Source organism: Sinohyriopsis cumingii, chromosome 19 (genome assembly GCF_028554795.1).
Source record: "Sinohyriopsis cumingii isolate HCF-2022 chromosome 19, ASM2855479v2, whole genome shotgun sequence".
Lineage (NCBI taxonomy): Eukaryota > Metazoa > Mollusca > Bivalvia > Unionida > Unionidae > Sinohyriopsis > Sinohyriopsis cumingii.
Genome location: NC_142979.1, coordinates 40,237,196 through 40,525,553, shown reverse-complemented (window position 1 = coordinate 40,525,553; position 288,358 = coordinate 40,237,196). Strand labels below are relative to the sequence as shown.

Genomic DNA, 288,358 nt, shown 5'->3' with positions numbered 1-288,358 from the left:
ATGTCTAATTTGCTAGAGAAAAAGAAAAATTATTTGATAGATGGTGCTTAGCCAAGAAAGTTGATCAAGAATTTGAAAACCTCAAACAATTTGTATTACTTGAAGAGTTCAAGAACTGTATCCATTGTGAATTAAGACTTATCTTGACGTGCATAAAATCGGAACCTCGGAAAATGCTATTTGACTGCTGGTGAGTATTCTTAAACTCGCAAAGTTACTATTGTATCTAAGACTTCCACTCAACAATTTTCTGGCAGAAAAGTATTTCAGCCTTATACAAACCCATCCAAATCTCTAACTGGCACAACCTTTAAGTATCAAGCTTCAGATATGTTTGACCAAACATGCTTGTCTCTTCCTATGCGCACCTATTTTAAGAAGAAAGGACACGTTATTTCTGATTGCGACAAATTGAAAAATAGGCATTTAAATCAAGACAGACCTATTCCAAATGCTCTTATTTCTAAGAGGGCATTGTCACGGTCATGTATTGAAAGCAATACATTTGTTGGGTCTAATAAACCCCAGTCTGATTTTATTATGGAGAATTATGAACCATTCATATAGAAGGGTTCTATATTACTTGTGGGTGATACGGCCAATCCTATCCCTATTTAATTTTTATGGGACACAGGAGCTTCTCAGAGTCTTTTATTCCCAGGTTACTGGTCCTTTTCTGAGAAGTCTTTTTCTGCTGAGATTGTTTATATTCAGGGAGGAAAGTGCAACTTTGTTAATGTTCCTCTCCATTGTGTAAATTTGTCATCCGACACGTGACGGGATGACACAGTGACTGTTTAACCTGTTGAGGGCATTCATTTATTACTACGCAACGAAATAGCTGGAGTCAAGGTTGTGGTTAATCCACTTGTAACTGACAAGCCTTGCTTTGATTAGGAAGTCGATTAAATTGAAAATAAATTCCCCAATTTCTTCCCAGCTTGTTCAGTTACCAGAGCTTTGACAAAGAAAGCTCTTGAGAATGATGTTGATAAGAAAATTATTCCTTTAGCTGACACATGTACAGGCTTTTGATGAGGTCACTTTCACTCCTTGTGTGGATCGATGAAAAGGTATTGATCATAGTGATCCTCTTTAACTACTCATTAAGTTTATCCTAATCAGGATGACGAACGACAATTACTTGTCATCGAACAGGAAAAAGATCACGAGATCTCCTGTTTGTTTCAAAGGGCCATTAGTAAAACTGAAGCCACGGAAGTTACCGTTCTGTTATTTCATTAAAAATGGAATTCTTATGGGAAAATGGAGACCTCCTGCGGTACCTGCTGCTGATGAGTGCTCAGTGAACTATCAAACTAGAGTTCCAAAACCTTACAGACAGGAAATAGTATGGCCCACGAAACTCCTTTATCTGGTCATTTAGGGATTACTAAGACCTTTCACAAGATCTTGACTCACTTCTATTGGCCAAACATCAAATGGGATGCTTGTAAATACTGTAGATTTTGTCATACCTGTCAAATGGTAGCAAAAACCCAATCAGAAAATACATAAGGCTCATCTACAACATATTCCTGCATTTGACGAACCCTTTAGTAGAATAATGGTAGATGGTGTTGGTCGTTACCTAAGACCAAGTCAGATACCCAATACCTGTTAACCATTATGTGTGTGTCAACAAGGTTTCCAGAGGCAATTCCTTTGAGGAATTTTAAATCTAAAATAATCGTAAAACCTTTGATAAAGTTTTATTATAATCGGGTCATGGATCACATTTAAGGTCTAGAACTTTCCAGCCTATTATGCTTGAATTTTGCATTCAGCAATTCAAGTCAAAAGGGAAATTACGGTTTGACAGAACTACATTTTAGAGAACCTTTGAGTTTGGTAATAGTGGACCTATGTCTCTCTCGCTTATTGTTCAAATGTTTCTTCAGATTAGATATTACGACCCTTACAAAGCTAAAACGAAAATGTATGAGTTAAATTATAATATTTGTGCTCCTAGGATCTTAATTAATTATATGAGTACCACTATATTGAAAGAGACAGCCAGGTTAAACATACAATTAGTTTAGTTGTACCTGTTCCACTCAGTGAAGACGTAAGTGAAAGAACATCATCGGATTCTACTAATATTTGAGAGACAAATCTTCGGAATTCAAAAATTATGAATGATCCAGGGCAGAAACTTTCACATCTGCAAGAGCAGGAAAGAAATCAACTTAAACAGTTATTATTTGAATCACTTCTTTTCACCTGTTCGAAAAGCAAAGAATGAAGCTGTTCAATTAATTTCTGAGACCTTCCTTTGATGAACACAGGAATTTCGACAAAACCATTGATTTGATCAATACGTTTGAAGACTCCAAGTTCCGTACAGGGACTAAAATCATAAATTGGACGGATGAGACTGTTACTGAACTATGCTCTTTCGTCGCAAAATCATTGCAAATATTGCAGTCTGACTTCTGTGGAGAAATTCCTTTTTCTCAAAAGGTCTCAGTGTTATACGGACTACGGAAAAAGACACTTTGAATGTGAGTTATAAAAGACTTTGTCGGTAAATTTAATTTAACCAGTTTGGCAATTTAAAAAACAAGCGGACACTTGAATCCAAATTTTAAAAAATAATTCAGTTTGTAGCCATCTTATATACAAGTGGTTGCAGATAATTGCACTTCTGACACAAGAAATAAAAACATGACTTACGATTTTATTAGGAATTCAAACCTATCTAAATCAGAAATTTGGGTATTGCAAGATTTCTCTGAAAACAAATCTTTATTTGTAACTTAGAAAGCTGATAAAAAATAATGCCACAGCTGACATGAACCGTTACTAGCATATTTTTGAAGGAGAACGATATTTACGTTTTCTGGAACGTTATTGACATTTATCCAAACTAATTGATAAAGATACAGCATTGTGAGTGAGACATGAACTTATAAATGCTTTGAAGGTCTGTTTTGAATAAAATTGAATTCAACTACTTGTTTTCTAATAATTAAATGCCAAAGTACTTTGATTGTCTTCCTAAATTTGACACACCTGTGGAAGCCTGATACATTGACACACCTGTGGAAGCTTGAAACCTAGACACACCTGTGAAAGCCAAGACGAGACCAAAACAAGTTTCTCTAGGCAAGCTCATTGTTTCAAGTTATTCAAGTGAGACGGATCGTATTGCCGAATGGATAGATTTGTATTTAAACCCTTTGGCTCAGACAAAGATGCTATACGCTAAAAATACAGAACCTTGTATGCTAAAAAATGTATTCTGGATAAAACAGATATTGATATAATTTATACTTACATTGAAAATGATTGGCTGCTTGCCGTAAGACCATGCTTGATAATCCGAAAATGAAACGAACGGATGATGAAATGTTAAATTTACTAGAAAGATGAAATAATTTATTGTTAATGACAAATATATCTCCAAGCAAACGGTACTGCTATTGGAAAGCAGTTGACTCCATATTATGCAAATATTTAAATAGGTGTATGTGGAAAAAATAATTATTTTAGCTCAACATATACCGGTTTTATATGATAAGCGTATTGCTGATATTTTCTTTAGTTGGACTCATTCGGAAGAGTTAAAGGAGCTGCTTTGATTTTCGTCTTTTGTTCCTTAATTAAGATCGACCATTCATAAATTAATTAAAAAAAGTAAATTCTAAAATTATCAATGTAGCAATACACCAGAGGACAAAAGTTTGGAAAGGTTAAGAAAATGTGGAAACTAGTGTATATTTGAAGGAAACTGACACGTATCAGTTGCTAGATAAAATATTTTTTTATGTAAAGCATAATTTCAGTAGCACTGTTAAGTCCCAAACAAAGAGGTCCCGTCTGATATGAAACACCTAATTAGACTTTCATTACGTTTATTCATTGCTTTCAGTACGATTCGGAACAACGGGGTTGCAAAAATGAATGACATAGTAAAATGAAAACTGAGGTATTAGGAAACACACATACTGGAAACAGGGCATGATAAATTAGTGCGTTCGTTGTTTGTTTAAATAGACGTTCAGTCTCTGCATGAATGAATTCTAGAGAACATTAAAGTCATTTGAAACAAAAAAGATTCTGAAGCGTTTGGAATGTGCACTTTGGTTACAGATTAAAAACCAAATAATACTGTAAGGAACTCTGAGAGAGAGAGAGAGAGAGAGAGAGAGAGAGAGAGAGAGAGAGAAATTACCGAACAGTGTCAATCTTTGGTGTCTTGAATACTAATTTAATGGTTATTAGCTGTGTTATTTTCTAATGATTTGAGACATAGTAACATCCTTGCAATAGGTAGAATGTTAAACATTAAGCAAACTATTTCATGTGATAAAGGAAATATGAGATGTGTGGTGTATTGGTGAAACAGTAAAAAGGTGTGTACAGAACATTTAAGAAATGTTGTCGTTAATATGTAAATGCGTTTTTGGACACACGACTAAAGTGGCAAATGAAACATGTATCTAAACAGCTTAGCACAAACTGTACCATAGATCATTAGAGAGTGATTGATATTAAAAACACCGTGTACAGATCAAAAGAGGAAAGAAGTGAATATCCCTAACTTTGTACCAGAATAGTCTTTCTCCATAGTGATATTTGATACATCTCTCCACACACAGCTCCAAATTCTTCTCTGAGTAGTATATATATATATATATATATATATATATATATAAATATATATAAATATATATATATATATATATATATATATATATATATATATATATATATATATATATATATATATATATATATATATATGCGATATTACATACCTCTAAACATGTTTATGCTCTCTGACAATATATTATTAACCTTCTTTCCATTGACTTAATCACCCCTATATTCGCAAGACATAAGTAACTCCGCTAAGCGTTACTGGCAATTGATGGAGATGTCCGCGAGCAGTAGTCTGATATTTCGTTATCTTTATACATAACTGCCCCATATTAAGTGGTCCTGTTCGATAATTTAAATAATAATTCGGATACGAAAGAACGCTAACAAGATTGGCTTCGTCACTATGATGCATATCAGGATTATTTTGTTTCTGTGTTCATAATATGCCATCTGTTACAGTGTAGTTAAATGTGCAAGGTGTGAGCATTTATGTTTCAGCCATCCAAACAAATTGTATCTAAAACATTTAACTGCAATAAAGGAAAGAGTGATTTCTCTGTTTTTAACAAAAGAACATAACTTGTGTTCTCGAGTTTTGTGTAAAAGAAGATTACAAACAGAATTGTTCAGTTGAAATTATTTAATACAAAATCACTTTGTACACACATGTATCAATGAATACTTGTTTTCTCCGTTTATAGTGAGTTTTGTGATACAAAGACATTTATTTGAGCGGAGATAAAATTCAATGAATATTTTATACAACTCTTTGCCTAAGTGATTAGTCATTGCGGCAATGCCATTGATGGTCTATATAAGATATTATCTGAAGTTTCTTATGTTTGTTCTCTTAGATATTCTAGATAGCACCCTCATTTTGGTAAAAGTTTCATTCACATAGATTATCTAAAAGAATTAAAACTAAGAAACTGTTTGTTGCATGACAAATCTCCACAACTGTACTGATGTTCATAGAAAATTATGTGCCCTACAACTTAAATATTCGCATTTAGCGACACTGCCACAGCTAGAAATGATTGTTAAGATTCCGGCATGTTATTTTCTTCAACTTTTAATCAAAGGAATGAAGCACAAGTCCAAAACAGTATAAAGCATTTTCATAACTTCATTCCGGAAGCAAAAATATTTTATATTGTCTGAAATTTTTGAATTAATAAGTGTGTTCACATAGCTGTATGCAAAATATATCTCTGTAATTCATCATGCATATTTTAGTGTTAACCATTTTGAATCCTCATCTTGGACATTCTTGAATAGAGACTATTTATGTTATCTTATAATTTGATTTGATTATCCCGCAAGACGTTTAAAAATCTCTGGTGTTCTTTTTTCAAAATAATTTCTAATGGACTAGAATATTACATACTAAAGCGATTTATTTAGAGTGCAACAATCCTCTTTACGAAACTGGAATCTTTGTCCAAGTCCACAAAGAGAAGAAGACCAGAAATATTATTATTTTCTTCTACATGTTGCATTATATCTTAAACAGTTTTTACATTTCCCCTATATATCCCCTATATAACGACCTGAAATTAAACTCGTTCGAATTCCGAACAAATGTTTCCCCAAGCTGAAAGTTACCGCGACAAAGGCAAGCGAGACGAAATTGATATTGTGTCATACTTTTAAGCAGTTTGCTATTATTTTGCAAACAAGGCTTTATCAAACTCTACTTTCCTTGTATCACTTTCCGTCTTTTTCGGCATATTATGGAAGAAAAGTTTCAACCTTCACTTCACTTTAATTGCAGTAAGTTTGCGAGATATGGGCTTTGATCCTATTTGGAAAAAGAATATGTTTAAAATTATAATTAACTAGAGAATAAGCTTTTTAACGTAAAATAACTGGAAATTTGAAGACAAAAATGTCTGCACATACAACGTGACAGCCTCTCGTGTAAACACGTTGTATGATGTAAAATTATTGGATGCTTGCCAAGAGTCAAAATATATCTCCAGGTTACTCCTGTAATCATGGTATGTCGGACATGGATGTATAGTTAGATAATCCTATATTTGTAGCAAGCAAACATACAAGTGGAATCTTTTGAACTAACCTATTACTAAAAGAATTAATGAATAATGTACACATCTCGCAGCTACGCAGGTGTATTGAAATTACAGATTACGATGCTACGTATCAGGTATCAAGCAGTCAATGTCTCTCTCACTCAATATAAATTCATTGTGCATTTAAATAATCAAACCAGATCCACCTGGATAAAGAAGGTTTAAGGATTGTATCGGAAGATGTTGTTATATTACTATTGTTATAAGGTTTAACGCCATTTTCAGCACAAGATATAAATGGCGGAGGATGAACCCGGGGATAACCCCTGAAGTACACCAGCGACCCACGAGAAGCTACCGGCAAGCTTTCGCACTGTGACACATTGGACAGAGGTGAGACGCAGTGATCCGTAACGGTCAGCGCTTTAGACAATTGAGACACTTGGGGCCCCTGTATCGGAAGAGAGTTGTCTCATGATATTACATATTGTAGGTTTCAATTGTTCTACGGTGTTCTTGAGATTTTCATTACATTAGTACAAAAATGAATTAACGTGCAGCTTATTAACCCTCTTAAGCCCACGGCCCAGTCCACACGAAATCCCTGCTCAACATCACCACTCCCACCCACCACTGCATAAAACTCAACGAACACCCTCCCCCTAAAAAGCCCATAATAAATACGGATTGGGTTGTTATGACTGTTTTTGAAAACTGTGGTTGAAAAAATTCTGAATTAAAGAATGTGTCATTGTTCATTTCGCTGGTAGTATCATAGATGCTTCCCGGCAATGTCACTATCAGACGATATTCTGCCCATTTTACCTGGCAGTTTTTGTGAGTAGTAACCTTAATTATGGGGAAATTAAAAGTCTTAGAATATAGGAATAGAGTCAATTTAAATTTAAAACGGAAGCTTTCAGTAAAAGAACTCTATAGTGAAAATGTTTCTTTTCATTCATTTGCAATGAAATTAAAAACTTAAAGAAGAAAAATCAACTTAGCTTCTTCCATATTGAACAATAGGCAAATATTTTACCCTTTGACCTTTGACCTTTATGAACATCATCTGTTCCATCCCTTTTCAAACTGTAAAATATGTTGTTGACAACTCGTGAATAATTCTGGCTAGATTCATGTTCCTGTCTTTCAGCATTTGGATGCTATGCTGACAGAACGTAATGTGCATTTTTAAAATAGCGCACTTTTTATCATGGGAGGGGTGCTGGACTTGTTAGAGACTCTGACACTAATAAATACTGTTCTGTATGTGGAAGTACAGGAGAATTATTCAAAAGGACTATTTTGATGCTTGTGGCTTAAATGTTTCAGCCATACAATCAAAATAAATCGTACAATTATTGTACCTATGTTCTCTTAAAGGGGCGCTCACCAGTTATTATGTACTTTTGAGAGAATGGCGCATGTAAGGTGAAGTGGTTTGCATTTAAAACATGCACAGTGTAGAGAATGTTAGCATAACTCTATGCTACATTAAGGTAATTTGGCTGACATATCTTTGGATATGGTACTTTTGGAAATTGTACATGATCTAAGCACACTGCTAAAAAATCAGACGGAATAAGTCTAAAGTACACACTCAATAGCAGCTATTAAAATAGGGAAAATGCATATTGCCAGACTAAACAAAACCAGCTTATGAAAGTGCAATGAATGTATTACCAAGAATACAAAAAGTAAAAAAAAGTTATCGGCTCTTTTTTATACAATATACCTCTGAAGTTTAGGAAGTGAAAATTTCGAAGTGGAGCTAGCACTCTTTTGAAAGGTGCAAACTATCAAACTATAGAGCGCCACCATAAAATGCAATTTTAAGTGTGTCAACTGCTTTGTGTGAGCGACTACAGATCTACGTAGACGTATTCTTTATTTGTTTCTGTTATTGCATGTCTGAAAATGCTCCGCGATACTAATGGGTATACTTATTTCAGTTCCATCCACATGTTCTATTGCAGCTTAAACCGTACACTATATAGACCAACTGGATGTATCACATGCAGTATATTAACACTAAAATGCGTACCATCCTGGTTTGACGTTTGCAAAATAGGAGTTAATTAGGTCACGATCACATGGCTTACACTTACATGCATTTGGTACATACTTATATCGTGGTCATCTTTGAAATGAAAGGGGAAAGAACACGCTTAAAAGAACCAGTTTTGTCAATATTTGGAAGTCTGGATCTCACTTACCTTTCTCTTGTGTTCTTATTGTCTTTATAAGATTAACAAAATTACCTGATCAGAAAGCTTCTGAGTCTTGTTGCGCAAATAATTAAAACTTTGTCTTGCATGCTTTGATGCAGAAACGTAAAGTTTCTTGAAATGAACAACGACTGGAATAGTTTTGTACCTTTGCTGGAATATGCATGTGTTATGTCTCAGGTTTACTCTCCATGATTTTTTGTGTTCTCTTCGTCGTTGTCCTGATAAAGGCAATGAACGAGCCTTGTGCGACAATTCAAGCCAAAAGTGAAATTACAGTTTTACACAACTACATTGTAGAGAACTTTTGAGTTTGGTAATTGTGGAGGTCTGTCTCTCTCACTCATTCTTCAAACTTTTCTTCAGATTAGATATCACGGCCCATGCAAAGTTAAGATGAAAATGAATCAGTAAAATTATAATATTTGTGCTCCTGGGATCTAACGAAATTATAGGAATACCACCATAATGAAAGAGATAGCCAGGTTAAAGATACGATGAATTTATTTGTACCTGTCCCACACATTGATGACTTAAGTGAAAGAATATCATCGGAATATATTAATAGTAGAGTGACAAATCAACTTTCACATTTGCAAGAGCACAAAAAAAAGAACTTAAACAGTTATTATTTGAATATGGACACTTATTTTCAGCTGTTCGCAATGTATGATCTTCATTCAGCTGTTAAATTACTTTCTGAAACTTTCCTCTGATGAACATATGAACTTGGACAAAACCATTGATTTGATCCCTAAGTTTGAAGACTCCAAGTTCCGTAAAGGGATTAAAATCATGAATTGGACGGATGAGACTGTTGCTGAACTTAGCACTTTCGTGGAATAAGTTTTGCAAATGTTGCAGTTGCAGTCTGACTTCTATGGAGAGAACGATTCTTTCTAAAGGTCTCAGTTTTATACCGACTACGGATAAAACGTTTGTCAGTAAATTTAGTTTCACCAATTTGGCAACTTAAAAACAAAACAAGCAGACACTTGAATCCAAAGTTTAGAAAATAATAAGAAATGTTGTCGTTATACGCGAATGCGCTTTTGGACACACGACTAAAGTGGCAAATGAAACATGTATCTAAACAGCTTAGCACAAACTGTACCATAGATCATTAGAGAGTGATTGATATTAAAAACACCGTGTACAGATCAAAAGAGGAAAGAAGTGAATATCCCTAATTTTGTACCAGAATAGTCTTTCTCCATAGTGATATTTGATGCATCTCTCCACACACAACTCCAAATTCTTCTCTGTGTAGTATATATATATATATATATATATATATATATATATATATATATATATATATATATATATATAGAGAGAGAGAGAGAGAGAGAGAGAGAGAGAGAGATGCGATATTAAATACCTCTAAACATGTTTATGCTCTCTGACAATTTATTATTAACCTTCTTTCCATTGACTTAATCACCCCTATATTCGCAAGACATAAGTAACTCCGCTAAGCGTTACTGGCAATTGATGGAGATGTTCGCGAGCAGTAGTCTGATATTTCGTTATCTTTATACATAACTGCCCCATATTAAGAGGTCCTGTTCAATAATTTAAATAATAATTCGGATACGAAAGAACGCTAACAAGATTGGCTTCGTCACTATGATGCGTATCAGGATTCTTTTGTTTCTGTTTTCATAATATGATATCTGTTACAGTGTAGTTAAATGTGCAAGGTGTGAGCATTTATGTTTCAGCCATCCAAACAAATTGTATCTAAAACATTTAGCTGCAATAAAGGAAAGAGTGATTTCTCTGTTTTCAACAAAAGAACATAACTTGTGTTCTCGAGTTTTGTGTAAAAGAAGATTACAAGCAGGATTGTTTAATTGAAATTATTTAATACAAAAACACTTTGTACACACATGTATCAATGAATACTTGTTTTCTCCGTTTATAGTGAGTTTTGTGATACAAAGACATTTATTTGAGCGGAGATAAAATTCAATGAATATTTTACACAACTCTTTGCCTAAGTGATTAGTCATTGCGGCAATGCCATTGATGGTCTATATAAGATATTATCTGAAGTTTCTTATGTTTGTTCTCTTAGATATTCTAGATAGCATCCTCATTTTGGTAAAAGTTTCATTCACATAGATTGTCTAAAAGAATTAAAACTAAGAAACTGTTTGTTGCATGACAAATCCCCACAACTGTACCGATGTTTATAGAAAATTAGGTGCCCTACAACTTAAATATTCGCATTTAGCGACACTGCCACAGCCAGAAATGATTGTTAAGATTCCGGCATGTTATTTTCTTCAACTTTTATTCAAAGGAATAAAGCAGTAGTCCAAAACAGCATAAAGCATTTTCATAACTTCATTCCGGAAGCAAAAATATTTTATATTGTCTGAAATTTTGGAATTAATAAGTGTGTTCACATAGCTATATGCAAAATATATCTCTGTAATTCATGATGCATATTTTAGTGTTAACCATTTTGAATCCTCATCTTGGATATTCTTGAGTAGAGACTATTTATGTTATCTTATAATTTGATTTGATTTATCTCGCAAGAAGTTTAAAAATATTTGGTGTTCTTTTTTCAAAATAATTTCTAATGGACTGGAATATTACATGCAAAAGCGATTTATTTAGAGTGCAACAATCCTCTTTACGAAACTGGAAGCTTTGTCCAAGTCCACAAAGAGAAGAAGACCAGAAATATTATTATTTTCTTCTACATGTTGCATTATATCTTAAACAGTTTTTACATTTTACCCTATATATCCCCTATATACCGACCTCAAATTAAACTCGTTCGATCTGGTGTATACGTTTGGGTTAAATGTTTTTAATTTCTTCACAATAATTACAGATGAGAGTGTGTAGGCAGCAGTGATCAACGATATAGGTCTCCAGTTTTTTTGCAATAACGTATCCCCATTGCCTCTTTGAATACACGTTAAAAATCCGTATTTCTGAGAAGCAGATAATTCGCCCGTATGAAATTAAAATTTATATACCTAAGAAGAAATAAACCTAAATTTTTCCGAAAGAATTTTAGAAATCAATGGAGCCTGGACTGTTATAGATTTTTCATTTTTCTTAGACGTAACAGTAGCACATCACATGCAATTAATGACCAAATTGAACTTTTCCAATTACGTTTAGTAAATTTAAGTTGTGAGTTCAAAGAATTCTTTAAACTTAGCTTCGTTTGCGTCTCTACGTTTATAAAAGGATTTTCATAATACCACTTAGTGTTATTTTATTTTCGAACCACCGCGTTTCTTCATCTTTGGCATGAGTGTTGAGACAATTCTTTTTATTCAAGATGACACATTATTGTTACTTTTTCTCCTTAAGTTCTCCACGTGGCTGTAATTCTAATTCTAACACTCTTTACATCTTGCCTAAAATTCAACAATCATATTTGTATTGATCTAATTTATGTATAGAATATCTCTTGTCTTCCTCTAATTTATTTATTGGATCAATTATGTGCTTTTTGTCTGTTCTTCTTTTCATTATCGTCTTGTTTGTAGGATGAATGAACAATGGTAATGCCATTCATTTCCATCAGTAAAACAACATAAAAGAACTAGTGATCGATAGTACGAACACATACATGTTGAAAAGGATTAAGACAAAACACAAGTTTATTAAGGTTACAACCAAAACAAGTTGAAAACGAAGAAGACCAAACGCAAGTTGAAGTAGAGTAGGATCAAATATAGGTTTAAAAATAGTAAGGCTGAACAAAACATTGGAAAAGTGCAAGATCAAATTCAGGCTAAGAAAATGTAAGAGCAAACACAAAATCAAAATGAGTACGACCAAACACAAGTTGAGATAGAGTAGGACCAAATACAAGTTGGAAAAGAATAAGAGCAAACAACAATTGGAAAGGAGTAATACCAAAACGAGGCTGAAAAAGAGTAAGACCAAATACAAGATGTTAAAAAGTAAAACCAAATACAATATGATAAAGAGTAAGACCTAATACAAGATGTGAAAGAGTAAGACCTAATACAAGATGATAAAGAGTAAGACCAAATACAAAATTTTAAAAAGTAACACCAAATACAATATGATAAAGAGTAAGACCTAATACAAAATGTGAAAGAGTAAGACCTAATATAAGATGATAAAGAGTAAGACCAAATACAAAATTTTAAAAAGTAACACCAAATACAATATGATAAAGAGTAAGACCTAATACAAGATGATAAATAGTAAGACCAAATACAAAATTTTAAAGAGTAAGACCAAGTTCAAGATGTTAAAGAGCAATACCAAATACAAGATGTTAATGACTAAGGCCAAATAGAAGATGTTAGAGGGAAATACCGTTTACAAGATGTTAAAGAGCTAAACCAAATACAAGATGTTAAAGAGTAAGACCAATTACACTGTGACACATTGGACAGAGGGGAGACGCAGTGATCCGTTCAGACACTTGGGGCCCCTGTATCGGAAGAGAGTTGTCTCATGATATTACATATTGTAGGTTTGAATTGTTCTACGGTGTTCTTGAGAGTTTCATTACATTCATATAAAAATGAATTAACGTGCAGCTTATTAACCCTCTTAAGCCCACGGCCCAGTCCACACGAAATCCCTGCTCAACATCACCACTCCCACTCACCACTGCATAAAACTCAACGAACACCCTCCCCTAAAAAGCCCATAATAAATACGGATTGGGTTGTTATGACTGTTTTTAAAAACTGTGGTTGAATAAATTCTGAATTAAAGAATGTGTCATTGTTCATTTCGCTGGTGGTATTATAGATGCCTCCCGGTAATATCACTATCAGACAATATTCTGCCCCTTTTACCTGCCATTATTTGTGAGTAGTAACCTTAATTATGACGAAATTGAAAGTCTTAGAATATATGAATAGAGTCAACTTAAATTTAAAACTGCTGCTTTAAGTAAAAGAACCATATAGTGAAACTTTCTTTTCATTCATTTGCAATGAAATTAAAACTAAAAGAAGAAAAAGCAAATTCGCATCGTGCATACTAATCAATAGGCAATTATTTGACCCTTTTATGGGTATAATTATTTTCGATCCATCCACAAGTTCTTTTGCAGTTTATATCGTACACTACATAAACCAACTCTGTGTATCACATGCAGTATATTAACTCTAAAATGCGTATCATCCTGGTTTGATGTTTGCAAAATAGGAGTTAATTAGATCACGATCACATGGCTTACATGCATTTGGTACATACTTATGTCGTGGTCATCTTCAAAATCAAAGGGCAAAGAAAACACTTAAAAGAACCAGTTTTGTCAATAGTTGGAAGTTTGGATCTCACTTAAGTTTATCTCGTCTTCTTAATGCCTTTATAAGATTTAACAAAATTGCCTAATCATAGTCTTGTTGCGCAAATAATTAAAAGAACTATGACTGGAACATTTTTGTACCTTTGCTGGAATATGTATTTATTATGTGTCAGGTTTAATTTCCATGTTTTTTGTGTCCTCTTCGTCGTTGTCCTGATAAAAGCAGTGAACGAGCCTCGTCTTGTAAAATGTTTTTTCAGAACCCAGCGGAATCAATTGTTTTGGGATTGAACAATGTTCCTTGATGTACGTCGTGGATGGATTATATTTTTCTGTGACAATCGATGACTCTTAGATTCGTTAAAACAAATCCTAGCATCCTGTTAATATCCCTCTGTATTGTTATTTCTATAGAATTTAGGTAACAAATCCCTTTTTTTATTTCTGTAGGAACCAGATAGTAGCCTTTTGTTATTTCCCTAGCATCATTGTAATATTCCTTAATGTATCATTTTCTTGTGTCCCTGGCAGAGCGCTCCATCTAAAATCTGTAAACCCAATGAATAAATCGGTTGCTGTTGAGCCTTAGAAAATAAATATTCTCCCTTCCGCTACATCGTCAGCTGAATAAGCTGAAAATCTTTTGTTTTTGTTTGATAGAAGAACACAATGAAGTATGGACGTACCGATAAACAGGTATATATTGTGGATAGATTTCCTTTTTGACAGTAATCCATTAAACAGAAGTTGTTTGTATATGTATTTATCCACCAGTACAATCTAACGCCAAGAAATCGTGTATATAAGCTAGATTAGAATAGGGACTAGCCAGACCAAGCAGTGTTCCCGTAGCGGCTAGTCAGTTAAAAATGAAGAAAGGTGCATTTATTTTCGTCGTCTGTCTCATGCATTATATCCAGTCAGGTACGTCTTTACATATTACTGACTAATTTTGTTGTTCATATTCATTATAAGATATATTAATCTTTGTTAGGAACTATCCTTTCTGTTTTTGCCCTTATCAGGAGTAACGTATCCGTCGACTTTGTAAAGGTTTTTGGAAAATTCAGTTGTTTCAGTCTTGTCCTGAGTATCAATGAAAGTGAAAGGTTATCCTGAGGAAATAATTTCCCTTGCACTACAATGGAATGAACATGGGCACAACGTTACAACGCAGAAGACTTCATCGTATTTCTCAGATGTAAATATATATAGCCGAGTCGCATACTTATTGTCATAAGTATTGACAATTTAAAACGATGGAAAGAAATGCGTAGTTTAGAGTTGTTTTTATATTTTTATATGTATCTGATAGCTATCAATTCAGTTATTGCTGCAATGTTTGACTGATTGATTGATTCATGCATAGCGTCCCACTATCCTTCTTAACTATATCTTCAATTCGTTTTCTTATCTGCTGATGAACTGTCTATCGGTCTGTATGTCTGTCTCTGGGGAATACAATTCCTCTCAAACATTGCCATTCCTCTCTCTACTATGCATGAAATATGGGATAGATCTCAAACTTTGCCAATCATCTCTCTACTATGTGTGAAATATGGGATAGATCTTAAGAGAAGGCATGTCATGGTGTTATGACAGACCTTCCATCGTAAGTGGAGAGACAGAAATGACCGGCATACAGCTACTGGTTCTCTGCACATTTCTTTTTGGTACGTCATTCTCTTCCATTCTCTCTTTCTCGAAAGACTCAGCGACTTAAATTTGTATTCATTTAAAATATTTTCAGTCACTTCAAAACGATTGCACTCTTTCCGCATCCGCTTATCACTTTCCTCATTAATATGTGTGCGTGCGTGCGTATGCGTATGTATGTATGTATGTATGTATGTATGTATGTATGTGTGTGTGTGTTTATAACATGGCTTTGGCATAAGGCAATGTGATATGAAAATAGTATGGGTATATCAGTGTGCGTGATTCGCAAATGGCTCATATTGCTTTTATATTCTCCAGATCTAGTTCGAGATGGATTGTCAATTTTCGCCAAATATAAAACAGGAATATAATGATATAATGAGAGAAAAAAATTATTATTTACTACTTAATCAATACTTTATAAATGAAGTAAACATTATACACTTTTATCGTAATCCCTCCACCTTTCCCTGCTTTTATGTGTCTCCTTTCTAAGTTGCCTCTCTTTCTCTCTATCTCTCAATCTATGATGGTACAACCGACAGTTAAACTGATCATCTCAGGATATATATATATATATATATATATATATATATATATATATATATATATATACAGAGACAGAGAGAGACAGAGAGAGAGAGAGAGAGAGAGAAAGAGAGAGAGAGAGAGAGATTATCTTATGGTCCGTATCAATTGCTGAGTCTATGAATTGATTTATGTTTTCATATGTTGATTGTTTATTTTTATTAGAGTCCATAAGTTACTCTGGGTATGTGTGTGGTGATCCAATCTCTTTTTGGTTTTTGATAAATATTTTCCGAGCGGGTTTATATTTTGAGCATATATTGAATACGTGGTGTAGATCTTCGGTGGTGTGGCAGTAAAGCAGTTAATGGTTGTTGGTGTGTGTCTTATAAACCTTCCAAAACTGCTTGCTAGTTTAGTTTTTCCAGTTATTATCCTGTTTATGGTTTTCTGTTCTAAATATGTACCCTTAGGTAGCTGTATGTTCCTATCTACATTTTTGGAGGTTTCATGGTGCTTTCTACCTTTGTGGAGGAGTTCCAAAAATCTTGCCATGTTTGGTCTATATATGTTTGTGCGAAGCTTATTGCTTCTGTAGAGCTATAGTTAAGCTTGATATAGTTTTGATCTCCTAGTTTAGTTTTTGCAACTTTGTCTGCTGTTTCTTTGCCAGAGATTCCAATGTGCGACGGTATCCACATGAGCTCGAGATACACATACGTTCTTGTATGGTAAAACATACGTCATAATGCAGCACGTAATCAATTACTTCTCATACACACATCAATAATTCCGACACATCAATATATATTCCTAATCATGTTATACTAAACAATATCACAATAAGCCGATTCATTTCTTTAGCTTAAAACTTATACAAAGTACACAAATATTCAAATATCCATGCTTTGATATATGCATACATCTATAGTAACTAATCTTACATACTTCATCCATTTCCCAAATTCACAATTCAAGCATGCGTAAATTCTAACATCACGCATTAATAAATGTATTGGGTTTTTATTACAATGAAGTAACATACTAGCGAATTACAAAATTAGTTCTGACCACATGCTAACAATCAACATAATTCTTTACGTAAAACTCAAGCCCATTTTCTCAAATACTCATGCAAATGAAACTTTACAAAGGTAATTCTACATACTAAAAGATGGTAGTAATTAAGTATACATACTACAGATAATTACAATTATGATGCCGTAATACTCTGCAAATAAATGACTGACCCTTTCGAAGCTTTTTCTGTGTTGAAAATATGCCTCTAAGTTTTACCGCCAAATTACGAGTGGCTCTCTCGGAGTAACCTTATATTGCTCAGTAATCTTCCTAGGCGAGACTGACTTTTCATTTACAAGTTCGAATGTATAATTCGCGTCGAATTTTAATCACGCCCTCTATCTCATGTTCTGATTGGATATCGCTGTGGACCGATCTGTCATGGTAGGGACGTAGGAGAACACGCCTTGTTCCCCACCCAGGAGCATCCCTCTGATCTTAGGACTAAGCTGTAATACATAGGTGTGAAGCGGGAAACCTTTGTCAAATGATGCGTGCGGTAGCCTTTGCCAACTCAAGTTTCCCGGTCTTCTGACTGGTCACGGTAACATTGCGGAAGAAGTTAACACTAGCCTGTGGAAATCTTTTGACATCAAACACATGGCCCCAATAATATATCCAAGACAGTAGATAATAGCTTATACATGACTCTATAGCTGGGGCTTAGCAAACGTGACATGGTACTTGTAGGAGACTCGAACTCAGTTCTTTGTTGTTGCAGTCTTAATTGCATTGAATCTTTATTAGCCGGAACTGAGGTTCGTATACAAGACATTCGGATGTAAATGAGGCATTTCTCACCGCTTCATAGAAAAAAATAATGTTTTAAATAAGTTTTTTCTTTGACTAAACATTCGGCTTTTATTTTTTGGTTATTTTGTGCTATCAATAATATGCACAAAAATGAGCAATCTATAGTAAAAAGCCAATTTTAAGAAAGAGGTTACTCGGTCGTTGGTTTGTTTAACGGTAATTTAATCAAATTATTGGTTATATCATGCCGCGAAAATAAGACTTAAGTGTCTTGATCGAGGACAAACATTCGCATGAAACGTGGTCTGTTCTGGGCGGGTAACTTGAATCAGCCGTCCTGTCCTTCCTGGGCATGTAACTAGAAAAGACGTCCTAAGACACACCGACTCAGCACCTGGTCTGGAAGAGTAGTAGGGAGCAGCCGAACTGATATCGCCTGGGGGTGGCTAAGTGGGGTGGGTAACTTCAAAACTCGCTCTAAACAATATATTGCTTTAAAAAAGTCAACAAAAATAATATTGTCCTGTTTCTCCTCGTCGATCAGGAGTAAGTGCCTTGACACCGGCGGACGACCGATCAAACTGCCAATGCACGTGTTCCAAAATTTACATGCCGTTATGTGCCTCCGACGGGAAGACATACGACAGTGAATGCGTCATGCGATGCAATGTCTGCTTGTAAGTATCGTACCGCTCTTTTGTTATTGCCATTTACTTGGTTAACCATCCTTCCATACGTTATTATTCTAATTGTTATGAATCACTCCGAATATATCGATTTAAACTGAAACCAATCCCCGATTAAGACTAACATAATTTACCTACCTATTTATATAACTTCTAACGAACATATATTTACACGCCTGTTCTTGCGGGGGGCCCCGAGTGGCCCAGTGGTCTAAAGCGCTCTCTGCCATCTCACCTCTGTCTGTGTAGGTTCGAGTTTCGGATTCGGCCAATGTGGGTATGGGAGAAAGCTTGCCAGTAGCTTTTTCCTGGGTTCTTCCTCCACCATTAATACTGGCCGCCATGTATAGTCTATCGTGTGCTGAAAAATGGCGTTAATCCCTACAACAATAACTAATCATGTGTGATAAATGTCGGTCATTACAAATATATATGGCAAAGTTTTGAAACATGTTACGTGTGGAAAGACAATGGTTATTGCAAGGTCCTAATTCCGACATTGTGTACATTTCTTTAACAATAAGAACTCTTATTATAACCCAATTTACAAAAATCGCGACATGAGTAAGTAGTTTGCAGACTTATTGACCCACTATCATTACGTTGTTTTTATTTTCCAGAGCCGGAATCGATCCCGAGAGTGTGAAAGTTGTTCATTTTGAACCATGCGACGGTGAAGCATCTTAATGCCCACGTCATCAAAACGCTGTAGATGCTCTTAAGATGATATTGTCTTATCTTATTTAACACCATAAATAAAAATAAACGCAGCGTTACAATATTGTACTTGCGTGCATTGTGTATACTATTAGCTTAGATCTGAACTACTTTATATTTCTATATAAAGGACATATGTTCTTAAATGACACACATTTTGTGGTCTTTAACTGTCCAAATAAATTAGTTGAAAAGTATATGGAATGAAAATTAGTTTTAGGGCAAAAATAAACATGATTTTGCATAAACTGGAATGCACTTTAGTCCCGGAATCTATTAAACATAGTCAAATTATCTTGAGCGCAGTTTTTGAAGAAGTTGTTTGACAGTACGTCTAATTTTTGCATTAGCTGTAATATTTGATGGTTGATTGACATCATTTGTACGGTTAGCTAGCAGTGAGTGTACAGCACGATGAATATTTCTGCTCTGCCGTATCTTCAGTCAATTGGGTTTTGAGAATGTATGCATTACAATTGTTGGCAGACGCAAGACCGACAATACATGACGGATGGAAAGCCATGCCACAAGTTCACTAGTAGTAATAGGGGTCAATATGGTATAAACGAACAGGAGAATAAGTTTTGACAGTTAACAGAACCTGTATAATTGCATTTTTATTGAAGTGAGAAGCCTAATGCCGGGCTGATATTATATTAAATCTTACAGTGCCTGTGAAAGAGCCGGTAATACAAAAAAATAACAAAAATAAAATAAAAATAAAATAAAATAAAATAAAATTAAAATCGTATTAATATCCCATCAAATAAAGAGAAGGACGCCATCGTTTATTAATTTTGGTACTTACACTCGACTTTATTCAACCTATTAAAGATGTGGGTTTTTTTAGTCCACTACACAACTATGTGTAATATTATTCCAGTCATGCTCTATCTTTATACAAGGAAATATTTACTTACGACTAAACCTGGAATTCTTTAAACGTCATTTGTTTACTGTTTACATTGAACACAGCCTTTACTTCCCGATTTGTCGATATTTTGAATCAAATAGAAGAAAGAAATTGGAAGTAAAGCTTACGAAAACGTATTAACCTAATCTTTAAAGTGTCTCCCCTAAATTTAGCCAACAACATTATCAATGAAAATTTGCACAAATCTATTTTAAGCCGACCCATAAAAGTCACCGATGCTTTTGGGCAATGTGATTTACGTGGAGATAATACGATCAATTTATTTGAATCAAATTATTGTTAGTTTCCTTTTCTTGAAATGTGTCACGCCGAGATACCGTGTTCACGGTTATGGCACTCTAAGCGAGGTTCTATACAGCCCGAGTCTTTACTCGTTTGCAGGAATGGAATTCGGACTGGAGATTAGAGTAGTCAATGATGTGATTATATTTTACATCGGATACTGTGAGGTTGACCGCAAAGTCCCCATTCTGGCTGATGAGGTATTCGTTATACCAACATTGGTTATTATATATTTCGGTAAGAATCAAATGGTTATATCCATGGCACCAATGTCCTTAGAGTCTTGACAGATGAACCTAAAATAATCAAATCGTTGTCTCGGAAATATGGAAGATGACATGTGTTATGTATATTTGATTGAATTTATATTTGGTTTAATATAATTGTTTGTAAGTTTTAAAATCGTTTTTGTTTTAATTTCGTTATGTCAAGGTAATGTAATTTTGTTTGCTAGGAATTTGATATTTTTCAGAAATTAGTTTGACTTGACTGTTAGCTATCAACACCGAACTTTGTATCTTGTGTTGACCTAATTACTGGCCTTGATTAAGAATCAAGTAAATAAGTTCTTTTTCAAATTAATTTTTAACGTGTGATGGAAATGGTGTAATCGAGGGTGTACTGGATTGCGTGCCATTAGATTTGTAGATACCTTCTAAACCATTCTAGAATGTGATCTAGTGACCCTTGTCCGGGAATCTGTTTTTGGTCTCAATTTATTGTATGACATGTGTTTATAGAGAAATATGGCAGTTGGGCTTCTACATTCTGGGACGTAAAGATATTCCTTTTGTTGTGATTGTTTGGAGTGATATTTTAACTTTTATTCAAATTATTCTGATTCTGAAAGATTAATTCTTTTTGTTCGAAATATTTGTGTGCTCATTCAGACAAAGACATTTATTTAAATTTTATTCGGAAATTCAAATACAGGAATATTATTGACTGTGGAATAATAAAGAACTGTAGATGATAGAGCAAAATCAAGGCTAAAGTGTACGTCATCGCCTTCCATTTTTGATTTTTCAAGGGCACTCGAACTTGAACTCATTAGTACATTTTATTATTCGGACTTCTGAAATTTAATTCGTGGATTATTCTTGGATTATTTTTGGATTTGATTTTTCAAACCCTAAGTTCTTATTTTTTCATATTTTATTGTGTTTTTCCAGGGAAATAACTTATTTGTTTATTTTCTCAAAGCTTGTTGTTTTCACTCGTTTTTTGTTACTGTTTATTAGAGCCTAAACACGTAACACAAAAATTAGGGCCTCGTCCTGGCATCTTTGAATTTTTGCTAAAAAAGTTCAGAAGACTTTGGGTTTTTAAAATTTGAATTCCCCAGCATTTAAAATCTTGTGTGAAATCGGCATGTTATTTCTAAAATGTCATCAAATGTTGAAGTCTTTCTTTCAAGTCATACCACGACCAATTAGACCTTTTAAAAAGAGATGAATCAATTCAACTTGCCAGAAATTATGATCTTTCTTAGATTAAGGCTTCCTTGACGAAGCAAGAAATAAAACATAGTGTGGTCCAGTACTTTCTAGAAAAAATGTTTTGAGTAAAAGTGCTTTAATTTCGATCGGTACGTCTGTATCAGACTGATATAAAAGTAAAGAAATTATAAGTAAAAGGCAAAATGGAATTGGAGTTGAGGAATGTGGAACTTCAGAAAGATACATAACAAAATTAATGAAGTTGCAATTGGAGAAAGTGAAAGAACAAATGAAATTGGAAAATAGAAAGAACAATGATATTACAGAAAGACTATATACAGATGCAAATGCAATTAGATAAGGAAGAAAAAGAAAGACAAATGCAGTTACAAGAACAACAAGCGCGTGGTTACAGTATGAGAAAGAAAAGAGAATGAGACAGAAATAAAAGAGAAAGACAAACAAATTCAATTACGAAAATAACAAATGTAAAAGGAAAAAAGAGAGAAAGAGAGGGATTATCAATTTAGAATGAAAGTAGTGGAGCTAGGAAGTGAAAAGCACATTCCCACTTCAAATATAAATTTAAGTTTCGATGTTGCAAAGAATATCAGCTTATTGCTCTTTGTAGAGAAAAAGATGTAGACAAATATTTTCCTTATTTTGAAAAAGTTGCTGAGAATTTGCAATGTCCAAGGAAGAACTGGACTCATTAATTACGATCTATACCTATTGGTAAAGCTAGTGATATTTACTGTTCACTGTCAGTTCACCAAAGTGGTGACTATGATGTGATTAAGGAATGCATCATAAAGGGTTATAAGTTAGTCCCTGAAGTTTATCGGCAAAAAATTCAGAAATTAAAATAAAGCTGGACAAACTCATGTCTAATTTGCTAGAGAAAAAGAAAAATTATTTGATAGATGGTGCTTAGCCAAGAAAGTTGATCAAGAATTTGAAAACCTCAAACAATTTGTAATACTTGAAGAGTTCAAGAACTGTATCCATTGTGAATTAAGACTTATCTTGACGTGCATAAAATCGGAACCTCGGAAAATGCTATTTGACTGCTGGTGAGTATTCTTAAACTCGCAAAGTTACTATTGTATCTAAGACTTCCACTCAACAATTTTCTGGCAGAAAAGTATTTCAGCCTTATACAAACCCATCCAAATCTCTAACTGGCACAACCTTTAAGTATCAAGCTTCAGATATGTTTGACCAAACATGCTTGTCTCTTCCTATGCGCACCTATTTTAAGAAGAAAGGACACGTTATTTCTGATTGCGACAAATTGAAAAATAGGCATTTAAATCAAGACAGACCTATTCCAAATGCTCTTATTTCTAAGAGGGCATTGTCACGGTCATGTATTGAAAGCAATACATTTGTTGGGTCTAATAAACCCCAGTCTGATTTTATTATGGAGAATTATGAACCATTCATATAGAAGGGTTCTATATTACTTGTGGGTGATACGGCCAATCCTATCCCTATTTAATTTTTATGGGACACAGGAGCTTTTCAGTCTTTTATTCCCAGGTTACTGGTCCTTTTCTGAGAAGTCTTTTTCTGCTGAGATTGTTTATATTCAGGGAGGAAAGTGCAACTTTGTTAATGTTCCTCTCCATTGTGTAAATTTGTCATCCGACACGTGACGGGATGACACAGTGACTGTTTAACCTGTTGAGGGCATTCATTTATTACTACGCAACGAAATAGCTGGAGTCAAGGTTGTGGTTAATCCACTTGTAACTGACAAGCCTTGCTTTGATTAGGAAGTCGATTAAATTGAAAATAAATTCCCCAATTTCTTCCCAGCTTGTTCAGTTACCAGAGCTTTGACAAAGAAAGCTCTTGAGAATGATGTTGATAAGAAAATTATTCCTTTAGCTGACACATGTACAGGCTTTTGATGAGGTCACTTTCACTCCTTGTGTGGATCGATGAAAAGGTATTGATCATAGTGATCCTCTTTAACTACTCATTAAGTTTATCCTAATCAGGATGACGAACGACAATTACTTGTCATCGAACAGGAAAAAGATCACGAGATCTCCTGTTTGTTTCAAAGGGCCATTAGTAAAACTGAAGCCACGGAAGTTACCGTTCTGTTATTTCATTAAAAATGGAATTCTTATGGGAAAATGGAGACCTCCTGCGGTACCTGCTGCTGATGAGTGCTCAGTGAACTATCAAACTAGAGTTCCAAAACCTTACAGACAGGAAATAGTATGGCCCACGAAACTCCTTTATCTGGTCATTTAGGGATTACTAAGACCTTTCACAAGATCTTGACTCACTTCTATTGGCCAAACATCAAATGGGATGCTTGTAAATACTGTAGATTTTGTCATACCTGTCAAATGGTAGCAAAAACCCAATCAGAAAATACATAAGGCTCATCTACAACATATTCCTGCATTTGACGAACCCTTTAGTAGAATAATGGTAGATGGTGTTGGTCGTTACCTAAGACCAAGTCAGATACCCAATACCTGTTAACCATTATGTGTGTGTCAACAAGGTTTCCAGAGGCAATTCCTTTGAGGAATTTTAAATCTAAAATAATCGTAAAACCTTTGATAAAGTTTTATTATAATCGGGTCATGGATCACATTTAAGGTCTAGAACTTTCCAGCCTATTATGCTTGAATTTTGCATTCAGCAATTCAAGTCAAAAGGGAAATTACGGTTTGACAGAACTACATTTTAGAGAACCTTTGAGTTTGGTAATAGTGGACCTATGTCTCTCTCGCTTATTGTTCAAATGTTTCTTCAGATTAGATATTACGACCCTTACAAAGCTAAAACGAAAATGTATGAGTTAAATTATAATATTTGTGCTCCTAGGATCTTAATTAATTATATGAGTACCACTATATTGAAAGAGACAGCCAGGTTAAACATACAATTAGTTTAGTTGTACCTGTTCCACTCAGTGAAGACGTAAGTGAAAGAACATCATCGGATTCTACTAATATTTGAGAGACAAATCTTCGGAATTCAAAAATTATGAATGATCCAGGGCAGAAACTTTCACATCTGCAAGAGCAGGAAAGAAATCAACTTAAACAGTTATTATTTGAATCACTTCTTTTCACCTGTTCGAAAAGCAAAGAATGAAGCTGTTCAATTAATTTCTGAGACCTTCCTTTGATGAACACAGGAATTTCGACAAAACCATTGATTTGATCAATACGTTTGAAGACTCCAAGTTCCGTACAGGGACTAAAATCATAAATTGGACGGATGAGACTGTTACTGAACTATGCTCTTTCGTCGCAAAATCATTGCAAATATTGCAGTCTGACTTCTGTGGAGAAATTCCTTTTTCTCAAAAGGTCTCAGTGTTATACGGACTACGGAAAAAAGACACTTTGAATGTGAGTTATAAAAGACTTTGTCGGTAAATTTAATTTAACCAGTTTGGCAATTTAAAAAACAAGCGGACACTTGAATCCAAATTTTAAAAAATAATTCAGTTTGTAGCCATCTTATATACAAGTGGTTGCAGATAATTGCACTTCTGACACAAGAAATAAAAACATGACTTACGATTTTATTAGGAATTCAAACCTATCTAAATCAGAAATTTGGGGTTTGCAAGATTTCTCTGAAAACAAATCTTTATTTGTAACAAAGAAAGCTGATAAAAATAATGCCACAGCTGACATGAACCGTTACTAGCATATTTTTGAAGGAGAACGATATTTACGTTTTCTGGAACGTTATTGACATTTATCCAAACTAATTGATAAAGATACAGCATTGTGAGTGAGACATGAACTTATAAATGCTTTGAAGGTCTGTTTTGAATAAAATTGAATTCAACTACTTGTTTTCTAATAATTAAATGCCAAAGTACTTTGATTGTCTTCCTAAATTTGACACACTTGTGGAAGCCTGATACATTGACACACCTGTGGAAGCTTGAAACCTAGACACACCTGTGAAAGCCAAGACGAGACCAAAACAAGTTTCTCTAGGCAAGCTCATTGTTTCAAGTTATTCAAGTGAGACGGATCGTATTGCCGAATGGATAGATTTGTATTTAAACCCTTTGGCTCAGACAAAGATGCTATACGCTAAAAATACAGAACCTTGTATGCTAAAAAATGTATTCTGGATAAAACAGATATTGATATAATTTATACTTACATTGAAAATGATTGGCTGCTTGCCGTAAGACCATGCTTGATAATCCGAAAATGAAACGAACGGATGATGAAATGTTAAATTTACTAGAAAGATGAAATAATTTATTGTTAATGACAAATATATCTCCAAGCAAACGGTACTGCTATTGGAAAGCAGTTGACTCCATATTATGCAAATATTTAAATAGGTGTATGTGGAAAAAATAATTATTTTAGCTCAACATATACCGGTTTTATATGATAAGCGTATTGCTGATATTTTCTTTAGTTGGACTCATTCGGAAGAGTTAAAGGAGCTGCTTTGATTTTCGTCTTTTGTTCCTTAATTAAGATCGACCATTCATAAATTAATTAAAAAAAGTAAATTCTACAATTATCAATGTAGCAATACACCAGAGGACAAAAGTTTGGAAAGGTTAAGAAAATGTGGAAACTAGTGTATATTTGAAGGAAACTGACACGTATCAGTTGCTAGATAAAATATTTTGTTTATGTAAAGCATAATTTCAGTAGCACTGTTAAGTCCCAAACAAAGAGGTCCCGTCTGATATGAAACACCTAACTAGACTTTCATTACGTTTATTCATTGCTTTCAGTACGATTCGGAACAACGGGGTTGCAAAAATGAATGACATAGTAAAATGAAAACTGAGGTATTAGGAAACACACATACTGGAAACAGGGCATGATAAATTAGTGCGTTCGTTGTTTGTTTAAATAGACGTTCAGTCTCTGTATGAATGAATTCTAGAGAACATTAAAGTCATTTGAAACAAAAAAGATTCTGAAGCGTTTGGCATGTGCACTTTGGTTACAGATTAAAAACCAAATAATACTGTAAGGAACTCTGAGAGAGAGAGAGAGAGAGAGAGAGAGAGAGAGAGAAATTACCGAACAGTGTCAATCCTTGGTGTCTTGAATACTAATTTAATGGTTATTAGCTGTGTTATTTTCTAATGATTTGAGACATAGTAACATCCTTGCAATAGGTAGAATGTTAAACATTAAGCAAACTATTTCATGTGATAAAGGAAATATGAGATGTGTGGTGTATTGGTGAAACAGTAAAAAGGTGTGTACAGAACATTTAAGAAATGTTGTCGTTAATATGTAAATGCGTTTTTGGACACACGACTAAAGTGGCAAATGAAACATGTATCTAAACAGCTTAGCACAAACTGTACCATAGATCATTAGAGAGTGATTGATATTAAAAACACCGTGTACAGATCAAAAGAGGAAAGAAGTGAATATCCCTAACTTTGTACCAGAATAGTCTTTCTCCATAGTGATATTTGATGCATCTCTCCACACACAGCTCCAAATTCTTCTCTGAGTAGTATATATATATATATATATATATATATATATATATATATATATATATATATATATATATATATATATATATATATATATATATATGCGATATTACATACCTCTAAACATGTTTATGCTCTCTGACAATATATTATTAACCTTCTTTCCATTGACTTAATCACCCCTATATTCGCAAGACATAAGTAACTCCGCTAAGCGTTACTGGCAATTGATGGAGGTGTTCGCGAGCAGTAGTCTGATATTTCGTTCAATAATTTAAATAATAATTCGGATACGAAAGAACGCTAACAAGATTGGCTTCGTCACTATGATGCATATCAGGATTATTTTGTTTCTGTGTTCATAATATGCCATCTGTTACAGTGTAGTTAAATGTGCAAGGTGTGAGCATTTATGTTTCAGCCATCCAAACAAATTGTATCTAAAACATTTAACTACAATAAAGGAAAGAGTGATTTCTCTGTTTTTAACAAAAGAACATAACTTGTGTTCTCGAGTTTTGTGTAAAAGAAGATTACAAACAGAATTGTTCAATTGAAATTATTTAATAGAAAAACACTTTGTACACACATGTATCAATGAATACTTGTTTTCTCCGTTTATAGTGAGTTTTGTGATACAAAGACATTTATTTGAGCGGAGATAAAATTCAATGAATATTTTATACAACTCTTTGCCTAAGTGATTAGTCATTGCGGCAATGCCATTGATGGTCTATATAAGATATTATCTGAAGTTTCTTATGTTTGTTCTCTTAGATATTCTAGATAGCACCCTCATTTTGGTAAAAGTTTCATTCACATAGATTATCTAAAAGAATTAAAACTAAGAAACTGTTTGTTGCATGACAAATCTCCACAACTGTACTGATGTTCATAGAAAATTATGTGCCCTACAACTTAAATATTCGCATTTAGCGACACTGCCACAGCTAGAAATGATTGTTAAGATTCCGGCATGTTATTTTCTTCAACTTTTAATCAAAGGAATGAAGCACAAGTCCAAAACAGTATAAAGCATTTTCATAACTTCATTCCGGAAGCAAAAATATTTTATATTGTCTGAAATTTTTGAATTAATAAGTGTGTTCACATAGCTGTATGCAAAATATATCTCTGTAATTCATCATGCATATTTTAGTGTTAACCATTTTGAATCCTCATCTTGGACATTCTTGAATAGAGACTATTTATGTTATCTTATAATTTGATTTGATTATCCCGCAAGACGTTTAAAAATCTCTGGTGTTCTTTTTTCAAAATAATTTCTAATGGACTAGAATATTACATACTAAAGCGATTTATTTAGAGTGCAACAATCCTCTTTACGAAACTGGAATCTTTGTCCAAGTCCACAAAGAGAAGAAGACCAGAAATATTATTATTTTCTTCTACATGTTGCATTATATCTTAAACAGTTTTTACATTTTACCCTATGTATCCCCTATATACCGACCTCAAATTAAACTCGTTCGATCTGGTGTATACGTTTGGGTTAAATGTTTTTAATTTCTTCACAATAATTACAGATGAGAGTGTGTAGGCAGCAGTGATCAACGATATAGGTCTCCAGTTTTTTTGCAATAACGTATCCCCATTGCCTCTTTGAATACACGTTAAAAATCCGTATTTCTGAGAAGCAGATAATTCGCCCGTATGAAATTAAAATTTATATACCTAAGAAGAAATAAACCTAAATTTTTCCGAAAGAATTTTAGAAATCAATGGAGCCTGGACTGTTATAGATTTTTCATTTTTCTTAGACGTAACAGTAGCACATCACATGCAATTAATGACCAAATTGAACTTTTCCAATTACGTTTAGTGAATTAAAGTTGTGAGTTCAAAAAATTCTTTAAACTTAGCTTCGTTTGCGTCTCTACATTTATAAAAGGATTTTCATAATACCACTTAGTGTTATTTTATTTTCGAACCACCGCGTTTCTTCATCTTTGGCATGAGTGTTGAGACAATTCTTTTTATTCAAGATGACACATTATTGCTACTTTTTCTCCTTAAGTTCTCCACGTGGCTGTAATTCTAATTCTAACACTCTTTACATCTTGCCTAAAATTCAACAATCATATTTGTATTGATCTAATTTATGTATAGAATATCTCTTGTCTTCCTCTAATTTATTTATTGGATCAATTATGTGCTTTTTGTCTGTTCTTCTTTTCATTATCGTCTTGTTTGTAGGATGAATGAACAATGGTAATGCCATTCATTTCCATCAGTAAAACAACATAAAAGAACTAGTGATCGATAGTACGAACACATACATGTTGAAAAGGATTAAGGCAAAACACAAGTTTATTAAGGTTACAACCAAAACAAGTTGAAAACGAAGAAGACCAAACGCAAGTTGAAGTAGAGTAGGATCAAATATAGGTTTAAAAATAGTAAGGCTGAACAAAACATTGGAAAAGTGCAAGACCAAATTCAGGCTAAGAAAATGTAAGAGCAAACACAAAATCAAAATGAGTACGACCAAACACAAGTTGAGATAGAGTAGGACCAAATACAAGTTGGAAAAGAATAAGACCAAACAACAATTGGAAAGGAGTAATACCAAAACGAGGCTGAAAAAGAGTAAGACCAAATACAAGATGTTAAAAAGTAAAACCAAATACAATATGATAAAGAGTAAGACCTAATACAAGATGTGAAAGAGTAAGACCTAATACAAGATGATAAATAGTAAGACCAAATACAAAATTTTAAAGAGTAAGACCAAGTTCAAGATGTTAAAGAGCAATACCAAATACAAGATGTTAATGAGTAAGGCCAAATAGAAGATGTTAGAGGGAAAGACCGTTTACAAGATGTTAAAGAGCTAAACCAAATACAAGATGTTAAAGAGTAAGACCAATTACACTGTGACACATTGGACAGAGGTGAGACGCAGTGATCCGTTCAGACACTTGGGGCCCCTGTATCGGAAGAGAGTTGTCTCATGATATTACATATTGTAGGTTTGAATTGTTCTACGGTGTTCTTGAGAGTTTCATTACATTCATATAAAAATGAATTAACATGCAGCTTATTAACCCTCTTAAGCCCACGGCCCAGTCCACACGAAATCCCTGCTCAACATCACCACTCCCACTCACCACTGCATAAAACTCAACGAACACCCTCCCCTAAAAAGCCCATAATAAATACGGATTGGGTTGTTATGACTGTTTTTAAAAACTGTGGTTGAATAAATTCTGAATTAAAGAATGTGTCATTGTTCATTTCGCTGGTGGTATCATAGATGCCTCCCGGTAATATCACTATCAGACAATATTCTGCCCCTTTTACCTGCCATTTTTTGTGAGTAGTAACCTTAATTATGACGAAATTGAAAGTCTTAGAATATATGAATAGAGTCAACTTAAATTTAAAACTGCTGCTTTAAGTAAAAGAACCATATAGTGAAACTTTCTTTTCATTCATTTGCAATGAAATTAAAACTAAAAGAAGAAAAAGCAAATTCGCATCGTGCATACTAATCAATAGGCAATTATTTGACCCTTTTATGGGTATAATTATTTTAGATCCATCCATAAGTTCTTTTGCAGTTTATATCGTACACTACATAAACCAACTCTGTGTATCACATGCAGTATATTAACTCTAAAATGCGTATCATCCTGGTTTGATGTTTGCAAAATAGGAGTTAATTAGATCACGATCACATGGCTTACATGCATTTGGTACATACTTATGTCGTGGTCATCTTCAAAATCAAAGGGCAAAGAAAACACTTAAAAGAACCAGTTTTGTCAATAGTTGGAAGTTTGGATCTCACTTAAGTTTATCTCGTCTTCTTAATGCCTTTATAAGATTTAACAAAATTGCCTAATCATAGTCTTGTTGCGCAAACAATTAAAACTTTGTAGCATGCTTTGATGCAGAAACGTAAAGTTTCTTGAAAAGAACAATGACTGGAACATTTTTGTACCTTTGCTGGAATATGTATTTATTATGTGTCAGGTTTAATTTCCATGTTTTTTGTGTCCTCTTCGTCGTTGTCCTGATAAAAGCAGTGAACGAGCCTCGTCTTGTAAAATGTTTTTTCAGAACCCAGCGGAATCAATTGTTTTGGGATTGAACAATGTTCCTTGATGTACGTCGTGGATGGATTATATTTTTCTGTGACAATCGATGACTCTTAGATTCGTTAAAACAAATCCTAGCATCCTGTTAATATCCCTCTGTATTGTTATTTCTATAGAATTTAGGTAACAAATCCCTTTTTTTATTTCTGTAGGAACCAGATAGTAGCCTTTTGTTATTTCCCTAGCATCATTGTAATATTCCTTAATGTATCATTTTCTTGTGTCCCTGGCAGAGCGCTCCATCTAAAATCTGTAAACCCAATGAATAAATCGGTTGCTGTTGAGCCTTAGAAAATAAATATTCTCCCTTCCGCTACATCGTCAGCTGAATAAGCTGAAAATCTTTTGTTTTTGTTTGATAGAAGAACACAATGAAGTATGGACGTACCGATAAACAGGTATATATTGTGGATAGATTTTCTTTTTGACAGTAATCCATTAAACAGAAGTTGTTTGTATATGTATTTATCCACCAGTACAATCTAACGCCAAGAAATCGTGTATATAAGCTAGATTAGAATAGGGACTAGCCAGACCAAGCAGTGTTCCCGTAGCGGCTAGTCAGTTAAAAATGAAGAAAGGTGCATTTATTTTCGTCGTCTGTCTCATGCATTATATCCAGTCAGGTACGTCTTTACATATTACTGACTAATTTTGTTGTTCATATTCATTATAAGATATATTAATCTTTGTTAGGAACTATCCTTTCTGTTTTTGCCCTTATCAGGAGTAACGTATCCGTCGACTTTGTAAAGGTTTTTGGAAAATTCAGTTGTTTCAGTCTTGTCCTGAGTATCAATGAAAGTGAAAGGTTATCCTGAGGAAATAATTTCCCTTGCACTACAATGGAATGAACATGGGCACAACGTTACAACGCAGAAGACTTCATCGTATTTCTCAGATGTAAATATATATAGCCGAGTCGCATACTTATTGTCATAAGTATTGACAATTTAAAACGATGGAAAGAAATGCGTAGTTTAGAGTTGTTTTTATATTTTTATATGTATCTGATAGCGATCAATTCAGTTATTGCTGCAATGTTTGACTGATTGATTGATTCATGCATAGCGTCCCACTATCCTTCTTAACTATATCTTCAATTCGTTTTCTTATCTGCTGATGAACTGTCTATCGGTCTGTATGTCTGTCTCTGGGGAATACAATTCCTCTCAAACATTGCCATTCCTCTCTCTACTATGCATGAAATATGGGATAGATCTCAAACTTTGCCAATCATCTCTCTACTATGTGTGAAATATGGGATAGATCTTAAGAGAAGGCATGTCATGGTGTTATGACAGACCTTCCATCGTAAGTGGAGAGACAGAAATGACCGGCATACAGCTACTGGTTCTCTGCACATTTCTTTTTGGTACGTCATTCTCTTCCATTCTCTCTTTCTCGAAAGACTCAGCGACTTAAATTTGTATTCATTTAAAATATTTTCAGTCACTTCAAAACGATTGCACTCTTTCCGCATCCGCTTGTCACTTTCCTCATTACTATGTGTGCGTGCGTGCGTATGCGCATGTATGTATGTATGTATGTATGTATGTATGTATGTATGTGTGTGTGTGTTTATAACATGGCTTTGGCATAAGGCAATGTGATATGAAAATAGTATGGGTATATCAGTGTGCGTGATTCGCAAATGGCTCATATTGCTTTTATATTCTCCAGATCTAGTTCGAGATGGATTGTCAATTTTCGCCAAATATAAAACAGGAATATAATGATATAATGAGAGAAAAAAATTATTATTTACTACTTAATCAATACTTTATAAATGAAGTAAACATTATACACTTTTATCGTAATCCCTCCACCTTTCCCTGCTCTTATGTGTCTCCTTTCTAAGTTGCCTCTCTTTCTCTCTATCTCTCAATCTATGATGGTACAACCGACAGTTAAACTGATCATCTCAGGATATATATATATATATATATATATAGAGAGAGAGAGAGAGAGAGAGAGAGAGAGAGAGAGAGAGAGAGAGAGAGAGGAGAGAGAGAGAGAGAGAGAGAGAGAGAGAGAGAGAGATTATCTTACGGTCCGTATCAATTGCTGAGTCTATGAATTGATTTATGTTTTCATATGTTGATTGTTTATTTTTATTAGAGTCCATAAGTAACTCTGGGTATGTGTGTGGTGATCCAATCTCTTTTTGGTTTTTGATAAATATTTTCCGAGCGGGTTTATATTTTGAGCATATATTGAATACGTGGTGTAGATCTTCGGTGGTGTGGCAGTAAAGCAGTTAATGGTTGTTGGTGTGTGTCTTATAAACCTTCCAAAACTGCTTGCTAGTTTAGTTTTTCCAGTTATTATCCTGTTTATGGTTTTCTGTTCTAAATATGTACCCTTAGGTAGCTGTATGTTCCTATCTACATTTTTGGAGGTTTCATGGTGCTTTCTACCTTTGTGGAGGAGTTCCAAAAATCTTGCCATGTTTGGTCTATATATGTTTGTGCGAAGCTTATTGCTTCTGTAGAGCTATAGTTAAGCTTGATAGAGTTTTGATCTCCTAGTTTAGTTTTTGCAACTTTGTCTGCTGTTTCTTTGCCAGAGATTCCAATGTGCGACGGTATCCACATGAGCTCGAGATACACATACGTTCTTGTATGGTAAAACATACGTCATAATGCAGCACGTAATCAATTACTTCTCATACACACATCAATAATTCCGACACATCAATATATATTCCTAATCATGTTATACTAAACAATATCACAATAAGCCGATGAATTTCTTTAGCTTAAAACTTATACAAAGTACACAAATATTCAAATATCCATGCTTTGATATATGCATACATCTATAGTAACTAATCTTACATACTTCATCCATTTCCCAAATTCACAATTCGAGCATGCGTAAATTCTAACATCACGCATTAATAAATGTATTGGGTTTTTATTACAATGAAGTAACATACTAGCGAATTACAAAATTAGTTCTGACCACATGCTAACAATCAACATAATTCTTTACGTAAAACTCAAGCCCATTTTCTCAAATACGCATGAAAATGAAACTTTACAAAGGTAATTCTACATACTAAAAGATGGTAGTAATTAAGTATACATACTACAAATAATTACAATTATGATGCCGTAATACTCTGCAAATAAATGACTGACCCTTTCGAAGCTTTTTCTGTGTTGAAAATATGCCTCTAAGTTTTACCGCCAAATTACGAGTGGCTCTCTCGGAGTAACCTTATATTGCTCGGTAATCTTCCTAGGCGAGACTGACTTTTCATTTACAAGTTCGAATGTATAATTCGCGTCGAATTTTAATCACGCCCTCTATCTCATGTTCTGATTGGATATCGCTGTGGACCGATCTAGTCAAACTTAGTGGAAAATGTCCCTCTCGCTGTCTGTCATGGTAGGGACGTAGGAGAACACGCCTTGTTCCCCACCCAGGAGCATCCCTCTGATCTTAGGACTAAGCTGTAATACATAGGTGTGAAGCGGGAAACCTTTGTCAAATGATGCGTGCGGTAGCCTTTGCCAACTCAAGTTTCCCGGTCTTCTGACTGGTCACGGTAACATTGCGGAAGAAGTTAACACTAGCCTGTGGAAATCTTTTGACATCAAACACATGGCCCCAATAATATATCCAAGACAGTAGATAATAGCTTATACATGACTCTATAGCTGGGGCTTAGCAAACGTGACATGGTACTTGTAGGAGACTCGAACTCAGTTCTTTGTTGTTGCAGTCTTAATTGCATTGAATCTTTATTAGCCGGAACTGAGGTTCGTATACAAGACATTCGGATGTAAATGAGGCATTTCTCACCGCTTCATAGAAAAAAATAATGTTTTAAATAAGTTTTTTCTTTGACTAAACATTCGGCTTTTATTTTTTGGTTATTTTGTGCTATCAATAATATGCACAAAAATGAGCAATCTATAGTAAAAAGCCAATTTTAAGAAAGAGGTTACTCGGTCGTTGGTTTGTTTAACGGTAATTTAATCAAATTATTGGTTATATCATGCCGCGAAAATAAGACTTAAGTGTCTTGATCGAGGACAAACATTCGCATGAAACGTGGTCTGTTCTGGGCGGGTAACTTGAATCAGCCGTCCTGTCCTTCCTGGGCATGTAACTAGAAAAGACGTCCTAAGACACACCGACTCAGCACCTGGTCTGGAAGAGTAGTAGGGAGCAGCCGAACTGATATCGCCTGGGGGTGGCTAAGTGGGGTGGGTAACTTCAAAACTCGCTCTAAACAATATATTGCTTTAAAAAAGTCAACAAAAATAATATTGTCCTGTTTCTCCTCGTCGATCAGGAGTAAGTGCCTTGACACCGGCGGACGACCGATCAAACTGCCAATGCACGTGTTCCAAAATTTACATGCCGTTATGTGCCTCCGACGGGAAGACATACGACAGTGAATGCGTCATGCGATGCAATGTCTGCTTGTAAGTATCGTACCGCTCTTTTGTTATTGCCATTTACTTGGTTAACCATCCTTCCATACGTTATTATTCTAATTGTTATGAATCACTCCGAATATATCGATTTAAACTGAAACCAATCCCCGATTAAGACTAACATAATTTACCTACCTATTTATATAACTTCTAACGAACATATATTTACACGCCTGTTCTTGCGGGGGGCCCCGAGTGGCCCAGTGGTCTAAAGCGCTCTCTGCCATCTCACCTCTGTCTGTGTAGGTTCGAGTTTCGGATTCGGCCAATGTGGGTATGGGAGAAAGCTTGCCAGTAGCTTTTTCCTGGGTTCTTCCTCCACCATTAATACTGGCCGCCATGTATAGTCTATCGTGTGCTGAAAAATGGCGTTAATCCCTACAACAATAACTAATCATGTGTGATAAATGTCGGTCATTACAAATATATATGGCAAAGTTTTGAAACATGTTACGTGTGGAAAGACAATGGTTATTGCAAGGTCCTAATTCCGACATTGTGTACATTTCTTTAACAATAAGAACTCTTATTATAACCCAATTTACAAAAATCGCGACATGAGTAAGTAGTTTGCAGACTTATTGACCCACTATCATTACGTTGTTTTTATTTTCCAGAGCCGGAATCGATCCCGAGAGTGTGAAAGTTGTTCATTTTGAACCATGCGCCGGTGAAGCATCTTAATGCCCACGTCATCAAAACGCTGTAGATGCTCTTAAGATGATATTGTCTTATCTTATTTAACACCATAAATAAAAATAAACGCAGCGTTACAATATTGTACTTGCGTGCATTGTGTATACTATTAGCTTAGATCTGAACTACTTTATATTTCTATATAAAGGACATATGTTCTTAAATGACACACATTTTGTGGTCTTTAACTGTCCAAATAAATTAGTTGAAAAGTATATGGAATGAAAATTAGTTTTAGGGCAAAAATAAACATGATTTTGCATAAACTGGAATGCACTTTAGTCCCGGAATCTATTAAACATAGTCAAATTATCTTGAGCGCAGTTTTTGAAGAAGTTGTTTGACAGTACGTCTAATTTTTGCATTAGCTGTAATATTTGATGGTTGATTGACATCATTTGTACGGTTAGCTAGCAGTGAGTGTACAGCACGATGAATATTTCTGCTCTGCCGTATCTTCAGTCAATTGGGTTTTGAGAATGTATGCATTACAATTGTTGGCAGACGCAAGACCGACAATACATGACGGATGGAAAGCCATGCCACAAGTTCACTAGTAGTAATAGGGGTCAATATGGTATAAACGAACAGGAGAATAAGTTTTGACAGTTAACAGAACCTGTATAATTGCATTTTTATTGAAGTGAGAAGCCTAATGCCGGGCTGATATTATATTAAATCTTACAGTGCCTGTGAAAGAGCCGGTAATACAAAAAAATAACAAAAATAAAATAAAAATAAAATAAAATAAAATAAAATTAAAATCGTATTAATATCCCATCAAATAAAGAGAAGGACGCCATCGTTTATTAATTTTGGTACTTACACTCGACTTTATTCAACCTATTAAAGATGTGGGTTTTTTTAGTCCACTACACAACTATGTGTAATATTATTCCAGTCATGCTCTATCTTTATACAAGGAAATATTTACTTACGACTAAACCTGGAATTCTTTAAACGTCATTTGTTTACTGTTTACATTGAACACAGCCTTTACTTCCCGATTTGTCGATATTTTGAATCAAATAGAAGAAAGAAATTGGAAGTAAAGCTTACGAAAACGTATTAACCTAATCTTTAAAGTGTCTCCCCTAAATTTAGCCAACAACATTATCAATGAAAATTTGCACAAATCTATTTTAAGCCGACCCATAAAAGTCACCGATGCTTTTGGGCAATGTGATTTACGTGGAGATAATACGATCAATTTATTTGAATCAAATTATTGTTAGTTTCCTTTTCTTGAAATGTGTCACGCCGAGATACCGTGTTCACGGTTATGGCACTCTAAGCGAGGTTCTATACAGCCCGAGTCTTTACTCGTTTGCAGGAATGGAATTCGGACTGGAGATTAGAGTAGTCAATGATGTGATTATATTTTACATCGGATACTGTGAGGTTGACCGCAAAGTCCCCATTCTGGCTGATGAGGTATTCGTTATACCAACATTGGTTATTATATATTTCGGTAAGAATCAAATGGTTATATCCATGGCACCAATGTCCTTAGAGTCTTGACAGATGAACCTAAAATAATCAAATCGTTGTCTCGGAAATATGGAAGATGACATGTGTTATGTATATTTGATTGAATTTATATTTGGTTTAATATAATTGTTTGTAAGTTTTAAAATCGTTTTTGTTTTAATTTCGTTATGTCAAGGTAATGTAATTTTGTTTGCTAGGAATTTGATATTTTTCAGAAATTAGTTTGACTTGACTGTTAGCTATCAACACCGAACTTTGTATCTTGTGTTGACCTAATTACTGGCCTTGATTAAGAATCAAGTAAATAAGTTCTTTTTCAAATTAATTTTTAACGTGTGATGGAAATGGTGTAATCGAGGGTGTACTGGATTGCGTGCCATTAGATTTGTAGATACCTTCTAAACCATTCTAGAATGTGATCTAGTGACCCTTGTCCGGGAATCTGTTTTTGGTCTCAATTTATTGTATGACATGTGTTTATAGAGAAATATGGCAGTTGGGCTTCTACATTCTGGGACGTAAAGATATTCCTTTTGTTGTGATTGTTTGGAGTGATATTTTAACTTTTATTCAAATTATTCTGATTCTGAAAGATTAATTCTTTTTGTTCGAAATATTTGTGTGCTCATTCAGACAAAGACATTTATTTAAATTTTATTCGGAAATTCAAATACAGGAATATTATTGACTGTGGAATAATAAAGAACTGTAGATGATAGAGCAAAATCAAGGCTAAAGTGTACGTCATCGCCTTCCATTTTTGATTTTTCAAGGGCACTCGAACTTGAACTCATTAGTACATTTTATTATTCGGACTTCTGAAATTTAATTCGTGGATTATTCTTGGATTATTTTTGGATTTGATTTTTCAAACCCTAAGTTCTTATTTTTTCATATTTTATTGTGTTTTTCCAGGGAAATAACTTATTTGTTTATTTTCTCAAAGCTTGTTGTTTTCACTCGTTTTTTGTTACTGTTTATTAGAGCCTAAACACGTAACACAAAAATTAGGGCCTCGTCCTGGCATCTTTGAATTTTTGCTAAAAAAGTTCAGAAGACTTTGGGTTTTTAAAATTTGAATTCCCCAGCATTTAAAATCTTGTGTGAAATCGGCATGTTATTTCTAAAATGTCATCAAATGTTGAAGTCTTTCTTTCAAGTCATACCACGACCAATTAGACCTTTTAAAAAGAGATGAATCAATTCAACTTGCCAGAAATTATGATCTTTCTTAGATTAAGGCTTCCTTGACGAAGCAAGAAATAAAACATAGTGTGGTCCAGTACTTTCTAGAAAAAATGTTTTGAGTAAAAGTGCTTTAATTTCGATCGGTACGTCTGTATCAGACTGATATAAAAGTAAAGAAATTATAAGTAAAAGGCAAAATGGAATTGGAGTTGAGGAATGTGGAACTTCAGAAAGATACATAACAAAATTAATGAAGTTGCAATTGGAGAAAGTGAAAGAACAAATGAAATTGGAAAATAGAAAGAACAATGATATTACAGAAAGACTATATACAGATGCAAATGCAATTAGATAAGGAAGAAAAAGAAAGACAAATGCAGTTACAAGAACAACAAGCGCGTGGTTACAGTATGAGAAAGAAAAGAGAATGAGACAGAAATAAAAGAGAAAGACAAACAAATTCAATTACGAAAATAACAAATGTAAAAGGAAAAAAGAGAGAAAGAGAGGGATTATCAATTTAGAATGAAAGTAGTGGAGCTAGGAAGTGAAAAGCACATTCCCACTTCAAATATAAATTTAAGTTTCGATGTTGCAAAGAATATCAGCTTATTGCTCTTTGTAGAGAAAAAGATGTAGACAAATATTTTCCTTATTTTGAAAAAGTTGCTGAGAATTTGCAATGTCCAAGGAAGAACTGGACTCATTAATTACGATCTATACCTATTGGTAAAGCTAGTGATATTTACTGTTCACTGTCAGTTCACCAAAGTGGTGACTATGATGTGATTAAGGAATGCATCATAAAGGGTTATAAGTTAGTCCCTGAAGTTTATCGGCAAAAAATTCAGAAATTAAAATAAAGCTGGACAAACTCATGTCTAATTTGCTAGAGAAAAAGAAAAATTATTTGATAGATGGTGCTTAGCCAAGAAAGTTGATCAAGAATTTGAAAACCTCAAACAATTTGTAATACTTGAAGAGTTCAAGAACTGTATCCATTGTGAATTAAGACTTATCTTGACGTGCATAAAATCGGAACCTCGGAAAATGCTATTTGACTGCTGGTGAGTATTCTTAAACTCGCAAAGTTACTATTGTATCTAAGACTTCCACTCAACAATTTTCTGGCAGAAAAGTATTTCAGCCTTATACAAACCCATCCAAATCTCTAACTGGCACAACCTTTAAGTATCAAGCTTCAGATATGTTTGACCAAACATGCTTGTCTCTTCCTATGCGCACCTATTTTAAGAAGAAAGGACACGTTATTTCTGATTGCGACAAATTGAAAAATAGGCATTTAAATCAAGACAGACCTATTCCAAATGCTCTTATTTCTAAGAGGGCATTGTCACGGTCATGTATTGAAAGCAATACATTTGTTGGGTCTAATAAACCCCAGTCTGATTTTATTATGGAGAATTATGAACCATTCATATAGAAGGGTTCTATATTACTTGTGGGTGATACGGCCAATCCTATCCCTATTTAATTTTTATGGGACACAGGAGCTTTTCAGTCTTTTATTCCCAGGTTACTGGTCCTTTTCTGAGAAGTCTTTTTCTGCTGAGATTGTTTATATTCAGGGAGGAAAGTGCAACTTTGTTAATGTTCCTCTCCATTGTGTAAATTTGTCATCCGACACGTGACGGGATGACACAGTGACTGTTTAACCTGTTGAGGGCATTCATTTATTACTACGCAACGAAATAGCTGGAGTCAAGGTTGTGGTTAATCCACTTGTAACTGACAAGCCTTGCTTTGATTAGGAAGTCGATTAAATTGAAAATAAATTCCCCAATTTCTTCCCAGCTTGTTCAGTTACCAGAGCTTTGACAAAGAAAGCTCTTGAGAATGATGTTGATAAGAAAATTATTCCTTTAGCTGACACATGTACAGGCTTTTGATGAGGTCACTTTCACTCCTTGTGTGGATCGATGAAAAGGTATTGATCATAGTGATCCTCTTTAACTACTCATTAAGTTTATCCTAATCAGGATGACGAACGACAATTACTTGTCATCGAACAGGAAAAAGATCACGAGATCTCCTGTTTGTTTCAAAGGGCCATTAGTAAAACTGAAGCCACGGAAGTTACCGTTCTGTTATTTCATTAAAAATGGAATTCTTATGGGAAAATGGAGACCTCCTGCGGTACCTGCTGCTGATGAGTGCTCAGTGAACTATCAAACTAGAGTTCCAAAACCTTACAGACAGGAAATAGTATGGCCCACGAAACTCCTTTATCTGGTCATTTAGGGATTACTAAGACCTTTCACAAGATCTTGACTCACTTCTATTGGCCAAACATCAAATGGGATGCTTGTAAATACTGTAGATTTTGTCATACCTGTCAAATGGTAGCAAAAACCCAATCAGAAAATACATAAGGCTCATCTACAACATATTCCTGCATTTGACGAACCCTTTAGTAGAATAATGGTAGATGGTGTTGGTCGTTACCTAAGACCAAGTCAGATACCCAATACCTGTTAACCATTATGTGTGTGTCAACAAGGTTTCCAGAGGCAATTCCTTTGAGGAATTTTAAATCTAAAATAATCGTAAAACCTTTGATAAAGTTTTATTATAATCGGGTCATGGATCACATTTAAGGTCTAGAACTTTCCAGCCTATTATGCTTGAATTTTGCATTCAGCAATTCAAGTCAAAAGGGAAATTACGGTTTGACAGAACTACATTTTAGAGAACCTTTGAGTTTGGTAATAGTGGACCTATGTCTCTCTCGCTTATTGTTCAAATGTTTCTTCAGATTAGATATTACGACCCTTACAAAGCTAAAACGAAAATGTATGAGTTAAATTATAATATTTGTGCTCCTAGGATCTTAATTAATTATATGAGTACCACTATATTGAAAGAGACAGCCAGGTTAAACATACAATTAGTTTAGTTGTACCTGTTCCACTCAGTGAAGACGTAAGTGAAAGAACATCATCGGATTCTACTAATATTTGAGAGACAAATCTTCGGAATTCAAAAATTATGAATGATCCAGGGCAGAAACTTTCACATCTGCAAGAGCAGGAAAGAAATCAACTTAAACAGTTATTATTTGAATCACTTCTTTTCACCTGTTCGAAAAGCAAAGAATGAAGCTGTTCAATTAATTTCTGAGACCTTCCTTTGATGAACACAGGAATTTCGACAAAACCATTGATTTGATCAATACGTTTGAAGACTCCAAGTTCCGTACAGGGACTAAAATCATAAATTGGACGGATGAGACTGTTACTGAACTATGCTCTTTCGTCGCAAAATCATTGCAAATATTGCAGTCTGACTTCTGTGGAGAAATTCCTTTTTCTCAAAAGGTCTCAGTGTTATACGGACTACGGAAAAAAGACACTTTGAATGTGAGTTATAAAAGACTTTGTCGGTAAATTTAATTTAACCAGTTTGGCAATTTAAAAAACAAGCGGACACTTGAATCCAAATTTAAAAAAATAATTCAGTTTGTAGCCATCTTATATACAAGTGGTTGCAGATAATTGCACTTCTGACACAAGAAATAAAAACATGACTTACGATTTTATTAGGAATTCAAACCTATCTAAATCAGAAATTTGGGGTTTGCAAGATTTCTCTGAAAACAAATCTTTATTTGTAACAAAGAAAGCTGATAAAAATAATGCCACAGCTGACATGAACCGTTACTAGCATATTTTTGAAGGAGAACGATATTTACGTTTTCTGGAACGTTATTGACATTTATCCAAACTAATTGATAAAGATACAGCATTGTGAGTGAGACATGAACTTATAAATGCTTTGAAGGTCTGTTTTGAATAAAATTGAATTCAACTACTTGTTTTCTAATAATTAAATGCCAAAGTACTTTGATTGTCTTCCTAAATTTGACACACCTGTGGAAGCCTGATACATTGACACACCTGTGGAAGCTTGAAACCTAGACACACCTGTGAAAGCCAAGACGAGACCAAAACAAGTTTCTCTAGGCAAGCTCATTGTTTCAAGTTATTCAAGTGAGACGGATCGTATTGCCGAATGGATAGATTTGTATTTAAACCCTTTGGCTCAGACAAAGATGCTATACGCTAAAAATACAGAACCTTGTATGCTAAAAAATGTATTCTGGATAAAACAGATATTGATATAATTTATACTTACATTGAAAATGATTGGCTGCTTGCCGTAAGACCATGCTTGATAATCCGAAAATGAAACGAACGGATGATGAAATGTTAAATTTACTAGAAAGATGAAATAATTTATTGTTAATGACAAATATATCTCCAAGCAAACGGTACTGCTATTGGAAAGCAGTTGACTCCATATTATGCAAATATTTAAATAGGTGTATGTGGAAAAAATAATTATTTTAGCTCAACATATACCGGTTTTATATGATAAGCGTATTGCTGATATTTTCTTTAGTTGGACTCATTCGGAAGAGTTAAAGGAGCTGCTTTGATTTTCGTCTTTTGTTCCTTAATTAAGATCGACCATTCATAAATTAATTAAAAAAAGTAAATTCTACAATTATCAATGTAGCAATACACCAGAGGACAAAAGTTTGGAAAGGTTAAGAAAATGTGGAAACTAGTGTATATTTGAAGGAAACTGACACGTATCAGTTGCTAGATAAAATATTTTGTTTATGTAAAGCATAATTTCAGTAGCACTGTTAAGTCCCAAACAAAGAGGTCCCGTCTGATATGAAACACCTAACTAGACTTTCATTACGTTTATTCATTGCTTTCAGTACGATTCGGAACAACGGGGTTGCAAAAATGAATGACATAGTAAAATGAAAACTGAGGTATTAGGAAACACACATACTGGAAACAGGGCATGATAAATTAGTGCGTTCGTTGTTTGTTTAAATAGACGTTCAGTCTCTGTATGAATGAATTCTAGAGAACATTAAAGTCATTTGAAACAAAAAAGATTCTGAAGCGTTTGGCATGTGCACTTTGGTTACAGATTAAAAACCAAATAATACTGTAAGGAACTCTGAGAGAGAGAGAGAGAGAGAGAGAGAGAGAGAGAGAGAAATTACCGAACAGTGTCAATCCTTGGTGTCTTGAATACTAATTTAATGGTTATTAGCTGTGTTATTTTCTAATGATTTGAGACATAGTAACATCCTTGCAATAGGTAGAATGTTAAACATTAAGCAAACTATTTCATGTGATAAAGGAAATATGAGATGTGTGGTGTATTGGTGAAACAGTAAAAAGGTGTGTACAGAACATTTAAGAAATGTTGTCGTTAATATGTAAATGCGTTTTTGGACACACGACTAAAGTGGCAAATGAAACATGTATCTAAACAGCTTAGCACAAACTGTACCATAGATCATTAGAGAGTGATTGATATTAAAAACACCGTGTACAGATCAAAAGAGGAAAGAAGTGAATATCCCTAACTTTGTACCAGAATAGTCTTTCTCCATAGTGATATTTGATGCATCTCTCCACACACAGCTCCAAATTCTTCTCTGAGTAGTATATATATATATATATATATATATATATATATATATATATATATATATATATATATATATATATATATATGCGATATTACATACCTCTAAACATGTTTATGCTCTCTGACAATATATTATTAACCTTCTTTCCATTGACTTAATCACCCCTATATTCGCAAGACATAAGTAACTCCGCTAAGCGTTACTGGCAATTGATGGAGGTGTTCGCGAGCAGTAGTCTGATATTTCGTTCAATAATTTAAATAATAATTCGGATACGAAAGAACGCTAACAAGATTGGCTTCGTCACTATGATGCATATCAGGATTATTTTGTTTCTGTGTTCATAATATGCCATCTGTTACAGTGTAGTTAAATGTGCAAGGTGTGAGCATTTATGTTTCAGCCATCCAAACAAATTGTATCTAAAACATTTAACTACAATAAAGGAAAGAGTGATTTCTCTGTTTTTAACAAAAGAACATAACTTGTGTTCTCGAGTTTTGTGTAAAAGAAGATTACAAACAGAATTGTTCAATTGAAATTATTTAATAGAAAAACACTTTGTACACACATGTATCAATGAATACTTGTTTTCTCCGTTTATAGTGAGTTTTGTGATACAAAGACATTTATTTGAGCGGAGATAAAATTCAATGAATATTTTATACAACTCTTTGCCTAAGTGATTAGTCATTGCGGCAATGCCATTGATGGTCTATATAAGATATTATCTGAAGTTTCTTATGTTTGTTCTCTTAGATATTCTAGATAGCACCCTCATTTTGGTAAAAGTTTCATTCACATAGATTATCTAAAAGAATTAAAACTAAGAAACTGTTTGTTGCATGACAAATCTCCACAACTGTACTGATGTTCATAGAAAATTATGTGCCCTACAACTTAAATATTCGCATTTAGCGACACTGCCACAGCTAGAAATGATTGTTAAGATTCCGGCATGTTATTTTCTTCAACTTTTAATCAAAGGAATGAAGCACAAGTCCAAAACAGTATAAAGCATTTTCATAACTTCATTCCGGAAGCAAAAATATTTTATATTGTCTGAAATTTTTGAATTAATAAGTGTGTTCACATAGCTGTATGCAAAATATATCTCTGTAATTCATCATGCATATTTTAGTGTTAACCATTTTGAATCCTCATCTTGGACATTCTTGAATAGAGACTATTTATGTTATCTTATAATTTGATTTGATTATCCCGCAAGACGTTTAAAAATCTCTGGTGTTCTTTTTTCAAAATAATTTCTAATGGACTAGAATATTACATACTAAAGCGATTTATTTAGAGTGCAACAATCCTCTTTACGAAACTGGAATCTTTGTCCAAGTCCACAAAGAGAAGAAGACCAGAAATATTATTATTTTCTTCTACATGTTGCATTATATCTTAAACAGTTTTTACATTTTACCCTATGTATCCCCTATATACCGACCTCAAATTAAACTCGTTCGATCTGGTGTATACGTTTGGGTTAAATGTTTTTAATTTCTTCACAATAATTACAGATGAGAGTGTGTAGGCAGCAGTGATCAACGATATAGGTCTCCAGTTTTTTTGCAATAACGTATCCCCATTGCCTCTTTGAATACACGTTAAAAATCCGTATTTCTGAGAAGCAGATAATTCGCCCGTATGAAATTAAAATTTATATACCTAAGAAGAAATAAACCTAAATTTTTCCGAAAGAATTTTAGAAATCAATGGAGCCTGGACTGTTATAGATTTTTCATTTTTCTTAGACGTAACAGTAGCACATCACATGCAATTAATGACCAAATTGAACTTTTCCAATTACGTTTAGTGAATTAAAGTTGTGAGTTCAAAAAATTCTTTAAACTTAGCTTCGTTTGCGTCTCTACATTTATAAAAGGATTTTCATAATACCACTTAGTGTTATTTTATTTTCGAACCACCGCGTTTCTTCATCTTTGGCATGAGTGTTGAGACAATTCTTTTTATTCAAGATGACACATTATTGCTACTTTTTCTCCTTAAGTTCTCCACGTGGCTGTAATTCTAATTCTAACACTCTTTACATCTTGCCTAAAATTCAACAATCATATTTGTATTGATCTAATTTATGTATAGAATATCTCTTGTCTTCCTCTAATTTATTTATTGGATCAATTATGTGCTTTTTGTCTGTTCTTCTTTTCATTATCGTCTTGTTTGTAGGATGAATGAACAATGGTAATGCCATTCATTTCCATCAGTAAAACAACATAAAAGAACTAGTGATCGATAGTACGAACACATACATGTTGAAAAGGATTAAGGCAAAACACAAGTTTATTAAGGTTACAACCAAAACAAGTTGAAAACGAAGAAGACCAAACGCAAGTTGAAGTAGAGTAGGATCAAATATAGGTTTAAAAATAGTAAGGCTGAACAAAACATTGGAAAAGTGCAAGACCAAATTCAGGCTAAGAAAATGTAAGAGCAAACACAAAATCAAAATGAGTACGACCAAACACAAGTTGAGATAGAGTAGGACCAAATACAAGTTGGAAAAGAATAAGACCAAACAACAATTGGAAAGGAGTAATACCAAAACGAGGCTGAAAAAGAGTAAGACCAAATACAAGATGTTAAAAAGTAAAACCAAATACAATATGATAAAGAGTAAGACCTAATACAAGATGTGAAAGAGTAAGACCTAATACAAGATGATAAATAGTAAGACCAAATACAAAATTTTAAAGAGTAAGACCAAGTTCAAGATGTTAAAGAGCAATACCAAATACAAGATGTTAATGAGTAAGGCCAAATAGAAGATGTTAGAGGGAAAGACCGTTTACAAGATGTTAAAGAGCTAAACCAAATACAAGATGTTAAAGAGTAAGACCAATTACACTGTGACACATTGGACAGAGGTGAGACGCAGTGATCCGTTCAGACACTTGGGGCCCCTGTATCGGAAGAGAGTTGTCTCATGATATTACATATTGTAGGTTTGAATTGTTCTACGGTGTTCTTGAGAGTTTCATTACATTCATATAAAAATGAATTAACATGCAGCTTATTAACCCTCTTAAGCCCACGGCCCAGTCCACACGAAATCCCTGCTCAACATCACCACTCCCACTCACCACTGCATAAAACTCAACGAACACCCTCCCCTAAAAAGCCCATAATAAATACGGATTGGGTTGTTATGACTGTTTTTAAAAACTGTGGTTGAATAAATTCTGAATTAAAGAATGTGTCATTGTTCATTTCGCTGGTGGTATCATAGATGCCTCCCGGTAATATCACTATCAGACAATATTCTGCCCCTTTTACCTGCCATTTTTTGTGAGTAGTAACCTTAATTATGACGAAATTGAAAGTCTTAGAATATATGAATAGAGTCAACTTAAATTTAAAACTGCTGCTTTAAGTAAAAGAACCATATAGTGAAACTTTCTTTTCATTCATTTGCAATGAAATTAAAACTAAAAGAAGAAAAAGCAAATTCGCATCGTGCATACTAATCAATAGGCAATTATTTGACCCTTTTATGGGTATAATTATTTTAGATCCATCCATAAGTTCTTTTGCAGTTTATATCGTACACTACATAAACCAACTCTGTGTATCACATGCAGTATATTAACTCTAAAATGCGTATCATCCTGGTTTGATGTTTGCAAAATAGGAGTTAATTAGATCACGATCACATGGCTTACATGCATTTGGTACATACTTATGTCGTGGTCATCTTCAAAATCAAAGGGCAAAGAAAACACTTAAAAGAACCAGTTTTGTCAATAGTTGGAAGTTTGGATCTCACTTAAGTTTATCTCGTCTTCTTAATGCCTTTATAAGATTTAACAAAATTGCCTAATCATAGTCTTGTTGCGCAAACAATTAAAACTTTGTAGCATGCTTTGATGCAGAAACGTAAAGTTTCTTGAAAAGAACAATGACTGGAACATTTTTGTACCTTTGCTGGAATATGTATTTATTATGTGTCAGGTTTAATTTCCATGTTTTTTGTGTCCTCTTCGTCGTTGTCCTGATAAAAGCAGTGAACGAGCCTCGTCTTGTAAAATGTTTTTTCAGAACCCAGCGGAATCAATTGTTTTGGGATTGAACAATGTTCCTTGATGTACGTCGTGGATGGATTATATTTTTCTGTGACAATCGATGACTCTTAGATTCGTTAAAACAAATCCTAGCATCCTGTTAATATCCCTCTGTATTGTTATTTCTATAGAATTTAGGTAACAAATCCCTTTTTTTATTTCTGTAGGAACCAGATAGTAGCCTTTTGTTATTTCCCTAGCATCATTGTAATATTCCTTAATGTATCATTTTCTTGTGTCCCTGGCAGAGCGCTCCATCTAAAATCTGTAAACCCAATGAATAAATCGGTTGCTGTTGAGCCTTAGAAAATAAATATTCTCCCTTCCGCTACATCGTCAGCTGAATAAGCTGAAAATCTTTTGTTTTTGTTTGATAGAAGAACACAATGAAGTATGGACGTACCGATAAACAGGTATATATTGTGGATAGATTTTCTTTTTGACAGTAATCCATTAAACAGAAGTTGTTTGTATATGTATTTATCCACCAGTACAATCTAACGCCAAGAAATCGTGTATATAAGCTAGATTAGAATAGGGACTAGCCAGACCAAGCAGTGTTCCCGTAGCGGCTAGTCAGTTAAAAATGAAGAAAGGTGCATTTATTTTCGTCGTCTGTCTCATGCATTATATCCAGTCAGGTACGTCTTTACATATTACTGACTAATTTTGTTGTTCATATTCATTATAAGATATATTAATCTTTGTTAGGAACTATCCTTTCTGTTTTTGCCCTTATCAGGAGTAACGTATCCGTCGACTTTGTAAAGGTTTTTGGAAAATTCAGTTGTTTCAGTCTTGTCCTGAGTATCAATGAAAGTGAAAGGTTATCCTGAGGAAATAATTTCCCTTGCACTACAATGGAATGAACATGGGCACAACGTTACAACGCAGAAGACTTCATCGTATTTCTCAGATGTAAATATATATAGCCGAGTCGCATACTTATTGTCATAAGTATTGACAATTTAAAACGATGGAAAGAAATGCGTAGTTTAGAGTTGTTTTTATATTTTTATATGTATCTGATAGCGATCAATTCAGTTATTGCTGCAATGTTTGACTGATTGATTGATTCATGCATAGCGTCCCACTATCCTTCTTAACTATATCTTCAATTCGTTTTCTTATCTGCTGATGAACTGTCTATCGGTCTGTATGTCTGTCTCTGGGGAATACAATTCCTCTCAAACATTGCCATTCCTCTCTCTACTATGCATGAAATATGGGATAGATCTCAAACTTTGCCAATCATCTCTCTACTATGTGTGAAATATGGGATAGATCTTAAGAGAAGGCATGTCATGGTGTTATGACAGACCTTCCATCGTAAGTGGAGAGACAGAAATGACCGGCATACAGCTACTGGTTCTCTGCACATTTCTTTTTGGTACGTCATTCTCTTCCATTCTCTCTTTCTCGAAAGACTCAGCGACTTAAATTTGTATTCATTTAAAATATTTTCAGTCACTTCAAAACGATTGCACTCTTTCCGCATCCGCTTGTCACTTTCCTCATTACTATGTGTGCGTGCGTGCGTATGCGCATGTATGTATGTATGTATGTATGTATGTATGTATGTGTGTGTGTGTTTATAACATGGCTTTGGCATAAGGCAATGTGATATGAAAATAGTATGGGTATATCAGTGTGCGTGATTCGCAAATGGCTCATATTGCTTTTATATTCTCCAGATCTAGTTCGAGATGGATTGTCAATTTTCGCCAAATATAAAACAGGAATATAATGATATAATGAGAGAAAAAAATTATTATTTACTACTTAATCAATACTTTATAAATGAAGTAAACATTATACACTTTTATCGTAATCCCTCCACCTTTCCCTGCTCTTATGTGTCTCCTTTCTAAGTTGCCTCTCTTTCTCTCTATCTCTCAATCTATGATGGTACAACCGACAGTTAAACTGATCATCTCAGGATATATATATATATATATATATATATATATATATATATATATAGAGAGAGAGAGAGAGAGAGAGAGAGAGAGAGAGAGAGAGAGAGAGAGAGAGAGAGAGAGAGAGAGATTATCTTACGGTCCGTATCAATTGCTGAGTCTATGAATTGATTTATGTTTTCATATGTTGATTGTTTATTTTTATTAGAGTCCATAAGTAACTCTGGGTATGTGTGTGGTGATCCAATCTCTTTTTGGTTTTTGATAAATATTTTCCGAGCGGGTTTATATTTTGAGCATATATTGAATACGTGGTGTAGATCTTCGGTGGTGTGGCAGTAAAGCAGTTAATGGTTGTTGGTGTGTGTCTTATAAACCTTCCAAAACTGCTTGCTAGTTTAGTTTTTCCAGTTATTATCCTGTTTATGGTTTTCTGTTCTAAATATGTACCCTTAGGTAGCTGTATGTTCCTATCTACATTTTTGGAGGTTTCATGGTGCTTTCTACCTTTGTGGAGGAGTTCCAAAAATCTTGCCATGTTTGGTCTATATATGTTTGTGCGAAGCTTATTGCTTCTGTAGAGCTATAGTTAAGCTTGATAGAGTTTTGATCTCCTAGTTTAGTTTTTGCAACTTTGTCTGCTGTTTCTTTGCCAGAGATTCCAATGTGCGACGGTATCCACATGAGCTCGAGATACACATACGTTCTTGTATGGTAAAACATACGTCATAATGCAGCACGTAATCAATTACTTCTCATACACACATCAATAATTCCGACACATCAATATATATTCCTAATCATGTTATACTAAACAATATCACAATAAGCCGATGAATTTCTTTAGCTTAAAACTTATACAAAGTACACAAATATTCAAATATCCATGCTTTGATATATGCATACATCTATAGTAACTAATCTTACATACTTCATCCATTTCCCAAATTCACAATTCGAGCATGCGTAAATTCTAACATCACGCATTAATAAATGTATTGGGTTTTTATTACAATGAAGTAACATACTAGCGAATTACAAAATTAGTTCTGACCACATGCTAACAATCAACATAATTCTTTACGTAAAACTCAAGCCCATTTTCTCAAATACGCATGAAAATGAAACTTTACAAAGGTAATTCTACATACTAAAAGATGGTAGTAATTAAGTATACATACTACAAATAATTACAATTATGATGCCGTAATACTCTGCAAATAAATGACTGACCCTTTCGAAGCTTTTTCTGTGTTGAAAATATGCCTCTAAGTTTTACCGCCAAATTACGAGTGGCTCTCTCGGAGTAACCTTATATTGCTCGGTAATCTTCCTAGGCGAGACTGACTTTTCATTTACAAGTTCGAATGTATAATTCGCGTCGAATTTTAATCACGCCCTCTATCTCATGTTCTGATTGGATATCGCTGTGGACCGATCTAGTCAAACTTAGTGGAAAATGTCCCTCTCGCTGTCTGTCATGGTAGGGACGTAGGAGAACACGCCTTGTTCCCCACCCAGGAGCATCCCTCTGATCTTAGGACTAAGCTGTAATACATAGGTGTGAAGCGGGAAACCTTTGTCAAATGATGCGTGCGGTAGCCTTTGCCAACTCAAGTTTCCCGGTCTTCTGACTGGTCACGGTAACATTGCGGAAGAAGTTAACACTAGCCTGTGGAAATCTTTTGACATCAAACACATGGCCCCAATAATATATCCAAGACAGTAGATAATAGCTTATACATGACTCTATAGCTGGGGCTTAGCAAACGTGACATGGTACTTGTAGGAGACTCGAACTCAGTTCTTTGTTGTTGCAGTCTTAATTGCATTGAATCTTTATTAGCCGGAACTGAGGTTCGTATACAAGACATTCGGATGTAAATGAGGCATTTCTCACCGCTTCATAGAAAAAAATAATGTTTTAAATAAGTTTTTTCTTTGACTAAACATTCGGCTTTTATTTTTTGGTTATTTTGTGCTATCAATAATATGCACAAAAATGAGCAATCTATAGTAAAAAGCCAATTTTAAGAAAGAGGTTACTCGGTCGTTGGTTTGTTTAACGGTAATTTAATCAAATTATTGGTTATATCATGCCGCGAAAATAAGACTTAAGTGTCTTTATCGAGGACAAACATTCGCATGAAACGTGGTCTGTTCTGGGCGGGTAACTTGAAGCAGCCGTCCTGTCCTTCCTGGGCATGTAACTAGAAAAGACGTCCTAAGACACACCGACTCAGCACCTGGTCTGGAAGAGTAGTAGGGAGCAGCCGATCTGATATCACCTGGGGGTGGCTAAGTGGGGTGGGTAACTTCAAAACTCGCTCTAAACAATATATTGCTTTAAAAAAGTCAACAAAAATAATATTCTTCTGTTTCTCCTCGTCGATCAGGAGTAAGTGCCTTGACACCGGCGGACCACCGATCAAAATGCCGATGCACGTGTTCCAAAATTTACATGCCGTTATGTGCCTCCGACGGGAAGACATACAACAGTGAATGCGTCATGCGATGCAAAGTATGCTTGTAAGTATCGTACCGCTCTTTTGTTATTGCCATTTACTTGGTTAACCATCCTTCCATACGTTATTATTCTAATTGTTATGAATCACTCCGAATATATCGATTTAAACTGAAACCAATCCCCGATTAAGACTAACATAATTTACCTACCTATTTATATAACTTCCAACGAACATATATTTACACGCCTGTTCTTGCGGGGGGCCCCGAGTGGCCGAGTGGTCTAAAGCGCTCTCTGCCATCTCACCTCTGTCTGTGTAGGTTCGAGTTTCGGATTCGGCCAATGTGGGTATGGGAGAAAGCTTGCCAGTAGCTTTTCCTGGGTTCTTCCTCCACCATTAATACTGGCCGCCATGTATAGCCTATCGTGTGCTGAAAAATGGCGTTAATCCCTACAACAATAACTAATCCTGTGTGATAAATGTCTGTCATTACAAATATATATGGCAAAGTTTTGAAACATGTTACGTGTGGAAAGACAATGGTCATTGCAAGGTCCTAATTCCGACATTGTGTACATTTCTTTAACAATAAGAACTCTTATTATAATCCAATTTACAAATCGCGACATGAGTAAGTAGTTTGCAGACTTACTGACCCACTATAATTTCTTTGTTTTTATTTTCCAGAGCCGGAAACGATCCCGAGAGTGTGAAAGTTGTTAATTTTGGATCATGCGAAGGTGAAGCATCTTAATGCCCACGTCATCAAAACGCTGTAGATGCTCTTAAGATGATATTGTCTTATCTTATTTAACACCATAAATAAAAATAAACGCAGCGTTACAATATTGTACTTGCGTGCATTGTGTATACTATTAGCTTAGCTCTGAACTACTTTATATTTCTATATAAAGGACATATGTTCTTAAATGACACACATTTTGTGGTCTTTAACTGTCCAAATAAATTAGCTGAAAAGTATATGGAATGAAAATTAGTTTTAGGGCAAAAATAAACATGATTTTGCATAAACTGGAATGCACTTTAGTCCCGGAATCTGTTAAACATAGTCAAATTATCTTGAGCGCAGTTTTTGAAGAAGTTGTTTGACAGTAAGTCTAAGTTTTGCATCAGCTATAATATTTGATGGTTGATTGACATCATTTGTACGGTTAGCTAGCAGTGAGTGTATAGCACGATGAATATTTCTGCTCTGCCGTATCTTCAGTCAGTTGGGTTTTGAGAATGTATGCATTACAATAGTTGGCAGACGGAAGACCGACAATACATGACGGATGGAGAGACATGTCACAAGTTCACTAGTAGTAAAGCGGTCAATATGGTATAAACGAACAGGAGAATAAGTTTTGACAGTTAACAGAACCTGTATAATTGCATTTTTATTGAAGTGAGAAGCCTAATGCCGGGCTGATATTATATTAACTCTTACAGTGCCTGTGAAAGAGGAGGTAATACAAAAAAATAACAAAAATAAAATAAAAATAAAAATAAAATAAAATAAAATTAAGATCGTATTCATATCCCATCAAATAAAGAGAAGGACGCCATCATTTATTAATTTTGGTACTTACACTCGACTTTATTCAACCTGGTAAAGATGTGTTTATTTTAACCCAAAGCGCGAATCAAGCGCGTCCACTACCCAACTATGTGTAATATTATTCCAGTCATGCTCTATCTTTATACGAGGAAATATTTACTTACGTCTAAACCTGGAATTCTTTAAACGTCATTTGTTTACTGTTTACATTGAACACAGCCTTTACTTCCCGATTTGTCGATATTTTGAATCAAATAGAAGAAAGAAATTGGAAGTAAAGCTTACGAAAACGTATTAACCTAATCTTTAAAGTGTCTCCCCTAAATTTAGCCAACAACATTATCAATGAAAATTTGCACAAATCTATTTTAAGCCGACCCATAAAAGTCACCGATGCTTTTGGGCAATGTAATTTACGTGGAGATAATACGATCAATTTTTTGAATCAAATTATTGTTAGTTTCCTTTTCTTGAAATGTGTGACGCGGAGATACCGTGTTCACGGTTATGGCACTCTAAGCGAGGTTCTATACAGCCCGAGTCTTTACTCGTTTGCAGGAATGGAATTCGGACTGGAGATTAGAGTAGTCAATGATGTGATTATATTTTACATCGGATACTGTGAGGTTGACCGCAAAGTCCCCATTCTGGCTGATGAGGTATTCGTTATACCAACATTGGTTATTATATATTTCGGTAAGAATCAAATGGTTATATCCATGGAACCAATGTCCTTAGAGTCTTGACAGATGAGCCTCAAAGAATCAAATCCTTGTCTCGGCAATATGGAAGATGACATGTGTTATGTATATTTGATTGAATTTATATTTGGTTTAATTTAATTGTTTGTAAGTTTTAAAATAGTTTTAGTTTTAATTTCGTTATGTCAAGGTAATGTAATTTTGTTTACTAGGAATTTGATATTTTTCAGAAATTAGTTTGACTTGACTGTTAGCTATCAACATCGGACTTTGTATCTTGTGTTGACCTAATTACTGGCCTTGATTAAGAATCAAGTAAATAAGTTCTTTTTTAAATTAATTTTTAACGTGTGATGGAAATAGTGTAATCGAGGGTGTACTGGATTGCGTGCCATTAGATTTGTAGATACCTTCTAAACCATTCTAGAATGTGATCTAGTGACCCTCGTCCGGGAATCTGTTTTTGGTCTCAATTTATTGTATGACATGTGTTTATAGAGAAATATGGCAGTTGGGCTTCTACATTCTGGGACGTAAAGATATTCCTTTTGTTGTGATTGTTTGGAGTGATATTTTAACTTTATTCAAATTATTCTGATTCTGAAAGATTAATTCTTTTTGTTCGAAATATTTGTGTGCTCATTCAGACAAAGACATTTATTTAAATTTTATTCGGAAATTCAAATACAGGAATATTATTGACTGTGGAATAATAAAGAACTGTAGACGATAGAGCAAAATCAAGGCTAAAGTGTACGTCATCGCCTTCTATTTTTAATTTTTCAAGGGCACTCGAACTTGAATTCATTAGAACATTTTATTATTCGGACTTCTAAAATTTAATTCGTGGATTATTCTTGGATTATTTTTGGATTTGATTCTTCAAACCCTAAGTTCTTATTTTTTTTCATTTTTTATTGTGTTTTTCCAGGGAAATAACTTATTTGTTTATTTTCTCAAAGCTTGTTGTTTTCACTCGTTTTTTTGTTACTGTTTATTAGAGCCTAAACACGTAACACAAGAATTGGGGCCTCGTCCTGGCATCTTTGAATTTTGGCTAAAAAAGTTCAGAAAACTTTGGGTTTTTAAAATTTGAATTCCCCAGCATTTAAAATCTTGTGTGAAATCAGCATGTTATTTCTAAAATGTCATCAAATGTTGAAGTCTTTCTTTCAAGTCCTACCACGACCAATTAGACCTTTTAAAAAGAGATGAATCAATTCAACTTGCCAGAAATTATGATCTTTCTTAGATTAAGGCTTCCTTAACGAAGCAAGAAATAAAACATAGTGTGGTCCAGTACTTTCTAGAAAAAATGTTTTGGATAAAAGTTCTTTAATTTGTATCGGTACGTCTGTATCAGACTGATATAAAAGTAAAGAAATTATAAGTAAAAGGCAAAATGGAATTGGAGTTGAGGAATGTGGAACTTCAGAAAGATACAGAAGAAAAACAAATGAAGTTGCAATTGGAGAAAGTGAAAGAACAAATGAAATTGGAAAATAGAAAGAACAATGATATTACAGAAAGACTATATACAGATGCAAATGCAATTAGATAAGGAAGAAAAAGAAAGACAAATGCAGTTACAAGAAAAACAAGCGCGTGGTTACAGTATGAGAAAGAAAAGAGAATGAGACAGAAATAAAGAGAAAGACAAACAAATTCAATTACGAAAATAACAAATGCAAAAGGAAAAAAGAGAGAAAGAGAGGGCTTATCAATTTAGAATGAAAGTATTGGAGCTAGGAAGTGAAAAGCACATTCCCACTTCAAATATAAATTTAAGTTTCGATGTTGCAAAGGATATCAGGTGATTGCTCATTTTAGAGAAAAATATGTAGACAAATATTTTCCTTATTTTGAAAAAGTTGCTGAGAATTTGCAATGTCCAAGGAAGAATTGGACTCATTAATTATGATCTATATTTACTGGTAAACCTAGTGATATTTACTGTTCACTGTCATTTCACCAAAGTGGTGACTATGATGTGATTAAGGAATGCATCATAAAGGGTTATAAGTTAGTCCCTGAAGCTTATCGGCAAAAATTCAGAAATTAAAATAAAGCTGGACAAACTCATGTCTAATTTGCTAGAGAAAAAGAAAAATTATTTGATAGATGGTGCTTAGCTAAGAAAGTTGATCAAGAATTTGAAAACCTCAAACAATTTGTATTACTTGAAGAGTTCAAGAACTGTATCCATTGTGAATTAAGACTTATCTTGACGTGCATAAAATCGGAAAATGCTATTTGACTGCTGTTGAGTATTCTTAAACTCGCAAAGTTACTATTGTATCTAAGACTTCCACTCAACAGTTTTCTGGCAGAAAAGTATTTCAGCCTTATACAAACCCATCCAAATCTCTAACTGGCACAACCTTTAAGTATCAAGCTTCAGATATGTTTGACCAAATATGCTTGTCTCTTCCCATACGCACCTATTTTAAGAAGAAAGGACACGTTATTTCTGATTGCGACAAATTGAAAAATAGGCATTTAAATCAAGACAGACCTATTCCAAATGCTCTTATTTCTAAGAGGGCATTGTCACGGTCATGTATTGAAAGCAATACATTTGTTGGGTCTAATAAACCCCAGTCTGATTTTATTATGGAGAATTATGAACCATTCATATAGAAGGGTTCTATATTACTTGTGGGTGATACGGCTAATCCTATCCCTATTTAATTTTTATGGGACACCGGAGCTTTTCAGTCTTTTATTCCCAGGTTACTGGTCCTTTTCTGAGAAGACTTTTTCTGCTGAGATTGTTTATATTCAGGGAGGAAAGTGCAACTTTGTTAATGTTCCTCTCCATTGTGTAAGTTTGTCATCCGACACGTGACGGGATGGCACAGTGACTGTTTAACCTGTTGAGGGCATTCGTTTATTACTAGGCAACGAACTAGCTGGAGTCAAGGTTGTGGTTAATCCACTTGTAACTGACAAGCATTGCTTTGATTAGGAAGTCGATTAAATTGAAAATAAATTCCCCAATTTCTTCCCAGCTTGTTCAGTTACCAGAGCTATGACAAAGAAAGCTCTTGAGAATGGTGTTGATTAGAAAATTATTCCTTTAGCTGACACATGTATAGGCTTTTGATGAGGTCACTTTCACTCCTTGTGTGGATCGATGAAAAGGTATTGATCATAGTGCTCCTCTTTAACTACTCATTAACTTTATCCTAATCAGGATGAAGAACGACAATTACTTGTCATCGAACAGGAAAAAGATCATGAGATCTTCTGTTTGTTTCAAAGGGCCATTAGTAAAACTGAAGCCACGGAAGTTACCGTTCTGTTATTTCATTACAAATGGAATTCTTATGAGAAAATGGAGACCTCCTGCGGTACCTGCTGCTGATGAGTGCTCAGTGAACTATCAAACTAGAGTTCCAAAACCTTACACACAGGAAATAGTATGGGCCACGAAATCCTTTGTCTGGTCATTTAGGGATTACTAAGACCTTTCATAAGATCTTGACTCACTTCTTTTGGCCAAACATCAAATGGGATGCTTGTAAATACTGTAGATTTTGTCATACCTGTCAAATGGTAGCAAAAACCCAATCAGAAAATACATAAGGTTCGTCTACAACATATTCCTGCATTTGACGAACCCTTTAGTAGAATAATGGTAGATTGTGTTGGTCGTTACCTAAGACCAAGTCAGATACCCAATACCTGTTGACCATTATGTGTGTGTCAACAAGGTTTCCAGAGGCAATTCCTTTGAGGAATTTTAAATCTAAAATAATCGTAAAACCTTTGATAAAGTTTTATTATAATCGGGTCATGGATCACATTTAAGGTCTAGAACTTTCCAGCCTATTATGCTTGAATTTTTCATTCAGCACATCAAGTCAAAAAGGAAATTACGGTTTGACAGAACTACATTGTAGAGAACCTTTGAGTTTGATAATAGTGGACCTATGTCTCTCTCGCGTATTGTTCAAATGTTTCTTCAGATTAGATATTACGGCCCTTACAAAGCTAAAACGAAAATGTATGAGTTAAATTATAATATTTGTGCACCTAGGATCTTAATCAATTATATGAGTACCACTATATTGAAAGAGACAGCCAGGGTAAACATACAATTAGTTTAGTTGTACCTGTTCCACTCAGTGAAGACGTAAGTGAAAGAATATCATCGGATTCTACTAATATTTGAGAGACAAATCTTCGGAATTCAAAAATTATGATTGATTCAGGGCAGAAACTTTCACATCTGCAAGAGCAGGAAAGAAATGAACTTAAACAGTTATTATTTGAATCACTTATTTTCAGCTGTTCGAAAAGCAAAGAATGAAGCTGTTCAATTAATTTCTGAGACCTTCCTTTGATGAACAGAGGAATTTCGATAAAACCATTGATTTGATCAATACGTTTGAAGACTCCAAGTTCCGTACAGGACTAAAATCATAAATTGGACGGATGAGACTGTTACTGAACTATGCACTTTCGTCGCAAAATCATTGCAAATATTGTAGTCTGACTTCTGTGGAGAAATTCGTTTTTCTCAAAAGGTCTCAGTGTTATACGGGCTACGGAAAAAAGACACTTTGAATGTGAGTTATAAAAGCCTTTGTCGGTAAATTTAATTTAAGTTTGGCAACTTAAAAAACAAGCAGACACTTGAATCCAAATTTAAAAAAATAATTCAGTTTGTAGCCATCTTATATACAAGTGGTTGCAGATAATTGCATTTCTGACATAAGAAATAAAAACATTACTTACGATTTTATTAGGAATTCAAACCTATCTAAATCAGAAATTTGGGTATTGCAAGATTTCTCTGAAAACAAATCTTTATTTGTAACAAAGAAAGCTGATGAAAATAATGCCTCAGCTGCCATGAACCATTACTAGCATAGTTTGGAAGCAGAACGATATTTAAGTTTTCTAGAACATTATGGACCTTTTTCCAAGCTAATTGATAAAGGGTGAGACATGAACTGATAAATCCTTTGAAGGTGAGTGTTGGACAAAATTAAATTCGACTATTTGTTTCCTAATAATTCATTACCAAAGTAGTTTGATCGTCTTCCTAAATTTTGAAGATTGACACCTTGACACACCTGTGGAAGCTCAACACATAGGCACACCTGTGAAAGCCAGGACGTGACCAAACCAAGTTTTTCCAGGCAAGGGCATTGTTTCATGTTGTGCAAGTGTTACCGAATGGATAGATTTGTATTTAAACCCTTTGGCTCAGACAAAGATGCTATACGCTAAAAATACAGAAGCTTTTATGCTAAAAACTGTATCCTGGATAAAACAGATATTGATAACATTTATACTTACATCGAAAATGATTGGCTGCTTGCAGTAAAATCATGCTTGATAATCCAAAAATAAAACGAACAGATGATGAAATGTTAAATTTACTAGAAAGATGAAATATTTTGTTGTTAATGACAAATATATCTCCATGGAAACGGTAATGCTATTGGGAAGTAATTTGTTCCATATTATGCAAATATTTATATAGGTGTATAAGGAAAAGTAATTCTTTTAGCTCAGCGTATAGCAGTTTGCTATGTTAAGCGTATTGCTGATATTTTCTTTAGTTGGACTCATTCGGAAGAACTAAAGGAGTTGTTTTCATTTTCGTCTCTTTTTCTTTAATTAAGATCCACCATTCATAAATTAATTAAAAAATTTAAATACTAAAATTATCAATGTAGCAATATATCTGAGGACAAAATTTTACAAAGGTAGAGAATGTGGAAACTAGTGTATATTTGAAGGAAACTGACATGTATCAGTCGCTAGATAAAATATTTTTTAATGTAAATCATACATTCAGTATCATTGTTAAGTCCCAAACACAGAGGTCCCTCTTGATATGCAACACCCAACTAGACTTTCATTATGTTTATTCATTGTTTTTCGTACAATTCGGAAAAACGGGGTTGCAAAAATGAATGACATAGTAAAATGAAAACTAAGGTATTAGGAAACACACATACTGGAAACAGGGCATGATAAATTAGTGCGTTCGTTGTTTGTTTAAATAGACGTTCAGTCTCTGTATGAATGAATTCTAGAGAACATTAAAGTCATTTGAAACAAAACAGATTCTGAAGCGTTTGGAACGTACACTTTGGTTACAGCTTAACAACGAAATAATATCATAAGGAACTCTTAGAGAGAGAGCCAAATTACCGAACAGTGCCAGTCTTTGGTGTCTTGAATAAGAATTTAATGGTTCTAAGCTGTGTGATTTTCTAATGATTTCAGACATAGTAAAACCCCTGTAATAGGAAGAATGTTAAACATTAAGCAACCTATTTCCTGTGAAAAGGGAAATATGAGGTGGGTGGTGTATTGGTTAAAGGAGTAAAAAAGTGTGTACAGAAAATTTAAGAAATGTTCTCTTTAATATGTAAATGCGTTTTTGGACAGACGACTAAAGTGACAAATGAAACACGTATTTAAACAGTTTAAAAAAACTGTACCATAAATCATTAGAGAGTGATAGACATTAAAAACACCGTGTACAGACCAAAAGAGGAAAGAAGTAAATATCCCTAATTTTGTACCAGAATAGCATTTCGCCATAGTTAATTTCACTTATTCTGATGCATCGCTCCAAAGTCCGTTCTGTCTAGTATATATACTTGGATATTCTTGAATAGAGACTATCCATGTTATCTTATAATTTGATTTGATTATCCCGCAAGACGTTTAAAAATATTTGGTATTCTTTTTCAAAATAGTTTCTCATGGACTAGGATATCAGTGCAACAATCCTCTTTACGAAATTGGAAGCTTTGTCCAAGTCCACAAAGAGAAGAAGACCAGAAATAGTATTATTTTCTTCTACATGTTGCATTATATCTTAAACAGTTTTTACATTTCCCTTATATATCCCCTATATAACGACCTGAAATTAAACTCGTTCGATCTGGTGTACACGTTTGGGTTAAATGTTTTTAATTTGTTCGCAATAATTACAGATGAGAGTATGTTTTGGTAGCAATGATCAAAGATATAGGTCTCCAGTTTTTTAGTAATAATGTATCGCCATTGCCTCTTTGAATACACGTTAAAAATCCATATTTCTGAGAAGCAGAAAATTCGCCCGTATGAAATTAAAATTTATATACCTAAGAAGAAATAAACTTAAATTTTTCCTAAATAATGTTAGAAATCAATGGAGCTTGGACTGTTATAGATTTTGCATTTTGTAAGACTGAACAGCAGCTCATCACATGCAATTAATGACCTAATTGAACTTTCTCAATTATGTTTAGTTAATTAAAGTTGTGAGTTCAAAAGAATTTTTAAACGTGGCTTCGTTTGCGTCTCTACATTTATAAAAGGATTTTCATAATACCACTTATTGTTATGTCATTTTCGAACCACGACGTTTCTTTAACTTTGGCATGAGTGTTGAGACATTTCTTTTTATTCAAGATGATACATTATTGTTACTTTTTCTTCTTCCGTTATCCACGTGGTTGTAATTCTAATTCTAACGTCTTGTCTAGAATTCAACAATCTTATTTGTATTGATCTGATTTATATGTAGAATATCTCTTGTCTTCCTCCAATTTATTTATTGGATCAATTATGTGTTTTTTGTATGTTCTTCTTTTCATTATCGTCTTGTTTGTATGATGAATAAGCAATGGTAATGTCTTTCATTTCCATCGGTAAAACTTCATAAAAATACTGGTCATCGATAGTACGAACAAATACATGTTGAAAAGGATTAAGACAAAACACAAGTTTATTAAGATTACAACCAAAACAAGTTGAAAACGAAAAAGACCAAACCCAAGTAGAAGAAGAGTAGGATCAAATATAGGTTTATAAAAAGGTAAGGCCAAACAAAACATTGGAAAAGTGAAAGACCAAATTCAGGCTGACAAAGTGTAAGACCAAACACAAAATCAAAACGAGTAAGACCAAATGCAAGTTGAGATTGAGTAGGACCAAATAGAAGTTGGAAAAGAATAAGTCCAAACAACAATTGGAAAAGAGTAATACTAAACAGAGGTTGAAAAAGAGTAAGACCAAATACAAGATGTTAAAACGTAGTACCAAATACAAGATGATAAAGAGTAAGACCAAATACAAGATGTAAAAGAGTAAGACCAAATACAAGATGTTAAAGAGTAAGACCTAATACAAGATGTTAAAGAGTAAAACAAAATACAAGATTTTAGAGTAAGACCAAATATAAGATATTAAAGAGCAAGACCGAATACAAGATGTTAATGAGTAAGACCAGATACAAGATGTTAAAGAGAATGACCAAATACAAGATGTTAAAGAGTTAGACCAAATACAAGATGTTAAAGAGTAATATAATGGCAAGATCATAAAATGTAAATCCAAATACCAGATGTTAAAGAGGAAGACTAAATAAAAGAAGTTAAAAAGTAAGACCAAATACAAGATGTTAAAGAGTAAGACCAAACGCAATCTGAGAATCGGTAGGAACAACTACAGGTTGAAAAAAAGTTAGACCAAAATAAAAGCTGAAAAAGGGTAAGACCAAATACAAGTTGACAAAGAGTGAGACCAAACGCACGTTGAGAAAGAGTAGGACCAAAACGTGTTAAAAAGAGTAAAACCAAATATAGCTTCTAAAAGAGTAGTACCCAACAACGTGCAAATAAACTTATACAAATATATATTTTCACTTAATAAATCAAGTGGGTGACAGAGCAATTACGGTTCGGTTTCTTTATTTTTTGTTGCTAACTTTTAATATGCGGTATGTAAACATCATGTACCGCGTACAACGTATTTTCCTGTGTTTTTATTTAAAGAGTCGCTCTTTCTCACATTCTCTTGGCTGATATATTGGTTGAAAAATAGTAAGACAAAAAAAACAGATTGTCAAAGAGTAGGACCAAAAGAACATGGAACTAACGTATACAAATATTTATTTTAACTCACGTGATTGATACTATTTAAATTATAATGTCGCTAGAATACTTGTGGTAGTCCTATAATTCGACTTTCATTGCATGATTTTCATTTTTAAAGAGGGAGCAAATTCTGCGGAAAATCAGTGTGTATTGAACATGCTGAACTTTCGATAACGTCGGACAATGGCTTCCTCAAACATGGGACACAAATTTCTCGAAATTGCGAACAAATGTTTCCCCAGGCTGAAAGTTACAGCGACGTAGGCAAGCGAGACGAAATTGATATTGTGTCATACGTTTATGCAGTAGCAAGCAAACATACAAGTGGAATTTTTGTAACTAACCTATTACTAAAAGAAATTATGAATAAAGTACACATCGCGCAGCTACGCAGGTGTATTGAAATTACAGATTTCGATGTCACGTATCAGGTATCAAGCAGCCAATGCCTCTCTCACTCAATATAAATTCATTGTACATTTAAGTAATCAAACCAGATCCACGTGGAAAAACAAGGTTTAAGGATTTGGTGTCATTGTATCGGAAGATAATGTTATATTATTATTGTTATAAGGTTTAACGCCATTTTTAGCACGAGATATAAATGGCGGATAAAGAACCCGGGGATAACCCCTGAAGGAATCACCGACCCGCCAAAAGTTACCGGCAAGCTTTCTCACTGTGACACATTGGCCAAGCCCGAGACTCGATCCCACGCAGATAGAGGTGAGACGCAGTGATCCGTAATGGTGAGCGCTTTTGACAATTCAGACACTCGGGGCCCCTGTATCGGAAGAGAGGTGTCGCATGATATTACATATTGTAGGTTTCAATTGTTTTACTGTGTTCTTGAGATTTTCATTACATTCACACAAAAATGAATTAACGTGCAGCTTATTAACCCTCTGAAGCCCACTGCCCCATCCACACGAAACCCTGCTCAACACCGCCACTCCCACCCACCACTGCAGAAAATTCAACATAAACCCTCCCCTTGAAAAGCCTGTAATAAATACGGCTTGGGTTGTTATGACCTTTTAAAAAATGTGGTTGAATACATTCTGAACTAAAAATGTGTCATTGTGTATTTCGCTGGTGGCATTATAGATGCATCCCAATAATGTCACTAGCAGACGATATTCTCCCCATTTTATCTGGTCGATGGGCAACCTGGAAGTTTCTTCTATATGCAAGCACCAACATTGACCATTTTGAACGATACACCATGAAGCAAAATCCCTCAATATCTTTCAAATATTGATACTAACGTAAATCCTGATTTGCCTTCTGTTTATTTATGCATGCTTTGTAATAGTATCTTGAAATTCAACGAACTTATTTCAACTTCCTAACACTATATAAACTGAGCGGTTACTCTGCCAGTATACCACATATATGGCTGCTGATGACTGCTTCGGGATCTGTCTATTGTACTGGGAGGGCACGTGCATCGATTTTGTGCAAGTCTACAGTATTTATGTTCTGTTTCTTGTTTACTGGACAATTTGTATTGACTCTAAAAACAAGGACGAACAAACTGCGCTTTATTATTATTATCATTATTATTATTATTATTATTATTATTATTATTATAATTATCATCTTTTCATCAAGGGGCCCCGAGTGGCCGAGTGGTCTAACGCGCTCTCCGTTACGGATCACTGCGATCTCACCTCTGTCTACGTGGTTTCGAGTCTCGGATTCGACCAATGTGGGTATGTGAGATAGCTTGCCAGTAAGTTCTCGTGGGTCGGTGGTTCTTCCCGGGGTTTTCCCGGGTTCTTCCTCCACCATTAATACTGGCTACCATACATAGCATATCGTGTGCTGAGAAATCGCGTTAAACCCCACGACAACAACAACAACAACATCATCTCTCCTATATGCAAGCACCAACATTGACCATTTTGAACGAGGCACCATGAAGCAAAATCAACCTATATATTTCAAATATTGATACTAACATAAATCCTGATTTGCCTTCTGTTTATTTATGCATGATTTGTAATAGTATTTTGAAATTCAATGAAGTTATTTCAACTTCCTCACACTATATAAACTCAGCGGTGAATCTGCCAATATAGTACAAATATGGCTGCTGATGACTGCTTCGGGATCTATCTATTGTACTTGGGGAGCAAGTGCATCGAATCTTTGCAGGTCTACAGTATTTATGTTTCATATTTTCTGGATAATTTTTATTAGACTCTAAGCACAACGACGAACAAACTGTACATTATCTTATTATTATTATTATTATTATTATTATCTCACCAACGTATGTATAGTGTGATAAAGTGGTCACTTTTCAGAGACGATGGCGCTTTCTTTAACTATATATATATATATATATATATATATATATATATATATATATATATATATATATATATATATATATAAAGAGGAAAACAGCAGTAGCTCTAATGGAACTGAGTTACACGATCATATACAGACGATGGAGCATGTGCATGCTTTTTAGGAGAGACATGCATATTTATCCAAGAATGCGTACGTGTAGCAGAACACATTTCATTTAGTATTCATATCATATCAAATCCATACTTTTTTACTTGAAGAACATTTGTGGACAGGTTGATTTTGAATTTATAATCCTGTCCATGCATTACTATAGAGGATAACCTTTATTCATGGTAGATGCCTTGGCACATGTTGAGCACGCACCTTAGTGGAAAAGATTCATCTCCTTGATTAACTACTGGACTGGAATCTACATCAGATATTTTCAACATCTAGAGTTATTTTATGTAGATTCATCAGTTTAGACGTTTGATAAATGTCTGCCCATCGTGAGTGTACCAGAAAACTTCCTGGGCTTTTTGGGACTCTTCACCATCAAACATACTGGACACCATTTATAGCCTATCTTGTGCTGAAAAATGGCTTTAAACCAACAAATACTAAACTAAAATAGAAAATCATAAGGTGACTTCTCGCAAATTGCTCAGCAGAATATAACAAAAGTTAGCAGAGGCCATTCTGGCATAGGGGGCGCTCACCAGTTATTATGTACTTTTGAGAGAGTGACGCATTCAAGGTGAAGTTGTTTGCATTTAAATCATGAACAGTGGAGCGAATGTTGGCATACCTCTATGATACTTTAATGTAATGTGGCTGACATTTCTTTGCATATTGTATTTTTGGAAATTGTACATGATCTAAGCACACTGATAACTAAAATGACTGCTCCCTTGTGATAAAAATAATCAGCCTGAATAAGTCTAAAGTACACTATCCATAGCAGCTATTAAAATAGGTAAATTTAATTTTGCCAAACTAGACAATACCAGCTTCTGAAAGTGCAATGAATGAATTACCAAATATAAAAAATGTAAAAAAGTTATCAGCTCTTTTTTATACAATATACCTCTGAAGTTCAGGAAGTGAAAATGACGAAGTGGAGCTCGCACTTTTTTGAAAGGTGCATATGCAAAATACGAAACTATAGATCGCCACTATAAAATGCCTTTTTAAGTATGTCAGCTACTTTGTATGAGAGACTACAGATCTTTGTAGACATATTTTTTATTTCTTTCTGTTACTGTATGTCTGAAAATGCTCCGAGATTCCAATGGGTATAATTATTTCAGTTCCATCCAAACGTTCTTTTGCAGCTTAAACCATACACTGCATAGACCAACTGCATGTATCACATGCAATATATTAACCCTAAAATGCGTACCATCCTGGTTTGACGTTTGCAAAATAGGAGTTAATTAGGTCACGATCACATGGCTTACATGCATTTGGTACATACTTATGCCGTGGTCATCTTCGAAATGAAAGGGCAAAGAAAACGCTTAAAAGAACCAGTTTTGTCAATATTTGGAAGTCTGGATCTCACTTACGTTTCTCTAGTGTTCTTATTGCCTTTATAAGATTTAACAAATTTGCCTAATCAGAAAGCTTCTGAGTCTTGTTGCGCAAATAATTAAAACTTTGTCTTGCATGCTTTGATGCAGAAACGTAAAGTTTCTTGAAAAGAACAATGACTGGAATATTTTTGTACCTTTGCTGGAATATGTATTTGTTATGTCTCAGGTTAACTTTCCATGTTTTTTGTGTGTCCTCTTCGTCGTTGTTCTGATGAAAGCAATGAACGAGCCTTGTGCGACAATTCAAGTCAAAAGTGAAATTACGGTCTGACAGAACTGCATTGTACAGAACCTTTGAGTTTGGTAATAGTGAAGTTCTGTCTCTCTCGCTCATTCTTCAAATTTTTCTTCAGATTAAATATCACGGAACTTACAAAGTTAAGAAGAAAATGAATCAGTTCAATGATAATATATGTGCTCCTGGGATCTAACTAATTTATAGGAATACTACTATAATGAACGAGACAGCCAGGTTAAACATACAATTAATTTAGTTGTACCTGTCCCACACATTGAAGACTTAAGTGAAAGAATATCATCGGATTCTACTAATATTAGAGTGACAAATCTTCGGAATTCAGAAAATTGTGAAAGATCTGGACCAGAAACTTTCACATTTGCAAGAGCAAAAATATGAACTTAAACAGTTATTATTTGAATATGAACACTTATTTTAAGCTGTTCGCAATGCAAAATCTTCATTCAGCTGTTAAATTACTTCCTGAAGCTTTTCTCAGATGAACACATGAACTTGGACAAAACCATTGATTTCATCCCTAAGTTTGAAGACTCCAAGTTCCGTACAGGGATTAAAATCATAAATTGGACGGATGAGACTGTTGCTGAACCATGCACTTTCGTGGAATAAGTTTTGCAAATGTTGCAGTCTGACCTCTATGGAGAATACGTTTCTTTCAAAAGGTCTCAGTTTTATACGGACTACGGAAAAAAAAGCGTTTCTCAGTCAATTTAATTTCACCAATTTGGCAACTTAAAAAAAAAACAAGTAGACACTTGAATCCAAATTTTAGAAATTAATTCAGTTTGTAGCCAGCTTGTATACCAGAGGTTGCAGAGAATGCATTTCTGACATAAGAAATAAAAGCATCCCTTACGATTTTATTTGGAATTCAAACCTATCTAAATCAGAAATTTAGGGTTTGCAAGATTTCTCTGAAAACTTATTTCTATTCGTAACAAAGAAAGCTAATAAAAATAATGCCTCACCTCCCATGAACCGTTACTAGCATAGTTATGAAGGAGAACGATAGGGAAGTTTTCTGGAACATTATGGACCTTTTTCCAAGGTAATTGATAAAGATATAGCATTGTGAGTGAGACATGAACTGATAAATGCTTTCAAGGTCTGTTTTGAATACAATTGAATTCAACTACTTGTCTCGTAATAATTAAATGCCAAAGTAGTTTGATCGTCTTCCTAAATTTGACACACCTGTGGAAGCCTGACACATTGACACACCTGTAGAAGCTGGACACCTAGACACACCTGTGAAAGCCAAGACGAGACCAAAGCACGTTTCTCCAGGCAAGCTCATTGTTTGAAGTTGTTCAAGAGAGATGCATCGTATTGCCGAATGGATAGATTTATATTTAAACCCTTTGGCTCAGATAAGATGCTAGACGCAAAAAATACAGAGGCTTTTATGCTAAAAACTGTATCCTGTATAAAACAGATATTGATACAATTTATACTTACATCGAAAAGGATTGGCTGCTTGCCGTAAGATCAGGCTTGAAAATCCGAAAAATAAACGAACGGATGATGAAATGTTAAATTTACTAGAAAGATGAAATATTTTGTTGTTAATGACAAATATATCTCCAAGCAAACGGTACTGCTATTGGTAAGTAGTTGATTCCATGTTATGCAAATATTTATGTAGATGTACGTGGAAAAAATAGTCAATTTAGCTCAACATATACCAGTTTTCTATGTTAAGCGTATTGCTGATATTTTCTTCAGCTGGACTCATTCGGAAGAACTAAAGGAGTTGTTTTCATTTTCGTCTTTTGTTCCTTAATTAGAATCTACCATTCATAAATTAATTAAAAAACGTAAATATTTAAATTATCAATGTAGCAATATACCAGAGGACAAAAGTTTGGAAAGGTTAAGAAAATGTGGAAACTAGTGTGTATTTGAAGGAAACTGACACGTATCAGTTGCTAGATAAAATATTTTTTTATGTAAAGCATAATTTCAGTAGCATTGTTAAGTCCCAAACACAGAGGTCCCGTCTGATATGAAACACCTAACTAGACTTTCATTACGTTTATTCATTGCTTTCAGTACGATTCGGAAAAACGGGGTTGCAAAATGAATGACATAGTAAAATGAAAACTGAGGTATTAGGAAACACACATACTGGAAACAGGCATGAGAAATTAGTGCGTTCGTTGTTTGTATAAGTAGACGTTCAGAATCTGAATGAAAAAATTCTAGAGAACATCTGAGTCATTTGAAACAAAACAGATTCTGAAGCGTTTGGAACGTGCACTTTGGTTACAAATTAACAACGAAATAATATGATAAGGAACTCTTAGAGAGAGAGAGAGAGGGAGAGAGAGCCAATTTACGGAACAGTGTCAATCTTTGGTGTCTTGAATAAGAATTTCATGGTTCTAAGCTGTGTGATTTTCTAATGATTTCAGACATAGTAACATCCTTGCAATAGGAAGAATGTTAAACATTAAGCAAAGTATTTCATGTGATAAGGGAAATATGTAATGTTTGGTGTATTGGTTAGACAGTAAAAAGGTGTGTACAGAAAATTGAAGAAATGTTCTCCTTAATATGTAAAGTCGTTTTCGGACACACGACTAAAGTGGCAAATGAAACATGTATCTAAACAGTTTAGCACAAACATTACCATAGATCATTAGAGAGTGATTGACATTAAAACAACGTGTACAGATCAAAAGAGGAAAGAAGTAAATAAAGAAGTAAATATCCCTAATTTTGTACCAGAATAGTCTTTCTCCATAGTTAATTTCACTTCTTATTTTGATGCATCTCTCCATATTCCGTTCCAAATCCATTTCTGTCTAGTATATATATATATATATATATATATATATATATATATATATATATATATATATATATATATATATGCGAGATTCATTACCTCTGAACACATTTATGGATCTGACAATATATTATTGATCCTTCTTTCCATTGGCTTAATCACCTCTATCTTCGCAAGACATAAGTAACTCCGCTAAGCGTTACTGGCAAAACATTGATGGAGATGTTCGCGAGCAGTAGTCCGATATTTAGTTATCTTTATACCTAACTGCTCCATATTAAGGGGTCCTGTTAAATAATTTAAATAATAATTCGGATACGAAAGAACGCTAACAAGATTGGCTTCGTCACTATGTTGCATATCAGGATTATTTTGTTTCTGTGTTCATAATATGGTATCTGTTGCATTGTAGTTAAATGTGCAACGTGTGAGCATTTATGTTTCAGCCACCCGAACAAATTGTATCTAAAACATTTTAACTGCATGGAGAATATTTGGAATAAAAGAAAGAGTGATCTTTCTGTTTCTCAACAAAAGAACGTAACTTGTCTTCTCGAATGTTGTGTAAAAGAAGATTACAAGCAGCATTGTTCAATTGAAACTATTTAATACAAAAACACTTTGTACACACATGTATCAATGAATACTTGTTTTCTCCGTTTATAGTGAGTTTTGTGATACAAAGACTTTTATCTGAGCGGAGATAAAATTCAATGAATATTTTACACAACTCTTTGCCAAAGTGATTAGTCATAGCGGCAATGGCATTGATGGTATATATAAGATAGTATCTGACGTTCCTTATGTTTGTTCTCTAAGATATTCTAGATAGCACCCTCATATTGGTAAAAGTTTGTTTTATATAAACCGTATAAAAGAATTAAAGCTAAGAAACTGTTACATGACAATTCTCCCCATCTGTACCGATGTGTATCTAAAATTAGGTGCGCTACAACTTAAATGTTCACATTTAGCGACACTGCCACAGCTAGAAATGATTGTTAAGATTCCGGCATGTTATTTTCTTCAACTTTTAATGAAAGGAATAAAGCACCCGTCGAAAACAGTATAAAGCATTTTCATAAATTCATTCCGGAAGCAAAAATATTTCATATTCTCTGAAATTTTTGAATTAATAAGTGTGTTCACATAGCTGTATGCAAAATATATCTGCGTAGATGATGATGCCTATTTTAGTGTTAACCATTTTGAATCCTCCTTTTGGATATTCTTGAATATAGACTAGTCATGTTATCTGATAATTTGATTTGATTATCTCGCAAGACGTTTAAAAATATTTGGTATTCTTTTTTCAAAATAGTTTCTAGTGGACTAGGATATCGAATAATCAAGCGATTTATTTAGAGTGCAACAATCCTCTTTACGAAATTGGAAGCTTTGTCCAAGTCCACAAAGAGAAGAAGACCAGAAATATTATTATTTTCTTCTACATGTTGCATTATATCTTAAACAGATTTTACATTTTCCATTATATATCGACCTGAAATTAAACGCGTTCGATCTGGTGTACACGTTTGGGTTAAATGTTTTTAATTTTTGATTACTAATAATTACAGATGAGAGTGTGTAGGTAGCATTGGTCAAAGATATAGGTCCCCAATTTGTTTTAGTAATAATGTATCTGCATTGCCTCTTTGAATACACGTTAAAAATCCATATTTCTGTTAAGCATATAATTCGCCTGTATGAAATTAAAATTTAATTACCTAAGAAGAAATAAACCTAAATTTTTCCAACAGAATTTTAGAAATCAATGGAGCCTGGATTCTTATACATTTTAAATTTTTCGAAGACTGAACAGTAGCTTATCACATGCAATTAATGACCAAATTGAACTTTTCCAATTACGTTTAGTTAATTAAATTTGCGAGTTTAAAAGACTGTTTCAACTTGGCTTCGTTTGCCCCTCTACATTTATAAAAGGATTTTCATAATACCACTTAGTGTTATATTATTTTCGAACAACAGCGTTTCTTTAGCTTTGGCATGAGTGTTGAGACAATTCTTATTATTCAAGATGACACATTATTGTTACTTTTTCTCCTTCCGTTATCCACGTGCTTGTAATTCTAATTCTAACACTCTTTACATCTTGTCTAGAATTCAACAATCAGATTTGTATTGATCTAATTTATATGTAGAATATTTCTTGTCTTCCTCCAATTTATTTATTGGATCAATTATGTGTTTTTTGTCTGTTCTTCTTTTCGTTATCGTCTTGTTTGTAGGATGAATAAGCAATTGTAATTCCTTTCATTTCCATCAGTAAAACTTCACAAAAGAACTGGTCATCGATAGTACGAACAAATACATGTTGGAAAGGATTGAGACAAAACACAAGTTTAATAAGATTACAACCAAAACAAGTTGAAAACCAAGAAGACCAAACGCAAGTTGAAGAAGACTAAGATCAAACAAAGCTTTAAATAGATAAAGGCCGATCAAAACATTGGAAAAGTGTAAGACCATATTCAGGCTGAGAAAGTGTAAGACCAAACACAAAATCAAAACGAGTAAGACCAACGGCAAGTTGAGATTGAGTAGGACCAAATACAAGTTGGAAAAGGAAAAGACTAAACAATAATCGGAAAGGAGTTATACCAAACAGAGGCTGAAAAAGAGTAAGACCAGATACAAGATGTTAAAAAGTAAAACCAAATACAAGATGATAAAGAGTAAGACCAAATACAAGATGTAAAAGAGAAAGACCAAATACAAGCTGTTAAAGAGAAAGACCAAATACTATATGTTTAAGAGTAAGACCTAATACAAGATTCTAAAGAGTAAGACCAAATAGAAGATATTAAAGAGTAAGTCCAAATACAAGATGTTAATGAGTAAGACCAAAGACAAAATGTTAAAGAGTAAGACCAAATGCAAGATGATTAAACGTAAAACCAAATACCAGATGATAACGAGTAAGACCAAATACAAGAAGTTAAAAAGTAAGACCAAATACAAGATGTTAAAGAGTAAGACCAAACGCAAGCTGGGAATCGGTTGGACCTACTACAGGTTGAAAAAGAGTAAGACCAAAATAAAAGCTGTAAAAGAGTAAGACCAAACACAAGTTGAGAAAGAGTGAGACCAAACGCACGTTGAGAAAGAGTAGGACCAAAACGGATTAAAAAGAGTAAGAACAAATATAGGTTGTAAAAGAGTAGGACCCAACAACGGGTAAATAAACTTATACAAATATCTATTTTGACTTAATAAATCAAGTGGGAGACAGAGAGAGATTTCAGTTCGGTTTCTTTATTTTTCGTTGCTAAATTTTAATATGCGGTATGCAAACATCATGTACGGCGTACAACGTATTTTCCTGTGTTTATATTTAAAGAGTCGCTTTTTCTCATATTCTCTTGATTGTATCACAGGTTGAAAAAGAGTAAGACAAAATACTGATTGTAAAACAGTAGGACCAAAAGAACTTGGAACTGACATATACAAATATTTATTTTAACTCACGTGATTGATACAACTATTTAAATTATAATGTGGCTAGAATACTTGTGGTAGTCCTATAATTCGACTTTCAATGCACTATTTTCATTTTGAAAGAGGGAGCAAATTCTGCGGAAAATCAGTGTGTATTGAACATGCTGAACTTTAGATAACGTCGGACAAAGGTTTCCTCAAACGTGGGACACAGATTTCTCGAACTTCCGAACAAATGTCTCCCCAGGCTGAAAGTTACCGCGACATAGGTAAGCGAGACGAAACTGATATTGTGTCATACTTTTATGTAGTTTGGTATTATTTCCAAACAACACTTTATCAAACTCTGCTTTCCTTGTATCACTTTCCGTCTTTTTCGGCATATTATATAAGGAAAGTTTCAACCTTTGCTTCACTTTAATTTCAGTAAGTTTCGTTATATTCCTTTCAGCAGTTTTGAGACATGGGCTTACACAAACTTTGATACTATTTGAAAAAGTCTACACGTGCAACGTTGACATTCTCTCGTGTAAACACGTGTATAATGTAAAATTATGGGATGGTTGCCATCAAAATATATCCCACGGTTACTCCTGTAATCATGGTATGTCGGACATGGATGTATAGTTAGATAATTCTATGTTTCTAGTAAGCAAACAAACAAATTGAATCTTTTCAACTAAGCTGTTAGTAAAAGAAATAATGAATAAAGTACACATCGCGCAGCTGCGCAGGTGTAGTGAAATTACAGATTGCGATGCCACGTAGAAGGTATCAAGCACTCATTATCTCTCTCACTCAATATAAATGTATTGTGCATTAAGTAATCAAACCAGATCCACCTGGAAAAACAAGCTTTAAGGCTTCAGTTTCATTGTATCGGAAGATGTTATATTATTATTGTTGTAAGGTTTAACGCCATTTTCAGCACAAGATATAAATGACGGAGGAAGAAATCGGGGATAACTCCTGAATTAACCACCGACCCACGAGAAGCTACCGGCAAGCTTTCTCACTGAGACACACTGGCTAAGCCCGAGACTCGATCCCACGCAGACAGAGGTGAGACGCAGTGATCCGTAACGGTGAGTGCTTTAGACAATTCAGCCACTTCGGGCCCCTGTATCGGAAGAGAGGTGTCGCATGATATTACATATTGTAGGTTTCAATTGTTCTACGGTGTTCTTGAGATTTTCATTACATTCATACAAAAATGAATTAACGTGCAGCTTCTTAACCCTCTTAAGCCCACGGTCCCATCCACACGAAATCCCTGCTCAACATCACCACTCCCACCAACCACTGCAGCCAATTCACCGAACACCCTCCCCTTATAAAGCCCATAATAAATGCGGCATGGGTTGTTATGATTTCTTTAAAAACTGTGGTTGAATAAATTCTGAATTAAAAAAGGGTCATTGTGCATTTCGCTGGTGGCATTATAGATGTTTCCAGATAACGTCACTAGCAGACGATATTCTGCCCATTTTATCTGGACGATGGGCAACCTGCAGGTTTCTCCTATATGCAAGCACCAACATTGACCATTTTGAATGATTCACCATGAAGCAAAATCCCTCTATATCTTTCAAATATTGATACTAACAGAAATCCTGATTTGCCTTCTGTTTATTTATGCATGCTTTGTAATAGTATCTTGAAATTAAACGAACTTATTTCAACTTCCTAACACTATATAAACTGAGCGGTTAATCTGCCAGTATACAAAAAATGGCTGCTGATGACTGCTTCAGGATCTGTATATGGTACTGGGAGGGCACGTGCATCGATTTTGTGCAAGTCTACAGTATTTATGTTCTCTTTCGTGTTTAGTGGACAATTTGTATTAGACTCCCAACACATATAAGAACAAACTGCACATTATTATTCTTATTATTATTATTATTATTATTATTATCATCATGTCACCAACGTAAATATGGTGTGATGAAACAGTGGTCACTTTTCAGAGACGATGGCGCTTTCGTTAACAATATATATATATAGTAGTTCTAATGGAACTGAGTTACACGATCATATACAGACGATGGAGCATGTGCATGCTTTTTGTGATGGGAGAGACATTATATTTATCCAAGAATGCGTACGTGTAGCAGAACACATTTCATTTAGTATTCATATCATATCAAATCCATAACTTTTTACTTGAAGAACATTTGTGGACAGGTTGATTTTGAATTTATAATCCTGTCCATGCATTACTATAGAGGATAACCTTTATTCATGGTAGATGCCTTGGCACATGTTGAGCACGCACCTTAGTGGAAAAGATTCATCTCCTTGATTAACTACTGGACTGGAATCTACATCAGATATTTTCAACATCTAGAGTTATTTTATGTAGATTCATCAGTTTAGACGTTTGATAAATGTCTGCCAAAATGTCTGCAGCTTGTCTATGAACCACTTCACTGAATAAGTGTTTCCTCTAAAATTGACAGTCAAGGACAAGACAGGGAGCCATACATAATGCAATATATCGTTACGTGTCCAAGAATTGTATGCATACTCATTAGGTATAGTTGTGGTAGAACCTGCATTTATGGTTCAAATATATGCGTTAATTACACCGAGAAGCATGTAATTGTTAGCTGTGGTCTCTCAAATTTATGAGTTGATTGAGAGATTTCATACTCTGCCAGAGGGCCCCAACCATCAAAACTGTCGCGTACATTATGAATCCAGCGTATGCAGCAACGAATGCATGCCGATAGATGCCGCTTCAAAGCGTTTTTGCTAACCTTATAAATGTTAGTTCAGTCGCAATTTCTTAGACAATCCTAAGATCAATACAATCGTCAAAATAGTCGAGGGAACCCAAATGGATAACAGATCTGTATTTAAGATGTTTGATTTCTTTTGTTGCGAAGAAATTTACGGCGAACAAAAACTATTAATTTTCTGCAAAGTACTTCGCCGCCATATATCCTAGGGTTGTGTATGTTTCCAGAAATACTTGCGGTGATCCGAATGTATTGCTGGAGTACGATTGGATTGAATATTTGTATCGACCTTGTTTTAATCATCAACATTTATGGTAACGGTGTATATTGAATGCAATAAACAGTTTATTGGCAAAAAAAGCTAAGATGGGTTTGATTAGATGCATCCGCTCTACTTTATGTTCTGGTAATGATCTACTGCTATCGTTTCAGAATCGTCTCGGTAGCACATTTAATCTTGATTGCATGAATTATGCGCATTACAGACAACATTGGAATTAATGCTTAAACAGTTCCACAGAATTCAACCACATGTGACAGAACGTCATTTGTGTAACAATACATCAGTCTGTGCTCATATGATTCCCATTTGCTATAAAACAGCTTAAGTCTCTGCTCGGCCCAATGTGGGTATACCAGAAAGGTTCCTGGGCTTTTTGGGACTCTTCGCCATCAAATATACTGGACGCCATTTATAGGCTATCTTGTCCTGAAAAATGGCTTTAAACCAACAAATACTAAACTAAAATAGAAAAATCATAAGGTGACTTCTCGCAAATTGCTCAGCAGAATATAACAAAAGTTAGCAGAGACCATTCTGGCATAGGGGGCGCTCACCAGTTATTATGTACTTTTGAGAGAGTGACGCATTCAAGGTTAAGTTGTTTGCATTTAAATCATGAACAGTGGAGCGAGTGTTGGCATACCTCTATGATACTTTAATGTAATGTGGCTGACATTTCTTTGCATATTGTATTTTTGGAAATTGTACATGATCTAAGCACACTGATAACTAAAATAACTGCTCCCTTGTGATAAAAATAATCAGCCTGAATAAGTCTAAAGTACACTATCCATAGCAGCTATTAAAATAGGTAAATTTAATTTTGCCAAACTAGACAATACCAGCTTCTGAAAGTGCAATGAATGAATTACCAAATATAAAAAATGTAAAAAAGTTATCAGCTCTTTTTTATACAATATACCTCTGAAGTTCAGGAAGTGAAAATGACGAAGTGGAGCTCGCACTTTTTTGAAAGGTGCATATGCAAAATACGAAACTATAGATCGCCACTATAAAATGCCTTTTTAAGTATGTCAGCTACTTTGTATGAGAGACTACAGATCTTTGTAGACATATTTTTTATTTCTTTCTGTTACTGTATGTCTGAAAATGCTCCGAGATTCCAATGGGTATAATTATTTCAGTTCCATCCAAACGTTCTTTTGCAGCTTAAACCATACACTGCATAGACCAACGGTATGTATCACATGCAATATATTAACCCTAAAATGCGTACCATCCTGGTTTGACGTTTGCAAAATAGGAGTTAATTAGGTCACGATCACATGGCTTACATGCATTTGGTACATACTTATGTCGTGGTCATCTTCGAAATGAAAGGGCAAAGAAAACGCTTAAAAGAACCAGTTTTGTCATTATTTGGAAGACTGATTCTCACTTACGTTTCTCTCGTGTTCTTATTGCCTTTATAAGATTTAACAAAATTGCCTAATCAGAAAGCTTCTGAGTCTTGTTGCGCAAATAATTAAAACTTTGTCTTGCATGCTTTGATGCAGAAACGTAAAGTTTCTTCATATGAAAAATGACTGGAATATTTTTGTACCTTTGCTGGAATATGTATTTGTTATGTCTCAGGTTAACTTTCCATGTTTTTTGTGTGTCCTCTTCGTCGTTGTTCTGATGAAAGCAATGAACGAGCCTTGTGCGACAATTCAAGTCAAAAGTGAAATTACGGTCTGACAGAACTACATTGTACAGAACCTTTGAGTTTGGTAGTAGTGAAGTTCTGTCTGTCTCGCTCATTCTTCAAATTTTTCTTCAGATTAAATATCACGGAACTTACGAAGTTAAGAAGAAAATGAATCAGTTCAATTATAATATATGTGCTCCTGGGATCTAACTAACTTATAGGAATACTACTCTAATGAACGAGATAGCCAGGTTAAACATACAATTAATTTATTTGTACCTGTCCCACTCAGTGAAGACTTAAGTGAAAGAATATCACCGGATTCTACTAATTTTAGAGTAACAAATCTTCGGAATTCAGAAATTGTAAAAGATCCAGGCCAGAAACTTTCACATTTGCTAGAGCAAAAAAAAAAAAAAAAAAAAAAAAAAAAAGCATTCCTTACGATTTTATTAGGAATTCAAACCTATCTAAATCAGAAATTTGGGGTTTGCAAGATTTCTCTGAAAACAAATCTTTATTTGTAACAAAGACAGCTGATAAAAATAATGCCTCAGCTGCCATGAACCGTTACTAGCATAGTTTTGAAGGAGAACGATATTTAAGTTTTATGAAACATTATGGACCTTTTTCCAAGCTAATTGATAAAGATACATCATCGTGATTGAGACATGAACTTATAAATGCTTTGAAGGTCTGTTTTTGAATAAAATTGAATTCAACTACTTGTTTCCTAATAATTAAATACTAAAGTACTTTGATTATCTTCCTAAATTTGACACACCTGTGGAAGCCTGACACATTGACACACCTGTGGGAGCTTGAAACCTAGACACACCTGTGAAAGCCAATGGATAGATTTGTATTTAAACCCTTTGGCTCAGATAAGGATGTTATACGCTAAAAATACAGAAGCATTTATACTAAAAACTGTATCCTGGATAAAACAGATATTGATATAATTTATACTTACATCGAATATGATTGGCTGCTTGCCGTAAGATCATGCTTGATAATCCGAAAATAAAACGAACGGATGATGAAATGTTAAATTTACTAGAAAGATGAAATAATTTGTTGTTAGTGACAAATATATCTCCAAGCAAACGGTACTGCTATTGGGAAGCAGTTTGCTCCATATTATGCAAATATTTATATAGGTGTATGTGGAAAAAATAGCTCTTTTAGCTCAACATATACCAGTTTTATATGTTAAGCGTATTGCTGATATTTTCTTTAGTTGGACTCATTCGGAAGAACTAAAGGAGTTGTTTTGATTATCGTTTTTTGTTCCTTAAGATCGACCATTCATAAATTAATTAAAAAAAAGTAAATTCTAAAATTATCAATGTAGCAATACACCAGAGGACAAAAGTTTGGAAAGGTTAAGAAAATGTGGAAACTAGTGTGTATTTGAAGGAAACTGACACGTATCAGTTGCTAGATAAAATAATTTTTTATGTAAAGCATAATTTCAGTAGCATTGTTAAGTCCCAAACACAGAGGTCCCGTCTGATATGAAACACCTAACTAGACTTTCATTACGTTTATTCATTGTTTTCAGTACGATTCGGAACAACGGGGTTGCAAAATGAATGACATAGTAAAATGAAAACTGAGGTATTAGGAAACACACATACTGGAAACAGGGCATGATAAATTAGTGCGTTCGTTGTTTGTTTAAATAGACGTTCAGTTTCTGTATGAATGAATTCTAGAGAACATTAAAGTCATTTGAAACAAAAATTATTCTGAAGCGTTTGGAACGTGCACTTTGGTTACAGATTAAAAACCAAATAATACCGTAAGGAACTCTGAGAGAGAGAGAGAGAGAGAGAGAAAAATTACCGAACAGTGTCAATCTTTGGTGTCTTGAATACTAATTTAATGGTTATTAGCTGTGTTATTTTCTAATGATTTCAGACACAGTAACATCCTTGCAATAGGTTGAATGTTAAACATTAAGCAAACTATTTCATGTGATAAGGGAAATATGAGATGTGTGGTGTATTGGTGAAACAGTAAAAAGGTGTGTACAGAAAATTTAAGAAATGTTGTCGTTAATATGTAAATGCGCTTTTGGACACACGACTAAAGTGGCAAATGAAACATATATCTAAACAGCTTAGCACAAACTGTACCATAGATCATTAGAGAGTGACTGATATTAAAAACACCGTGTACAGATCAAAAGAGGAAAGAAGTGAATATCCCTAATTTTGTACCAGAATAGTCTTTCTCCATAGTGATATTTGATGCATCTCTCCACACACAACTCTGACAATATATTATTAACCTTCTTTGCATTGACTTAATCACCCCTATATTCGCAAGACATAAGTAACTGTTTCTGTGTTCATAATATGGTATCTGTTACAGTGTAGTTAAATATGCAAGGTGTGAGCATTTATGTTTCAGCCACCCGAACAAATTGTATCTGAAACATTTTAACTGCATGGAATATATTTGGAATAAAGGAAAGATTGATTTTTCTGTTTCTCAACAAAAGAACATAACTTGTTTTCTCGAATTTTGTGTAAAAGAAGATTACAAGCAGTATTTCCAATTGAAACTATTTATTTAATACAAAAACACTTTGTACACACATGTATCAATGAATACGTGTTTTCTCCGTTTATAGTGAGTTTTGTGATACAAAGACATTTATCTGAGCGGAGATAAAATTCAACTAATATTTTACACAACTCTTTGCCTAAGTGATTAGTCATAGCGGCAATGGCATTGATGGTATATATAAGATAGTATCTGAAATTTCTTATGTTTGTTCTCTAAGATATTCTAGAGAGCACCCTCATTTTGGTAAAAGTTTCATTCACATAAATTGTCTGAAAGAATTAAAACTAAGAAACTGTTTGTTGCATGACAAATCTCAACAACTGTACCGACGTTTACAGAAAATTAGGAGCCCTACAACTTAAATATTCACATTTAGCGACACTGCCACAGCTAGAAATGATTATTAAGATTACTGCATGTTATTTTCTTCAACTTTTAATCAAAGGAATAAAGCACTCGTCCAAAACAGCATAAAGCATTTTCATAAATTCATTCCGGAAGCAAAAATATTTCATATTGTCTGAAATTTTTGAATTAATAAGTGTTTTCACCTAGCTGTATGCAAAACATGTCTCCGTAATTCATGATGCATATTTTAGTGTTAACCATTTTGAATCCTCATCTTGGATCTTCTTGAATAGAGACTAGTTATGTTATCTTATAATCTGATTTGATTATCCCGCAAGACGTTTAAAGATATTTGGTATTCTTTCTACAAAAATAGTTTCTAATGGACTAGGATATCAAATAATCAAGCGATTTATTTAGAGTGCAACAATCCTCTTTACGAAATTGGAAGCTTTGTCCAAGTCCACAAAGAGAAGAAGAACAGAAATATTATTATTTTCTTCTACATGTTGCATTATATCTTAAACAGTTCTTTCATTTCCCCTATATATCCCTTATATATCGACCTGAAATTAAACTCGTTCGATCTGGTGTACACGTTTTGGTGAAATGTTTTTAATTTTATCGCAATAATTACAGATGGGCGTGTGTACGTAGCATTGATCAAATATGTAGGTCTCCAGTTTTTTAGTAATAATGTATCCCCATTGCCTCTTTGAATACACGTTAAAAAGCCATATTTCTGAGAAGCAGATAATTCGCCCGTATGAAATTAAAATTTATATACTAAGAAGAAAGAAACTTATGTTTTTCCAAAAGAATTTTAGAAATCAATTGATCCTGGACTGTTATAGATTTTAAATTTTGTAAGACTGAACAGTAGCAGATCACATGCAATTAATGAGCAAATTGAACTTTTCCAATTACGTTTAGTTAATTAAAGTTGCGAGTTCAAAAGATTCTTTAAACTTGGCTTCGATTGCATCTCTACATTTATAAAAGGATTTTCATAATACCACTTAGTGTTGTTATTTTCGAACCACGGCGTTTCTTTAACTTTGGCATGAGTGCTGAGACAATTCTTTTTATTCAAGATGACACATTATTGTTACTTTTTCTCCTTAAGTTCTCCACCTGGTTGTAATTCTAATTCTAACACTCTTTACATCTTGCCTAAAATTCAACAATCATATTTGTATTGATCTAATTTATATGTAGAATATCTCTTGTCTTCCTCCAATTTATTTATTGGATCAATTATGTGTTTTTGTCTGTTCTTCTTTTTATTATCGTCTTGTTTGTAGGATGAATGAACAATGGTAATGCCATTCATTTCCATCAGTAAAACTACATAAAAGAACTAGTCATCGATAGTACGAACAAATACATGTTGAAAAGGATTAAGACAAAACACAAGTTAAATAAGATTACAACCAAAACAAGTTGAAAACGAAGATTACCAAACTCAAGTTGAAGGAGAGTAGGATCAAATATAGGTTTAAAAAGAGTAAGGCCGAACAAAAAATTGGAAAAGTGTAAGACCAAATTCAGGCTGACAAAGTGTAAAACCAAACACAAAATCAAAATGAGTAAGACCAAAAGCAAGTTGAGATAGAGTAGGACCAAATACAAGTTGGAAAAGAATAAGACCAAACAGCAATTGGAAAGGAGTAATACGAAACAAAAATTGGAAAGTAGTAATACCAAACAGAGGCTGAAAAAGAGTAAGACCAAATACAAGATGTTAAAAAGTAACACCAAATACAAGATGATAAAGAGTAAGACCAAACACAAGATGTTAAAGAGTAAGACCAAATACAAGATGTTAAAGAGAAAGACCAAATACAATATGTTAAAGAGAAAGACCAAAATAAAAGATGTCAAAGAGCTAGACCGAATACAAGATGTTAAAGAGTAAGACCAAATAAAAGATGATAAAAAGTAAATCCAAATACCAGATGTTAACGAGTAAGACCAAATACAAGAAGTTAAAAAGTAAGACCAAATACAAGATGTTAAAGATTAGACCAAACGCAATCTGAGAATCGGTAGGACCAACTACAGGTTGAGAAAGAGTAAGACCAAAATAAAAGCTAAAAAAGAGTAAGACCAAACACAAGTTGACAAAGAGTGAGACCAAATGCACGTTGAGAAAGAGTAGGACCAAAACGGGTTAAAAAGAGTAAGACCAAATATAGGTTGTAAAAGAGTAGGATCCAACAACGTGCAAATAAACTTATACAAACATATATTCTGACTTAATAAATCAAGTGGGTGACAAAGAGAGATTTCGGTTCGGTTTCTTTATTTTTCGTTGCTAAATATTAATATGCGGTATGCAAACATCATGTACGGAGTACAACGTATTTTCCTGTCTTTGTATTTGAAGATTCGCTTTTTATCCCAGGCTCTTGATTGATACACAGGTTGAAAAGAGTAACACAAAATACAGATTGTAAAAGAGTAGGACCAAAAGAACTTGGAACTCACATATACAAATATTTATTTTAGCTCACGCGATTGATACAACTATTTGAATTATAATGTCGCTAGAATACTTGTGGCATTTTGACACATACAACGTTGACATTCTCTCGTGTAAATACACTGTATAATGTAAAATTATTGGATGGTTGCCGTCAAAATATATCCCCCGGATACTCCTGTAATCATAGTATGTCGGACATGGATGTATAGTTAGAGAATTATGTTTGTAGTAAGCAAACACACAAATGGAACCTTCTGAACTAAGCTATTACTAAACGAAATGAAAAAATATACATCGCGCAGCTGCGCAGGTGTAGTGAAATTACAGATTACGATGCCACGTACAAGGTATCAAGCTCTCAATGTCTCTCTCACTCAGTATAAATGTATTGTGCATCAAGTAATCAAACCAAATCCACCTGGAAAAACAAGGTTTAAGGATTCATCTTCATTGTATCGGAAGATGTTGTTATATCATTATTGTTAAAAGGTTTAACGCCGTTTTCAGCACAAGATATAAATGGCGGAGGAAGAACCCGGGGATAACCCCTGAAGGAACCACCCACCCACGAGAATCTACCAGCAAGCTTACTCACATACACATTATGGCCAAGCCCGAGACTCGATCCCACTCAGGCAGACGTAAGACCGCAGTGATCCGTAACGGTGAGCGCTTTAGACATCTCGGCCACTCGGCTCCCTGTATCGAAGATATGTATCGCATGATATTACATATTGTAGATCACAATTGTTCTACGGTGTTCTTGAGATTTTCATTACATTCACACAAAATTGAATTAACATGCAGCTTATTAACCCTTTTAAGCCCACGGCCTCATCCACACAAAACCCTGCTCAACACCGCCACTCCCACCAACCACTGCATAAAATTCAACGAACATCCTCCCCCTAAAAAGCCCATTATAAATACGGCTTGGGTTGTTATGACTTTTTTTTAAAAACTGGTTGAATAAATTCTGAATTAAAAAATGTGTCATTGTGCATTTCGCTGGTGGCATTATAGATGCATCCCGGTAACGTCTCTAGCAGACGATATTCTGCCCCTTTTTATATGGACGATGGGCGCCTGGCAGTTTCTCCTATATGCAAGCACGAACATTGACCATTTTGAACGAGGCACCATGAAGCAAAATCAACCTATATATTTCAAATATTGATACTAACATAAATCCTGATTTGCCTTCTGTTTATTTATGCATGATTTGTAATAGTATTTTGAAATTCAATGAAGTTATTTCAACTTCCTCACACTATATAAACTCAGCGGTGAATCTGCCAATATACTACAAATATGACTGCTGATGACTGCCTCGGGATCTATCTATTGTACTTGGGGAGCAAGTGCATCGAATCTTTGCAGGTCTACAGTATTTATGTTCTGTTTCATGTTTTCTGGATAATTTTTATTTGACTCTAAACACAACGACGAACAAACTGCACATTATCTTATTATTATTATTATTATTATTATTATTATCTCACCAACGTATGTATAGTGTGATAAAGTGGTCACTTTTCAGAAACGACAGCGCCTGTGTTAAAAATGTGAATACGTACATACATACATCCATACATACATCCACACACACACACACACACATATATATATATATATATATATATATATATATATATATATATATATATATATATATATATATATATATATATATATATATATACATCCATGCATAGAAAGAGCAAAACACCAGTATCTCTAATGGAACTCAGTTACACGATCATATAGAGACCATGGAAACATGTACATTATTTTTGTGATGGTAGAGACATGTATATTTATCCAAGAATGCGTACGTGTAGCAGAACACATTTCATTTAGTATTCATATTATATCAAGTCCATAACGTCATACGTGATGGGTATTAGTGGACAGATTGATTTTGAATTTATAATCCTGTCCACGCGTTACTCTAAAAGATAACTTTTATTCCTGGTGGATGGCTTGGCTAATTTTGAGCACGCTTCTTAGTGGAAAACATTCTTCTCCTTGATTAACTACTGGATTGTAATCTACGTCAGACTGTAATCTACGTCAGATATTTTCAGCATCTAGAGTTATTTTAAGTAGATTCATCATTTTAGGCGTTTGATAAATGTCAGCCAAAATGTATGCAGCATGTCTATGAACCTCTTCACTAGACAATACCAGCTTCTGAAAGTGCAATTAATGGATTTCCAAATATATAAAATTTAAAAATAATTTATGTGCTCTTTTTGATACAATATACCTCTAAATTTCAGGAAGTGAAAATGACCAAGTGGAGCTAGCAGTCTTTTGTGACGTGCATATCTGGAGTAAAGCCAAGCTGTATGCTCTATAACCCATATTACAACCATCAATCATACACCAAAATAAAGGAAATTAAAGGTTATTTGAACTAAACTTAAGATATACAAGGTCTTTTTTAAATAGCCAGTATACCAATTTGGAAAGCCGGGGAAATTCTTTTTCTTTAAAATTTTATATTGAAGTTAAGCATGAAAATAAACTAATTATGCACATTCTGCTCTAGCTTACATAATTTGCCATGAGGCATGTTTTTATGAGTATAACCTTAATTATGCGGAAATTAAAAGTCTTAAAATATAGGAATATAGTCAACTTAAATTTAAAACTGCTGCTTTAAGTAAAAGAACCATATAGTGAAAATGTTACTTTTAATTCATTTGCAATGAAATTAAATCTAAAAGAAGAAAAGGCAAATTCGCATCGTCCATATTAAACAATAGGCACATATTTTATTCTTTGACCTTTGCCCTTTATGAATCTCATCTGTTCCATCCCTTTTCAGACTGTAAAATGTATTTTTGACATCTCATGAATAATTCTGGCTAGTTTCATGTTCCTATCTTTCAGCATTTGGTTGATATGCTGACAAAATATAATGTCCATTTTTAAAATGGTTCACTTTTTATCAGGAGGGGGGCTGGACATGTTAGACTCTGACACTAATTAATACTGTTATGTATGTGGAAGGATAGGAGAATTGTTCAAAAGGACTGTTTTGATGCTTGCGACTTAAATGTTTCAGCCATATAATCAAACTAATTCATACAATGATAGTACCTACGTTCTCTTAAAAGGGGCACTCACCAGTTATTATGTACTTTTGAGAGAATCACACATGTAAGGTGAAGTTGTTTGCATTTAAAACATACACAGTGGAAAGAATGTGAGCATAACTCTATGCAATATTAATTTGATTTGGCTGACATATCTTTGGATATTATACTTTTGGAAATTATACATGATCTAAGCACACTGCTAAAAAAAATTAGACTGAATAAGTCTAAAGTACACTATCCATAGCAGCTATTAAAATAGGGAAAATGCATTTTGCCAGACTAGACAATACCAGCTCTGAAAGTGCAATGAATGAATTACCAGAAATATAAAAAGTAAAAAAGTTATCAGCTCTTTTTTATACAATAGACCTCTGAAGTTCAGGAAGTGAAAATGACCAAGTGGAGCTAGCACTTTTTTGAAATGTGCATGCAAAATACGAAACTATAGAGCGCCACCATAAAATGCCATTTTAAGTGTGTCAGCTACTTTGTATGAGCTACTACATATCTTTGTAGACGTATTTTTTATTTCTTTCTGTTAGTAGTAAAGTGGGGCACATTAGGGACAATGGGACTTAGCATTAAAAAGACCCCTGGGTCAGATTAGGGACAATGGAAATTTAACATGGAGAGAAATCGTGGGTCACTTTAGGAACAATGGGAATTTAACATAGAGTTTGGGTCTGTCTAGGGACAAGGGAAATTAACATGGGGAATAGAGTTTGGGCTTTTGGGATTTTTTTTTTTTTTTTTTTTTAAATTTAAATTTAAATTTAAATTTAAAAAAAGGGGTAGGCAATGGAAAGGCTATCTCTTTTCGAGAAATATGGCTGGCCCTGAAAAGGGCCTTTGGGTTTTCTTCTTCTTCTTCTGCTTCTAGTTTCTTCTTTTTCTCCACCAAGTTCTTATTTTATCTCCAACACTCTTTCTCTTCTGTTCTTTCTTTTTTTTTCTCCTGCTCTTCTTTCTTCTTCTCTTCCTCCTCTTCTTTCTTCCTCTTTTCATTTTCTTCTTCTTTTTCAATTTTTTCATTCCATGCTCTCATCCTTATCCTTTCCTCTTCATCCTCCTTCTCCTCCTTTATTTCTTTCAACAGATCACTGATGATTACCTTCATTTTTCGTAAATTGTTTATCTCCATCTTCACTCGATGGGGACTATAAGAATAGTGATCCTCGTTTAGGTTAACCAACATTTGCTCTATCATTCCTAAATTGTCGAGGACGTTTTGCAATTTTTCCATTTTGTCCATTTGGTTAGAAGCTATCTTCTTTTTTTATTCTTTGCAGAATGGTTTGAACGACGAATACTGTGGGTTCTTATACGAAAAGCGCGGACGTGAAGGAAAACATCCCCCTACTTTTTCATTTCATATAATAAAACCCAAACTATACTTTCTCATTTCATATAATAAAAACCCAAACTATACTCTCCACATACGCTAAGAAACAATAAACAAAATCCATAATCTACTATCCACACAGTCTTATGTGAGCGCTTACAAAACCCAAACTATACTCTTCACATACGCTAAGAACAATAAACAAATCCATAATCTACTATTCACACAATCGTAGCGGGTACAAACACAAACACAAACACACAAACACAAACACACAAACACATACGCTAAGAAACAATAAACAAATCCATAATCTACTATCCACACAATCGTACGTGAGCGGTTACAAAACCCAAACTATACTCTCCACATACGCTAAGAACAATAAACTAATCCATAATCTACTATCCACACAATCGTACGTGAGCGCTTACAGAACCCTAACTATACTCTTCACCTACGCTAAGAAACAATAAAGAAACCCATAATCTACTATTCCCACAAACATACCTTAGCTCTTACAAGCACCAACACACAAACACATACCCTCACACTATCTTAAAAAAGAGTTAGTGTTTATAATCACACTACTCTACCTACACACATTGGCAAATCGATCGTTATTTCTTTTCTAGAGTATTGGGTAGCCCTGAAAAGGGCTGTTTTTTTTATTGGAACTTCATGGACACCTGGTTAATGGTGGCACCTTCCAGGCCTGGCGCCGCATACACATCTTGTCCCCCAGTTACTTTTTACCTTTTTGGGGGAGAGAGCAGAGGCAGGATATGTCGCTTCAGAATCCCAATTTTCGCTCTCTGGGATTCTGAAATTTCTTCTTCTTCCCTCCTTTTCCTCCTCCTCCTCTTCTTTGTATCTTCTCTCCTTCTCTTTGTATCTTCTTTCCTCTTCTTCTTTATATCTTCTCTCCTCCTCTTCTTTGTTTCTTCTTTCCTCCTCCTCTCTTATACTTCCCTCCTCCACAATGGCTTCCGCGGCCAGTTCATTTAATATGCGCCTGGCATATTCCAGATGCACATGAAGTTCCAACAGTTTCTCCAGTCTCGTGTTCATTTTTGGTGTTGATCAATCAACAAGGGTAGCTGGACTGCCGAACGAGTTTCAATTTATAGTGAAAGCGCGGACGTGAAGGAAAACATCCCCTAAAAACATAAAATTGATCTTACCTACATCATCACCAAAAAACAACAACGCGTGGACCTAAAAGAAACACTCACTCACTTTTTATGCTACCCATCACTATTTTAAATTTTTTTATAAATCACTTCAATAGACTATCCACATACGCAAAGCAATCCAATCTAACCCCAAATTTACACCTCAAACACCAAAAAAAAAAAAAGAGACATCATTTTAATCTACTATCCATACCAACTTACTTAACCACTTACAAACACAAACACACAAACACATACCCTCACATTTTTTTTTAAAAAAGAGTTAGTGTTTATTTTCACACTACTCTACCTACACACATTGGCAAATCGATTGTTATTTCTTTTCTAGAGTATTGGGTAGCCCTGAAAAGGGCTGGGTTTTTTTTGTTTGCTATGGCATTCTTTTTAGTTTCTAAGAATGCGATGTCCTCTGAGGATAGACTTTCTGGCAATAGGTCTGCTTCTTCGGAAAGGGAAGAAGAACTCTTTGGTGTCGATACGACAATCGACAAAGCCTCTGTCAGGTTCAGGTTGCTGCTGCTGCTCTTGTTGTTGTTGTTGCTGCTGTCTCTGAAGTCTGTACTTCTCTGCCCATTCTTCTTTTTCCATGTTCATTTCTTCTCTGAAGAGCTCTTCTATCAGGTCTTCAGTGATTTTTAACATTCTCACATTCTCTATTTCTTCTGGCTTCGGTATCAGACTGTGTCTGACCCTATGCAAATTCACGTAGGCTTCGTTGAGTTTAGCTAGTTTGGAGCACATCTTCTTAGGAGGATGAGTCGACAATGGATGGTTAGACTGGAAACAACCCGGTTCTTAAAGTCAAAGCGCGGACGTGAAGGAAAACATCCCCCACACGGTTTTTGAGTCGCAACGTTTAGTGAGTGTCATGAGAGGAATAGTAAGAAATGAAAGAGCATCAATCCAACATTCTTATAGCTAAACAAAAGACAAAGGCATTTTTTTCAGAACACAGCAATTTTCATTCAAAAATCACTTAACACTAAACAACAACTCTAACATTTTTTAACAATAATCCAACAATATAACATCAAACAATTTTTTCAAAACACAACATTTTTTATTCACAAATCACTTAACACTAAACAACAACTCTAACATTTTTTAACAACAATGCAACACTAAAAGTTTCTCCACTAGGTAAAGAGGGATAACAGTCTTCCATGGTTTCTAGTAATCTAGGATGACTTCTCTCAAACTGTTGATTTCTATGGTATTATCGAATTCTGCATACAGGATGACGTTCACCGTTTCATCAGGGTCTCGGTCTTTAAACTGAATTTCCACACGAATCTGGCCGGATTTTATAGGGTGGAAATGTCCCTCGTCGCTGCCTTGGTCTGGAGTGAAATCGAAAGCCCACAAAGCGTAGCCTCCTGCATAATCCTCGTACGTAATACCGTGACTGGTATTGGTTCCTAACTGTCCGGTGGCTTCGTACAAGGACAAGTACGATCTCAAGTAATTCTTCTTTTTAAAGTCAGGTTCGAAAGGTCGGGTACACAAGGTCTTGCCATCGCGACTGACTTCGATTTTGGACACGCCAAAGTGTTGAAAGTAGAAAGGATTTTTTTCGGCAGCTCCGTTGAAGGCTGTATTCTCGACGATACCAACGATCAAACGTTTGGGTAACTGTCCTTGGAACAGATGATCTTCGATCATGGATCGCTGTCCCTTGGGAATGGTGAAGGTTTTCACTTCCACGCGTCGTATGGGATACTTGGCGGTCGTTCTGCTCAACGTCTGACTGATGTCGTTTCCCACTTTAGGTAACACTTCCACACGGCGTACGTAGAGTCTGGCTTCTAGGATTTTGGTTTTGTAACCGTCACTATCAGCCATCAAATGGAAAGCGGCACTGCTACGATTCAGTCTCAGGCGGACATCCACCCCGTTCAGCAAATACTTTTCTTGCAACCACATGTCCAAATGCAAACGATCCATCAGTTCTAAACTTGTGTCGGCTCCCGTGATTCTCTTTCTTCGTTCTACAAATCCATCATTGTTGTCTTTCTTTTCATCAGTTTCCAATATTTCAAACTTGGTAGGTTCGTCAGCTTCCCATACCACACAGGCATTGAGATGAGTGTTCTTGGCGTCTATTCCGTACGTCAAGAGATTTTCCAGGTAGGCACGATAAGGGTAAGTATCCATGCTGCTACTGACCAGTTTGTTATTCAAATACAAGTCCACTCCACTGAACAAGGAATGCATGAAATTGTTGACGGGAGCTACTGCTTCATCGTCTATAGCACCTCCAGTCTTATCTAGAATTTTGACTTTCAGGTACAAGTAACTGCTATTCAGATCGATGTAATCTTCGGGCTGTCCTTTGATTTCAAACTCGATGGGAGCGGAATCGGTCAGTGAGGAGACGGGGTGAAATTCCACCCACTGGGATTCTTGCATCGTCATCATTGTGGGGGGCATGGCAAACAGATCCAGTTCCGTCTTGGAACAAGCGCAAGATTCTCGGTGCATCATTTTTTTGTCTCTTTTCTCAATAATCGAAAACGTCTAAGTCTCGAACGGTTCTTCTTTTCTTGGCCTTTCTCGCTTGAAGTCTGGTGAAAGGGTGTTTTCTTCGTCGTCTCTTTCTGCCTTGTCCTTGCTGAATGCCTGACTCGGTACCGTGCAGGGCATTTATAGGTGTTTCTCGTTGGCCTAAAATGTCTTTGCCCGTTTGCAGCAAGACATTTTTGCCTGCCCTCATGAAGGCTTCTTTAGGGTTTTGTTTGTCGATGATGACATTTTGGAGAAATTCTTTGCCTTGCGTCAGTGCCGCATCTTTCAAGGCGTGCAATCCGCGTGTCACCATCGGTTTCAACACCGGGGCCACCGAACGAAAGGCCGATTTTAACATATCTCCTAAGCCGTGTCCTCGCTGTCGAGCAACCCCTCGGTACACTGGATACATGACTTAAGAGTCGTGAGAGAACCGTTTTCGAAAATGGAGTTTCACCGTGACTTTTCCTTTGGTGAATGGAATATTTTGTCCCAGATCTCCTTTTATAGCAATGTTGACCGTGTCCAAATACGACTTACTGACAGGCAAATAGTGAGGATGGACAAATTCGCGGTGGACGTGGTAAGTGTTTCCACCTTCCTCGTCAGTGTTCGTGGCAGAATCCACTTTGAAAGGAATGACACGCAGTAACGGTACGGAGGTGTGTCCCACCACGTTGTACTCCACCACATCGGAATACACGAACATCAAATTCAGTCCTTGGTTCAGTTCTACCGGGGCACGAAATAACTTGCTAAAAGACTCGTTGTCGTAAACGATGGGTAATTCGTTTTTCTTGATCATGGTCTTTCTCATGTCCATGTCTCCGCCCAACATGTCAAACAATTCAGGACAAAATAAAATGGACAGGATTTTACTCCGTTCAAATTTCATCAAGAAGCGACGAGCTGCTTTGTGGTACTCCATGGTGACATTTTTGTTGACATGCTCCAAAGCTTTCAGAAACACGACATTAAACCTGGAGGTTATGGTGCTGACCAAATGTTGACCACTAAAATAATAGCCTGGGGGAATGAACAAGTGATAGGTGGTGTACTTTTGTGTACGGGTTTTCTTGTCATATTTGACATTGCTATCCATCCACTGTTGCATTTGCTCGTCATGAACTTCCACATCAAAAACATTTTGATTGGGAAGGACATTGAGGACTTGGGTCGGGTGAATCATTTCTACTAAAGCCACTTCCCAATGGGCTTCGTGATCTAACTGGATGGCTTGAGGTAATTTGGCCGTGTAACAGCACAACGTGTTCTTGGGAAACACCTCCATGGAACTGTCACTGGGTAAGGTTAAGTAAAATTGGTTTTGGTGACTCATAATTCCAGAGTTCTGTGGCTGTCCGAGGGGTTACTGGACTTCAGAGGCGTGTCTCCGTCTAAAATGGGGTTCTGGTTGTGATTGAAGTGGTGACTGGCACTGGCACTGGACACAAGGTTCCCGGGGTTCCCGTTCGAGGTGAATTTCAGGGAGGGATTAGGAAGCAGGTAACCGATGCAACTGCTCAATAAAATGGTCCACAATTGTTTGTCTCCTTGTTGCAAACTCAAATTGGCGATGGCTGCCCCGATGACACAATACACCACGAAGATTTGGCAGAAAAAGACGATTTGCGTTTTAGGCACACGTTCTCCACACCACACCCACAAGGGTTGTTTTTGTAAATCTTGCACAGAAGAACTAGGTGAAGGAGGAGTGGTCGACGTAGCTGCGTCTGCTGTGTGAAAGGGCATGATGGTCATTTCTTTTTATAGTCGATGACTTGCGAAGCGTCGATCCAAGAATCAAAACTGGGTGGATATCCTTTCCAACGTACTTTGACTTCTTTGACACGTCGTTTGCCCACTTTACGGGTTCTGCGTTCGAGAATGCTTTCGATGTCGTACACGTCGTCTTCTTTTTTGGTGACACGTTGTAACTCGGGCAAATAAAACGTTCCTTTGAGTACTTCTCCGTTCATGTCTTCCAATTTATAGACGGCAGGATGACGGCCATGCACTCGTCCAGTGACGCTAAACAATTCGGTCGTCCAGTTAAGGTAAGTAACCTTTGTCGAATGTGCGTTTGGTTTTGCCAATGCGCACCCAATCTCCTACGGCCAACTCTCCACTTTTCTTGGGGACAGCCCTCGTCGGGAACGTACAAACAGGCGCTCAAACACCAACACTTCGTTGTCTGGAGTCACTTCTTGCGGGGCACGTCCGATGCTTCGATGGTAAGATTGGTTGTACGCTTGCGGCAGGTGCGGTAAGATGTCGATGTACTTCAGAGTGTGGTGATGCGTAAAATATTTCCACATGCGTTCTTTCAAAGTGCGTTGAAAACGTTCCACGATGCTGGCTTTGGTTTCGGGATTCTCGTTGGTAAAAAAATGAATGTCACGTTTCTTTAATTCTTTTTGGAAAGCTTGGTTCAGAAATTCGGTGCCTTTGTCCGTTTGCCATCGAAGAGGGTGACGACCGCTTTGTTTCAACACCCGTTGCAGGGCTCGCGTTAACTCGCTGCTCGATTTGGAAGTCAAGGGTACGACCCAAGCAAATTTGGAAAAGACGTCGATGACACAAAACAAATATTTGTAGCCACGATTGTAGCTGGCCAAATGAGAGACATCGGCTAAATCGGCTTGCCATTGATGATCGATGCCTTCCACTCGGGTGCGACTTCTGGCAAACTTGCGTCGAATGGGTTTGTGTAAAGTGTAGGTAGCTTGTTCTTGTAACCATCGTTGCACTTGAGGTAAACGGAGACTTTTCAGTCGCGTTTTGGCAGCACGATACAATTTTTGAACTCCTGCGTAACCTGCAGGATGGGAGGGATCGTAGTAAATGCTGGCTAAGACTTTTTCCATTTTTTTGTGTTGGTTGGTGTATTAATAAGACACCCACTCTTGGAGGATGCTACTCTTTTTCTCTTGGGGTACTTTCTTGGATTGCAAAGCTTTGCGTGTGCGGCCAGCAATAGGTGTCGAAGAGGAGAAGGATGTCTGAGCGGGGGATATCGGTTCTTGTTTCACTTCTGTCTTCACTTCTGTCTTCACTTTCTTTTTCTCTTGTGAGGAAGAAGGGGTGGCCATCATCTCTTTAATCCATCCAATTCTGGAGGTAGGTGGTGTTGTTAACTTGCGTACTTTTTCTAATGGAGTTTGAAACCCTTCCTCTTCTTCTCCTTTTTCTGTCTTGGTCACGGGTACTGGTGGTACTGGTACTGGTACTGGTACTGGTGCTGGACTTTTCATCAAGGTCTTAAAATCTTTCAGAGTGGGTAGAGCTGTTTCGTCTAAAGCTTTCTGGTGAAAGAGTTGCAGTCGTTGCAAGAGTTGACCGTACTTTTGCGATTTTTCTTTTTCGGACAAACCTTGGCGATCCATCAAGGACTGCAATTCGTGTTGTAACTGGGACATCTCGCTCAAATTGGGATTGGGAGGTAAATGCGGGGTGTGTTGTTCTTGCCACCGATGGTATTCCATCCATCGTTTGTAAGGCACTAAAGCTAGTTTTCGTCCTTCCATGGGGTTGTCAGGGGTCGATTCTGAGATCTTGGAACTTCCGAGGCCTTTTTATCTTCCTCCCACCAGTCCTCCCAACATGGTTCCCAAGACTCCTTTCAGTATGGGGCCTAACAAGAGAGGTAAAATACCTCCACGTTGCACTAACATCTTCTTTTTTTGACGAATGGGAATTTTCTTTTGAACCATTTGGCGAAGAACGTGACGATGTTTGCCTAAGCATTGTTTCTGGTGCTTGGACAAAGGGATCGTGCCTTTCAAAACGTTCAAACAACATTCGCTCACGGTATCGATGACCTCTTTGGAGGCTGTTTGAATGAGTTTTTTTCGTAGGGGTGGAGAAGCTTTGGACAGGACAGATAACATGTCCCCATGTTTGGCTAAACGTGGTGGCAGTCCTTTCCTTTTCTTTCCTTGGGGTTTTCTGGAGGGTGACATCTTTGAGTCTTCAGGAGCACCAAAAAACACTGATACCCGACTTGGTCACAGGCCTTTTTTATACTGGAACGCGTCGCCACTGATTGTCTTTACGTCGTATTAGTTTGAGGACAGGCATGACACGTCGTGCAGGGGTACGTAACGGACTAAATCGAGCCAGTTCTTGCTTGGACAAATCCAGTAAACTTTGTAACATGTCCGATCTTTCTTGAACTTTGATTTTGGGAGAAGGTACTTTGTGAGCAGCAGCCACTGCCACTAAATTGGAAGGTCCTGCCACTGGGAAAGTTCTTTTGGGGGTCATCAACGGAGAAGTTCTTGGTGTGATCAACGTCTCCAAGTACTCTTCAGTTCTGGGTGTCATTAACGGAGAAGTGGACAAACGTGAAGCTGCCGGAGACGCAGTCACTGCCGTGGCAGGTCGTGGTTTGCGAGTGTAAGGTTGCGTCCTGGCCGAAGTGCCTCTCTTGCGGCTAGTTTTCTGTGGACTTTTCTTTTTCTGGGGGCTTCTTTTCTTTTTCCGGGGTGGTGGTGTCTGGTCAGAGGAGGGTCCTGCCACTGGAGAAGTTCTTCTTGGGGCTTCGTTGGACTTTTGTCTTGGGTATAACTTTGGGGGCATTAGGATCCCATCTTAAGAGTGAGCGAATGATGACCCCTCCTAGAGTACCGCTCCCTCCAGGTTTCAAAATGATTTGTTTTTTGGTTTGAGTGTCGATGCGGGGATCGGCCAGTTGGACCAAAGCAACTTTGTTTCGATCGAAAAAGCGTTTGGTTTGATGAGGAATCTGAATGATTCCTTGGAGTAATTGACGTGCCGTCACGGTGAACCATCGTAAGACTTCTTTGAGACTAGCTTCTAAGACACGAGCTCGTGTTTGTGGATCTTTTTCTCGACTGATGCCATACAAGGCACGAATCAATTTGACGGGAAGATGCGACTGAAGGTACGTCATGTTCGCACTGAGAGTGAGACAGACGAAAAAGGGTCTGAGGTTTTTATAGATTTTTTTATGGGGAGTGAAATGAAGTCGAGGACGGAGACGTGTACAGGACAGGCCCTCCGTCTTGGCACCAGTGGTGAAACAAGTGGGTACGAAATCGCAAATCCTCGGGAGTCGTAGGTTTCAAATCGACGAGTAAATAGGCGTGTGGAGTTTGAGTGGCATCGTCGTACGCCTGAGTCAGCCAAGGCGTTCCTAACTGTTTGGCTAAGACTTGCACTTGCGATTTATCTCGAGGGCTTTTAAACAAGACCACGTAATGCGCATTGAGACTGATGGTGCGATGGGCTTTACTTTGTTGAAACAAATTTTGGGTGATGTAAACGACACTGGCATTACGGTGATGCCCTTTGCGCGTGAACCACAGTTTAATTTCTTCTTCGTCTTCTCCTAACATGTCGTCGAAAGTGACCAAATGGGTTAGACGGGAGTCAGAGATGATGCCGTCGTCTTCTTTAGGAATGCCTTCCACAAACACGATGGAGTCGCCTTGACTTTCTCGCAAGAGGCTGTACGCCGATTGCCACTCTTTGTAACACCACACGATTCGTTGAGGGGGTCGATCGATCAAATGATGTTTATGTTCGATCAAACGTTTGACGAATTCGGTTTTGCCTGAACCGCTAGGTCCAGCAATGAGCATGTTAAAGGGATGGCGAAGATACAAAGCCTCCCAACTGGCACGATCTAAGTGTTCGTCGATGACTTTGACAATAGAGGAAGAGGGAGCAAAGACAGCAGAGGTAGCCATGGTGTGAGAAATGTCAATTGTGACACGAAAAACAAACAAGACAAGAGTTTATATACTTTTTCAGAACACGTTTATTGAATGTTTCAAACATGAATGCGAAAGACAAAAATGCATAAAAGCCAAAGGCTTAAGTACAAGAATAAAAGGCACATGATAACCATGAACGTGGAATAAACACAAGTGTCTGTACAACATGTTTTGGGTAAAGTTCTAACCAGTTCTATAGTAGGGGTAAGGTCACACAAGTGTCCTCTCGAAAGGGTCTTTCAGGCCTGTCCACGACAGTCCTGTCCTGGGTGACGGGTTCTTCTGGCACCGTCACTAACACAGGTTGAAAAGTAACTTTTTTCCTTGAATAACTCTCGTGCATACTGGGCCACCTCTTGTATCCAAGCCTCAAAACCCTGGTCTCGGTGATGTCCAACATTTGACTCCTAACCAATCTGGTTTCTTCTTCGTCAACGACATGGTAAATTACTTCAATGAACAATGAACTATCGATCTTTCCTAGGGTTCCTTTTCATATGCAGACCAATACCGACGTGACCGTACGGTAAGGTGAAGTGATTGGGAAGTCGCACTCGCTTCTGGTATACAATTTGATAGACTTTTTCCAAGGGTCGACTGACGATGTGGTGAGTGGGTAAACGTACAATCTTGTTCGGTTGATAGGTGGTCACTTTAAAGTTTCCATCCTCTCCCGATTGCAAGGCTTCTTTCAATACCCCAAAGTTGACCACTCGACTGGTACGATGATTCAGAGTCAGTCCTTTCACTTTGCACGTCGTGTGCACTTCTCCTTGTTTGTCCAGGTATTCGTAGCCGTAATTTTTGGGACCACCACTGACGAAACTTAGAATCTTGTCGTCGGGATGCTCGTCTGTCCAGGCTCCTAAACGGTCTCCTTCGATGTCAGGGTGCTGTTGAATCGGGTGATGGATGTAAATGCAACTGTCCGTGTCAAAGTACAGGACGCGTTCTTCTAACAGTTCTAAAGCTTCGTACAATTTTAAGCGAGCATGAGCTGTCACGTAAGCCGCAATGATGACATTTCCAAAAGGGTCGTCTTGTACAAAGTCCAGATCTTCTTCGTAATTGACCAAGATCAAATCCTCTCGAACGACGTCCACGTGTTTCATGTATTTGGTTTTGTCGTGAATCATCTGGAAGTAGCGGGAAGGTTCTGTCAAATATTCCGTCTTGGGTAAACACGGTCGTTGTGCCATTTTACCCCACAAGCAATTTAACATCACTTTGGCAAACGATCGCCTGCCTTCGTTTTTTTCGATGTGGTCTAAAGAGATGCCTTCTTGTGCGTAGTATTTCTCTTTGAATTGTATTTGGTCTTCGGGAGTGTGACACCAGGAAGGATAGCCGCTGGCTTCTTGTTTCAGTTTCAAAAAGGCATCCACGTAGTCGGCGAAAATGCCTTTCTGAGTAGGGTCACCCTTGTGGTACTGTTGTGTCTTGGGAAAGTGGCAAATTTCGTACACTTCTAACAGTTGGTATCCCATGTCCAGAGCTTTGAACAATTCCACGCTGACCCAGGTTCCCGTCAAGGCACGTTCTTCCTGGCTGTGATGGCAAGGTTGGTCCTGGTTGCACGTTTCGGCACAAGTACGGCACAAGGGAAACATCAGTTTGCCTTGACAATGGTGAGGTAAGACGGGATGGTATAGGTTCGTGGGAGGCAAAACTTTACACTTGATCAAGCCTTCGCATTGTCGAATGTTTTTCAGGTCGATGTGTTCCGTGAACAATTGCGGGTGCCCTACAGGAAAGCGACAATATTTGCACACGTAGGGATACAGCGAACACACGTCCAAGTATTTGATTTCTTCTCCTTTCTCTTCGTCGGCTTGGTACAGCAAACAGGTGGCATTGGTCCTTCCTCCGTACAAACTATCCCTCGGGTTCAGCGGGTCCATGAACTGGTAACTTTCCACGAGGCGTTTAAACTCGGGATCGGTTTTCAAACGGTGATCGTACTCGTGTTCCCACATTTCCACCACTTGGTATCCTTGCTGTTCTAACTTTAGGCGTCGCTGACAAGTGTCCTGGTACAAGTCTTCCATGGTTCGTTGCAAAAACTGATTTTTAGTGTCACGGTCAGGGTAACAAACGGGACATCCGTGAAATAAGCAACCGTTAAACTCGTACACGATCTTGGGGTTTTCTAAGTCCCAGCCATCGACCGAATACGTTCCGATGGTCTTTTCACCTCCTCCGTTGCGGGCATGCTGAATCCATTTGTCTTCCTTGTCGCACAAGTAATGTAACCAACGTAGGGCTTTGACCGAGTATTGACGCTTGACATAGTGGGTCGTTTGAGGACTGATGACAGCCACGGTGTTTTCAGGCATGAATCGTTGGCGGTACACTAAGGAACACGCTTTGGCAATGGTGCAAGCTTCTTTCAAAGGATCGACCCCTCCGTGTTCCATGAACAGTTCTCGAAATTTTCCACAGCAACGTCGTAAAATGTCCACGTCGGAACGACAATACTTTAACATTTCTTCCTGAAAGTCGAAGGGGTCAGAGGCATGAGCCTGGTACCAAGCGTAGAAATCTTCTCGTTGTTCGGTACGCATGTTGTCGGGGTCGTAATAGTGAGCCTCAGGTAAATGGGGTAGAACGGCATGTTGATTGGCTTCCGTATTGAAAAAGTGTGGAAAGTACCCTTTAGCCATTTCTGTCATTCCAAACGTTTTAGGCATTCGACTCAAAGGCATGGCCAAGTAACTCATCGAATCTTTAAACTGTACTTGTCCCATTTGCATGAAAATGATTTTGGCTCCGTTCAAAGTGACTTTAGGACGCTCGGTGCCTTGTTCCGCATAGTACCTCAAAAGAAACTGTCCATCGTATCCGGAGAAATTGTGAGCCATCACCGTGGCATGACGATGACAATCTCCGTAACGTTCGATGTCCTCTTGGCTCCACGTCTTGTCGATGGGGTCTAAGACCCATTGGGCAAAATCGGCTAGCGTGTTTGGTCCCCGAAAGATTTTTCACGTCCTCCAGGAATCTTGCTGCAGTGAGGGCAATGACTGAAGATAGGTTCTTGAATGCACTTCTCGCACGCTCGATGAGCCACGCAGAAATTAGGGATGTGAATGCCAGTCTCTTGCATGCATTCGAAATCGAAAAAGATGAAATTGCCTTTCTTCTTGTGACCGTCCTCTTTCTCTGGTGGGGGTTGGTATTTTTGCACGTAACATTCGTGTTCCAAGTCCACGATGTGGTGACAAATGTGACATTTTTTCTTTCCTCGACATACGTGTGCCTTGGCATTGTTGGTAAGTATGCCTTGTCCACACGTAGGGCACAATCTCAGGAGTTGACAAGCACATTTCTTCTGTGAACCTTGTGTTTTCAAATGTTGCTGGTAACAGGCAGGGCTGACAAACGTGCGCAGACAAGTCGAACAAGGCACTGGTTCTTCGCTCAGACAGGGTGGAGAGGCCAAACATCCTGGGCATTTCAATCCACAATGCTTGTGTTGCTCTCGATTGTTATAACCATAATCACATTTCTCACAATAATAACTGTATCCCAGGAATCCGGTGATACTGGTAATGGTATCGAAATGGTCATCGTGATAATAAAGGTGAATGTATTTTCCGTCCTTAAAATCCTGGCCTCGAAACAACAGAGACCCGCGCATTTCTTGAGGGTGCACTTTCAAGGTGTAGCGTGCAGCTAGGGCATCTTGCAATTTTTGCATCTCAGGAATGCCACAGGGTGTGTCTTTGGACAGGCCAGCTTGTTGCAACAGGAGTTCTGCTTCGTTTCGTTGTTTGGTTCGGTTCGATTTTCGAATGTTCTCCCAGGTTCTTTTCCATTCTACCGTGTCGTTCTTGTTGGCATAGGTTCGTCCCACCATGATGGCACGGGCTAAGCACATCTGGTCTTGAGGGTTGTTAATTCGGACGAGACTCTTTTTGGTGTTGCGAAGGTCGTTCACCAGTAGGACCTTTTTGCGTCCTGTCCCTTGAGGAAGAGAGACGTGAGCCATTTTCAGTGTGGCTTTACCATCGGTGATGTCAAACTGGTCATTAGATTGTTGTACGTGTTGAATCTTGTCCATGACTTTGGAAGGGGTTAGTTCTGTGGGTCTGCTAAACTCGATCCAAACAGGGGATTTCAAACCATCGTGATCTATGGATAGTGTCAAGCGATCGTCTTCTTTGGGTTGACATTGTCGCTTGAGTGCGGTGAGCAAAGAATCCCACATACCGGTGATAAACCCTTCTGCTTTCTCCAAGGGTACGTCGGCCTTGAAATCTTTAAACTTCACCGTGTAGGTGTAAGCCGTGGTTCTAAATTTTCTAGAGGAGCGCTTTTCCGTCTCTCGAATGGAATAGTACTTTTCAGGGTTGACTAAGGGTGGTGAACTTGGTTTAGAGGGTTCGGATTCTGGTTCACTCATGTCCTCTTCAAAATCACTGGCATGAATTTGTGCCAAGATTTCGTCCCTGGTACGAGGCGATAGATCACGTTTCTGCCTCTTACTTTCTTCTTCTTCTTTCTTCTCGAATGAATATGATCGTTTCATCTTGAGTGCAAAACGTCAAATGACTGAAGTTCAAACACCATAGACTAATTTATAGTCATGGCAAACCAGCGTATATAAAAAGGGTGTGTCTTGTCCTTTCACTATTCATTTCACTCTCAAACCGAGGAGAAGGATGGAAGAGACTACCCAGATGGAACGTTTCGTCAGAGCTTTGCGAGGGGTCATTAGAAAATTCTCTTCAGACCAGCCGACGGACTACTCTCCTTCCTTTCGAGATAAGAGTCAGGATACTTGCTATATCTGTCAGAAGAAAGGGCATTGGTCTTCAGAGTGTCCAGACCGTCAAAAAAGAAAAAAAACAGGGGCTAAAAAAGACAAAAGTCAAGATACCTGTTATTATTGTAAAGAAAAAGGACATTGGTCTCCAGATTGCCCAAAAAAGAAACAAGAGGAGTCAGAAGAAAAGAAGGATTCTTCAGAAGAAGAGAGGGATTCTTCGGAAGAAGAGAGGGATTCTTCGAAAGAAAAGAGGGATTCTTCAGAGGAAGAAGAGGAAGAAAGAAGACAATTCTATTTAAAAGAAGCAAAGAAACAGGAGAAGAAAAGAAGAAGGGAAGAAAATGAGGAAAAAACGGTGAAGAAATTCAAAAAACAGAGAGACTAAACAAGGAGAAAGAAGAAGTCAATGAACTTTTAATTAAAGTGTTCTGTGGTGAATTGTGAATTGGATTGTAAAAAATGGATAAAAGAATACATGAATGATATAAGGTAAGTGTCTTTGAGTTTTGATTTTAAAATAAGAAGCTACACTCACGCACTCGTACACAGACACGTACTATAAGGGTAAAATGGGTGGGGTTTATTTTTGAGTTATTGGCAAATTGAAATTGTATTTCTTTTCGAGAAATGTGGGTGGCCCTGAAAAGGGCCTTTTTATTTTGGTGTAGGGGTGAGTTTAACCAATCAACTTTAACTGCCTTAAGCCTTTGCCACGGCCAAGGCCTACTTCTGATGATTGGGTTGAAATCACTAAGGGTGGTACGACAGGCTTAGTCACAGGGTTGGCGTGTTTAGCTCGGGAAGGTCGTATTCTCTTCGGTCGTGATAAAGAAGTCTGATACATTTGTTTCAGACCTCTTAACTCCGCTAAAATGTCCAACAGTACCGTAGCCGTTTGATTTTCACCCTCTTGTTTCTTTGCTGCTACTTCTTCTTGCTGTTGTTGCTGTTGTTTTTTTCTTACCTCTTCTTGTTGCTGTTGCTGTTGCTGTAGGAGAAAAGCTTGTTCCGCTTCCTTTTGTCGTTGCATAAATTTCTCCAATTCTTCTTTCTGTCTCTGTCTAAAATTCTCCACTTGCGGTAATGAAGAAGGTAACGAAGGTTCCGGAACAAATTCTTGCGAGGTAAGAAAATCCACAAAATCCCAATGTACCTCTTCTGAAAGTAAGTCCGGGTTCCCTTGGGCAGTCTCCCCTGCTGGTGCACCCCAATGGATCGTTTTCTGAGTTTCCGTCATGTTGAATCACTGTCGCATAGATTGACTGCACACAAGCGCTAGCGAATCTATATAGACCAGCTGACGTCACAGACTATTCTCTTCGGATTGGATGCGGGCTGACTGAATTTTGTAACGCGTGTTTGGATTGGTGAATGAACTCAATCCGTTTCAATCCTGCCTCTACCTATAAATAAGCGCAGTTCAGTGCATTGATTCACTTGTTCTCGTCGCTTCAAGATGTGGACCGATGTTCAATCTTCTACGCTTGTGTCTTCCATGATGTTCCGGACGGACATACCCATGTATGTCCGATCCAAGTGGACCGTTGTCCACAGGACAAACACCAGCCTGTGGATACGTAGGATCTACGTAGAAAGACAAGGATGCCTGAAAAGAGTGCTGATTTACGGACCAACAGTGAGACGTAGCCTAAGGACAAGAAGAAGACCAATGCGGTACCATTTATGTTAATGAATACATTAACATAAACCCAAAGGCCCTTTTCAGGGCCAGCCATATTTCTCGAAAAGAGATAGCCTTTCCATTGCCTACCCCTTTTTTTAAATTTAAATTTAAATTTAAATTTAAATTTAAATTTAAAAAAATTTAAAAAAAAAAAAAAAATCCCAAAAGCCCAAACTCTATTCCCCATGTTAATTTCCCTTGTCCCTAGACAGACCCAAACTCTATGTTAAATTCCCATTGTCCCTAAAGTGACCCACGATTTCTCTCCATGTTAAATTTCCATTGTCCCTAATCTGACCCAGGGGTCTTTTTAATGCTAAGTCCCATTGTCCCTAATGTGCCCCACTTTACTACTTCTGTTACTGTATGTCTGAAAATGCTCCGCGATTCTAATGGGTATACTTATTTCAGTTCCATCCACACGTTCTTTTGCAGTTTAAAGCATACACTACATTGACTAACTGTATGTATCACATGAAATATATGAACTTTACAATGCGTACCATCCTGGTTTGACGTTTGCAAATTAGGAGTTAATTAGGTCACGATCACATGGTTTACATTTATTTGATACATACTTATGTCGTGGTCATCTTCAAAATCAAAGGGCAAAGAAAACACTTAAAAGAACCAGTTTTGTCAATCCTTGGAAGTTTGGATCTCACTTAAATTTATCTCGTGTTCTTATTGCCTTTATAAGATTTAACAAAATTGCCTAATCAGAGTCTTGTTGCGCAAATAATTAAAACTTTGTCTAGAATGCTTTGATGCAGAAACGTAAAGTTTCTTGAAAAGAACAATGACTGGAATATTTTTGTACCTTTGCTGGAATATGTATTTATTATGTGTCAGGTTTAATTTCCATGTTTTTGTGTCCTCTTCGTCGTTGTCCTGATAAAAGCAATGAACTAGCCTCGTGCAAGTGTTGTAAAATGTTTTTCAGAACCCAGCGGAATCAATTGTTTTGAGATTGAACAATGTTCCTTGATGTACGTCGTGGATGAATTATATTTTTCTGTGACAATCGATGACTCTTAGATTCGTTAAAATAGATCCAAGGATCCTGTTAATATCCCTCTGTATTGTTATTTCTATAGAATTCAGGTAACAAATCCCTTTTTTTATTTCTATAGGAACCAGATAGTAGCCTTTTGTTATTTCCCTAGCATCATTGTAATATTCCTTAATTTATCATTTTGTTGTGTCCCTGGCAGAGCGCTCCATCTAAAATCTGTAAACCCAACGAATAAATCGGTTGGGGATGGGTGCTCCAATATTTTAATTAAACTATAATAGAAGTCCCACCAATGCTCGATTTCGGTTGGAAGTTAAATTTAGTGAAAAATAGATGTAAAACTCCGAGCCCCCAGTCAGCATTGCCGACGGTTAGATGGTTAAATATACAAAACGGTTAAGTTCAATGAATAACAATTTAATAACAATTCAATAATGAAATCTTTCAAATTCCCAGTTACAATCATTCTGCTCAACCATTTAATAACCTATTGCATCACTTGATTATCAGTGTGAGATCGATTTCCACCTGTCCTTGTATTCTACTCATTCTCTCTCCTATTTCTCACAATTCTTTCTCCTCTTCCTCTACAACTTTCTCAAAATTCCTTCTCCTTCTACTCGACTTTTCTATACTCCTTCTCCTCCTCCTCCATCGTATCCTCTAGACTCGTTTTCCTCCTCCTGCACATTCTCTCCACGAATAGACTGCCGTCGAATTCGACTGTTTCAGCAAGTCTCAATTTCGTCTCCAACTCTTGAAGACTCGGGACTGAGCCAAACCCGAAGTTATGTGTCCCCCAAAAAACTTCCTGTTGAAACACAAGGATGGTACAAGATTTTTTCTTAGACCTACACACAGCCGATAACCAGATAACGGCTATTAAATTGCTTCGGTCACGCATTCATCCATATCGAGATACACATACGTTCTTGAATGGTAAAACATACGTCATAATGCAGCACGTAATCAATTACTTCTCATACAGACATCAATAAATTCTGTAACATCAATATATATTCCTAATCATATTATACTAAACAATATCACAATAAGCCGATGCATTTCTTTAACTAAAAACTCATACAAAGTACACAAATATTCAAATATCCATACTTTGATAGTTACATCTATTGTAACTAATCTTACATACTTCATCCATTTCCCAAATTCACAATTCAAGGATGCGTAAATTCTAACATCACGCATTAATAAATGTATTGGTTTTTTTTTACAATGAAGTAACATAATAGCGAATTACAAAATTAGTTCTGACCACATGCTAACAATCTACATAATTCTTTACGTAAAACTCAAGCCCATTTCTCAAATACGCATGTAAATGAAACTCTACAATGGTAATTCTACATACTAAAAGATGGTAGTAATTAAGTATACATACTACAAATAATTACAATTATGATGCCGTAATACTCTGCAAATAAATGACTGACCCTTTCGAAGCTTTTTCTGTCCTGAGAATATACTTCTAAGTTTCACCGCCAAATTACGAGTGGCTCTCTCGGAGTAACCTTATATTGCTCAGCAATCTTCCTAGGCGAGACTGACTTTTCATTTACAAGTTCGAATGTATAATTCGCGTCGAATTTTAATCACGCCCTCTGTCTCATGTTCTGATTGGATATCGCTGTGGACCGATCTAGTCAAACTTAGTGGAAAATGTCCCTCTCGCTGTCTGTCATGGTAGGGACGGATGAGAACACGCCTTGTTCCCCACCCGCGAGCTTCCCTCTGATCTTAGGACTAAGCTGTAATACATAGGTGTGAAGCGGGAAACCTTTGTCAAATGATGCGAGCGGTAGCCTTTGCCAACTTAAGTTTCCCGGTCTTCTAACTGGTCATGGTAACATGGCGGAAGAGATTAACACTAGCCTGCGGAACTCTTTTGACATCAAACACATGGCCGCAGTAATATTTCCAAGACAGTAGATAATAGCTTATACATGGCTCTATAGCTTGGGCTTAGCAAACGTGACATGGTACTTGTACGGGACTCGAACTCAGTTCTTTGCTGTTGCAGTCTTAATTGCATTTAATCTTTATTTGCCGGAACTGGGGTTCGTATACAAGACATTCGGATCCAAATGAGGCATTTATCGTCCGCTTCATAGAAAACAATAAAGTTTTAAATAAGTTTTTTTCTTTGACTAAACATTCAGCTTTTATTTTTTGGTTATTTTGTGCTAATATCAATAATATGCACAAAAATGAACAATCTATAGTAAAAGGCCAATTTTAAGAAAGAGGTTACTCGGTCGTTGGTTTGTTTAACGGTAATTTAATCAAATTATTGGTTATATTATGCCGCGAAAATAAGACTTAAGTGCCTTTATCGGGGACAAACATTCGCATGAAATGTGGTCTGTTCTGGGAGGGTAACTTGAATCAGCCGTCCTGTCCTTCCTGGGCATGTAACTAGAAAAGACGTCCTAAGACACACCGACTCAGCACCTGGTCTGGGAGAGTAGTTGGAAGCACCCGAGCTGATATCGCCTGGGGGTGGCTAAATGGGGTGGGTAACTACAAAACTCGCTCTAAACGAATATATTGCTAAAAAAAAGTCAACAAAAATAATATTCTTCTGTTTCTCCTCGTCGATCAGGAGTAAGTGCCTTGACACCGGCGGACGACCGATCAAACTGCCCATGCCTGTGTCCCAAAATAAACATGCCGGTCTGTGCCTCCGACGGGAAGACGTACGACAATGCATGCGTCATGCAATGCAAAGTATGCTTGTAAGTATCATACCGCTCTTTTGTTATTGTCATTTACTTGGTTAACCATCCATCCATACGTTATTATTATAATTGTTATGAATCACTCCGAATAGATCGATTTAAACTGAAACTAATCCCCGATTAAAACTAACATAATTTACCTATTTATATAACTTACAACGAATGTATATTTATACGGCTGTTCTTGTGGGGGGCCCCGAGTGGCCGAGTGGTCAAAAGCGCTCTCCGTTACGGATCACTGCCCTCTCAACTCTGTCTGCGTAGGTTCGAGTTTCGGATTCGGCCAATGTGGGTATGTGAGAAAGCTTGCCAGTAGCTTGTCGAGGGTCGGTGGTTCTTTCCGGGGATTTCCTGTTTTCTTCCTCCACCATTAATACTGGCCGCCATGTATAGTCTATCGTGTGCTGAAAAATGGCGTTAAACCCTACAAAAACAACAACTGTTCCTGTGCGATAAATGTCTGTCATTACAAATATATATGGCAAAGTTTTTAAACATGTTACGTGTGGAAAGACGATGGTTATTGCAAGGTCCTAATTCCGACATTGTGTACATTTCTTTAATAATAAGAACTCTGTTATAACCCAATTTACAAATCGCGACATGAGTGAGTAGTGTGCTGACTTAGTGACCCACTATAACCACTTTGTTTTTATTTTTCAGAGCAGGAATCGATCCCGAGACTGTGCACTTTGTTCAGTTTGGACCATGCGAGGGTGAAGCATCTTAATGTCCGGTCATCAAAACGATGTAGATGCTCTTAAGATGTTATTGTCGTATCTTATTTAACACCATAAATAAAAATAAACACAGCGTTACAATATTTTACTTGCGTGCATTGTGTATACTATTAGCTTAGATCTGAACTACTTTGTATTTCTATATAAAGGACATATGTTCTTAAAGAACACACATTTTGTGGTCTTTAAATGTCCGAATAAATTAGTTGAAAAGTATATGGAAAGAAAATTAATTTTAGGGCAAGAATAAACATGATTTTGCATAAACTGGAAAGCACTGTAGTCCAGGAATCTATTAAACATAGTCAAATTATCTTGAGCGCAGTTTTTGAAGAAGTTGTTTGACAGTACGTCTAATTTTTGCATCAGTTATAATATTTGATGGTTGATTGACATCATTTGTACGGTTAGCGAGCAGTGAGTGCAAGGTCCTATGATGAATATTCCTGCTCTGCCTTATCTTTAGTCAATTGGGTTTTGAGAATGTATGCATTACAATTGTTGGCTGACACAAGACAGACAATACATGACAGATGGAGAGCCATACCACAAGTTCAATAGTTGTAATAAGGGTTAGTATGGTATAAACGAACAGGAGAATAAGTTTTGACAGTTAACAGAACCTGTATAATTGCATTTTTATTGAAGTGAGAAGCCTAATGCCGGGCTGATATTATATTAAATCTTACAGTGCCTGTGAAAGAGCCGGGACATAAAAAAAATAAAAAAAACAAAAAACAAAAAAAAAAACAACAACAACAGACACTCTTATTCATATCCCATTCAATCAAGAGAAGGACGCCATCGTTTCTTAATTTTGGAACTTACACTCGACTTTATCCAACCTGTTACAGATGTGGGTTTGTTTTTTTAACCCAAAGCGCGAATCAAGCGCGTCCACTACACAACTATGTGTAATATTATTCCAGTCATGCTCTATCTTTATACGAGAAAATATTTACTTACGTCTAAACCCGACCTTCTTTAAACGTCATTTTTTGACTTTTTACATTGAACACAGTCTTAACTTCCCGATTTGTCGATATTTTGAATCAAATAGAAGAAAGAAATTGGAAGTACAGCTTACGAAAACGTATTAACCTAATCTTTAAAGTGTCTCCCCTAAATTTAGCCAACAACATTATCAATGAAAATTTGCACAAATCTATTTTAAGCCGACCCATGAAAGTCACCGATGCTTTTGGGCAATGTGATTTACGTGGTGATAATAAGATCAATATATTTGAATCAAATTACTGTTAGTTTCCTTTTCATGAATCGTGTGACGCCTAGATACCGTGTTCATGGTTATGGCACTCTGAGCAAGGTTCTATACAGCGCGAGTCTTTACTCGTTTGCAGGAATGGAATTCGGACTGGAGATTAGAGTAGTAATGTGATGTGATTATATTTTACATCGGATACTGTGAGGTTGACCGCAAAGTCCCCATTGAGGCTGATGAGGTATTCGCTATACCAACATTGGTTATTACAGATATCGGTAAGAATCAAATGGTTCCATGATCTGTGGCACCAATGTCTCTAGAGTCTTGACAGATAAACCTCAAATCAGTCCGGAAGAGATCATAATAATTCACTGAAAAATCAAAACGAAAATAAACCAAAGTGTGTGTGTATGTCTGTCTGTCGGTCTGTCTGTGTGCATGCATATGAAAGAATCGCTCCCTCCCACAAATTACAAACACAAAAATTATTTAAAGAAAAATGTGAAGAAACAATAACCAACAACTTTTAGTGAAATTCAGAGTCAGGCATACATATGCTTCCAATAGCATGGAGAAAAAACAACAAGGACCGAACAAGGGTCCATAAGACCGGATGAGTGACTTCTCTCTCCAGATCAATAGTGGGAAGTTAATTTTCATTTACAACTTATTAATAGGAAATATTTCTAAAAATATAATCGTTACTGTGGCCAATAGAAGAAAAAAATTATTTTTTGGCAAAAGAATGCTTTTCATACGTTTTGAAATAGAATATAACTTTGCTTCACATTTATCATCCATGCTTCGTTAAAATAAGTACGCTCTTCTCCAAAACGTTATTTCACAATGGTGATATACACAGATAACTAAAGTTCTATGTTCATACGAATGTGAAGAACATTTTGAAGCAGTGTTTTCACAAATGGTTTGTAAAAACGATTAAAAATATGTATTTATTATATTTATCTGCTTGCAATTATGTCAATAAATAGTTTCTTACGCTCAAAGTCCAGAACATGTTTACAGTGCAGGCTTTTAATATACTAGCTCATTATAATTTGGATAGATAGAAGAAGGAAACGATAAAGAAAATGGATGACACTGTACTAAGTAGTAATTTCACCACACGTACAAACAGTTTACGGTGGCGTATGTAAATGACCCTTGTTAATATTTTTGCATTCTAAATATGTAAAAATATTAAATAACAACCACACATACAAGGAACCAACAACAACAGCAAGAACTGCAAAAATAAACAAATATTGAAAAACCGGACAGCACATAGTCTTCACTGCCAAACTAAATTTTATTTGGGTCTGGTGTATCGAAGCTAACATATACTGTATGAACACTGGACGGCAAGAAGCTAGCTAAAATGGTATTTTATTCACACGATGAATCCAACGCCTAATCGATCTGATGAGCGAAGCAATGCAAAGCGTTCGTTAACTTGTGTTTTGTTTTACATGGTGTTTTATTTAATACTCCTTTATGCCTTCTCACTTGAAGTGACAAATGGGTGATAAAACAGGTTTATTAAAGTTCTAGAAACACATTATAATCATGGGAACGGATCAGAAGAATAATAAAGATACTACTTAATTTTAAAATGGAAACACGTTTTCTTTTTTATTTTGCACAAGATCCATCTAAGAAATTAAATACATCCAGAAATAGTATTGCCATGTTAGATGTGATGGTAAAAGAGTGTAATCCAACAAAATTGTATCCCCAACGAAATTATCCATTTTTCCCCAATCCACATTATTGCATCGCAACGAATATTTCGTATTTGCAGTATCATGGCAAAGCGGTGTGTGTCTGTGTGTGTGTGTGTGTGTGTGTTTTGGATTGTTAACGTATCTTTAAAAAAAAGTTCAGTCATATCGCTATGATGTATGCAGTGTAACAGTTTATAGTGATGGCTAACACTCTGGCATCATGCCGTAGACATGTAGCATGATGTCCCACTTAGTCACATTACCCTGACACCAGTCATAACACTAACCTCTTAATGCCAAGAGCCAAGCGAGGCAGCTGCTTCTACAATTTTTTGAAAGTTTTAGTTATGACTCGGCCGGGGTTCGAACCCGCGTCCTCTTGCATCGGAGGCGGATGCTCTAGCGGTCTTCGTTAGATCGAGCGGATAATTACTGTTTCAATTCTGTGAAATGCGGGGAATGTTAAATCCACTATTCAAATGTGTTCATTTGTTTGTGAATATGCTCTTGCAGGGGAATGTCATATTCGCTATTCTAATGTTTTCATTCTTGTGAATATGCTCTTGCAAGGAATGTCAAATTCGCTATTCTAATGTTTTCATTTTTGTGAATATGCTCTTGCGGGGAATGTCATATTCGCTATTTTTCTAATGTGTTCATTTTTTGTGAATATGCTCTTGCAAGGAATGTCAAATTCGCTATTTCTAATGTGTTCATTTTTGTGAATATGCTCTTGCAGGGAATGTCAAATTCGCTATTCTAATGTGTTTATTATTTTGTGAGTATGCTCTTGCAGGGAATGTCATATTCGCTATTCTAATGCATTCATTCCGTTATAATACTAAATTGTTAGTATCATCACTCGTTGAAATCAGTATTCGTAGTGTGTGTGTGTGTGTGTGTGTGTGTGTGTTATTTAGACTTTTAATGTAGCTTTTAACAATTTTTTTCAGTCATATCGCTACGATGTCTGCAGTGTTGCAGTTTGTAGTGATGCCTAGCACTGGAGCATCATGCCGCAGACATATAGCATCATTTCCCACCCAGTCACATTATAGTGACACCAGGCCGACCAGTCCTAACACTAACCCTTTAATGCTGAGCGCCTATCGAGGCAGTCGCTAGTACCATTTTTACAAGTCTTTGGTATGACTCGGCAGGGGTTCGAACCCGCGACACTCTAACCACTAGGCCATCGGAGCAGTCGTTTTCGTAATGAGTACAACTAGAAGAGATAAATACGAACTGATTTCCATCTGTAATAGGTTGACATAGAAGTTACAAATGCCTACTGATTTCAATGCAACCAATTATGTTTCTATGTTTACTGCTGGAAACATGAACGTTTTTTCTAACATTTTGTCCTAAACCTGGCATAAGGTTGGTTATTAGGTACAAGGGGGCTGTGCTAAATATATACTGCTTGAATCGAATAACATAAATATCATTTATAATTTTGACAAAGTTTCCGTTTTTATATTTGCTTTCATGGAAAATGTGCCTTTTAAATGGATTTGAATATTGTGAATGGTATATAATATTGAGGGTGAAAATAAAAATGGAGAAATTATAATAGTTTTATATGTCTAATTAAAAGTTTTTCTATACTATACAAGTAGTCTGATTCGAACATATACTGTACTGTACATATAGTGTGATTAGAACACTTAACTACACAGGTAGTGGGTTTTTAACACATGCAGTACTATACAGGTAATGGGATTAGAACAAACATATGGAGTTTACCCGTTGTATGCTTTCCATCTGTTCACTTTCCACATACAATTCCCATTTTCACACGCTAGTGATATACTAGATGTCATAATGGATGGGTCCTATACATGTTTAAGGGCCTACAAATCTGCTGTATATGGTCGTGGGACCATATATATATTTTTACCCAAAGTAAGATGTCTTTATTTAATTAAATTTCGTTCTTCTGCAGAAAATGCCAACAGTGTTTGCTAAAATGAAAGTTTTGCATACTACTCTAATAGTCAAGATGCTCAGATGGTCTTATGTGTATCTGTATATTTTGTAACTCCTGGCACATGATTTAATCATTTTTTAAAATAACATTTATTCATAGCTGTAAACTGTAAAGAACATTTTTAGTTAATTTTGCCTACGTGACCTGAATATCTTAAAAGTGTAGTAGTTACATAAGATCTATAAATAGATGCTTACGTATGTGTTGACAATTATTAATAATAATTTTAATAATGAGACTTAAATGACACATTTCGCTTAATTACTCAGAGGCTGATGGGGTCTTGACGTTTCTAGAATAATTCTATAACTTCCCATTGGTTGGGCTAGGTCACATGAATAAAGCAAGTGAATGCAAAATGAATAGTGTGTTCTGTCATGTGGGGTCTATTACGAAATATAGTCGCAATGTACGGTGTATATATAGAGAGAATTAAGCAATCAGTTTCATTCGGATTTTGGAGTCATTCATACATATTGTGTTCTTGTTGTAAGTCTGCAGGTGTGTTTCATGTTGTACTTAGATATTATTTGAGAGGAAAAACGTTTGGATTGTTCAGTTGAATAGAAAGTGCACATTATTTGGACTATAATATTAATCTGGAACTGTTATAACTTTTATAAATTATCCGAAGGAATTTCTGACAACGCCATTTTGGCAACTTCACGGTTTCTGGAGGACCATTACATTTTCGGTTTTGAAATTTATAAGGAACTTTTCATTCATTTAGGACTTTCATAGACCTTCTTACGGACTAGTTTGGATTCACTACTTAATAGTGCAAGTTTCTCTCACATTTTTATTTATAACTTTGATAACTAAATTGTTTCTTCAGTTTTACAACACTTGTTGATTTTGCTTTTTCTATTCCTTAGTTTGTGACCATAAAGTCATAACAGCTGATCTTCATGCATGGCTCATTGTTCTTTGGGTCTTTTAAGTCATGAGAGCAATCCCAAAATCTTGGATATTTGTTACTCAAAGAATCACGGTAATATTCATCAGATTTCTATGACAGTCAGAGAAGTATTTAACGCACAGAGATGACTTTGTCAACTTTACAGTAGCTAAGAAGTGGAAATCCTTACATTATCTGAATGAATAAAAGCAGTTTGCTTATTGTGGTATAAAACACTACTTTTTCTCTTATTAATGACTGAACAAATATCCGGCATATTGGTTTAAAAAGTCAGACATTTTGGAACTCGTCAGGACACATTTTGGCAAAGGTTATGAAGTTTGTTTGCAGAATAAATGTTAAAACAATATAATAGTATTTACAGTATAAGAAAGAAATGTATTAAGAGTTATTACCAGTACTCTCGTTTCTCCTTTATGTACCATACCTGTTAGAAAGGAAAGTTTTAAATTATGACATTATAATATGACTAGTTATATGTGGATAAAAAGTAATGTAACGTAAAAATGGAAACTGATTAGACAGAACACTCTCTGATATAGACTTATTGTTCGTAAGTATTGCTTTCATTGATAGAGATGGCTACTCTACAAAGTGGATCTATTATTTTTGGTTTTTCATGTCATCGATATTATTATGTTGTACTGAATTTCACGAACTAAATAAACTAAACTAAACTAACTAAAACAATCTGCTTTTGCCATTCTTCCAATACATATGTAGCTATTGAATGGAAAACGTTCAATGTATATGATTTTCCCAACACATATTCATACTGCTGTCACCAGCAACACTAACAGTTCAACACCATTGAAAAATAGATGCATGTGTAGTTTAACATAAAATTTGTCATATTTGGCGCGCTGTGTTCTGGTTTGATTTGTGAGGAAGGTACTTTAAGACTAATTATGCCAGTTCCTCCTGTCTTACATGGGAAATTTTACATGTCAAATATCGATACTTGTAACGCTCCTTTTTCCTTTTTTCTTACACACTTAAGAAGTGAATATTATTAGCAATATTACGTGCTAAAATGACATGATATATGCAGGCGGACAGAAATAAGAGATCTGATGCACATTTATCACATAATACCTTCTTCTTTCTTATACGACATCGACATTTAGATTTGCCTCGTGTTTTTACTCTTCAACATTATATATTATGTACTTAAGTGTGAAATATAGAGACAAAATGGGGAAATAATTTTCATATTTTTTTATTTCCGCATGTGTAAAATATATCCTTAATTTTTTTTTCACATTTGAAAATATACGAATTCCCATCATGCCATGCCACGTTTGATCGTGTTTGCCTACAAAAGTTGTATCTATAACAACGCAAAAGAGTACTTAGTGAGCTAAAAGAAATAAATAGAAACTGCTTTACATTTCAGAAACGAAAATTAATCTTTGATAGAGCAAAAAAAAAAACAAAAAAAAAAAAACAAACAAATTACCAGATGCCGTTCGCGTCCCCCTGAAGTTATTTCCCCTTATTTCCTTGAAAACAACTACAAACCCGCTGTGACACGTTGCTAAATCGGACTTCAGATGGGGCAAAATACTTTACAAAATGACAAAAATGTAATTCACTGCGATAGATTTGGTCAACCCAATACTACCGTTTTCTTAAGTCACGTATATTTATTTTGTATGATCAGACTTTGAAAGTAATGTAAATTTACGAAAAGGGATGGGTGTGTGCGTGTTTTGCCGAAGAGCGAGTTCAATCTTCTAAACTTCGATTTTGGAGCATGTTTGGTATATAATAACAAGAAAAGATTATTTTCGTATGTTAATACCGAATTACTATTAACTCGTGGCTTCGCCGTTCGTTAAAACATCATGTTGTTAGTACCACACGATGAAATATATCGGGTATTAACGTAGGAAAATAAAAGCTTATACAAATAGTTTTCTCTCACAGCTAAAATTAGATGAACTAATCCAAGTTATCTCAATCTGTTTATAAGACCATCCATGTCTGTCACATGAGTTTCTAGTGCAGATATTTTGCAATTCCAAACTCTACTGCGTTACAAATGCAGTTATTGAATTGAGGACTGCGATATATTTGATTTTCTCAAACATGTTTTTAATGTATTCACCTCAAACACTAGCGTTATAACACCATTTGAGTGTTGTAGGTTTGGCTCATTATATCACATATTTGCCATACTGCCGAGTTCCTTTCGTGATTGATCTGTAGAGATTGTTGAAGGCACTCTAAAGCAATAGGTGTCAGCCCCTCTTGTCTTAGACAGTAGGCCAGCAGGTTTAGACAGGTATCTCCATGCCTAATACTCTCCTGAAGTATTGACCAGGAAAGGTTCTGGAGTGCCATCCATCTTTGTCTGTTCATTCCCAGGGCCAAGTAGGTCTGGTGCTGTAAGAAGTACAGGCATGGTCTGGCGTCCACCACAAGCCAGTCATACCAGTAGTGCGTTTTTTGATCTCTGAGGCCCGTGTCAGCATTCGCGGACCAGAACAGCTCATAACAGAGGGGAGGTGGAGTGCAGTGGATTTCTGATGGTAGATATATCACAGATAGAGCTATGCTATTCCTAAAGATTTGATCAGTTGTCATTTCCTCGGACAGAAGCTTCTGACAAGTTTTATCTTGAAGGTGGTGTAAAGCCAAAGGTGATATGTCCGATACATCATGCATAAAGTCCTTCTCCACAGCTGTCAGTACTTCTTCAGCCAGAGATGCATATCCTGATTTGAGATAGAATGCTGCTAGCTTGAGTCTGCCAGTAGCGACGTCTGACCCTGTTCCAATCCGAAGGAACATGTGTGCTATCTCCATATCTCTACAAAGCATACGGTTTGTTTCAATACATGAAGATGCCAGTTGGGAGCCAAAGTGACTACAGAGAAGTGCAATCAATACAGACAATGCGTCTTGCAGAACTGTGCTACAACTCTGGTATCCCTGTATTAGTGTATACAGCATAGCCGTGTTACTGGACTGTAGCAGAGTTTTATAGTGAGAACATATTCTAAATAGTGTAACCTCCATGAACGTCCATGCATGTAAATCCTTGTCCTTTCTACTTTGGTCCGCATCCAAGATTACACACAATGTATCTGAATGTATCTGTTTACTACAAGCATCAGTTAATGCTTGTCCAAGTCCGTCACATCCAATCTGAGTAAGGTACTTGAAGTCCTGGTCTATTAGATAAACCAATAAATTGTGTAATCGCCTTCTCAATGTGCCTTGCACTTTGCCCAGAAACATATTTTCATTAGTTATGAAATAGTTTGGGCAAACCCCAGATTCAACCCATGACGAAAGTGTTTTCAGCATTAGATTCAAACAACTTAACAAATTGTTTGGTTTCCAAAACTTCCTGTCTGTACTGTCTATCAAATGGAACAAAACCGTTTTGCAATGATAACTTGAAAGACATTCCCCAACCATTGGTGTAATGAAACATTTATTGACATTTTTCATCAGAATATAACAGGCCACTTGTGTATTATTCAGTCTCCACATTAATTCTCTCTCAATGGCTGTAAAGGAAATTCTCCACTCTAAATGTCGTTCCTGGCTGAGTGGATTCCCTACTGGGACAAGGAAGGCTTCTTTGGTAAGAAAATAATCAAACTCATTTGCTGTGATCCAATTGTTTTGCCGGCGCCTCATTAACCAATATATGGCTATTTGTGACCAGCTGTTCACTCTAATAGCCATGACATAATCCTGGCTCCATGTTCTTTTGCACGTTCGAGTTATAGCGGGTCCATGAATTTCATCAACCACGTGATGAATTAAACTTGAAGAATTTAACACAAGTCGCTGATTACGGTCTATAGAAGACATAGTGTGATCATCTTTTAGCTCTCCAGCGTTTCCTGCATATAGAGGTTCCAGTGAGGAAGGATGCAGCATCTGTAGCTTATAGTACCCGGGATAGGTGTTATCATCTGACACCATCAGAAAGTTACCTATTCCGGGCACAGCCTCTTGTATATCTCTAACAGCAAGTGTATTCTCGAGGTAAAGTACATAGTCAATGTCTGATCTCAGACCCTGTGTAGTAGAGCCCTCAATCTGACTTCCGAATATACTTGTCTTTGCACCGTGTATGAACGTCCATAATTCCTCGTCTTGTAGGCAGCAGTACCGTCTCCTTCTTCTCATCTTTTTGCTGATTCCGATTTGATGCAACAGTTTCATGAGTATCAGGGAGATGTTGGACCTCGCCTCACTTGACTCTCTGTCTGTCATTGTATCTGATTATAAAAAGGAATACGAAACCAATATTAAAGAAATCATACAAAGTAATATGCATATATTTTATTAATTTTAAAAAGTGTCAGTTTAAGAAAAAATATGATAGATTATGTTGTATGAGAACCTTTCATGCATTATAAAGGTTGTTTAAAATTTTCGAAAGAAACCGGTCTTATTGTCAGACTTTGCACTATTGTAAAATACACCCTCAAAGCAGGTACAATTTGTCGCACAGAAGGCAGTCAACAATAGCAACGCACATCGACCAGATGCACTGAAACTATACTAATATTAACAATAATAATAATAATAATAATAATAATAATAATCGCTGATATCGAGAATGATAACGATGCTGACGATGAGGAGGATATCAACAAGAAGCACAAAAAACCCACAAGGACTATGGTTAAAGCTGAATCAACAGTATACAGAATTGTGTTCGATCGCTAAGTCGACATGTTTCAAGTTTTAAGGTTTCTTAAAGTCTTCATATACTTTTATTGCTGCAGTAAGGCTCTCGGCGTGGTTTGCATTTATGATCATGTTGGAAGATGTGACAAACTGGTGAATATAAAAACATTACTACAATATTAAATCAATGTACTCTTCTTCAGTATGATTGGAGACACACACAAAAAAAAAACCATCCGCAGAGAACAGTAAATCTCTCTAAAATGGTGTCAGTTGATTTCAGAGACACGTTTAAAACTTAAAATACATATGTAATTGTTCTCACCTGAATACACAGGTGATTTATATTTTACGGAATTGTGTTTAGTAATTGTTGATGCATTATATATGGACGAAACTGTGTTTTCGTTACCGGAGGCTGGTTTATCTTTCAGCCATAGCTATTTCATATCACTGAGTATAGCAATGTGCCTGAAGTTAGAAATCCAATTACGTCGAGTTTATCATAGTAGAGTTATGTCAGGAAGCTGTCCACCTTCTGGGAGCAACCTTAGCTGTACAGCAGTTTCTGACGGGATGTCGCTGGTGACTTTGGCTAAGAGGATATATTTGTATTAGCTGTTATGTTTTCTTAATGATTATATGTTAAACTATTGACAATGATATTGATAAGGAAAATACTCCTTTAGCTGACATATTTATTAGTCGGGCTTTAGATAAAGTCACTTTTGCTCTTGGTTTGGATTGCTCAAAAGGTGTCAATCGGAGTGATCCTATTTTTGTTACTCATTCTCTTTCTTCTGATCAGGATGACAAGCGACATTCACCAATTGCCGAACAGGAACAAGATGCTGAGATTTCCTGTTTATTTCAGAAGACTATTAGCAAAATCGAATCCAAAGAAGTACCTGTTTGATATTTTATTAATAGGAAATGGAGACCACATGAGGTACCCATTAGTGACAGATGGTCAGTGAGATATCAAATTGTTATCCCTACGTCTCCTTTGGCTGGTTATTTAGAGATCACAAGATCTTGAATAAGTTTTGTTGGGCCAAAAACTAAAATAGATGTTTTTAAATAACGTAAATCTTGTCACACTTTTCAAATGGCAGGAGAACCCAATTAGAAGATATCCAAGGCTCATCAGCAAGATTTTCCTACATTTGACAAACAATTTAGTATAAAAATGGTAGACTATGAGGAAGATTAAATCAAAAACCATATTAAAAGCTTGGACAAGTTTCTTTAAACAAAAGCTTTGATAAGGTTTTTTCCTTTTTCCTACACAAGTTGGCCTTCCTAAATCTATTCAATCTGATCAAGGGTCAAATTTTATGTCTGGAATTTTCCAGCAAGCTTATGCATACATTAAACATCCAGCAATTTAAGTCATTTGCTTATTACTATGAAAGCCATGGGGCTTAATAAAGATTTCATCAACTTTTGAAAGATATGTTTCTGTCATATTGTTTTGATACCTGAAACGATTGGAACGAAGATATTCATTTGCTGTGGTTTGCTGTTAGGGAATCAGTTCAACAATCTTTAGAATTTAGTCCCTTTGTACTAGGTTTTTGGCATACTGTCCGTGGACCATTGAAATTGCTAAAGTGAAACTTATTTCAGATGTAGATTAAGAAATTAATTAATCTTTTTGACTATGTTTCTAATTTCAAATATAAGTTGTTAAAGGCTTGTGAAATTGCATGAGCTAATCTTCACTCTACTCAGTTGAAAATGAAATCAAAGTGTTATACAAAATAGAAAGGAAAGGAGTTTTTAGCCTGGTTATAGAGATCAGGTTCTCCTGCCCATATCTCAAAAATCTTCTTCAGACTAATCAGTATAGTCCGTACACAGCTGAAAAGTAAGTGAGCGATTTAAATTATATCATTAATACTCCTGGGCGCCTGCAAATTATTATTGTTTTGGAACAAAGGTGTAATGGTCAGCTATTAAATTTGACAGATGTGTGCCAAAACATGCTTGATTAGAGGTGAAATGGGGCAACAACCCCTCCCCTTTGCCCTATATGCGGACGCCCATGGCTAGATGGTTTATCGTTACAAACTGCTTCTTCAAAGCTTCAGTCAACAATGATGCAGATATAATTAAATGTAATCAGTTTACAAGAGATAAGTACCTATCTAATACGAAAAAGAACGTAGATTAAATAATTTAGCAAGCAAGATTGAGATTGAAATTTCTTTTTTTATTTTTGGCACTGACATGTAACTGGTCATGATAGTCAAATGCAAACATACATTTTTATGTAATGAAAAACATTAAAAACAACGAAAAATTAAATACCCGCATTGGTAGTATATATATATATATATATATATATATATATATATATATATATATATATATATATATATATATATATATATATATATATACATGTATACACACACATGAATATCAGCAGTGTTAAGCATGACGTCATAAGCAGAACACGTAATTTAGCAAAGTTCACTTTATTAGAGGCAATTCGAATAACAAAGTCCACCAGACATTCCGAATTTAAGCCTGTTTCTTTGTAAATTCGTTCTGTTCTTATATGCAAGTTATCAAGAGTCTGAGAACGTAAAAACTGATTAAAAAAACAAACTTAATAAGATTTTCAAAATTTATTTAACTGGAATACGAAATATAAATCTGTTTCTGAGAAACAGCTCTAATGCTTATAAGTTACTCTCTGCTAGTTCACTACCTATTCAAAGGATTGAAAGTATTTAGAAAATTGTGTAATTTCGATCGTGGTCAGAATATTATTTTTGTATGGGTCAGAAATAGGCAATATGAAGCTTTTGGATTATATCGCGTTATTTTCAGACCCCTATATCCGACAACTTCCTTTTAATGTTCATGTTAGAATGTAATTTGAGTTTACTTTCAGATATATATGCTGATGCTTGAATAATATAGTTGGAAAATATTTATTTGATCTCTACAATGACAGTAGAATTAATTACTTCCCTATTCGGTAAGAAATAAAATATTAAAATAGAACAAAACAATAGAATAAGACAGATGAGCAGTCTGTTAGAAATATACTCTATCATATTCAAAGTTCACTTGCCTACACAGTCACTCAATTATGGAACCAAATAATATAAACAAAATAGAATGAAATACAGCGAATTAATGGTATGATTAACTGAACAGACGTATACTTTGCAGAAGCAAGTAGTTCGAAACAAATTTCCATTGAAACCGGTTTACGAAAATGACGCTGATTTTCAGGCAGCTATTATTATTTTGGCATCATTATATGAAAAGGTTAATCACGTATATAAATACATTCTCACCGTCATACATTGTCTCCCTTTTATATATACGAAAGTTACAGCGATAAAATAGTAAATAAATAAAAGATAGAATGAAGAGCACTTTGTAAACTGGACTGTTGACGTATATCACTTAAAATGATATAGAAATGGTTAAAGAAATGCCTAAAGGAATCAAGCAAACAGTCACATCTCTCAAAGATCCAAACATATTAGTCCGGTACAATGAACTATAAATGAAAATATGTATGAAGTCTGGAACAATTTTAATGAATATAAATGCTCATACCAACTGTAATAAATATATATTTATAATTCATCTGTTTATCAAACGATTGATAAAAATCGTCGAGATGAAGTAGTCTTGAGCATTCCACAGGACAATCAGGATGACTTTCAGAATATATACTAAAAGGTGCTAATCAACCAGGATTTGTTGTGTCAGACTTTCATTAAGGTAATGGAATATGTTAACTTTTTTCAGTCCACTCGAATTGTATTTTATTTTTATCTTGCTGTTTAAAACTATTCTGAAGTTGTGTAGTGTCCAATTACCTCTTCATTTAAACTACTGGGGTAAAGTTATAAAATCGGCAACGATATTATTTCTTTCAAATGCTATACATTTAACAATTGCTCAACAACTATTTTAGCTGATAATAAATTGTGATATTGCATACATTGATAGCAAATTTGGATACTACTTTTTTGGGATTTTACACCAGAGTGTATAAGGCCTTCTTTACTGATTAATTATATTATTATACCATTAGTTTAATTAAAGATAAAAAAAAAGATATACGGGTTGTACAAGTCAGGTTCTTATTCTTTTTAACGTCAGGGGAGAAAACAAAATATCCTAACATTTCGAAGTCCTAACTTACTGTTTTATTTCAACCATTTTCTGTTGTAAAGTTTTTATTACATGTAACTAGTGTTCATCGAACAGTAATTTAATATAATTTAATACGCAAATGTACAGTTTGGGTCAAATTTTAGTCTTATAAATATTAAACAGTCTATTAACATTTTTATATCCAATAATATTTATATTTATTCGAGCTTTGTGTTACGGGCCAGACACAACTGTATCTACGTAGCGTGTAGTATATGGTGTCATTTCAGATATGGGAAAAGTATTACTTTTAATTGTATAACTGCACATTCCCTACTACCTGTCTATTTTGTTTTCGGTTTTCAATCAGAATAGGTGTTGGTCAGTCAGGATAAGTGTTGCCCGTCATAACAGGTGTTAGTCAGTCAGAATAGGTATTGTCCTTCCCTTTACCTTACATTGCCCTTGCACAAGAGTTTTTCCTGTGTGTGGATTTTTGTCAGTTAGACTTTGGCTGTGATTATTTCCTATCCCCTTGAGCACTTGTTCACTTTTTTGTATGTGTGATTATTTGATTGCAATTTGTCTAGGATTGTAAGGGCGTACCTTTTTGGTCGCAAAATAAGTGGTTGTCTGTAATTATGTTTTTTCTTCTTCATCCTTTCCTCCCTGCTTTTTTTCTTTAATTTTTCGTCATAGTCATCCAATCTTGATCCTCCCCATATATAAAGTTCAATATCAATAGACTCCAAAGTGGTCAGCATTGTTAAAGTTCCAGTGACCACCATAGTCAGCTCAGTGTTCAAATTCCAAAGACCCCTATACCGGCCCATGCATCTTAACCTACAATAGGGCTACCAACCTCCCTGATTTGCTATTTTACTTTTGGGCGTGCAGAAACCATTAACATTACATTTCATCATATGTTTGTAACAGCTAGTGCTACATTCTCACAGTGATTATGAACTGTTAATGTATATACCGATGCGTGGCTGTAAACCTGTAATCTAAGATTCCTGTTTGGAGCTAATTGTCAATGTTAAATGTAAAGGCATACTAACCCACCCACATGTTCAATTCCTATATATGGCCACATGATCCCATCCCCGTGTCAAATTGCCATAGTTAGCTATAGTGTCTCATCCCATTTTAAAATCCAATGTATTCCATTGATGATACGTCCATGTTAAATTCCAATTTGCCCCAAATCATTTTCAAGCCTCTTAAACTTGAATTTTCTAATAAGACCTAGTACCAACCCATATAGACCGTTTTATTACTTCCTATAGGTTCTCTTGCCGACCCATCCATTTGAGAATCCTGTAAGGCCCCATAAAACCGCATCCTTGCTAATATTACCGCATCCTTGCTAATATTGAGTTCCCATAGGGCCCAATAGAGACTCACAATATTAAATTCTAATATGTCCCAATAAATCGCTCATGTTTAGTTGCCGACGAAACCTGTACTGACTGAACAACAGCTATTCTGACTGACTTATACCTATTCTGACTAACAACTATGGTAACTGACAAATGTCAATTCTTTTAGGAAAACACCTGTTCAGACTGGGCAATAACTATTTTTGACTGACACTTACATATTGTGTCTGACTAGTTTAGATTCTGACTGACGAACACGTATTCAGTACCCATTGTGACAAACTAACACCTATCGTAAATGAACAACACCTATTCTGACAATGTAAATAAAAATGTAGTTGGCTAAATGCATCCCTCATTGATATTCTGTGGATGAATATTTTCTGCTGAGTAATAGGAAGGTTACGTTATTTCAAGAACGCAGTTGTATTATTGCACAAAACTATGTAAAAAACAAGCCATAAAGTTAAGAACTTTCAGTATGATCTCCTGTACTTTTAAAAAGCACGCATGCAGTATATAGCTGTTTTCAATCCTTGCAAACGTTTAACATTAGTATAGCCCTCTTTGGAAATTTCAGTTGAAGTGGACAAAGAGGACGAAAGAGTCACACCTAATTACACAAGTTCGTTTTCGAATGAGCTCTACGTAATGCCACATCAATAAATGCTTATAATGCAGCTCGGCAAGTTCAGAGTCGTTTCTGCGCATACATAATGACACATCAATAAGTGTTTACAGTGCGGTAATTAAGTTCGTCCTGGACTGTGCCCTATATACTTCGGCAGGGATAAAAGCTTGCACAGGTGTTAGGTTCGTTCGTTGTTGACTTGGAGCTACACAATGCCAAATACCGTGAGCTAAGCTCTACATAATGCGATATCGAGAAGCGCGGTTAGAAGAGTTTGCTGTCAACTGTGCCGCATTGATAACAATTGGGGAAAATCGTGGATATCTTAACTTACATGCAAACTGAACCGAAAGAGAAGAAAAGACCTACACCTCCGAACAAAAATCAAAACCGTGAGCAACAACTACAACAAGAACAGCAGCAAAAAGATCATGATCCCATCGGTAGCTGATCGATTTAATAATTACCGATGGAAAGTCCATTATTTTCTTTACACCATTTTAAAGGGTCAATAACTCTCAGAAAACATATCCTAATCGTGGATTGCCAAATCAAAATATAAATAAAAAAGCACATGTGTATGTCTGTAGAACCAAGTAAAGCTCCTATGAACCTAATATAAACACGGAATAATATTGATAAACAAATTGTTATCTAACGAAACCTTGACCTATCCTGAAACTTACATGTTCAAGGCTTTATGTTCGTCTGAAGTCTTCTTATACAGGCATTTTTGTCCCCATTATTTATTTGGCTTTCATTTAGCCCCCCCTCCCCCCCCCCCATTTAGTTAATTCTGGAATACAGCATCGTGACTTACTTGGGCCGTCGGTTTACTATGGTTTTGTGGACTTGTTAGAAGATGTTTCAAAAGGAACAATGATCACAATATTTACCATATCAAGCATCATCGACAAAGACGAGGATGAGGTAAAAGTTAATTACAACGACTCTTTGGAAATGGCGTCGACTGATGTCAGAGACCAGTAAAACCTATTATGTATGAATGTTTACATCGTTATGTATACTACTAAAATGATCTCGGCAGGTACAATTCATTTATAATCCTTACCAATGTTGCTAACGTTAATCATGAACAACTAAGCCTCTAGTACAACAGCAAAAATAAAAAATAGGAACGAACGACAACATAATATAAATGGATCTTTCTAAATGGCGTCCACTGATTTCGGAGGCTCGTAACAATGTTTGTAATTGTGATTTTTAAAAGGATACATCTTAAAATTCACATACACCTACAGGTGATCCGTACCTTTTTCGTCTATTGTCCCGTTAAACAGAAGGGATCCCAAATACGTGTTTTCTTCATACCGCAATGTTGATCTTGATATGGAAACCAAATGAGTGGAAAAACCAGATCTTTTGATTAGTGCTATTTAAAAACACCTGGGATTTTTGCCAGGTAATGTCAAGGTAGCTAATGTCATTCTGAAAATTATCTGTAAATGGAGCATGTCATTTATTCAAAATTATACTCATGTCTTATCAATAACGTCATCTGCACACGTACGTTGTACAGTGCAGTGCTGCTGTGTGTACAAGGCCAGTCAGCAGAATATTTTTCGCACGGATCTTGTTTTGGAATATAAATTTGACTGCTTCTAGATAACGTTCTGCAGCTAAGGAAAAACTTTCGCTATTTCACTTGCCAAATCAAAACTGTTTTCAGATTTACTCCAACAGTCCTCTTTAAAGATATATGGAAGTTACACTGAATATTCTTCTGAGACGTTCGTATGTTGGTCTAGAATGACTTAACGTTTGCTTATAACTGAAATATATTGGCAAATAATCTCAAACTGAATAAGGACAATTATACTAAGTAATTTCTGGAGTTCATCCTTATGTCGGTACTTAAAACGGTACAAATGTGCTCTCATTCTCTCTCTCTCTCTCTGAAATTGTAATCTAGATCCATTCAAACAGAGACTGAAGATGGTGACATTTTAAGATTACATGATCCTGGTTGGCTATTGTTCTGAGTGTAAATGTTACCGAATCACTCATAAAGTAACATAATGTACGTGTATATGTGAACGTGTAAGTGATAAGGTTGTTGTTGTGCGTTTAACGCCTTTTTTCAAACGAATGATAGGCTTCCGGTCAAACTGTTAAACACCATGGCATCAATTCTTGGTGCCCATTTGACAATTCTAAGTAATACAGTCATACAGTCAATTACTTTTCCTGATTGTCTGAAGGACGCTCAGGCAGAGATATTTTAATAAAAAGTAACTGCACACCAGTTAGCATGCTGCACAGGAGATCTATTTCCCCAAATCAAATCAATTTAGACACCTCGATTTCGACCAAATCAATTTAGACCCACTTGATTTAGACCAAATCAATTTGGACCCACTCAATTTAGACAGGCTCAATTTAGACCAACTCGATTTAGACCCAATCAATTTAGACCAGATTCAATTTAGACCAAATCAATTGAAACACGCACAATTTAGACCAAATCAATTTAGACACACTCAATTTAAACCAAATCAATTTAGATACACTCAATTTAGACCAAATCAATTTAGACACTCAATTTAGACCAAATCAATTTAGACACACTCAATTTAGACCAAATCAAATCATAAGCAGCAAATTAAGATGCAACATGAGTAGCTGTACTGGAAGCCTCTGAATTGTACTTTCAAATTCTTTCAAAATTGCATTGTGATTTTAAATTACATTGCAATGACAACACTTTCATTTTCCTCACAGGAATCTGACACTCAGATTGACGCACGTGTTAACGAATCCAACATTCTGACTGAATATTTCACTGCAAGCAAAATGTAAGAAAACACTAAATTCATCCACTAGAAGTGTTATTTTATCTTACAAAGGTAAATGTTACGGGAGGGGGAGGCTTGTTGTTACAGAAGTATATTGAATATAAATGTAAACTGCCCTAGGCCGCAGACCAACATATCTCTGGTTCGAGCCCAGGAAAAGAAGCAGAGGTGAAACTTCTGCAGGTCCGTCCCATCCTCGGAACACAAATTGGTTTCCTCCATCAAATACATTACCTATCAAATTACATTCGGAGAATATGCAAAAGGAGAAGTAAATGCGAAGTATCCTACCATTCGACTCAGTGATATATGTCGGACGGCTAATTTAGCTAAAAGAGAGTTTTTCCTTGCTTATGTAGCATTTTAAGATATAATGTCTGACAAGGTCAAGTTAAATATGTAAAAGAAAAGGTCAAGGATTTCTCTCAATTCCCAGTGCATATTAGCAAAACGCATCTGATGCGATATTTGGGTGTGGCTGGATAGTATCCTAAATTTTGCTCTAATCTTTCAAAACCTACTGAACCCCTGACAATGTTGTCGAGAAGGAAACTATTTTGTACAAAAGCGAATGTCAAAATTAACCTGGTGAAGATGTATTAAGAAATTAACCTGGAGAAGATTTATGTCCAACCTGACCTGGAGAAAATGTCTAAATTAACCTGGAGAAGATTCGTGTCCAAATTAACCTGGATAAACTTTATGTCCAAATTAACCTGGAGATTTATGTCCAAGTTGACCTGGAGAAGATTCATGTCCAAATTAACATGGAGAAGATTTTTGTCTAAATTATCTGGAGAAGATTCATGTCCAAATTAATCTGGAGAGGATGCATGTCAAAACTAATCAAAAACACAAGTAAAAGAATTCACAATAACTTACAGTATGATAAGCGAATTCCTAAGGTCCTAAATGTGTTATCAATTCAAATGTTTCGAGTAATGAGTCACAAAGATATTCCAAATGATAGTCTGTATTGTAATTATGTATTAATTATACAGAAGAATCATTATTTTGTAATCATTAACAAAATCAGCTCACAGGTCTTCTTCAAACAGAACAACATTGCCGCCCTTCATAAATTAGTATGGTCTTTAAATTGAAGATGCTGATTTTATTATGTTGATCTTGGATTCTTGTTATTATATCGTCTTAAAACTTCGAAAAATTTAGCTGGAATGTTAAACATAACTATATAATCAACATTACACTTCTTTACTATTTCAAACTCTGTGCGTTGTTTGTGAGTGAGTGGTAGGGAAAAACTTAGATAACCCGAGTGTTATATTTGCCAATTTATCGTACTTGGTTTGCATCATATCTCACTAACATATTAGGGCTTGATTGTACGGGTAAATATACTTCTAATCTGAGTTTTACTCTAGGTAGTGTTTATCAAGGATTAATATTATGTACTTTTTCTTTTTATGATGTTTATGTTATGAATGATATGGCTCTCCATCTGGTAAGTCTCTAGGTTCCATAAAAAATAATTTAAATAAAAGTCACACACACACACACAAAATATATATATATATATATATATATATATATATATATATATATATATATATATATATATATATATATATATATATCACTTTGGCGTAAGCAAAACGGAATGCACATTAATGCAACTTAAACGAAAAGCATGACAATCGGAACAAGCCCGTCCACTGACCTGGATTTAATTCTCTTTGACGACGGCTCTCAAACATGTCTAGTATTAAAAAAGATACTTTTATGTTATTTACATTGATCAAGACCACAGCTGGAATTCACATATTTATATATGTACAATGGTCGTCTTACAATTACTGCTGAAAGTACTGCCTCCCCAGTCTCTTGAGCTTCTTTTACTGGATATATAAAATTAAGTGGGCATATAAAATACTAATGTGAGAGATAAACATTGATAAATGTTAAGGCAATATAATTGTTGAAATTCTTCTTCTTCTTCTGACTATTAATTATTATTATTTATATTATCATTATTAGTAATAGTAGTAGTAGTAGCAGTAGTAGTTCGTTCTTCTGCAGTTGTAAATCTCCTTTCTTCCCATTACTCACATTCTTAAGAAGGTACTGAGAAGTGATCTAGGATGCATATTTATCACACAGTACCTTTTTCTGTCTCACATGAATAAGCAATTACATTTTCCTTTTCTCCCTTCTCGGTTATACTTTTATGGATTAAACATTGGTATCACAATCCGAATAATAGACCATCCAATGGTCACGCAAGGTTCTAGTGCAGACAATTTAGACCGTCCATTTATCACATGATGTTCTAGTATAGATATTTTGCCATTCAAAAATGTATTGCAATACGCATGCAGATATTAAATTGGAAACTGCTTTATAGCTGATTTTGTAATATTGTCCCCCAAAACAGAACCGTTAGGATACTATTTTTGATTGTTGCATATTTCGTTTAATATATTACAGATCTGCCATATTGCCGAGTTTTGTTCGGGTTTAATTTGAAGAGATTCTTGAAGGCACTCTAAAGCAATGTATGTCTGCCCCTCTTGTCTTAGACAGAAGGCCATGAGATTGAGGTTGGTCTCCGGGTGAGTTATTCTCTCCTCTTCTATTGCCACGGCAAGATTCTGGAATGCCTCCAGTCTTTGTCTATTCTTCCCCAGGGCCGAGTATGTCTGGTGCTGTAAGAAATACAGGCAGGGTCTGGCGTCCACCTCCAGCCAGAGTTTATGATCTCTGAGTCCATGGTCAGCACCTACTGACCAGAACATCTCATAACAGAGAGGAGGTGGAATGCAGTGGATTTCTGACGGTAGATATATCACAGATAGAGCTAGACAACTCTTAAAGATTAGATCCGTTTTCATTTCCTCAGACACAATCTTCTGACATGTCTCATCTAGAAGGTGCTGTAAAGTCACTGGTGAAATGTCCGATACATAATGTCTGAGGTCCTGCTCCACAGCGGTCAGTACTTCTTCAGCTTGAGATGCATATCCTAATCTGAGATAGAATCCAGCTAGTTTGAGTCTTCCGGTAGTGACGTCAGACCCTGCCCCAATCTGAAGAAACAGGTGTGCCAACTCCATACATCTACAAAGCATACGGTTTGCTGCAATGCACGAAGAAGCCAGTTGAGAACCGAAGTGACTACAGATAAGTGCAATAAGTACAGATAAAGCGTCTTGCAAAACTGTGCTACAACCCTGGTATCCCTGTATTAGTGTATGCAGCATATCTGAGTTACGAGACTGTAGGATATGTTTATACTGATAACATATTTCAAGCAGTGTAACATCCATGAACGTCAATGCATGTAAATCCCTGCCATTTCTACTTTGGACCGCATCTAAGATTGCATGTAATATATCTGGTTGTATATGTTGTTTACTACAGACCTCAGAGAATGCTTGTCCAAGTCCATCAAATTCAATCTGAGTAAGGTATCTGAAGTCCTGGTCTATTAGATAAACCAATAAAATGTGCAATCGCCTCCTCAATGTGCCTTGCACTTTGCCCAGAAACATATTTTCATTAGTTATGAAATAGTTTGGGCAAAATCCAGATTCTACCCATGACGAAAGTGTTTTCAGCATTAGATTCAAACAACTTAACAAATTGTTTGGTTTCCAAAACTTCCTGTCTGTATTGTCTATCAAATGGAACAACGCAGTTTTGCAATGATAACTTGAAAGACATTCCCCAACCGCCGGTGTAATGAAAGATTTATTGATCATTTTCATTAAAATATAACAAGCTATTTGTGTATTACTAAGTCTCCACATCAGATCCCTTTCCAGTGCGGTAAATGAGATTCTCCACTCTAAATGTTGTTGTACGCTGAGTGGATTACCAACTGGGACAAGGAAGGCTTCTTTGGTAAGGAAGTGATCAAACTCAGTTGATTTGATCCAGTTGTTGTGTCTTCGCCTCATTAACCATGACTTTGCTTCTTGTAACCAGCTGTTCACTCTAATAGCCTTGATATAATCCTGGCTCAGTGGTCCTCCGCTTGAGTGTGTTATAGCCGGCCCGTGAACTTCATCAACCTCGTCATAAGTAAAACTCGAAGGCTTCAAAACAACGCGCTGGTTACAGTCTATAGCGGATATATCATTTTCTTCCTTTAACTCCACAACGTTTCCCACATGTAGAGGCTCCAGTGACGAAGGATGCAGCAACTGTAACTTGTAGTACCCGGGATAGGTGTTATCATCTGCTACCATCAGAAAATTATTTATTCCAGGCACAGCATCTTGCGCGTCTCTAACAGCAAGTGTATTCACAACGTAAACTACTTGGTCAATATCTGATCTCAGACCCGGTGTGGTAGATCCCTCAGTCTGACTTCCGAATATACTTGTAGCTGTACCGTCTATGAACATATCTAGTTCCTCATACTGTATGAAGCTGTACCGTCTCCTCCTTCTCATCTTTTTGTTGATCCCGATTTGATAGAATAGTTTCATGAGGATCATTGATAGTCTGGATCTTGCCTCACTTGTTTCTCTGTCTGCCATTGTATCTGAAATTATTTTAATATTAAATGCACATTAAAGACAGTACAAATAATCCCCGTTTTCTTAAATACAATAAAGACGCCAGTTATAGAAGAAATATGGCCGATTATACAATAGGCGATCTTTTCATGCATTGTAAATTCTCTTACGCTATAAATTTCGGAAAGAAATCTACTCCATTGACCAGACTTTTAAATTTCAAATTATATCCTCCGCGCAGTCATGATTTCCTGCACATAAGGCTAACAACAGCAGCACACTGCTAATATACTGTAAGCGACCTCTAATTCCTGTCTGCTAGGGAGGGTTAATTGAAGAAATTCCACTCAACAGTAAAGTCAACCAAAAATGTTTAATGAAAGTAACATAGCTAAGAAACTGGAAATCTGTTACCAGTACACAATATTCATTTGGAATAAGACAAATATACTCCTGAAACACTCGTTGCTTGCACTCTTGTATTGTAACAATTTGATACTGACATTAATCTCCGATGTCTTGTTCCAGGATCTTTTCAATAAAATGTCTCAGCACATAATAGTCCGTTTCAATGTTAAATAAATTAAATAATAATTGGAAATCATAGAGTGACCCTAACAGACGAGAGTTGAAGATTTGCTTTGTATTCGTTTAACCCAGGTTACCAATGTGGTGGGAGATAACTGCACGATAATTCTGAAGATTAATTTACTTACTCAACATTTCTACGTAATTATCCAGAATGCTTGTCTCTGCATATTGTTAAAAACACGGACGTTTAAATATTCGAGGTATTGCTTATTTTACTAGCTTTTTACCTAATTAATGTCCACATAATTCAGAGTATTATTATTACTTTGTCAGTCCTATACTATTATTATTATTTAGCAATTTATATATGTCATTACCTAAAAGGAGTATTGGACTTCATAGATGTTATTATCGTTTTGAAGTTTACCGCGCTCTGCAGTTATCTGACAAGTACTGTCTTCCACTCCAATATATAGCCATCGGTTTTATACCACGTGACTGTACTGAACCAATCAGAATTGGCAGACCGAATCCGCCAACGAATCAGATGTGGCAAACTGGCAAACCTCAGTCTATCGCAAAACTTGCGATATCGATCACATATGAATAAGGTTCAATATATTCCAACATATAAAATATTCTCATATCTTGTATCTTATTCTGTACAAAACTCTGAGACAAAAACTCTGTATCCTAATATTTCTATATAGTTTTCAGTAGTAAAACAACAGTTCTTGAATGGATAAACTGTGGCAAACCAATGACAGGGTATAATGATACTAAAAGAATTGCGGTTGCTGGGGAGGTTGCTACTATGCACAACACAAATTACATTACTCAATAAATCTAACAGTTTTTATATAAAGTCGGTATATTTAAGATATTACTTTCGGCAATAAGTTCACTGTGACTTCATCTAAGTGTAAATGTATGTGAATCACATACCTGTAATATCTAACCATCGAGGTCATGGGTCACAAACGAATAAAGATGGCGTCCATAAGAACTTGACTCGATCGTTGAAAAGTTCGTTTACCGCGAAACACGAACAACCTGAAACTTCATATTTACTACATGTGTCGTGACGCTCACATCAAGCGGCCACATGATGGAGAAACACATCTGGTATTAAATGAGGTAACACAAGCATGTAATTTGTGCAAGAAACGGTGCTGAATGTAAAATGTCAAACCTTGACAAGCCTAGTGTAATATAATGATCAACATGGTAATAGCTAAAATGTATTGATAGAGATTTCCAACATACATAATAAATATGGGATTACCTAACTAGTAATTCAGTATAATCTGACTCCATGGACCGCAGGAAGTCTGAGAACATGCCTATGAAGTGGCGCATTATCGAAAATAGGGAGCAGTTATACGTAAAAATTCGTGTAACCACAAAGCAACTAATTTGCCACAACTACATGCTCCTGCACTGCCCTAGGTCCAATGAGCTAAACATGCATCACTAATATTTTAAAAGAAACATCTCTAATAACATATGGAGAATTCACATACAGTAGTAAAATCCACCCCAACCCCATTATGGTGCAGAACTGGTTAATCCGGAGTCTATTACACTACCCCCATGTTAAAAACTTCTAATTCTCCTGAATTTATGCATTACGTTTTTCTTTTCTTCAAGGTTCCAGCCGTAACCCTACATTTGCCTTTTCTATTATTGATAGGATATAGTCCAAACTCTTATATCTGCATTTGGCACTTTCTTCTAGAATATCAAGAAACCTGGAACAGTCAGCTATGTCCTGCCCTACAGCAATGATACGGAGAACTTCATAGTTGTAGTACCGGCACTTCCGGAACGGGTGGCTGGTAAGAACGAAACTTGTCCCTGGAAGCACAAGTGGACTGTAGCGGTCTATGAGATCCCCCCGGTCTATATCAGGGATGTGGCCTGGAGTCAAAGTTGCTTCCAAGATCATGGCAGCATACTCAACACTGAGCAACTTCCTGTCGGCAGACATCTTCTTCCATGACCTAGGTGGCCAACGAATTGACACTGGGCCAGCGGAAATTCTACTACCTCTTCTTTATCCCAATCTCTCCTTGCTGGTGGAAACAGGGGCATGCACCCAGTCTTCAGTCATTTCCTCGCCCTATTTTGATTTTTGGACATTGGAGACTTCTTTGGAGAAGATGTAACAACTTTAGAAGATAAAGTTGACAGATCTAGTGGAGTCTCTGCAGTTATCTTAGGGACCAATGGCTGACTTGTGATGTTCAGACTGGAGAGGGTCACACTTGGAGATCCGGTGGCTTGGTCTGGTAACTCCATCATCATGTCCGGTGAAATATTTTCTGGTTCTATATTATGGTTTGGTGGACCTCGTGAAGGCAACTGTACACATCTAGACAGGCTCTAGTCATATGTGCACCCTGATAGTCTAGCTTCAGATATTTGCGACAAGACTCGCACTGACTTCTCTGATGTCAGGGGAGTTGAAGGTTGATCTTCAGTGGAGTAATTGTTTGATTCAGGCATGGCGAGTTGAGTGTTCATGACTGCATCTGCTGCTGGAACTGGGCAAGGATAATCTGGTACAGTTTCTGAAGCAGATATGGTCTTCCTGTAGAGACTAGTTACAAAGCTGGAAGGAATCCCTAATTTCTGGCATAGTTTTTCCCTAATGGACTCGTCCTTCACCTCAAACCCTCCAGAGCTGGGCCTGTTGCGATTAGGGTCCAGTGGCACCATGATCTTCCTTGACAGACTCTCGAAGTAACGCCTTTCTTTTAATATGTTGTCAGAGAGGTTAACCTCGTACCAGGTTGAAAATCCCTGACCTTCAGAAAAGAAATATGCCCTAGTATTGCCATTCCCCAGTTGCACCGAGTCAAACTGAGCATATTCATCTCCAACAGCTGGTGTGGTAGGTGAATAGGGCTCGGGTTCTTCCAACCGAGGCCTCTTATGAGGGTTATCGTGCCGACTCGCATCCATTGTGCAAGACACCCATCCATCAATCCATTCATTCCTTGAACGGCTGGGGCGCCTGCACCTGTTCAACCAATTCGAAATCGCCCAACGTGCCATTTTAGCAGGCTGACTATGATAATCTGATGGTCGTACAATCCACACATAGTCCTTTGGATGGAGTGCTAGATAAAACACATTCGGTTCACCAAAATAATCCTCAGGCAGCCCTTTAATGTCCAGTCTATGCTGCCTACAGGCATGCTTCTTCAGATCGTTTATTTTCTTAAAACACTTTTCCTCCAGATGACACCATGGGCATATGACACGCATACGATCGTGTGGCGGTCCAGCTAAGTGGGCCTTGAGATCTCTCTTGTTGGAAAATTCAGCTGTACATAGCCAGCACTTCATTCTGGAAGGACAATAGAAGGAATCATTGTAAACAGCCCTGTCTTGCTATACGTTTGCGGGTGTGAAGTATCTCTCACCACACGGTGTTGCCTACCATACTGGAATAAAAAAAATTTTTTAAATTATTTTTTTTTTACTTTTTAAAAGTAACTACTGCAAGAGTGTTCCCCTTTATAGAGTAATCATAGATGTTTTCGAGAGTTCGCAGGAGGAATCCACAAAATCATGAGAATAATCTTATTCCCAATCCCAGGAAGCTCAACTCTGGTTGATCAGGCCAGAGCTTTAAACAACCCATATGACTCGCGGTAGCTACCTATTAAAACAGACACTGGCGTTCCGGCGTCGCCTGTCCCATGTGGCCTGCCTCCCCTCTCACAGTATGGAAATCTTTCATCCACTACGTCATCCTCAGAAACCCTATAAAACTGAACACTACCTCAGGGTAGGTGATCAAGAAAATAAAAAGGAAGGAAGAATACAACTGAACAGAAACTTTCTACAACTCTTTCAGTCTCTTGTCCCAATTGGAAATCCATCGTGGTAGGTGCTGTCCTCGATACAACATCAGCCTATCAATATGGTATGCTTTAGCTGGTTGTTTTTGAAATTTCTTCACCATATAAGTTATGTCATCAATTTTCTTAATAATAAGGTAGGGACCCTTACAGGGTGATGTCATCTTTTGGCATACACCTACTTTACGCACAGGATCATGAAGCCAAACAGGTTGACCCACCTTAAATGACCTTTCTTTTGCCTTTATATCATAATGTCTTTTCTGGTAAATAGCATTTTGTTTTAGGTATTTCCGTGCAAGTTTGTGAGCTTGTTTCATTTTCTCCTGCAGTTCCTCAGTGTAATCATCGGCATGCATTCTCTTTACAACATTTTCATGGACAGGTTCCCCAATAACAGCTAACATCGGCAGTGTAACTTCTCTACCCAACATCATCAAATTTGGGCTTTTGCAAGTACTTGAGTGTGTCGATGCTCTGTATGCCATCATTACTTGCGGCAGATACCAGTCCCAGTTATTTTGATCCTTTTCACAATACATTGTAAGCATGGTAGCAAGTGTTCTATTAAATCTTTCCACAAGGCCATTTGCTTGAGGTCTTAGTGGTGTTGTTCTTGTTTTATTGATGGATAAGAAGTCACACATGCCGCGAAAAATCTTTGATTCGAAGCATCTACCCTGATCTGAATGGAGCTGGAGTGGAGTGCCAAACCTGCAGACAAATTCGTTGACAAAGGCTTTGGTTACTGTTAGTGCTTCTTGATCTGGCAGAGGTATGGCCTCTGTCCATTTTGTGAAACAGTCACAAAGTGTCATTATGTACTTGTTACCATTCTTTGTACAGGGAAGTGGTCCTAAGATATCAAGGGCAACCTTTTCCATAGGTTCACCAACTAGATATTGTCCCAAGGGTGCACGATTCCGCTTATTGGAAGGTTTACGTGCGGCACACTTGTCACACCTCTTACAGTAATCTTCAACATACTTTTTCATTGCAGGCCAGTAGAAGTGCTGTTTAATTATTCCCAATACCTTTTGAGCACAAAGATGACCAGCAGTTGGAATGTCATGGAAGCATTTGAGAACATCACATTTGAGTGCCTCTGGCACTATCAGCTGCAGCTTGGAACAAACTTTGGTGTCATCAAACCATCTTCTGTATAGCATTCTACCATGTAACTCAAGTCGATCCCATTGTCGCCATAACGTTTTCAGTGAGGAAGAATTTTCAGATATACGTTGCCATTCCGGACGAGCGCACCCTTCATCCACGACTACCATTATCGGTGCAATATTTGGGTCCTCTAGCTGCCGATTTCTAACCTCTGTTGGTTCCCATCCACAGAGCAACTCCTGGTTTGCGGAGAAAGTAGACTCTTTATCAGCAGTTTGATTTCTTGTAATAGCTCTGGATATAACTTGCTCTGTTGTGTCTGAACAACCCACTTTCTTATCAGTTTCTTCCTCACACTGTGTTGACACTGGTTTAAATTCAATCACTTTGTGCTCACTGTCTTCATCTGAATCAACGTCTCTTTGAACTTCCTCTTGCCTCCTACAGGTGACACATGGATTTCTCGACATTGCATCAGCGTTGGAATGTTTCTGGCCAGGGCGATGTGATACACTGATATCGTATGTGCCCAGTTCCTGAAGCCACCTTGCAACTTGTCCAGTAGGGTTACGCAAGTTCTTAATCCAGCTAATAGCTGCATTATCCGTTCTCAAAAATATTTCTTGTCCATATAAATATGAATGAAAGTTTCTTAGAGCCGTAATAACAGCAAGTAATTCTTTCCTTGTCACTCAGTATGACCTCTCATGAACGTTCATAGTCTTACTTATATAAGCTATGACTCTTTCTGTTTGATCATACTTCTGTGACAGGACTGCACCAACAGCAGTGTTGCTTGCATCAGTGTCCAGAATGAAACGTTTGTTTGCACAGGGATATGCTAGGACAGGAGCAGTCGTCAGAACCTGCTTCAACCTTTCAAAGGCTTCTTGACACTCTTCGTTCCAGAGAAAGGGTACTCGTTTCTCACACAGCCTGTGCAAGGGGCGTGCAATTTTTCCAAAGTCTTTGACAAAGCGTCTGTAGTATGAGCACAGTCCCAAAAAGCTTCGAACATGTTTAACATTTCTTGGGATGGGCCAGTTACAAACTGCATCAATTTTGTCAGGGTCCGTTTGAACTCCTTCCTCAGACACGATGTGTCCAAGAAACTTTATTTTCCTTTTAAAGAAAACACATTTGGAAGGTTTTAACTTGAGATTCGCTTCTTGCAGTCGTTGAAAAACGTGTTCTAGCCTTTCTAGGCATTGCCTGATGGTTGATGCAGGGGTTATTATATCATCCATGTAAAGAAGGCATTCACTCCACTGTAATCCTCTCAAAACACTTTCCATCAAACGTTCAAAAGTAGATGGCGCATTGGATAACCCGAAGGGCATAACCAGGAACTGATAAAGGCCAAAACTTGTAGCAAACGCTGTCTTTTCTCTATCCTCAGGAGTCATGCCTATACCCAGAATTTAAATCCATACTACAGAACCATTTTGAACCAGACAATGAGTCTAAAGAGTCATCAACCCTAGGAAGAGGGTAGGCGTCCTTCACAGTTAGGTGATTAAGTTTCCTATAGTCGACACAGAATCTAGTACTTCCATCCTTCTTGGTGACGAGGACGATGGGCGAGGCCCAAGCACTGTTTGATGGTTCAATGATACCTAGCTGCAACATCTTTTCCAGTTCAGATTTCTCTGCCTCACGATGGCCAATTGGTTGTCTCCTAGGAGGTTGTCGTACCGGCAGAGCTTGTCCTGTATTTATCCGATGTTGTACTCTGTCCGTCTTGCCAAGATCTTCAGGAGTCTTCGAAAATATATTTTGATATTTCAGCAACAGTTTTGCAAAGGCCTCTTTTTCATCTGGTTCAAGTTCAGTAGAACTTCTCTCAAACATATCTTTTAGATGGTCTGGCAGCTGATCTACTGCAGGGATGCCAGGTTTATTTGTTATGCTGGCACATATATGAATAGGTTGATTCTGTTCATAATAGGACTCACAGATGCCTATATCAGTGTTCACATTTAAGATAGTTTCAGAGTCACCAAAGTTAATTACTTGAATGTATTTGTCATCAGCTCTTGTATTGATGATTCCACTGAGCAGACATACTCTCTGCGTCTCACTAACCCTGTGTGACACTTCTAAAATGCCATCTTCAGCTAGGAATTCTGACCTTAGGACATGAATTGGAACCCACGTAACGGTGTTTGCTTGCAGTTGTGTCGTCCTTCTTACGGTGACTCGACTTATCATTTCAGCTTCTCCACCAAACCAACAACGTATGTCACCGTTCCCAGTTATGAATCTAAGACCTTTATAGTCAATTTTATCAACAAATTTTAGGAGAAAGTCTTGGCCTATGATACCTTCTTCAGTAACATCACAGATAAGAAACTGATGGTTGAATGTCTTTTCATCCATTTTAATGTCTACATCTATTAGACCATACACGTGTAAACGATTACCATTGATGTCTCGTACAGTTATTGCTTGTTCCTTCAACTGAGGTCTGTTATCTGCTTCTATTTTCTTAAAGACTCTGTATGACAACAGTGTAGATGTAGAACCACTATCAATAAGAAACTGACTTTGAGTTCCACAGATATGTCCAGCTGCATAAAGACCATTGTCCCATTTATTTAACTTGTCACCTACTTGACCAATTCTGACATCAACTGTACTCAAATCCTTGGCTTTGTTTTGACTAGGCCCATCAAGATCCGTCAACTGTTGGCCTAGACAGCTAACGGAGAATCGTTTCTCTGCTTTTGTTGGTTGAACTTATTATCATTTGGTACATCTCGGTTTCTTTGAACACGCCTATAACCACCATTTTCAGCCTTGTTTTTGTTGTATAGGGGACACTTCCGGATTAAATGGTCCGGAGACTTGCACAAGAAGCAAGCTTTGTTTCCTTGCTGATGGTTTGAGAAAGATCTGTCAAAGGCCAGATGGATTCAATCCCTTCTTTTCTAGACGGTCAAGACGTTCAACATCTTGTTGAAGGGTTTCCTGGATACTGCCTATGTTTTTAGAATCAGAGCTAGAACTTCCATTGGTCAACCGAACACTGGATTTCTTTTTAGTGACTTCATCACCTAGCAGAGATTCATACCTCTGCACAACTTCGACTGCTTCAGCTACAGTCTTACACTCCTTATCAATGCAACGGCATTTCATCTAGTATGGAAGTATTCTGAAAAGCTGATTCATTGCAAGCATTTCTTGAGACTTAGCGTCTAAGTTTGAATATGCCTTCTGGGCCAGCTGTCTTAGATCACCACCCAATGCTACAATGGACTCGTCGCTCTTGCGTGCTCTTGATTCCAGAAGTGCCAACCATTTACTCTGAGGCTGGGAATTTCCAAACCGTTGCTGAAGCTTTCTTATGAGCGTTGCATAAGAACTCTTCTCCGTTGTGGTGAGACTGACGTAAAATGTTCTTGCAACACCGCGGAGACAAGCAGCCAGTGTAAGGACTTTTTCTTCAAGACTCCATCGACCGAGTTTTGCACAACTTTCAAAATGTGATATATATTCATCCCAATCTTCATCTCCACTGAAATGATCAGGTTTCATATAAAATCGTCCCGGCACTGGACCAGGATATCCACCAATCATAACCATTGGTCTTTCTGAATGTGGCCCATCCCGTCCTTTGCGCCCTCTCAACATATCATCATATTCTTCAGCGTCATGAAAATCATCTCTCTCATCTGGAGTCAATTCCTCTTTCTCAGCCGTATCAGTGAATTCATCATCTATTTGGCTGTCATGGACGGCATCACCTTGTCCAGACTCATTCAGTTCTTGTTCTTGTACACCATTAAAGCTGATCTCAGGGTCAGGGGAAGAAGCCATTATCCTTTATCAACTACAGATCATAATACAACTCTGCTCGAAAATTTCAGATAAAACAAATTCAAGGTGCAACAACACAACCAATATAAACTGGTTCAACTATATTCACAAAAACAGTTCCACCACAAATCGAAGCTAGGTTGGGTCCGAATCACTGGATGCTGTTAAAAATAGAGCATCCCACTTCTGACACCAATTTGTAAGCGACCTCTAATTCCTGTCTGCTAGGGAGGGTTAATTGAAGAAATTCCACTCAACAGTAAAGTCAACCAAAAATGTTTAATGAAAGTAACATAGCTAAGAAACTGGAAAACTGTTACCAGTACACAATATTCATTTGGAATAAGACAAATATACTCCTGAAACACTCGTTGCTTGCACTCTTGTATTGTAACAATTTGATACTGACATTAATCTCCGATGTCTTGTTCCAGGATCTTTTCAATAAAATGTCTCAGCACATAATAGTCCGTTTCAATGTTAAATAAATTAAATAAAAATTGGAAATCATAGAGTGACCCTAACAGACGAGAGTTGAAGATTTGCTTTGTATTCGTTTAACCCAGGTTACCAATGTGGTGGGAGATAACTGCACGATAATTCTGAAGATTAATTTACTTACTCAACATTTCTACGTAATTTTCCAGATTGCTTGTCTCTGCATATTGTTAAAAACACGGACGTTTAAATATTCCAGGTATTGCTTATTTTACTAGCTTTTTACCTAATTAATGTCCACATAATTCAGAGTATTATTATTACTTTGTCAGTCCTATACTATTATTATTATTATTTAGCAATTTATATATGTCATTACCTAAAAGGAGTATTGGACTTCACAGATGTTATTATCGTTTTGAAGTTTACCGCGCTCTGCAGTTATCTGACAAGTACTGTCTTCCACTCCAATATATAGCCATCGGTTTTATACCACGTGACTGTACTGAACCAATCAGAATTGGCAGACCGAATCCGCCAACGAATCAGATGTGGCAAACTGGCAAACCTCAGTCTATCGCAAAACTTGCGATATCGATCACATATGAATAAGGTTCAATATATTCCAACATATAAAATATTCTCATATCTTGTATCTTATTCTGTACAAAACTCTGAGACAAAAACTCTGTATCCTAATATTTCTATATAGTTTTCAGTAGTAAAACAACAGTTCTTGAATGGATAAACTGTGGCAAACCAATGACAGGGTATAATGATACTAAAAGAATTGCGGTTGCTGGGGAGGTTGCTACTATGCACAACACAAATTACATTACTCAATAAATCTAACAGTTTTTATATAAAGTCGGTATATTTAAGATATTACTTTCGGCAATAAGTTCACTGTGACTTCATCTAAGTGTAAATGTATGTGAATCACATACCTGTAATATCTAACCATCGAGGTCATGGGTCACAAACGAATAATGATGGCGTCCATAAGAACTTGACTCGATCGTTGAAAAGTTCGTTTACCGCGAAACACGAACAACCTGAAACTTCATATTTACTACATGTGTCGTGACGCTCACATCAAGCGGCCACATGATGGAGAAACACATCTGGTATTAAATGAGGTAACACAAGCATGTAATTTGTGCAAGAAACGGTGCTGAATGTAAAATGTCAAACCTTGACAAGCCTAGTGTAATATAATGATCAACATGGTAATAGCTAAAATGTATTGACAGAGATTTCCAACATACATAATAAATATGGGATTACCTAACTAGTAATTCAGTATAATCTGACTCCATGGACCGCAGGAAGTCTGAGAACATGCCTATGAAGTGGCGCATTATCGAAAATAGGGAGCAGTTATACGTAAAATTTCATGTAACCACAAAGCAACTAATTTGCCACAACTACATGCTCCTGCACTGCCCTAGGTCCAATGAGCTAAACATGCATCACTAATATCTTAAAAGAAACATCTCTAATAACATATGGAGAATTCACATACAGTAGTAAAATCCACCCCAACCCCATTATGGTGCAGAACTGGTTAATTCGGAGTCTATTACAATACTAATACTACTACTACTAATAATAATAATAATAATAATAATAATCAATGACGATGACGATGACTATGATGATAATGCTCTAGAGCACAAGGGTGGCCTGCGGAGTAAAATCGTTTTCAACCCCGCACTTGGCGTCGAGGAAATATCGTCATCGCGCAGGGCTAAGCGTGGGGAAAACTCGATTTAGTGCCGCGATCCAATGGTCAGATATTATGTTTTAGAGCTATATGTCACATTTAGTATATACATATAGTGTGATATATAATACTGCCGGACCAGGCTGATAAGGGTAGGTGAGTCTGGACTTATAAGAAATTTTAACTGCAATAACCAGTCCTGAGCTAGACAAAAATGTTTCGTCTAATTAAAAACCAATATATATATATATATATATATATATATATATATATATATATATAGTACAGTCAGTGTTTTTTGAGTTCATGTTAGAGCCGCATAAGTTGGCCTTTAGCAAAGTAGTCCATATTAGCACCTAAATGTGTGGATTGATTGTGTGTCTCCATGCGAAGTATTTGTGACAGGGACTGATAAACTGTATATAATAATTGAGAGAGAACTGTTCCATTATCTGGAGACGCCTTTTATTGTTGCGTTGATGGTAAATATGGTGTAGAGTTACAGGCGAAATGAGATTTAAAATCATAATTTGACTGACCTACGTTAGAATAGGAAAAATAGTTCCCAGTGTATAATGTTTGAATTATATATTTTGACGGCGTGCAATACTGGCACTACTTTAAAGAAATATATTTGGATAAGCCATGCAGTTATGAGGTTGGCATGCAATTATGAAGTTGTGATGTAAATATGTAGTTGTGATATTTGTGGTCAGGCATTGATTAGATGAAAACTATGTATTGTCTGGACGCGTTGGAATTTTCTGTAGACAACGATTGCTGTCGAGAAGTCCTTGGAAATAAGGAGAAAGAAAACGTGATTTCTAGCGGGATTCTTAGCAGAGCTGAAGTCGCTCGGTAAAGAGATCCCTTTGGCTTATTTAGTGACAATGTCATATGGAATCTGCTCTTTTTAAAAGTTATGGATTTGCATTTGTGAACCAATTAAGTAACAAAAACATGAATGAACAATCTATAGCAACGACATCAATGACGAGCAAATAATATTCACTGAAAAAAATAAATCTTATTGACGTCTACTGTATTCAAGCAAATAATATTTACTGACAATAAATCTTACTGAGGATAGGTTTATTCAAGCAAATACTATTCACTGACACAATAAATCTTATTGGGGTCTGATGTATTCAAGCTAAAACTATTCACTGACAAAAGAAATCTTATTGAGGTCTGGTTTATTCAAGCAAGTAATATTCACTGACAAAATAAATCTTATTGACGATGACGTCTGGTGTATTCAAGCTAACATTGGACGGATCAATATTAGATTTAGGTTTAACTTCAAGGGTAGTTATATCCAAAACAAGGTTTGGATAAAAAAATCGAGGATATATTAAATCACACTTGTAAAGTTAATGTCTGATATAGTTTCGAATCATAGTAGTGTAATCGTATACCCTAGCCTCAATGGGAAAATACATTACAGACTCCCCCGGGACACTCTAGCTTCAAGGTTAAAGCTACGAATACAAAGAGAAGTGCACACCGAGTGCAATGTGAAAAAGATCGACTCTCAATTATCGCATCAGTCGAGTGGTGAACTTTGCAATCTGGACAGGATGGAAACGTCAAAGTGACCATCTACGAACCGCACAAGATTGTACGTTTACCCACACGTCAAATCATCAGTCGGCCTTTGGAAAAAGTTTATCAAATCGTGTACCAGAAGCGAGTACGGTCTCCAAACCATAACACTTTGCCGTACAGACACGTCGATGTTGGTCAGCATATTAAAAAGGACAACGTGCAAGACCAATAGTTCATTGTCACTACCAAGATCGAGCCAGAGAGATGAATCCTTTCATACAGACATCATTTAAGTTTGGTGATTTTCAAGTGGAGATTCATTTCAAAGTTTTCCATTGGTCAGACATTTTTGAATCGCGTGAGATTCATGAAGTTTTGGATGCCACTCATTCTGCTCACAAGCTGATCCTAATACACATAATTCCAACAGTCGAGTTAGAGTATTACCAAAATCTTTTACACCAAGAAATCATGGTTTAAGAGAAAACTTCTGTGCGACGTGTGGTGCGTGAGTTAGTGACTAAACAATTTTGGTACGGATCTAAAAACCGATGCTGTTCAAAAAAGTACACTTATTACCTTACACCAAAGAGGGTATAAAAACTTGCTACCATCTCAAGACCTCCGTCATTCGTGATACAACAGATTCCGTGAAAGGAAATCGATGACACTATTCAGACAGAGGAGGATTACCAACAATTATTACGGGAACTGTATCCATTGAATTGGGGTCGCCGTGTGGTGTGTGTCTTGGTGACTTCCTTTCTGGGATTTCGTTTACCAGCCGATTCCTTGTGGACTCTTTACGAACAGTACTTACTACTAAATAAAACACGAAATGGTCCCTTTAATTGTCCACGAGAGACTCATTTGATTAAAAACCAAGCGTTTTCATCTAGATACTTCTCGACCTATACGGGAGAAAAAAATTCGTCAACTTTTAGGTACTGAAAATATTAACTACGACGTGTGTGTAACTTGTGACTTACACAACAGATGTACGTGACTGAAAAAGTTGGGGTTTTGAGGCTTGTACCAAAGAAGTGGCCAATTATGCCCAAGAGACGTGATCCTCAATTCAAACATACAGGCAAAAAAGTAACTTTCAAACCTGCGTTAGCGACAGTGCTAGGAGAAGAACCCGTCACCAATGACAACACCCTTGAGGACAGGACTGTCATAGACATTCCCGAAAGACAATTACGTGAGGACACCTGTGTGACTGTACCCAATGTAGAGGCTTTACACAATGTCCCTAGGACACATTGGGTACCAAAATCATGTTGTACAGTGACTTGTTTATATTCCACTTTGATCGTTTTGATGTGTTTTTTATCGCTGTACTAAACGTATCCTGAAAAAGTATGAAAACTCTTGTCTTGTCTATCTTCGTGTCAAAAGTGACATTGCTTGCACTATGACTACCTCTACTGTCTCTGCTCCCTCCTCCTCCTTTTTTAAAGTCATCGACGAACGTGACAATTGAGGCTTTGTATCTTCTCATCCCTTTAACATGTTAATTGCCGGACCTAACGGTTCAGGCAAAACCTAATTTATTAAACGTTTGATCGATCATAAACATAATTTGATCAATCGTCCACCTCAACGGATCGCTTGGTGTTACAAAGAGTGGCAATCGACGTATAGCCTCTTGCGAGAAAGTCAAGGCGATTCCATTGTGTTTGTGGAAGGCATTCCTGGCGAAGACGACGCGATCGTGTCTGACCCCAGTCAAACCCTTCTGGTCATTTTCTACGACATGCTAAGAGAAGACGAAGATGAAATTAAACTGTGGTTTACTCGCAAAGGGCATCATTGTAATGCCAGTGTCATTTACCTTACTTAAAACTTGTTTCAACAAAGTAAAGCCCATCGCACCATCATTCTCAATGCTCATTACGTGGTCTTGTTTAAAAGCCCTAGAGATAAATCGCAAGCGCAAGTCTTAGCCAAACAGTTAGGAACTCCTTGGCTGATTCATGCGTACGACGATGCCACTTAAACCCCACACGCCTATTTACTCGTAGATTTAAAACCCACCCACCCCCGATTATTTGCGATTTCGTACCCATCTGTTTCACAGCTGGTGCCAAGACGGAGGACCTGTCGTGTACACGTCCTTGTGGTCGACTTAACAAAAAAATCAATAAAAAACACGGACACTTTGGGTCTGTCTCACACAGCGTCAACATCACGTCCATTTCAGTCTCATCTTGCCGTCAAATTGAGCCATGCCTTGTACAGCATCAGTTGAGAACAAAATACACAAATACGTGCTTGTGTCTTAGAATAAGTCTCGAGGAAGTCTTACAATCGTTTACGGTGACAGCACGTCAATTACTGCAAGGCATCATTCACATTCCTCATCAAACCAAACTCTTTGTTGAGAGAAACAATGTAGCCTTGACGCAACTGGTCGATCCTCGCATCAACACTAAAACCAAACAGCAAATCATTCTGAAACCTGTAGGTACCGGTTTTGTTGCAGGTGTCATCATTCGCTCCCTCTTAAAATGGGATCCTAATGCCCCCCCCCCCCAAAAAAAAATCTCCCCACGACAAAAGCCATTCGAAAAAAAGGCAAACGAACCCCAAAAAAGAAAAAGAGCAACCGTGTCAAGACCAGGTTACAACCCCAGAAAAAGAAAAGCCCACAGAAAAAAAAAAGAAAAGTCCCCAGAAATAGACAAGCCTCACAGATAACAGCTTCTACCCGCAAGAGAGACACTTCGGCCAGGACCCAACATTACATTCGCTAAATTCTTAGAATTAGAGGAAATAAATAATATCAAAATAAAAGCGGAAAGACACAACAGAATAGGCAAAAAATCTCAACATCCTAACCCCCTCATCAGGACCCAAACCCCACTTGACAAAAACAGAAAAACAAAAACTGAAAACTCCCCACCCACCCACCCCCCAAATAGACACCACTAAATTCAAATCAGTCCTGAAGTTAAAAGGACCAAACAAATGGATGGACAATCAAACATTCACTAAACAACTCAATGATAGTGGAGCACCCATTGATAGGGCATATAAATTAAAAAATAACAAAAGGCAGGAGACCAATACAGCGGTCTTAGAATCTAAAAGGCCGCTCTCTAACATGGTACGATTAGGCCCATATGGAATATGCCTTCGCCTAGAACCATATATTAACAAACCCAAGTTCTACAGCAACTGTCAGCATTGGGGGCCCTATGCGTCCAAGTGCAAATTCAGCAAACTATGTAAACAATGCGGAGGTAACCATAAGGAACAGAACCGAAGGGCCACACCAAAATGCACAAACTGCTAGGTCAGCATAAACCATAATCCCCTGAATGCCCCTACTCCATGAGGGATGGCAAAAACTAATGAACACCAGATATATGCCCAACCATGCGGCTAACAAACTGACACAACTAGGCAACCTTAGAAACAGGCAGGATATAAAATTTAACAGATAAAACATTAACCCAATGAAAAGTGCAAAACACAGACAAACCCAAGGCTAAGGGATTAACAACACTCAAACAGGACTAAGGTATCCAAACACCACCTTAACAGATAAGGTAAACACAAACTCGAATAATGGAACCAAAACAGAACCCCCAGTAGAACAGATAAAGAAATACTAACAGACACCATAAACTGCTTTTACTCAAACAAATAAAATCGAGAGCAAGTAATCGAAAAGATCCAACAAATGCTAGCCAAAATGCCTTAACCCCCCACCCCCGAAACAACTTAAATGACCACAGACCATCATGAATAGTACAAGTTAACGCAACTTAATAATATGGCAATGGAACTCAATAGGTGTAACAAGCAACATTAATAAACTAAAAATAAAACTATAAGATCAAGTTCCAAAGCCCGATATCATTTGCATCCAGGAAAGCAAGATATCTGATAAACTAAACAACTACCAAAAATACCAGGTTACTCCCCAGGTTGCTTTAAAAATCGCAATAAAAATATAATCCCAGTTGCCATAACAACAACACCAGGTAACAGTGGGGCATTTGAAATTCAGTCCCTAATAGTTCAAACAGGAAGGGGTAGTATTCAAATCTTTAATATATAGGGCCCGGGTGGAAACGCTGATGTATCCAATTTGGCCAACTATAGACAAATTACTAAACACGAATTAGAAGATCATATTGTCTTCTGAGGTGACTTTAATGCTCACAACGAGCTGGGGGGGGGGGGGTATTAGGACAGACAAAAAAGGCGGGTTCGTTGAGGCATGGGCTGCCGAATCTAATATGAATCACTCTGCAGATGACAGTCCAACATAACCCCATCAAAAAACACCCACGATGGAAATGCGACAGTGCTGACTGGGGAACGTTTAGGGAAGAACTAACAAAAATAAACACCATTAGCTTAGAAAATGAGGATATAAATAGTTTTTATGAAAATATAATTAAAACTATACAAATAGCAGCAACTACCATCATACCTAAAACCAGTGGTACACAAACTAAAGAAACAGTACCCTGGTGGAACCATATATGCAAGCAGGCTCATAAAGAAAAAAGACAGGCATTTAAAAAATTTAAACGATCAGGCAATTAGATAGACTTTGCAACTTATAAGGAAAATGAAAGAAACTTTTTTAAAAAAAAAAAAACAATCAAGCTGGCTAGAGAAAAATCTTGATTACTGCTCAAAAATCAATATTAGGACCAGCTCTAAGCAAGTTTGGGATAAGATCAAATCAATTAGAGGAAAAACAATTCATACCACTCCCAAAATAGCAGATGCACTCACAAATAAGGAAAAGGTAGACAAACTAGCCAACCATTTTATTTTTCAGCTATGAGTAGCAATCAAACCCACACACCAGCCTTCCAACAACACAGAGATAAAGAAGAAAAAACACAAAAACACCTTTTTAAAGATCTAGGCCATAAAGAACCCAACCTAAATAGCGAAATAACATTATATGAATGGGAGAAAGCATTGGGATAAAAAAGAAAACATCGCCAGGTGAAGATCAAATAGGTTATATTATATATAAAAACTTGCCTGAAAACATTACGTACACTATAATAAAGCTGCTTAACAAGATATGGGGTGTAGGCAAGCTACCTGATAAATGGAAACATGCCATGTAATTCCCATCCCTAAACAAGGTAAGGACCCTAATGACAACAAGTCTTACAGACCCATCCCCCTGACTAATAATATGTGCAAAATTATGGAAACAATAATAACCAATCGACTTAAATATCACTTGGAAAGTAACAACTTAATATTCAAAAACCAATGCGGATTTAGAATGAAAGGTCCACTACGGACCAACTTCTATGATTGGAAGCAGCAATTAAAATAGCATTTAACTCCAAACGAAAGATAGACAGAAACCTAATTGCAGTATTCATAGACTTTGAAAAAGCCTTCGACCTCGTTTGGACAAAGGGCTTATTAGCCAAACTAAACCACTTCGGAATCACTGGACGATTGTTCAACTTCATCGAGAACTTCTTAACTGACCGCAGAATTATAACTAGAGTTGGGGAAATTTGCTCTGATATATACCCTCTAGAAAATGGTACCCCACAAGGAAGCGTACTCAGCCCCACACTCTTCAACATTAAGATTATTGACTTGGATCAAAACCTAACTTCAAACCTAGTTGAAACGTCACAATTTGCGGACGATAGTGGACTATGGAGAGCAGTTAACCCACAAGTCACAAAGTCATCAGTGAAATCCAAGATAGTTTAAATAATATAGGGATATGGGCAGATAAATGGGGATTTAAACTATCACATGAAAAAAAAACTATTGCAGTCCTTTTATAACCAAACTTAGTTATAAATTAAAATACCCCAAGCTTACCATTCAAAATAAAATTATTAAATTCGTAAAAGTAGCACGATTTCTGGGCATGTATGATGACGAAGAACTTAACTGGGGACATCACATAAACGGCCTAGTAAATAGACGCAAAAAAGACATAGACCTACTAAAAAACCTTAAGGAACCACATGGAGATTCAATCAAGAAACACTCTTAACACTATACAGGGCATTAATAAGGTCACAATTGGACTACGGGTGTCAAATATATAATTCGGCTCCACATAGACACCTAAACAAATTAGATTTGATACAAAGAAAAGCGCTAATCACCTGCACCGGCGCTCTGCCGTCTGTATCCCTAGCTGAACTCCACATACTAATTGGAGAACTGCCCCTACGCCTACGAAGGCAGGAGTTAATCCTAAGATGTGCAGCTAGAGTAACTTTCCACCTTACTACACAACCCACCCGTATATCAATCAATAAATGCAACAAGCCATTCAGTAGTAAACGAGTGTCTACCATCAATGCAGGAAAACGTATAAACCATCTGATTAAAAGACTACCAATTGACGATTTTCAGGCCGAAATAACAACAAACTATGACAACGCCATGGACTAATATCAAACAACCAATCAACACACAGAACACGGAATTTGGCAATAAAAACGATCAAGAACTCAAACTTAAAGCAATTATCACAACATAAATTATGACAAAATACCCTAATTCAATTAAAATATACACTGATGGATCCAAAATATCAGAGCCCCCCAGAACAGCAGCAGTGCTAATACCCGAACTGAGCAATAAAGTGGGTAAAAGGCTACCTAACTACTGTTCTATTTACACATCGGAATTCTGGACCATTCTCGAAGCCCTCAGATGCATCAAGGACAACAACAGACCTAAAGCAGTGATTATAAGTGTCTCGCTGAGCCTCATATCATCTATACTAAAATAACACTAAATCAAGAGAAAATTTCCTCAGGCAAACATAGGTATCAATTAAAGAATTATATAACAACAAACAACAAATCGAATTCATGTGGATACCATCCCACATTGACATTCAAGGAAATGAGTTAGCTGACCAAATAGCGAAGCAAAAGCTAAATGAACCAACTCACATAGCCATTAATTACAATGTCAGCGAACTCCAAAGCATTAGGAAAAACTTTATTGATAGCAAATGACAGGAATGCTGAAGCCAAAACACCAAAAGCAGGAAATTATACTCCATTCTAATAGATATTAGCAGGAATAAGAAACCACCAAAAATCAACAACACTGATAAAAAATAAAAACATAACTAGAATCTACATAGGAAAAACTAAATTGGCCTGCAGCTTTGGGCAGTACATATGATCCCAACCCCACAACCCAAACTGCTACCACCGACGGGTTCCAGAAGACCTTACACATATATTCAACACTTCCCACAAACTAAAGAAAGAAAGAACCAAACTAAAAATGGAGCAAAATAAGATTGGAACCCCCGGTGACATACGCAGTGTTTTTAATAACAACTCCAACTGTAATATCTCATATATATAAATATAATTAACTTTATACATGAATCTGGGATACAAAACAAAATATAAAACTAAAATTACATAATTAAACCACCCGAAATACAGTGGGTCATCCACCACCGGATGCCCCTCCTGGTGTAACTGGGTGGTGAATTGGGTGTGGGGGTAGCATACGGTTTACCACCGAAGATTGGGTGTGTACCACCAAGCGCGGGCTGGTGCTGACCTGCACCTATCACCCTCCGAAGCATTTACTACTAGGAGACAGGCTAACAAACTAAACATAAGGAGCAGTAAGATCAGATGTCTCTGACAAGTCTTAGTGACCTGAGTCCAACAACAACAACAACAGGAGTGACAACATAATAAAAATGGCGCAGACTGATTTCTGAGACCTGTAAAAATTACATCAATTACGCTTTTTAAATTGAACTAAAAACAACTCAGATTCATCCCTACCTTGTACTAAAATATCTCAGTAAAACAGGAACGATCTCAAAATGCATGCGTTTCCTTCTTTCGGCATTGATGATGTTGATATGAAAACCAGTTGAATGGAAAAACCAGACCGTTTGAACTGTACTATTTAAAAACACCTGGGATTTTTGCCAGGTAATGTCAGGGTAGCGTACTTGATTCCGAACATTTACTGTAACGGAGGCATGGCATTTTTTCCGAATTAAGTTAGGCAGTTATCTTGAAACGTGGCATCAATTAATTCATAATACCTCGTCATTTTTTGGTTTCTACCTTATTTCCTTCTTCAGCTTTTAGTGTTAACTTTTCATTCTATTTCCTGTTGAAGGCTTTAACAAAAACGAGGCAATTACCTACATGTATAACCTGGGGTGTCTAAGGGGGTCTACAGATCATTGAGCAGGGAAGGTTAGATTGTGAAAATAAGTGGTTTATGTCTTTACTTTACATACATTTTCAATAAAGAAAGAGAAAATTGGTATGATCCATCATATTTTGTATACATATATTCCTATATAAATCTTCTTAATAATATTTTGTAAAGAAAATTCACCATATACATATAAAAACAGACACCAATTGTAGATTTAGCACAGGTGTTACACTCTGGACAGATTTTTGGATAAATCGACAATGGAGGGAAGGTTATCAATATTAATACATGCACTAGCAATAATTGCATCTTAAGCGAAATGCAATTTGCGAAAAGAAAATGCGATGTCAAAGTTACTGTACTACTGTATTAGTTTGACAATGCGATCGAGCTGGATGCCAGATGGATCGTAGCGTGGATCTCTGGTTCGTATTATCCAATAGATACCGGAGGCACTGTGCCTAGGGCCTACGAAAACACCTTATTACTGAAAAACGTCTACACAAAGAGACAGCTTCATGTCAGTTTCAATCGTATTAATAAAGAATTACCTAGAGTATACATGGCCCCGGTAAGGCGAAGAAATATGTTTTTAGATAAATCGAGGGCGCTTTTAGAGTCCCTTATTTTTCCTATTAAATACCGTTTAAGCCACTACACCATTTCTACCACCACCACCAAGATGATATACATGTTAAGCGAATGTCGTCTGATTTGAAACGACAACAGATTTATATCAGTTTTTGTACGATCAGCTCCTATTTGTATTTGTTTTTCGTTTATGAGCATCTTTTCCCACGCTGTTATTTACACCAGCTGTATTATTTACCAAGACATTATCGCCAGCCAAGTGTCGTCGATTGTCTTCGTATCACATCGACATGAAATAAAATGGATCGAGGACCCTTGGCCAGGGAAGACGTTGCCAAGATAACATAAATAAAGTAATTCATTATCGACTGCTGATGCGATCATATTCCTGATTCATCAATATTGTCATTGATACAAGTACGCTTGACCGAGTTTTGGTGTTTGGACAGAGCCAGTCAGCATCATTTTGTCACACGGATCATGTTAACCAGAAATGTTCACCGTATCTACGATAGATTTTGCGACAGTTTGAAATATAAATTTGACTGCCTCTCGATTACATTCTGCAGCTAAAGAAACAACTATAATTATTTCACTCGCTAAAGCAAATCTGTCTTGAAAATGCACAACTTTCCAAAAGCCCACTCTAAATTTACCTGGCTATTACTTTGCCTTTTTTTCTGTGACATTACCATATTGTTTTATAATGACTTTGTTTTTGTCTACACCTGAAAAATATTGACAAACTATGTCAAACTGAATAGGGACAATTATACTAAATAGTATATAGATTTCATCCGTATGTCGGGGGTTAAAAATTGTGATTTTGTTTGATTGTTTATCGCGTTGATTCATTTTCGTCTTTTCCGAATTTAATGTTTTCTATGAATATTTCTATCCCGGATAGCGTGATAAATGCATAAATTTCAATGTATACCATTACGTGTTATTTGCTAAATAGATTGTTTAAAAATGTGCTCTCGAGCTTTCTCAAATGATAATACAGATTTTCGTCTCGTTCATTCATGTTCTTTTTTTTTTTTTTTTTTTTTGTCGCAGTGTCATTTCGTTTATCATTTGTCCTATGCTGCCTAGTACGATACATAAGAACAATTCTCAGTGTCTTCCAAGTCTTTATGTTTATTTTGATCTCTAAGAAAGTCCCATCTCTCTCTCTCTCTCTCTCTCTCTCTCTCTCTGATATTGCAATCTAAATATGTTTGATCACAGACTGGAGACAGCGTCATTATAGGATTACATTATCATAGATAAATATTTTTCGGGGTGTAATTCATAAAGTAAACATTATGAGTGATAAGGTAAAATGTATAATTCCATTTTTCTCCCCTTCTGTCGTAAACTCAGTTGATTCCATCAACGAAGCATGATTTTAGGTAGCACGTAGTTTTAACGTTTAAGCCTTTTTCAGATCAAATGCGTCAAAATGCCATAGTCAAATTTTCGCTGGACAAGGGTCGCCAGTCAACTTCATAAATCGTCCATGTGTAACAAAGTGTATCAACTACCCTCAATAATCGAATATTCCGAACCCGTACAAAGTCACAGCACAAGAGTTAGTTTTGTCAAGATGATTGTTTAAATATAAAATATACCTTATGTGTTTAGTAGTCAATCTTCTGCTTTCTTGGCATTTCTATGTTGCACAAAAAGTCGCGTCCACTTTTAGTAACATCCGTTCCATTTAAGTCCGATGACCATGGCCCTAAAAGCATCTAATTGATGACGCTTTAGAATGAAACAAGCTGTAATTTATGAAGGAACATTAGCATGCAAAACCTGACATATGATTGTTTCGTTACTGGGAATGGGGATGGAGGGTAGGGTGGGAGATCAATTTGTGTTACGCTGGGACACAAAGCCTTGTTGACCATGTTACAAATCTAATAAACAAGACGCTACAGTCGAACATTTTTCCTGGTCTTCTGAAAGAAGCCCAGGTATTTTCAAAAATAAGACTCTTCTTGATAAAAGTAGCTTTAAACCCGTTTGCATTCTACATATCATATCCACACTGCAAAATCGATTGAGACCCAGTTAGTATAGTTGTTTTTCTTTCTAAACGGTCATGGATGCCAGTCCACTCTTTTATGCTTGCTTGAAGAAGAGAAGAAGGCTGTTGACAATAATAACTATATAGGCGAAGTTCTGGTGTATTTATATTTGGTCTTGGACCGTCTTTCTCGTGATGTTCTCATTTGCATGCATCAGGCATACGGTATGTCAGATTTACCCTGTATCTTACCTGGCAAATGGGAAGCAGCAAATTAAGATGCAGGCGATTGGCTGGAATGAAATTCAAATTCGAGTTCCTCAAGGGTCAATCCTGAGACATTTATTGTCAAATATTTTTATCAATGTTTTTTATTTTTTTAATATGACTCTCTGAATAACTACGCTGGTGACAAAACTCTGTCCCTTTTCCTCATTGGACATCGACACTGACTCACGTGCGTGCGAAAGAGTTCAACATTGTGATCCACTGTTTCACTGTAAATAAAATTCAAGACAACAGTGAAAAGTTTCAAGCACTAGGTGAATGTATGGGGCTGGGGCTTGTTGTCATTGTCATGCTGTAAGAAGCTAATAATGGCAAGACTTCACCAACTACGGGTAGCGCGTTAGACCGCATACGAAAGTGTCGCTAGTTCGAGACCAGGAAACGGCGCAAAGGTAACACTTCTGAAGGGTCCGACTTTTCTACGAAGACACAGTGGTTTCCTCCAGGTATACTCGAGTTTCCTCTTCCTTATAAAGGCGTTCTCCTGTCGCGCCCATACTTAAGGATAGGCCATTAATTTGAGAGAAGGGGCGAGCTGGGACTTTGCCAAAATAAATCTATTCTTTAAATAATTTTAAAAAAAAAACAAAGAACTTATCGTATCCATTATAGTAGTTTTAAAACACATTAATTATTTTAAGGTAAAGGAACAAAAAAATCCTCACTCGAAAAAAAATTCCAGCCCTACCCCAGTTCACAATCTTCACTGAAAGTTAAACGGTCGGTCCCTTAATGTATGGGAAATCCCTTGCGTAATCAAGGTCGATGAGTTGCGGATTGATCACTCTACCTCCCTAGATGAGATGATTTGGTCAAGTCGTGGATGGATCTACATACATACATACATGCATACATACATACATACATACATACATACATACATACATACATACATACATGCATGCATGCATACATACATACATACATACATACATGCATACATACATACATACATACATACATACATGCATACATACATACATACATACATACATACATACATACCTTGGTGAAACCCATTTGTATTCTTTTACAAGTCTGGATGGTACATAATGGTACTCAAGATTACAAATCTTGATCTGCTGATTGTCAACATCGCTAAAAGACATACATGACAGGAGTAAGTAACTATTTAATATGAGTAAATACAGAAATTTGTATTCAGCAAGATGTACAATACACTCGAAGATTTTTAATAGGAATAGCAATTGACAAATATGAAATTAGTCATGCATTGAAAAGGGTCGAAATTTTGTACATTTTTGAAATATCGGTTAAATTCTACCGTCAGTACAGCTGTAGAACTGTAACAGCGGTCCAATTTCTTCTTGACCTAGTTTAGCGCTCTTGTATCCTCTGTGATGCCGTATCAACACTTATGATCACAGAATGCAAGTGAGAAAACCATTTATGTAATATGAAATAAATATAAAGTGTACAGCTATACAAGATGCATTTCGGTCAGAACTCATAAATAACCAAGTTACACTGGTCAACAGTGAAATCATTACTGACTTGAAAAGGCCCTAATCTGTAGTATTTTGGTGTGCCGAACACGAATATAACCGTGAAAAATTTGTATTGGCTCTCGTTTTGAAGATATTCATATACCTCATTTTCTATGTTTCACTGTGTAAATTTCTCCAGTAGGACTGCAGCAACATCCGGAATAATGATGTAACATTGCATAATACCATCATGCTCACATCATCCACAGTTGATTGCATCATTTTCTGATGCAATACAATACTAATGCCATGCGGCTGCTGAAGTAAGTTGACGTCAGCAGTGTACTATACATGTGTAGGCCTATTATACTAATGCCAGGCGGCTGCTTAAGCTGACGTAAGCAGTGTACTATATAAAGCCCAATCAGATAGGTTCAGCATTTAAAATATTTTAGACGTTGTGCGAGACAGTTCAAGCTACTGTTACATAAAACTTATTATTTTATCCATTTACGTACAATAAAGAACAGTAATGCCTCGAAAGTGTGTTAATACCGCGGACAATTTTTGCTATATTTGTGGGGAAGTGACATTTGCCAACCAGAAGAAAAGTATCAATTCTCAAGTGAAGAAGGCATATCATCTTTACTTCGGATGCAAGGTTGGTGACCAAGACAAGCCTTGGGCTCCGCATATATGCTGTGCTACATGTACAACACAGCTTTCACAGTGGTTGAATTGCAAAAGGTCATCAATGCCGTTTGCAGTCCCAATGGTGTGGAGAGAGCCAAGCAACCACCTAAATGACTGTTACTTCTGCTTGGTTCCTCCTCTTTCCGGCGGAATAACGAAGCGAAAGAAGTCGAGAATAGTCTACCCAAACATTCCGTCTGCATTGAGACCAGTTCCACATGGTGAGGGACTTCCTATTCCAGAACCTCCAGCAGAATATTCTCTTGATTCATCTGACGAAGACAAAGGTGAGTCGACCTGTTCTTCTCCTGGTCCATCAGCATGCAGTGATCCAGATTTTCACTGTGGTGCATCATCAACCCCACACAGAATAACACAGGAAGAACTAAATGACCTGATTCGTGATTTGGACTTATCAAAGAACAAGGCAGAATTGCTAGGATCAAGACTCCAACAATGGAATCTTCTAGAAGAAGATGTCACAATTACTGCATATTGAAAGCGCCACCAGCAATTGGAGCCTTTCTTCAGAAAGGAAAGTAATCTGATATTCTGTTCCGATATTGAGGGCCTCATGAATGCTTTAAAAATCACTCATGACCCACAAGAATGGAGACTATTTGTGGACTCTTCGAAACTGAGTCTCAAGGCTGTGCTTTTGCACAATGGAAACATTCTTCCATCTATTCCAGTAGCGTATGCTGTCCACATGAAAGAGACATACGATAACTTAAGGCAGCTACTGAATTCCATTGAGTATAACAAGTACAGCTGGCACCTCTGTGGTGATTTGAAGGTAGTTGCCCTTTTAATGGGACTGCAGCAAGGATATACAAAATACATGTGTTTCTTATGCGAGTGGGATAGCCGAGCAAGGGAAATGCACTACATGAGGAAGGAATGGACTCACAGGCAGAATGTAGCCATTGGAGAGAAGAATATCCAACACCCAGCTCTGGTTGAGGCTCAGAAAATCTTGCTACCACCCCTTCACATCAAACTAGGTTTGATGAAGAACTTCGTGAAAGCCATTGACTGGACTTTGCCAGCATTCCGATACCTGCATGAAAAATTCCCTCGACTCAGCGAAGCAAAGATTAAAGAGGGAGTTTTTGTGGGTCCTCAGATTCGAGAGCTTTTCAAAGATGACCGGTTCAACAACTTGCTGGAAGGTGACGCGAAACAAGCATGGAATGCTTTTCGCCTAGTTTCTACAAACTTCCTCGGAAATGTTAGGGCAGAAAACTATAAGGAACTAGTAGAAGACATGTTGATGAAGTATAAGAAACTTGGCTGCAATATGTCTCTAAAGATTCACTTCCTTCATTCCCATTTGGATTTCTTTCCTAGCAACTGTGGTATTGTTAGTGATGAACACGGCGAACGTTTTCATCAAGATATCGCAACAATGGAACAAAGATACCAGGGAAAATGGTCCACTACAATGCTGGCTGACTACTGCTGGACACTCCTCAGAGATGCTCCCGAACAGCTGTACAAGAGACAGGCGAAGAAATCTAAGATGTAGTCAATGACTTGATTTTTTATAGGTAGGCTATTACAGTTGACCTTTCACTATTGGAATGCATTTCGTTATGTAAACATTAATTTCTTGCAGATTACAAAAAACTAGAGCCAATTTTGCAATTTGACTGTCATATTCGTGTTCAGCACATAAAAATTGATAAGAATTGACTAATTTTATTTCAGTAACATGACTTTTGTAAAAATTTGTTGTCTAGTGTTATCAGTCTACTAGTAACACCGGGTGATGCTGTCAATGCCTTGCTGGACAACTAACAGATCGTTGTCAATATTATCAAAAGCGACTCCCTTGGAAAAGGTCGAATAACACTTTCACAGCATCAGCAGCAAACAAAGAAAATGCTGATATTGCCAGCGTTGTCGCTTTACTTATATCAATAATTGTTCCAGCGTTTGTAAAAACAGTTTCAACTTTCTCTGAGAGGATGTTTAATTCTTTTATTTTGGTCATGTTGAACTTGGAAATATTTTCAAATATTTCAGTACTGCCAAATTAGTTCCGACCACATAATTTAAACTGTGTATAGTTCATTTCGTAATATATTTATTTCACCACAATGTATCCTCCAGGAGTGTATTTTTTCTTCAGGTATCTTGGTCATGACGTTCGAGTTCTACTTAAAAGCTCCAATTTTTGATGTGGCAGTTTTAATAGATTACTCTTTCTCATCTCTATTTTTCCTTGTGGAGTAAATTAGCACTTGTGATTGTTTTTGTCTTTGATATGCAGGCTGATTTTGTACTTTTTAAATTTCACCCAATTAATGCTTCTATTTCAGATTTAAATTGTGCTCATCCATTTCTATGTTGCGGATCTGAAGTTTCCAAAGCGTGCGTTTCTATAATCTTGGGTACTTGTTCTTCGCATTTCTACAACAGAAGGGTCTATTGTGTAGTTAGGTTGTCTCTCAGACGTTTCTTTTGGATGATCCTAAAATCAGTTACATTATTATATCGATCTTTTCATTTAATGTGTAAAACGCACTTGCTACATCGATACATGACTCTTGCATATTAACTAACAAAGTCAGAGCCCATTTTATGAGCAGAATTCTTTATAGTTCCTTCAATTTAAAGTTTGTTCTTGTTTAACGTTGTTGTAGCGGTCACTTCATCAAAGCCACCTATAAGATGTACACTTTAATCGACTTCTACGTGATCTTTATAATTGTATTGTATAATCTTCAACTTCATATAGAGGTATTTCATTTCAAAATCATCATTTTCCTGCTAGTTACACAGCGAAGAAATTGAAAATGCACAATGACAGACGATGCCATAGTCCAACTGAAAAGATGATGAAAATTAGAAAAACAAAACAAAATTTAAAAACAATACAAAACAAAAAACACAAAATAAGAAGTCATTCCACATAAATATAAGGGACACACTTATGATAATGTTAAAAATCAAATGAAATATCTAATTCCATTTTTCTGTTAAACAGTGTGACGTCTTAAGTTCATCTGAAGCTCTCGATAAGAAATTTTCCAATTGTTCATGCAACACTAAAATTCACAATATCTGACAATGATTTTAAAGTTTAAGCAGCTCTAGCATTTATAAAGATTCACAGGTATTCTTGAATTGTTTGTATCCTATTTTGTCCAGAACCCTTTCAGTTAAATGTTTACTGGTTATTTATTTGCAAATGATAGGAACAAACGAGCTGTTTCATGTAGACACTGGAAAGAGACTATACTTGAGCATTATCATGAAATAATTCATTCAGTGCCAGGACGATTCACTACACATGAGGAAAGAAAATTAAGTCCTTCGCAAAACAATGGTGTAAAAATGTCCACAAGTAGAAATTTTTCTATCATATGCCAGTTTCAAATGCAACCACAACTTCAAATGAACATTTTTATTTTATTGAATGTTAATTTATAATAGAACTGGTTTGGATGATACTTTTACTCTATCCAAAACATCCATAAATTATCCCTGATAACGAAATTTTTTATTTTATCTTAAACTCGTGAAAACTTTATATCATATCTCTAAGAACAGTTTAGTTTACTACAATGTAACAACATAAAACATAAGCAACATTTCTCAAAACGCATAGGTTAAATATTCAGATCATTATATTTGGAGGTAAACATGTTTATTTGAATCGGAGTCTGTGACAGAGTGTTTCACTTGGAACTTCCTAAACTTGTTGACAGCTCTAAATGCTTTAGAGAGGAAGCTGACTTCATGGGCTATTGCTATGTCTTAATTTTTGTGTATATTGTTGTTTACTCGAGAAATTACTCACTCTTGCCGTAACATCTTGAAGCAAAATCAATCTTACTGTTGTACTCAGCTTTTCATTTGGTTGGATTTATTTATTCAAAGTATTATTCACTGCAAATGCAAAGTGATCATCAATAATATTCTTGGACAGGAGCATTAATGTGGAGTTATAGTGAAATCAGCCGAGGAAATTTTTCGATTATATTATTATGATGCATCAAAAAACTGTTAGCACATCATCACAATCCAGGCTACTGTCTCATTAACACATCAGAGACTACAGGCACGCCAACACTTTTCATATTGGAATTTAATGGGAATACCTCTGGAATTCAACTGGAACGTTGTACATTTGTACTTGTGTTAAAACTTAGGATTACTTGGGAATTAATAATGCTCTTCTCTGTTACTTAGTTTAAGACCACATACCCATTCAACAGCTTAATAACTGTGATTAATCAGCATATTATGATGATGTAGTTTGAATTTATCTGGTAGTATCATCATTTCTTTTTTGGTTCTGCGTGGGCAATGCTCATAAAGAAAAGATCTTACTAGTGTAAATTTAACAAGTGTGTTAGGACTCTCAAAATACACTAACTACCTGTGGAAACCCATTGGCAGGACAGAAAATCAGGGACATAACTCCTGTACATATCATGGAAAGATAGAAATCAAACTAATTTGACATTTTGTCAATGTAAATGTACATTAAAAGTGAGTTAAAATTATATATCCCTTGTCTAGTTAAGCTTCAGTAACCAAAGTTTGAATGATGGAAAATCAGGGGCCGTAACTCCTCTATGTGACTGGTATACTAAAGATCAAGCTTGTTTACAGTCTGTTCAGTACAAAGCTACACCAAACTTTTTCTGAAATCTAACAGTCACTGGTAATAATGTTGCAGATACCAAAGTTGTGGTTTTTAAAATGATACAGAATGCTGGAAACCTAACCCCATTAATAATGATATAGAATGCTGGAAACCTAACCTTATTAATAATGATATAGAATGCTGGAAACCTAACCTTATTAATAATGATATAGAATGCTCGAAACCTAACGCTATTAATAATGATATAGAATGCTGTAAACCTAACCCTATTAATAATGATACAGAATGCTGGAAACTAACTCATGTAGGCCTCATTGAATTTGGGTGAAATTTAACATTCCATGGTTAGTAATATGGCACAAAATCAATTGTCAGGGGTGATTTTGGGCGTAACTCCTATGAATGATGTCATGGAATGCCAGAAACTGAACATTTTCAAGATCAGACCAGTTTAAGGCCAAAGGCCAAATTAACTTGAAAATTATACAATCCATGGTAAAGTTATGTTGTGGGAACCAAAGTCAGAAGGATGGGTAATAAGGTAGATAAATCTTGCAAAAGAAATTGTGAAAGCTGAAATCAAACTGATTCAATCTCCATCATATTCTCTATGTCTCTAGCCTCCTTCAAACACCACATGTAAGCGCATTTTTTTTTGGCACTGATTTACGATGTCACTGGCAATTTATGTAATCTGGTAAACAGGGTGTGTTCTTGAGGTGAAAGGGATAGTGATGAATGGACCAGGCACTTATTTCTAACAATGTCTGTAGTGAAAATCTTAGTGGTGAATGGGCCAGGCAACTGTTGCTACCAAATGTTTGGAACACAGCAGTCTGAATAGATGAAATCGAGCCGAGTCTGACTAATCTGATCATCACAGATCTTAAAATTCAATGGGTCTGTATTATTATATCCTTTGGTTCTACTGTGAAATAGATTTACCATATCAATCTCTTTTGCACCTAATGTTTACACACATAATGAAGTTCAACAAACATCATTATGGAGTCTGTCAATTACATGTGTTTCAATTTAATACTAGCTAAAAGTTGTGTTTCTGAGATTACATATTAAGTTACAACTGACTTGGTTGCTTCCTTGCTCTGGATAACTCATGATTATTAGAATTTTCCATTACTCAGTGCATAAATATCTTTGAGTTTGTTGTTGTTGTTGGGTTTAATGCCATTTTTCAGCACACGATAGGCTATACATGGCGGCCAATATTAATGGTGGAGGAAGAACCTGAAAAACCCGCAGAAAGAACCACCAACCCACGAGAAGCTACTGGCAAACTTTCTCACATACCCACATGAGCCAAATCTGAGACTCGAACCCACGCAGACAGATGTGAGATGGCAGTGATCTGTAATGGACAGCACTTTAGACCACTCGACCACTCGGGGCGCCTCTATGAGTTTGAAACTTTTGGCAAAATTTCAAACTATAAGATGTTTAAGATGTGTGTGCTCTGAGTTAGGGAAAATTCTAACAAACATGTTAAGTTTGTTGTTTATTTAACCCAATGATAATGAAAGTATAATCACCCTTGAAACCACGAGATGGCATGCCCAGTATGACAAATAGCTTAGAAAAGCATGGAACAAGTATTTTTGCAGCCAATTTCAACATTTGCTCCATACAGTGGGTGAGAGCCCACTGGTAGTGCAACAGCTTTGTATCCTTATGGTACCAGTTATGATCCTGGACTCGAGAATTTGAAGTGTAAGTAGTCCCCTTCACAGGATGGTGTTTTGTTTCTTTTACCTTTTTCCTCCACCATAAAAAGACTTTGCAGACAATGAACCACCAACCTGAAGGATGTATCTGTATTAAAATGGGAAAATTGTTAGACTGTTGATGTCAGATAAGGTTCAAATTCAAGTCTAAAATTGCAATGAACACAATCTATTATGACTTACTGACTTGAAGAAAAAGAACGTCAACCTATAGTTAACAGTTTAATCTGAAAACAAAACAGTTCTGGTATGACAAATTAGCTGGTACAAAATGCTTATAAAAATGTCAATATGTCACAGTATATATCTGTAACAATGACACTATAATGAAACAATATATTTGATCACGTTTATACATATTTTAGGTATTTAAAAACTGTACAGAAATATAAACATTGACAAGGTGTATAATAAAAATTCAAGACAGATATATAAAGACAGATAAATAACTGATCTGTCAGAATAACTGGTCCATTATTGTTAATGTTATTGAAATTATTACCCAAAAAATCAAGAAAGGTCCAAAGATGATTTTCTGTAAAGATCCAATTGCAAAATTATACTTGTACAAATAGATAAGAAATAAATTCTTCAAAAACAGAATGTTTGTACTAGAGATCAATTAACATCCTTTGTATCTCATTTATGTGACACAATTAATTCTATATTAATAATAATTATGGAAGCTGACTATGTACCGCAGCATGATTTTTTACTCATGAATAAGCATGCAAGCCAAGCATCACGATTCAAATTAAAATACAACAATCAAAATGAAAAATAAACACAAGAATACATTTTTTTTTACTCAGTCTAAAGTGATCACATATTTTGAGATTAAAATAAGATAAACAAAATTTGCTACTGGATTCATTCATTCCCTATGTTTCTGAAATGCATCATAGATCAACTGTGCATGTCTGTGTGTTGAGTTAAAATCGTCAGTAAATGCCATTTTCTTGTCATTTTTATGAAAATCACAAAAATTAAACAAATTCTGTAAAGAATGCCAAAAGGCCACATAACATACAGTAAAACGACTCAGATCTGGATATGAAAATTTTAAATTTATATTCAACTGATAAAGAGCCAGGGTCCATCCTGCTACTACTCATTGTTTATAAAATTACAATGCGATGCTAAGCATTCTTGACCATGTCCAAGTGATCATATTGTTGTATATGTACCAATGGTGACCATCCTTATGGGCAGACATTACATGTACAAATGGCAACCGTGCTTATGTGCAGATATTACATGTACAGATGGTGACCATGCTTAGGTGTAGACATTACATGTACAGATGGTGACCATGCTTATGTACAGAAATCACATGTACAAATGGTGACTGTGCTTATGTGCAAACATTACATGTACAGATGGTGACCATGCTTAGGTGTAGACATTACATGTACAGATGGTGACCATGCTTAGGTGTAGACATTACATGTACAGATGGTGACCATGCTTAGGTGTAGACATTACATGTACAGATGGTGACCGTGCTTATGTGAAGACATTACATGTACAGATGGTGATCATGCTTATGTGAAGTTGTTATCACATCTGCCATATTCCCTGACAGTGTTGGGGAGTTTCTGAGACTCAAAAAGTGTTTTGAGGTTCCAAGGGGTGGGGGGTGGGGGTCAGTGCACATGACCACAAAAAGCCATCTTGTCCAATAAGGTACAAGCTATCTTTTCGTATAAACCTATAGAAAATTATTTTAAATTCAAAACTGAATAAAAACAATTAACTTGTCTATTTTATTTTTAAAGGCATTTAATACACTTAGAAAGTGTGTGTGTGTGATTTGGATTTTTAATGTAGCTTTAAAAAAATTTCAGTCATATCACTACAATGTCTGCAGTGTGGCAGATTATAGTGATGTCTAGCACTGGGGCATCAGGCCACAGACATGTAGCATGATGTCCCACCCAGTCATATTATCCTGAAACCAGGCAGACTAGTCCTAACACTAACCTCATAATGCTGAACACCTAGCGAGGCAGCTGCTAGTACCATTTTTGTAAGTCTTTGGCATGACTCAGCCAGGGATAGAACCCACGACCTCCCACATATGAGGCAGCTTTAACCACGAGGTCACTGGAGCGGATTAGAAAGAAAGATATAGTTTGTAGGAATAGCATTGTCAAATATCAAGGCCATACACATACACCTGCTAACACTCACATAATCAAAACCAAACTGATATTAAATAAAATCATACATAAACTTTCTGTCTTTATCCATATATATGGTTAATTTGATGCAGTCTTTGCTGCTTTCAGTTATTTAGTAGGGGGTTTGAAGGTAATGCAAGTGTCATTAGTGTTCATCTTTGCCATAATGCTAGCATTGTCAAAACTGTATCAGATGCAGTTTCACAAGATACGCTTGTCTCTAATATATATCACATTTAGGAATGAAAATTTCACTGGGGGCTTTACAGGTAATACAGCAGTAATAAATGCCTCTGTTACATACAGGTGTGAAAGCTTTATCAACAAAAATCAAAGGTGCAAACACGAGTGTGTGCTTATTGTTGTCTTCTAATGTAATGGCTCTAAGCATCCTGAAAAGCATTGGTCATTTAATGGTTATTATTTTAACAAAATTAAGATAACGAATAACAATAAAGAGAACATTTAATTCAAAATGTCAAATATGCTATATATGCAGCATACTTCTAATTCAACGGATATCATATAGGCCTACTTCATTTGAGCTGTTTGCAGTATGTGCAAAGAATTGAATATTCCCACTTGCTACCGTTCTTGACAAAGCCATATTCCTTGTTTTGAAAATTATTTTTGCTTTGCTGATAGCGTGTTTCTGTCAGAATCAAACTCTTAAAAAATGAATCACATCTGAACACTATTCTCACAACTGAAATAATCACATTCTTTATTTTGCATTTATGCATGGATTAAATTGCAATTTCAAAGAAACGTTCCAGCCGATCATAAACTTTATTAAGTTGGCTTGAATATTTTCATTCAATTCAGTGATGTGTAAAAGTAAGTTCTTTAGCACGTCTCTTTGATGTACTTAATTTCAGATGAATCAGGTTGTTCTACTTTGTTTACTTTACCTATGCAAATTAGATAACTGGACTTGCCCACAGCAGAATATGGCACAACACATCACCCCAGCTATTGTCAGCCAATTAAGTAATTTCTGAAAGGTGGTTGTTTATCTCTGACCACCTTAACTTTAAATTTCTTGATGTCAGCTGGACTGTTTACTATTCATAACAGATTACATGCACCTATTATGGTGATCAAGAAAAATAAGTTTTTTATTGTTGAAAAATCTTTGTGGCTTAGATTCCTGAAAATCATCTTTTTTTAAAAAAAACATGACTGTGTCGGTGTGTTATGACAGGTATGCATTACATGTACAGATGGGGACATTGCTTACATGAAGATATTACAAATCAATATTCCAAAATTTAAAAAGGCCTTTAAATTATCACAGACCTCAATCAGTCCAAACAAAGAATATGTACGTCTATAACTTACCCCACACATTATTTTCTTCTAATTTTCTTTTAGTTCTTAAATTGATATCCAAAATAACAGCCCAGCCCCAAAAATTAGCAATTTCACAATGGCTAATTTTTTTAAAGTTGACATGTAATTGCTGCTGTTGTGGATAATGAGTAACAGTAACTTTGAAATATTATATCATTATGTAAGTAAACTGTATGGTTAGACAATCAGGATGTTTCCTTCTTTCTCTAATGTTCATTACGGAAGCTTAGATTTTGGCATTTCTGAAATAATGCATACTTAGGCACTTAACAAACTTTAAACACTAAAACCAAACCAACCTTGTTTTATACCAACTGAACGCTTCAGTAATACAACCACAATCAATTAATTTCTTTAATTCTTTTAGCACTGCTTCTAATCACACATAGATAATCCATGCTGACAACTTTCAAACACTGAGATCAACTGACTCTGCTGAAAGAATCAGGTGTTAATTGTTTTATGCAGTTCGAAATTAGTAGCTAAATCATCTTGCCCTGTTTAAGCCAGTTTAGTCATAGTGTGAAAAAAGGAAAAAATATATAAAAATTTAAACAATAATTTTGCATATGCTGGCGATTTCAGCGAATGACTGGACTGACAAGATATCAAAATGGGGAAAATAATCTTTACAAAATTTTTATTTTATTTTATGAGAATGCAGGGAGTGAAAGAATGAGACCATTCAATGTTCATCGAGATATCACCCATTATACATTCTACTGTATTGTACAGCAATTCAACCTGGCATCGTGCTTTCACTGATACATGCTTTTTCAGTACAAGCATTTCTTTGATCAGTTAAAGAGTACTACCTATATATTCTCGATACTTGACAAAACTTTGTACTAACAGACAATATAGTATTATCACCATATACTTGCCAAATGTTTCCTTGACAGCACATTGCTATTTATCAACAATATATGCATTGGTATCATATGAAATAGTTTGTGCACTGAGTGATCTCACATCCTGGATTATACAATGTGAAGAATAATATATAGTAATGTATGTACATTTAAACCGTTAGCACTTCCATACAATATCTTCAGACAGAAGTTATGTTACAACTTAAGTTGTTGTTGTTGTTGTAGGGTTGTTGTTGTTGTAAGGTTTAACGCCATTTGTCAGCACACAATAGGCTATACCTGGCGGCCAGTATTAATGGTGGAGTAAGAACCCGGGAAAATGCCGGAAAAAACCACCGACCCATGAGAAGCTACTGGCAAGCTTTCTCACATTAGCTGAATCAGAGATTTGAACCCACGTAGACAGAGGTGAGATGGCAGTGATCCATAACGGAGAGCGCTTTAGACCACTCAGCCACTCGGGGCCCCTACTAACTTAAAGTATTTTTTCCAAAAATTTTATCACATTAAAAAATCAGTTTAAGAGCAGGGGTGGAATAACAAAAGGAAATTTACCTGAACAGAAGCGATAGCATAACAAAAAGAAATTATCACATTTAAACATTTCTTAAAACAGAAGGGATGGCATAACAAAAAGAAGATATTACATAACAAATGACTGTCAATAGTTGAACAGAATTTAAGATATTTTCATTACTGCCATTCTTGACTTCCAGAATTATTTACAAAAGTCAAATAGTCTATAAAATGTCATAATGTATAAATATGCAGACATTAATAGATGATTGATGTTCACATGCAAAAAATAGGACTTGAACATAAATCCAAAACTTCACAACAAATAATATGACAAAAATGCATTTTTGAGCCATGATATTCTGGTAAAAGTATGCAATATCATACAGAGAACATAATACTGTACATGCCAAAAGCATATGGTACATACCTACACCATATGGTACATGCCTACACCATATGGTACATGCCTACACCAAAATGTACATGCCCATTCCATATGGTATATGCCTATACAACATGGTACATGCCTAAACTATATGGTACATGTCTGAACCATACAGTAGATAACTACACCATATGGTACATGCCTACACCATATGGTAATTGCCTATACCATATGGTACAAGTTGTATCTTTCTTTTCCTCTTTCTCCATGCATTCTAAATTAGACAAAAAGTTCCAAGGTTTTCCAGGTGATGAACATAAATTATGTTCTAATCTTAACTTTCAATCTTTAACTTCAAAAAAAAAAAATGTGTACAACTTTCAATCTTTAACTTCAAAAAAAAAAAATGTGTACAACTTTCAATCTTTAACTTCAAAAAAAAAAAATGTGTCCATTTCATGTTTCAATGCTTTAAGGGAATCAACTCAGTGTAATATGAACAAGCAATTAAAATAATGAAACCATCACACATAGTCATATCAAAACAACATATTAAAAAGTTTAGATTATTGAGTGTTATTTTCTACACTTAAGTACACTGTGCAAACCTTAAGGCGGATTCACATGACAAATATAGCACTGACAATGAAATGGCGCATTTACGATTTTGTCAGAAACATGACAAATGAAATAAGCTCTGGCAAAATTGATGAAGAATAAGCCTGTGTCAGAAATAGTGTTTAATTTCTTGATGAAAAAATACATAAACATTTTTATTGTCTCCATGGAGCTGTTAATCATTTTCAATTGAAACAGATAACTTTGAGACCCATCAATCTTTCATCTTTCACTGCTTGAAATTTCTGATATATTTTAAGGAATCAATCTCTGTGTTATAGTTTCTGTAGGTAGATTAGATGCAATATGGTGGACAATTATTCAAAGGGAGGTAATATGCAAGCTTATGATATTCTATGATTTTTGGAATATGAACAGAATTAAAATCAAATGAAGCAATAACTACATTTGTTGAAGAAGCACCTTGAAAAAAATAAGAAAACATAAAAAAATTATATATGTTACATACATTTCAATATATATGTACAATAATTACATAGAAACTATGAGACAAACTGCATCAGCTGTCATGTAAGACGAGATGAAACCTGGATGTCAGCTTCTTTGTAGAGGAAAGGACATGATCCATGGCATCTTCTGAACCTGTATGTGCTTGAACCATGTGCTTTCAATTCTGCACCAAAGAGTCATGTGCTAATTTTAATGAGTGTTCCAAACTCAAGACTGTTAATGAACTGAAACTCCATCAATAAAACAAAGTCTCTATTTTTTTCAATTACAACTAGGATAGGCTCTCACAAGATTCTTTTTCCAAAAGCATAACTTAACATTATTAACCAATCCTGGTCAGCCATACATACTCTATTTAGGTTCACGCATTTCCAGGCTGGTTCCCATTTTTCCATATAATTAGTACTGTGAGTCCTGTAAAGTAATTACTATGTCTAACATGGGAAGTAATTACTGTCTAACATGGGAAATAATTACTATGTCTAATGTTGGAAGTAATTACTGTCTAACAAGGTAAGTAATTACTGTGTCTAATGTGGGAAGTAATTACTGTCTAACATGGGAAGTAATTACCATGTCTAATGGGGGAAATAATTACTACCCAAGGTAGCAAGTAATTACTATGTCTAACATGGACTCAACAAATACGCAATAGTTCTGAACACTGGATACAAAACCTTAACCTTGTCTGATCATGTACACATGAGCTACACGTACCAACAAAATTAGGTCAATTGTTTTAAATAATGTAAGAATGGCTCACAAGAAGGACAGTTTAGAACCTGCAGTATTTTATGTACAGTGTTGTCAAGGTGAAACAATTAGGCACAAGTATATGGACTATTGTTAAGGTACATCAATTAATCCCTATAAGTACATGGACTATTGTGAAGGTACATCCATTAATCCCCATAAATATATGGACTATTGTGAAGCTACATCAACTAATCGCTATAAGTATATGGGCTATTGTGAAGAGACATCTATAATCCCATAAGTATATAGAATATTGTGAAGGTACATCTATTAATCCCCATATGTATATGGATTATTGTAAATTCAAAGCAATTAAGTCCCATAAATGTATGGATTATTGTCAAGGTAAAAGCAATTAAGTCTGTAAGTGTATAGATTATTATGTTGAATATAATATGACAACAATAAAACTATCCCTGTAACAAATCATTAAGACTATGAAATTACTTATGACAGTTCGATACACAAAACATTTTAAAAAATGCACTTATCCATGAGCAGAACTATTATTGCACACATCTGAGACATTAATATCACAATGACAAGTGAGTCAATATATCTTTTTTATGATTCAGTTGTCCTCATGTAAAAACAATGCAACTTTATATGATGATTTGGTAACATCTCTGTTTAGTTTCTAACAGCACATCAACATATGAAAGGCTATATAATGCTCAGACAATGGGAATAAGTGCCCTTCCATGAGAAACATCACAGCGGCTGACATGAACTGACCTGGGCAAGGTTTGACTCTTTGACTTTTCTCACATGCATGTCCAGCATGTTAACCAATAAGCCAGCAAACACTGGCCTTTTCTTACATGTATGTCTACCATGTTTACCCATAAGCCAGCAGGGTTCCCAGATTTAAGGTAAATCATAATGACTTGATAAAGCTACAAAAGAATTATTTGACATCCTGTATTTTTATCCACATATAATACATACACAACTGTAAATGAAGTTGGACAAGGCTCTAAATTCTTCACTTTTTCCTCAACTTAGATTTTAAATTATCATGCCCATGATAACTTTGTGAGTAATGAGATTTTAGGTCAGGGGCAGGCTAGTAAGAAAGATGAAAAATAACTCTACAAGTTTCACAATTCAAAGTCCAGGAACCTTTTGTACTTGAAAAAAAGAGGGGAGAAAATCCTAGGTCAAAATACAAAACATCAAAGTCAGAGGTTTGAACATTGCACTCATTTGCTCATACAGTAGAATTTTGATTATCTGACACCCTAATAATTGTCAGTCTCTGTTAACCATCAGGGCATCGTACATCAAAATTATAAAACAGGTACATGTACATATATAAATATTATGATTTCTTGATGACCCGGTCTATAGTATAATACTTTTAATGTACATATTCTATTATCCATCTGTTATCATTACCGTCAAGGTCTCGGTCATGCACCCATACAGATAATCAAAGTTCTGCTGTATTTATAAGTGATAAATGAGGAATTGCAAGTCACACTTTTTAAGATGCTCATGTGATTGGACGAATGACTAACTAATTTCAGTTTTATATACAGTGAAGATAGAATGAATAAAGTTGTAACAGTTCAGGTACGACTTCCATGTCACTTGTCTTGCAGGGCAAGTAGCAAACTGAAAATATTTATAGCCATAAAGGTATAATAAATTTATTCATGAATTGATTCAGATATGCCAGTAAGTTATAAGATAGCAGATCCGAGTCATTATTGTCACGGTTAGATATACATCATACAAAAGCCTATACAGTATAAAATGTTTAATTTCCATAGATTTTCAGTTGCCACACAGTTTAGTATGACCAACATTTGCATACTGACGACAAAGATGCAAGTAGAAATGTTTTCACAGAACATGAATGCCCCACTACAGTGAAAAAAAACTGACCTAAACTCAAAACCTGACAGATGGACATATTTTATGTGTCTCTAACATATTTTTTGGTGAGGCGTAAAAAAATAGTTTAATTTCCATAGATTTTCAGTTGCCACACAGTTTAGTATGACCAACATTTGCATACTGACGACAAAGATGCAAGTAGAAATGTTTTCACAGAACATGAATGCCCTACTACAGTGAAAAAAAACTGACCTAAACTCAAAACCTGACAGATGGACATATTTTATGTCTCTAACATATTTTTTGGTGAGGCATAAAAAGAATCGGGTAATTAAACCATGCAGGGTGAATGACATTAGAAACTATCTGTTCTTGCAACTCAACACAATGAATCTACTCTGGTCCGCCTTGAGCTGGGTATGATAAGAGTCAATATGATAATGTAGCAGTTACTTCACTTGCCTGATTGATACTTAAATCAAGAGGTTAGTGACATTGCTTCCAATCATCCTCAGCCAAGTGGCAAAAGACTTTATCACTATGATGGTACCCCAACATTGTTATTTAGTCTTGTTCAACCAGACCTCTGAAATGGTTCCATGAGATCTTTGCCAAATGAGGGTTTTGGTAAAAACAAAATTAACCTGTCAAAAAGGTTCTACCAAAATAAGGAAATGTGATCTGATTGACTGATGAGATGACATCATGTTTTGTGTGAACAATGATAGTTTCATTGGCTGAATGAAATACATTTCCTGCATTGTCATCTGTTTAAGAAAACATGTTATGCTTTCAAGCTAACGAGAATTTTGTCTTGAAAGATTACATACAGTATGTCAATATAAAATCTATGATGGCAGGAAATGTTTTGCTATCTTTCTATTATAAAGGTCAACTGAAGCTCTGTTTGTCAGTAAAAGCAATCAATGATCCATTTCAGCAGACTCATGTATGTTGGAGATCCCATGGAACAATCAATGATCCATTTTACCAGACCCATGTAAAGTGGAGATCTGGAGCTATCAATGTTACATTATACCAAACCTATGCTATTAAGAATACTACCAGTGTTTAATATTGGCTGTTTGACAGTGGTGATAAAATTCAAGAACTGCAGGCTGATGATTAAATATTCAAACATCAACACTGATTTCTAAATTCCAAATAAATGCAAACAACTCTGTAAATGCTCCGTCTTTGAAACCCAGCACTGCTGGGAATCCAGCAGCAATGCAATGAAGCCATTGTGTTGTAAAAGGTTTATATACGATGGGATTGGAAAGGATGTTATATTTATTTGTGCGATAACACTGACAGATATGAAATGAAAAATGAAATGTTTATAAATGACTGTACACTGTATATAATTTTATAACAAAAATAAATATCTTTTAAATCATGACCAACAAGATGCATGTTGATATTTTTGGGATTTAGGATACATTGGCTAGGAAGAATGATTCTGATCTGATGCATTACATGAAGGCACATTTTTCTCACTTTTTTCTGATATTGTAATCAAGCTGGTCCGTCGTGTCGTTCCTGGGCTATTTTGTGTCACTGATGATTTTCTTTCATTTATTTCAACATCTATGTCATTATTTTGAGATCCATTACATTCATGTGGTAACTGGTCTGTCGATTCTTTCACTGGTGATTCACTACCACTTGCGTATTCATCATCACTACTGTCTGGCTCCTGTGGTGCCCACATCCGTTTCTTTTTTTTGAACGAGGTGAACAGTTCTTCTTTCATGTCACGATAAAATTGTACTGGGTCACCTTGTAATTCCAATGGAACTAAGAGACCATGGTCCAAATGGAACAACAGACTTTCTGTCCACAGATGGATTTTCTCGAAAGATGGCCTGAAAGAAAAGGGAAATTTTTATGAAGTGTAAGATACTGACATAAACGAGAGTTTATATACCATACAAAGTATGGTCGAGATGGAATAAAAGACTCTGTACACAGATGGATTTTCTGAGAAGAAGTCTTGGAGGAATGTACAATTTTATGAAGTTAAAGTACTAATGTCAAGTTGATTTGTTGGTCTGGGTTTATATAGTACAAACACTGGGTAAATTTGAGTGAATTATGTGGATACACTTAAGTGAACCGTGGGTTTACTTGAGCAAATAAACTGAATTAGTACACATTGATAAACTGTACATACATTTCAATGAACTGTGTGGGTATTGTCATAGACAGGAACTTCTAGCATCTCACAGAATATACTTTAGGCTTATGCTGATAGTATCAAAGACAGAAACTCCTACCATCTCACAGAATATACTTTAGGCCTATGCTGATAGTATCAAAGACAGAAACTCCTACCATCTCACAGAATATACTTTAGGCCTATGCTGATAGTATCAAAGACAGAAACTCCTACCATCTCACAGAATATACTTTAGGCCTATGCTGAAAGTATCAAAGATAGAAACTCCTAGCATATCACAGGATATACTCGAAGCCTACACTGATAGTATCAAAGGCAGGAACTCCTAGCATATCACAGAATACACTTTAGGCCTATGCTGATATTGTCAAAGACAGGAACTTTTAGCATATCACAGAATCTACTCAAGGCCTACACTGATAGTATTAAAGACAACAAAACTCCTAGCATACCACAGAATACACTTTGGGCCTATGCTGATATTGTCAAAGATGAAGTGAAGTGCTTTACTTGAATGCAGCAACTAACTAATGCAGAAGATATTTGACTTTCAAAAACCTGAACACTGAATGTTAACATGTTTGATAATGATGTTACAGTAGCTGGCAAACAAATGACTACTATATCATCATATTTACAAAAATGACACAAAATGAGATAATAAAACATATTCACATGAATTCTATTGGATAGAGGGAAGTTTACTTTGTTGTAATTTCTCTGTTCATGATTCAATATAAGCCTTTCAATCCGATGTAAAATTACCACTCCGAAGATGACAAATCCCAACCATGATAATGAAACATTCTCATACTTAACTAAAAATTCTGAAATCTGATTTTCAGTTATTTGATGTTAGTTAATCAACACACATTTAATTCAATATGCTGATATCTAATTGGTTAGTTTTTTAATGTTGGCCAATCAACTCACATTTACGGTTATTTTTTAAGCTAATATCTATAGTTCAGTTCTTTAATGTCAGCTGATCAGACATATGAAGTTTGATTTCAGTATGAGTAGAATTTGGGAAATGTTTTCATAATCTTAGGTCCTGATGTGCATACCTTTTCTCTGGAATGAACTGGCAGCATAAAACAGCAATCTTGAAAAATGGAGGGGGGCAGTCTTTGCAGAACTTCTTGCTGTAGAGTTCCACGTTGAGACCAAAGTCTGCAGTCCTGGGCAGGTAGTCAGGATCACCAAAAACCCTACCAATAATCTGAAGTGGAACAAGATGTCAAATCCACTGTAGGAATAATGGGACAAAAAGATGATTTCAAGCAATACTACAATCTTATAAGCTTATTATTTATGACTATGACAATAACTTCAATTCTGGATACAAATAAAACTACTCCATCTCATAATATTTAGATACAACAAAATTACTCAAAGTCAAAATATTTTGGATATAAATAAATTATTTCATGTCAAGACTGGACATAAATAAATTACTCCAAGTCAAGATTGGATAAAAATAAATTACTCCATGTCAAGACTGGACATAAATAAATTACTCCAAGTCAAGATTGGATAAAAATAAATTACTCCATGTCAAGACTGGACATAAATAAATTATTTCATGTCAAGATTGGATATAAATAAATTACTCCATGTCAAGACTGGACATAAATAAATTATTTCATGTCAAGATAGGATATAAATAAATTACTCCATGTCAAGACTGGACATAAATAAATTACTCCATGTCATGACTGGACATAAATAAATTACTCCATGTCAAGACTGGACATAAATAAATTACTCCAAGTCAAGATTGGATAAAAATAAATTACTCCATGTCAAGACTGGACATAAATAAATTACTCCAAGTCAAGACTGGATAAAAATAAATTACTCCATGTCAAGGCTGGACATAAATAAATTACTCCAAGTCAAGACTGGATAAAAATAAATTACTCCATGTCAAGACTGGACATAAATAAATTACTCCAAGTCAAGATTGGATAAAAATAAATTACTCCATGTCATATTATTTTGGCTTCATTACATTCCATACAAATGGTCAATGCAGAATGCTAGAAGCATTCAATTTCAACAGCTTACAGACTGTTTTTAATAACTTTCACAGACAGCTATTAATTGTATTAATTTTTACATATTCCTAAGGGGTGCAGAAATCCATTGTCCATGTTTTCCCAATTAGAAATTTGTTCTTATGAATGAGCAACTTTTGCGAGTTTACTTGTCCATGGACAAATAAATTGTGGTCTGTAACTTGAAAGGGCAGTAGTTCCTGTTTTGTCTCAGTAATGATTACACAAGCGCCACTGATACTAATACCAGTGATTACCATAGGGTGCATGGCATATTTACATAGTGTATGCTGCAATTTATTGATCTAGACTGAAACCAGCGGCAGCTTCTATAGATACAACCAACAAAACCAGATAGTATTGGTTGAGGTGTTATCTTTTGATGGCTACATCAGAACAAATTTCATTGGCTGGAGGATAGGGCTTCCCCAAGGAATTGGTTGTTTTGAACCAACTGCTTGACTCCTTGAAACCATTATGAATGACTATGATGAATTTTCCATTGTGTGCATCTGGATCTAAAATTTTCTTATAAAGCTACGGATGAATGGTGAAAAGTTGAATTAAAAGTCAACAAAACAGGCTAAAACTAAAATTATGACATTGAATACAATTAACAATGAAAACAGGAGTTCAAAGATTCTTGGCTGCATGGGATTTTTGGCTTGAGGCCAACTAAGATCAAACAATCACATCATGTAATATACATGATAGATACCCTTCAACTGCAAACAAAACCAGAGGACTGTTTGCAGGCCTGGTTATCACAAGAAAAGACACTGTTAACACATCAAGAAAGTGAAAAGAACAATATATGTTAATTAAAATTTGATAATGAAAAGGCCAAATCTGAGAAAACAGAAGCTGAGGGTGATTTAGACAGAGTGATCAATAAATATAATGTGAGCCAAACTGATCATTACAATAAGCTGTTTAATGCCATAGCAAAGCCGAGAAAATCTCACCCTAGCTATGAATTTCTCTGTGTGATTCAATCAAATCAACAGAACTGCATTGTAGATTTCATCAACAGTATATTTGACGTCCGACTGAAAAATGTCAAGGATAAAATACCCAGGGCTAAATTCATATTCATCCTTTCAGAGCCTAATATTGATTCAGCACTTATGGACCACAAATTCATTCATATTTGATTTGTTGACCTTGACCATAAAAGTTAAAAATATAAGACAAGCTGAAACATCCAGTATATTTTACATGTCAGTTCCATACTGTGTGAAAATATGAACAAGTGGGTCTTTTATACAGACAAGTAAATTTTTTAATTTATTTGTTCATGGACAACTTGATATTGAGAAAGTTTCTGCATCCCTGTTCCTTTAAACAAGTTTTCCACATGTCAGTGCTTACCTCACACAGAACAATTCCAAATGAAAACAAATCCACTTTCTCATCATAAGTTTGACCATTTAACATTTCTGGAGCCATCCAGTAGGGATTTCCTACGACAGTGTATCTTTTTTTGCGGCGGGACTTTTGATGACTGGATTTTTTGTTAGATGCTGACTGTGATTTTTCCATGTGAAAATCTCTCTCTGGTATAACTCTTGCTAATCCAAAGTCTGCTACAACAACTGTTAAATCCTGAAATTAATGTAATAATAATACTTAAACAATACTGTTTCAATATACTCGTATCATATGATTATGTTACAGTGATCATTATTCATAAATGTATCATATGATTTTGTAGTAGTGATTATTATTGATACTTGTATCATATGACTTTGTATGAGTAATTAATATTGATACCTCAATTATATGATTTTATTACAGTGATTATTATTGATACTTGTATCATATGACTTTGTTGTAATGATTTTTATTGATACCCCTATTATCTGATTTTGTTGTAATTATTATTGATACTTGTATTATACTATTTTGTTGTAATTATTTTTGATACATATACCATATGTTTTTGTTGTAGCAATTAGTATTAATACTCGAATCATATGATTTTGTTGTAGCGATTAGTATCGAGATCACATAGGGTTTGTTAACTTCATACATTTGTCCAAAAAATATTTGACATCTATTTAGGAAAGTCTAGTCTTTTGACATCTAACTCCAATTTCAATAATACAATGTATGTCTTAACGACAAGTCCAGGCTGAATATATCTAACAGCTCAATATATATATAATACATATCTCGCTGGATTGCCAAGAACATTAAACATATATGTATGATTCCTGTTTGCCTGTACATATGTATGGACTGTCAAGAACATTACACATATGTATGGTTGCTGTATGCCTGTGCATATGTATAGACTGTCAAGAACATTATGCACATATGTATGGTTGCCATATGCCTGTACACATGTATGGACTGTCAAGAACATTACACATATATGTATAGTTCCTGTATGCCTGTACGTATGTATGGACTGTCAAGAACATTACACATACATGTATGGTCGCTGTATGCTTGTACACATGTATAGACTGTCAAGAACATTATGCATATATGTATGGTTGCCATATGAATATGCATATGTATGGATTGTCAAGAACATTACAAACATACGTATGGTTGCCATACGCCTGTACATATGTATGGATTGTCAAGAACATTACACATATATGTATAGTTGCCATATGAATGTGCATATGTATGGATTGTCAAGAACATTACACATATATGTATGGTTGCCATATGAATGTGCATATGTATGGACTGTCAAGAACATTACACATATATGTATGGTTGCCATATGAATGTGCATATGTATGGACTGTCAAGAACATTATGCATATATGTATGACTCCTGTAGGCCTGTACATAGGTATGGACTGTCAATAACATTACACATATGTCTGGTTCCTGTATGTCTGTACACATGTATGGACTATCAAGAACATTATGCACATATGTATGGTTGCTGCGTGCCTGTACATATGTATGGACTGTCAAGAACATTACACATATATGTATGGTTGCTACATAATTGCAATGGCAGTAGCTGGTACAGGAAAGTAACATTTCCATTGGTCAGAATGTTACCACATGATCAAAATGAATTGCGTTCATTTCTGTATGAACTGTAAGGAGAACTACTTTTCCACTTCTATAAATGGAGTCACGTGTACAGCTTAAGATGAACACTGCCAGTGAAGGCAAACAATGAAGTAAGCATTAAAGGAAAACAACATTCTTGCATTTTTTTAATTAAAATAACTGAATAAATTTGGCTTCCATTGGTTGAAGGACTGGTATTATGATGACCTTATTACGATCAAGCAGGACAATCTCAAGTGCTACATATAGCTACGTAACAGAAAAAACCCAAACATGTATTACAACACTCAATTAAGATTTCTATTTTTTAATGATGCAAAATAAAAAGATAACGAATAATTGAAATTTCAATTATAAGAGTTTAACGTTGTTTTTTCTGAGTTTATCGTGGTATAAACTGTCAGTTGCTGACTCAAACAGCTTACATAACGCCCTTTGGGCATTATTTGCTGTGTGAATCGGCAACTGACAGTTTATACCAAGATAAACTCAGAAAAAACAACGTTAAACTCTTACATGCCTGTACATATGTATGGACTGTCAAGAACATTACACATATATGTATGGTTGCTCTGTGCCTGTACATATGTATGGACTGTCAAGAACATTACACATATATATGGTTGCTGTGTGCCTGTACATATGTATTGACTATCAAGACCATTATGCACATATGTATGACTCCTGTATGCCTGTACATAGTTATGGACTATCAACAACATTACACACATATGTATGGTTCCTGTATGCCTGTATATATGTATGGACTGTCAAGAACATTACACACATATGTATGACTCCTGTATGCCTGTACATAGGTATGGACTGTCAAGAACATTACACATATGTATGGTTCCTGTATGCATGTACATATGTATAGACTATCAAGAACATTATGCACAAATGTATGACTCCTGTATGCCTGTACATAGGTATGGACTGTCAAGGACATGACACACACATGTATGACTCCTGTATGCCTGTACAAAGGTATGGACTGTCAAGAACATTACACACATATGTATGGTTCCTGTATGCCTGTACGTATGTATGGACTGTCAATAACATTACACACAGATGTATGGTTCCTGTATGCCTGTACATATGTATGGACTATCAAGAACATTATGCATATATGTATGGTTCCTGTATGCCTGTACATATGTATGGACTATCAAGAACATTATGCATATATGTATGGTTGCTGTGTGCCTGTACATATGTATGGACTGGCAAGAACATTACCGTATCCAAGTGGTTCTTACAAAGCACAGGGATAATTGTTACAGATATAGTGACAAGTTTCTCAAAGCTACCTCTTTCACAAAACAGTTCTGTGAATTGAGATCTCGATGAATGATGTCCATGGAATGAAGATATGACTGAAAAAGCGAAATATATATGTATTAACAGACATGTATCTTAAAATAGGATCATAATAACAACTCAAAATGGTACTGATATAATAATGGACAACTAAATGTAGTATCCCATGATCATAAAAAGCAATACAAGCATAAACAAGAATGTAATTGCAAAACACATCTCCCTGCACTTCCCTACTTTGACTTCCATCTTGATGTATGAGGCATTTGGATAGTCATTCAAATTAAGAACTACCCCAAGGGAAAATGTCAGCTGAGTGTGTGAAATTATTATTTGCATGCTCAGTAAGTATGTACATGGCTATATTGTGGGAACCCTAACAGTTTCCAATCTATGTTCCAGGGTTTTTCTCATTTTGGGGATGAGGATAAGAATGGTTCTTGAGGCTAATGTCTGAATAAGCATGTCTTTTATGCATAGTAAGTGTGTGTATGGTTATAAAGTGGGTATTTCAAGAGTTTAATTCAATGCAATGGCATTAACACCTAATCTTTATGCCATTACTGTCATGGAATTAATACTTAATCTTTATGCCATTACTGTTACATTAATTATTAATACTAAATCTTTATGCCATTACTGTCAAGGCATTAATACTAAATATCCATGCCATTACTGTCATGGCATCAACACTCCACCTTAATGCCATTACTGTCATGGCATCAACATTAAATCCATATGCTATAAAAATCAATGTCATTAACACTAAATCCTTATTCTGACAGAAAATTGTCACCATTTAAGATGCACTTATCTCTCATATCTACATGCATTAAAAGAAGCAGAACAATTAGTACAGCATCTATTAGTAAGTATTCTATTCTTCCCTGCCTTTTTCTACAATAAATTTAATAATTCATTGAAACTTAATTTAGCATGCAGCCAACAAAATTTGAATAATGAAACTTTAACAATTTTTATTCACTAAGAAACATTACAGTATTCCCTTCCAAACATCAGATTTTAGACTCTACTGACATACACATTTTTTACTCTTTACTATACATGTCTTTGGGAGACACCATTCCCTTCTTTCTGTGATAACAAGAGTCCCCCGAATGTAATGATGCTCAACAAGTTGAACAGATTTTGTAGGAACTTATAAGAGGTCTACTTTTCCCATTCTTTAATAATTTTAAATTGTGGTGTATTGAAACCATCCCAGATCTTCTTGCGAAACTACAACAAAACAAATTTGGTAACAAGTACATTATCTTAGGTTTTAATTTACCTATTTGGAAAATAAGTGCAGTACAGAAAGTTTTGTCATGGCCTTTAACCATGAACCTGATATCATGGACAGAATATAATTTAACTCATTTCTGATACCATCAAGAAATAACCACATGCTAAGTTTGATCAATGAACTTGTCTCTGATACTATCAAGACATACAAATATGCTAAGTTTTTAATTTTACTCCGATATCATCAATATATATATATATATATATATATATATATATATATATATACACACACACACATATATCCATGTTCTGTGTTTGGTTTAATCCATAATTAAAAATGTTTTTAAAGCCATACTACAAAATTGCATCATACAAAGTATCCTTCAGAAATATCAATAAAATGGACCTGATGATGATTGTTAATACTTGAACTTTTTACAAGCCAGCACAGCTATAAACTCAAGTCAAGATCTTTGACTACGAAAATCAATTTCAGAGAGCAATCACCCTGTTCACTGATAAATAATGTAATACAAATCTGGTGGAAATTCATGCTGGGTACATGGACCATATGTGTAAGAATTCTGAGTTCATGATCATTGTGCATTGGCAGTCTGTGTCTATCAACATTATGTGATGATGGCCATCTATGTCTCTTGGTAATAAAAGTATGGGTCAATATTGTGTATTATGTGAAGGTATTCTAGGTCTGGGCATTTTGGTAGTGGCAGTCTGGGTCTATGGATATCATGTGATGGTACTCTAGTTTGATGGGCATTATGTGATGGCTGAGTCTATGGCCACTGGTTATTCTGGGTCTACTGGCATTATGTGATAGTACTCTAGGTCTATGGGCATTATGTGATGGCACTCTAGGTCTATGGGCATTATGTGATGGCACTCTAGGTCTATGGGCATTATGTGATGGCACTCTAGGTCTATGGGCATTATGTGATGGCAGTGTAGGCCTATGGGCATTATGTGATGGCACTCTAGGCCTATGGGCATTATGTGATGGCACTCTAGGTATATGGGCATTATGCAATGGCCTCCAGGTATATGGGCATTATGTGATGGCACTCTAGGTTTATGGGCATTATGCAATGGCCTCCAGGTATATGGGCATTATGTGATGGCACTCTAAGCCTATGTGCATTATGTAATGGCACTCTAGGTCTATGGGCATTATGTGATGGCACTCTAGGTCTATGGGCATTAAGTGATGGCACTCTAGGCCTATGTGCATTATGTAATGGCACTCTAGGTCTATGAGCATTATGTGATGGCACTCTAGGCCTATGTGCATTATGTAATGGCACTCTAGGTCTATGAGCATTATGTGATGGCACTCTAGGTCTATGGGCATTATGTGATGACAGTCTGGGTCTGCACTGTTCAGTTGTATGTGTTTATCAGTAAGATAAAATTTACTCACCATTCCAGAAGAGATGTCTTTGGCAAAGTTTACTCTCTGTTTCCATGACAATGGATTCGCCATGTCATGAAGAAGGTCCTTCAATGTGCCACCTCTGATATACTCTACAAACAATGAGAACAAAATGATAGGATATTCAAACTGTGTGTATATATATATATATATATATATATATATATATATATATATATATATATATATATATATATATTGTACATAGAGCTGGGCATTATTAACAACCTTATGCCAAATCTGCCTACCATATTTATCAAGACTATATCACTAGTCCTTTGTTTAACTGTAAATAATGCTGTTTAAATTAAAACTTAAAATACTATTTTGCTTCAACTGATTGCTCTCAATTTGCTGAATTTTTAAACACATTTTATTATGACATCTTTTACAGTTTTGTTCACAGAAATGCAATGTAGATAACATGTGATCATGAAAAAATATATGTCAACATTACTGTGTCAGTTCTTCCATTGAAAATCCAGATAAGCTGAAATTATATTTTAAATGATGCTGTATGAATTACTGCTAAACAGGGTGTGTATTTTGATACAAAACCACCATGAAAACAATCACAATTTCACAATGCATCATTTTATCATTCCCACAATTTCAACACTGTAAGGAAATTTGCTTCTATCAACATACTGTATACTATTATTTTTAAATAACATCTTGGACGAGGACAAAAGTAATGCAGATAACCTTTAATTAGGAATTATATGAGGACAAAGGTAATGCAGATAACCTTTAATATGGAATTATATATATGAGGACAAAAGTAATGCAGATAACCTTTAATTAGGAATTATATGAGGACAAAAGTAATGCAGACAACCTTTAATATGGAATTATATGAGGACAAAAGTAATGCAGATAACCTTTAATTAGGAATTATATGAGGACAAAAGTAATGCAGATAACATTTAATTAGGAATTATATGAGGACAAAAGTAATGCAGATAACCTTTAATTAGGAATTATATGAGGACAAAAGTAATGCAGACAACCTTTAATTAGGAATTATATGAGGACAAAAGTAATGCAGACAACCTTTAATTAGGAATTATGAGGACAAAAGTAATGCAGATAACCTTTAATTAGGTATTATATGAGGACAAAATTAATGCAGATAACCTTTAATTAGGAATTATACGAGGACAAAAGTAATGCAGATAACCATTAATTAGGAATTATATGAGGACAAAAGTAATGCAGATAACCTTTAATATGGAATTATATGAGGACAAAAGTAATGCTGATAACCTTTAATATGGAATTATATGAGGACAAAAGTAATGCAGATAACCTTTAATTAGGCATTAGATGAGGATAATAAGTAATGCAGATAACCTTTAATTAGGCATTAGATGAGAATAATAAGTAATGTAGATAACCTTTAATTAGGCATTAGATGATGTGACAAGGAAACTGACTGGCAGTATGACCAGAGTGCAAACCATAACCTTCACAGATGGATATCGTATTCATAAAACTTTTTATACCAAGTAATGTGACTCCATGAACAACACTGACTGAAAAAATTATCTAACGCAACTCTGACATCAGACTGATGTATGGACAAATAATCTCCATGAGAGACATCATCAAGCCAGAAGTCAGAATTACTTTAATATCTAGAAATTGTACTGAAAGGCATCGATAATACTCCAAATTGTTTTAATGCATTTAATTATCGCTTATGCAATGCCAAAATCTACTTGCAATCTTATACTGAGATATGGAAAAAGCAAAGCCCCTTGAAGCACCCCATCAAATCCCTGCATTTAAAAACAATTCCCCTCTGCCTAAGCCTGTAAATTACCAAAACATCTCAGGAGATGTAATGACTAATGCCCTTTGTAGCACCCCACCAAATCCCTGCATTCTGAAACTGGGTCCCCTCTGCCCATGTCTGACATTTACCAAAACACCTGAGATATGGAAAGAACAATGCCCTTTGTAGCACACCAAAAAATCAATGCATCTGAAATTGTGTCCCCTCTGCCCATGTCTGTCAATTACAAAACGTCTGAAAATGTATTTTTCTCTCAATTGCCTATTCTTTTGATACTTATTTAGTCCCTGATGTCTGACTAGAATGTTGTGGAGACCCTGAAATGGGTAATTTCACTGCTGAAATTGAAACATTATGCCAACGGAATGCAGAATGAATGCAAATAAAATTCAAAATGAATGCAAATGAAATGATAAATGCAAACGGAAGGAATCAAGAGCACAAATGTAAAATGTAAAATGACGAAAGATATATAAAACAAAATGAAAAACAAATTCATGTCATAAATGGTTTGAAAATCTGTGTGCCTGTATTTCATGCTACAGCTAAATTTCCATGGCTGAACACACTTGCGCATAATAATCTGTGTGCCTATTTCAAACTACAAGTAAATTTCCATGGTTCAATGCCCTTGAACATAATAATCTGTGTGCCTATTTCAAATTACAAGTAAAAGTTCATGGTTCAATTCCTTGCAAATAATCTGTGTGCCTATTTCAAACTACAAGTAAATTTTCATGGTTTGCCCTTGCACATAATAATCCATGTGCCTGCATTTTATGGTACAGCTTAATTTCCATGGTTCAATGCCCTTACACATAATAATCTGTGTGCTTATTTCAAACTACAAGTAAATTTTCATGGTTCAATGCCCTTTCACATAATGATCTGTGTGCCTATTTCAAACAACAAGTAAATTTCCATGGTTCAATGCTCTTGCACATAATTGTGTGCTTATTTCAAACTACAGTGGAACCCCGCTATAACGCGCCCTGCCATAACGCGAATTCGGATATAACGCGGTCGTAGCATGGCTCCCGAAATTTCGTATATTCATTCACACATGGAGAAAAAAAATTTGGAGAAAAGTAAAAAAAAACAAAACAAGAAATTAACTTCATTTTGGGCATGAGATTAGTTGTGACTTTTAAAATAATATGATTGTGGCATGGTTCCTGAAATTTGAAATTCATTTACGTGTATTTTTATCGGACCGTGAAAATATTTGTTTAACGTACGAGAAATAATGTGTAAAACGTTTACTATAATTTGGTGGAAGAATTCGCGTATGACTTTTAATAATAAACGATTGAAACTTAACAATTTATCCAGGTTCTTTAAGTGATTTTGGAGAAGTGATCGTGTATGAATTCTAAAATAATACGATATATATAACGTACGAGAAATAGTGTGTACAACGCTTGGCTTCTGAAATTTATCAATTTGAACAGGTTGTGGTGAAGCTCCGTATTCTACTCTAGAAGAGAAAACTGGTTTCATTAGGTTTTTGAATTGTTAAGCCGAAGTAAACATTATCGGAAGTGTTACTTATTACGGAACCATGAGTAAAGCCAGTAAATCGTCTTTGTGATTGTCTTCAATGAATTCTGTATACAGTCGTTGCTCAAACAATAGCCGACATGGGCTTCTTATTTAACTGCAATCACAGCCAAGCAGCAGACAAAGCTGTGGTTGATACAAGAGTCGCACAATTTAATAAACATCAAAGGACGAAAGCCGCCAACATGTATGCTGTGCTTGGCGGTGTGATCAAACAACAAACAGTTGAAAGTAAATAATATCCACTTTATTATCTGTAAATTAAAAGGGTATGAAATTGTACATCCGTTCAGCTTAATTTTGTTTTATATAAAAAGTGATTCGTAACCATTGCAGGCCTTCATTACTTAGTTATCGAGCTTTATCTGTGTACGTTGTTTGCTTATATAAAAAAATATTTTACTGTTATGGAAAAGCAAGTTCAAAAACGCAAGTCGTTTTCTGCTAAAGAGAAACTGTATGCCCTAGATCAACTAAAGAAGGGCAAACAACAAACTCAGCTTGCCAGAGATCTAGGAATCAGCGAGTCCACTTTGCGAGGGTGGAAAACAGATGAAGGAAAGCTCCGTAGTCTACCCAACATTCTTGAAGAGGAAACTGGTTTACAGCGTAAAAGGGTTAAGTTAGCTAATGACAATGTCCTAGATTCAGCTTTGTACCAATGGTTTGTACAAGCTCGCTCAGAAGGTGTTCCAATTTCTGGCCCAATTCTGAAAGCCCAAGCAGAGAAATTTGATCGCCGTATAAATGGAGATGATTCCAAATTTAAGGCGAGTAATGGCTGGCTAGACAGATTCAAGAAAAGGCACGCTATCAGCCAAGTTCTTGTGTCTGGGGAAATCCGCTCCGCTGACAAAGAGGCTGCCAATTCCTACCCGATTGGGCTTAAAAAGTTGCTGGAGGACGGTTGCTACACAGCCGACCAAGTTTACAACTGCGATGAGACTGGTTTATGTTATAAAATGTTACCCGATCGCACCCTTGCAACCAAGACTGACAGTCACAAACGAGATTTCAAGAAGAGGAAGGACAGAGTGACTCTCTTATTTTGTGTTAACAAGTCTGGCAGCCACAAAGTCAGACCTCTGATGATTGGAAAATCGAAAGCTCCCAGATGTTTTCATCATGTAAATATGAAGGCACTTCCATTTCAGTACACTAACAGCAAGAATGCTTGGATGAATAGCTCCATATTTGACGACTGGTTTCACAAAACATTCGTTCCAGATGTTCGGGCTCATTTACGAAAACTCAAGCTGGAGGAAAAAGCTCTCCTCCTGCTGGATAATTGCCCTGCCCACCCCCCAGCGGAAAATCTTGTCAGCAGTGATGGCAAGATCAAAGTTTCGTACCTCCCGAAAAACACTACGTCAGAAATCCAGCCACTTGACCAAGGCATAATTTCCGTATTTAACCAAAATTATCGCCGTGAAATGATAAAGGGAATGGTAGCAGATAATAACGCATCCGTCGACACGTCATTGGCATTACTCAACTTAAAAGAAGTATGTCACCTTGGAGGTAAAGCCTGGGATGCTATCACTGCATGCTGCATTGAACGATGCTGGATAAAGGGTCTTGGGCCAGCTTTTACACCCTCGACACAAAATGATAGTGACGATGAGCTTGAATTTACAGGATTCACTGAAGACGACGTACGTTTAGCAGAAGAAGCACTCAAAAAATACGAGCACAGTCATCATGATATCCTTAACTGGTATTCAGTAGATGACATCTGCCCTATATACGAACACATATCAGACGACGAAATTGTTACAAATGTCAGCAGGAAGAATGAAGCTGCACAATCAGAACCTGAAACCAGTGACGATAATGATAACGATGACGATGGCACCCCAACTCCCCCACCAAAAGTGTCTGAGGCAGTAGTACATTTAGAAGCAAGTTTAAGGTGGCTGGAAACACAAGATGTTGACAGCATCAAAGTCCTTCAATTAAGAAACATTCTTGACTTTGCTAGAACCCAACAGTTCGCGGCAAAGAAGCAAACGTCATTGGATATATTTTTCAAGAAATGATGAAATTTAAATTTGGAACCACACTGACTTTGCACTTTGCGTAACGATTAATTTAGCAGTTTTCACATGTTTCTTTTGATGTTCACAAAATCTGAAATAAAAGTTATTTGCACGCTGAAATCATGCGTTGATTGTTAATTATTCTTGCAGTTGTCGCATATGATAAAATTTTAGCGGTATGAAATTTGTACAGACACCGTATGTAGACCCGGGAATAGCTGCATGCAATGACCGTACGATATCAGACGGCAAGTAAATGGTTTCAATATTTTGTTCATCCTATATTTTACACGATGAATTCAGACTATTACAAAATTATTGAATATTTTAAATCTGTACGATTTTCAATGAAATTACATCCATTATGGATGAACTGCATGCCACGACGGCACGGTAGCATACGGTGTTGATACACTTTTCATGATATAGCGATAGTCTGGTATTATCGGTCAATCTGTATTATCGTTCAAACAAATAAAAATTAGTAAATGTTTTTAATGCACAGTAATAACCTATAAATATATTAGCCATCGATTATTTTGAATATATCTTAATTAATGCATTCCAGTTAATATTCATCTGATGATAAGCCGACTTTTGATCATTGTACATGTATACACGTATATGTTCTCGGAAAAAAAGTTAAATATTGTAAAACCCCGCATTAACGCGACCCCGCTTTTAACGCGATCCGATTTTATGGACCCCGATCATCGCGTTATAGCGGGTTTCCACTGTACAAGTAAATTTCCATGGTTCAATGCCCTTGCACATAATAATCTGGGCTCAAATACTTTACAGTGACACAAAAGTTTATAATGCATTACATCTGTCTGACAATCACCATTTTGTCATGACATCCTCACCTGTAGTTGATATCTGGGCCCTGAAGCAACTGTGATGGGAACAAATGTAAAATGTACAATTATTGCAATTACATTTTTAAATCTTAATGAGCCAAAACATTATACAATTATTTGTAGCTTGTGGATACAAGATAGATGTAACAGATTTTAGATTTCTACCCTTTGGATCATCGTCAAGAACATGGTATTTTAAGGGATATGTAATGGCAAGATTGGGAATTCGCCATGGCAAGAAGTGGCAAGACTGGTGATTTTCCAAGGCAAGCAACAATATGCAATTGCTATCAGGCTATTAATTATCTTGCAATAGTCTGATGCACAATTGAAATACATAAAGATTTAAGAAGAAATTATGACACAATGAAAATTTCAGTAGCTTTATAATTAGGTAAGCAAGCTAATTCTACTCTAAGAGTGATAAACTGTGCAAAACATGGAAATTATAATAGATGTGTTCAATGTAAGGAGAATGTTAACATTTCACAGATAAGAAAAAAAAATAAAGGCAATAAGCCTCAACACTAGCAACATCTACCTGCAAGTGCACCAGCTTACATGCCACCAGATAGTTAATATATTACAGATTTAAATATAAAGGAGACAATGAACCTCAATACTATCACATGAGTGTGCCAGCTTACCTGTGACCAGATTGAGCTTTTTATCTTTGTAAAGAACTCCAATAAGTTTGAGCAAATTTGGGTGGTCAAGACTTCTTAAAACAGAAACCTGTAAAGACACACAAACATATAAGCTACATACATCCATAACGGTATGAAATTACTTTACTGGTTGTCAAATATTCATTAGCTGGATAAACAACAGAATGAGTGAAATCAACAGGAATTTTTGTAAACAATATGCAAGAATTGTTTTCTCAAGAAAGATGCTGACAACTATTGAAAGCCAGGGCTGATGAAGGTAAGCCAGGGTTGATGGTGGCAGCAAGTGAAAGCTAACTGCAAATGTTTAAGTTACATCTTACTGTATTTTGTATTTAGTAAGAAAATATTTTTTGTTAAAACAGATATTACACATAATATAATTTGTTATTAAAAGTGACAAATTTCATGCTGTCAACTCCAAATTAACATGCTGTTAATTCCAAATTAACATGCTGTCACTCCATATTAACATGCTGTCAGCTCCATATTAACATGCTGTCAACTCCATATTAATATGCTGTCAACTCCATATTAACACGCTGTCACTCCATATTAACATGCTGTCAACTCCATATTAATATGCTGTTAATTCCAAATTAACATGCTGTCACTCCATATTAATATGCTGTCAACTCCATATTAACATGCTGTCACTCCATATTAACATGCTGTCAACTCCAAATTAACATGCTGTCACTCCATATTAACATGCTGTCAACTCCAAATTAACATGCTGTCAACTCAATATTAATATGCTGTCAACTCCATATTAACATACTGTTTTCAATGATAGAATAGAAAATATGCTGAGCTTTGATTTAATAACCTTGACTGAGTTTTAAGTGTGAATGAAAGTGGAAACTATTTTTAGCCTTTTTATACGATAAATAAATGGGATCCACATGATAAGCGGGTTTGTGAGTTATGTGAGCATGATGTATTTTGGTCTCAGTCCTACCTCTTTCAGAAAGCTTTTCATTGCATCTTCATCAAATCTGTACAACTCTTTCAGCACCATAACTTCATTTGTGACTTTGTGTGTTACTTTACGGGCCTGACCATAGAACCCCTTCCCAAGGACTTCTCCATGAATCAGATCACTAGATCGGAAGACACGGTGGGTTTGTGGTTGAGATCTGAATGACTGGGCACGACTTAAGTCTATACTTTTCTGTCGTGGGGATGGAGTGGGTGATGGGGATTTACTTCTTCGTCTAATATGACTTTGTCTGCAAACAAAAGAAAAAGCATAGTACAATCGGTATCGGGAGAAATAATTGGTGCCAATGTAAACAAATTTCCAAAATATAAATTCAATCATAACATTCACCTTGACATGGCTTGATTTTTAAATCAGAATTAAATAATGGAAATTAAGGAATAAACATTTGATTTGGGGGTTAATTGAAGGACAATATATTCTTAAAAGTTAATTATTGTAACACACTTGCTGTAAACTATCGCTGATTGTCTGCAAACAACAAATTATCAATACCATTCATGCACTCGTCCAAATCACAGCAGCCAACCAGCCAATGAGGCCTTGTGTGGCTGTTGAACTTCCAGCATACACATTAACAGATAGCTAGGCAGATTAGATAGCGAAATTTCCAACTACTACGAAACTATGACTCACTACAGTTAATCTGTTCTTCAACTAGTCCTGCAATGCTTCTAATCAATGAATAGCAGTTGCATGCTGAAGCAGCTGAATGTTGACATACAAATATTATGCTGCATTGATATTGGCATGCCAGAGCCAGTGATGTTACCCCTGGATACCCCAGCTGCTGAGCGGCTTCAGCACATGACTCGCAGCATAGTGCTTGCATCCATCCATCCACATGGACAACTTAGTAGTGACTTACTTGATTTAAAACATTGTTTCAAGGGTGCAAATCAATTGGATTATTAATACTGACTAGCAACTGTACACTATTAAATATACTACCAAGCCTTTGCATAATGTCGAACTAGAAACACTCTAGTCTGGAATTACTTCAAAGTAAATGCAGTTGACAAGTCCAAAACAAATTGCACACTTTGCAAAGTATGCATTTCCAGAGGTGGAAATGAGTCTAAAAACTATACGACATAAATCTTGTCCAGCACTTGTGCTACAAGCACATCACTGAATATGGCCTGTTTCTGGCAGATGAAAAAGAAAAGAATGCTGCACAGTTAACCTCAGCAGCTGCAGCAACTACTTGTTCTCTGACTATTGATGTCATGCTGGACCGGAAGCAGCCATTTGCATCTGACAACCCAAGAGCTATTAGTTGGCACAAAGCTATTCCAGAGTTCATGGCAGTAGATATGCAACCTTTTTCCGTTGTTGAAGACATTGGATTTCGATGTCTGATGGCCAAGGCAGAACCATGCTACAAAATTCCAAGTCGGAGGTACTTTTCCACATCTGTGATACCTGACATGCATAAGGCGATACAAAGCAAGGTGCATGATTCAGTTTCTGCCCAATCTGACCCTAGTTTGACTTCTGATGCGTGGTCATACCCATCCGTTGGCGTAGCCTTGTTGAGTCTTATGGCACACTGGCTGATGGAAAACTTTCAGCGGAAACAGGTGCTTTTAGCAGCAATGCCTCTCCATGAATCACACAGAGAAGAATAATTTGTGAGCAAAGTGGACAAATTATGCGAGGAACACAACATTCCCGAAACTCATATCCATGTCTTTTTGCGTGACGGAGGTGCAAACATGGTTAAAGCAATGCATTTGGCTGAAATCAATAGCATCAGCTGTTTTGCACACATGCTGCAGCTCGTTTTCATTGATGGTATTCTGTCACAACAAGCTGACAAAGATGTTTAGGCGATCTCGCGATCCATAGTCAGCAAGTTCCGGCACTCCTTCCTGGCACAACAGCAATTCAAAGAGCAGCAGGAAACATTTGGTGTTGCCCATAAAACACTCGTCCAGGATGTCCAGACACACTGGAATTCTACATACAACATGTTGGTTTCGTTATATGAACAAGTCTTCGGGACTTACGCTACTCTCTATGACCTGTCTAGCCTTACAGCCCAACAGTGGGTCTTGATTAACAATATTGTGGACATGTTAGGCCCATTTGCGGACATTACCAAGGAAGTAAGTGATAGCCAAACATCAGTATCCATCATTCTTCCTATGCTGAAAAAGCTCTGAATGTTGCTGGCTTGAGAGCATGAAGCGAGTCAAGGTATTCAGACAATGCACCGTGATACGTTGACGTCACTGAACACATGCTTTGCTGACGTTGCTAGCAACAAGAAGCTTGTCTTGGCTACCATCTTGGATCCACGATTCAAACACTGCCTATTCAGCGAAGACTTACTTGTGACCAGATCCAAAGAATAGCTTAGAGCAGAATGCATTATAGCAGGAGGAACCACTGACCAAAAAAAGAAAAACTGAAACTGAAACAAAAGCCACTGGATCATCAATGTCGCATCTCTGGGATTTGTTTTCTGTGGCCTGTGATGAACCTGTATGTACTGTCAATGAAACAACCCACGTGGATGACGCCGTTGACGCAATGCTTGAAATGTATCTGACCAGCCATCTGTTGCCACGAGAAGACATATATGGCTGGTCGAACACTCACAGGTTTCAGTTCCCCTACTTGGCCAAATTATTCAATAATTTTGTCACTGGCCATATTGGTCTGAACTCAGTGGAAAAACAGCACAATCACGTAACAAATGATGAAGCACATTTACTTTTCAGTACATCCCAAGTCAGTAAAAGTTAGTTTGTGTTTTAAGCCACCGTTGGAAGTGTTCGTAAGCATAATTTTTTTTCTGCAAAAAGGAAGCTTTCACGGCACAATTAACATGTTCCAGTCATGTTGGGAAATGCAAACATCCATCAGATTCTATTACTTTTATTTAAGTTTGGTACTGACTTCCTTTAAAGAAAAATTCTCTGTTTTTATTGAAGACTGTAGTCAGCTTTCTTTGATGATGTGTTATTGAAGTCACCACTAAGGGACAGCTTTGGAGAACCAAACAAATGCCCATTTCTTATTGTGGCGGCAACATCAAAAATTGTATTGCATGGTTGAGACTGATTTTTTTTCCATTTGCTGAGTACGTTCTCAACAACTGGTGCTTCAAAGGTAAACTGTTTCCTTTGAAATTTCAGCAAACTATTTTATCTGGATACATTTTTAAAAAGGAATTGGTCATCGTTTGGTCTATTCTAGTTACTGTTCCTCCCTGCCTATTGAATAAACCAATAAGACAGATGTGGGATGGTTGTTGTTTTACATTTCTGGTAGCAGTGTGATGCTGCCTTCCATGCATGCATCAGAAATTTAACGAATGGTCAACGGACAATAGAGACGCAGGTGTTCTGGTCTGATGACAGAGATTATTACAGAAAATGTGAGTGTTCTGAAGGATTTAATTCTGAGTGAAAAGAAGAGGAATTTTACTTACCATTCACATACAAATGTCAGTCTTTGTAAATATATTAATTACTAGCGAGCAGCCGAAAATCTGATGAAAGATAGATTATGAGATAATGCCTCGTCCAGTTGATCTCCGTTACCAGAAATGTCAACAACAAAAAAGTGGATATCTCACAACATACAGTACTCATTGCTAGATGTCAAGATAAGCGGATTATGATATAACAATGCACGGTTTAGATGGTTTGTCAGTATGGAGAAAGAATTTGTTCATGCAAAAATTGATAAATTTCAGTGCATTTTTTACCCAGTTTGCAGCTTCCTTTCATGGGGCCTATGAATTTCTCCACTCCAAACCAATGGTTTTATATACAAGTTTAAACAGCCAACAATGTCACCAATAAAAAAAATACTGCCAGAAGGTATATTTTGCTGCCAATAAGGAAAAAATCCAAGTCTACGACATTGGTGAAGCCCTACACGATCAAAGAATAAACTTTTTACACGTTATTTTTCATACTTGTAAAAAGAAAAAACTACTTTTTCATGTACGAGAAAAATACATATAAAATTTCAGGAGCCACGGCACAATCATCTTGTATTATTCATACATGATCTCTTCCCCAAAATGATAATAAACTTAATACATTTTTTGGTACTTTTAAGAAAGATTTTTTTTTCGTGTATGAGAAAAATACATGTATATTAAATTTCTGGAGCCACACCACGACCGTGTTATGTCTGAATTCATGGTATAACGAACTGTGCTATAGCGGGGTCATAATGTATGTGTGTGTGTGTGTGTGTGTGTGTGTGTGTGTGTGTGTGTGTGTGTGTGTATATATATATATATATATAATAAAATAAACAACACCAACACATAGATGTGGTGTTTATTTGATAATTTATCAAGAAAACCTGGACAACGCCATGGCATCAACATATGATCCACGGTTTAGCAATAGAATGACTTACTTAAAATGGCAATAGAAACATTAGCGGAGAAACAGAATTGGTTACATTAATGCTTTCTTGAAAATTGTCTGGAAAACAATCTTGTGCCAAAGGGATTATGTTTAAACTTAAAAATTCATACTGGGAATGACACAGCATCAAAGAAGTTTCAAGAATCTATTGACTCCCTATTGGAAAAAGTATCTTTGGAAATATGTGATAGACTAAAAGAATAATACCAGAGGAGAGTGGGCAAAGAACTAGAAGAACATAGAGATGAACTAAAAACTTTGATAAAAGGCAATACTGGCATTTTTGATGAAGAGCTCTTCAAAAAAACAGAATCTTAAAAAAAATGAACTATTATCAAGTCAACTTAAAAAGTTACAGAATTTACAGAGAGAGAAAAACAATTTTCCAGGACAAAGAGAAACATCAGCATCAAAAATTACTATAGAGAAATCAAAAGGAGATAATCAACAACCGAATAAATCAGCAGAGGAAATTAACTTCATCAATGTCAAAACTAAACGTGCAGCAACTAAGAATCACACACGGAATAAAAAACAACCAAGAAATGAAAACGAAATGAACAAGCATTGCCAACAGCAAAAATTACCTATTAACCAAATCACACAGAAAAAAATAATAGACCCATTCAAAACAATTCCAAAAATGATCATGCAAAAAACTTAATATCCCCAGGCACACAAAAGGTAACCTATGCAGATGCAGTAAACAATGGAATGAAGAAAATTACACAGGAATCCAACATAGCCCTAAGAGCAACAATACAAAGACTAATGGAAACCCTCAAGGATCTGCTGCAGAGAGCACAAACAGAAGAAAGAATACGAGATTTATTAGAATACAAAACAAAAACAGATGGAGGAAAGAAAAGAAAAGAAAAAAGGAAATCAAAAGAAGAAAAGAAACTGTGTTAAACCTTTCCAAGTGAATTCTAACTAATAGTGATTACATTCTTCTAGGTAAGGGGTTATCATATTGTCCAAGAACCAAAGTGCATGATAATATTAAGTTCGCAGAAGCATTTTTCAAATACACAAGATCGCTAAAATTAAAAGAATTTTTCTTATAATCATGTACATATTCACAATATAAAAGTAATTTTCATCTATAAAATAAGCCCTTTCTTCAATAAAAAGAGTCATAATTTACACCTTCTAGTGGACAAGATATTTATCTCAATTTTTATATTGAAGCAACTAAACAAGAAACCTTAAACAGCAGTCCTAGAAGAAAACATTTTACAAACATATCTAAAGAAAAATGAAAATAATGACATCACTACCATGGTTTATGCTAAAAACACGAATATTCATCAATATGTTGAATATTCTTCATGCCATCCTAAATCATGTAAAAATGGGATACAATATAGTGAAGCAAAAAGATAAGAATTATTTTGGATGATACAGTTTTTAAATCATCTTTGACAGACTTAGGTCAGCATTTTTTAAACAGAAATTACCCTATTGACATCATTAATACTGCTTTCCAAAAAGTATCTTCTCTTACAAAACTTGAATCTTTACAATGTAAAATCATAAACAGAAATGAAGATATCATTCCTTTTGTTATTGAATATAATCCAAGTTTGCCTAATATAGGTAAGATTATCAATAAATATTGGAATTTATTAAAATTATCATGTAAAGCAAGTATTAAATTGCTACACGAAAGCAAACCCACACTTGCTTATAAAAGGACTAAAAATCTAAATTAGAAAAAACATCACATAAAACAGGATCTTCAACAAAATGTAATAGACCTAGATGTTTGCACTGTTCTTTTATTAATGAAAATACTTCTTTCAATAGTAATAATACGAAAGAAACTTTTAATATGCGTTGTGATACTAATTGTGCAACATCAAATGTTATTTATTTGATCACATGCAAAAAATGTGGCATCCAATGTATTGGACAAACTAGTCAACAAATATCTAAAATGTATGAGCTACATAGGTCAGACATATCGATCAATCATTTTCATCTCATGTTGCCACACATTTTAACAAGAGTTCCCATACTTTGCAAGATTTCTACTTTCAACCTATTGTTATAGCTGATTCTGAGGTGGAACGTCTGCTAAAGGAAACCTATTGGATTCACCGTCTTAATACGGTATATCCAAAAGGTATAAATTCCAAAACACTATACGACATTCATTATTTTTTTAAAATTATGTCCCCTTTTCACAATTAGTTAAGAATATTTTATGTTATTCTAATTTACAGAATAACTTCACTAGTGAAAGTACAAACCAATATCATAACGATATGTTAACTAATTTTTTAAAAATGAAAGTACGTTTTTAAATTATTACTCAATACATAATGATTAATTATTTATAAAATACTTTGATCATAAGTATTATGCACACCATATATAAATTGAGTTCTGATGAAATACTGAACATCTATCAATAATAAATCAAGATATATTATATTATTTTTTATTTTGATTTTTTTGTCATATTTATATATTTATTTTATCTTACTTAAATGTGCATTATACATAATAAAAATAAAATATTAATAGAACTGTTTATCTCTATTCATAAATTTTATATATATCTACCAGTATATACACACACATACAAACACAAGAGTGTGACCCCACTATAGCACGTTCTATATAACACACATTTAGATATAGCGTGATTGTGGCAAGGCTCCCAAAATTTAATATGCAGGTGTTTTTCTCTCTCACACATACAAAATTAACTATTTTCTTCTTAAAAGTACGAAAAATAATGTGTAAAATGTTTACTATCATTCTGGGGAAATTTCATATACATTTTTTTTCCTCATACACAAAGAAATATTTTTTTCTTCTTAAAAGTCAGAAAAATAACATGTAAAAAGTTTAATCAAGGATTGAGCTGGGATTCATCAAAAATATTAACAAATTCACTGGAATTTGCAAATGTAGCAACACTATGAATTACTGTACGGCTGAAAAAAGTGTGGATGATTAAACTTGTTAAAGAATTTAACTTGATTAAAGGGACTTGCTTGTAAGAGTTTTGTCCCATTGTCAATATGCTGTCATTTATAGACAGAAATAGTTTTCTGTCTTTCTGGGAGAGCTGGATACAGAAGCAGCAAAGAAAGTTATCACATTGTAACATGATCAGGTAATGTATACAATGGAGGGACTACTGGCCCTTGCTGGGTTACCAGTTATTCTTATATCTGGTAATGTATTTAATGGAGAGACCATTGGCCCTTGCTGGGCTACCAGTTATTCTTATATCTGGTACTCCAAGGGACACACTTAATCATAGCACACAAGAGTGCAAGCGAATAAATTACCACTGCACTACTGAAGCCTATTTAGCTTACCTGTGTGTGTTGAGAAGATCTTTAGGTCTCAGTCTGACTCTGACACCATCAACCTCCACCTCATCAGAAGAGGATTTTGAGGGACTCTCATCATCAGAACCTCTTCTCAAAAGGCCCTCTTTAGACCCCCTTCTTATAGGGCTTTCATCTGACTCTGAGTCTGTAGGATGACGGATAGGGGATGGATCCCTTTCAATAGTTAACCTCAGTTGCTCATTGGTATCAGCCAACAATGATTTGATCTAAAGAAAACATAATGCACTATGATTTAATGTTTGTTTCTTCAAGAATATGTACTTACATGGACACATTAACATCAAGGATGTAAGCCTGCTACCTTCTGAATTTGCCTTACTAAAAGATGAAAGTTAATCTTTTCTGCTATATTATATAGATGAAGGGCATTAATTCTTGCTCATTATTTCCCTTGGCCACTACTAGGTGTCACCAGTTTTAAGCTGAGCAAACTGCCAAGAATGCTTGCATAGCTGGGTGATTGGGAGGGTCTTTTAGGAATGCCATTGGGTAAGTATTCTATGAGAAACATAAATTACCATATAACATTTTTCTCCTTTCAATACCTTCCCTGATTACATTAACATTAGGAGAATAGGTAATAAGTTGAGGGAATGCTGAACATCCAAATTATCCTACTTGGGAAGAAAGATTTGATTCCCTATGTGAACAATAACCTGTTCTCCTGTTTAAAACAACACAGCCTATGCTCAGGCACACACTATGAATATAAGACAAATCATACAATAAATGTTTATTAATTCTTGACCTTCAAACATACTGTAGTGTTCTATCATGACTAATGAATAACGGTGGTTGTACTGTATCATCTACTTAGTAAGCATTATATGGAAACAAGAATCCTGCAGAGGAATAGCGACAACATTTTCAAGATGGCTAACATGGTGGCCATACTGGATGTCAGATCAACACCATTTTCAATTAGGACCAATAATCATAATAAGTCTTGATAAAAATCCATGTCATTATGACTATCCACCCAACAGGAGTAGGGATACCAAGATTTTCAATATGGCTGCCACAATGGCCATCTTAGAAGGCAGATCAATCCCACTTTCATTTAGGACGAATAAGACATCCTAAAACGTCTCTTGATTATAAAGGATTTTCAAGCTGGCCAACATGGTTGGTCAGATTGGCATCATTTTCATAGGACCAATCAGGCTCCATAAGAAGTCTTTTGATGAAAATCCCATGCTGCTATGACTTTCCATTCAGAAGGATCAGCAATGGAAGATTTTTAAGGTTGCTGCGGTTGATTCCATTCTGGACGTAAGATGTGTAGTATTTTCAATCAGGACCAACAAAATACAGAAATTTCTTTAAAAAATCAACGTTAATCTGTGTTATTCCATTCAGGAGAAGTAATGATAAGAAGATTCTCAATAAAGTCGCTGCATACTGGATGTCTTACTGGCACAAATTTTGTACAGGACCAACTATACAATGGGATGAATGAATGCAAACATTTGTACCAACTAGACAAAGGGATGAATGAATGTACACATCTGTACCAACTAGACAATGGGATGTATGAATGCAAACATTTGTACCAACTAGACAAAGGGATGTATGAATGTACACATCTGTACCAACTAGACAATGGGATGAATGAATGCAAACATTTGTACCAACTAGACAAAGGGATGTATGAATGTACACATCTGTACCAACTAGACAACGGGATGTATGAATGTAAACATTTGTACCAACTAGACAAAGGGATGTATGAATGTACACATCTGTACCAACTAGACAACGGGATGTATGAATGTAAACATTTGTACCAACTAGACAAAGGGATGTATGAATGTACACATCTGTACCAACTAGACAATGGGATGAATGAATGCAAACATTTGTACCAACTAGACAATGGGATGTATGAATGCAAACATTTGTACCAACTAGACAATGGGATGAATGAAAGCAAACATTTGTACCAACTAGACAATTGGATGAATGAATGTAAACATTTGTACCAACTAGACAATGGGATGTATGAATGTACACATCTGTACCAACTAGACAATGGGATGAATGAATGCAAACATTTGTACCAACTAGACAATGGGATGTATGAATGTACACATCTGTACCAACTAAACAATGGGATGAATGAATGCAAACATTTGTACCAACTAGACAATGGGATGTATGAATGCAAACATTTGTACCAACTAGACAATGGGATGAATGAAAGCAAACATTTGTACCAACTAGACAATTGGATGAATGAATGTAAACATTTGTACCAACTAGACAATGGGATGAATGAATGCAAACATTTGTACCAACTAGACAATGGGATGAATGAATGCAAACATTTGTACCAAATAGACAATGGGATGTATGAATATAAACATTTGTACCAACTAGACAATGGGATGTATGAATGCAAACATTTGTACCAACTAGACAATGGGATGAATGAATGCAAACATTTGTACCAAATAGACAATGGGATGTATGAATATAAACATTTGTACCAACTAGACAATGGGATGTATGAATGTAAACATTTGTACCAACTAGACAATGGGATAAATGAATGTAAACATTTGTACCAACTAGACAATGGGATGAATGAATGTAAACATTTGTACCAACTAGACAATGGGATGAATGAATGTAAACATTTGTACCAACTAGACAATGGGATAAATGAATGTAAACATCTGTACCAACTAGACAATGGGATGAATGAATGCAAACATCTGTACCAACTAGACAATGGGATGAATGAATGCAAACATTTGTACCAACTAGACAATGGGATGTATGAATGTAAACATTTGTACCAACTAGACCACGAGGTGAATGAATGCAATCCTCCAAATGGTTTAAGACATGTGGCATTAGCAAACTTGAGCTAACAGAGATATGGATGAGAAATGGACAACTGGCCATCAAATAAGCTCTTCTGGTCTATGACCAGCAAAAAAATAAATATAGGGCTTCTGTTATGTTTGTCACAAAACGAACACACAGTATATGAAAAGAGCAACAAAGTCTAAAAGTTAAAACAATTTGCTCTTCTGATGACTATTCCGTCCCAATTAAGGATAACAGTTTGTGAAATATGAGAGTACTCAACTTTATACATAACAAAGGATGCAAGCAATTCACAATCACTTTACAGGATAGCATGCATCTTCTTGTGGTACTCTTAGTTGAATATATATTCCCAATTATGGGTCTTTATATACAATTTCATGTGGTGCTCTTACTGGAATCTGACTTAAGGGCTTTTACATAGAAGACCAAAGGAAAAAGGACACTGTCAATGACCACATAGAAGACCAAAGGAAAAAGGACCCTGTCACTGTCCACATAGAAGACCAAATGAAAAAGGACCGTCACTGTAAACATAGAAAACCAAAGAAAAAAAGACCTTGTCACTGACCACATAGAAGACCAAAGGAAAAAGGACCAGGTCACTGTCCACATAGAAGACCAAAGGAAAAAGGACCAGGTCACTGTCCACAAAGTAATAGCTAAATGAATATTTACAAATTCATCCAATTTCCAGAGAACTGAAAACAACAAACAAAATACATTTTGGTAAGTGATTTTTTTCAGAAGGACATAGTTATTGAGATCACATGTGTTTTCTTCAACTGAAAGCCTGTATGGCCAATTTATGTCAGGTCTTTATTGCTAAAGCATGTATGGCCAATTTATGTCAGGTCTTTATTACTATAGCCTGTATGGCCAATTTATGTCAGGTCTTTATTACTATAGCCTGTATGGCCAATTTATGGCAGATCTTTATTATTATAGCCTGTATGGCCAATTTATGGCAGGTCTTTATTACTATAGCCTGTATTGCCAATTTATGGCAGGTCTTTATTACTATAGCCTGTAAGGCCAATTTATGGCAGGTCTTTTTTCTTACTAAAGCCTGTATGGCCAATTTATGGCAGGTCTTTATTACTAAAGCCTGTATGGCCAATTTATGGCAGGTCTTTTTTCTTACTAAAGCCTGTATGGCCAATTTATGGCAGGTCATTATTACAAAAGATTTCCCAAATGCCTCGTACACTTTCATTGTCTTTATCATTGTCTTTGTAATATGTACAAGGATTTTGGTGTTATTTCTTAATGACAGACAAAAGTAAACCACATTATTTTCCATACAATGTCTCCCAGACTATTCAGTGCCATGATACAACAGTGTAAAAAATTATGTCTCCCATGCCATGATGTATTATGATAGACCAATGTAAAAACTGGTCTCTCAGACTATATGGTATTCTGACAGACCAATATAAAAACTGGTCTCACAGATTACCTTATATTATGACAGAACAATGTAAAAACTGGTCTTGCAGACTATCTTTTATTATGACAGACCAATGTAAAAACTGGTCTTGCAGACTATCTTTTATTATGACAGACAAATGTAAAAACTGGTCTTGCGGACTATCTTGTATTTAGACATACCAATGACCAGTGTAAATACTGGTCTCAAAGACATCTTGCATTATAATAGACCAATGTAAATAATGTTTTCTCAGACTATCTTATATTATGACCAATGTAAATACCGGTCTCTCAGACTATCTTGTATTATAATAAACCAATGTAAATACTGGTCTCTCAGACTATCTTGTATAATAATAGAACAATGTAAAAACTGGTCTCTCAGACTATCTTGAATTATGACAGACCAATGTAAAAACTGGTCTCTCCAACTATCTTGTATTATGACAGACCAATGTAAATACTGGTCTCTCAGATTATCTTGTATTATGATAGACCAATGTAAATAATGGTCTCTCCGACTATCTTGTATTATGACAGACCAATGTAAAAACAAGGTCGCTCAGACTATGTATTATGATAGACCAATGTAAAAACTGGTCTCAAAGACATCTTGCATTATAATAGACCAATGTAAATACTGATTTCTCAGACTATCTTATATTATAACCAATGTAAATACCGGTCTCTCAGACTATCTTGTATTATAATAAACCAATGTAAATACTGGTCTCTCAGACTATCTTGTATAATAATAGAACAATGTAAAAACTGGTCTCTCAGACTATCTTGAATTATGATAGACCAATGTAAATAATGGTCTCTCCGACTATCTTGTATTATGACAGACCAATGTAAAAACAAGGTCGCTCAGACTATGTATTATGACAGACCAATGTAAAAACTGGTCTCAAAGACATCTTGCATTATAATAGACCAATGTAAATACTGATTTCTCAGACTATCTTATATCATGACCAATGTAAATACTGGTCTCTCAGACTATCTTGTATTATAATAGACAATGTAAATACTGATTTCTCAGACTATCTTATATTATGACCAATGTAAATACCAGTCTCTCAGACTATCTTGTATTATAATAGACCAATGTAAATACTGGTCTCTCAGACTATCTTGTATTATGACAGACCAATGTAAAAACAAGGTCTCTTAGACTATCTTGTATTATGAGAGACCAATGTAAATACTGGTCTCTCAGACTATCTTGCATTATGACAGACCAATGTAAAAACTGGTCTGTCAGACTATTTAGTACTATTATACTCCAATATAAAAAATGATACCTCCTATGCTATGTGCTTTGATACACCAATGTAAGAATTGATGTATTCCAGACCATGTTGTGCTATATTACACCAATATAAAAAGTTATGTCTCCCAAACTGTGTTGTGCAATGATACACCAAGGTCAAAAATGATCTTCTATCAATGACTTCCTAATGCAATGACCTTGTCATTTTGAGTAACACTGTAAGTGTTAGTTTGTAGTAATGGACTACCTCAAGTGACTAGTTTGACTGTTTATCTACTACCTCATTTTGCTTCTGACTTTCCCTTTCTTTTTTTCCTTGTCCTTAATTACCAATTTGCAACAGGTTAATAACCTATCTCCCCACCATGAACTAAGATATATCAGGATATATTTAACTGACAGGCAGAAGTTAAACATAATTGCATATGACTCTAATTTCAAAAAGAAGCATGCTCATTATTATTCACATGTTTTGGATTAGTTCTGGCCACAAAGGTTTACATACTTACTCTACACAAGGTTTACATACTGTCACGGAACTGCATAAATCACTTTATTTATTCAATACATGTACTCTGGTTTCATTTTTTGTATACAACAATATCCGAGGGTGATTTATGTATATTGTACAATATTTCAAAACAGTGAGTTCAGTTCATCCTATGCTGCACACGCGAAGTGCTTTCAATGGGTAAAACCAAATACTTCCAGCACACAGATGATGTATGGCTGCATCGTCTGTGCATAAATGCCTCACCCTAAGACTAAAATCTTCACATTACAGAATGTCTTGTCAGTGAGCTGTCTACTTAAGGACTTGCACATCTTGAGCTGTAGAGGTATGTGAGTTAATTATTCATTTCTTGTGTATAAGTTATAACTATTGTACTACCATGTTTTTTTTGGTATATTTTCTATGTAGCTTTGGCTTATGTAGTATAATGCAAATATTTTCTATTCTAATTTCTGACTTAGCAAAAGATTTATATTAGCAATATCAAGTTTCATTTTTCAGAAACATTTAGTACCGTAGGATTCTTGGGTAGGTTCACGTATGAACCTGTTTCTTGTTTTGTAATTATTGTGCCGATAATGTAATCTGTATAGCTTACCGCATCATATATGCCCATGGCATACATAGTACACAGTGTCAGATGTATTTTCAGCTGATTGGAGTCGATGTGGTACCAGCTGTAGAGCTAACCACAGAAGTTGACCATAGCAGCTGTAAAGCTGAACCAGAGCAGCTGAAGAGCTGAGTGAACAGTGTTGCTGGTTGAGTACCAGGTGATCGGGCGCTGCTGACTGAGTGGTGGGCGCTGATTGCTTGATTGACCAAGGAATTGAATGGTGGTCAGTGACTACCTGGAATACTGACTGCTTGATTGATCAGTGTGACTGGTAGCCAAGTGTACTGGTGATGGAGTGTGTAATTCCACACATGTAATCTTTTAGCCGTGAGCTAACTTTGGGGGCTTTTAATACCCAGTGTTTTGGGACTGTAAAGATATTTTGTATATCTGTCCCTTTGTTTTCATCAATTTACTATTTGAGTAAAATACCTCATTTTTAACTATTTGAGTGAATTCATTTTTACTATTTGAGTAAAACTCAATTTTTTTGTCGTGTGATATTAGTGAATCAATCACCCTTGTCCTTGTACTGTGTAAGGTCATTTATTTGCATTTTCATTTGTTGCAATAGTAGGCTTTTGCGGATTATGTTAATCTGTCCAATATTTGGATCTTATACACGCATGTATTAAACATAATTTTTTTCTCATTTAAGTCATTCATCATTAAACATTGTATCTGTATCACCATCAAAAGTGTTCTGTTATCTGTTATAAATCTGAAATCCAACCCAGTTATCTTGTTACACATACTTCCTGTGCAAGCTAAATCTGAGTGTGTAAAACACTTATTGCCCAAATACATGCCAAAAAGTTCCAAAGGTTAAAGAAAATGTAAAAATTGCAATAATAAAATGAAAATCTGATATGGTCATTTAAATATGCATAAAAAATACATACCAAATGTCATTTGTCTCCTTCAACTGCTTTCGGTACTAAGGTTTTGTCAAAACAGTGTGAATGCAAACAAGTTACACAAATGAAAATTAGTGTAAAAATCTAATTAGGTCAATGGTAGTATGTTTTTTTTCTCAAATTGTGCTAATGACGTTGCTAGGATGGATCAGCCACGAGCAGCAGGGATACAGAAATGAGTGTCAATTAAACTGATGGACAAAATGACATATGATATGGAAATATTTGAGGTGAAAGTAACTAGTCTGAAATTTTTTTGGAACACTTAAGTACCTCATCTGGAGAATGATCATCTACAGCCAGTCCATTGACTTCCAATATGTTGTCCCCCACGTTGACATGTTCCAGTTCTGATGTTGCTTCCACTCTGTAAGCAAAAAGATGCTTCCAAGTAAAATGTAAATAAAAATTGCAAAAGATTAAGCCACTTTATTTCAGAGATATCTTGTAGAAGAACCAAAATATGCTGAATATTGAGATAACATTTGAAACAATTTGGTTAAAAACTGCCCAAAACTTTATGGAAGAGTATTACAAATTACAGATTTTTTTGTGATTATTTATTACACAAATGGCTGCACCAATCAATATTTTAATAAATGTGTGGTTACCTGCTCTTCTGAGATCTTGTTGACATGTAGCTACATGTAAAATCTCGACGAGTAATAATTACTTTCTGCGTTAGGAAGATGATTTTGGTGCATCGTACACAGCAAAAGAGCCATAACTCTGTCAAATACTGAAGTAACTTTTATTATCCTCCACTAAAACCGTAATGAAATACATATTTTACATCAAATATGGTTGAGATCCAACAAGAAATGTGAATTCTAGAGCCTTAATTAGATGATAATGGTGCATTTACATGGAACAAGAAGCTGATGACCGTACCTGATATTCTTCATCTCTGTGGTTGACACACATCATCTAGCTTTACAGACACACATCATCTAGATTTACACATGTTGTGATGCTATTGATAGGCAAAGCATGTGGCTTAGAGATGCAACACTTTTTCTATTAATGTTGGAGCCATTTATCTTATTTCCTACACCACATAAATAGGACTACTATCTTGCCATAAAAAAGCCGCCATTGATACAAAGCAATTTCTCCTGGCTATTCATCATGTTTCATGAGAAAGTGTTCATAGCCCAGCTCTTCAAGTACAGTGGTCCCCCTCATAAACAGACCCCCTGACCAGATCACATCTACCTTTTTACTTCCAGAATACCTTGGCACTGACAAGTTTTTGTTCAAATGTACTCATCAAGAAAGGCCACCCGTCTAATTTGATCTGCAGCCAATATATTTGAGAAAAAATGTAAAATTTACCCCTCACAAGCATCCAAATTTTATTTTAATATGTGTTGTGAACCACTATTCAAATCATACGATAACTGAAATAATCTGATTATCTCTACCAATGTCTGTTTCTTGAAGTCAGGCTTTTGTAACTGAAAGAAGTGTTGGTTAAAGTACATGTTAATAATGTTAATATTATATCATTAATGAAGACATTTACAGGAAATGGGGTCAACAATGATGTACATGTACATGTACATGTTAATAATGTTAATATTATATCATTAACGAAGACATTTACAGGAAATGGCGTCAACAATGATGTGATTGAGTTTTGGGCTCCACAGACTGGTTGAGGTTTTTTTCTTTGATGATTGCATCCAGATGTAATTGTCATGATCACCATAGGCTAAATAAAGATTGTGAATTAACACACAGAGAGAAATTAACCTTGAACAAAACAGGATACCAGACAAAGACTGAAAAATCATGTGACAGAACATGTATCATTTGCAATGCACATACCAAAAATACCCTACTCGCATTTCACGCTTAAGAATAAGAACTATTAATTTATGTTTACTTAAAATAAGTTTATTCTTAATACAAGATGAGAGCATATGTGTGTGTGTGTGTGTGTGTGTGTGTGTGTTTGTGTTTGTGTGTGTGAGATTTGGATTTTTAACATAGTTTTTAAAACAATTCAGCCATATCACTAAGATGTCTGCAGTGTGGCAGTTTATAGTGATGTTTTGCACTGGGGCATCATGCTGCAGACTTGTAGTATAATATGCCACCCAGTCACATTATCCTGACACCAGGCTGACCAGTCCTAGCACTAACCTCTTAATGATGAGCACCAAGCAAACGGCTGCTTATACCACTTTTTATAAGTCAGCTGGGGTTCGAACCCATGACCTTCCCTATTTGAGTCGGACACTCTACAACTTAGGCCACCAAAGCCTTTTAATAATTAATGGTACTTTTAAATGAAGTTATTAAATGCTTTGACGTTATACATAGCTTTCTCGGTGCATACACATACTTCTTTCGAATATAGTCCCCTTCTGGAAAGGCCACCCATCTTACATGGCCACTTTCCAGCTGATGAAGGGGTGGCCATTAAGAGGGGAACTACTGTATGTATACATACTTGGCAACACGTGGAGTCATTCCATGCACTAAACATGGATTCATAGGGCTGTCCTTATCCCTGTAAGCTGTTCCCTCATCCCCGAGTCATAATCATTATCATAGATATGAATATTTCTAAATAAAAACAATTCCCACTGTCATTCATATGAGTATGTATGCCACATACCGTATATTAAAAGATGGTTTGACTCTTTTTGGAAATGTATGGTAATTCTGTAGTGGGACCATATGTACCAGCTGCTCATGCATAATAATTATGCATAGTAAGTTGTTGTTGTTGTTGTTGTAGGGTTTAACGCCATTTTTCAGCACACGATAGGCTATACATGGCGGCCAGTATTAATGGTGGAGGAAGAACCCGGGAAATGCCCGGAAAGAACCACCGACCCTCGAGAAGCTACTGGCAAGCTTTCTCACATGCCAACATTGGCCGAATCCGAGACTCGAACACATGCAGACAGAGGTGAGATGGCAGTGATCCGTAACGGAAAGCGCTTTAGACCACTTGGGGCATAATAAGTACCTGGAGTGAGTGAGTAGCACGTCCCACATGAAGCCTCTGAGTTTAGAAAAGAAGGCTTGATTCTTGAAAAAGATTTCTGCAATCACAGCTGCTAGAATCCACCAGGCAGGTTAATGTGATTTCAGAATCATGTACAAGCAATTACCATTTTAATTATGTGTTTTGTTTTTAAAATAGTTCTAATTTAATTTAAAGTTCATATCTGAGTATTTGTCAGCTGATATATATTGTCAGGTTGTATAAAAGTTCCAATAAGATAAGAAACTTGATAATTTATGTAACTTGTATATAATTCATGTCTTGTTAGACTAGAACATTTTTCAATTTCTAATTTTAGGTCTGCCTCTTTCTGTTTTTTTTAAAAAAAAAAAAAAATATATGCCATCTACACATAACAATAGTAGATATTATATTTGTCATCCTGAATATCAAAAGAACTAAAGTCCATAATGCTTGAAAATTAATGAGATTACATGCTAGGAAGCTGCAGTGACTTAGTATTAAGGCAATGGACTAATTACCAATGGGTTGCAGTGACTTAGTATTAAGGCAATAGACTAATTACCAATGGGTTGCAGTGACTTAGTATTAAGGCAATGGACTAATTACCAATGGGTTGCAGTGACTTAGTATTAAGGCATTGGACTAATTACCAATGGGTTGCAGTGACTTAGTATTAAGGCAATAGACTAATTACCAATGGGTTGCAGTGACTTAGTATTAAGGCATTGGACTAATTACCAATGGGTTGCAGTGACTTAGTATTAAGGCAATGGACTAATTACCAATGGGTTGCAGTGACTTAGTATTAAGGCATTGGACTAACTACTAGAAAGTTGCAGTGACTTAGTATTAGACTAATTACCAGAAGATTGCAGTGAGTTAGTATTAGACTAATTACAAGGAGGTTGCAGTGACTTAGTATTAAGGCATTGGACTAATTACCAGGAGGATGCAGTGACCTAGTATTAAGGCATTGGACTAATTACCAGAGGATGCAGTAACTTTAGTATTAAGGCATTGTACTAATTACCAGAGGGTTGGAGTGACTTAGCATTAAGGCATTGGACTAATTACCACAAGGTTGCAGGTTCAATTGCCACCATATGATTAAACTGTAATTCCATTACTTTGTGTGGGTCTTGCTCATGATCCAACTCATCTGAGATCTAGAAGACACATGCTTACATGGGATTTGATGAAAATCTAATCAGAAACATGGTCTCTAGTGTTCACAAGCTCAGCCAAGAAGCTGTAAAATCACCTCATCAATAATAACATTATGTGAAGATGGAGTTATATTAATATTACTGCAATGGCAGCTTATAGTTGTAACCAAACAGAATATTTGTACTGATAATTACTGTTATCCTATCTAACTTACTTTGCTACTTTGAGCTGCATCCCAACCACATTGCTTTCCTTTTTCTTCACATCATGGTCGAGTCTCTTCTCCAGACAAAACTGAATTCCTCGTCGCCCATCAGGTGACGGCATCACTTCAACAAGCTGGATTGTCTGAGGCTTCCTTCTTCGTGGGGTTTCTGTCATAAGGGGTCGCATAAACTTACTGTAGCATAGCCCACTGGGGAAAAAATGGTTCTCTATGAACATAAATATGGATTTTAAAAAAATTTAAAATAATGTGATACAACCAAACTCCTAAAGATCAATATATCATAGAAGCAAATACCATTGCTTGTCTTCAGCATACCTTGTTGTCCAGTCCTTTTTCCTTTATACCTTAATAAAGAGGGACCAAATTCAAATTATTGTACGACTGTAAATACTGCAAACTGTGTACATTTGTTGGGGTGTTGCATGGTTATAAGAGCTGGAAAAGAACAACTTCCATCAAAATGAGGTTGGAAACATTGCAAACCAAGAATTAGGAGAAATTTTAGGCCCAAAACCATCTGAAACAAAGAACTCTGAAGATCAGCTGGAGTGGAAACCATCCCATCGCAGATGATAGCAAGACAATTCAGATGGATGGGACATGTGTACAAAATGCCCTCCACTACACTACCCAGGGAAGACCTTCAATGGACACCACAAGGAAAGAGAAAAAAAGAGTCAGGCCAAAGGAAACATGGCAAGATCTCAAAAGCCAAGGCCAAACCAGGACAACTGCACCACAGGCTGCAGCTGACTGGCAGACAGAGGATGCAATGATTGAATGCCGTGAAATTTGACATCTCCCATCTTTAAACTGTACATAAACCTGAACTGTACAAAATTGGGTCTGTGTACATTTAGATTCGTAGAAGCCATATTGATCAGAATTAGATGAGTGTTTTGTTTATATTGTCTGTTTTATGAAATTAATGTCCCGATGAATTGAAAATAAAAAAATGTGTTTTTTGACATTTTCTAATATTGCCTACACCATGCTTTGTAATGGCTTGTGCATTTCAGCTTGTACATGTTAATTGGTATGCAAACTTTTGTTAATTAGCTGGCTAGACTGAAAACCTAATGTCTCTACCATGTAATAAATACAGAAATATCACACTAGGGTCCATCTTTAGAGAACGGTGGTATTGCTAGAAATATCACACTAAGACCAATCTTTAGACACAGGCTGTATTGATGGACATATCACATTAGGGCCCACACTTAGACAATGGTTGTATTGACAGAAATATCACACTATGGTCCATATTTAGACAACGGTTATATTGATGGAAATATCACACTAGTGTCTATGTTTAGCTAAAGGTTATATTGATGGAAATATCACACTATGGCCCATCTTTAGACAACGATTGTACTGAGGGGATCATCAGACTAGGGCCAAGCCTTAGACAAAAGTTGTATTGATGGAAATATCACAGAAGGTCCCATCTTTAGACAAAGGTTGTATTGATGGAAATATACTAGGGCCCACATTCAGACAATGGTTGTATTGATAGAAATATCACACTAGTGCACATCTTTAGACAATGATTGTATTGATGGAATCATCAGACAAGGGCACATTTTTTGACAACAGTTGTACTGATGGAAATATCACACATGGGCCAGTCTTTAACAACAGTTGTATTGATAGAAGAACAAATACTGACAGATGCATGGAATAGTACATTTGCAATAGTCATAAAAATTATTATACTATTTTGTTGGAATGAGGGCATTCATTATTTGTGTATATACTGCTGAGTCTAAGCACACACATTAATCACTGCCATCACATAGTTACATACACTGCCATCACATACATATGCTGCCATCCCATAGTTACATACACTGCCATCACATACATACACTGCCATCCCATAGTTACATACACTGCCATCACATACATACACTGCCATCCCATAGTTACATACACTGCCATCACATATATGCTGCCATCCCATAGTTACATACACTGCCATCACATACATACACTGCCATCCCATAGTTACATACACTGCCATCACATACATACACTGCCATCCCATAGTTACATACACTGCCATCACATACATATGCTGCCATCCCATAGTTACAGACACTGCCATCACATACATATGCTGCTATCCCATAGTTACATACACTGCCATCACATATATACACTGCCATCCCATAGTTACATACACTGCCATCACATACATACACTGCCATCACATAGTTACATACACTGCCATCACATACATACACTGCCATCACATAGTTACATACACTGCCATCACATACATATGCTGCCATCCCATAGTTACATACACTGCCATCACATACATACACTGCCATCCCATAGTTACATACACTGCCATCACATACATACACTGCCATCGCATACATACACTGCCATCATAGTTACATACACACACTGCCATCACATAGTTACATATACTGCCATCACATAGTTACATACACTGCCATCACATTGTTATATGCACTGCCATCACAGTTACATATGCTACCATTACAAAGTTATATACACTGCCATTAGCTATAACATAAATATAGAAGTAACCTATATATAATTATCTGAAAGGACGTTTTTAACAAACTTATTCTGTAACCCTTCTAACACTAGTTCTAAGTAAATACAAACTGAGACCAGTCTTGTCCCCCTCTACTAATCATTTATTAGTACTGATGATCAAGAATGAAGTACTTGCATGAACTTAATTAAAAACAGAAAACAAACTTCAGGCAGAAACTATTGACTTTCAATGAACAAAGCTGGCAATATTCTCAAAAGAATATGCTTTTTATTAAAGAGAAACACTGGTCAGCCCTGAACCAGAACTGCTCAGATTGGAAAATTCAAACGACTGATTTAAATTTTCACTTTTAGTTGGATGAGATACTTTTTAACATCTGCATCAGAGTAATATGGTACTTTGAATTACAAGTTTTAGCATGAAATTCATACAACAACAACAAAAGAGATTACAGCAATTCCTATCATTTTCATTGGTTGCTAATGAAGACTGCTATTAGTGTTTCTAAGATGCATGAGCTCAAGGTCTGGTCTGACTGAATTCAAGCTCTGGTCTGACTGAATTCAAGGTCTGGTCTGATTAAATTCAAGGTCTGGTCTGACTAAATTCAAGGTCTGGTCTGATTAAATTCAAGGTATGGTCTGACTGAATTCAAGGTATGGTTTGACTAAATTCAAGGCATGGTCTGACTGAATTCAAGGTCTGGTCTGACTAAATTCAAGGTCTAGTCTGACTAAATTCAAGGTATGGTCTGACTAAATTCAAGGTATGGTCTGACTGAATTCAAGGTATGGTCTGACTAAATTCAAGGTCTGGTCTGACTAAATTCAAGGTCTGGTCTGACTAAATTGAAGGTATGGTCTGACTAAATTGAAGGTATGGTCTGACTGAATTCAAGGTCTGGTCTGACTAAATTCAAGGTCTGGTCTGCCTGAATTCAAGGTCTGGTCCGACTAAATTCAAGGTCTGGTCTGACTGAATTCAGATCATGCAATCGAGTTATTTTCAAGAAACACTTTGCTTTCAAAGGTGGTTATATAAAGGTGGTTATATCTTTTTCAAACTTAATTCATCCCCAGTCTTTTTACGTCATCATCAACACTGGTCTTTTTATTTCAGCATCAGTCAGTTTATTTCATCATCATTGCTAGTCTTTTTATTTTCATCATCAGTCTCTTTATTTCATCAGCAGTCTGTGATAACCAAATATATTTCTTGAGCTAGTTTACATTAATATGAATGCTGTGCAAGAAGAAAAACAATCAGGCATTGAAAGACCTGGCATGAAGATGGACAAAATCCCCCAACGATGATGAAAAGAAAAATCAATGGTGGACTGGAACTGAACAAACTGAATGATACTAAAAGTCACAAGCAACTGAATTTATAATTATATTGATCACTGAAATATTAGATTTAACTGCTGCTTGAAGTCAACATAACCCTTATTTAACAGGAAACCTTGCATCCTGTATTTATTTATCTACAATCTGCCCAACTGTGAATGGCACATGCGATAATCTGTTGCTGAAAACCATCTGGCAGATTAGGATCTATGCTTGTTTAATCAAAATCATTGGAAGAATGAATAATGTAGAACATATTCTTCTGAATAATTATGTATTCATCTGTACCCATATTACAGAAATTATGTCTTATGGCCCACTTAGGTATCTGCTGTATCCATCTGTACCCATATTACAGGAAATATTATGTATTATGGCCCATTTAGGTCCTTACTTTATCCATACATACCCATATTAATTTACAGGAAATATTATGTCTTATGGCCCAGTTAGGTCTCTGCTGTATCCATCTGTACCCATATTACAGGAAATAGTATGTAGTGTGACAAATTTAGGTCCCTGCTGTATCCATCTGTACCCATATTAGAGGAAATAATATGTATTATGGACCATTTAGGTCCCTGCTGTATCCACCTGTACCCATATTACAGGAAATATTATGTATTATGACATATAGGTCCCTACTGTATCCATCTGTACCCATAGTACAGGAAATATTATGGTCAATAGAAATGCCAGAAGAAAATAAAATTGCTCACTGCATCAGTTTCCTCAAATCACAGTATACATGTTTAGCAAAGATAGCTATTTACACTAAACAACTAATGTATATCATGATCAAGTTATGGAGGGGCTGCTGATAACTAAGACCCATTTGCTAAGTGTAGGCTCAATATAGTCAGTTATAAAGATGCTGACTGGTGAAACATACCCATTTGCTTAGTGAAGGCCCAATATAGTTAAGGTATAAAGTTGCAGACTGGTGAAACGTACCCATTTGCTTAGTGAAGGCCCAATATAGTTAAGGTATAAAGATGCTGACTGGTGAAACATACCCATTTGCATAGTGAAGGCCCAATATAGTTAAGGTATAAAGATGCTGACTGGTGAAACATACCCATTTGCTTAGTGAAGGCCCAATATAGTTAAGGTATAAAGTTGCAGACTGGTGATAGTGACTATAATTAACTGATGGTCTTTAAAAAGGCCCACTCTTAACATCTGGAGATTTAGTTTATATTCAAGGATTAAACTGAGATAGATTTTCAGCCCTATTATTTCTACTCTTCTGAATCTGCAGGAAAGCAAGTTACAGATGTTGTCATTTACTGGCAGTCTGTCAAAAGTGTCTTTCTAAATGTACACTAGCATATGTAATTCATGAGAATGACTGTCAGTAGCCTGTCAATGTTGTGCTATTATAAATGACATGCATTGCTTGTTTGCAGCAAATCACCATTCACTATATGAGAATGTCTGTGAGTTGGCTGCCAGTGTTATGATATCATATGTCTCTCAGGAAATGCTAGTTTGCAGCAAATTACTTTACACTGTATAAGAATGACTGTCAGTCAACAGCATGCACTGACACAGTGTATGTGTACAGCACTGATGGGTTAGGCTCTGCCTGTTTGTAGTAAACCACCATTCACTGTATGAAAGCGACTAGTGTTGTGCTATTACACCTGTGTCAGACAATGCATGTTTGCAGAAAAATCACCATTCACTGTATCAGTATGACTCAGTCGCTGCCACTGTTGTGATATGATATATTGTCAGGCAATGTCTGCAGTAAACCATTTTTCACTGTACAAAAACAAATATCAGTTGCTTGCCAGTGTTTAGGTTTCATATGTAAAAGTAAATTATGTTTCTCCAAGAATACTTATCCAAACACATTAACATCATGAACATAAACCAGTAACCTGCTGAATCCAGCCTACTAAAAGCTTTGGCCGTAATCATCCTAGATAGGTCTATCAAAAGCTTAGGCAGATCATTGACCTAGGACTTGTACAATCTGAGTGGCTATCAGAATTATCTTGTAATTCTGATCCCTTATTTTAGGTACTAAGACCACTGGGGGTGGGGGTGAGCAAAGGGTCATAACCCCTCCCATCTGATTGACAGTGCATCCACAGCCCAAGCTTCTGGGTCCACGACTGGTTAGACAAAATTGGGCAGGTTGTGGTTTCACCTTCTCGCAAACGGGTCAATCATTGGATGTCACTTAAGCAGATAAATCAAATGAAAATCCAATGGATGATAGTTTTCATTTCTAGAAGGATGATATGAATAGGCCATTCCACCATTCCACGGGTTAACATTTACCGATGACTATATCAAAGCCTGGCATGATTAGCATCTGTATTTACCATCATTTCTGGAGCGAGTTTCCCAAGAAGAATTCCTGCTGCGAGCCAAATGTGGTTGCAACACTGACACAGTAATGATCATTCCTTGTGACATTGACCTTCTGGTTGAGTAGACTGAAAAAGGGGAGATAATGAGTTAACAAAGTCATTTGTAATGGCTTGGGTAAGATCAACTGCCACATTGATTAACCCAAGAACACTCAATGAAATCCAAACAAACCATACAAGTTCAAAAATCAACAGAAAGTAGACATGAGGGAGATGTATGAGACTGAGATTGGTAATAAAATCTAAACACAGGTCGACAAAACTTCTGGATGGGTGAAGGTCAGGTTTTTCCCAGTTCACTAGAAAACAGAGATGATTCAAAGGAGTTAGACTTCTGCCCTTACCATATGCTCTTGGAAGAAACTGTCCAGATATGCCTCCACTGCCACAGAAGATGTTGACCAGAACAGAGTGAAGATAAAATCCATAATTTGGGTTAAGACCCAGGAGCTGATATTGAGACCTAAGGGCAAGACTCAAAATTGCTAAACTTTCTCATGGTAAGCAAACCAAAGAAAATTTTGTGACTTTAGATGAATGATGATATCAAATTAAACATGTGAGATTGACACTGATTGCATACTTGTCTCTTCAGATAGATTTTTCTGTCTCCATCTTGAACCTTGCTGAAAATGAATTAGTTGTGTTGAATCGGGTCTATCATAGACCTCAACTTGCCATGTGGGCTTTTTAAATAAGAAACAGACATGAATAAATCCCTGTTGATTGTAGCAATTACACAATTTGCACCATCCATTTGTCAATAAGCAACTATATCTCCTAATGAAGAATATGGTCCTTCTCCCAATCTATAGAACTTCCACTGGAAGCAGCGAGAAAGAAAAAGGATGGGGTTGGATAAACAAATCAGAATTCCCTCATAAATGACTATGGTCACCCATCCACTTATGGGATTAGGCTGATCCGAGTCGCTAGAGTTTGGCACCCACTGGTAGGCTGCCCAAGGCAGTGGAAATGAAAATTCAGCATCAGAAGCAGGAGGCTTTGGGGTAGAGAAATTTGGCTTCTCACCTCCCTTGTAAGATTGCCTCCTAGACTGATCTGATAATGTTGAGATCTGAATGATCCCTGGGTCTTTAATTTTGCCTTCAAACAGCAATGGAGCCAAGTGGAGTCATTCTTAAAGCCATGGCATTATGTGTTTTTAGCTATATGGCATATAAACATGCATCAAGGTGTATCAAGTCATGATTGACAGAGGCAGTCAATGCATTGGTCACTCTATGGTCAGCTGCTCTGTTCATAAGCTGAATAATTCAGACCTTTTACTCCAGGGCTTGCTGGCTGGCTGATTTTTCCCCCAGTCTGAAAATTGCTAATGAAGCAAGATCCAACATCAAAGACATTTTGAACCAGCTTCAATATGGCCAGTAATACATTCCTATCCAAATTATTATATGGTGTGGCAGACAGGTTAACTGCTTATACATTGATATCAAACTCCAAGTGTTCTGTATTGTAGGAAATGGAATGTGTCCTGCACCAGTGCAACAAACAGGTGGCTGATACCTGGGTTTCGGAAATGAATACTTTGCTTGTTCAGACATGTTTACCAGTCACTGTATGAGAATGTCAGTCATCTGCCATTGTTGTGATATTATACATGTCAGGGGTTGCTTGTCTGCAAAAAATTTACTTTTTTCTGTAGATGCACCAATATTCTGCAAGAGGCAAGAATATTCTTTCCATGAATATCATTTATTAAATCTGTCTTGCCTTTCTTGTTTTGAACAATTTCTCAGTCTGTTACTAACATTTGCGTTTCAAACAATTCTTATCTAAAAACTTGGTAGAAGCAAACTAATAATTTGTTAATATGACATAAATGTCCTGCTATAGTGACCTATATACTAAACACAAATGACCTAGATGGAGGTATGGATAGACCAATGTAATACCATACAAGTCCCATCCATATTTATGGCAGAAAACAAAACTTCTGGCATGAAAATAAGTTCTGCTACTTTTCTGGAATTATACTATTGTAGTAACATTTATTTTGTGGGGTTCAGTTTTAGTGGTGATGTCAAAAAAGACATTTTTGTGGGTACTTCTATTCATGGTTTTACATGTTAGTGGGTATTTAATTTAGTGCTTACAAACACCCAAAATAAATAAATAAAAAACAATAAACGCATGCCAGTGCAAATGGTGGTCACTTGAATGTTTAAAACAATACTACTAAACATATAAGCACAAATCAAAGAACTGACAAGTTCAATATTCACACCATGTTTTTGTGCCAGAGAATTATTGAAGCCGATCCATACTGAATGGATAACTGAAGTTCATGCAACACTAAGTAGAAAATCGTATCTAAATATCAATGGTTTTGAGAAAGCTGGACTTGTTTAATCTTGCAATTTGGGGATATTTTAATGCCATGAGACTTGATTGATATGATGTTCATACCAGTGGCTTCGTCCAAAATACCTTGTGCCCTTTCTTGTTTTTCTGTCCTTACTTATCTCACATAGTGATTTAAAGTAGTGAGTGTAAATTACAGCTACTGGACACCTCATTGATACATGTGCAGTGAAACAATATAAAATGACTCATAATTCTTTTTTAAATGATGACAATAAAACAAACGTGTAAATGCTAATTTTTCATCACCAGATTATAGTAGTGATGTTCATTTATCAAACAGTAGTAGCTTTGTTAATCCCTTTGATCAAAACACAGGAAGAAAACGGGACAACAACAAAAACCATGAATATTGGTCAGCGTGAAAATTCTTGATACTACTGTATATAATAGAAAAGAAAAATTATAATGTCTTTGGATATCATAAAAATAATAATGCTGTGCAACTGGTACATGTTAAAGCACAAGAAATTTGCATCATTATTCAATAACTGATCATAACAGCATAATTTTTCTGAATTTCAAGATCTGATTAAAATATAATAATGACAATTACTGAAATCTGATGACTAAATCCATGTTCTCACCAATAAAGTTTGGACCTCTCCACCAATGCATATGATTCTCCATCTCCAATGTATGTCTGACAGCGGACACACTGGAAACACTCTGGGTGATACTTGTGATCTCCAGCAACCTGCAAAAACATAGAGAAATCAATGTCGTTAAGTACTCTGATCCTATCTGTAAAAAAGGGAGAAATCATTGTTGTTAATTTGATTTCATATGTAACTTACCAAAGTCAAATACTTCATACTGTGAAATGGATTATTTAGTATTGTTACATTGATTCCACAAGTAACATACTAAAGTCAATATTCTACTGATTCCTTCTGTAATGAATTATTTATTTTTGTCTTCTGAGTCTACATGAAACACATGAAGAAATTAATTTCCTGCTGAAAATCACACTTAGGCATGCATAAAATATGTACACGGCATTTTATTTAGCATTTTATATGTAAACATGCATTATATGGGCACATACAATTAATTCACTTGCCACAGATTATGCCCTATATAAGCACAGACAACTAACACAGTTGCCATAGGTCATGCCCTATATGGGTACTGACAATTTATTCACTTGCCATAGATCTTTCCCTATAAGGGCACAGACAACTAATTCAGTTGCCATAGATCATGCCCTATATGAGCACAGACAACTAACACAGTTGCCATAGGTCATGCCCTATATGGGTACTGACAATTTATTCACTTGCCATAGATCTTTCCCTATAAGGGCACAGACAACTAATTCAGTTGCCATAGATCATGCCCTATATGAGCACAGACAACTAACACAGTTGCCATAGGTCATGCCCTATATGGGTACTGACAATTTATTCACTTGCCATAGATCTTTCCCTATAAGGGCACAGACAACTAATTCAGTTGCCATAGATCAAGCCCTATAAGGGCACAGACAACAGTAATTTTAAATACACTTCTCAAACTCACCATAACTGGTCCAGTGATAACCTCAGAGCATCCATTGCAAGCTTCTCCATACAGCGACCAGTAGTCATGTTTGCAGAAAAGTTGCCCGCTTTTCTCAAAATACCAGTTGGACAGAAAATGACGACATCGGGAACACCTGCAAGATCAATAATTTTCAAAATAGTGAGTCTTCTATTTTTAGTACAGTTGAACATAAAATATTATTACAGCTGTTTGTAAAATATTCAGTACAATTGTATATAAAATGTTTTGTATGGTTGCATGTAAAATATATAATAGTTGTATATGTTTAGTACAGTTTCATGTAAAATAGTGAGTACACTTGTATGTAAAATGCTTAGTACAGTTCTATGTAAAATATTTAGTATAATAAGGGTAAAATAATTAACAGTTTTATGTAAAACGTTTAGTAGTTTTATGTAAAATGTTTAGTAGAGTTTTATGTAAAATGTTTAGTACAGTTTCATGTAATATATTTTGTACAATTGTATTATATATTTAGTACAGTTATGTAAATATTTAGTACAGTTTTATGTATATATTTTGTACAATTGTATTAAATATTTAGTACAGTTATGTAAATATTTATTACGGCTGTATGAAAATATTTTGTACAGCTGTACCCAAAATAATGTATACAATGCCATCTGCAATCCTACTGTAGTCTGTGTGAACAAAAGTAACACTGTACTGATTATGATAGACTTAATTCCAAATGTAAAATTAACATGATAAACTAAAAGCATGACATCTTGTCCCAATGCCAGAATTATTATGTGAGTGTTATAGAGGTGCATCACACAAGTGATGATATTATACTCCAGACATACAGGAATTTTAATTGATCCACATGAAAGACTACAATTTAGGTAAACCCTTTCAATACACAATTAACACTCCGATCTTTTAGGACATGACAGTCTTAAAATTAATTTTAGGCAAAGTTAGTGAAATCAAATGCTAAGCTGTCCACAGAATGTCAGCATGTGACCTATTATTTAGTTATGATTTTACAAATGACTCTTACCGAAATTCAGTTTTTTTACCAGTCCCACTATTTTGGACTTTAAGCTTTCTGAACAATACCAGCTGTGACAGGATATCAAGTGGACATAAATGATTCTTCATTTCTTGCTGAATGGTTTAACAGGTCTTTAACACATTACTGGCTACTGTGTGTATACTTCTTATAAATGGAGTCAAACTGCAAACAACAATGTACCCTGGATTCAAATATTTACATAAATACATGTAACTAAAGTAACTCAGTTTGTGTGTCTGTGAGTGTTTGTGTGATTTGGATTTTTAATGTACCTTTAAAAAATTTCCGTCATATCGCTATGATGTCTGTAGTGTAGTAGTTTAAAGTGATTTCTAGCACTGGGACATCATGCCACAGACATGTTGCATGATGTCCCACCCAGTCACATTTTCCTGACATCAGGCTGACAGGTCCTAACACTAACCTCTTAATGCTGAGTGCCAAGTGAAGCAGCTATTAGTACCATTTTTATAAGTCTTAGGTATGACTTGACCTGGGATCGAACCCACGACCTCCGGCATCTGAGGTGGATGCTCTAACCACTAGGCCACCAGAGCAGTAACTCAGTTTGATGAATGTACATAAAAAACATAATGTAATTTTACATATACAGCACTCTACATTACCTGGACATGTATATAAACATAATGTAATATTGACATACACAGTACTCTTTATTACCTTGACATATCTACATATAGATGTAATATTTACATATACACTCTTCATTACCTGGACATATCTACAGATTGATGTAATATTTACATATACAGTACTCTTCATTACCTGGACATATCTACAGATAGATGTTCTTCATTACCTGGACATATCTACAGATATATGTAATATTTACATACACAGTACTCTTCATTACCTAGACATATCTAAAGATAGATGTAATATGTACATATACAGTACTCTTCATTACCTGGACATATCTACAGATAGATGTAATATTTACATATACAGTACTTTTCATTACCTGGACATATCTACTGATAGATGTAATATTTACATACACAGTACTCTTCATTACCTATACACATCTACAGATAGATGTAATATTTACATACACAGTACTCTTCATTACCTAGACATATCTAAAGATAGATGTAATATGTACATATACAGTACTCTTCATTACCTGGACATATCTACAGATAGATGTAATATTTACATATACAGTACTTTTCATTACCTGGACATATCTACTGATAGATGTAATATTTACATACACAGTACTCTTCATTACCTATACACATCTACAGATAGATGTAATATTTACATACACAGTACTCTTCATTACCTAGACATATCTACAGATAGATGTAATATTTACATATACAGCAAGCACTCTTCATTACCTGGACATATTTACATATACAACACACATTTCAACAAGGAAAATACAGTATAGTCTTTCCTCATCTTGAAAACTTGGGGTCTGGAGTATCAGTCTAAACAATACATAGTTTCAGTTGATTACATTTCAAACATACGTAATGCCGGGTCTGAAAAACAGGTTCAACCAATCTAAGGCATTCCAGGCAAATATTACTTGAGGAAATGGGATTCTACTCAAACTAAAAATATACCTCATTCTGTTGTTATGAATGTTTATAGGGAATGACTTAGTAACATCTTATAATTACATTTCTGGGTATTAAAATGTAAATAATATTATCTAATGTAATAGTTACTTTATTTTCGAACTTGATAAATAAACAAATAAAGTATATACAGCTGTCAGTTACAATCTTCAGTTTGTCAAACAACTGTAAAGAACTTAATATAAGCTTATCTGCCATTTTTATTATTATTTTATTTAGTACAAATGTAAAAAAGATGAAAAGTGCATAAGTTTAAATCTCTGAGGACTTAACTGCAAAAAAATATGGATCTGATCTGCAGATTATTTTAGAATTGTTTGGTTGGTCCACACAGCCTGTACTAGTTATCAATTAACACTGCTTGGTTCACACAGCTTTTAGTTATCAATTAACATTGTCTTGGTCCGCACAGCTTGTCCTTATCACTTAATATGGTCTTGGCCCATACAACTTGTAGCTATCAATTAACACTGTCTTGGTCCACACAGCTTGTAGTTATTTAATAACACTGTCTTGATCCACCCAACTTGTAGTTATCAAATAACACTGTCTTGGTCCATACATATTGTAGTTATAAATTTACAATGTCTTAATTCACACAGTTGTAGTTACTGATTAACAGTATCTTGATTCACAGTTATAAATTAATGTTGTTACTAAAGGATACAGATTATTACATTCTCTTGATCCAAAGAGTTTGTAGTCATCAATTAACACTGACTTTGGTCCACACTGCTTGTAGTTATCAATTAATGGTATCTTGCTCCATACAGCTTGTCGTTATTAATTAACACCATCTTGGTCCACATAGTTTGTAGTTATCAATTAATGGTATATTGGTCCACACAGCTTGTAGTTATCAATTAACAGTCAGCAGACCATCCCTGTTTTTTTATGCCAACCCTATCACTCCCTCCCCAGTAAAGAAACAAAACAAAAAAACAAAAAAAATTTAAACATAAAATTCCTTAAATTGATTTGTGCGTCTAATTGACCTGGTTTAGCCCATTACATACTAGTCATTAAAATATAAATAATTTTAAAAAGATACATTCCTACTCTGATTTTAAAACCAGTTTAATAGGAAATTATTTTTTTCTTCTTTTTCATAAACATTGTCACCAAAGGATACAGATTTTTTGTTACATTGTCTTGGTCCAAACAAGTTGTAATTATCAATTAACACTGTAACATTGTCTCAAAAGGATATTTACAAACAATATTAACTTCCTGCTGGTTGATGACAGAACAAGTCACTGTGCATTATTAGTTCCTATAAAGCTCTACAATAAACTGCTATTATAACATAGGTGTGGCTATAACTTAAACTTGTCCATTATAAAACTGCTCAACACACTGCTGACCTTAAAACATAAGTATAACAATGGATTACTTTAAATTGATCCCTTGAAATAACTCCCCTCAATACACTGAAGACCTTATAACATAGATATAAAAATAGATTACTTTAAATTGTTTCCTTGCAATAACACCCTTCAATACACTGCATACCTTATAACATAGGTATAAAAATAAATTACTTTAAATTGGTACCTTGCAATAACATCCCTCAATACACTGATGACCTTATAACACAGGTATAAAACATTACTTTAAATTGGTCCCTTGAAATAACACCCCTCAATACACTGCTAACCTTATAACATAGGTATAAAACATTACTTTAAATTGGTCCCTTGAAATAACTTCCCTCAATACACTGCAGACCTTATAACATAGATATAAAAATAGATTACTTTATATTGTTCTCTTGCAATAACACCCTTCAATACACTACATACCTTATAACATAGGTATAAAAATAGATTACCTTAAATTAGTATCTTGCAATAACATCCCTCAATACACTGATGACCTTATAATATAGGTATACAACATTACTTTAAATTGATCCCTTGAAATAACACTCCTCAATACATTGCTAACCTTATAACATAGGTATAAAACACTACTTTAAATTGGTCCCTTGAAATAACACCCCTCAATACACTGCATACCTTATAACATAGCTATAAAATAGATAACTTTATATTGTTCCCTTGCAATAACACCCTTCAATACACTGCATACCTTATAACATAGGTATAAAAATAGATTACTTTAAATTGGTCCCTTGAAATAACAACCCTCAATACACTGCAATCTTATAACATAGCTATAAAATAGATTACTTTATACTGTTCCCTTGCAATAACACCCTTCAATACACTGCATACCTTATAACACAGGTACAAAAATAGATTACTTTAAATTGGTACCTTGCAATAACGTCCCTCAATACAATGATGACCTTATAGCATAAGTATAAAAACTGATTACTTTATATTGTTCCCTTGCAATAACACCCTTCAGTACACTGCATACCTTATAACATAGGTATACAAATAGATTACTATAAATTGGTCCCTTGCAATAATACCACTCAATATACTGCTGACCTTATAACACAGGTATATAAACATTATTTTAAATCGGTCCCTTGCAATAACAACCCCCAATACACTGCTGACCTAATAACATAGGTTTAAAAACAGATTGCATTATATAGGCCAGTTTCATGATGCCTGAAAATAATACTGTAAGGTTAACTTGCAAAATCTTGAAATTCCAAAACAAGGCACTCACTACTGGGAGAATTACAAAAAATCAAAATGTCGGAACGTGAGAAATATATTGATTAAAGCTTAAAGGGTTTACAATGTTTAACCCTCACACAATTAAAAGAAATCTTGAATCTGGAAAATGATAGTGTCAGTGGACAAACAACCATGCTAGTGTCGTGTATCTACGCCCTAATTTTCCGGAAAAAGTATGCCTTGCAGTTTAAAAAAAAAATAGATGGAAGTGTAATGTCGACGACATCCAACATTTCACAATCTGTTATGGCTTTAGGAAAATGCTGAATGGACTGAAGATTTTTTTAAAAAAAAATTATCAGACATGAATTTTCATTAGATTTATGACTAGTAGAGAAAATGAAAACAGTTATAAAAGGAACAAATTTGAAAAAAGAAACTATTTGCATTTCTTGCTGATATGCATGTGATTGAGATTAAAGTTTCAAGGAACAAAGACCTAATTTGTAAATGTGAAAAGTTATTGTATCCATGAATTATAAAATACAAAAACTATAGAATAATGTTATTTTAGATTAAAATGACAAATCTATAAAATAATTTTATAATAAATTAAAATACCAAATTTATTGAATAATGTTAACCAAATTAAAATAATAACACTGTGGAATAATGTTCTTTTAATTCAAATACCAAACTAAAGAATAATGCTATTTTAATTCAAATACCAAAAATTATAGAATGTTATTGGAAATTAATATACTCAAACTACAGAAGAATATTTTTTTAAATTAAAATACCATGCCTATAGAATCTTGTTATTTTAATTCAAACAGCAACTATAAAATAATGTTATTTTAAATTACAATTGTTTTGATAATTGTCAAACTTAGATAAAGGATTCTGAAAATCGCTCTATTTAGACATTTTCAAGGTTTCAAACTAACATTAGTTGATTAGTCGACCACTCTGGTGGCCTAGTGGTTTCAGCATCTGCCTTGGATGAGGGAGGTCATGGGTTCAAACCCTGGCTGAGTCATACAAAATACTTATAAAAATGATACTTACAGCTGACTCACTATGGGGCTCAGCATTAAGAGGTTAGTGTTAGGACTGGTAGGCCTGGTGTCCGATAATGTGACTGGGTCGGACATGACACTACATGTCTATGGCATGATGCCCCAGCGTTAGACATCATTTTAAACTGCCACACTGCAGACATTGTAGCGAGATGACTGATGTTAAAAATCCAAATCACACAAACACACACATCCTCAGTGTATAGAACTCTACATTACATCATGGGTCACCTTAATGTCCCCTTACTATCCTTAATACTGAAGGAACAATGTATAAAATATGGCATGAACTCTTTCTGGACCCTTGATTGGTGGTTGAGATTCTACAAGATTCTAAAGTGATTTAATCCTCAAATATGATTATATACAAGTTTAAAAAAACTGAAGTTGTCTGACCATAACAATCTTTTGATCCCTTTTTGTATGCAAGTAAGGGACTCCCAAATGAAGGAATCCCAACAGTATATGTATGAAAGAAAGGAAAATGCTAGCATATAAGTAACACAATATCTTTCATAGGAACAAGGTAACCTGGAAGTGATAAACTTGAAAAGCTTATGTGAGGAATGTTCACTGTTTCATAAACACAGTACACGTGGATGGGGAGACAAACAAAAGACCCATTCATTGTGGTAGATGCAACCATTACAATAGGGTTCAATCTTATATCAAAATTTAGCAAGATATTTTTGACTTTCCTTTTAGGTGACAAAAATTAAATTGAACTTACTTCTCTGCAAAGTAATCAATGACTCTTCTCATTATCTTACTCCAGTAATCCAGTACTGAAATCTCCTACACTAATCCTCTCAATCTATAATCATGGATGTACCCAAATGGCTTGTCTCAGTTGACATGCTGTACAATTTTTGAAACAAAATATAATGACACAGGATGCCACGAATAAGACACAGTCATCATCCCAAGCACACAGTTATCATCCCATCAGATAGTGAACATTAATTAATCCACTACTGTAATCATACTGTTCTAATAAACATGCCTTCATTCTATTTCTAGAAACTGCTGAGAAAGGTGATGACTCATCATGGCAGTCTGCTTTGTAAGACTGATCAATAACCTCTGCATGAATACCAAGACTTGCAGTTTGCAATGAATTAATGTAAAAATAACAAATACAATCTTTTCAATAAAAAAAATACAGTTTTCAACTTATAGCTAAATGTAATATGCTAGTAATTAGGAATCAGTTACTGAATATTATTAATGAAGACAATGCAAGTACATATTTTTAATAGCATCAATACCACTAGAGAACAGTCTATACAAATTACATAATGCCAAACTACCATCCATGTACATCTAGAACTGCTTAAGGGCTCCACAGCTTGCACAGTGCTATGTCTGTGTTACAACTCAAAATTGTATGAGACAATTCACTCTTCATCTCAAAATGGGATGAATTTTCTTATTAAAGCAGAGATTTAATGAAGAAATTGATAGAGTGAGAAATTATAATGTGCACTTTTTGTAAATTTTCATGATTTTTTTTATCTCCATTAATTAGTATGGATCATAAAAATGTATCCTAGAATACTACCTCATAATGGGCTTTGGATAACAACTTTTCGTTGTTCCTGTAACCTCTTTTACTGTAGGTCCAGTTTTAATTATATATTTGTTCTGACTGCATGTTACCACAAGTATTGGTGACAAACACAGAATTATTGACTGTCACCTTCAATATCTACACAGGATAAAAAAAATGGCTAAATAATGTGTTCAGATAACATCCTGTATGTCCTTGATACTGGACCTAATCCAAGAGCAAACAACATAGACCCTGATCTGCCATAGTTTCATGTGCCAGCATAGCAGGTCTACATTATTTGTTCTACTGATTACTCAATAAACTGCACAGATCCAGATCTGCTAGCATAATATGCAATGGTAGGTTTGGGTCCATCCAGTTTTACCCGACTTATAAGTGAGTACCATCATATATGGCACATAGCTAATTTTCCATCGTGATCAGCATTTGGTTTGATTTGGTGTCTTATAGTACTGAAATACAGTAGATTATTTAGTGCTCAGGCAATAAAAGCAATATGTCAAGGAAGATAATCAACCCATACTGGTCCGATTTTAAGATTTGAACCAGCACTTCCATGGTCTTGAGTCTGGAACACTAACCAGTGTGCCCATCCCATCTCCATTCACCTCTTCTTATGGCAAGCATGAGGGCACAATTAGTCTATTTTACATACATGATCCCACAGGGGGATATGATTAACACAGTATCCATTATTTAAATGACATATAACAGAGGTAAAAAGAAAAGAAAACCAATTTTCTTGGAGAATAAAGTAAAATTTGTCCCAAAGCAAGACTTGAATTTCATGGACAATAAAATCTTAAGATGGACAGATTTTCGGTCTAAGTACCATTTCTACTTTTATATATCACTCTGCTCCCTCATTATAAATCCCACTCATCATAAAGCTGCTCCTCATATGGTCAGGAATCCCATCTATTTGGTTCCTCACTACAAATTCCTTTAGTACAGCACTGTCCTTATAATACAGACAAGATCCTAAATCCCATTAAATTGATTTAATTATAAATTCACTCATTATAAAGATATTCCTCTAACAACACTCATATGTTCAAGGATCTCATTTACTTAGTCCCTCACTATAAATTCCCTCAGTAAAGCACTGTCCTTATAATATAGGTAAGATCTTGAACCCCATTAAAGTGCTCTCTCACTAGAAATCCCTTAATTATAATGTTGTCCATTTTAAAATCTTGGTTATGGCCATGGATGCCATTAACTTGGTAAAATATGTTTATCACTGCTTCTTAGTTGTACCTTTTTTTTAAAATTACTAGCTTATAATGTATGTAAATGTGTGTGTGAGAGGATAGGGTTTAACAGCACATAGAAAAAAACCTGGCAATACAGCATCAAACAAAATTTATCAAGCAAAACTGGCAAACACATTGCCAAAATCCCAAGACAAACATCTCCAACCAGAAGTAATTATCCACCTTGAGAAGAAAGATAAAAGGCAAAGATATTGCAAAAACTCCCCAAAAATGGACACAAAATGAAGATAGTGGCAAAATAGTCACATCATTATAACAACTTTCTGTATAAACTGCACTTCAAACAAAAAGGTCAAATCCTGTTGGAACTCAATCATATTATGCATCCAATAGCAAACAAGCAATTAGATAACTGTGACAACAGGCAGGAGGATGCATCAAGCTGTTTTACATCCCAAGCCAGCAAGGGGATATTAGATCAAGAAAATCATGTTATTTTACTTCATTCAATACTAAATGTGTTTCAATGATTAGGACATAGCCTTCTTTGAACATTCCTCAGTGTAAGGTACCCTCACTTTTTCAGTACAGGTCACTTTTACTGCATGAGAAGCATTATGAAGAGGGACTATATTGTATATATTTTGTAACCATTAGACTGATACTATTACATGATACAAATGAAACATGTCCTTGGTCTCTTGGCTTGGGTGTCTACCATAAACAAGTCATCGGTCTCTTAATTGGCTTAGTGGATGTCTGCTATAAACAAGTCCTTGGTCTCTTGGCTTGGATGTCTACAACAAACAAGTCATTAGTCTCTTGGCTTGGATGTCTACTCTAAACAAGTTTTCAATCTCTTGGCTTGGATGTCTACTATAAACAAGTCATCGGTCTCTTGGCTTGGATGTCTACTATAAACAAGTCATCAGTCTCTTGGCTTGGATGTCTACTATAAACAAGTCATCGGCCTCTTGGCTTGGATGTCTACTATAAACAAGTCATCGACCTCTTGGCTTGGATGTCTACTTAAACAAGTCATCGGTCTCTTGGCCTGGATGTCTACTATAAACAAGTCATCGGTCTCTTGGCTTGGATGTCTACTACAAATAAGTTGTATCATATATCTGTATCAGTTAGTCCAGCCTCAGACTCAGGTGCACAACTGAAGGTTCCTATTTCAAATTAACTGCACAGACTGCAGCGTTACCAGTAATTTAATAATTTTATAGTATATTCATACCCACAAGTAAGAAGACTCTACCCTCTCATAAACTGTATTAAATAAAACCATGGCAACTTTGTTGCTATTATAGTAATGGAAGACAGTTGATATTCCAACACAATGTACATTTCCCATCCATACAAGATGGAATGGTTACAACCCATCAGAATAAAATCTCATTAGAAGAAAATGACATCTAAATGAGAGAAGAAAAAAAAGAAAAAAAGCAATATTGATCTAATCAGAAAGAAAATAATCCAATTAATATGTACTGTTGCCCAATTTAATTACAATAGCCAGATTAATGTTATGACTCTCAGTCTTTACATTCGTAACAGAAAGAAGCAAAAAATCAACAACTTTGGTAAAATAAAACAAAACATTTATCTCCTGATAACAGAAAGTGAAAAAGGAAAAGATACCACATTGTGAATTCAATTAACAATAATTTTAAATGTCCTACACAAGTCCAAAACTATAGAATGTTCTTATGTACCAATCAGTTATGGCTGAGCAGGCCCAATGCAAAATGATGACAATGATTGGCCCCCAAAATCCAATTTCTATATCACTGACGAAATTCTGCAAAATATTCATAGAAAAATACAGATTTGTTTTTTGAACATCAATATATAAAAAATAATCTGCTTTAATAATAATTTGTTTATAACAAACTTCAAATTTTTGCCCCCCACCCTGATTTGCAGGTCTGGTGCAATCACATCTTTTGCACCTTGCTAAGGCTGCTACTGTACCAACAGTCTTGACTGACCTGATGTACAGCAATAATGCAATCCTGGAGAATGTATCTGAATGAGTTCACAATATTCCTAAAGCAATGTATTAGTTCAGAAGTTGACAAGCACTTTGAAATTTAGATCAATAATTTCTTCAGATTATATCTGAGCACAAGTGTAAATGATTCCAGACTGATCTTAAAACAGGAATGAATTATTTGTTGATCAAAGTCCAATATCACTCACTCAGTATGAGTAGATAAAAAATATCTTCTTTTAAGCATACTTAGCCATCAAAGTAAAAAAACAACAACACAAAAGCATGAAAGTGCATCATGACTGCATGTAGCTGACGGTGGCTAAAGATGCAAGCCTTGTTCTACAAACAGCACAACATTAACAATATCTTCAGGTTGCTGTAAGCTAATGTCTGACTCCATTATAATGCTGAATTGCAGAAACAAAAGTGACATCTGATGACTTTGGCTTTAGGAGGATAAATATTGATTTTGTCTGGGCTTTATTAATCAAACCCTTACATTCCCTGTTCAGTTGGTATATGAGTCACACCTAAACCAATAAATTCTTATTTCTGAACTCTAGCCACTGGCATAGCAAAAATCCCAGCCTTTCTTAACTTAATTTTGGTACCCCATTTCAATAAAGAAAGTTGCTTGATGGAAATTCTGTGCCTACACACCCTTGTCTCCCCCTACGGCAGCAGGGGTTGTTTGCATCATTGCTATGCCACTGTTTCAAACTTGATCAACTCATCAAAGTTTTCGAAAGAAAGTGTGTGTGTGTGTGTGTGTGTCTGTGTGTGTGTGCATGCACTTGTGTTTGTCTAACATCATGCAGCTCCTCCTATACCCCCTTACACTACCTACAAGCCATGGGACAGGAATGGGGGTGGTCTGTAGGTGTGACACATTAAAAAAAAATTGATCTACCTCTGTGAGGGTGAAGCTGGAGAGTTTACATTAAATTTAAACAATCTGTAAATGTTTTCTCACAATGTTATGGTCTATGAGGCAACTAACCTAAGCATTAAGTCATGCTGTATAGTTTAACCCCACCCACCCCCAAGTCATGCCATGTTAGACTCTGTGTACATGTATGTATATAGACTGTGTACATGTATGTATACATGTGTGGTCCCAGCTGTAGGTCATAATAAATGGAAGCCAATAAGATCTCCATCCTACAACCAAAATATACCTACTTACAAAGTGATCAGGAGAAGAAAAATGCAACTGACATTGGCCACTGCATGGGTCTATCTTACAATCCCACCTCCCAGGTCTATTCTAAAATTTCTGAAAATTAATGAGAGATATAACAAAGCATGAAAGCCAGGACTTTCACATAAAATAATATTATCACAAAAATGTGTACTGAGAAATGTATACTTACTTCTTAATATTACATGTATACCATGGTAAACGCAGAAATACTCTTGACAGAGCGGAAATGGAATCATTCCAAAATTCTGAATGTTAATTCTTTTTTTCTATATCCTGATTTTCAAAACTCTTAGCTGCTTTAAGTGTTCATTCTAACAATTATTTCTCTTTAAATATACTTAAAGACATGCAACAAGTACTCAGTGTATGCATGGACCAATTAGTCTTGGGTAAAGACATATAAATGCAACAAGTACTCAGTGTATGCATGGACCAATTAGTCTTGCTGTGTCTATACTGGTTTGGTTGCAATACCAAATTTTAGACCATAAATGTATACATTCAAATGAATAGATAATAATCAATTTATTTCACCAAATCTCACAGAGATACAAAAGCATCGCACACAATTATGTTCAAAGACTGAATAGTTAGTTCTTTAATTTTGATAAAAACATTTGCCCCCATGAACAACATTGCAGCTAGGAAATGGCCATACCAATAGGAAATTTGACATTTCCTGCTCTAGCCTAACAATGAAGTGTCTTCAAGAAAGTTGTAATTCATTGTAATTAAGTCTTCAAATAGAAAATGTAATTTATTAATCAACTGTGATTAAGTCATCAAATAAAAAATGTAATTTATTGCAATCAAGTCTTCAAACAAATAGTTTACTTTTTCAATCTATTATCAAATAAAAAAGAATTAAAACAAAGTTAAAAAGTCATGTAATTAACATTCATCTGTACATTTTATTAAACAAATTCCAAAAGGTTATTTTTGGAATCAGCTGCTCAAGAATATTTTTGAATAACCAGGTTGTATATGGTCTGCTGTATGGATAATTGCAGTGTTTAAGTTAATGTTTTCTCTGTCCAATCCAATATATGGTCAATGGATAAATGCAGTATTCAAATTCATTATTTTTTCTGTCCAATCCATAGAGACTGTATAAGGTCTATGGATAATAGAATGTTCAAATTAGTATTTTCTATGTCCAATCCAGAGACTGTATATGGTCTATGGATAATTGCAGTGTTAATATTACTATTTTTACTGTCCAATCCATATAGACTGTATATGGTCTATAGATAAAAGAATGTTCATTTAGTATTTTTCTGTCCAGTCCATTGTGACTGTATATTGTCTGCAGTATGGATATTGGTTTCCATCAACCATTCATCTGCAAAAGGAACTCTTCAATCACAAGAATTCAGGCTTATGTCCCACATGCTTTCCTATGAACATGCCATAATCTAACAAGACTGCCTTGAACGGCACATTATATGCCTGCCATGTATTTAATAGATCTCTCTGTATATAACTGAAATTTTTGTGCAAAAAGCCTTTATCTCTTTTCAGTCTGAGAGACACTGATGTTTAACATTTTCATCCTAAAATTATCAGGTCCTATCTTACCCTAAGACAGTGCAAGCCATCCAAACATTTGTGCCATGTCTGTGATGTAGAATGTTAGAAGTTTTTCTTTGCCAGTGACCTTGAGCATTGATCCCTAAAATCAGTTCTGATGTCTGAATATGTCTGAAGTACATCAGAACAAGAAACCTATGTTGGCCCAAGATCATTCATGAAAACGCTTTATGCCTGCCAGGATTCTTTCTGTCAAATCTGGTCCATTCCTGTTGACTTGTTTTTTACAGTACATAATTTGTATAAATGGCCTTAATGCTTGAATCCTTTCTGTCAAATATTTCATCAAATTCTGTTAAGCAGCCCAAGATCATTCACAAAAACGCTTTATGCCTGCCAGGATTCTTTCTGTCAAATCTGGTCCATTCCTGTTGACTTGTTTTTTACAGTAAATAATTTGTATAAATGGCCTTAATGCTTGAATCCTTTCTGTCAAATATTTATAAAATTCTGTTAAGCAGCCCAAGATCATTCATGAAAACGCTTTATGCCTGCCAGGATTCTTTCTGTCAAATCTGGTCCATTCCTGTTGACTTGTTTTTTACAGTAAATAATCTGTATAAATGGCCTTAATGCTTGAATCCTTTCTGTCAAATATTTCATCAAATTCTGTTAAGCAGCCCAAGATCATTCATGAAAACGCTTTATGCCTGCCAGGATTCTTTCTGTCAAATCTGGTTATTCCTGTTGATTTGTTTTTTACAGTAAATAATTTGTATAAATGGCCTTAATGCTTGAATCCTTTCTGTCAAATATTTCATCAAATTCTGTTAAGCAGCCCAAGATCATTCATGAAAACGCTTTATGCCTGCCAGGATTCTTTCTGTCAAATCTGGTCCATTCCTGTTGACTTGTTTTTTACAGTAAATAATTTGTATAAATGGCCTTAATGCTTGAATCCTTTCTGTCAAATATTTCATCAAATTCTGTTAAGCAGCCCTTTTTTCGAAGTTTTCTACTTTTAGTTGCAGCAGTCAATTTAAAGGCAGAATGGCATCATGTGTACAAACATGGTAAGCTAAAATTCAGCTAAAATTACTAAAACAATTTGACAGTCCATCTAAATGTATAGTCAGATAAACACAAGTTAACAATCCATTTAAATGTATAGTCATTCAAACACAAGTTAACAGTCCATCTAAATGTATAGTCAGATAAACACAAGTTAACAATCCATTTAAATGTATAGTCATTCAAACACAAGTTAACAGTCCATTTAAATGTATATTCATTCAAACACAAGTTAACTGTCCATTTAAATGTATAGTCATTTAAACACAAGTTAACAGTCCATTTAAATGTATAGTCAGATAAACACAAGTTAACTGTCCATTTAAATGTAGTCAGATAAACACAAGTTAACAGTCCATTTAAATGTATAGTCAGATAAACACAAGTTAACTGTCCATTTAAATGTATAGTCATTCAAACACAAGTTAACAGTCCATTTAAATGTATAGTCAGAAAAACACAAGTTAACTGTCCATTTAAATGTATAGTCATTTAAACACAAGTTAACAGTCCATTTAAATGTATAGTCAGATAAACACAAGTTAACAGTCCATTTAAATGTAGTCAGATAAACACAAGTTAACAGTCCATTTAAATGTATAGTCAGATAAACACAAGTTAACAGTCCATTTAAATGTATAGTCAGATAAACACAAGTTAACAGTCCATTTAAATGTATAGTCAGATAAACACAAGTTAACAGTCCATTTAAATGTAGTCAGATAAACACAAGTTAACAGTCCATTTAAATGTATAGTCAGATAAACACAAGTTAACAGTCCATTTAAATGTATAGTCAGATAAACACAAGTTAACAGTCCATTTAAATGTATAGTCAGATAAACACAAGTTAACAGTCCATTTAAATGTAGTCAGATAAACACAAGTTAACAGTCCATTTAAATGTATAGTCATTTAAACACAAGTTAACAGTCCATTTAAATGTAGTCAGATAAACACAAGTTAACAGTCCATTTAAATGTATAGTCAGATAAACACAAGTTAACAGTCCATTTAAATGTATAGTCAGATAAACACAAGTTAACAGTCCATTTAAATGTAGTCAGATAAACACAAGTTAACAGTCCATTTAAATGTATAGTCAGATAAACACAAGTTAGCTAAGTGATATTATCTTAGGACCTTTAAAACTGTTTTAAGTCAAACCAATATGTTACTTGGCCTGTTTTATACAGGGAAAATATTTGGAGTTTTGCCTGTTATTTGTAGCTGCATAACTTGATTCAAAAATGAAGCTTTACAAGAATAGGGAAGTTCACATGCCACATACTGCTATTAAACAATGCCACAGTTCATCTGTGAGTGGGAGTTTAAAGTGTTGTGTGTGATGAGGTGTGGAGATTTTCCTACAATAGATCTCATGAATCCTTGTTTACTTCCTTTTCCCATAGTAAACTATGACTAGTATTTCCTTGTTGACATTTATATGTATCAGTGGTTACAAATAATTCATTTTAACTACTGTAGTCATATTGTTGTCTATTCTGAAATGACCAGTATTACCTGCAACTCAGCCTGAATAAATGTACGCTATTTCTGAGGAATGTACTGTTGAGTGTACAGTAAATATGACATGTAAAAATGTGCTGTCAAATGTACATTACATACATGTAAGAATAAGCTGCTGTGTACAGTAAACACAACATGTAACAATGTGACGCTGAATGTACAGTACATGTGATATGTAATAATGTGGCGTTGAGTGTGCAACACATGTGACAAGCAACAATATGTTATTAAATGTATAGTACATACAACATGTAAAAATATGTTGTTGAATGTACAGTATATACATGTAAGAATATGTTGCTGAATGTACAGTACATATGACATGTTACAATATGCTGTTCAGTGTACAGTACATATGATATTTAAGAATGTGCTGTCAATTTTCCTTTACACAAAAGCTGTAACAATGTGTAGAGTACGAGAATACAATACATAACAGCTTTATCAATACTGCAATAAGTACTTCAAATATCAATACTTTAATGACAGTACAATATATCATATTGTCAACCTTGCATTTAAATACTAACAATATGCCTTAAAATTTGGCCTTGTTAAGCTGAACCTGCCTTAAAATTCATCTTCATTAAGCTGCCATTTATCTTAAGCAACCACATTCCCCAAGTTTCTTTGAAGATGAAAGTTTGTAAAATTCTTCAAACTTACAGATACTGGGTAGATCAGGTTACTGAAATTGCACACTGGTAGTGGGTAAATTTGATTACTGAAATTGCAGACTGGTACACTGGTAGATCAGGTTACTGAAATTGCAGACTGGTAACATGTAGATTAGATTACTGAAATTGCAGACTACTACTGGGTAGATTACATTACTGAAATTGAAGACTGGTACTGGGTAAATTAGGTTACTGAAATTGCTGACTGGTACTGGGTATATTATGCTACTGAAATTGCACACTGATGTGGTATTTTTCCTTCAAATTTTATCATATTGCTGTTCATATGATGAGAGAATATATCTCTAAAAATGTTAGTTATAATAAACTTATTTATGAAGTTTGTTTTCAGAATGGAAAGCAACAAACAAGTTTCAGAATGTCCAGAGCTTTTCAGTGGCTTCTTACAAGCTCCTTTAACATTTGCACTGGAATCCAATATTGATTATGGGAGTTACTGTATGGAAACAAAAGTGGGTGGGTCTGATGATAAAGGATCATAACTCAATAAAATGATGTAGAATTCTGTCAATCAAATGCACCCGAGGTCATATGAAAATCAAGCTGCATAATAAATACAATTAAGATGCAATAATAATTAAGACATTATTAGAACAAAAGTGGCCATATAATGGTGAACCACTGAAGAAATGAACATGAGTTGGTCTGACAATAATGGGATAAATGTGGATCTTTGTTAATTAATGATACAGACAGCAGACACTTACACTGTAATTCAATGATATAGAAGACTGACACTTAAACTGTTAATCAATGAGATAGAGACTGACATTTAAACTGCTACTCAATGATATAGAAGACTGACACTTAAACTGCTACTCAATGATATAGAAGGCTGACACTTAAACTGTTAATGATATACAAGGCTGACACTTAAACTGCTACTCAATGATATAGAAGGCTGACACTTAAACTGCTAATCAATGATATAGAAGACTGACACTTAAACTGTTAATCACTGAGATAGAAGGCTGACAAATAAACTGCTAATCAATGAGATAGAAGGCTGACACTTAAACTGTTAATGATATACAAGGCTGACACTTAAACTGCTACTCAATGATATAGAAGACTGACACTTAAACTGCTAATCAATGAGATAAATGACTGACATTTAAACTGTTAATCAATGAGATAGAAGGCTGACACTTAAACTGTTAATCAATGTGATAGAAGGCTGACAAATAAACTGCTAATCAATGAGATAGAAGGCTGACACTTAAACTGTTAATCAATGAGATAGAAGGCTGACACTTAAACTGCTAATCAATGATATACATATAGAAGACTGACACTAAAACTGTTAATCAGTGAGACTGACACTTAAAATGTCAATCAATGAGATAGAAGGCTGATACTTAAACTGCTACACAATGAAATAGATGACTGACACTTAAACTGCTAATCAATCATACAGACATAGAAGACTGACACTAAAACTGGTAATCAATGATATAGAAGACTGACACTTAAACTGCTAATCAATGAGATAAATGACTGATATTTAAACTGCCAATCAATGATATAGATGACTGACATTTAAAATGCTACACAATGAGATAGATGACTAACACTTAAACTGCTAATCAATGAGATAGATGACTGACACTTAAACTGCCAATCAATGAGATAGAAGGCTGACACTTAAACTGCTAATTAATGATATACATGTAAAAGACTCAAACTAAAACTGTTAATCAGTGATATAGAAGACTGATATTTAAACTGCTAATCAATGATATAGATGGCTGACACTTAAACTGTTAATGAGATAGAAGGCTGACATATAAACTGTTAATCAATGATATAGAAGACTGACACTTAAACTGCTAATCAATGAGATAGAGACTGACATTTAAACTGCTACACAATGAGATAGATGACTGACACTTAAACTGCTAATCAATCATATAGATGTAGAAGGCTGACATTTAAACTGCTAATCAATGAGATGTACTCTCACATTGCACCAACATGTCATGAACATACGCAATGCTGCATAACTTGAGCTGAGACGCATCAGCTCAATTTGCAAATATCTTTCAGTTGATGCCACTAAAACACTTGTGTGTTCATTAGTACTTTCAAGACTGAACTATTGTAACTCAGTTCTGTTTGGTTCATCTCAATATCTCTTCAGAAACTTCAGAAAGTTCAAAACATAGCTGCTCGGATCATATTTGGGAGTACCACGATCAGAGCACACATACCCACTGCTCTGTACCCTACACTGGCTATCCATTCGATCCAGAATCAAACACAAAATTTGTTCTCTGTGCTACATTTCACTGTCGGACTCTAGTTCAACATACCTATCCGACCTCACCCATGTGTACACACCAGCAAGATACTTATGCTCCTCTTCTGACAATCATATACTCATTATTCCCACTATGAAAACAAAGTCATATGGACAGCGTTCTTTTGCATACCAGGGTCCATCAATGTGGAGTGAATTGCCCACTGAACTTAGACACAAAGACACGGTGATCACATTCAAGAGGACTCTCAAACTCACTTATTTTTGGACTGCAAGAACAAACTTAAAGACCTAATAATATTTCCTACCTTAAATATTCTCAGCAAGATTAAAAAAAAAAAAATTGTTTATAATGTTTTCTCATTTCATGGTTTTTGCTTTTGTAATCATATCATTATATGTTTTTTATCTTATAGGTGTTGTCTAATGTTGTAAAGCGCTTAGAGCTTCTAAAGATTAGGCGCTATACAAAGTCCTCATTATTATTATTAGAAGGCTGACACTTAAACTGCCAATCAATGACAAAGATGGCTGACACTTAAACTGCTACTCAATGACACAGAAGGCTGACACTTAAACTGCTAATCAATGATATAGAAGGCTGACACTTAAACTGTTAATCAATGATATAGAAGGCTGACACTTAAACTGCTAATCAATGATATAGAAGGCTGACACTTAAACTGCTAATCAAGGAAATAGAAGGCTGACACTTAAACTGTTAATCAATGATATAGAAGGCTGACATTTAAACTGCTACTCAATGACATAGAAGGCTGACACTTAAACTGCTACTCAATGACATAGAAGGCTGACACTTAAACTGCTAATCAAGGAAATAGAAGGCTGACAATTAAACTGCTACTCAATGATATAGAAGGCTGACACTTAAACTGCTAATCAAGGAAATAGAAGGCTGACACTTAAACTGCTAATCAATGATATAGAAGGCTGACACTTAAACTGCTGATCAATGATATAGAAGGCTGACACTTAAACTGCTAATCAATGATATAGAAGGCTGACACTTAAACTGCTAATCAATGATATAGAAGGCTGACACTTAAACTGTTAATCAAGGAAACAGAAGGCTGACACTTAAACTGCTAATCAAGGAAATAGAAGGCTGACACTTAAACTGCTACTCAATGATATAGAAGGCTGACACTTAAACTGCTACTCAATGATATAGAAGGCTGACACTTAAACTGCTAATCAATGATATAGAAGGCTGACACTTAAACTGCTAATCAAGGAAATAGAAGGCTGACACTTAAACTGCTACTCAATGATATAGAAGGCTGACACTTAAACTGCTACTCAATGATATAGAAGGCTGACACTTAAAACTGCTAATCAATGATATAGAAGGCTGACACTTAAACTGCTAATCAATGATATAGAAGGCTGACACTTAAACTGCTAATCAATGATATAGAAGGCTGACACTTAAACTGTTAATCAAGGAAATAGAAGGCTGACACTTAAACTGCTAATCAAGGAAATAGAAGGCTGACACTTAAACTGCTATCAATGATATAGAAGGCTGACACTTAAACTGCTATCAATGATATAGAAGGCTGACACTTAAACTGCCACTCAATGATATAGAAGGCTGACTCTTAAACTGCTACTCAATGATATAGAAGGCTGACACTTAAACTGCTACTCAATGATATAGAAGGCTGACACTTCAACTGCTAATCAATGATACAGAAGGCTGACACTTAAACTGCTAATCAATGATATAGAAGACTGCTAATCAATGAGATAGAAGGCTGATGTTTGTAAACTGCTGTCTGACACTTAAACTCTGATGGATTCCTCAATACCAAGATGGGTATTAAATTTGGCTGAAGTGAATACATATGATACATGGAAATGGGGAGTTATGATGTGGGGGGGGGGCAGCTGATCATGTATAAATTAACATTTTCACCAGGGTGCTTGCTTGAGAGGCACAATTAAAAAGGAAACAAAAACTTGTGACACAGATCATATAAAACCAGCTGTCACCCTCCATGAGTCACATTTGAACCTTGACTTTGCTGGTTGCAACACATCATAATGGGTTGAGAACAAATCATTATTAGGTTTAGACATGCCCAGTCTCTGGTTTATACTGATAATGCCCCCCCCCCCCACCATCCATCATCTAAAATATGGGGGGGGGGAACAAATTATTTTTCCTATGCACATGCATATATTAGCATGTTTAAAGAAAGTCAACAAAAATGCTTAAATTCAACACATTTCTTTTTTTAAACTGCTCATACAAAGTTATTATTTAAATTTATAACCTGTTATTAGAATTTGTGAAAATTCTTGACTGCAATAAAAAAACATCCCCCCTGACCCAAATGCTGGTGGTTCTGGATACTATTTAACAAATTTATCAATAATACAGTTTTGAAGCAAATTTCACTATCTGACACACAGGGGCAGAGTGGTCCAATGCATTCGCCTTTACAGTTCACTCACATCTCACCTCCATGCTCATGGATTTTAGTCTTGGCTCAGCCAGTGAGGGTGTGAGAAAGATGACCAGTATTATAGCTTCCTGTGGATCGGTGGTTCTTTGTGTGTTTTTCCTCCACAAAATATGTTGGCAACCATGTACAGCCTATCATGTGCTCAAAAATAGCATTACACCCCCCACAAAAGCAACACTATTTAACATAGCTCAGTAGACTATGACAAATTCCAAGAGTAAAAACCAGCAAGGGTCCTCACTGTAACTAGATGGCTGAAATATATATATTTCCTTCCAAGTACTACTACCAAATATATTTATTAATACATTTCTTGCCAGGTCCTACTACCAAATCCATTTATTAAGTTCAACCATTTTCCTGGACCAAGTGTCGGAGAAAGCACATGTATTGCCTTGTCAGAATAGTTTTTTTTCTTCTGTACTGGATAAACGAGGGATGACCATGATGATGATTATAGAAAACAGTGACAAATTCTAAATAGCTAATGTATGAAAATTTGGATTCTTCAACTGGTTAATGCCACCAAAAGACTGATTTTAATCTTATGAAACAATTCATCACTCCACTTTTGATGCATTTGCTTAAGTTTTTTTAACAGTGTGTGCATGGGTGGGTGGGAATATATATATATATTGGCTCTCCTTTATTTTATCAGCTTTTATGTACATCAAAAAATCCTGGTACATGCATTATTTAAGACCAACCAATAAATGATGCACTCTTGATTGACATGTATATATATGCTTGCAAATATACATAAAAACTTGAACTTGTGTGTACAAAAAGGGGGTGGTAGATACATCTGCCAGTTCAAAATTCTTTTCATCTATCTAGCGTGTCGGACTCATGACCAAAAGGGCGCAGGTTTGAATACTACCTCAGACCAGCCTGGATCAGCTAATGCGCTGTCTCCATTGTCAAGGCACTTTACTCTAATTGTCTCAGAACTGAATAACCTACTTTGTTGCTGTGCCATAAAGCAACAAACCAAATCCTCATTCTGCATTTGTATTTCTCTCTATTTCTTCTTCTCTCTGCCTATCCCTGTCCTCTCTCTGTATTTTTATCTCTCTCTATTTCTTCTTTTTCTCTCTGTCTATCCCAGTCCTCTCTGCATTTGTATTTCTCTTGATTTCTTCTTTTTCTCTCTGCCTATCCCTGTCCTCTCTCTGCATTTGTATCTCTATTTCTCCTTCTCTCTGCCTATCCCTGTCCTCTCTCTGCATTTTTATTTTTCTTGGTTTCTTCTTTTTCTCTTGGCCTATCCCTGTCCTATCTCTGCATTTGTATTTCTCTCTGCCTATCCCTGTCCTCTCTCTGCATTTGCATTTCTCTCTATTTCTTCTTTTTCTCTTGTCCTATCCCTGTCCTATTTCTGCATTGTATTTCTCTCTATTTCTTCTTTTCCTCTTGTCAAATGCTTGTCCCGTCTCTGCATTTGTATTTCTCTCTATTTCTTCTTTTTGTCTTGGCCTATCCTGTCCTCTCTCTGGATTTGTATTTCTCTTTATTTCTTCTTTTTCTCTCCGCCTATCCCAGTCCTCTCTGCATTTGTATTTCTCTTGATGTCTTCTTTTTCTCTCTGCCTATCCCAGTCCTCTCTGCATTTGTATTTCTCTCAATTTCTTCTTTTTCTCTCTGCATATCCCTGTCCTCTCTCTGCATTTGTATTTCTCTCTATTTCTTCTTTTTCTCTCTGCCTATCCCAGTCCTCTCTGCATTTGTATTTCTCTCAATTTCTTCTTTTTCTCTCTGCCTATCCCAGTCCTCTCTGCATTTATATTTCTCTTGTTTTCTTCTTTTTCTCTTGGCATATCCCTGACCTCCCTCTGCATTTGTATTTCTCTCAATTTCTTCTTTTTCTCTCTGCCTATCCCAGTCCTCTCTGCATTTATATTTCTCTTGTTTTCTTCTTTTTCTCTTGGCATATCCCTGACCTCCCTCTGCATTTGTATTTCTCCCTATTTCTTCTTTTTCTCTCTGCATATCCCTGTCTTCTCTCTGCATTTGTGTTTCTTGCTATTTCTTCTTTTTCTCTCAGCCTATCCCTGCATTTCTCTCTATTTCTTCTTTTTCCCTCCTCCTATCCCTGTCCTCTCTTTGCGTTTGTATTTCCCTCTATTTCTTCTTTCTGTCTTGGCCTATCCTGTCCTCTCTCTGGATTTGTATTTCTCTTTATTTCTTCTTTTTCTCTCTGCCTATCCCAGTCCTCTCTGCATTTACATTTCTCTTGATTTCTTCTTTTTCTCTTGGCATATCCCTGACCTCCCTCTGCATTTGTATTTCTCCCTATTTCTTCTTTTTCTCTCTGCATATCCCTGTCTTCTCTCTGCATTTGTGTTTCTTGTATTTCTTCTTTTTCTCTCAGCCTATCCCTGCATTGTATTTCTCTCTATTTCTTCTTTTTCCCTCCTCCTATCCCTGTCCTCTCTTTGCATTTGTATTTCCCTCTATTTCTTCTTTCTGTCTTGGCCTATCCTGTCCTCTCTCTGGATTTGTATTTCTCTCTATTTCTTCTTTTTCTCTCTGCCTATCCCAGTCCTCTCTGCATTTGTATTTCTCTTGATGTCTTCTTTTTCTCTCTGCCTATCCCAGTCCTCTCTGCATCTGTATTTCTCTCAATTTCTTCTTTTTCTCTCTACCTATCCCAGTCTTCTCTGCATTTATATTTCTCTTGATTTCTTCTTTTTCTCTCGGCCTATCCCTGTCCTGTCTCTGCATTTGTATTTCTCCCTATTTCTTCTTTTTCTCTCTGCATATCCCTGTCCCCTCTCTCCATTTGTATTTCTCCCTATTTCTTCTTTTTCTCTCTGCATATCCCTGTCCTCTCTCTGCATTTGTATTTCTCTCTATTTCTTCTTCTTCTCTTGTCCACTCCCTTTCCTATCTCAGCATTTGTATTTCTCTCTATTTCTTATTTTACTCTCTGTCTATCAGTCCTCTCTCTGCATTTGTATTTCTCTCTTTTTCTCTCTGGCTATCCCTGCATTTGTATTTCTCTCTATTTCTTCTTTTACTCTCTGCCTATAACTGTCCTCTTTCTGCATTTGTATTTCTCTATATTTCCTCTTTTTCTCTCTGCCTATCCATGTCCTCTCTCTGCATTTGCATTTCTCTATATTTCTTCTTTTTCTCTCTGCATATGCCTGTCCTCTCTCTGCATTTGTATTTCTCCCTATATATCCCTGTCCTCTCTCTGCATTTGTATTTCTCTCTATTTCTTCTTCTTCTCTTGTCCAATCCCTTTCCTATCTCTGCATTTGTATTTCTCTCTATTTCTTCTTTTACTCTTGGTCTATCCCTGTCCTCTCTCTGCATTTTCATTTCTCTCTTTTTCTTCTTTTTCTCTATGGCTATCCCTGCATTTGTATTTCTCTCTATTTCTTCTTTTACTCTCTGCCTATCCCTGTCCTCTCTCTGCATTTGTATTTCTCTCTATTTCTTCTTTTACTCTCTGCCTATCCCTGTCCTCTTTCTGAATTTGCATTTCCATAATTTCTTTCTGAAGCTAAATTTCAATTTACGAAGCGAACCTAAAGAACTCTCATCCCAAATTTCCATTCCCAACAAATACTAAATCAAAATATTTTTTATCTATTGATTTATTAAAGATGTGTTCACTTAAAGAAAAAGATCAAGTCTGGCAAGCTCAAGCAGCATGTTCTTTTACAAAGACTTTAACTCTTCCTGCGTAGGATTTAATACAAAGTTATCCACTTTAGATGACATTGTGAATGCTTGCTGGTTTGAATGAAGATTTCTCAAATGTGTGAAATTTGATTTGTTCTTGGGACAATGAAAACTTTGAAACAAAATCGATTTAAATGTTAAGGACACTTTTTAACAGGTCTGACATTTTTTTTAAAATAAAAAATTTGGATCTTTCACTAGCCCCACAATTTCTGTTAACAGTATATGTATATGGTCTTAAACTAACAGAAAGAAGTGAAACCAACAAGTTTAGTAAAATTCAACAAACAATTTATTTTCTTAGAATACAAAGTGAAAATTCAAAGGTCACAGTATTGTGAATTAAATCCCATATAATCCTAAATCTTCTATCACAAGTCCAAAACTATAGAATGTTCAGAGTTAATTCCAATATTAAATGATGCTGTAGTACCAATAGTGTTGAATGTGCTGATGTACCAATAGTCTTCATGTATAACAATAATATAATAAAGAATGTCTTTGAATGAATTCAAAGTAATAAAAAAATCAATGAGAACTTTGTAATTCCAATGAATAATTTGAATAAATAATTCCTCTCAAATTATACCTGAGGTCAACATAAAAAGATTCCACAGTCTGAACTTAAAATAGGTTATGAATAATTGTCATCTGATCTATGACACATCTGAATGTTCTGGAAAACTAATGATATGAAAAACTTCATTAATTCCTAAACAAGACCAGGTCTTGAACAAACAAGCAAACAGCTTTACAAAAACCAAAAGACAGAAGTCAGGTAGACACAACTATCAGCCGTAAGAATAGTCAAGTGGGCAAAATCTCTACCCTAAACTACTGACAAATGTAAAGCACACAATAAAAAATAAATATCTATGTTTTGTCTTTATGTGTGTGCATCTGTATCTATTTTTCTGTCTCAAAAACTGAATAGAAAGGTTCTGAATTGTTTTGCAAAGAGACAAAATAAAGTAACACCTCTTGTACTTCAAGATACAACTCAGATATACCTTTTACCTGCAACAAATTGTATTTTTTCAGTATAATTTGGGGACATATTCATGCTGATGATTTCATCAAAGTAGTAGAAGTAATAAATATCCAGTTATCTGAACAAATACTGTGCATTCAACATTTTGGTAATGATCTTCTGTGCACTCAAAACCCCATGTTTAAATAAGCAAATTTATAATCTATTACAGTATTGAATTCCACTGAACCCTCTTCCCTATTAGAGCCTGTTGGGGTCAATGCCACTGAAATTATATGCATAGTCATCTCAGTGGCGACAAAGTCAGGTCTCACAACTAATTCTTGAGCCATCATAGCCCAAAAAAAGGAAACGACACAGGGCTATGCTAATTGCACAGATTAGAATATTTTTTTCCCAGTGAGATTACAATATTTTGTTTATAAGATGATCAAGTCTGGGTAAGGGCATGATTTGAGCTCTAACAAAATGTTTAAGGTCACAAAGTTCTTGTAAGCAGCATATGCTTTGTTTAATACAACCCCCCACCCCACCCCGACAGATGGGTTTATATTAGGGTTCCATTTCATTGCAACTCATGCCATGTCTGCATCATCGACAATGATCAGTTTCATATGTACAAAAAGCTTTCCCAATATTTGGCACTGTGGACATTTAATTTACTGTGCAATTGTTGTCATTAATTTACACATACAATGCACAGGGGTGGCCCATCCATATATATATATATATATATATATATATATATATATATATATATATATATATATATATATATATATATATATAAGTGAACTAGGCAGTTCATTAGGGCACGAAATTAAATAGGTGTCACATTTGAGGAGAGTTTTGGGTGAGGGAGGCCAAATAGCATGTTTCGCCTAAGGCACCAGTTGCTAGCAGCTTTCTTAGGGCCACCCATGAGGATGCAATAAGTCAGGCAATGTGCTTTTAATTGATTCAGACCTAGTAAGACATTATAAACATCATCCTTGGTTACAGTAATGCCATCAGCAGCAGGACAAGTTAAATCTTGAAGGACTCATTTGCGAATCTGAGGCAAACTTTCACTTTTATAGTTCACTATTCACCATAGAAACCATTGAAAGTTTTTGCCATTTCTTCATCCACACTAATAACTATACCATTTACATTCAAAGATTCACACGATTTCTTTTTTCTACCATTGTCAAATTTTTCCAGTTAATTCCACCTAGTTAACATGTGATTTGTTCGATATGAGTATTGTAATGGTTAATTTAGACTTCCAAAACTCATTAATAATCAAGTTTCTCTTTTGCCAGTAAGGAAACCATTGCCTCAGATTTTTGCTTGATTGTACAGTACAAACATATTCACTGCCTTAATAGTTACCTAATTTTGATATCTATCAAATGTGAATCATTATTGAGAACAGTAACATCGTTGTGAAGTACACATTTCCTTAGAACACTCTGTATCATCTATAACATGGTTGTGTAGTACGCATTTCCTTACTGAATTATATCTATACAATTCTCAATGTGACACTGACATCATTTTTATTTGTTACACTGTTTCAATAGCTCGACCCAAGTATTATAAAGGGTATAATTCCCCAGGTCACATATAACCAAATTTCAGTTTCATACTAATTTAGTAATGATAAATTTAAAATTAGCACATATGGCTGTGATATCTAACACCTTTTGTGTGAAATGAGTAAAACACATCAGCACATTGCAAAAATAAGAATTTGACACCAAAATAAGGTCACTCAGGGTCTCAGAATAATATGCAAAGTTTATTGGCTTGATTATTAACTGAAGAAAACTTGATTAACGCAAAACTGAAATTGCATTCTTTGAACAATGTATTAGCGGTCATTCCATTGGAGCTTCTGAAGGGTGCTGGTCATGGGATTGCAGTAAGAAAAGTGCCTGATGATTCTTTTGCTTCAAGGAAAATGTGATTTGATCTTTGTCCTATATGATGAGGTAAATAGATTTATAATATGGTTAATGCAACAGTTTATTTTATATGTACTCTGTATATTTCTCTGAAATGTATGTTGATGTATTTTAGTACCTTTAATAGGTTATCAACCTGCATATTCTTTTCTGAGCCTATCATTCTGTCCATACGCTTGTGTCTGTCAGTCTGCTCTCTACTTTTGCTCAAAATATTGATTCTAGTGTTTTGGTTTATTTGGTCCACTATCTCTCTAGATGGATAATTAATAAACATATGGGGTAGTAAGTCATTCGTACTGAATGTACTGTAAACAGAATCATGTATACATAAAAAACAATAATGCACTGATGATGGTATTATTTATAGTTGTAGTAAATGCATTTTGATTGTATCTGCATAGTGTAATAAAGCAGGAGAAATGTATTTATCTCCATTTACCAACCTCGTGCACAATAAAACCCAATTTCTTATAACAAATACTGGACTTGTATTGTCTGTTTTGTGAGAAGAAAAGTGCTGTAACATACACATTTTCACTTGACCTCTGATATGAAAGAATGTGAAGTAATCCAACTGAAAAACCTAAACATTATATTTACAACTAACAATCATGAACAAAGGTTGCCTATGTAAACATTATATTTACAACTTACAATCATGGACAAAGGATGCCTATGTAAACATTATATTTACAACTTACAATCATGGACAAAGGTTGCCTATGTAAACATTCTATTTACAACTTACAATCATGGACAAAGGTTGCCTATGTAAACATTCTATTTACAACTTACAATCATGGACAAAAAGAACATGATATAAATTAAACAGATACTATAAATCAAACTCCTTCACAGTTACATTGTATCAAACCAACTTGAGGTCCAAGACTCTCTACATTAAGGCACATAATGTCAAGATGATTTCATGAGGTTTCCATACTGGGATTAGGTCCCGGCTGTACTTTTTCCATCGTATACTCTGGAAAAGGTTGGAATACGATGGAAAAACATGGAAAACCCTGGAAAACGATGGAAAAATGAAATATTCTGCAGAATTTAGCATGGAAACCCTGGACATTGTGCATGGAAAATGCTGGACATGCCTGGAAAATGCTGGACATTTTGGACTTTGAAATTTTTCAGCATGGAAAACCCTGGAAAACGATGGACATTTTGGACTTTGATTTTTTTCAGCATGGAAAACCCTGGAAAATGATGGACATTTTGGACTCTGAATTTTTTTGAGCATGGAAAACCCTGGAAAAGCATGGACAGTTTAGACTTAGAATTGTTTGGATAAATTTCAGCATGGAAAACCCTGGAAATGGATGGACAGTTTGGACTTAGAATTTTTGGGACAAATTTCAGCATGGAAAACCATGGAAAAGAACTTAGTCAATTTTCAAGATTGGTACAAAGAATTATTTTGAATTACCTAAAGAAAGAGCAATCATGACTAAACTGCGCTGTAACACAGATTTTTGAACTTGAAACTAAACTATTATTTCAAACCTATGATAAATATATACTGAGAAATAGAGGACACAAGTCAAATAAACAAACTGAACCATACACACACACACACTTGACCCCTGCTTTAAAAAAACAAACAAGTGTTGAAGTAGTACATCATTTATTGTATGTACCACATATATAATTAAATGTTCATTATCAAAAGAACATCACTATACAAAAATGTTGGTGTAACACAAACTATACATGTATGAAAAGATATCCTGAAAAATTAGTTAAATCGTGACCAGAAAATATCTGGTGCATATAAAATCATAAATATGTCCAAATCTGTTCACCACTTGAGCTTGACACTACAGTGTATAAGTATGAAATTCTGCTGTGCAATGGTAAGAGCCATTTTAGTCCTATTCATGATGATTGGGGAGAACAGTACCATAAATGGCATTTCCAATATTAACAACAATAATAGGTTCTCGAAGACACTTGATCCTATTTTTGATGATGAAAGGAAGTCTTCTTTCTTGTCAGAGCCAACATCATTCCAAAGAGATGGTTGCTCATAATTATTAGTTATGCACACCTGTACAGCCCCCAGTTTCACACATTTTTTCTTTATCGGAGTACAATGTTTTGCAGATCTCACAATAAAAATTGTATTTGAGATACTCCTTACTGAATTCACATTTTTCCTTCAAATCTTTGACAATTGTCAATCCTGTGTTTGCTGAAGGAAGATGCAACTGAATTAAGTCCAAAAAGTCACATATTTAGCATCTGACAAATTATGTCTTGTTGGCAAAGCCCCAAGGACAATAACATGTTCAGACTTTGTGATTTCACTACAATATATATCTTGTTATGGGGCTATGACATAAAGTGGGGGATCTGTGACATGGGATGGGTAAGACTGAGTTGCTTCATTCACCTGATGATACTGTTCATCATCTGAACTTGATTAAAACTCTATATTTTCTTCTGAGTCAGATGAAAAACTCATGTCACTGTCACCATATCTAGTTGGTTCATCTGTTGATATTCTCATTATATTTGAAGATTAGTATTATGTACAGTCACCAATTTCATAATATCCAAGACCAACAGAACTGGATTCACCTAGATCAACAACACTGTAATGAGAAATACAAATTTTAGTGAACATGTATAATTCATATTAAAATCTTAACATTCAAACATTATTGTTTTGTTGTGGGAATTGAATATGTACAGTTAATATTACACTGTTACAGTAGTTTAGTTTGACAAATCCAATGTTAATGCATGCATCATTTAAACATGGGTAATGCAAACATGATACACAATGAATGCATGTAAATGACAAGTAACTGATACACAATAATATACTCAATCATACAAAGTACATGTGATACAACATACACTTCATAAATGTATGTGATGTTTTCAGAAAAACAACTCAAGTTTCATAACGTTTTAGGGCATTATAAGAAAAATGAAAGTAAAAATTATATTTAACATTTTAAATAATTAAAAACTGAAGTATGACAATGCACAACAATAAATTATTATATCTTGTTCTGCAAGAATCAATACTGATCAGATATTTCCTGGAATTTCTGTAATTGGCTGATTTGGTTAAATATGGTGTACATTGTGCATATATTGTGTATGGTGTGTTGGATAACCCATACAGAGCGAATGTTCTGTTCAAACATGTACATTGAATATTCTGTCTGTAAATACTGAATGATTTCACCATATACTCAGAATTTGTTGAACTCTGAAAATTCCACTTAGTGTTGTATAGTGAAATTTGTTTATTCCTTAAATTATTGATATGGTAATGAAACTGTGTTTAAGATATGAGCCATGTTAAGCTGTGAATGTACTAGGTAAGAACAAATGTATAAAGAATAATGCTTATCTCCACACAAATAAACATTGTTGTGGGAGACAGCTGCAGACATTATTTAAAATGTAAAAAAACTCTCTATTACTCCTGGAATTACCATTGTTTTCTCTTCCTCCAGTACATGGTGCTTTTAGGAATGGACTTTGTGGAATTAACTTCAGACTGCTTATCTATTTTGTCCTGAACACCAGTACCTGTAATACAAAAACAGCATTAAAACGTTTACAGACTGTACAGTCAGACTGATTAAAACATTAACATATTGTTCAAAAATCATCTTCATGGTAAAACTTGTGTACATTTTAATCTTGCTAAGATTAATGTGAAATTTTTCAAAATTTCTTTTTCCAGGACTTAAGTTATTTAAGTTATGATTTTACTTATATATGTAGCAGTCTGAAAATTTAGCAGTAACCTAAAGACCTTTTTGGACTAGATCTACAAATACTCAAGAAATTCACAACTTTATCATAATACCAGAGCAGTCCCTGTTTGGGCTTACATGTATCACTGGAGTTAACATTTCCAAGACTGACAATTACAAGGTTATGGCTATTAAAATAAAATTCCACAAATTAGGTTGCTTTGAAAGTTATATATACATATATATTGAAAAACAAAAATACCTACTCTAATTTTAAAACTGGTGCAAAAGGAAACTTGTTTTTGACCTTGTATATCTTTTCACATTTACTGAAATACTTGCTTACAATTTAATTATCAGTCATACATATATAGTGTTGGGCGGTTAATCATATAGTCAGTTTATACTTGGGCAAACGAGATAAAGTCAAGACTCCGTTTATTTCATACTCACCTATAATATTTGGGTGTCCAATTTGTGTTGTCCATTTGTGTTCCACACCTCGACACGATATTGCCTCTTGATTGTAAACTTTGTCTTCTAAAACCACTTTACTGTAAACCAATCATTCCCCAACATATCCAAATCGCGGCGTTGGTATCCGATGTATAGATATTAACTCTAGATAAATCTTAAATCAAAAGAGAACAAAATGTCTGATTTTTCTGTCAAGTATTCGCCTTCACGTATCGGAGTCACATTTTTGTCATGCAGAAATAGCCGAGGTTGTTCCGTATGATGATGGCTGATGAAGCTGACTATGATGGGATATAAAATTATGAACTTATTTTTTTTAACCAATTACTACATTGAAAAAGTCGGCATATTTCGATTTCATGCGTTAGAACCAAATGTTCTGTAAAAAGAAAAAACAAAAAAAAAAACCGTTTCTGTAAATTTGGGTTCCAAATTTGGCACCATAAAATGCTTTGGATAACCAGTCTAGATATTGGGCGCAATTTTCGATTGGAGTGTCATTGAAATTGTAAAATATAAAATATCCCAGGATTTTAAGATGACCACTGAACCAGAAATATCACTGGTTATATGGGTGAATGATCGTCCCATTCAGGGAGGCATAATCTGTATGGCTGATGTACACTCGCCACGAAAAGAAATGAAGGAATATTGCACGGGAGAGAAAGTGATGGCGGTTTGTCGTGGATTCAAGGGATACCATGAGTGTATTATTGCGAAAATAGCAGGTAAGTCATTACTCAGTCCAGTTGTAGCAAAATTATTTGCACGGCCGCCAAGTACCTTAGCTGCGAAAGACTTCGCGTGACGTAAATTTACGGAAAGCTATTACGAAATATATCCTATGGAACAATTTCTTTTTTATATGCTGTTTGAAGACTGATAAATTAAACGTCAAACTTCTAAGGATATTGAAAGGTATGTGTTATGTTTTAAGCTTTGTTTACATAATTGGCAACATTTTTTACTTATCCTAATGCACAATGACCAGTCATCTCGTGTCTGTCTTTCAAAAAAGTTGGTACGTGCCAGCCTTGCGAATATACATTTCCAAATTGTAAATTTCACTTTAAATTTTATTCACCCTTGATATTATTAATGATCTGACTGGTATTTGTATTTTTTACATTTTCGTTATTATTTTCCAGACAGTGTGCTATTTGTAGCAATAAGTTATATTTGTTTTAATTAATTTTAGACTGTGACTCGGAAATATACCGGTAGATCTCTTTTCCAATTAATCTTCAATTCAGATTATGGCTTGTTTCTGTCTATCCAATTTATATTCAGCCATTTCAGTAATATTTAATAGTAACTTACTGTATAATTAATAAGAATGTACAGTTGTAAACTGTTGGAAATGATTATCAATTTTCCTCACCAAAAATACTTGTTTAGTTTGTGTTCTTTAATTTCAGAAAAAAAGTGGCAAGGCACAGTTATGTAAACAACTTGATGGCGACAGCTTCATTGAAATTCTTCGATCTTTTAATTTTGAATTAAGCAAGTGAGAGGTAATACCAAATTTGTTTCAAATTCAAATGTCTAGAACATTAGCTGTAACCTGGAGTTGTGTATGTAGATAAGTAAATATATCAGAAACTTGGTGCATATGAATCATCATGGTGAAAATTTGGATTAAATTTTTTTTCACACCCAGCATGAGGCAGAAATATGTCAAATTTTGGATTTTAACAAAGCTGCTAAATAAATATTCAGAATGCTGTACAGCTCTGGTGAATATATTGGCAAGACACTAACTGGGGCAAGAGCCAATAATAAGCACACACAAGGCCACCTCTCCAAGACCAGTCCAGAATTCAAATAATTTATGGTATATTTTAAATTATTAACCATGCGTTTTAAACTTTGTTAACCTATGACAAAATATATGCCAAATTGTAACAAATTTTTTTTTTATGAACTAAGGCTGGAACATTATTATGAAATTTAAACGTATACACAACTACTACTTGAAACATTATAGTGTAGACAGGCAATATTCAAATGGACAATGTAAATCTACTTTCAGTTTAAATGGTATAATCACAACTGCATGTATATGGTAGCCAGTTTGTGTGTGCGTGATTCAGATGTTTAGTAATGTAGCTTCAACAAATGTTTAGTCACATCGCTACGATGTCTGCAGTGTGGCAATTTATAGTGATGTCTAGCACTGGGATATCATGCCACAGACATGTAGCATAATGTCTCCCACCCATTCACATTATCTTGACACCAGGTTGACCAGTCCTAACACTAACCTCTTAACCGTTTACCTTATAGAGCATAATTACAAAGTGCAGCATGCTATAAATAGAGCACCTGTTACCTATTCAACTCCATACGCATAGGCCTGCCTGTTAACTGTTAAGCAATGTAGTGTATTTTATGTTAAACAGCAACTGTAACCATTTTACATTTTTGGTACACATCTATTATGTGTGGAAAAATTTAAGATTAAAAGTCTGGTTGTTATAGCTGCATAATTATTTTTCACTGAAGAATTTTTTACGTGCTTTAAAATCTTGAGAGGACTCATTCACCATCATGTCAGTGAGGCCGCGTGACCAATTGTAGCTGCCATTTCTCATACTTGAAATTTACAATTTGTCGTCTGCATCTACATCACTAAGTCATCTGAATTTGATAATTTATGAAAACTAATTGCTGCCTGCATCAATATCATAGCCTTTACCTAAGTTATTGAATCTTTCATAGTTCTGATTCTAATCCTGAAAACTTCATAAGTACTGAATGAAATCCGCGACCTCCATTTTGGAGAGTGGAGATTATGACCCAGTTACTTTAAATAGCAGATATTGACCAGGGCATAAACAGTGACCACGTGATCTGATGTAATTGTCATTCACAGAAATGAATGTAGTATCTAAATGTGGGTTTCCCCTGAAGGTGGCGCTATGAAAACCGGCTTAAAATGGCTGATGTTTACAGCAGGCGTCAAAAGGCGCTTCCATGTGAATGGAGTAGAGGCGTCAAAAGACGCTTGCATGAGGTAAAGGGTTAATGCTGAGCACCAGGCAAGGCAGCTAATAGTACCATTTTTTTAATAAGTCTTTGGTATGACTCGGTTAAGGGTTCAAACCTGTGACCTCTCACACCCGTAGCAGGCGCTCTAACCACTTAGGCTACAGGAGCAGTTAGGTAGCCAGTTTAATTTGTGATGGAAACCACAGGTTTTTAAGCCTATCAAGTTAGTCATCAAGCCAAGTGCCTCATTACAATTACCAACCTCAGGGATTGTAAAAGTACTGTAATTGCATGAAATGTTTCAGGCATAACTCTCATTCTCTCACTCCCCTCCCTCTCTCTCTCTCTCTCTCTCTCTATATATGGGATTGAATTAAATTTGAAATCTTGCTTGATTCTATTCATTAATATACAATGATTTGTATTTCAGAAATCATGAAGGAGAAGTATAACATTGGGGAGGGGATGGTGAGACAGAAGCTTTGCGATTTGGTTAAACCATCAAGAGCACCATCACTTCCACAGACTCCAGTGGTGACAACAGAAAAATAAGAAATGTGGTGAATGAACTATGAAACAACACGTGTAAAAAAAAATATTTTAAATGTTTTTAATTAAAATTGAGATAGAAATTAACGTGAATTTCTGTGATTTTGTTGTTAAGATTGCTTCAGAATAAATTCAAACTATAACTAGAATAAGAGAACATATTTTTAGAAACTCGGATGATGTTCAGGAGCCAGTAATCTGGATTTTATGACACACCAGTAGAAGTGTAGTGATATTTATGACAACTTAAGCTATGTTGTCTACTGAATACTAGTGCACAACCTATTAAGCTACCAGTGACAAGTATAGTTTTTAATTTTTGTTTCCTTGTTTAAAAGTTACTAACATCACAGTCAATACAAGGAGTTGGTTGGGGTAATTTGGATCATGTTCTTCTTGAAATTATCATCAAATAAAAGTTGCATCACTGTTAAAAATCTCGTTTTCATAAAATATTTCAACAATTTTCAGCTAAATTTTAGTGTTGTCCAGGGTTTTCCAGCCTACCCTGGATAAAGACTGGAATATTAGTCCAAATGCTCCAGCATTTTCCATGCTAGAATTGTCCAGGGTTTTCCATCATTTTCCATGCTAGAATTGTCCAGGGTTTTCCAGCCTACCCTGGACATAGCCTGGAATATAGTCCAAATACTCCAGCGTTTTCCATGCTAGAATTTTCCAGCGTTTTCCATGCTAGAATTGTCCAGGGTTTTCCAGCCTACCCTGGACATAGGCTGGAATATTAGTCCAAATACTCCTGCGTTTTCCATGCTAGAATTTTCCAGCATTTTCCATGCTAGAATTGTCCAGGGTTTTCCAGCCTACCCTGGACATAGGCTGGAATATTAGTCCAAATACTCCAGCGTTTTCCATGCTAGAATTTTCCAGCGTTTTCCATGCTAGAATTGTCCAGGGTTTTCCAGCCTACCCTGGACATAGCCTGGAATAATAGTCCAAATACTCCAGCGTTTTCCATGCTAGAATTGTCCAGCGTTTTCCATGCAAGAATTGTTCAGGGTTTTCCAGCCTACCCTGGACAGAGGCTGGAATATTAGTCCAAATACTCCAGCGTTTTCCATGCTAGAATTTTCCAGCGTTTTCCATCGTTTTTCATGGAATATGATGGACATTCTACAGCCGGGGTTCCATCCCATGATATCAACAGACGAATACTTAGCAAATACAACAAATGAACAAAAACCATATTGCATGTAAAGAAAAATATAAAGCTAACTGATGTAAGATGTGTTACCAGTAATGCGTATCAAATATTACAAAGAACATAAACTATAGTGGGCTTATCTGAAAGAAAAAGACGGGTAAATATTTAGAGGAAAATGAGAATGTCAACAACTTTACCCACATTTTGTTAAATAAAAATGAATAAATACAAATGCTTCAACTGATACTGGCAAATAAATAGCAGAATGTGGGCCTACTCTGGCATCAGAACACCATCTCATATTGACATTTAAATCAAGTTGTAAGCTAGGTGTGGAAATGGTATAAACATTTTATTTGGGGGGTAGTCATTATAATAAATGATATGCTTTTCTTAATTGCAAGTATGCTTGCTGTTTCACCAAGGACAGAGTGACTCACTCCAATCTCACATGGAGTTGGACTCCTCAGTCATGTCAGACTAGTTGTAGTGAAGTCTGTTAATAATCCCCAGAAAACAGCAGGGGCATACATATAAATCTGATATATTACACCATGTAATCAAGGAAAAATCAAATTATACCATGGAGATAGGGAAAAGTCAAACTGAACCATAGAAATGTGCAAAATCTGATGTTTATTTATAGGCCTACCATCCAAGTAATAAATTATATTAAGCCACCAAAGCAAATAAACAAGGCCGGAATACAGGTACATCAAAGACACATACAGATGAAAGAAATTCCCTGTTAATAATATACAATCTAAAATTTTAATACAGTATGTCAGACACACTTCCAGTTGGTGAATAATGTGGTTTATTCAAATTTTACCCTAATTTATCTTGCCTTAGAACTCTTAAATTCTGTTATCACAAAGCTTCCTTAAAATTAATATTAGAAAACCATGCATATGTATTTCAACATCTTGTTAGCAGTACATATGCAATTGTTCAAAAAAGAGAGCAAGCTTTAAGGATTTTGCTCACTTTGTCTAAATGAAAACAAAAGAGAACCTAAATGGGCCTGACATTGCTCACCAGGCCTATATTTAACTTAATAACAATTTCGCTAAGCAGACTCACTGCAAGAACATACCCTACATACACCGTAATTATCTTTATACATTTATATCATTGTGATTTTACCTATTTTAATATATTCTGACTGATAAAAAATATTTTTAAAGGCATTAATTAATGTGCACAATTCCTTGCTTGTGATCAAAGTTATTCAGGATCTTGATGATTTAAAGCAATTTACTAGGTTTTACTGAAACTAGATAAGTCTTAAAATCTAGACAGGTGACAAGTTCAGCCAATCAGATGCTAGGTAACGCAATAATAATGTAAAAATCTCTCTCATTATAAAATCTAATGACAACATCTAAAGTACATGCTTAAGGTGGAGAAAAATTTGATTGGAATCCAGTCTCTAGAGTGGAAACATGCTCAGCCAATCAATTATACGAATACTTTATTGTTATGACTAAGCAAACACGTGTATATGTTGTAAGCAAACACATCTGTATACATTGTTAGCAAATGCATGTGTATACATTATAAGCAGACACATGATGTGTATCCACTGTAAGCAAACTCGTGTGTATCCATTGTAAGAAAACACATGATGTGTATCCATTGTAAGAAAACACATATGTATCCACTTTAAGCAAACACATGTGTGTATCCATTGTAAGAAAACACATGATGTATATCCATTGTAAGAAAACACGTGTGTATCCATTGTAAGAAAACACATGATGTGTATCCATTGTAAGAAAACACATGATGTGTATCAACTGTAAGAAAACACATTATGTATATCCATTGTAAGCAAACACATGACGTGTATCCATTGTAAGCAAACACATGATGTGTATCCATCGTAAGCAAACACATGATGTGTATCCACTGTAAGCAAACACATGATATGTATCCATTGTAAGCAAACACATGATGTGTATCCATTGTAAGCAAACACATGTGTATCCATTGTATCTCCTAGGGGTGCAACAATGAGTCAAAACTCTATTTGGTGTCAAAACTGGTGGTCAGACTGAGTAAAGTAAAAAACTTTGGTATCAAAACTGGGGGTCAAATTAAAAATGTGGGGGTCTACGATGCACAAATGAGCGTAAAGGGAAACAGTGTAACCAATGTAAGCAAACAAATGTTTATCCATTTTGTGCAAACACATGTATCCATTAAAATCAAACATATCCATCCATTGTAAGCAAACACTAGATGCATATCCACTGTAAGAAAACACCAGATGTGTATCCACTGAAAGTAGGGGTGAAACAATACACCTGTGTTACATATTGATACATAGCCTGCAATACAGTACATATCGATACACTTGATGGTCTTTCCATCTTTGGAAAGTAGGTGCTGCCCCTTTATGTATGTTGACATACTGGTTGTATTTCTAGTATAGTTATTACAGACAGAGATATAATGACAAGAAAACAAAAATACTTTCAAACACAATACCTGTTCGTTGTCAGCGAGTTTTATTCAGCATTTTAGGCCATTTGATGGTGACTTCATTTAACTCACTTTAGCCACCAGGTTTTAGTTTTGCATGGCATGAATGCTTTGAAAACATCTTATTACCAATTTCATATCTCACTTAAACTTGGAAGACATTACATTGTTATCTTCAAAACAGAAGCAATAAAGCAATTTCCTCATGCAAAAATAATTTCATCTAGAGCAAATCCAGGCGTAGGAATGAGGATGAATACCAACAAAATCCATCACACTGTACTTCCTGCATATGCAAAAGACTGCTGTGGCCACAAGTACTTGTAGTCATTAGTGACGAAGGAAAACTATTGACAACACCCAATCTTATTCTATAATTTTAAAAAAATAATTAACACAAGGTGATAAACTTCAGCTGTTTGAAATCTACCCCGCTGCTGATTCTGTGTTAATTTTATTTATTCCATCAGCACCTTAAATTCACTCATTAAATATCTCTGCTTAGAAAGAGAAATTCCACATTTGTTCCCCATGTACATGTGAGGAGAGATACTGGCAGGATTATATCTTAAGGGGACTTCACCATTTGTCACAGAACGAAGGGGAGAGTATAAAAGGAGGGGAGGAGGAAACAGTTATGGTTCAATATTTCCCTAACACTTCACCATTTTAGAGCTCAAATAAATTCAAAATCTTTAAAAGATGTCATATCTAGTTGTGTAAGTATTAATCTGTTAATTATTTCTGAGCATACTCTGTTCCTTATCTGTGTATGAACATTTTTCTGTGCTTTCTTCTGATAGGGCATATGCAGAGCTAGCTTTATCAGCTTTAAGTTGTTGGGAAACTAATTGTTGTGCCTGTTATTCAGAATTTTCCACAGCTTACAAATATTATCTTTTGCATACATCTGCTCCAAAATAGGATTATTCACTAACATAAACTTACTTTCTTGAATCAGTAGTTTACTGACTTCTATGCCATATTTCTTATCTGTTCCATAATGCTGTATTGGGGATTTTAGTCAAGTGAATTATGACTTCTTGTGTGGACGGGTATTTCAGATAAATATCTTTACTTCTTAATTTCATTTTTTCCCATCCTTATTTATTCAGTTTATCTTAATGCTGATATGGATATATGTATTTGTAGCATATGATTCACAGGGCTAAACTGACTGATGAAAATATGAAAATTGCATTCGACTTTTAAATTGCATTTTAATTAGGGTCAGAATTCTGCCCTTTCTGCATTTAATTTCAAAATACCATTTTTGGGCTCAAAATCTCTCAATGGTATCTCCATTAACAAATTTCCCACACCAGGAATCAGACATTTTGTGTTTCCTAGGTGGCCCGTATTTTATACACATATTTGTAAAGCTTCCTTCATGGAGGGTTCAAATCCTGCCATAATGCTTATTCCAGGGCACAATGTATCAATCAAAATTAGTTTAACAACCATTTTTGTCATGCTTGAAGACCCCATGCGTGTAAACTGTTGCCTACCCAAAAAACAGATTTCGCAACAAGAATGGTACTATAAAAATGGTATACTTCATCGAGCACATTTTCATATGCAGGACTTTCAACAAATTTGTGGGAGTTCTCACGCATTACCATTCTCCAAGTGTGTGAATTCATACATATTTTGCATGATTCACACAATCATACACCCTGGCAGCATCTCTGTTTAAGTACTTTATGTATCAATGACTTCAGAATGAATTTTCTGTTGCTTTGTTAGTACTTCCTGTCTGTCACACAGGGAATAAGCTACATTGATTGCTGATTGTTAGTTATTATTTAACCTTGACTGGAACAAGTAAACACCAATAAGATTTGAATGTAATATATTTCACCGTGTGATATTCTGGTAGTTTAACTTTCAAATTGACCAAGGTAGACAAGATCAAATTCGATGCAGAAACTTTGCATAAAATTGGTTATTAAATGATGAATCAAGTACTTTTAAATTCACTATGCATGTGGAACGTGTTTGCAATGTATCCTCTATGCTAAACATGCTGCTGGGATAAATTACCATCGAATTGGGGGTGGGAGCAGATTACAAACCATGTCCCTTTGTTCAAATCTGCATAAGTCAAGCGTGTCATGGAATTGAATAAATTCTTTTATTTATTAAATACGTGTAATCGAGTTTCATTTTTTGCGTACAATGATACCCGAGGGTGATTTAGGTATGTTGTGTTGTATTTTGAAATAGTGAGTTCAGTTCATCCTATGCTGCACGTGCGAAGTGCACAGATTATATCTGTATAAATACCTCACCGTTGGTAAAGTTCTTTACTTTACGGACAGTCTTGTCAGTCAGCCATCTACTATAAGGACTTGCACATCTTCAGCCGTAGAGGTATGTAAGTTTATTAATTTCTTGCATATAAGTTATAAGTATTGCATTACGACGTTTATTTTTGTATGTTTGCTATGTAGCTTTAGTTTCCACAGTATAATGCAAATATTTATATTCTTGTTTGCGACTTAGCAAGGGATTTATAACTGTACATGTAATTTAAAGCTACATTTTTAAAAAAATGTATTGTACAGTAGGATTCTTGTCAAGCAGGGTTAGGTTTATTTCTGAACCTGTTGGTTTGTAATTATTGTGTCGATAATGTAATCTGTATAACTTAACGTGTATAAGGTTGCTATGTTTTTATGCCACTGTCATGTATAGTACACAGTATTGGATATATTTTCAGCTGTCTGGAGTGTCCGGGGTTCGTAGAGCTGTACAGAGTGGGTACAGCTGTGTAATGTCCAGAGTGTCTAGAGTGACCAGAGTAGTCAGACTGATCGGAGCGTTCAAAGTTATCAGAATGATCGGGGTCGAAGTGGTGCAAGCTGTAAAGCCAACAACAGGAATTAACCGTAGCAGCTGTGAAGCTGAAATAATCAGCCGTGTAGCTGTAATAAAGTGTGCTGATGACAGAGTGTATCTCCTTACATATAATCTATTAGCTGTGGGATAATTTTTGGGTTCGTAAAACTCAATGTATCTTTCGGGACTGTAAAGATGATTTGTATATTTGTCCCTTTTTGTTTGCATATTGTCACTATATGAGTGATTGCATTTTACTACATGAGTAAAACTACATTGTTTACTAGCTGAGTAAACCATATCCATCTCTTCATTGTGAAATCATTGTGAATTATTCACCCCTTGACTTTGTATTTTGTAAAGTAATTTATTTGTATTTTTCATTATTAAATCTGTGTGTTCTTATGTTAATCAATCCAATATTTGGATTATATATACGCATACATTATTCATAATTAATTGCTCATTCAAGTCATTCATTATTAAACATTATATTTATATCATTGTCAAAAGTGTTCTGTTGTGAATCAGGAAATCCCATCCGGTTATCTTGTTACAAAGTGAGTATTCTCAATACTAACAAAAATTAGTGCCAAGGACTGCAACTGCTGTTTCAGATGAATTATATATTTAAATATTAAGGCAAACTAATAACAATTATTCATAACTGCTGAAGACTAAACTAACTGGTAAATATAGTTTTGTATCGATTCTCCTTCACTTGTATCGATATGTGTATCATTCCAGCAAAATTATTGAAGCATCAATATATAGATGAATCGTTTCACCACTAATTGTAAGCAAAAGAGATGTATATCCATTGCAGCAAACACCAGATGTGTATCCATTGCAGCAAACACTTTTATTTTTGTTCAATTCTAGCAAACATTTTGTATCCATTAAAAGCAAATAAAACTTACTAAAGATTTACATCAAGAATTACTCATAAGCACCTGTGCCAGACACACCAATATGGCATTCTTCGTAAATTCCTCAAAACAGGAACTTTCAATGTCATGATTCATTTCAAGGGCTCTCCAGGAAGTTGGAATGAACATAAAAGTTTGCATACTTTCAGTTCTGGACGTATGGCTATATCAAAATTCCAAAAGATGACTCCCTGGTACACAGGTTGTTTTGTCTGAAACCTTCTTTTAAAAAGATTGTTTTATTTGATATGTTTCTGCAAAATGAGAATCAAGCAACTAATGCTGGGCTCGAATTTAACACAAATTTTTTTGTAGCCAGAAGGACTAGTGTATTGAGAAATGTACTAGTCCTGCCAAATCTTTACTAGTCCTGTTCACAAGGCAATGTCACACAGCTTTCACGTACGTGTACCGATTCAATTTAAAATTTCAAACAACCTGCAACAAAACTGGATGTTTTCTGTGCGTTTGTTTTTTGCAAACTGCATACACCAGTTGCACCACATAACATTCCTTTCCTTGTCATAATTAAGCCATTCCCTGTCTTTTGTCCATTTCTTCTGAAGTTTTTCATTACGCTTTTCCCTATCGTAAGAATTATTCCTCATCATTCTCATTCAACTTTTGCTTTTTTCCCAGTGGCTGAACACCTTCTATCAAATGCTAAATTTTGCCTGTCTTATAAGGAGGGAATTGTGCCTTGTTTTGAAATATGAGATGTTATACTATAGCTGACGTGAATTATTTAAAGCAAGAAAAGGAATGGCATAATGTACTTTATATAAGAAAGTCAGAGCAAGAAACACATTTCAAAACATGTGTCTTTGCCCCCTCCCACAATTAAATGACCTCCCCATAACAAAGACTTAACTTCAGCAGATGTTCTGCATGATCAAAGCAGTGTCTATTGTAAACACTGTTATAAAATATTAGCATCAGAAGACAGTGTTAGTTTCAGCTTGGAAAAGGTGTGTTCCCATCAAACGAAGCCATCTGACACTTGGCGCGTTGTATTTAACAGCTCCAATTATACTGTATCATAAGTCGTAAGTTTGGTGATTGTTCCTAATTAATCGAACCTCAATGTATTGTTGAAATTAATAATAAGGCAGAAAATTTTCAAATCTTAGATGCCCATGCTCATAGATTTTAATTCCCAACAAATGTACGGCATTCTGCTTGGATATATCCATGTGTATTCAATTATTTGTTCATTCTTGTAAGGGAAAAATATAAAAACTATTCTTATTATCATATAAAAAGTAACTGTATGGAAAGGATGTGGCAATAATGTAATCGTAATAAACTGATCAAATTCTTATAATTATTTCGATGGAAATGTAAAATATGTAGTTTCCTGGTTATGACTGTTGGAGCGTTTGGGTAGCGAGCACAAAAAAGAACCTAAACCAAAAAAATGTGCAAACTAATTTCTTTGAATAGCTTTTGTCATGTTCTTTTCTGTGGTATACTGCTTTGTAGTTTGTTACTGTGGTCGAGTGAATAAAGTGTGATACGTTATTTTTTCATTTAATTCCTTATCAGATTAATTAGGATCAATTACCAAACCTCCGTTGTTAATGACAGGACGATAATTTGCGCAGTTAAAAGAAATGCACAAAATTGGATGGATTCTTGTTATATAAACGTATCTTTCCGAGGCACAAATTGACTTCATCTTCTCATGCTAAGATATTATGACTGTGTTTACAATGGCCACTGCTTTGATTCTACAGAACATCTGCTAAGTCAAGTCCTTAGTAAACAAATGCTGACTATTGATAACCAAAACATACTAGCCCATCGGACTATTAACATTATGAAAGTTACTAGTCTGACAGGAAATCTGCTAGCCTCGGGCTAGCGGACTACCACTAATTTTGAGCCCTGTAATGTATTGTGTTCCCCGTGAATAATGAAGTACTTTGCCAATCATTTAATAACACTTTTATGCGAAATTACTCTGTTGATTGGTATCTTGTCTACTTGGGTCTAATTTTGACAGACCCACTTCTTGTGTGTCATGCAGTGATATATGTTGCATTGAATACTGATTGGTGGTTATTGTTTGTTACAGTCCAGGGTTAACAATAACCACAAGTCAGAACTTACTGTAGCTTATTGGTACAGCAACTGAGTAACTCTATGCAAAAATGGCTGTTATGTGACCTGTAAAGTACTTAAATCATACATGGGAATCAAGTTTTAAATGCCTCCTATAATGCTGAAATATGAATTCAGTAACTGAATGTGCTAATGGATAAATAAATTTGATTTCAAACCATACCAGTTTGTAACCTTACATACATTTTAATCTTTTTATGCACAGTGAGTGGGTGTTATCAATAGGTTTTCTTCTTCAATAATAAAAACAAGTGCCTGTTTCTGCAGCAGTTGTTTTGCATCTGCAAGAAGTACAATTAATTTTGTTGGTATTCATCCCAACTCCCACGTTTGACTTGTTCTAGATGAGATTTTCCAAGCGTGAGAGAACTGCACTATTTCTTTTACCTTGAAGATAACATCGTAATGTCTTCCAAGTTTAAATAAAGACATTAAGTTGATAATAAAATGTTTTTAACGCATTTATGGGGTGCAAAATAAAGGGTGTGGTGACCAAGATGAGTCGTGCACCTGATCATATAGATCAACTGAAATGATCTAAAATCACTGACACGTAATACGTTGTCTGTTTGAATGTATTTTGTTATCTTGTCACGCATGAGAATGGCATAAATAGATGCTAAGTCTGTGTCTGTCTGTAATCTGCATACCGTGAAATACAATTAATATGTCAACAACTAAAAGCATACCACCTACCACTGACAGACATAAAAATGGAAAGACAATAAAGCTGATCAATAATGTATCATATCATAGACTCTGTATAATGAATTGTATGGATATGTGGCAAGGATATATCGTTTGGCCCCTAGTTCTAATGGGGTGTACGTAAGCTCCTCCAATTGATAGGCAAATAAACAATGCTCCTAGTTTGGTGAAAACAATGATTAAATTAAACTGATGATGGCACGAACATAAATCGTGAAAGTAATTAAAGCCATCTCAAGAGTTTGATTTGTCGAATCATCAATATGCCTTAATGATAACTGCTATTTAAATATGCGTGATTTCTAAAGGGTTATACAGTATCTGTAGTCTAAAGACATTTTTGAATGAGTTCAAAAATGTATGCTGACTGTAAAAATGAGTCAGCACAAAATGGGAAGTGGACTTGTGATGAAAATTACAATAATGCCAACAAAAGAAGAAATAAATAAAGATGAAAGGTCCATACACTGGTGATATCTGAGCAATTTACCTAATGCTTGTGTGAATTCATCGACAACAATTCAAATTTGAAGTCTCAAGCTACAGATATTTAGGTACTGTAAATGTACCAAGATTAATTATTTGTTTCTAGAGCCCATCCTTATTCATTAGGGCCAACTCTGAAGGGTTTTAACAATGCTGTGTAAAACAGGGTGTAAGGTTGCTTACATTAAAGCAATCAAATTATACACAAATGTGAATTAGGCAGAAACAATAAGAAAACAGAAAAACGAAAAAAAAAATTATTGACATTTCAAACAAATTACATTGCCTTATAAAATTTCAATGTTAAAATCACACATGCCAACCCCAAGAGAGTTATACACACAAATTTTGCTAATACAGGTTGCATCTGGTGATGTCTCAGACTTCTTGGCTGGCTTATGTGTGAGTCATATACTTTTTAATATTTTGTACCTATTCAGTTTGAGGGGTCGGCTTATATGTGAACAAGTTTATGTCAGTATATACAGTAGTACTGCAGCTTTGGAGTTTGAAATCTACTTTTTGGATATGCATCAGGCATTAGCAAAGAAATTTTCTTTTATAAAACAATTACAAACATTTGTATTATATAAAGGTACTGAATGCACTTGTATCATGATGTTTAAGAAGGTTATCAAATTTGGTGTTACCCACAGAAGCATTACCTGAAACAGTGGGAGTGCCAGTCTGAGCTGAGAGCCTGGATATAGGTGGCATCTGTAATCACCTCCAAGCAGCCAGCACAAGTATGCTGTATTCCTGTAAGATTAATAATAATAATAATAATAGTCACAGCTGTCCTTGCCACCTGCAAACCCTTCTGCAAACAAAAACTGAGCTCTCAAACATATCATGACCTTTTAATACAGGTAATTTCATTAAAATACAGGAAACTCCATTTTGGTTAAGCTTGCCTTTAATAACTGCCGAGTAAAAAGGAAAAAATGAGCACAGAGTTGAGTGCATCTGTATATAGTCACCTGAATATGCACATTGATGCCAAAGTTATTGGTACATGCGCTGGGCTTCCACCAAGACTGGCATAAAACAAAATTGAGGAATGACTTAAGAATAATTACATGTTACATGAAGGTGGTCTCTCTGAATGGTGATTTTTCATATCAGACCTTTCCTCTTCATAATGTTTTCCTAAGCTGATGCCAACCATAAGTCTGACATCATAAAGCCGTAAACCTGAATTACTTTGCAATGTGGATAAAAATAAGTAACTAAGTCAATGAAAATAACACCCCAAGTGCATCAAAATGTAGGTTATCAAGATTGATTTTAGAAGTCATTAATAATAATACAAAAATAAACCCCATTTCAGCAGTAATGGACCCCAAACCTATTATATTATATTCAAATAATAAAATATTTATCTTCATCTGTTAAATGCAAAGTATCATGTACATAACCAGTATTTAATTTCATTTTAAACATAGCAAGCATAGAATTTGTTCATGCTAAACTGGTGGTACAAATAAAAGGACATATCATCAATACACTTAATTGTTCTCATATATGCTATTACATATTCATATAAAAAAGTAATACAAAAAAAAAAGAACAAAAATTAAAGGACAACCAAGAAAATGGACAGGTTGTTTATCTCTTAATTTAATATTGGATGCAAACATTTCAACAGATAAATAAAGTGGCCTGATTCAAATAATGAATTTATTTGAACTGTATTTATTTTACTCTTATAATATAGCTGTATCTAAAATATTCTGCCCAATATGTTACTGAAAGCTGTTGCTAACATTAAAGAGTCTCTACTAAATGTGGCTCATACAAAATGGTATATTAAAAAATGGATGGGAAAAGAAGTAATTTTGAGAGTTCAAAATTATATGCTACCAATCTTCACAAATGAGAAGTAAATAGATTTTTAAATATCAGAAGATATTGATAATCTAAACACACACACAAAATCGCATGTGCAATATCTTATATCTGTGCATGGCAAATAGAAAAGGATGTAAAATTTCGCATTATGAACATGTTAATTTGATCTGTTAATATTTGCTATATCTTTGTTTTTCTCTAAATAACAATACAAGAAATTCCTTAATTTGGAAAACCAGTGTGCCCATGTGAAGGGCCAATTCCTATACAATGCAATGTACGAATTAAGAAAAGCAATATGACCACTGAAATTAAGGAGTCACCAAGAAAATATGATAGGCTGAGTGTCTTTTCATACAGTTCTTGGAGCAAAACATTTTAATTGGTTATATTGGTGACCCATTTAAAACAGCTTAACTGGTATGTTTTACTGTTCTTGCAAAGTGATGTCTGCCCTTTTTTCATGGCTATCCCAGTATTTAGTTGTAACGTGGCTTCTCTTCTTGCAAACTGATGACGTGATGTCCGTTCATTCATAGAGACCCCAGTATATTGTTTTAACTTCTCCTGCCCCTCTTTTTCGAAGTGAGATAAAACTTTGACTGTCTTAAATATGTATGTAAAGAATATTTTATGAAAGCTACTATGCAAAATATGGCTCATACAAAACACTAAACAAAACAAAAAACGACAAAAAATAGAACTGGTCTGGAAATTTAAAGACGTACTGTATTGTTGAGAGTTCAAAATGATATACTACCAACATTCAGAAATAAATGATGCGATGTGAAAGTAAAGATAATCTAAAATATCAAAGGATACGGATAATGCGACTGTCTCATATACTACAGAATAACACTAGAAACTTTAAACAAAATGTTGTCTTACCTTTTTGGGTGGACATTGAACATAGCGGAACTGTTTCCTTTTGTGAAGAGTGAGCCGGTGTTGTTATGGTTAACTCCCTTATCAAAAGTCGTGGGCGAAATGAGGCCAATTTTTGTAAACCACATGACTCGTGAATGAATGAAATACTGCTTGAGGGACAGAGTAACCACACCTACATTTTTTCTCTGTTTAGCAAATTGCGGATTTTTCGACCAAGCGTGCGAGTTTGTATGGACTTGACAATGTCTTGCGCTTCTGTTTTTAAAATTTCACCCAGCTACTTTTGAGTTTTTAGATAGAACATTTGTATTACGGTTTGTAGAATTTCAACGAAATTTTGTAGGTTGCCTTGGAGGTATTATTTATAAGTTAAAGTTTCTGTTGTTTCAGAAGATTATATTCTCTTAAATTTTCTCCTTTTCCGTTTATCTCAAGTTCAGTTTGGTTCTAAAAAATATTGGGAACACTTCCTTCTTTCGGATTTCTTTTGGCAGTGAAGTAAAAAGTGTTCTTTGTTATTTAGGAAAATGTCAAATTTACAAATTCTTGGATTTATCACTGTAATTATTATTATTATCATTATTATTATTATTATTATTATTCGAACTGTTTTTCTATTCAGAAAATGGGCATATATCATAAGTTTATGTGAGACAGAATTTAATTACAACTGTGTGCATGGTTGGCTTTATTTGTTTGTTTAAAGCGCTTTATTTTTCAGTGCTATACTGTGTGTGGATATTGCCAACATGTATGCATAATTGGTGTAATTGGATACTGTTTCTTAATAATAACATTACTGAGACGGTAAATAAAATAAAATAATGTAAATAAATTATGTGGAATTAATAGCTTACCAATAGCAGCGTGATTGCAAAGATTTTTTTTTATACAATAATTCACTAACTCCGGAACAGGATCAAATATCTGAAAGAGTCAGACTTTGTACCTTCTACAAAATCGAGATTTTATTACAAGTGTGAAGGGTTTATTTATCATCAACATTTTCACAAGTATCGACCTTGACCTCACTGTGAAATTTGATGTGGCCTCGAGCGTGAAAAGATCCACATAATGTAAACATCTGCAGTGAACCACAACAGATAAACATCCGCCTTCTTAAGGGACTGTCCTGCCTCCCGACTAGTTTTGATATATGTATGTATGTGTTTGTGCCTCTGTGTGTGTGTGTGTGTGTGTGATTTTGGATTTTTAACGTAGCTTTTAACAATTTTTTTCAGTCATATCGCTACGATGTCTGCATGTGGCAGTTTAAAGTGATGTCTAGAACTGGGGCATCATGCCGCAGACATGTAGCATGATGTCCCACCCAGTCACATTATCCTGACCAGGCCGACCAGTCCTAACACTAACCTCTTAACGCAGAGCGCCAAGCGAGGCAGCTGTAAACACCATTTGTATAGGTCTTTGGTATGACACGGCCGGTGATTGAACCCACGACCTCCCGCATTCGAGGCGGACGCTCTAACCACTAGGCCAACGGGGCGGTGTATGTATGTATGTATGTATGCATGTATGTATGTATGTTTTTACTAACTACTGATGGCCTGATTTTTCAGAAGATGGTAAAATAAAATCTACAAGTTATAAAGACATTCCCACCTTTAGGTGACATCGATCATGGTAATGGCCGTCATGAATCAAAACTCAGTTTACAAAGCTGTACCCCCCATCCCCCAGAAAAAAGCTATCAAGTTATACCTGAAATGAATTAAACAATTCGAATCAGAATATTTGGAAAATTCTTATTTAAAGACGTACGACCAAATTGTTCTCTCTCTCTCTCTCTCTCTCTCTGTTACTTACGGGCAGAAAAAATTCATCAAGTTGAATTCCACTTGAAGTAAGTTTAATACAATCATGAAGAAAGATTTGTAGAACCTCCACTGTTGGCATTATCCTGTATATATATATATATATATATATATATATATATATATATATATATATATATATAGAGAGAGAGAGAGAGAGAGAGAGAGAGAGAGAGAGAGAGAGAGTGTGTGTGGTATTTGAAGTAATTTTGGGCGCGACTCCATATTTCCGAACTGTTGTCTATGTCAGATATGTTCCTATCTTCGCGCAGTATTGGACGCTTTTTATAGATGCTGCTGCCTATGTACTTCCTTCCTGTATGTTTGGCGCGTATTGAAAAGGGCTGACAGAAGGATCGCTGAGCACTATTTTTCTTTTCATACGGAGATTCAGAGTACCGGGTGCAACAATCATATAAAGGTGTTCGATGGTTGTCTGCAGCCTGACAAAGAAACGAAAATAACTGATGTACACAGTTTTATAGTACTAGAGTGATATCTTCAGTACGGTTTGCAATCTGGTCAAATCGCACGGTATATTTTGACTGTCAAGGTGCTAATTGGTTGACACGAATTTGAAATGTGGACTAATTTGAAATAATGTGGACTAATACCCGTGGACGAATTGAAATAATGTGGACTAATACCTGTGGGCGAATTTGAAATAATGTGGACTAATACCTGTGGGCGAATTTGAAATAATGTGGACTAATACCTGTGGGCGAATTTGAAATAATGTGGACTAATACCTGTGGGTGAATTTGAAATAATGTGGACTAATACCCGTGGACGAATTGAAATAATGTGGACTAATACCTGTGGGCGAATTTGAAATAATGTGGACTAATACCTGTGGGCGAATTTGAAATAATGTGGACTAATACCTGTGGGCGAATTTGAAATAATGTGGACTAATACAAAAGCTATGAGATGAGAACTAGTTAGAACAATCTCCTTACTCTGAAGCCTAAATAGGAAAAAATACACACTGGATCCTTAGAATTCTTTATCTCACATTCCAATAACTGAAATTTTGGATCAGCCATTTTCGTTCTCGTTCTCGTTCGTTCAGAACTGTTTTAAAAATAATCCATCATTCTGTTTCAGCGTAGGATGGGAACTTCGACCCTCGAGTCAGACGCTCAGAACAACCTCATGTCTGAATCAAAATTATGACCCAAGCAAATGTATGACCCTCGGGTGGAATGTTCCTATCCAGCGCCGATACATGTGATGGAGTCTATTAATTCGGCCTCGGCTTACAGCTTTTCCGTTGGCTACACAATTTCTGTAAATCCTCCTAATGTTATGCTATATGAATTAATTCGCCACAGACCTTTACCAGTGTTATAGAATTCACTTTAACACACAAAAGGAGATTCCCACTCTCTAAAAACTAACTGAAGCAAGTTTTGTCCAGTTCCTACCTGTAGTTTTATACTTACTGACCTACACAAAAAATTCACATTTATTTCACACCGAAGCCGCGAACGACGATATTATGATAGCAGTGTCTCGCATTTTTGCATTTTCTCAAAAAAGAAAAGGCAAGACAATAAATATATAAATAAATAAGCGAAAGTAGAACATACACCCCTCTTGCATCATCAGTCTTAAGGCATAGAAGTTTCGTAGAAAAGAAAATCACTTCAAATCTCAGTTTTGAATGGCATTTAAAACCCAAAAGTATGCAATCTTTTTGTTGATGGAATAATTGTATGTTCACTTAGATGTCATAATATGCATTTTTGTGTCTTTTGTGTGTGTGTGTTTTTTTTTGTTGTGTTTCTTTTCTTTCTTTTATTCTTATTAATAATATCAGAGGAAAATGCATATTAAGTTCAAACTCCGTTACAAAGGTCGAATTGTGAAAAAGAATGAGTCAAAAGCTACTATTTCGAGATATCTGAACACTCTGATTAAAATATATAGACTTGTATTGAAAATAAATATCTTAAGCAAATTATAACTATTTAGGAAAATGAAAAAACAAAATTTCATTATAGATTGATACAAACTCGAGAGTGATCCTAAGAAATTTTATTTTACGCATTCAATATAAAGTTTTTAACATTTTAAAATCTTTTAAGTTCGCTTGACTCCAAATTGTCTCCGCTATATCAATGATTGCCGCGCTGTTTAATAACGAGTATTACCAGAATTCCGTGTTCTCATTTGAACATGCTTCTGCATAAATTTGTCTCCTATTATTGTAATGTTAGGATTTATTTATTTCACTCTTAAGTTTGGTACCATGCACTGTGAACACACTGGTAAAATGTTACCTAATGTATACAGAGCCATCTTATACTAACCTGTAATAACAGTTTGCTCATGTCTACATTAAACGCAGCAATGTTTCGTAATAACAATATTTGTACACTGAGGAGATATTGTACAAATGGGCGATTTTCAATGGAACGAGGAACAAAAAAAAGTGGGAACAGCTTATGAGCCTCAATATCGAAACACAATAAACAAACGGGATTAGTATATTAGACTATGTCGCATCCTTAAGTCATAATGAAATTTTGTACAGCATCCTATTTGAACTAAAACCATCTTCTGATGTTGTGGATAATGCCAAGTAAAATTGTTTTAAAGACTTTCGATTTCACTCATTTTCTATTATATGTTTTCACTACCAGACTCTATACGTTTGGTTATCATTAAAATATGAATGCTTTCGTGCTACTTTTAATAGTTATATATGAACTGACGATTTCAGTTAATGGAATAATCTCATCTGATGGCTTCCAACTGTTGAAAGAATTATCACATCCTTTAGATATCGCTATTAGTTACCTTTTTTCTTTCATTCTCTGATCTATAGAATCTCTCCAGTTTTTTATACATCATCCTGCGTCTTGCATTTATTTATCTCTTATTCGTATGGCAGGCCCTCTGTACCCTCTCTCATTTAGTATTTCAGTTTTTAAACAACCAGAACACCTAATAGTACTTGCCTAATTTTGAATATTTCCTTGCTGATGTTAGAAACATAACCCAGCCTTTCAACGAGGTTATAGTTTCTCTGTAACTACAGAACTCTGACTTGACCGTAACGTAGTCATTATGTAATCCATTGAAAAACGTTTATCACAGTAACAACTGAATAGTACTTTCTTCATTGTGTACATATCATGATTGTGCAATTTGAATAAATTCAAATGTTGACCACTTTAATTATGTTCCAAAAGTTAATTTCGGTAAATGATGATGATTAGATACTTTCTTGGTCACGTGTTTTATTTATTTGCTTCCAAACATTCTAAATTTTCACCGTAAGTCACATAACTCTCTGACTGGTCCATCGGTTAGCTCATCTTAGATGTGTCCAGCAAATTTATTATTTTGTATTTTGAATGTTCGACACGCATTCCTCGGGGCAGTCACTAGTGTTATATAATTTGGCATCATCCTTCTCGTCAATGTTTCCTCTGTCAACATAGATGTAGAACGAATATGCATATGTCAGAAGGTGCCTCATTCTATAACATCATTGTACATTTTTAATTTTATTAAATTGGGGGATGGGCGTTTTGTTTTGTTTGTTTGAGGTTCTTTTTACTTGTAGTAATTTGCATTCATCATCCATATGAATGGTAAACACATTAAAACAACCCTGGTTAATTTCCCTCACCTCTGTCTGCGTGGGTTCGAATCTAGGATTCGCCCAATGTGGGTATGTGAGAAAGCTTGCCAGTAGCATCTCGTGGGTCGGTGGTTCTTCCCGGGCTTTTCCCAAGTTCTTCCTCCACCATTAATACTGGCGCCATGCATAGCCTATCGTGTGCTGAAAAATGGCGTTAAACCCCACAACAAGCAACAAGCAAAAAAGGTTAATTTCCAGAAAAGTACAGTAACATTTTCCTGGTGAATGATCAATCATTTTGGGATTTTATAAATTTTCAAACTGGTTCTTTCTCTCCAACTTACCATCTTTTTTGTAAGGGAGATGCATCATTTTCGTCTGGAAATAAGGTATCGGAAGTAAACGGGTAGTCCTTGAAATAGTCTTGAAGATGTAATGGAGTTTCCAAATCAAATTCATATATGAAACCAGTATCAGGATTTGTTAGCAGATTTCCTTCTGACAATCCTACGTTGTTCCTCAATTGACTATCTGTGGTCATTTACAGGAATGCATATCAATCATTCTAAGTTTCATGCATAATGAATGAACTTTGACCTTGTTTTGTAGTACGATAATACATGCATGCGGAATCTTTTATTGATATTGATATATTTCATATTGTGTAACTAATCTATTTTCAGTTATTATATGCATCGAATTGCCTACAGTGTAACATAATCTACTGTGACCTGATAATTAACAAACAAAAATGGGGCACTTTCTTATCGTGGTGATTATTTATTTGTGGTGCAAGAAATTTTCGAAAACAAAATTTCAATTCCAACGTAATGATACATGTCACCTTCTACGAACGTAGAAATATAATTAATACTTCAACGTGTCTGACGTTCTCTGTTTACCTCTGTCTTCTAGATTTGATGGTTCAGCTATTTCATACGCATTGTGTGATATATTAAATTTGGTTTTAATTACTTTGGCGTCGTCAGTATTTATTGGGCACTTATCAAACCACTGACTGTACCTACTGTACCTGTATGAAACTGTATATGGATGACCCAGCTACGTTATCAGTAGTAATGGGTGGGCGAACGAGGGACAATGGGACGTTTTGAAAAGTGAATATTTAATCGAGGGACAAAGATAATTTAACATGGTGGGGCAGTCTAGGGACAAGAAAATTTAGCATGGGTGAGGTCAAGGCACTGGCGACTGGGGTGGGTGGGTGGGTGGCAACAGTGTTACAAGTGTCTGACCTCAATCGTGCGGCGACCTAGTAACAGTGTTTGAGTTCACCTCAATACGTGCTAGTCTAGGTAAGTATTGGAAATTCTATGTTAAACTTACCAAAGAGTTATTATGCGGTGGCCTCAAAAAGGGTTTATAGGGACAAAGAGTTTATAAAGGGTTTTATAGGGACAAATAAAAAATAGATATACACAAGCACACGCAAAAACAAACAAACGAAAACACACACACACACTACAAAACGCCTTGTGTTAACTAAGAATGCACGAGAAGATAAAAATAGACAAACAAACTATCCATCACTCCACAAAAATACCATCCACCGCACTAACTATATATACATCCAACACCCATCACACACGCAATGTCACTGTAAGCAAACGCATAATGTATACCCACTGTAAGTAAACACATGTGTATCCACTACAAGCGAACACATGATATGTATCCATTGAAAGCAAACACATGATGTGTTATCTATTGAAAGCAAACTCATGTGTATCCATTGAAAGCAAACACATGATGTGTATTCATTGAAAGCTAACACAAGATGTGTATACATTGTAAGCAAACACATTATGTGTATCCGCTGAAAGCAAACACACCTTGCTAAAGATTCAAATCAAGAATTACTCATAAGCACCTGGTTCCGAATACATCAATATGACATTTTTAGTAAATTCCTCAAAATAGGAACTTCAAATATCATGATAAATTTCAAGGGACCTCCGGGATGTTGAAATAAGCATCAAGGTTTGCATACTTTTCAGTTTGGGATGTATGAATATATGAAAAGTCTAAAAGCTGACTCCTTGGTACACAGGTTGTTTTATCTGAAAAAGTTCTTTTATTTGATATGTTTCCGCAAAGCTCAGTGTAGCAATGTAGTGTGCAATCTATTAAATAATGTTCAAGAGGCTATAATGGGATTAGGTGAAGCCGCATCGGTTAGGTCTAAGCATTTTGATGACAAATATACCGGTTAGATCTAAGCACACAAAGAAACTGGAACACGTGTAAATCGATTTTCAGTGGCAAATTATCATTTTGATCAAAAGACTAATTACAACGTTCCTCCTTTTCCTTATTTTGGTCAGCTATGTTCAGTCTGCACTGGTTTGATTATGGTAATTAACATTTAATACTTATCACTGTAATTTTCTTGTGTAAAAGACCATACATCTAAACTTCTAAAGTCTACTCTGATGTATTTCAAAGAAATCATGTTCTTTGTAGGGGTGAAGCGATTCCTCGATATATCGAACTTTTTGTCACACCGAATACTCATATCGATATAAGAGATGGAGAATCGATATAAAATGATATTTATCCTATACAAGTTACTTTTTTATTCTTTAAAATATTCACTTTAGATGTCACAGGTACATGCACTCACGTTTGTCAGTAAAAATAAAAGTCTGCTGACAACACCTGTTCACCTTCTATTAACATGCGGTGACACGGTTCATAATTGTCCCCCCACCTTGCCAATTCCATGATAATTATTTTATCGCAAATGCATTTTCAGCATACAAGAGACATTTTCAAATGTGTTGCTCATGAATAATGAAGTACTTTGTAAATAATTCAATAACCACTTTTACATGAAGTTACTTGCTGATTTGTATATTGTCTACTTGGGTCTAGTTTTGAAAGCCCCATTTCTGGTATGCCACGCAGTGATATATATATATATATATATATATATATATATATATATATATATATATATATATATATATATACGTAAATCATACATGGGAAGCAAATTTGGAATGTCTCTTTTTATGCTGAAATATTAAATCAGTGACTGAACATGCTGACGGGATAAATTTTAAAAAATTATGTCATGATCGGCGAGGAGGCGGATTTCAAACCACACGAGTTTGTAACATTATATACATTTTAATTATTCTATACACAGGGAGTGGGTGTTGTCAGTTGGTTTTCTTCTTCACTAACAAAATCAAACTCCATAATTCAGAAAACCAATGTGCCCATGTGATGGGCCAATTCCTATACAATGCAATGCACACATTAGGAAAAACAATAAGACATTTGCAATTATGGAGTCGACAAGAAAATTTGATAGGCTGAGCATATTTTCATATGGTTCTTGGAGAAAAACATTTTAATTGGTTATATTGGTGACCCCTTTAAAACAGCTTAACTGATCTGTTTCACCGTTCATGCAAAGTGATATCTGCCCTTTTTTCATGTATATCCCAGTATTTCGCTGTAACGTAGCTTTTCTTCTTGCAAACTGATGACGTGATATCCGCTCATTCCATGGCGATCCCATTATATTGTTGTAACTTCTGCCCCTCTTTCTGGAAGTGAATCAAAACTTTGACTGTCTTAAATATATATGTAATGAAGATCTTTCTGAAAGCTACGGCTGTCATTAGCAAGTCTATACAAAATATGGCTCATACAAAACACTAAGCCACCCCCACCCCCCAAAAAAACCTCCAACAAAAAGAAATTTAAAGTATTGTTGAGAGTTCAAAATTATATACTACCAACATTCAGAAATAAATGATGCGATGTGAAAGTAAAGATAATCTAAAATATCAAAGGATATGGATAATGTGACTGTCTCATATACTACAGAATAACACTAGAAACTTTATTCAAAATCTTGTCTTACCTTTTTGGGTGGACATTGAACATAGCGGAACTGTTTCCTTTTGAGAAGAGTGAGCCGGTGTTGTTATGGTTAACTCCCTTATCAAATGTCGTGGGTGAATTGCGACCAACTTTAATAAACAATATGACTCAAGACTGACTAGAATACTGCTTGAGGGACATAGTGACCACATCTACAATTTTTTTTCCTGTTCATCAAATTGCGAATTGCAATTTTGCTAATTTCTGTAGCCATTTTAAAATCTGTGGAATTTCACTGCCTAAAACATATAAGTGCTTTTGACCAATAAATAATAAATTCGGTTGGTCTTGATAACACATGAATTCCTGGCAGCGGTGAATTGGATACATGTTTACATAGGTTAGGCCGCGCGTACATTACAATATTTCCTTAGGATATCAACATGTCTTGCAGTGCCGGATTAAACCCTGTTGAGGCCTTTAGGCCATTAGGCAGTCGAGATCTTGGGGTCCCCCTCGCAAATTATCTCCTAATACGTTTTATCAATATTATTTTGATCCGTTGACGCGGGCACCTTAGGCCGGTGCCTACTCTGCCTATTAGCAGCAGAGGGGGCGAATCGGACATTTTGTCCAATCGTTATTTTGCTTAATTATTACTTTCTGCACTCAACGATCTAGTGTCGTCAGCGCCTGGTAAAAAAAAAACGACGACGGTCCATCCTACACGATGGTGTCGTCATTTGGTTTAATTAACACCTTCTGCGCGCCGATTCCCAGCGTCGTCAGCGTCCGGTAAGCACGTCGACGACCGCGTCGATGTCATTGCCCCCTCTGCTGCTAAGAAGTTATTTACAATGATCTTACAAACAGAGTGATCACTAACTCCTCCTCCTGTAGATCAATTAGGTTATTTGACTGATCGGTGAGTTTAAAATTAATTCTCGTTAAAAACCGATCATGGCATCGCATATAGACCGGATTAATCGGATTCTCAACGATTAAAAATCCCGGAGGGGCTGTTGGTGAAAATGAATAAAGGATATATCCCTGTTGAGCTTGATTTGATTGATTGGTATCTACCTGGTAACTCCCTTCGATAACATCACACACTAGATTGATTGCTATCACCGATGCGATATTTACGTTGTATGGAGCAATATGCATACCATCATCCCCGTTATCGTGTCTGAGGATATAAGTTGATGGACTGAGAAAATCATTAAGAGACTTTCTTAGTTCAGGCGCGTTGTATCCTGGAAACTTGAAATCGGGTAAATCGGCTTCTGTGATATTATACCCGGTTAGGAATTTTTGTTTATTATCATCGCTGCTATCGGATATTGTCTTAACGATTCGCTCATTAATATATTCCATGTCTGATATAAGTTGATTTAACACCTCAACGTGTTTTCGTGCTTTTGTTTTCCGTAGCTGTTCTAGTTGTGATTGGTAATTACGATTAATCTCGGCAAACGCACCAGTGATATCATCTAAACGAACTGTGACCTTGGCTGACAATTCAGGAGTTTTCTTATACGGAAAAAACCATTGCATGGTATTCCTGTCTTGAAATATAAACTCGCTGGGTAATAACGTGTTTCTTATAATAGACAAATCATTCAGATAACTGGGATTAATCTCATGATACGATTGCACATTTGTGTGCAAATCCGCGGGTGGATTCTTAGGCCATCCTAGTATGGTTCTTATTGAACTGTTATAAATATCAACCATATACCCCGGTGTGCTTATTTCAATCGTCGATGATAACGTCGGTTCATGAACCGTAATAGCGATTTTTGATTCCTTTCCTGTGATCGATTTTATTCTGCGTTGAAATTCTTTATTGATTTGCTCTATTTGGTATGACCCAGTTGGTATTGTAACCTCCTCCCAGTCTGGGGTCCCATCGGGTTTATTTTTCCGTGCAAAAACCAGCGAGTTATTAGGTTGTTGTCCGTTAAATGCGTCCGCTCGAATATTAGGCCAACTGTGATATACTCGCAATTTTGCCAGCGCTATTTCCTTCACTGGAACCGGCGACGGGAAGTTCACACTGAATTCGGGTTTCGTTGACGTTATTGATATCATATTTGTTTGTACCGGAGTGGTGTTCTCCGCGATCCGCTGAAGTAATTGAAACCCTTCGGGGTTCAGCGACATTATTATTATTTGTTGTCTTTAGTGTCTAATTTCAACAACCAGGTGGTTTCGGCTTCCAGTTGAAAATCCTCGATTTTTGACATCGCGGAGCTATATAACTGGACCATCGTGGAGAATTCAACATCGGATACGAACAAATTATCAATCGATAACGAGATCAACCCGGATAATTTCGAGTATGCGTCGGATACTATTTGATGTTTTACTGTATACTCGTTGAGTTTTTTCTGAAAACACGATGATATCTTCCTAGTGATTGCGTTGGCGACTCCAGCAACTGTTGTCATCGCGGAGACAGCGATTGGAACAGCGATCGGGGCTATCGTGGTCACCGTGGATAAAATAACACCGGTACCGGCCACTATACCCGACACCGAGTACACGACCGCGTCGATGGCGGTTATTTTTCGGCGGTATTTTTTTATTTTTGCACGGTATTGTTCGGAAAGCGTTTTCAAGTTCGCGGAGAATTCTTTTGCGGTATCGAATCGATATTGATGTGACGTCGGTGATACCTCTGATTCAATTTCCTTGGTGGTCATTTTTATTTTAAAAGAACTAGTGTTTTTAATTACTTAGATTCGCTACAAATTCCACATACCATGTAATGTTTGCCCCGGCTAGATTTCTATCAACGGCTTTAATTATAAACCGTTCGATTGTATCCTTGTCGATGATTGTTGATATTGTATTGTTAAACCCGGATGAACTCGGCGATGATATACTGAACTGCATCGCCGAAATCAATGTCAATCGATAAATACCCTTAACAATTGCGGTGACATCTATTGCATTACGCGTAGGAGTCCAATCGAATGATCCGTATTGAACCGTGTATACGCCACTGCCGATGATCCCATGAGGTGTTTTCATTTTTTCGAGTTGCTCTGTCATTCTAGGTAGTCTGTCCTTAATCGCTTCAACATCAGTTTTGATTGTTTTTATTTCCCCTCCATACGCGTCTACATTTTTTTTGTTCGCTTCAATATTAGTTTCGAGTTGCTCTGTTATTCTCGGTAGTCCGTCTTTAATCGCTTCAACATCAGTTTTGATTATTTCTATTCTCCGCAAATTCGCGTCTATATTATTCTTGTTCGTTGCAACATTAGTTTTGATTGTTTCTATTTCCCGTGTATTCTCGGTCATACTTTTTTTGTTCGCTGCAACATCAAGTTTGATTGTTCCTATTTCATATGTATGCACGTCTATACCTTTTTTGTTCGCTGCAACATCAGTTTTGATTAATCCTATTCCCCGCCAATACGTGTCTACATTTTTTTTGTTCGCTTCAATATCGGTTTTGATTGTTCCTATTTCCTGTGTATGCGCGTCCACACCCTTTTTGTTCGCTTCAACATCAGTTTTGATTGTTCCTATTTCCTGTGTATGCGCGTCTACACTCTTTTTGTTCGCTTCAATATCAGTTTTGATTATTCCTATTTCTTGTGTATGCGTGTCCATATTATTTATGATCGTTGTAACATCAGTTTTGATTGTTTCTATTTTCCGTCCATGCGAGTCTACATTATTTATGATCCTTGCAACATTAGCGCCGATTATTTCTATTTCCCGCTCATGTACTACTACACCATTTCTGTTCTCTGCAACATCAAGTTTGATTGTTTTTATTTCCTGTCCATACGCAGTGATATCATTTATAGTTGTTGTAATCTCATCCGGTCTGGTATTTTTTTTACCAAAGAATTTATCAAAGTTGTCATCGATCCTGTTAACATTTTTCCGTAACGAGACAAATTGGCCCGACAGCGTTGCAAAATCCAAAATAGCACCCATTATTGCTGCAAGATTTGGTTCGGTTACCGCCGGGGTCCCGAAAAAACTAGCGGTAGTGAGTTGTATATCGGTGATAGATTTTTTCACCTCGGTGACAGATTTTTTCACCTGCGCGTCAAGTTCGGTCACCGATCTATCCAACCTTATAAAACCGTCTTTGACTAATGTTACCGCCGATATATGTTCACCCGGTTTGAGTCGTCCGTCGCCGGTATATAACGCGATAGTGTCCTCGGCGGCATCACGCTGTCGTGTTAAAACATCATTCAGTGACACATTACCGGATTTCAATTTACCCTGGCGGTCTTGAAATACAACTATTTCGCCTGGGTCAACACTGATTAAATTTAACATATCAGCGATTTCATCCTCAATTAGTTTTTTTATGTCGGCGGCGGCCGTTTCCGTGGATTCTTTCAGCGCCGAAACCGGTCGTCCCCAAATATCAATCATCGTTATTGTAGAAAAAAAC

The 288,358-nt window shown here is 35.6% G+C and overlaps 7 protein-coding genes and 1 long non-coding RNA gene across 9 annotated transcripts; 5 read left to right on the top strand and 3 right to left on the bottom strand.

The window, feature by feature from the left end:
* The first annotated feature begins 14,979 nt into the window (after positions 1-14,979).
* Positions 14,980-19,636, top strand: LOC149775549 (turripeptide Ici9.1-like). Its single transcript, XM_089943730.1, has 3 exons — positions 14,980-15,068; positions 18,709-18,841; positions 19,471-19,636. Exons 1-3 carry the CDS (start codon positions 15,014-15,016, stop codon positions 19,535-19,537), a joined length of 255 nt encoding a protein of 84 aa, XP_089799856.1. The 5' UTR covers positions 14,980-15,013; the 3' UTR covers positions 19,538-19,636.
* A 12,729-nt stretch (positions 19,637-32,365) lies between these two features.
* LOC149775548 (turripeptide Ici9.1-like) lies at positions 32,366-37,040 on the top strand. Its single transcript, XM_089944000.1, has 3 exons — positions 32,366-32,454; positions 36,138-36,270; positions 36,900-37,040. The coding sequence occupies exons 1-3, from the start codon at positions 32,400-32,402 to the stop codon at positions 36,964-36,966; spliced, it is 255 nt and encodes an 84-aa protein (XP_089800126.1). The 5' UTR covers positions 32,366-32,399; the 3' UTR covers positions 36,967-37,040.
* A 12,740-nt stretch (positions 37,041-49,780) lies between these two features.
* LOC149775547 (turripeptide Ici9.1-like) lies at positions 49,781-54,434 on the top strand. The gene is made up of 3 exons (XM_089944481.1): positions 49,781-49,871; positions 53,546-53,678; positions 54,305-54,434. The coding sequence occupies exons 1-3, from the start codon at positions 49,817-49,819 to the stop codon at positions 54,369-54,371; spliced, it is 255 nt and encodes an 84-aa protein (XP_089800607.1). The 5' UTR covers positions 49,781-49,816; the 3' UTR covers positions 54,372-54,434.
* Positions 54,435-117,190: 62,756 nt separating this feature from the next.
* LOC149775546 (uncharacterized) lies at positions 117,191-128,474 on the bottom strand. The gene is made up of 2 exons (XM_089943146.1): positions 128,064-128,474; positions 117,191-120,231 (listed from the first exon to the last, which is right to left on the bottom strand). Exon 2 carries the CDS (start codon positions 120,224-120,226, stop codon positions 118,112-118,114), a length of 2,115 nt encoding a protein of 704 aa, XP_089799272.1. The 5' UTR covers positions 120,227-120,231; positions 128,064-128,474; the 3' UTR covers positions 117,191-118,111.
* Positions 128,475-130,563: 2,089 nt separating this feature from the next.
* On the bottom strand, positions 130,564-155,212 carry LOC149775545 (uncharacterized). The gene is made up of 2 exons (XM_089943148.1): positions 154,934-155,212; positions 130,564-134,116 (listed from the first exon to the last, which is right to left on the bottom strand). The coding sequence occupies exon 2, from the start codon at positions 134,109-134,111 to the stop codon at positions 132,015-132,017; it is 2,097 nt and encodes a 698-aa protein (XP_089799274.1). The 5' UTR covers positions 134,112-134,116; positions 154,934-155,212; the 3' UTR covers positions 130,564-132,014.
* Positions 155,213-166,927: 11,715 nt separating this feature from the next.
* LOC149775542 (LIM domain kinase 1-like) lies at positions 166,928-274,708 on the bottom strand. 2 transcript variants are annotated; one of them, XM_089944123.1, is made up of 14 exons: positions 274,639-274,708; positions 272,565-272,658; positions 224,874-225,009; positions 223,940-224,049; positions 214,684-214,884; positions 210,590-210,683; positions 202,692-202,933; positions 194,912-195,182; positions 193,930-194,017; positions 187,014-187,117; positions 184,321-184,386; positions 181,331-181,564; positions 178,967-179,121; positions 166,928-177,585 (listed from the first exon to the last, which is right to left on the bottom strand). In XM_089944123.1, the coding sequence occupies exons 1-14, from the start codon at positions 274,652-274,654 to the stop codon at positions 177,165-177,167; spliced, it is 2,232 nt and encodes a 743-aa protein (XP_089800249.1). In that variant the 5' UTR covers positions 274,655-274,708; the 3' UTR covers positions 166,928-177,164. The 2 variants fall into 2 exon arrangements, with proteins under 2 accessions (XP_089800249.1, XP_089800250.1); XM_089944124.1 differs by lacking the exons at positions 272,565-272,658; positions 274,639-274,708 and adding an exon at positions 231,932-232,159.
* On the top strand, positions 253,318-268,111 carry LOC149775543 (uncharacterized). The gene is made up of 2 exons (XM_089944303.1): positions 253,318-253,438; positions 267,534-268,111. Exons 1-2 carry the CDS (start codon positions 253,385-253,387, stop codon positions 267,801-267,803), a joined length of 324 nt encoding a protein of 107 aa, XP_089800429.1. The 5' UTR covers positions 253,318-253,384; the 3' UTR covers positions 267,804-268,111.
* On the top strand, positions 258,084-259,151 carry LOC149775544 (uncharacterized). Its single transcript, XR_016416613.1, has 2 exons — positions 258,084-258,350; positions 259,041-259,151. It is a non-coding gene; the product is annotated as an uncharacterized LOC149775544 (long non-coding RNA).
* Positions 274,709-288,358: the final 13,650 nt, after the last annotated feature.

Bases quoted from the DNA above. Each gene is read 5' to 3' on its own strand.
- LOC149775549 (XM_089943730.1), top strand. From the start codon at position 15,014: ATGAAGAAAGGTGCATTTATTTTCGTCGTCTGTCTCATGCATTATATC. The intron at 15,069-18,708 runs GTACGTCTTTAC...CTCGTCGATCAG, and splicing joins CATGCATTATATCCAGTCAG to GAGTAAGTGCCTTGACACCG. The intron at 18,842-19,470 runs GTAAGTATCGTA...TTTATTTTCCAG, and splicing joins ATGCGATGCAATGTCTGCTT to AGCCGGAATCGATCCCGAGA.
- LOC149775548 (XM_089944000.1), top strand. From the start codon at position 32,400: ATGAAGAAAGGTGCATTTATTTTCGTCGTCTGTCTCATGCATTATATC. The intron at 32,455-36,137 runs GTACGTCTTTAC...CTCGTCGATCAG, and splicing joins CATGCATTATATCCAGTCAG to GAGTAAGTGCCTTGACACCG. The intron at 36,271-36,899 runs GTAAGTATCGTA...TTTATTTTCCAG, and splicing joins ATGCGATGCAATGTCTGCTT to AGCCGGAATCGATCCCGAGA.
- LOC149775547 (XM_089944481.1), top strand. From the start codon at position 49,817: ATGAAGAAAGGTGCATTTATTTTCGTCGTCTGTCTCATGCATTATATC. The intron at 49,872-53,545 runs GTACGTCTTTAC...CTCGTCGATCAG, and splicing joins CATGCATTATATCCAGTCAG to GAGTAAGTGCCTTGACACCG. The intron at 53,679-54,304 runs GTAAGTATCGTA...TTTATTTTCCAG, and splicing joins ATGCGATGCAAAGTATGCTT to AGCCGGAAACGATCCCGAGA.
- LOC149775546 (XM_089943146.1), bottom strand. From the start codon at position 120,226: ATGACAGACAGAGAGTCAAGTGAGGCGAGGTCCAACATCTCCCTGATA.
- LOC149775545 (XM_089943148.1), bottom strand. From the start codon at position 134,111: ATGGCAGACAGAGAAACAAGTGAGGCAAGATCCAGACTATCAATGATC.
- LOC149775543 (XM_089944303.1), top strand. From the start codon at position 253,385: ATGATTCTTTTGCTTCAAGGAAAATGTGATTTGATCTTTGTCCTATAT. The intron at 253,439-267,533 runs GTAAATAGATTT...ATATATTTTCAG, and splicing joins TCTTTGTCCTATATGATGAG to CTGTCTGGAGTGTCCGGGGT.
- LOC149775542 (XM_089944123.1), bottom strand. The intron at 224,050-224,873 runs GTGAGTTTGAGA...ATGTTTTTGCAG, and splicing joins TTATCACTGGACCAGTTATG to GTTGCTGGAGATCACAAGTA. The intron at 181,565-184,320 runs GTAGCTTTGAGA...CATTAATTTCAG, and splicing joins AGAACTGTTTTGTGAAAGAG to GATTTAACAGTTGTTGTAGC.